At 42.2% G+C, this 288,358-nt stretch overlaps 4 protein-coding genes across 4 annotated transcripts; all 4 read left to right on the plus strand.

The window, feature by feature from the left end:
- The first annotated feature begins 17,176 nt into the window (after positions 1–17,176).
- Positions 17,177–91,501, plus strand: LOC129337503 (macrophage mannose receptor 1-like). Its single transcript, XM_054991247.1, has 30 exons — positions 17,177–17,357; positions 27,720–28,121; positions 29,646–29,819; positions 31,037–31,201; positions 32,790–32,903; positions 34,120–34,266; positions 40,127–40,309; positions 44,046–44,203; positions 45,327–45,440; positions 46,101–46,216; positions 47,902–48,050; positions 51,030–51,229; positions 54,001–54,122; positions 55,561–55,648; positions 57,051–57,195; positions 58,377–58,418; positions 60,928–61,091; positions 62,092–62,159; positions 66,478–66,578; positions 69,551–69,693; positions 72,009–72,123; positions 72,768–72,925; positions 73,764–73,866; positions 74,334–74,563; positions 76,873–77,038; positions 78,683–78,832; positions 80,476–80,592; positions 83,261–83,428; positions 84,145–84,189; positions 90,068–91,501. Exons 1-30 carry the CDS (start codon positions 17,234–17,236, stop codon positions 90,316–90,318), a joined length of 4,422 nt encoding a protein of 1,473 aa, XP_054847222.1. The 5' UTR covers positions 17,177–17,233; the 3' UTR covers positions 90,319–91,501.
- LOC129337504 (60S ribosomal protein L39-like) lies at positions 30,400–30,555 on the plus strand. The gene has a single exon (XM_054991248.1). The coding sequence runs from the start codon at positions 30,400–30,402 to the stop codon at positions 30,553–30,555; it is 156 nt and encodes a 51-aa protein (XP_054847223.1).
- Positions 91,502–104,222: 12,721 nt separating the features above from the next.
- On the plus strand, positions 104,223–179,994 carry LOC129337988 (macrophage mannose receptor 1-like). Its single transcript, XM_054992023.1, has 30 exons — positions 104,223–104,307; positions 104,908–105,297; positions 105,884–106,054; positions 119,676–119,837; positions 121,308–121,421; positions 122,093–122,236; positions 123,309–123,491; positions 124,706–124,863; positions 126,362–126,472; positions 127,829–127,944; positions 129,074–129,222; positions 129,905–130,104; positions 134,831–134,946; positions 136,883–136,958; positions 146,000–146,123; positions 147,996–148,031; positions 148,120–148,289; positions 150,176–150,243; positions 153,524–153,624; positions 157,824–157,966; positions 159,772–159,886; positions 161,044–161,186; positions 161,962–162,118; positions 163,133–163,359; positions 165,258–165,423; positions 166,655–166,810; positions 168,345–168,455; positions 171,996–172,199; positions 177,188–177,232; positions 178,347–179,994. The coding sequence occupies exons 1-30, from the start codon at positions 104,247–104,249 to the stop codon at positions 178,544–178,546; spliced, it is 4,317 nt and encodes a 1,438-aa protein (XP_054847998.1). The 5' UTR covers positions 104,223–104,246; the 3' UTR covers positions 178,547–179,994.
- Positions 179,995–197,505: 17,511 nt separating this feature from the next.
- Positions 197,506–235,746, plus strand: SLC39A12 (solute carrier family 39 member 12). Its single transcript, XM_054990954.1, is given in 8 exon segments — positions 197,506–197,800; positions 212,776–213,077; positions 215,654–215,660; positions 220,409–220,578; positions 223,230–223,254; positions 232,086–232,177; positions 232,179–232,274; positions 235,618–235,746. Coding segments are annotated over 8 exon segments (1,116 nt in total).
- Positions 235,747–288,358: the final 52,612 nt, after the last annotated feature.

Below are 288,358 nucleotides of genomic sequence, written 5' to 3' on the forward strand. Positions count from 1 at the left end.
ATATTATTGATAAGACCTCTGCCTCAGAGCTTGGAGAGCTTGTGCCTCTTGACTTAGGAAATAGTGGGGTAGATAGACCAATGGTCTGACTCAGTGGAAAGTAGCATCATCTGTTTTAACTTTCTGTCCCATTGCTAGCTAATAGTGTCAAAGGAAAAGTCAATAGGCCTCATACTCAAACTCATCAAATAAAGTAATTTGCAAACTGCATGTTTTGGAGAAGAAATTCTACTGAACTTCTGAGTTAACTCCATAGACCTCTACTTGCTAGTACTTTAGTGGGAGCAGCCATCTCCCTCTTTGTTATTTACTAGAGGAGAAGCAGTTGGCTTGTGTGTTCCATGAGGAAACCAAACTATTCAATACTGTTCTCCATAAGGCTAGTGGTAGTTCCTGAGTTATAGCATGGTCTATTGCTCTGTATCAACATACCTGTATCCAGTCTTCCTCTCTACTCCAAGAAAAGCAGATCTCAGTTTGGAGGTCCTTTGTCTGGTAAAAGATTGCTTTAGTAGCACAATGGATCTAAGGAATGCTTTTATGTCTTTCTGTAATATCTAAGCATTAATCTCTGTACTAGATTAGATAATAGTATCAATTACCTTGATTTCCTGCTGGTTACCAACTATTTTGAAGTTTTGATTATACATTGTGCTAAGTGATTCAAGCCAAAGTTACCCTCGGCTAGTCCAAAATCTTTCAGTCTCTCTAAATAGAGGCTTTAATTTTTCCTGCTATCTCTACCAACTTTGGAATGTATATGGAGTCAAACAACTCGGCTGTTACTCCTTGCTATGCCAGCAAATTCATTATACTGCTCACTTCAAGAATTGTACCTGTTATCCTTCCAACAGCATCCTACTAAAGAGCTACTGAGCCAGTTCTGGATTCCTAGAGCAACTTACTGTCTTACTTAACATAGTCCATGGAGGCCTGAGATGATCATTCTCAAATTTTTAGGCATCACCTTCAAAAAATTCAAGCAACTCTAGGTGGATCATCTATATGAGCATTCTCCTGAGTCTCAGCACTGACATTCATCCACTTCAGTAAATCTCTAGAATGCTACCATTTGTTTACAGCACAGAAAGTTCCTTTGCTATGCAACTGAGAAAAAAACAGCTTTCAGGCTAGTATTTTAAGTCTTCAGCCTTTCAGCAAGTACCAAAGCTTTTTACTAAGCAGCAGTTGTTAAAGTATTCCTTCAGCTTTGGTTTCTGTCTGCTTAGATTTCTGTCTTCTTGCAAAGATCTTCATGCTACTGTTGTCTTCATGATCTTTACAGAGAATTGTGTAGACGTTCTGTTTCAAACCCATTCAACGGTTCCAGTTTTGGAGGGTAGTTCTCAGTTTGATCTCTGGCTGAGCTTTCCTAGGACAGCACAGATACTGTCATGACCACGCTACATAATATTTTGACCGCTCCTTTGCAGACAGTTCATGGTACTGAAAATCTCTTTGTTAAATGAATTATTCCCTTTTGGGGGGTGGTGACAGACTGACATTCCTTGGAAAATGTATTCATGAGATTAAGTGGAACTAGCTCACAGGTTTGCTTCCCCCCACATTCCTTTGATCCAAAAGTGCCACACAAGATCCCCAGAAATGTATTTATTTAAAAAAAATTCTCTGCCACCGCTTTAGAAAACACTCAAGACAATATCCTGATAAGTTCATAGTGGCTTTATAAGCTACAATTTGTCGTCAACAAATACTGACACATACCATTGGTAGCCAGTCTCCTTTCCCACTGTAATGGCAAAATCCTCTGCAAGATTCACCCACTGCAGTGTGTGCATTGGAGGATATGGATTTTATATTGTCCTTCTGAGCAATCTGCATGGTATTCTAAAATTCATGAGAGTCTCTTCATACCTAATTATGATCTTTGTCGTGATGTACCCTTTCCCCTTTCTACTGTAAGCAGTCCCTGATTTCCTTTTTTTAGTCAGGATGTTACCTTTCTCACTGTGATAAGGAACATACCTTCTTAGATGTTTGCGGTATCGCTAGTATTTTTTTCATCTGTATAGGTGGAATCCTATCTTCCTCTTCAATTGTTAGATTTTTTCCAAGAAGGAATTATAGATCTCCTGCCAAACTCTCTCACTGGTTAGCTTCTGCACTCCTATGCTGCCACCTAGCTCGCCAACCCATTCTAATTAAAAGGGTAACGAGTTCAGTATATTTCCATTACTGATTTATCTAAATCTGCTACTGGACTGTAACACGCTCTGGGACTGGACAGAAGCCGCCCTGAGTCCATTTGTGGGGAGGGCGGGATATATAAGTCAAATAAATGAAACAATAAAGTGTGAACTCAGCATTTAGCAGAGCATTCGGATGCAGCCCTCTCCTGGTGGCCATGTTGTCCTTCCAGGCAGGCGGGCTGCTCCCGCTCAGGACTGCAGAGTTGCCACTCAGATTAAAACCACACATCCTGATTTCCTTCCCCCTTGCAAGTGTCTTCCTTGATTATATATTGAGAAAAGTTTGTAGCGGTTATTAAATGAATGAAAGTTGGAATCTGCTTCATTCCTTGGACAGTGCACAGTTACTTGGAAATCTCCCCCAGAGCAAAAAGGTGGAGCAAAAATGTGAATTCACTGACGAGAGCTCTAGAATATTCCCAAAGTTGCTCCGAACAAGCACAGAAGCACCTATGTACAACTTCATAGAGGATCACTGGAAGAACATTATTTACATATAATCAACCATTTTCTCTGTTTCATTTTTTTTTCTTCAGCACCATGTTTCTGCCTTAATTGTACATTTTGTCTTGCTGTTCTAATTTGTGGATCTTTGAGTCTGGTATGGTACTTGAGTAATTCAATCTTCCCCATTCAGTTTTTCTATATTTGGGGGCAATTTTGTGTTCAGTCACCTTGAATACTTTGTAGCATATCTAGGGATTGTATGTTATTTGTCAATATAAAGTGTGACATTTCCAAAACACTAATTAGGTGCTAATTAGCATGTGTTGATCTCGTCAAAGCTTGGAAGCTAAGCAGGGTCTGCCTCAGTTAGTACGTGGATGGGAGACAACCAAGGAAGACGGGGTTACTATGCAGAGGAAGGCAGTGGCAAACCACTTCTCCTAATCTCTTGCCTTGAAAACCCAATAGTCCTGGGATCACCATGAGTCGATAGTGACTTGATGGCACACTATTAATTAGCATGTGCAGGTTACAGAGAACTGTTTAAGCATTTGAATGGTTTCCAAGAACTGCTATTTCTGCTTCTGATAGACTATATTTGAAATAGAATTGTAGAACTGGAAAGGGCTGTTGCTTGTCCAGTGAAGCCCTTGGCACAAAAGGCAAAGCTCTCCATCCCTGTGCAATACACAACACAACCAGTGCAATATAGTCCATCATGGTACCACAAGTCCAGGTGCAATAAGGTGCACAACAGTTTGGTCTAGCTGTTTCCAGCAAGCCAGCCAACCAATATGATGGGGGGAAATTTCTTACCAACCCCAAGTACAATGATTAATTAATCAGTAAGGCTTATATACAAAAGTTTGCTAAAACTAATTTTAATAGTGTATATTTGTTTTGGCTTCTTAAGAGTTCCTGTGACCCAGTAGAATGGAAGGATTCCTGGAAGAACAAATCTTTCCAGACTCATGATGTCACAATAGAGATAGTGTCGAAATCACTAATTCATAATGAATTTTGATTTGTAGGGAGACTGTTCTTGATTCTAGTAGTTTCTTCTGATTTCCAGTGTAAATTTGAATACCCAGCCATTTAAATTGTACCTCACCTAAATAGATGATCACTTACTGTGTTATTTGGCTGAAAATGTACAGCACCTGAGGACAACAATTTGTATCGGGCCTGATCAATACTAAGTGTGCTGAATTGGCCCTAGTAAACATCTTACACTGTTTTTGTTTGAATTGATGAGTTGCCTGTGAATACTTTTACATGTATTATAGATAACTTTATACTTCTGTCACTCTAAAATTTGCATTGCATTTCTTCCTACTGCATATGGCATAAAATTTTGAACTAAGTATTTCTTCTGTCTTGCTTCTATATACTTTATGAAGCAACAGCTTTTGAATTTCTTGTCTTAAATTGCCACTTTTCTGTTTTTCTTGCTGTCATACACAGCTGTTGATAACTTTGAGAATTCTTAGGTAAGTCACTATTAGGTGGACTAATCCTGCTATTAAATTGTTCTTCTAGACGCTGGTGATAATTTTAGCTAATCTGACTATAATGTGATACTACACACAACTTATACTGCATGTTCTCCTAAGTGAATCACTACTAACTGATTGTTAGGAGAACATAAAGCAGAAGTTTTTAATTTAAAAAGTTTGAAATATCTTGTGGTTGCAAATACCTATCAATGTCTGTCCTGGGCAAGAAACCAGCAGAACCTGTAATCCATATGCAGACACTCTTAAGAATGCAAACACTGTTGTACTCAGAACAAAACTGCTTAATTAAAAGTACTAATTATATCAGCATATATTTGCATGAGGATATACAGCACTACTTAGGACTGCTGCTGAGTATGGATTTCAGACTTACGGTGAAGTAGACTGTAGGTGAAACACCCCCCTCGTCATTAGTAGCAATTTTTTCACACCCCGTTGTAGAAAGCTGTTTAAAAGCATATGGGGGAAGAGGGACTGTATCCCTGCTGTTGAAACAATGTGGCTCTTGTTCCCTTGCCCTCATCCAGTTGCATGAAACTTACTAGTTAAGACAGCATGTGCTCCCATCCACAGTCTGCCTTAATTAGCCACGCTGTCGACTCTTAGCCATGCTCTTGATCAAAACGTTTGTTATCTGATGCTGGCATCTAACGAGATTGCCGGAATGGGAAGACAAAAAAACTTGGTCCCATTGCTGAGCAATAAAAATCATTCTGCTTTTCTTCTGCTTTCCTGCTCAGAGTGCAGGAAATACAGAATAATGTGTGAGGGGCAGCCATTTAAGTATATTGCAGAAAAAATACACAAGAATCTTGTGGTATCTTTAAAGACCAACAGACTTTTATAGCAGCATAAACTTTTGAGGCATGGAGCCTTCCTCTTCAGATAGATAAGGGGATTATCACTATGCAGGCTTTTTTATGTAGGAAGTATAAAAATAAACAGCAAGGTTAAGGGGCCACAAATTGTAAGAACTGTATTATATGTTTAATGCAAATTTAATCAGGAAAAATACAGATTATTCACTAGTTAAGCATAGATAGCTAACACCTTTAATGAATGGATTTTGCCAAGACAGAAAGCACCTGTGTGTGGTTAAAAAATCCCAAATCCCTCTTCAGACATGAGAGGAGGGAGAATAGGCTATTTGCAGACCTTCTGCTGACCCGGAAGTGATGTTTTCATGAACCGAATGAACTGGTTCGTGAACTGGGGCAAGTTCATGAAAGTTCATGGTTTGTGAAACACAACAAACTGCCATGAACTGCCATTATCCGGGTTCATGCCCATCTCTAGTGTCCATTTATTCTTTAGCTTAGGGACTGGCTTGTTTGTGCGATATGGAGAATGGAAGGACATTGTTAACGCTCGAGGGCCTCTAGTGGAGGTTGAGCAAGCAGATAGGCCCAAGTTATAGCAGATTCTATTCAGTCCTATAATAGTATTGCCTGAAAGGAAATGTGGACAAAGTTAACATCTTGATTTATTCCAGTGTCTGGTGGGTCAGTTATGTCTCTATTAGGTGGCTCGTTGATAGCTGTTTTAGGTTGCTAAAGTGCTTGCCAACAATTTTCCTGGTGCCCGCCAAGTTTTTTTGGGAAGGTAGGTGGGTCCAGGTGAGGCTTTTGCCTAGCAGGGTTTCTGATTAGCCATTAGAGATCAGATTGGCTGTGCAGATTTTTAAGAAATTGCTTCAACAGTGGCTGGCACCACAGCACAAGGGTAGTCATCAAGTGATGGAAGATGTATGAAAGAATATTTTTTAATACTGTGTACACTTTAAAGGGCATCCTGTTAAACAGAACTTCTGCTGAAATATTGAAGAGTTGGTATTAGAGTTATGCATGACCTTCATATTTTGTGGTTGGCTCCACCACTTGTGGGAGCCATTTTCCAATTGTTCCCTTTACCACATGTCAGAATTCCAACTCTGTCTGCAGGATCAAAAAGGTTGACTCCTGAGTTATGATCTATAAATAAACACTGGCTCTTCCACCCAAGGATTGTGTAAGACTCATGGGGGGAAAATCCATCAAAAGTTTATGTTCAAATAAAATGTTAGTTTTTAAGATACCACAAAACTCCATTAACGGAGTTCTTTGCTCTTGTTGACATGGCTATGTGGTGCAGTGCTACTGTTTTCACTGTGATCCCTGACTGGCTGGGATCATGCAGTAAAGGAAACCATCTGAAACAAAAGATGTGGAAACAGTAGTAGTTGGGGCAGGGAAATAACTGTGGCTGCAGAAAGGCACTAAAAGATACAACTCACCAAGGAGAGGAAATGGGTACAGAATTGTTAGCAGTAAAGATTTGAAACGACAGCTTTTATCGAACTTGAATTGTTTGAAGCAGTACTAATTGAGTCATCTGTGATGTTCAAAAAGTTATCAGTTGCAAAAGTGGGGACTATGGAAGCCATTTTTAATGGCTTTGCTTTTCTCTCACTTTGTTGAGTAAAGGCAGGAAATATTTCCAACAAGTTTGCTTGCTGTGGCAAATAAGAATAGTTCTAAGGCACACAAATATCTTGAGTCCGCCTTCTTTCTGATTTATTTCAGTAGGGGGTAAAATTAATGGCTTGCCAGCTCTTACACAAGCTGGGGTGTGTATCTGGCTGAGCATCCATGATATTGTAAAACGGAAAAATGCAAATGCCTACCAATGTGAAAGGACAGGTCTCTTATACCCCTTGTTTTCATACTAACATTCCACAAGAGCCTTTACATGTTTTGAAGTGAAATCACAGGAATATCTATTCTATCATAGTGGCATGACAGAAATTATCTAGTTCCTTGTAGAGCATGTGACTGCAGACTTCCAACTTAAACCAACAGAGATTTCCTGAAGACGACCTATTTCCGCTTGAAATGTATTGCGAGATTTTATTGACTATCTTTAAAAGAACCACTTTCTGTACACATTTGAATGATCTGTTGTATATGGATTTGTGCTGCAACTCTTTTCACTTGTGAGCATGTCTGCAATTGTCAAAGTGCCATTAGGGTACCACCTCCGGTCACTTCAGTGGAGTTTGCACAGGAGACTCACTCAGTGGAGGTTATAATGTACCAATGTCGGGTTCATTGTTCCTGTCATCTTTTACTACATAACCTGGGCTCTAGTCCTTTTCTAAAAATAAAATTGGTGGATCCATTATTGGTCTCAATCTTATCTTGACATTTATAGCAGTTTTGATACTGTGTTTTGAAGTATATAGTTTAACAGAGTGGTCTGTGTCTTTTTATGGTTTCTTGTCTTTCCCTGCAAGTTTAATTCACAAAGCTTTATGAAGACCTGAATAACCTATTTAGCCGAATGGCCTGGCTGTAGAACAAAGCCATGCACCTTAGTGGCCCTTAGGAGGGCAGAAAGGTGAGATACAAATTTTAACAAATAAATATAAGAAGCATGCTTTCTTAAACAGATATCTAAAAGTACAGAAAAATGATGTTTCACATTATCTAAACATTCATTATTGCACTACATCAACAGTGACCATCTATCACATACCTGATTCCCGCTGGTGGCAGTAATGTGTGGATCAAAACATTCAGAAGGGGAGGACAACTAGGGTTTGGGTGGAGTTTTTTGCAGAGCCAGGGGGAAAAGGCTAAAGGTCTTTTACAATGAATTGGGTTCTTTTAGAGCCCCATGACACAGAGTGGTAAGCTGCAGTACTGCAGCCCAAGCTCTGCTCACAACAACCTGAGTTCGATCGTGGTGGAAGCTGGGTTCAGGTAGCCTGCTCAAGGTTGATTCAGCCTTCCATCCTTCCGAGGTCGGTAAAATGAGTACCCAGTTTCCTGGGGATAAAGTGTAGATGACTGGGGAAGACAATGGCAAACCACTCCATAAAAAGTCTGCCAAGAAAACGTAATGCGACGTCCCCCCATGGGTCAGTAATGACTCGTCGTTTGCATAGGAGACTTTTAGGAAACCCTTTTAGGGTCTTTTAGAGAGCATGGAATGTTGTTTCCATTTATCATATGCCAAAAGGATTGATTGATTGATTAAATATATATTCTACTCTCCCTGCGAACAGGCTCAGAGTGGATGACATCATATAAATAGTCACATTAAAATTATAGTAAAACATACAGTTCAGTAAAAACAGAAACAGCTCTACACAGCAGCCTATTAATAGCCGTTTCTGTTACAGTTTAAAATTGTGTTGTTCACTTGGTTTGGTTCATCCTGCATGGACAAATTCAGAAACCAACACTAATATTAAGACTGACAGAAATACTGTGTCCCTTTTAAAGGCATGAATGTGTTGCTTTCAGTTTTTTAAATATTTCACTAGCAGACAAACAACCTGACAGTTTTTTTCCAGGATAATTTGTTTGTTTACACTGGTATTAAAGAAAGAAGAGTAACAATGAGGAAAAGTGGTGAACCAATTAATTCAGTGAAGTAAAAGAGTAAAAATCATGGCAAAAATGAAGCAGTTGCGAAATTGTACACATTGTGCTGTGGTGGGGTTTGATTTTTAGTTAACATAGGGCTTCATGGAATTAACCAAATATTTTGAAATTCCTCTTGACTGTTTTGCAGAATAAGTTGTCACATCTAAAGCTACAAGATTCAGGATGTCCTGGATCTAATGTTTAATTGTGTTTGTGTTTTGAGTGTCTGCAGTTGATGCACGTTACCAGCAGCAGGGCTTTTTTTCTGTGGAAAGAGGTGGGGGAACTCTCACCCGGGGCAACTCTCGGGATGAGATGGCATACCTCTCACTACTCCCGGGACTGCATGATGATGTCATTCTGGGAAGTGATGTCATCATGCAGCCTTGGGAGCGCTCCTGTGCTCCATGAGGGGGCCTGATTCAGCTTGGATAAGACTAAATTCAGCCCAGATCTGGCCTCAACCAGCCCAGAATGGGTTGCTCTGCCATGAGGGAACTCTCCCCCGGCCTACAGTGGCGGTATCCAGGCCGTTTTGGGCCCAAATTGGGCAAAAATGGCCACCAAACAGCCCGGATCGGCCTGGAACAGGCTGCTGGTGCATGGAAGAGCACTCCCCCACCCAGCAGCAGCCCGATCCTGGCCATTTAGGTCCCAAATTGGGCTGAAATGGGCCTGATCCTGGCCATTTCAGACTGGATCCTGGCTGTTTTGGACTTGATCCTGACCATTTGGGCCTGAATTGGGCCCCAAAGGGCCAAAAGGGCCAGGATCAGGTTGCTGCTGGGCGTGGGAGTATTCCTCTGCCTGGCAGAGGCCCAATCTTGGCTGTTTCAGGCCCAATCTTGGCCATTTGGAGCCCAAAAGGGGCCCATAATGGCTGAATTGGGCCCAAAATGGCCAGGATCAAGCGCAAAACACCAGGATCCGGCCACTGCCAGCTGAGGAAGTGTTCTCCTGCCCCGCAGAGGCCCGATCCTGGCCAACTCAGGCCTGATCCAGGCCATTACATGCCCTAAGGGCCTCAAATGTCCAAAATGGGCCCAAAACGGCTGGGATCAGGGCCAAGTTGGCCTGGAACGGGCCACTGCCAGGTGGGGGAACCATACCCTGCCTGGAACCGGACCCTGGCCTGATCCAGGCCATTTTGGCTCCGATCCTGGCCATTTTGGGCCCTAAGTGGGCCCAAAATGGTCCCAAAGCCCCCCAAATGGCCTGGATTGGGCCCAAGTCAGCTTGGATCGGGCCGCCATCAGGCGGGGTAACCCTGCACCAGCAGCCCGATCCGGCTGTTTTGGGCCCAATGTGGGCCCAAACGGGCCCCAAATGGCCCAAATAGGCCATTTTAAAAATACCCACGTGACACTAGTCGTGGGTTTTTTAAAGAGGTGCCAGAATGCTGTTCCAGGGTGTTCCGGCCCAGATACAAGCCAGTACATATTTCTTGATGTCACATGCCATGCAGAATGATACGGATGACTGGAAGTTTGTAAAGTATTGAGAACTACGCTGATTCTGATTATACTTCCTTTTCTACTGGAGTTGCAGTTTGTTTTATCTGTTCCATTTAATGTGGATATGGTCAACTTTGGGATAGAAAGCTTCCTTTCCATAGACATATGTGCCAGTAATACTCAGTAGTTCATGAGCCACATGTGACTCTTTGACATGCCATCTTTGGCTTTTCTGTTTCCCAGTGTGGCACCACTTCAAGTTCCAGGAAGATGGGCAAGGCCATTGCCTGGTAGGGCTTGTGGTTGACATGTGCTTGACATCTTGAAAAAGCTGTTGCTGGAAGGACCAAAACATAAGTAAGTTGTGAGCTATGTGTGGGTCTTGTACAGGGATGGAAGTAAAGAGCCCTTTTTCTTTAGCAACTCTCCCTTCCCTTTCTTTTGCAGCCTCTGAACTCTTACCCCACAACCAGGGTGGCTGCTCACAGAATAGCAAGCTAGCCACAGAGATGGGAGTAAAACCACCACCATGGTGGCAGCCACCCAGGAGAAGAGCAAGCTGGCCACAGTGATTTTATTACCCTTTCTCTCCAGAGCAAGAAGTCAGACAGGGAAGGCCTTCCACACCAGTTGCAGGGCTGAGATTAAACAGTAGTGAAGAGAGAGAACTCTACATGCCCAGATGTTGCCTAGTAATTCAAAAGGTTATAGTTCCACATTTAATATTAATACTTATTTCTAATATTGTATGTGCCCGTTTGGTAAGGTGGCACACAAGTATAACAATGGAAAGTGGTCCCCAATATACACTAAACAAAGGAGGAAATTCCTACTAATACAATAATGAAGATTGTCTCAGTATAAATAAATACAATTTATAGGTCAAACCAAGTGTAGCAATATTTTGGTCAAAACACATGTAATAATGTATCCAACGATGGGTGAGTATGCTCCAGGATGAGATTTGGGAATTTTTCCTCCTGGAACACACTCGCCCATCGTTGGATATCAGCAGAAATCCTGCCTAAAAACAGAAAAACATATCAAAGAGACAATTACTGAAATCAACAGATGATTGATACTTACCTGAAAGGGACATTGTGATAATTGACTAGTAATGTGATTTCTCCACAGGCTCTGGTTGTGATATGAACAAACCATTGCTCAATTGTAGTAGAAGGATATTACATTATTACATATGTTTTGACCAAAATATTGCTACACTTGGTTTGACCTATAAATTGTATTTATTTATACTGAGACAATCTTCATTACTGTATTAGTGGCCTCTTAGGAATTTCCTCCTTTGTTTAGTGTGAAGTGGCACACAAGACAAGGTAGCTGTGGCTCCTTTGGTGGATTGTATTTGTGACTCTCTGTGAGCCACAGAGTCAGTACCACTGATGTGTTCTATATATAGAAGTGCACAAAGTATAAAAAGTGAAATATTTCTGAAGCAACAGTATTCCCTCTGCATCTGGGCCAAATTTTGCTACCATACTATTGAAGTTGTAAGTACTCTTAGGCAGCTGATGGTGGAATTGAGCTTGTAGCAAATCTAAGCATTTGAAAGAGATTCTGAAATTAATTGAGATAGATGCACTATGGTTCTGTTGGTCCACGTTTCCCAGAAAAATTGGATTGCTGTGTATGAGTTACCCCAAAGTATTCTGTATTGTTTGTTTCTCGAGGAGCAGCCCCTCACCCCAGTAGAGTCATGTGTGACACAATTATACTTGTTACCACAAGAGCTACAAGGAAATAATGAGGTCTTGTGTGGCATTATAAAGACTAGCTGATTTATTGGGAGCATAAATGTTCATAGGCTAGAGCGGATCTTCAAATGCATGAAGCGAGTTCTAGCCCACAAAAGTTTATGCTTGAATAAATCTTAGGTAGCACCTATGTGACAAGAGTTCTGTGTTCTGTGTTCATCACTGCTGTAAATGCAGCGTCATTCACAATGTCAACAGAGTTGTCACATGGAAGTTTTCTGCACAATTTCCTCCATGTGGTATAATGGCAACCGCAACCACAGGACAATGGCACTGATATGGGCAAGATCTTTGAAAATATTCATGTTCTTCTCCAGACAGCATGATAATGAAACGTGCTGTTTGCAAAAAGGTCATAGCAAACCTGATTTGGGAGAAAACATACTGAGAACAGGGAAAAGTTGACTGGAGGACAATTAGGGGATGAAATTGTGGTTTCTTCTAAAACAGAACTCCGATTTTGGGCACCAAAGCAGAGAAAATTCTCCATTTGAAAGCAACCTAATGGCTGGACTCAGACATTCGATTCCACTAATGGAGAAGCCTTCCTCTGTGCAAATTATCTTTGACTGGAAGATCACATCTTTTCCACCAAAAGAAGGTTCCTCTGTCAGTGGAATAGCACCTGGATCCGGCCCATAATCTTGAAGATGCCAAAAGATCCCTTTTGATGTTACAGAGCAACAGTCTAATGTAGCTGCCCTGCTAAAATAAGGTACTGGTGAGTTTTGTTGGACAGCTATGAGTTCTAGTCTACTGTGCATCATTTTACTATATCCTTTCTAATGGCACAGATCTTCATTTTTCCGCTTTCCTAAATTAAAAGCCCCCAATGACTTGAGCCTTCCTTCCATCCTGTAGTAAAATTGTCAAGTTGATGTGAAAAATCACTATTTGGGCGAAGGTCAATGAAAAATAAATGTAAGAAGCTTACTTTCATGTAGCAATTGGTATTGCCTTGAGATATGAAATGAAAATTACTGCTATCGAGGAACCTAAGGCAGCATGCACAGGCTTCCCCGGAGATCTCCCATCAAGATTCTAAGCAGATCAAGACCTGCTTAGCCTTTAAGTGATACTTTGCTTTGAATGTCAAAAGATGGCAGCAATAGTACATTGTACGATTGTACGTTGTCCACATTGCTTCCACAAACAAAATACATTTGTCCTGGCAATGGCAACTTTATTGCATGGTCTTCTAACCTTTTGTACCACTTGGCTGCATCAGAATGCTTTGGCTGACCATTTCATGAAAATAGAGTTGTTAAGTGGAATTCTCTTAATTCTTCTTTGCTGAACTTACCCTGAAATCCAGCAATCCGTTTCTGCTTCTCTTTTTTAGGAATTTGAATCACTTTCATATATGTTCCTCTTTCATTAAGAGGAAATTTCCATTTAGATCTCTAAGAAGTAATATATTAAGTTATGTACTATGAGCATAGTTGAAAAATTATGAACAAGGTGAGCTTTAAAGAAATAAACACAAGCCAAGACTTTTTTGAACATATCCTTGCTGCATCAGGCTGTTTTTTACCCTTTGTATTGTATTACAGTGACACAATTGGCAGAAATCCATAAGAGAGGAAATCTACATTATCACATGGTTTAAAAACCTCAAAAGATTAAATTAATGAGAGAATAAGAGGAACCAATTACTGTATCTAAAAAAGAAAAATTTGGAAAAAAAATTCTACTTCCTGTCACAACCCTAATTAGACGCTTGCAAAAATGTACCAAGTCTCAAAAGGTACCAGCAAATACCCAGAACTAATTAATTTCTAAATAATGTTTCATGCTGGATGTTTTCATACAAACTGCATAAAAGCAGCAAAAGCAAACTTCCAACGGCAGTGAAATCCAAACAATGGTGTTTGGTGTTTTGTCTTTCCCTCAGTTATGTGTGTGTGTTTTGAAATCTTATTCTGCTTTTTTATTGTTGCTCATCTGCCATTACTTCTCTTACTGGTACATTTGTCTCTACTTAGTTATAATTATTGTTACTATAATTTTTAACTGTTAACATTGGCGTATTCGGTGATCTGAGAACCTCTTGGTTGAGTGATCGGGTATAAAAGTTTAAAATAAATAATCAAATCTGTATCTTGACAGATGAGTCCTGATTTTAAATTGCAGGAGTCCAGTAGCACCTATAAGACTAACAAAAATTGGGGTAAGGTTTGAACTTTCGTGAGTCACAGTTAACTTCTTCAGATACAGCTAGGATGTGAGTCCATCTGTCCTTATTTCAGATGCTGAGTGACAATAGGAGGTGAATGACAATAGCAAGCATGATTGGAGAGGGTGGGGTATGCAGAAGGGTAATGGGTGTGGAGAACTTCGCATTGATAATGAGACAGGAAGCCTATATTTTGATTCAGTCCAGGTGGATGCATTGTCTTGAGCTTCGTTATCAGTTACAATTCAGCGGCCTCTCTAATCTCCCTTTGAAATTCCACTGCAGGATATCTACTACTTTTAGGTCAGCAACTGAATGTCCTGGAAGGTTAAATTCCCGCCCCCCCCAATAGTTTTTGAATGTTGTGGTTTCTGATGTCATACTTATGTCCATTAATTCTTTGTCAAAGGGGCTGGCCAGTTTGTCCAATATAGAGAATGGAAGGCATTTTTCACACATGATGGCATAAATCACATCAGAGGATGAGCAGGAGTACGGACTTCACGAAAGCTCATACCCCCACCACAATTTTTGTTAGTCTTATATGTGCTTCTGTACTCCTGCTCTTTTCTACTGCTACAGACTAACACAATTACTCCTCTTGATCTGGTTTTAAACTGTTAGCCTACTTCCAGTTGCCACGAATGGAATAACTTGTCAACTTGAAATGTGCAGTCTGTGTTACTATCAGATTGAAGGTTTAAAGTTTTGTATACAAATCTGGAAAGTCACAGATGGTGCCTACCACAGAGCTTCTACCTTAGTTCACATAGCTAGCATGGTGCAGTGGTTAGGGAGTCCAGCTAAGATCTGGGAGACCTGGATTCAAATCCCAGCTCTGCCATGGAAACTCACTGGGTACCTGGGTCAGTCGCTCTCACAACTTAACTAACCTCAGAGGGTTGTTTTGAGAATAAAGCTGAGTGGATAAAATAGAAGAATGAAATAATATACACTGCCCTGAGTTCTTTGGAAGAGGAATGGAATAAAAATATGCAAAATAAATAAAGAGGCAGGTGTAATGGAGGGAGACCTGTTCCAAACCACCTGACAGATTGTGTTATTGTCTCCTGGACACGGCTCTAAAAAATTTAACTAAATTGGTGAGCATGTAAGGTAAGGTACAGAGACTGAAAACATAAATATGTATGGTTGTTGTGGATTTCTGAGAGATCTCTGTCTTTCGGTGCTACACCTCTGAAGATGCCAGTCACAGCTGCTGGCGAAACATCAGGAACTACAATGCCAAGACCACGGCAATACAGCCCGGAAAACCCACAACAACCATCGTTCTCCGGCCGTGAAAGCCTTCGACAATATATAAATATGTATGTCACATTTCCTTCTACATCAATTCATCTAGCACTGTAAAGTTTACTTCATTTATAGTCTGCCTTTCTCACTGAGACACAAAGTGGGTTTGCTGTTATATCAAATCTTTTTTACATATCCATTCTTTTTAATGAGGCTAATTTTGCTATCAAAGTCTCATTAGAAGCATGACTATGTCAATTTGTTTTTCAAATGAAAATCTCATGGGAGTGGGAAAGTGAAATCTGTTTCCTTTATTGTTGTAAAGCTGCTCATTATGCACATACAAAAGCTGGCATGAATTTGTGTAACAGAGCAAAAAGAATATGACTGTGTTCTTCCTGTGCTGTAAGCAACCAGATATTTTCCCTATTTTTCTCATGCCATTTGGACATGAGAGTAAGCAAACTGCACAAGTTGTAAATGTGTCATATTCTTCTGAAATACCTAAATGTTGGCTATATCTTGAAAGTTATGTACTCAGGTGAGTGCTTCACCTGAGGTAAGATGGATGGCAACTTTTACTTTTGTGGTGCCCTGGTACATAGCCTTTCCAGACACACTTGCATTAGGCATACCTTGCCTTTTTTTTCAGCGCCTGGTTAAGATAATTTCCTTAATAGTTGGTTGATGACTGCTTTAGTATTCCTCGTTGTCTTTTAAGGTGCTTCTAAAGCTTTAGCTTTATGTGGTTATGTGTTTTCTGACAGCCTTTTACAGAAGCAAAGACTAGAAAAAGATGTAGCTGTCTTCCAAAAGGAATTTTTAAAAAACCTCAAGGGTTATCTCATCTATAGCCCAATAAGGTCTAGATTTATTTCCCAGGTAAATATGCACAGGATTTGGCGTTCATATTCAGCCCTCAAAGTCACCTTAATTTATAGAGTAGCATGCACCTCTGTGAACATGCAACATGTCCTAGTACTTAAGGTCATCTGCAGCTGCCCTTTTCTGTTTGCCCGTTCCATGTGTAGTCTGGTCAGTTTAGCAGGCATCTAGGAAAAGGCTTTTCAGTTGTGATCCCAGGCGACCCTTGTGTAGTAGAATGTTAGGTCCGGGGAGATTCAAATTCCCACTCCAGCATGAAACTCACTTCTCCCAGTTAGACTTCACATGGCTTTGGGGAGATGCAGAGTCATCATGAATACCCCTTGAAAGAGGGCTGGGACAAGTTTGTTTAGCTAGTTAGCTAGATGGAACCCCTGCTCCCAAATCATGTTCAGTATATTTATTGTTGACCTTCCAAAGGATGGCGAGGAAAGTTATTTTCCAGAAGGCCATTGAAGGTTGTTGAAATTCGTTTTCTTGGTTTTCGTGCTAGAATCAGATTGCTGTTTATTCACCCATTGCTTTCTGGGGTTTAATGCTATTGTTCTTTTAGGGTTTTGTTCTTAAAATGATAACTTTAGTTGTATTGCTGTTTCTGCTGAAACAGATGATTTGTACAGTTTTAGGCTGCAGCTGATTTTTTGATGCATTTTTTAAAAAACTCTGCACTTCAGTGTTCAGTGTTTTTTTTTTTGTAAGCTTCTATTGGTTGATGAGAAAGGTATAAATAAAATGAATAAAAGATCTTCAGTTTTACCCATGAAGGCAGAGAGAATATCCCTACTTTTCCAAACATGAAAAAAAAATCTTAGAGGCAGTGCAGTAACTGATTTGTTTCCCACAATCATAGTGAGATAGTCCAAGAAAAAAAATGCTGAACATTCATCATGTTATCACCTGCAGTTATGTGGAAGCTCTTCCTTCCTTTTTCCTTCTGTAGTGAAATTAGTGGAGGGAACCGGAACTTGAAATGTGAATTCCTGTTATTTCAAAATGTCCCATATGGCAGTGTATTTCCTTATCACTAACAGACCAGAATGTACTCCTGAACTATCAGTTCTCAGAAATGAGCACGGCTTTCCTCTTTTCTGGAATCCACAAGATACATGACAAGAACCCCTTACCCTTCGCATTCTAGTGGAAGGGGAGACAGTAGTAACACATTGACGATGATTCTTCCTTTGGTCCTGGGTTTTTTTTCGGTTCTGCAAGGCGTTGTTTCACTAGTGGGTAAGTCCCTGTTAGTTTGTTGGCAAGATATTAATAGGAAATTACAACTCCAGCTCTCAATGACATGCTTAGTGTTTGAATAGTGGTTGGAATTATACAATGCATGTGATCGGGACTGTCTTTTCCGTTTAAACAGTCCACTTGAGATATTCCATTGCTTGATGTTTTGACCATCCGAATAATGTTTAACTCTTATAAATGCATGTCTTTCATCTGAATTAATAAATATAAATTGGAAATCATCAGGTTTTACTGGAAACATAAAAAACTTAAAATGCCAGTCACGGTTCTGCAATATTTAGATGCACGTCAAAGACAAGAAATATAATGATGCTGTCTAATAGTTTGGTTGAATATGTAATTTGGGCATCAAATGATAAAGGAATGCTTTCATCTATTGATCTCTGCCTCTAGTCACTAGCTTCAATGGTTAATGTGAAATTTGGTCCCAATTGCATCACTAATGGACCAAGAAGGGTGTTGCTCTGTTTAAGATTGTACTCTTAATCTTTAGGATTTTCCAAAATCTTCATCTTGAGTAGAGACTCAGCACTGAGATAAGAAAATTTATTTTGTTTATATATACACGTTTTTTTCCCTCTGTTGCTTAACAATATAATATGTTATAAAAGTCATCAGGAGATACCAAGTGCACACTGTCTAAATTTTCTCTCTCTTTCTCAAATGATACAGCTACTCTTGAATGGAGATAGAAATATGCATTGTAGATGACACACTTCTCCAAAGGTTCTACTTGAGGTACAAATGGTCAGGTCCAGATTCCAGGACTCTCATCAATATGCCATCTAGTAGAGACTCCCCCTCCCCCAGCAGCATATATTAGGTATGCCACTGCTTCCCCCCTCCCTAAACACAGGTTAAGCAGCAATGTCAGTCGCCACCACCAATTACTCTGTGGAATTTGTGGCAATGACAACTGCTATCCTCTGAAAGTTTTTCTACTTCCTTCCCACCCCCAGTTCAGTTCAGTTCAGTTCACCTCTATCTTGAAGTTGTTAAACAATAAGAAAGTTTCTTGCTTTCTCCAGCGCAAAAACCCTTTCAGAAGTGAGATTGAATGGAACTTGGGTCAGAGTCTTTTGAGATGATCTGGAGAAAGGCAAGCGTATAAATATCTTAAATAAATAAATAGTGGCACTATAGAGCTAATTACTGTCTGACACCTGACATTGTAGTAATTGCCAACCTTCAGGTGGGGCTCAGAGAGCTCCTGGAATTAGAACTGGGCTGTTTCCGCATGTTTTACCGGCTCTGGTACGTCACGCAAAGCTCCCGCAAGGACAGCATCTTCCTGGTGCAATTTCGTGCGAGAACCGGGAAATCGCACCAAGAAGACACTGTCCTTGTGGGAGCTTTGTGCGACATACTGGAGCCGGTAAGACGTGAAAATGGCCCTGATATCCAGACTACAAAGATCGGTTCCCCTGGAGAAAATGGCTGCATTGGAAGGTGGATTCTTTTGCATTATACCCTGCCCTCCCCAGGCTTCGCCCCCAAATCTCCATGCATTTCCTAACCTAAAGTTGGCAACTCTACCATATAGGCCATATTCAGACAATCAAAACATTTTTCTTAAACGTTTAAAGTATAGCTGAAAAAATCTCATATTGTTTTGAAGACAAGAGAGCATTCTCAAGACATACATGGCTTGCCATACGCACTTTGTAAAAAGACCATCCCAGGAAGGAAAAGAGTTGGGATTCCGAGAAATACTGTACCAGGTGAAAAAACAAATGCGTCGTGTGGGCATTTCTAGTAAGAAATATGTATAATCTTTGCAAATACTCAGTGAAATATCATTGCAGACATTCCAGGATTTGGTAGCTTCAGGGCCCAATCTTGCATTGCTGTGTCTGAAATAATGACAACCAGGAATTGGCCGTTTGCTTTTCTATACAGTGCTAAAGGTACAGTAAGCGGTTTTGAGCAGGTTCTCTGGAGAGGCAACATAGAAATTTTTTGAACAATAAATTTTAAAATAATACTAGTTTTTCCTGGCCTGGGATGTTTTTCTTCTAACCTTTCAGTTCTTCCTTTCTAGTCTCTATTCCACTCTTTTTCTAGATTTTAAATGATTGGCTATGCAGCATCCAGCTAGTCCCTTATGCCTATGTAATTGGTTCTTATAAATCCCCGTTTTGCAGGACTTCATATATGCTTGCCGTCACGACATGTTATCAGAATAATGGTTATGTAGCTTCAGTTTCTACTACAATGTAATCAATACCTTTCCATACTTATTTAGTAAGTGGTCTTTCCCTATTTACTGAGAACTTGAAGAGAACATTGGGTAGTGTGGTCAGGTATTAGTTACAGTGATTACATGAACTAGACATGGTTTTAAATTTAAACAACCAGATATTGGATCCAGACCAAATTTTCCAGTGGCAGAATGGAACTTTCCTTCATCTCCTCCCTCCTCACATTTATTCTAATCTTTTCTATATATTCTCAACCTTTTATATATTTTCATCATGTTATCTGTCTCATTCAGATATTCTTCCCTCCTCCCTTTATCCCTCTGCCACTTGCCAACTACCATTTAGCCACTGAAAAATATCCTCTAACACACATTCCTAATCTCGGATAAGAAGCTCTGATTTGTCCAGCCAACATCGAGCTCCTTTTCAATTCATATATTGTATCCAATGGACAGCAAGCCTTTTCAGCCCCTTTTAAAACCCTTTTTTATGTTTCTTTTACTTTTAATCCTTCCTTATACAAACCTTTAAAAATATAAAACACCACTTTCAAACTGTACCATGTTACTCCTGTGTTGCCACAGGGTGATAGAGGGGGAAACTTCTTTTCTGAATAACTTGAGGAAGTATTGAACCTGCCTCAATAGCCAGTATTCTTTACATAATCAGATGAGCTTTTCTTTGTTCTCTGAAACTGAGGGCTGATTACTGTAGCCACCTCTGGTGCAAGACATGGCGCTGTGCTCAGAGGCAGTTATGTGGTAGATGATGGCATGCTCAGATGCCTATGAGCATTCAATGTTTAAAACTTCTTCTGAGCGTTCAAAAGAACAGCATGTCAGACATCAGTGCACACAGAGTTCTGTGGAGGGCACAGGCCTTACGCAGCCACCACCATCTTGGTACCAGTGGCTGGAATGCTGTGCTTACAGTAGCTACTACCTCAGAGATGTTTCAGCGACTTCGCCTCACTTTAGACCCGTACTTCCTAAAGCTGTCGCTGCCCACCAAGTCCTCATCAGCATTATCACTGAATGCCTTTCCAGCCACAAGTTAAAAAAATAGAACATAAAACAGCACCCTGAACTAGGCAACATTATTTACATATATAGGTATGTTTGCTTCATGCACACAGTATACTGCTAAATAGCTTTCCATATACATGGTTGTTTCCTGTTTCCACCACATCTCCAAGCCTTTTTGCTTCGCCGAAGAACAGAAAGGGTTGTACATTGTAGGGTAATTTGAAGCAGACATATGTCTGAAAGCAGCACACATAAAGGAAGATAAAAAGCTGGAAGGTGAAGAGGTGCCCTTCCTATTGCTAGCTGTGGTGGTGTCTTTATTATATACATTGAAATGGAACTGTCTGCCCCCCCTTCTGATACTTGATGTGTTTTGGTTTAGTCTCATTGGATGGAGTCCCTGCTTGTCAGTTCTGATTGAACTGACATGAGCTCCCTTGTTCTGAAATCAGTTACTCCCATCCCTGTATCTTCTTGCTAATAAATGGTTATTGTTTTGAAGACACCTGTCACTGCTGTGTGTATTTAAGAGCAGGGACCCAAGTGAGTACCCTATTCCTGAAGCAAAAGAGAGTATCACTCTACAACTGTCCTGATCATTATTATCAGTGGCTCACTGGGAAATCCTACCCCCTTGTACCTGTGTTCCTTTTCACCTGTTATGGATCTACATCTATTTGGGTTTTTCTTATTTTGATAGTTTATCTGATCCCTCCATCCCCAATTTTAATTTCACTTTACCATTGTTTCTCTTTCTCCAACACTGGTTATTCTAGACCTGTATTCTGCAAGTATAGAAATGTTTCTCTGTCACTGTATATCTCTCCTTTCCCATTCTGAAAATACTAATGTGTGCAAGGGAGAACTCTAGTATTCCTCCATCTTGTCTCAACATATGCCTCTTAGTGTCAGTGTAAGTTTTCCCCCTCAACACCCCCAAGGACTGCTGAAATATGTGAAGGAAAAAAATCTCACATCTTGGTGTAGTATTTGAGGTGGCATTATATTTACTATTATGAGAAGGATTTCCCAATAGTGCATTTCAAGCAAGAGGTTTTAAACTGTACCATTGTCAGTGTGGAGAACTGCATTCAATTTTGAGGTTCAGGCTTTGCAAAATCCCCACTTTTGGTTTTAAAAGTTTTTCTTGGTTAGCAGAAGACTAGCAGGAAGGGGGAAGTTACTTGTTTCCAAGCATCACCAATAGCTCTAGCACATATAACACCTATACTGCGTCAGCTGCATTGGTTGCCAGTGGAGTACCGGATCAGATTCAAGGTTTTGGTATTAACCTATTAAGGTCTAAGTGGACTGGGACCAGCATATCTGCAGGACTGCCTCTCCGTATATATGCGCTGAAGGACATCAATCAGCAGGAAAACAGCTATTGGTGGTCCCTGGCCCCATGGAGGCCCGCCTGGCCTTGACCAGAGCCAGGGCCTTTTTGGTCCTGGACCCGGCCTTGTGGAACTTTCTGTCCATTGAAATCAGAGCCCAGCAGGATTTGTTGTCCTTCCGTCAGGCCTGTAAGACAGAGATGTTCAACCAGGCATATGGCTGAGGCTGGGCTAGGCCTCCGCCAGTCATGTAGGGGGAGGGAGTGGATTAATGATTTAATTCCTCCCCATTAGATGTTTTACCACCACCCAGTTTTTAAAGGGTTAATTACACCTAGAAATTACATCAGTATTACCTACGAGTTTTAATCCAAGTGAAGCTAAGCAAATAGCTATCATGGTTGCTTCAATCTTGATATTTATTCCATGTATTTATTGTTGTGATTGTGCTTTAAACAATGTAATCCACCCTGAGCTCACTTGCAGGGAGAGCAGAATAGAAATCTAATGAAATAAACAAATAAATACCAACCATCAAAACTACAATTTTTTTTAGACAACGAAATGGCCAGCTCACACCTTGGCTTGAATTTGAATCCTAGAAGGGACACAGAGACTTTGGGGTGGTAAGGTTGGATGGCATCTTGCGGGAAACTTCAGGAGAAGATTCATTGACCCACACAAGAGTAGGAAAACAGATGAGATAAAATCCCTTGCTACTAATGGAGAGCGGTCATATTTTGAAGGGTTAAAACTCCTCTTTCTTCCCTGTGTGTGGCCCAGAAGCAAATTGAAGCAGTACAAACTTGCATTTTACAGATGTATGATCTTTGTCTTATCAGTCTTAGACCTATAGCAACCACTGGTCTAGATCTAGATTCTAACACTATAAGTTTTAGATTCAGGTTTGGATTCAATATGGACAGATAAGAAAGAATAGGCTGTTCTGACCAGTTTCCAAGTAAAAATGCACAGGATTGCATAATGTGTTAGCTTATAATAGGGAATTTTACAGCAGCACTGAACTAACCTTTTATAATTACTTGCTCCCAATGAGAAGAAGGAACCTGGCGAACCATCTTCCAGACTGTTTGTCAGCAAGATACTGGCTTTCTCAAAACAAGGCCCTTCAACTCTGTTACGTCCTGAATGGTCATTTTACATATTGACTCTCTTATAGATATTTAAGAAAATTGCAAGCATTGCACATACTAGTTTACAGAGATCTGGGCTAATTGTTAGTACAACAATGTAATAAAAGACTTTATCACCATTGTTGATAATTGTACATTTCCTTGTATTGTGCACAAGGAAAACTGACTGGCAAACAGCATGAATTTATGTCTCCAGTACTCATCAGAGTTCTGATACTTGCTAATGGGCTGGAAGCCAAGAGGGACATGAGGAGGAAACCAGAGAATGGATGAGATCAGGCTAGTCAGCTTTTTCATTGAAATGGAAGGATGTTCATTTCCAGGTTATCCTTCTGAAGGACAGTTACCCACTGGCATGTCAACAATACAAATAAAATGTAGTCTTGCTTGTTATGGAATGTAATATTTATAGTACAAACTCAGTGATCTTTGCTCTTAACCTGAGTGCCTGAAGCCCTATTCCCATACTAGTTCCCCAGACACCCCCCCCTCCATTCGTGCTACTCCAGGAAGTAATTAAGCCATTTGCTTTTTGGATTATGCTTAATTTTTTAGTTTGGAGTACTTGTCAAGCTTAGGGATGCTGGGCCTCCTGCTATAGCAAGAGGTCTCTTGGTTTTTTCTCTTATTGGGCACCGCTGGGAGGAAATGGGGGGCACAAATGTGCACGAGAGTAGTGCCAGTGTGCTTATGTCACTTCCAGTATAATTGGAAGCAACATACATGGTGGATGTTCTAGCATAAAGTTTTTGTGAAATGCTAGAGCATCTGCTATGTCACCTCTAGTTTTTACTGGATAGCCCCTTCTGCATTGGGGACATAACTTCTCACTTTCCCTAAAGTCAAGCCCAAAGGCTTGTATGTGGCCATTCACATCACTCTAAAACTTTTAATAGACAGGATTGAACATGACTTGTTCCATGTGTTTATCTCGATGCTACCATACATTCAAAATAGATGTTGCAAACATTTTCAGAAGTGGACTATACCTTATAGTTTTGAAGACTAAAAAGGATGTAATCTTGCAGTGGCTTAGAAGTACTGTTCTAAAAGGTGTGAACTGTGTGCTTATGTTCAGTCTTGCTGTAGGTTCCACAGTACACAGCTGCTACCTTGTATGACCTTGCATAGCAACAGGAGAGCACCCATTTTGGATCATACCAGTAGCCCACGTAACCCAACAGCTAGTTTCACACAGTGCTCAACCAGAAGAAACCAAAGCTTTCCCCTTCTTGCAGCCCTCACACGGTAGTCAGAAGATTGCTGGCTCTGAAAATCAGATTCTGCTCAGTTATCATGGCTGTCTCATCAATCTAATAAATACATGGGCTTGGTAGGCATTGCAGACTTCTCCCTCAGCAAAAAAAACCTCTCCTGTGTACACCTGAATATCAGAAACATTTCAAAGAACATTGTGCATAAGAGTTATTTCTTGCTGCAGCATGAATGAGCTGAAGAGCATGAAAATAGACACAGGCTGCAATTGAACTAAGGATCCTAGATCCCCCAGTAGCAGTAGGGATTCCCTGTTCCCATCCTCTGCCCCCCCCCCCAGTTCTCCCACACTTCACAGTGGGTTGATTTGGGCCCCAAATGGGCTGCATTGGACCCATTTGGGGCCCAAATTAACCCACTGTGAAGCACGGGAATGTTGCCGGGTCCTGCACAATGAGTGATGTTGTGTTGCCCTGGCAGTGCATACACAAAGACAAAGAATAAGGTGAGTGCCAGGTTCCCCCCTTGCACTGGGAGGATAAGGCAACCCTAAACAGAACATAGAGTTTGGCTTGCTTAAACCCAGTTGGAAAGTAATCTTAACTCTGCCAAGGACAAGGGAGTGCAATTCCACATTGTATATGGATATGGATCTGCATTCACCTCCTGAGCTATGAAAGTTTCCAGAGCAACAAGCTGAGGTTTAGTTTGATTTTGATAAAACAGTGGAGAATGGGTGGCATTTTGTATGAGATCTGTTGTGTTTCTAACTGCATATCTTGAGCATGAGGGAGCCCCAAGGCCCTGCAGACCTTTGTTCTCTATAAATCAGTTGCTCAAAGAGGGGATGTGCTGGGAGCCTCCTTCAAAGGCTGCTCCTTGCAGGCTGGATGCAAAGATCAGATATGTCTCTCCTACCAACATCAGCCCAGACAGTGGGATCAGATATGATGGTAGAATCCTGAAGTAGCAGAACAAAAAGATGCTAGTAATGGGAATTAACTAGTATGACTCTTACTAGGGTATTTACTCCTTCCATGCTTGGAAGAAAGAAGGGAAAGTAGGCTTTCCTAACAATGTGTCCATTCTGGTCACATGTTGTGCATGCATGCTAGGTAGAAAAGGATAGCAAGCCCAGAAGTGGGCATGTCCTTTCAGGGTGGTCCCCTTTGCCAGCAAAGTTCAACTGGCCACTGAACAACATCCAGCTATGCCTCATAGGTCCTCCCAGGTGGAGCCAGTGTGGTGAGGTGGAGTCTGACTCTGGCTAATAGTCTCACTTGTTTAGCAGCAGCAGCAGCACAGGTGAAGAGGAGAAGGTGGTAAGCTGGCAGGAGGAACAGGGCTGGCTGGCTGACATTGTTTATCTGACTACTTATCACTAGACATGGGCACGAACCAAAAAAATTTAATGACTCTGCGGTTCATGGTTTAGTGCCGATGACGATCCCGAGGTCGCGAACTGCAACGGACATTTCTTGTTGCCGAACCAGTTCAAGGTTCGTGGTTCGTGGGCATCAGAACAGCCCCCGTTGGAATTAGAGAGCCCATATTCCCAGTGAGTGTTTAACAAGCTCTCCTCCAGCCATTACCCAAGTTTGGTCAAGATTGCAATAGGGATCCAAGCTCCAATTAAACTCTCTCTCCCCCCCCAAAGTCTAGCAAGTAGCAAGCAACAGCTCTGTCACACTCCACTGCTCGCTGAAAGTGAAACCCAGCCTGGGAGCCCACAGCTATTTATAAGCACAGGTCCCATTGAACAACGCATCAGGTCTGTGTTTGGCTGTCAGAGCTGCCTATCAGGGTTTGCTGGGATGAGATTGGAGTGCTCATGGCTACAGAACACCCCCCCTCCCTCCCCTGGGTGTCTTCTCCCAACTTGTAACTGCTTTGCAGCTCCGTGGTTGGAAGGAAGACTTGCCAATCAAGGTAAGCTGGGCTTCCATTCGGGTTTCCAGGGCAACAGAAGGAGCGCAGACAGAGTTCAGGCATTCCCCCGGCTCCGTTTCTGGGGGAATTGATTGCCAGCGCCTGACTGTCTGGCTTCCTGAACCGCGGTTGAACACACCGAACTAGGCTTCTTCCAAATGCTTGTTCGTTTGACGAGGACAATCACGAACTGCCGGATCCTGGTTGCGCAATCGCCAATTTTGTGGGTTTTTGAAGTTTGTAATGCGGTTCGTGCCCATCTCTACTTATCACTGCTTCCAGCCCAAGGCGGCCCCTTCCCAAGAGTTTTCCAGCAGCCAGCCTACCTGGCATGTTTGACAAACTAACAGTGGAAGGGCAGTAGTCTACTGTATTGACTGACTACTAGCCAGTAATAGAGAATCAGGAGCATGTAGCAACATAGGTGAATGGAGACAGGAGGAGTAGCTTCCTCCTGTAAATATGTGAAGGGTAGAGGAGGCAAGTTAGACCAGTTCAGGATCCTGCTGAAAGTGTGAACAGATTTTACCTATGCTTGTATGTGAATGCACACACAATGGTCAGAGAGAAATGCTTTTTATGTCGGTTATCATTTTATGACATTTTTACATCATTTTTATGTCTCTTATGCAGTTGAAAGGAAACCTGGCTCCAATTTCAGTTACAAAAGAATGACTGTAGTTTGCCCTGGTTGTAGAGAAATTGTAAAGAAATTCGAACTTTCAAAAGGAATTAGCATGGTTAGAAAATCTGGCAACATTCCTGACTTCGTTCTCCCCTAAGTACTGTCACAAAGCTTTAATAGACCTGTCTAAGGTGCAGGCTGTGCTACGAAGGCAGCATTTTACATTACTTTGTATAAATATGCGAAGGTGGATGAAGTCAGTTTTTTGAAGACTCTTGCTTGATTTATAATCTATCCTGAGCAAAGTTACACTCTTGGAGTACTGCAGTTAGTGATGCACAGAGATGATGTTTTTCAATCACCTTTTCCAAAAGAAACTGGAAGGCTTCTCTATACAATACTGCCACAATTTGTCTTACATTGTAAGACTCTTTACATTGTACTTCAACTAAAGATAATCTCTTATTAACATTAGGACTGCTTGCATTTTCCCTTTGCTCTCGACATTTTAAGACACCTGGGTGTTCTGTCTGTCATCTGAGTGACATTTGCATTAAGCATGAGTTGGTTTTTTTTCAATAGGATGCCGCCATTTTGTGCAGCTTGTTCCCAGCATGCCAGTGATGCAACCTGATACTAGCCCCTTGCTGTGCCCACTGAAATCAACAAAGCTTTCTACACAGGATGTGGCTCGAAAAATTCCCCACTCAGACACCTCTTTTTAACATCCAGCTTGATGAAGAGTTTTGGAGAACTCGAAAGCTTGTCCACTCTGTGTAGATGATCTTAAAAAGTAGCACAGGGCTTTTGCTTTTGGATGTTATCAGTGTTTACATTTCTCTTTTATGTCTATAGATTCCAGTACATTTTTAATATTTAATGAAGACCACAAAGTTTGTGTAAATGCGCGCTCTTCAAACTTCGTCACGACCAGCTCGTGTGACCATACAAATGAGGCACAAAAATTCAGATGGATTTCCAGTAATCAGCTAATGAGTGTCTCTCTGAAGTTATGTTTTGGAGTGGCTTCAAAGGTGGACTGGACACCAATTACCCTGTATCCATGTGAGTCAAGAAGTGAATTCCAGAAATGGGAATGCAGAAATGACACACTTTTTGCCATCCAAGGAGCAGACCTGTATTTCAACTATGGAAACAGAAATGAAAAAAATATTATGCTGTACAAGGGATCAGGCCACTGGAGTCGGTGGAAGGTCTATGGAACTACTGATGATTTGTGCTCACGAGGTTATGAAGGTAAATGTTGTCATTTAAAAATGCAAATTAATGAATTTGTTTGCTCATTTTATTAGATTGATTATTGTATGATGCAGAAACTCAAAGCCCCATCCTGGAGTCGGCATTGTCTAGATGATAAGGGAGATTCTGCTACACATCAAATGCTTTTCCTTTCCTTCAAGCTCCTTTGATCCAATGATCTTGAGCAGCAGATAAGGAATTTTTATTTCTTTAAGGAAAATATGGTGGAAAGATACTTGACCAAAGCCAATGTGATCCTTGGGTCTTTATCTACCAGTAAATAAGGAAATATATAGTCTTTTGATATAGTAGGAGGTAATTTAGTTAAAATAGGAGCAATCCATGATTCATGATAAGAATTGTAATGAGGGCATTCCAATATCATATGGGACAAAGCGTTGACATTTTCCAAGTCACATAGGCAAACTCTATCTAAAGTATTGGAAGAAGTGAGCTGTGGCTCACGAAAACTCATACCCTACCACTAATTTTTAGTCTTATAGGTGCTACTGGACTCTTGCTCTTTTCTACTGCTACTGACAGACTAACACAGCTATCCATCTCGATCAAATTCTGAGTAAGATATATTACGGAATCGCTCATATAAAACTGCTAAAGGGGCAGCATTCAGCTGTCCGAGCATAAATGCTTTGCAATAGTGAGGAATTGTTAAGAGTTTAATGTAGGCTGGGATTGTTGAGATGGAAGGATGCCAAAGAACTGGGTGGAGCTTACTCTCTGAGTGTGTATAACTGAGCTAGAGTAATCTAGATCTTTTATACGTTCCTTGATAATTAATAAAGATTCACTTTTCCCAAGTCTCAGTATATCATCCTTTACTAAACCAAGACTAAATACCAGGGCCAATGGCTTCTGCTGGGCCCCGCTGCTGCTGGCACCCTACTCACACATCTCCTCTCACGTCTGCACTCACACTCTTCCACTGCCTACTTGTGCTTTGTCACCTTTGCGTCCAGCTGCATATACTGCCTCATGCTGTTGGAGAATGTTAGTGGTGCTAAAACCATCAGCATTTCTGGTAGCCATGGCACTGGCACTCGTAGCTGTACTGACCACCCAGCACCATCAGGGAAAGGACATATAGGCAGCTGTGACTGCAGGTGGTAGGAGAACTTGTGAATAGCAAAGGAAGGACTCAAAGGCAGGTAGGAGCATGGGGGTGGGAGGGCAAGAAGGGTAGCTTAGTAGTGAGCATAAGGGTTCCCCTGAGCACTGTCAGCCCGGGGTCCCCCAATACCTGGAACCAGCCCTGGCATGAGTGACACCACAAATAGCATGCAGCCAGGCATCACATGCAAATGAAGACTGGCTATGTCTCAGAGGTAGAGCAATTTTCAGACATTTGGTTTGTGCTTTAAGCTCCTACCCCACTTTTGAAGAGGGAAGATTTTAAAATAATAATAATAATAATAATAATAATAATAATAATAATACTTATGTGGAAGCTTCTGTGTTTATTTCAGCTTTGTTCTATTGTTTAATTGTTCCTTCTTTCTTCAGATATGTTTACCTTGAAAGGCAACAGCAAAGGGGCGCCATGTGTATTCCCTTTCCAGTTTCTTGGCAAACGGTATGCTGAGTGTACAAATGAGGGGAGGTCAGATGGCTGGCTCTGGTGTTCCACCACAAGAAACTTTGATATAGAAAACCGTTATGGATTTTGTCCACTAAACTGTAAGCTCCGCAGGATTTTTATTTTCAATGGCTTATGAAATGCACTGAATGTCATGAAATATATCATCTCATAGGACTAGAACCAAAGACTCCTTTCCACTGCTATTAATGAATTACATTTGATTTGACCTCTACAGATATCTGCATGATAGCTGGAGAGTAGACAGTGCATAATATGGTAGTTATTAACCATATGTCTAACTATCACATGACTTAAGGACAGTTGATTTTTAAAAATTGACAGTTGATTTTTAAAAATTTCAGGCAGGCAGGTTATGAATGCATAAACTCTTGCTATGCGAAGGCAACATTTTTTTCTTGAATTTCTCCTCCTTGGCAACCATCGGCCCAGGTCTTGTGTGTATATTTGATGGGGTTCTGTCAGTGAAGACCAAATTTCTTCTCATAATCCTTTCAAATACCTCTGTACAATGTTCAATCCTGGAAGTGAAAGATGTTAAGTGGATTTAAACTGGAGTAACTCTGTACAGGTCTGCACTATTTCAGTGTAATCCTAAACAGAGTTATGCCCTTCTGCTTCCGCTGCAACATTGTGATGACCAGTGAGCAAGTCTTTGCCATGTCCTCCCACAAGACGTTCATGATCAAGTGGTTTCTTGTTAAGAAGCAGAAACAGAACCGGCCCATCCCTCAATGGATCCGTATGAAAACTGGCAATAAGATCAGATACAACTCCAAAAGGAGGCACTGGAGAAGGACCAAGCTAGGTCTATAACGGGAAGCTGCTGCAGCTCTTGCGACACATCTTGTCTGAGTCGAGATCTCAGATGGCCCCTTGCTGCCAATCTGCCACAGCCCTGTTTTCAAAGCCAACTCATCTTGCGGATATCTTCTTTTGTAAACTTTATTTTCACAAAGGGTGTTTTGAAAGAATTAAAACTCAGTAATGGGGAAAAAAGAGTTAACCTCTTCTAAAACCATTGATTTAGGAGGGCATACTGCAGGTCAACTAGTTAACAAATATTGTTTAGACCCATTTTCCCCGACAGAATCTAGGAGGGAAACTGTCACATTGTTTAAACAACACAGTTCCTGTGCTAGAAGGCTTAATGATTACTTGCTGGTTGCAATTTTGGGGTCTCAGCCGAGAAATTGGCATGCATGTAATTTCAGGATTGTGGTTTTGGCCTTCACAATTCATTTTCTTTTGTCTTGTCATAATGAACAGTGGAAGTATTTCTTGGTTCTCCCTACAGTTAATGGCGTTGACCGCCTATGGAATACAGACCCTTTGACAGGGGCACAGTACCAGATAAATTCAGAATCTGCTCTAACATGGTACCAAGCGAGTAAAAGTTGTCAGCAGCAAAATGCAGACTTGCTGTGCATTACTGAGTTACATGAGCAAATGTATCTTGCAGGTAAGTTACCAATGTTTTGTTGCATTTCATATAAAAAAACAGATTTTTAACAACATATACAAGGGACATACCACAGAACAATCCATACTATGATAAACTTATTTGAGAGAATCATGTTTTATGCACAACTTGTTCACAACAATGATTACATTTGAATTTAAGTTTGCAATGAAAAGTGACCATCAATCTGATATCTAGTTTTATCAGCATTTTGCATATGCTCAGCAGGAGTTTTTATTCACTGAAAATAAATATCCCTACTACGATCATTTCAGTGCTGGTGCTGATCAAATTAATGTTGATATTTTCAGCGCTTAATTTCAAAGATTAGAAATGCTAGGGCTGAAGCCTCCCCAAGATGTTGTGTTCTTTGCTTTGGAAATTCCTTTTCCTGAGGCAGATCATAAAAGGATGATAAAACTTCCAGGTTCAGATGCATTATCCAAACACATTCTGTGTGGCAACTGACAATAGTAAGGGGGAAGCTGTTGTCTTCATTCCCTATTTCACATCTGGTGGGTCACTGAGAAATACAAGTTACTGGCTAGATACATCTTTGGCCTGATCCCATAGAGATGAAGGACTAGTTTCTCCTGTTTACTTAAATCATCACCTGCATAATATTTCTGGATAGGCTAGGAATCAATAATGGAGGTAGCCATCGTAAAACAGCTCTATTTGTTAGATTGGAACAAATCACCAACTGAAAAGGCCAAGACCAGGTTCCAGCTGCGTTAGTCCTTGTGGAAAAGGGCTACTGAGAGAGGACAAGGCAAAGCAGAGCTGTTCAGCAGGGCCCCATTTGCTGATCATTCTGGTTTACGTCTGTCTCTCTGATCTATGTTTATGGTTTTTAGATTTCTATTTGATACTGTGATTCGTTTTTTATTAGAAACTGCTTTGAATTGCTTGGGAAAGCGTTATGAACTAGAAATTTCCACGTACTAACCACTTTAGAGGACATACCTTCCACACTTAATCTGTCTCAATTGTTCTTTCCATTTCTCATCCTTGTTCCATTCTCAAGTGTTTCCTCATGTTGGATGTTTATTTTTTAAACTCCCCCCCCCCCTTTCTCCTCAGTTAGGACCCAAAATAGCTTACATCATTCTCCTCTCCTCCATTTTGTCCTCACAGCAACCCTGTGAGGTAGGTTAGGCTTAAGAATATGTCACTGGCCCAAGACCATCCAGATCCTAATCCATCACTCTAGCCACTTGGAAGTAAGAATGCAGACGTTACCAGGAAATCTCTCCACATAGTAAGGAACTCTAGAACCTGGCTGCTTTCATGCTCAGGTGTGCTTGAAACAAGAACACTAACAGGTGTGAAAGTTGCTTTACCAGATTCAATAGCAACACAGATCTTCTATGACATCGGTAGATGCCCAGAAAGGAAATTTTGTGTGGCTGTTGCTTGTGCCATCATACTCTTGTAGTAATGGGAGATTTTTCCAACAGCTGAAAAACTTCTCCCACTTTTATGTTTTTGTTCACTCAGCCTTGTCTAATATTCTGTAACTGTTGCTGTTCTCTGTGGAGTCTGTTTCTGAGAATGACAATTTGCTGTGCTTTGCATTCTTATGTAGGGTTAACATCAAAATTGACTTCTGAACTCTGGTTTGGACTTAACAGTTTGGACTTCAATAGTGGGTGGCAATGGAGTGGTGGCCATGCTTTCAGATACTTAAATTGGGCCCCAGGTAAGTATAAATATAGGTGTTTTCCCTGCAATATATTCATCTCATGTATTTGGGTACATGATATCTTTCTCTATTAGTTTTTTTTAAAAATGTATATCTGCAGCACAAAAGAAGTCTTTCAGCAGTTTTCTGCATTGATAGTGAAACTCATAACACTTCCTTTCAACATGCTCTTCTTGAAATTCTGGTTTCATTTTGATATTGGCTGATTCCGCACACGTTGGATAATGCACTTTCAATGCACTTTATCAATCGTTTGAGGTGGATTTTTTGTTCCTCACACAAAAATATCCATTCCAAATGATCTATAAAGAGGATTGAAAGTGCATTATCCAACATGTGTGGAATCACTCATTGACTCTCCAGCATACAAAATGGTCTGGAAATTTCATTTCCTCTAAATCAGGTCTATGTAGCATGATCCAAGTGCTTACCTTCTAGCAGCCATGGACTCGGCATGACTATCTGCCCAAGGCAGAGAACACAAACAGATCCAAGCTAGAAATGTCCCTGGAGTTCCAAAATGTAAAAAATAGTGGTAGCAAGCAACTTAGGGAACCCATAAGGTTTGCTTTAAGCCCTGCCAAGGCTGGGTATTTCTATTTTTTTCTTACATGGGCTTAAGTCCGTTGGGGTGGGGAGTTTCATTTTTGATATTATGGGAGAATTAAGCCCCCCTTCTCCAGCATCGTGTGTTCCCCATCCATATTCCACTATTCACCATGATTGCTTTTCATGGCCAAACCCACATCTGGACTTCCAGTCATAGAACTCTAGCACAATAGTTTGGCTCACAATAAATCTCTGGAAAGCCATTGTGGGTAGCTGGCAGGTTGTCTTTGATTTAGTAGATTACAAGTTGTGCAGGCCTGCTTTGGCAAGAGAAATATTTTATTTCTTTTATCAACCTTTCATCAAATTTAAATCAAGCCATACATACTAGTTTTTGTGCTTGTGATGACCCAACTGTTCTTGTACTCATCGCAAGATTGAAGACTGATGTCTCTCAGCTGGTGATTGTAGGCAATGCGCTTAGCTGATTATTTCACTGTAAATAAAATGACTTGAGTCATTTGGCTGCTGTGAGGAATGAACTGAAATTATATAGCAAATACTCCTAATGTGCTCATTGGCCATGAAGTAATACTCTAATGAAGGCTGTCTGTGACAATGAGGGTATGTGAATATTCTTCTTATTTATACCCCTTCCTTGAAGGTAGCCCTTCCCCAGAGCCTGGGAAAACCTGTGGAACATTTAATCCTTCTAAAGGGGCCAAATGGGAGAACCTAGAATGCAATAAGAAACTTGGTTATATTTGTAAAAAAGGAAATGCCACTCTGAATCCATTCATTATTCCTTCAGGTAAGTGAATGAATACCATTTAAATACTTAGCAGTGGGCCAATGGAAAAAGGGGGTGCTTTTTAAAGCTAGGTTTATTTCTGAGCTGTTTTAAAAGCTTGGTACAGATTAGTCTTTAAAACATCTGAAAAAAGGATAGAATTTTGTTATTGTTGTGGTTTTAAGACAGTCTGTTGGCAATTTGAAACCGTAGAATGTATAACTCAGACGGAACGATTTCAGAAGCGACAGCTGCCTGTGGTAGCTACCCATGGAACTGTGGAAAGACTGTTCCTGCCCTTTCAATGGTGCTGTTCCCTTATTAGGAATGAGAATCTTGGTGACTCATAAGATGTGCCTCCAATCCAGTCTGGCCCACAGAGTTCTCTGGTTTCTGCTATAACCTGAATGGGAGGAGGATTCCTCCCATCTCCTGATCGGGCACTTTCCTGCCTCCTGTTGTGGTGGTGATGGAGACAGAGGGCCAAGCTAGAAGTGACGAATTACACTTGAATGGCAAGTGAACAGACTCACATGTATTCCTCCCTGTTCACTTGCGTTCCACTTGCACTCCACTTGATCATGCATTGGCCCAGAGAAAGCTGTTATCTTGCAGTCTTACCTCCCTCCACTATGTCTGCTTTCACACATCACTGGAAAATGCACTCTCAATGTACTCGCTTTTACTCTCACACAAACACAGTTCCTGATTCTCTGGGGGACCAGAGAATGTTTAAAAATGCAACCTCAGGTCTTGAAAAGAAGAAAATCTCTGTTGCCTTGTATTATCCTCTGTGTCAATATAGTACCACTGCCACCTCTGAGGTGATACGAGTGTTGAGGTAGCAGAAATGTGATCCTTCACAGATTCCTTCACAGAATTTGTGGTAGGGTATGAGCTTTCATGAGCCACAGCTCACTTCTTCAGATACGTATCTGAAGGTATCTGAAGAAGTGAGCTGTGGCTCACAAAAGCTCACACCCTACCACAAATTTTGTTAGTCTTATAGGTGCTATGGGACTCTTGCTCTTTTCCACTGCTACAGACAGACTAACATGGCTACCCTTCCTTAACTATCCAGGTCAGGAAATGGTCCCTGTTAGGTGGTCTCAATTCTGAATTGAGTTTTCTTCTTCCTCTTTGGAGGTGCCTGCTTCTTTGGATTTGCAGGTAGAGACTTCTCTGCAAAAGGGGGCAGTGAAAAGCCCCCAGTGTGGACTGCCCCTTAATTACTCCTCATATTGCTCCAAATGAGCCAGAGATGCAAAGGAACGGGATGGCTTTTATTTGACTGATTTCTTCTGCTGACTGCCCACCATTTTGTCTGCCCCTAGCATTCCTTTCCAGAATGGTTTCTCAAATGCTGAAATTCCTTTCAGCCTAAGGGGAACCCTTCATACCTGATCAATTGTCAGCAGTGTGACTCTGTCTTTCTGCAGGCCGTTAATACTTTGTTTCAGTTTGAGAAGGAAGCACTCATATTGCAGAGGAATAGGGCAGCAAATTTTGCATTGGTAATGGATGGCACAGGAAAAGCCACTTTGTTTTAAACATAGATTCTGGTATATCTCTCTCTGTCATGGGCTGTCAGTTTCCTGCCATGACTTCCAACTACCATTGCAAACATGCCCAGGCATTTCCTAGATCCATTTATAGATTGTTTTCATGCATGTTTCTTTTAGAGGTATGACCAATGTATTTGTGCAGCAGGTCCATGCTGATGCACCAGATTGCTGATCATTGTATTAAACGCAACTGTACTGTGCCACAGCTGCCACCCTACACACAGTGAAGTTAGCTCACCTACATCCCACAGAAGAATCAGACTAACTGCACATAAAAGTGCAATGGTTTCTCAGCAGCCGATCTAACGTCTATGCCTATGTTGAACTAATATGGTAAAACCCTAAGCTTGCGTGTAGGTTGTTGTTTAACACTGTATTGCTTTGACAGATTTTCAGATAATTTGCAACATAGTTCCTCTTCGACCGGTATTCTTTGTCCCTAATTTTGCACAGGAAAGCAATCCGTTTATGCACCAGCATGGTGTAGAGATCAGAGTGCTATCCTAGAATGTGAAGAAGACCTTGCTTCAAATCCCCACTCTGCCACAGAAACCTATTGGGTGACTTTTGGCCAGTCACTCTTTCTCAATATAATCTAGTTCACAGGGTTGTTCTTTTGATGACATGAAGAAAGGAGAGCGAGGGATTCCTTTCTGAGCTCTGACAGGAAAAGGCAGGATACTAGATAGCTAAAGGTCCAGCTCCCTGCTTGTGTGCCGTTTGCTTTTTTTATATATATAATTTTTTATTGGATGGGTCATTATACAAATATAAAAACTTACACAGTTAACTTTCCATCATATTGTAATACCCCCCCCCCTTTCCCCCCCTTTTCCGTTGACTTCCGACAGTTTTCCATTCCCTTTATCACCTCTTAAATAAAATCTTAACCAAGCTAAACTATATATAAAATAATAATACCTATCTAATGATAAATACCATTATCTAACATTCCATATCTTTTAGTACTATCTATCAATAATATCCAATAACCTACAATATAATATGTCCCCTATATTAATAGCTATATACTACATTCTAAGAATGGGTTGTATTAATATATTCTATACCATTGCATATCTTTAGATAGCACTATTACATATATCTATCATATCTATAATGTTCAAAATTATTAATATCCTTTATATTGTTATCCAATTCATAATGTTATAACCTAGTAAATTATAACATATTATACCTACATATATCAATAAAATGGTATATTATCACAGACTAGATTTTTTACCTCTAATATAATATATTACTACCTCTATAATAATTCAAAGTAACAGAACTCTATCCTCCCCTCAGAAAGTATCCAAAGACCACACCTTCCCTTTAATGTCCCACTTTTTTTCTGTATAATTCTTAAATTTCTCCCAACTTGTTACATACTCTTCCATATCTTCCTCTCGAAGTTTCCTCGTTAGTTTATCCATTTCAGCCAAGCTCAATGTTTTTAAAATCCAATCTTCCACCGACGGTATCTCTTTTGTCTTCCACAGCTGTGCATAAATTATCCTAGCTGCCGTAGTCATATAAAATACCATTATCCTGTCCATTTTGTCAAAGTCTTCTAGGTTCATACATAACAGTAACAATTCTGGGTTTCTAACAACTTTTTTCTTCAATATATCTGACATAGCATCTACTATTTCCCCCCAGAAATGCTTAGCTTTTTCACACGTCCACCACATGTGATAAAAAGAACCCTCATGCTTTCCACATTTCCAACATTTATCTGACATCTGACTATTTCCATTGGCTAGCTTTTTTGATGTGAGATACCATCTATAAATCATTTTATACACATTTTCTCTTATCGTGGTACATGTTGATATCTTTATAGTATTTTTCCACAATTTCTCCCAAGGTTCCATCAATATATCTTTATTACAATTTATTGCCCACTTTACCATTTGAACTTTAACTATCTCATCTTCTGTAAACCATTTCAACAAAATCTTATACACTTTAGATATCAATTCCACCCCCCCCTGCAATAGACATTGTTCCAATTCTGAATTTTCCATTCTAAACCCTACTTTCCTCCGATCAGTATATTTGCATATATTGAAACCACCCATATCGAAATGGCAATTCATCATTATTTTTAATATTGTATAAATTCTGATCCACTCTAAGAATGTTCTGATATGTCATCCACTCCGCTCCTTCAAAGTCAGTTTTTGGATTCACAACCTCTGCAGGTACAATCCACATTGGTGTTCTTTCATTCAAATATCGCTTGTATTTAGTCCATACTGCAAATAGACTCCGCCTCACAAAGTGATGCAAAAACATCACATCAGCCTTATTCTTTCCATACCATAAATATGCATGCCATCCAAAGGTTTTATTGTACCCGTCCAATATCAATAATTTATGATTTTTTAACAACATCCAATCCCTCACCCAAACTAAACATATGGCTTCATGATATAGTTTCAAATTTGGTAGTTGGAGTCCTCCTCTTTCCTTTGCATCATATAACACCTTCATCTTCACTCTAGGCTTTTTTCCTGCCCACACAAAGGTTAAAATTTTTCTTTGCCATTTTTCAAATTGCTTATTATCTATCACAATTAGAATTGTCTGCATTAAAAACATTATTCTTGGTAACACATTCATCTTAATTGCAGCAATACGACCCAAACACGATAGATTTAACTTATTCCACACCGTCATGTCTCTGTCTATGCCGAGGTTTGCTGATGGCAGTTTTGCTGGGGTTAAAAAGCCAAATCTTGTCAGTTTGTCCCCAGTTTTTCACAGCTTCAGCATTGCTTCCAGGTGTAGCCTGAGTGACAGGAAACCTCTGGCAGAGTGCAGGTAGAGTTGCTACCAGGGCTTTTTTTCAGCAGGAATGTGGTGGAATGGAGTTCCAGCACCTCTTGAAAATGGTCACATGGCCGGTGCCCTGCCCCCTGATCTCCAGACAGAGGGGCGATTAGATTGCCCTCCGCACAGTAGCATGGAGGGAAATCTAAACTCCACCCTGTCTGGAGATCAGGGGGCGGGGCCATTGGCCATGTGACCATTTTCGCCAAGCACGATTTAAACTTTAAAAAACTCCCCCCTTGTTCCAGCTGACCCAAAGTGACACTGTTGTGCGGTCCTGAGTTCCATCACTGAGTTCCACCACCTCTTTTCCCAGAAAAAAAGCCCTGGTTGCTACTATACTTGTTAAAAAAATTCAATTGGACTTGAGTTTTTGCTAAGGGAAGTAAATGAATGGTTGCCAGAAAGGCAATTTTCTTTTTTTCTTTACCCCCCCCCCATTCTGTACACTTTAGGTAATATATTTTGCATAGGCCTCTTTAACTTTGCCAGAAAGTTTTATTTGGGCTCCAGTCCAGGTCTGTTTGAGCCTCAGAGCCACAACAATCACTTTTACATCAGCTGCATTTACATGGATGGCATGATATGATGGAACCATATGAACAAAGAATCATCCACCTCCACCTCCTGTCAAAGCACCAACTAGGGCAGGTGAATCCCAGCACAATAGAGGCACAATAGAAGCAACTCAGCTTGCCTGGACTAGGAGTATGTATGTGTGCTATTTTCCCCTTTTTACTAGAAAAGGGGATTCCCCACTCCTCCACTTGAAGCCAGCTGGGTGACCTTGGGCTAGTCACAATTCTCTGGAGCTCTCTCAGCCCCACTCACCTCACAGGTTGTTTTGTTGTGGGGATAATAGTAACATACTTTGTAAACCACTCTGAGTGGGCATTAAGTTGTCCTGAAGGGTGGTATATAAATCAAATGTTATTATTAAATCAAATGTTATTAAAATAATTCTGCAAAGCTCTTCTGTACAAGCAAGCCAGAGGCACGTCTTTGCTCTCTTACTCCCATTCATGTGCAGATGGATTAGCTGGTCATTTGTAATAGGGAACAGTGTTATTTAGATTAAGTTTCTATTTTTCTTCTACTACTACAAAATGCAAATTAATGTGAATAAGCTTCAATAAAAGTAATCTGTCTCAGTATACTGGCTCGAAAAGTGTTTTACCACAAGTGATTCCATGCATTTCCGACTGTGTAACTTTGCTGCATTAACTAACAAATATCCCCAACAGACAAAAGAACAAGGGGTGAGTGCAAACACAGCGACAATCTTTTTCTGCTCAAAATGAAGTTTAATTGCAGCTTGTGGTTACTTTTGACTATAATGATGATAAATAAGCAAAAACAGAATGCTGCTACCAGCCACTATCAGGAATGAGGCGTTTGTATCTATGTACAAGGGCATCAATACAGCATTTTGTGTTCTCATAACCACTTTTAAATTGTTGTTGCCCTCCTCTCAGAATCAAATGTGCCCATTAAGTGTCCAGATGGATGGACATCATATGCAGGCTTCTGTTATAAGATTCACAGAGAAATCAACTTTTGGAATGATGCCGTAGCACTCTGTAGAAAGGAAGGTGGAGATCTGGCAAGTGTCCACAATGTAGAAGAGTACAGTTTTATCATTTCTCAGCTTGGATACCGTAAGTATTTAAACAGGGTTTTTATTAATATTCAGTTTAGCATGTGTTTTTGTTATTCACAACAGTGGCTTTAATAAATAGCAAAAAGATGATAAATTGTCTCTAAAGGATAAAAAGATTTTATGATGCTGTCAGGTTTTGATAACAATGTCAGCATTTTTTAATTTGATATAGACATGGGCACGAATCGAAATACGAAACAAATTTCATCACGAAATGGGCCGTTTCGTGTGTCACGAAACAGCGTTTTGTAGGGCCATCTTTCTCTTGGCTAGTCGAAGCTTAGTTTTGGACACGGGCAAAAGCTCATTACACTTTCACGGCCGGAGAACGATGGTTGTTGTGGATTTTCCGGGCTGTATAGCCGTGGTCTTGCCGTTGTAGTTCCTGACGTTTCACCAGCAGCTGTGACTGGCATCTTCAGAGGTGTAGTACCAAGGTGTAGCAAAAGGTGTCTTTTGGTGCTACACCTCTGAAGATGCCAGTCGCAGCTGCTGGCGAAATGTCAGGAACTACAACGCCAAGACCACGGCTATACAGCCCGGAAAATCCACAACAACCAAAGAAGGTATAGTGTGTGGAGAGGGTAAAGGGGAAAGTGAAGTGCCCCTGCTAGTGGCAGTCCCGCCCTCATGGCCAGCACCACACAGTTATTTCAGGAAAACACTGCTGGAGGGGGAGGGAAGGAGGAAAGCTGAATATGGGAAAGAAGAAAAGTAAGTTGGCTGGTGAGTAGAATGGAGAGAAAGAAGCAGGGAAAGGGAAAATGTGATTCCCTTGCATGTCTTTTAAACACTAAGTTATGTTGTTGACTGAGAGTGACTGAGTTATGCATGGGTAGAAGATGTACATAACATAAGGGACTGAAAGAAATGTGGAAGCTGAATCCATTGAAAGGTAGTGAGACAGAATCTCAAAAGTCTGAAAGTAATCTTACAGAGCACCTGTGAAGATATTTAGCAAAGCTGTATATACAGTGAAATTCTGTACAAACATAGAAAAGGCTCAGAATGCCAGTAGTAGAAAAGTCAGCTTATTAGGAATTCATTTAATTGAAGTACAATTTTGTAGGATTTATCATAGGGTCTGGAGAAATACTAGACCCTGAAGAAAGAAAGGAGGGTGGCATTCAAAGGAGTGTGTGCACTTCTGCCCCTCCACATGATAATGTCACTTTCAGAGTGATGTCATCATGCCACTCCACTTCTGGGTGGGCGGCCTGGCTAGCCACACCTGGGCAGTGCTGTGGAGGAGGCCAGGTGGCCGGCTGGCCACTTCCAGGCCACGCAGGCACCTAGGCAGCCAGCCAGCCACTCTCAGGCAGCACTATACAGCTGCAGGAGACCAACCAGGTTCCTGGGCTGGCTGACAGGTCCTGCCGGTGCCTTACAGCCACAGAAAGCTGGCCGCTTCTCTGGGCTGGGGTGGTGCTGCATGGCCAGAGGAAGGGAGAGGGAAAGAGGAGGTGCAGAGTCCAGTTTGGGGGAACTTTTTTCCCGGACAGTCCCCCAGAATACCTGGCAACTCTACAAAAATATGATGGTAAAGTGTGTTAATAATAAAAAACTGGGTACATTAATGCAAATGTATTAATACATTAATATTAATTACTTATAAATTATATATTAATAAATTAATGTATTAATGCAGAAATCTCCTTAGGCCTTAAAAATGGTACATCTTATTGTACAATTTCTTCATAACCGTGAGATTCAGACGTTTGTTTTTATTTCAATGGAATTTGAGGCTCTGAGGATTTTGCGTAGGCCATAACATTCTGTCCTAGGTGGCTGCCTGGATTCTGTTCATTGCAATGTATGTTCTGCTGTGGATATTTATAATACTACAAAGAGGAGGGAAAAAACAATAAATTCCTTACAGAACAAACAGAAAAGCACTGTGTAAGTTACAGGAATGCCAGAGCAACGGAAAAATCATTAAGAAGCAACGTCACTGTCACGATGACAAATAGGTGCACTCTGCCAAGTGGTGGATGTTCTGCCTGGATTTTGATTTAGTCAGAGGAAGTGCTGAGTACAAGTCCTGGCAGGAGCTTTTCGTCCTTCGTAATCTAGGTCACTGGAAACACCTGCTACCTTTTGGCACATGCTTAGGAACTCAACATCAATAGCCACTTTTACAGGGTAGGCCAAGGCACAGGAGCCCATGAAGCGAACACACCGTTTCTTTCTTTTACTGTGTCAACAACCAAATGTTATTGTACAAAGCTCTTGTGGAAATTTGCAAACCACCAGCAGAAGGCACTCCCTAGTGCTATGCACTAGGAATATCCAGAACATGCAAAATTCATGGCCTACACTCTAAGGATTTTAATAATCTCAGTTTAGCCCCATTTTCCTGCCTGTTTTTACTATACATGTAAGATATTTGCTGTTAATCATGTAACTCAGTAAAATTCGCACAAATCTGTGTTTGTAATGAAGTTTATCTTATTCAGTAATGCTCATAATAAGTAAAGTCAGGGCCAGCCTGCCCATTGAGGCCGGTGAGGCAGCCTCCTCAGGGTGCTAAGGTGCCAGAGGGGCACTGGCTGGGGGGCAGGGGTGCGTGCCACAGAACTACTGCTGTCACCACCAGCCAGGAGCGCATGCTGGCAGCGGCAGTGTGGGGCAGCTGAGCGGGCAGCCTCCCGTTCGGTTGCTCTGTGGGCCAGGCACAGCTGGCAACCAGGGTGGCTGGCTGCGCCTGGCCCACAGAGCAACTGAACGGGAGAGCTGGAAGGCCCCCCCCGTGCGCGCACCCAGCTCCTGCATGATGATGTCACACACAGTGACATCATCACGCAGTCCAGCGTGCGTGCGCACACACACAAATAGAGGCAGCCCTTAAGCTGCCTCCGATGCCAGCGACAGTGGAGCCGGCCCTGAGTAAAGTTAGTAGAGTTGCCATCCTCCCACTGGAGGCAGGAGCACCCCTGCTCCCAGCTCCTCCCCTGCCATCTCTGTTTACCTGGCTGGCAGAGGGGAAGGCACATTTGTGGAGGGGGGGGCACACATGCAAAGCAAGTGCACACATCCTCATTGTGCCAAGAAATGACATCAAACTTAGTGTTTGACAAAATGATAGAAAATGATGTCAAACTTAGTGTTTCTTGTACAATGAGGAAACATGGGAGCACTTGCATGCTTGATGCATGTGTGGGGCGTAAATCCTTGTGCTCCCCACCCCCCAATTTGACCCCTGGTGCCCCTAGATCCAACAGAACTGCAGATTCAGCCAATTCAGCACAGCTAGTTACTCAGTGAAACGTAACTGCAGATCCCATTATCACTCTTTTGGAGAATAAGTATAGAAACAAGTATAGGAAAGTGGGACTTAAAACTAACATTGCTTTAGAGGCCAAATGCATAACTACATGGAGTTATTAGGGTTGCCAATTCCAGTTTGGTAATTTCCTGTAGATTTGAGGCTGGAGCCTGGGGGGTAGAGGAAGGACCTCAGCTGGAGCCTGGGGGGTAGAGGAAGGACCTCAGCATGGTATAATGCCACAGATCCCACCCTTTGAAGCAGACTTTTCTTCAGGAGAACTGACCTCTGTAGTCTGGAGACCAGTTGCAATTCCAGGCAGTCTCCAGGCCCCACATGGAGGTTGGCAACCCATAGAGCTACTGCTTAATAAGTCTGCACTTACACAACTTTTTCACCTATAGAATGTAATTGGGTTTTTCTTTTCTGTGTCCAGTGGATAATCATTTTTCATCTATGTGCACGCTAGAACCAACTGATGAGTTGTGGATTGGACTGAATGACCTCAAGATTCAGATGTATTTTGAATGGAGCGATGGGACCCCTGTGGTGTACACCAAATGGTTGCCTGGGGAGCCAACGCATGACAGCAACAGGCAAGAAGACTGTGTAGTTATGAAAGGAACGGTAAGATAATCTTGTTTCTGTCTAAGTCTGTTTACTGAAATAAGATACGTTGCTCAGTTACTGTGACTGCTGTTTGGAAGGAGATTTCTGGTGATGTATTTATTTATTTAACTTATATACGACCTTCTCTACACCATATTTAGTGCTTGAGGTGGTTTACAGCATACATATGAAAACTGCTATTAAAATAATATAAATACAAACAAAATTAGTAATACAATATTAAAATAGGGATACAAATGTTAAAACCAATTATACAGTAGAATATAAATGTTAAAACTCATACATCTCAAAGAAGAGCACCATCACTCATGCCCATTGTCTATGATAAATAAATTATATGGAGTCAAGCGAATAAAAATATCTGAATCAACCTCCACATGCCAGATGAAATATCTCTGCTTTGCAGACCCTCCAGAATTTCACCAAATCCCAGAGGGAGGGAGTCTTCTCTGTTAACACATTGTAGAGGGAGGGAGCCACAACCATAAAAGCCCTCCCTCTGGTTGAAGAAAGTCAAACAGCCCTGGGGCCAGGAACCATCAACAGGCCCTGTGTTGCAGACCACAGGGCACTTAAGGGGTTATACCGGGAGAAGCAGTCCTGTTGGTATGAGTCCCAGGCCATTAAGGGCCTGGTGTAGTTTGGTGTAGTGGTTAAGAAGAACAGCAGGACTCTAATCTGGAGATTCGGATTTGATTTCCCACTCCTCCACTTGAAGCCAGCTGGGTGACCTTGGGTTAGAGATGGGCACGAACAGAAAAAAACCTAACACGATGTATACATGGTATGCAGGAAAGGGCAGGGTCCACACAGAATTCCAGCTCTTTGAATAGTGTTTGGAAACAAACTGGAAGCCTATGCAGATCTTTGAGCACCACTGACAAAGTGTGCTCTTTCTGACAAATCCTTTTGGTTTAATAGCTTGGCCTTTGCATTTTAGACCACTGAAGCTTCAAATGACCTTTCAAAAGGAGCCTCTGGAACAAGAAATCTAACTTGAACATTACCGAGATACAGATGATGGAGTCAAGATTCCTGATGAAACCCACAAAAACCTGTGAAACAGTGAGTTCATAGTACAAATGTTATCTGACACACTTCCTTCTTATGTTCCATGCAGAGTGGGTACTGGGCAGACCAACCTTGTGATGTGAAACTTGGATCTATTTGCAAAAGGAAGCCATTGAAAGAATCTCCAGGGGAAAAAGAGATAGTTGAAGAAGGCTGCCAGAGAGTAAGTATAAGATTAGTAATATGAAGTTGCCAGTTCCAGATGCATACGCCAGAATCCAAAGAATCCACATATTTGCTATATTCTTTGATATGCCATCGTTTCTACAAAGCCTGCCTGCTCTTATTAATCGAGTAATGAAATCCTTTTGATCATCGTCAAAGCAAAATTAATCAGAGTAAAATTAATCCCAGAAAATATGGTCTAGATTAGCAGCGCCTACCACTCATAGTCAACAGGTCTTTGGAGCTCTGGTATGCAACACTGGAAACCTAGGCAAACTAAATTTGTCCTAACAATAGAATTCAAGTTGACAGTGAAGAAAAATGTGGTGGCAGTTTAAATTGAAATAAGAAAGCAGAGGACAGTCTTTAATACATCCTGCTTGTTTGGATCCTTATAAAAATATCCTCTTAGTGAAATGGATGTCTCTATAGGAAAGTGCTTCTTCATAGATTAGGCATGGCTCATATTTTATTTCATTTAAAGCATATAGCTGGATTTCTTCCTGCATCAGCCCAGGCTTTGTTCCCTTCTTTCCTACCTGTCTCTGGCTTAATGCTTTAATTACTGTAAAAAACACATGAGGTTGTGCTGTAATACACACTTAATCTGTGATGTTCATGATTCCTTCATGTGGATGGATTTCTGTTGTTTCTACAGGCCTGGAAAAGACATGGTTTTTACTGTTACATGCTTGGAAATGTATTTGCAGCATTTGCTGAAGCAAATCAAACATGCCAAAACGAAGGAGCTCAACTAGCTGCTGTTGAAGATAGGTAGGAACTCCATCCCTCAATGTTTTTCTTGTTCCCAAAGTAGGAAATCTTGTTACATTTTTGCCAAGACTTGATGGGAAGAATTCTGCTCTTGGTCAATTTCAGAGTGTGCTTTCTGCCTTGAGGATTTGGTTTCAGAAGCTTGGCTAGCAACAAGTAACTATTTGCCAGAGTCGGTGGCAACATACACCTTCACTGTTGTCAATGTCAATGGAGGAGGTAGAATATATGCCAAGAAGAGCAGGAGGCAGCATGTGACTTGGGAGTATTACATGGGTACCAGTAACTGTTTGAGTTTGTATCCGGAGCTTTCATATGTACAACTTGCACAGATGTGAACTCAGTGTGCCCAACCTGTTATCCTGCATTTTTCACTGCTATTGGAAGCAGAATTTCACCCTTCTAAGCTCATTGACTTCAGTGGATTTAGAAGGATGTAACTCAGCTTATGCTGGAAAAGCCCATGTAGGTACAATGTGGAGATGTGGATTCACCCATGCATTGATTCTAACAGCTCTGAAAAGTCTTTATGCCACTTTAAATTTCAGAGTCTTCTAGAGCAATGTAATATTTCCCAACAGAAAATGAATGCTTGCATTGTCACAGTGTTATGCCAATATAGATTAAAATCATATGCCAATAATCAATACTGAACAATACTAGGCCTAGCTTCTATACTCTCTAGATGAACTTTTAAACTTTACATGAACTTTCAGTGTATTTTTTCTATGTGTAAGGTAATTCAACAGGTGTGCTTTCATCCTTTGACAATTAATTAAAATAGTGGACTCTACTGAGATTGATGTTCTTCTATCAGAGATTCAACCAATGGTGATCGCCCAACTTAACTTTTCTTGACACTTGTTAGAGATTTATAGTTTTCTTTTGCAGTTCTGATTATGACATAATTTTTTAACTAATTGGAAGGCTGTACTATGAAATTATGAATATTCAGTGAAGTGTCAAACCAATCAATATTTGTTTGTGCTATCATGTGAATAGACCCTAAATATTTGCATATGATTAGGTATATAATTGCAAACACAGAAAGAATAAGCAGGGTACTGATGGAAGAGATCTCTTGGGAGAATCTAGGTGAGAAACTATTTCTACCTATGTATTTCATAGAAACTTTGAGCAATGTAAACTTAGGATTTATTGAGAAATGTTAGTGAACTTATTTCTTATTGCCTTTCTATGTTCTGTTGTTATAAGATTCATATTAATAGCCATTTATATTTTGATTGCTTGCTTCATTAAAAAACTAGGGTGTATTTTCAATAAAGTGAAATAAACTCTAGATTGGTGTCTGTGTGTTTGATGGGGAGTTGCAAAGCAATATTGAACCCTATATAAATAAATGTACTGATAAACAGCTGGTTCAAAGAACTTATCTGTTTGACAGGTCTAAAGACTAACTGCTTTCGGCTTCCCCGGAGAGAGATCCATCTTTCTCCTGGCAAGTTGAAACTTGGTTTTAGACACGGGCAACTGTCCCGTTACAACAGCAATGTCACCCTCCTTTTATATAGTAGATGTATTTATTTACTTTTTATCTGTATACAATTTATTAATTTATGCTGCTGCTTCAATATCTTTTTTGATAATTTTTCTTACAAAATATGCCTTGAAAATTACATACTGTGAAGCTTTATTCCCACCATTTTATTCTTCTTTTCCTGCAGATATGAACAAGCCTATCTGACCAGTTTGGTTGGGCTTAGGCCTGAAACCCATTTTTGGATCGGTCTTTCAGACACAGAAGAAAAAGGAACATTCAAGTGGACTAGTGGCAAACCTGTGAAATTCACTCACTGGAATTCTGAAATGCCTGGTATGTTCATGTACTAAACTCATTGGGGCAGCAAGATTACATAGGAGTAAAGTAGCACCTCCAAGATGACAAAATTTGTTTCTGCATAGAAGTGAGCTCTGGCTTGCAAAGCTGAAATAAATGTTATTGGTCATTAAGTTGCTACTAGAGGTGGGCATGAACCAAAATATGAACCAAAGTTTGTCATAAACTGGGCCAGTTCATGGTTTGCAAACCAGTGGTTTGAGGAAGCTCATTTCTCACAAGCTGTGAGGAATTTTAGCCTGGTTCGTTTGGTTTGTATTTTGGTTCATCACTGCAGACAGGCTGGCACTGATCAATCATTTCCTAGGCAATGGAGGTGGGGATGGGCTCTCTGCAGACCTTCTGCTGACCCAGAAGTGATATTTTCACAAACTGAATGAACTGGTTCACAAACTGGGGCAAGTTCGTGAAAATTCATGGTTCGTGAAATGCAACGAACCACGAAATGCATGTTTCGGAATTTTCCTGGTTCATGCCCATCTCTAGTTGCTACTTGATTTCTATGTAAATTCTTATGGCTAAATAAATGATTATAGTGTAAAATGCTTGGATTTGGCAATGAACGGAAAGAAACTCGTATTATTTAGTACATCGTGAATTCTATAAAGCTCACCACTTTTTTCCAAAAGAAGAAAAATGTTTTTTAGGCAGATTTTTTTCTTTTGGAAATTAATATGCAGGAATGGATTTTTAATGTAATTTTGCTTAATTGGCTAGCAATCAGCTTTCTTGGATTTGTGGAAATGCTAGTTCAGATGCTTTGAAAACCTCTTCTTTAAAAGGGAGAATTGCTGTTATTAATCAGTCAGACCACTCATCCCTGAGTCCACTAAAAGATACATTCCCCTGGAAGTCATTTCTTTTCTAGAAGCACACAAATGATCATAAAATCTGCCTTAGAGTTCTTAAGCAACTGAGAGATGTGACTAGTCCCAGATTGCCAGCAAGTTCCCATGGCAAACTAATGATCTGGCCATTGGTCTCCTAGACCCTCATCTGGGCCTCTAACAGCTACACTGTGCTGCCGTAGTTTTTTCTTGGTTACATTCATTTTACTTTTAAATTTAAATTAAATGCATGACACCATTTTATTCATTGCTGGGGAAAAAATCCAAATTATTTTTTAAAATACAAAGAGCTGCATTGGCTAAATAATCTCAATCTATACCTAACTCTTAATCTAAATAATCTCAATTTATATCACAGGAATTTGTCCAGATTCAAGGTCCTTTGAAACAAATATAACAAAGAACAAGGCCAGCAGCTGAAGCTGCCAAGGTTGGGCATTTGCTGAGACCACAGCCTGGTAGAAGACCAGCCTCTGACTTCTTGCTTCTGTTCTCAATGGAAGAAGGAAGCCAAGCACAAGCAGGCTATGCTGCCTCTATAGGGTTGCCAACTCTGAGTTGGGAAATTCCTGAATATTTAGGGATGGAGCTCCCCAAATATCCAGAATGCATTTGTTTAAAACATTTGTTAGCTGCCTTCTGATTTCTTGCTTCTGTTCTCAATGGAAGAAGGAAGCCAAGCACAAGCAGGCTATACTGCCTCTAGGGTTGCCAACTCTGGGTTGGGTCTGGGCTCCCCAAATATAACAAATTTAAAACATTTGTTAGCTGCCTTTCTACCATGCAGGAACTCAAGGCAGCTTATAGCAGATAAAAATGTACAATGTAGATGTAACTAAGGCATGGACCACTATGGTTAGATTTGACCGAGCCAGGAAGGGGCACAACTGACACACCAGCCAAAACTGGGCAAACAGACTCTGAGCCAGCGCAGCCACCTGGCTTTCTAAGGTGACCACTGTGAACCTGACTTTTCAGGGGAAGTGTAACCCCATCCAAGACAGGAGAGATCTCAAGTTCTTAGTCTGCCTTTCTACTAACCCAGAGAAACTCTGTCTTGTCAGGATTCAGTTTCAGCTTGTTCACCCTCATCCAGCCCATTACTGACTCCAAGCACCAGTTCAGAACATCAAAAGCATCTTTGGAATTGGATGGAAAAGAAGAGTTGGATAACATCAGCATACTGGTGACACCACATCTCAAACCTCCTGGTGACCTCTCCCAGTGGCTTCATATAGATATGATAGTTTTAGTCAGGGGTCATCTCATAGAAAAAGAGCTGGAAGAACTCATTAGCATAACCGATTTGCATATGCCACACCCCTTGCCATCACCAGAAGTATGTCATTAGCATAACTGATTTGCATATGCCACACACCCCTGACATCACTTATCCTGGCTGTTTTGGACCCAATCCTGGCCATTCAGGGCCAAGATTCAGGCCCAAAATGGCAAAAAGGGGCTGAAAATGCCTGAAAAGGAGCCCAAAATGGTCAAGATTGGGCCGCTGCTGAGCGGGAGAATGATCCACCACCCGTCAGAGGCCCAATCCAGGTCGAAACGGTCCCAAAATGGCTGAGAGTCAGGTGGGCGGGGCCACCTGTCATGTGACCTCTTTGGGGAACTGCTGGAACTGCGTTCCTGTGCATTCCCCCTCAAAATGAGCCCTGGTTTTACTTGACCACAAGTTGAACACAGAAAAAGAGTGGCTTCATTGACAAAATAATACATTGGCAAGAGTCAAGTGAAGTGGTCCTGGCTAAAAGTGGACAATTTACTGAAGTGCTAACCTGTAAATATGAAGAAGTTCAGGGATTCTCCAGTTGATTTTGGATGTGATGCTTGTGTGTTTCTGGCATTTTAAAATTGAATGGAAATGCTATGTTGATTTGATGGTACTGTCCATTTGGGGAAAGGAGCTGTCTTCCGCTGTTTTTCGTATTTAGAATGAATACATCCAGTACCAGAGCATTCATTAGCATCACTTGTGAAAAGTATCTGCACTTTATTTTAAAACAATTCTGGTAAACGTATGCAATAGTCTTAAAGTAGCGGGATATGTCACTTTAAATGACACCGATTTCTCTTTTTGTTATGTTTCCCAAAGGAAGGAAGCCAGGCTGTGTGGCCATGAAAACTGGAGTTGCAGGTGGGTTATGGGACCTTTTGAAATGTGAGACCAAGGCAAAGTTCCTGTGCAAAAAGTGGGCTGAAGGAGTGACCCCTCCACCTCCTCCAACAACAACTCCAGCCCCCACATGCCCTGACGACTGGCACTCAAGTGATCAGAGTAACACCTGCTACAAAGTACGTCTTTTGATTTTGGAATCTGCACAAGTTTTGTGAATATACATGGTTTTTTAAATACTGATATTTATCATCTGTGCTATTAGAGTTGGGTTGGATCACGTATACACAAACACATTAAAAAATGCTCCACTAACATGACAGAAACAAAACCTATCTGTTCCCAGAGTACTAAAACAAGAAAAAGTGTCCTTTCTCTCACCAATCCCTGACAAACTTCTGAAAGAAGTTCGGATTGCTGAACTTGTTGCCAGCAGTGGACATTGCCAACTATGCATTGCACAGACTTCTATTGTGCCCAAGTCAATTGCCAAACAAAGGCTATTTAGTGCTCCCTACTAAAGGGTTGTCTTTAATGCTATTTTTCAGTGTCAAATACCTGACTTGTTGCTTTTAAGTTTCAGGGGGTACCTTTTTGGCTCTGTCTTTCCCATTCTCTATTTATATGTCCCCTGCCTCCTTTCTCTCTACAAGGGAATTCTGTTTTGATGGAACACTTACCTTGCATAGGGTTTTAGGTCTTTTCCAGAAGGCACCCTGTTTGGAGGACGGGTCTTAAATACCATCTCTCCAATGCAAGCTCTTAAAATAAAGATAGGAGTTGAGAGTATCAGCAAGACCTTGTGGAGAGTACAGACTGTTACTATAATAGTATCTATAATCTATATTGTTTATGGAAGTTGCCTATCTTCAGGCAAGGAAGCCCCTCAGGGTGCTGAGAGTGGTCATTTCCTCATCTTGACATCCTGACAGTGTCCTTCCACTTTCAAGCCTGCATCTACCCTTTTTCAATGCCTTGTACAAATGGATTGTTCACAGTTGGCCCTACTCCACTATCGGTTGTATTTTGTTGCTTACATTTGACTGTCATCAGTCTTTGATTGGGACAGCTTTAAAGAACCATTCCCACTCTCTTAAGTTCTGAAGCAAGACATGTATCTTTGTAAATACACTAATCAGTAATGTCCTCTCTAGGACACCCAGAATCCTTCTAAATTTGATGCCCCCACCAAATTTAGAAGGTTTGCTAGCTCTCTCATTACCTAGACTCAGTCAATCTGGCCACGTTAAACCATGCTTCAGTAACTTCACGGTTGGATTACTGCAACACACTATACATGAGACTGCCTGGGAATTACAACTGGTCCCTGATTACTGTCAGGGGCTAGCCACTGTGAACATACGTTGCCCATTTTGAAACAGCTACCTGGTCTGCCAGACTGTGGGCTTTTCTTCACACTCTACTTATTCCTGATTTTCATAGCAATCAATACCCAAACTTTGGAATCAGTTTAGGTACGGTTCTTCTTCACGTCTGCCCTCCCTTTACATTTTTACAGTTGTGGAGTCAGTTTATTTTGTTCTGCACATGCCTTAAATAATCAGGATTACCAAGCAAATGTGCTGTTGTCATTGGTGGAATCATCAGGAATGTCACAGCATCCTCCTTTTTATTTTTTGCACATGTTCATATCAATATAGAGGTGTAAGGGCTGATTTTTAAAAAAAGGTTGAAAATGAATGCATAGGGAGGTCTTTGCATCAAGAAGCCTAAAACGGGGAACAACATCACCCATACCTAAGTCGCCCCACCGTGGTCCAAACTGGAGAGCCCCTCCACCTGGGCTAGCCCAGAGGCAAGAGGTGGAAGCCAGCACCAGCGGGCCAAATCAACTTCTGTTGGGTCAGAGCCCAGAACAGCAGTGGCTGTGTGCTTCCCAAAGCATGCTGCTTTTTCTTGTGCCAGAAGTGGCCTGGACCACCAAGACTTTTGCTGTTTTTCAAAAACAAAAAATCAATTTCATATCAATCAATCAACCTAACATTGTGTTAAAAAGTGCGATAGGTTCTCTGAATTTCCAGCGTTCATTTTTTTAAAAGTAAGTCTCTAGCCCCTTCCCTTGTGAAGATAAAAGGGAAAAGGTGCATCTTCATAATGGAAAGGGCTAGGTGCAAAACTTTTTGTGGCTCCCTGCAAAATCCACCAGGAAATTAGCTAATACCTTTGTAAATGATATTGTCTTTGTATGTTGGATATTATGGTTGATCTTTTGCATTTTGTAATTTTGTGATTTGTGCTGGTTGTTGACTGAATACATTTGACTGACTGACTGATGGACTCCCTGTGAGTCAACTGTGGTCTCCAGGCAGCCACCAGTTGATTAGCCCACCTCTTAGAGTGGGGCTTCTGGCTCTGAGCAGAGCCTGGGCCTTTTCCACTGCGGCCTCTGCTCTGTGGAATGGACTCCCTGTGGAGGTGAGGGGGGCCTTTCTTGGAAATCTTCAGGAGGTGCTGCAAGACTTGCTTGTCAGCCAGGGCTTTTGAGGGGGTGTAAATGTCAAGCATCTTTTAAGGGGAGAGGGAGGGACTTGCAGTTTGTTGTTTTATTTTGGTTTTAACTGGATTTAAAACATTTTTAATTGTAAGCCATCTTGAAAGATGGGGTATAAATGTTTTAATAAAACAAATCAATAAATGTGGAGGTTGGTGCTTTGGTGGGAAATCTGAAGACTTTTGAGTGAAGCTTTAATAAGACGTGAAAATTTCTCTGGGAGGTTTTGTCATATTCCTTCTCTCTAACTCGGATGAACCTGGTTTGCCTGCAATTCTTTCCCTATCGAAGTGATTTAGGGACAGAATAATCTCTGAACTGTCATGCATACCTTCTCACAGTGATCTTTATCACATAATGCTCTGGAGTAATGTTGCTGTGCCTTATCATGTGCATAGTTTATAATGCCTAACTGTAAAACTATGTATTGTCATTCAGGCTTATGCAAGACGAGACAAGAAATCATGGCCTGATGCTCAGAGTTTTTGCAGAGTTGTTGGGGGTGATTTGGCCACCATTAGTAGCTCAAAAGAACAAGTTGCACTGCGGACCTACTTGTCGTGAGTATATGGCTCTAGCATAAATCTTTCATCCTAAGCCTCCAAAGGAAGAGAAACTCACTCTTTAGCACCATACAAAAGAGTCTGGGCTTGTGGAAACAAGCTATGTCATGCAGCCAGACAGGGACAGAATGTCTGTCAGGTTCTGGCAGTTAGATCCCCATAGCACTCCACTGCACACACTCCAGTGTATGAGTTAAAGTTACTTTATGAGAGATCGGTATCATCGGTATCAGCAAACACAGACAAGGGTATTGGCAGAAGTGACGTGTGTAAGGCTGAAGGGGTTAGTTACAGGGAAAGTTCCCGCCTTTAGGATATGGACGGTTAGGATTCTGGCGCAAAGGAGCCAGAAGTGGGGGGAGGGGGTTTGAGACAGGAGGAGAGAAAAACTGTAGGAGAGATAAAGTTATTTTCAGTTTCCAAGAAGAAGGTGACACTCAAGGACATGTTCTCAAGCGGCTGTGAAAATGAAAGTTGACATCACAGCAGGCACCTGTAAGATAAGCAACTCCCAGCTAAACAGGCCCCCAATATGCAACTTCACATACTCTCAGAGGATCAGCACACAATACAGAGCACAGAGAATACTCATGGCAGATATGTAGACAGACATATATGACAATGTCCATCTAGCTTACAGGGAAATTTCCTGGTGGGCTAGAGGGCCATTGTAGGCCACCAGTGGCCAGGAAAAAGCAGAACCAAGCCCCAGCAACATTGCCAGCACCTCAGGGAACAATTGGATCCTTCATCGTCACATCACAGAGATGATGTGTCAGCTCACCAAGTACCTCCTCCTACACTGCTGCTAGTTTGTGGAAGGATGCCGTGGGTGAGACAACGGCTGTAATTGGTGATGTTGAGCCAAACAGCTGTGCACCTCTGGCTTGCAGCGTCACAAGGGCCAATCAGATTCGCTGGCTCCAGGGTCATTTTAACGTCTCATGACACCCCTGTGCCCAGGGTAATGTTGGAGAGCATATGACCTTGCTGAAGCTAAGCAGGTTTGTGACCAGTCAATGCTTGGATAGGAGATCTCCTGGGACTCCTAAGTAAGCTGCCCTGAGCTGCACAGCGAAAGAAGGGAAAGATGTAATAATTGAATTCAGTTGCTTCCTGCAAGTGAGGTAGGAAATAAATCCCAAAGGAAAAACCAAATACTGGTGAAAAGTCATACAGTACCTGGGCTTCGAGCAAATGGCTACAATGAGGGACATAAGCCTTATTTCTAAGATAAAAGCCACCAGTCCTATATGAAAGACAAAGGCTATATGAGCTCGTTTATATTTTATTCATATTGTGACAACGTTTATTAGTTAGATAAAAGTTGTTTAAAGCCTATTTTTTGTACATAGCTTTAACAATGAGAGGTGAAAACCAACTTCATACAATGACTTGAGTGTTTATCTGCTATTTGCTTTATATGATATTTTAGGAGCAGCGGATATAGCAGCACACATTTCTGGATAGGCTTAAATTATCTAAACCCAGATGATGGATTTCAATGGAGTGATGGATCTCCAGTGAGTGATAGACACTTTTTTCTGAAACCTTGCTCTGCTCACTTTACTGCTTGCATGCCTGGGTCTAGTCAGTGAGGGACCTACACTAAATAATGAGTCTCTGTGCAAAGTAGTCCTCCATTTTGAAAAGAACTGGATACATTGTTCATTACAGAATCGGCAGTATCAATGTAATTAAAAAATTTTAAAAGGTGAACATGTCAAACCTCTTGTTTCATGACTGGAATAACTATTATCAGTTCATGAGACCTCATCTAGCCTTTGATACCTGTAGATAACTCTCCACCAAGAAATTATCTTCTTGAAGCGCCATTAAAATACTTGAGAGCTGTTTAGGAGCGCAGTAGTAACTGATGCAGTTACAGAGTCCCCAGGTGCCCGGCAGCAGTGCGCAATCTCCAGGGGATTCCTGCCTCTGCTGCCCGATTGCCGGCTGATCAGAAGGAAAAGGCAGACCTGGGATAAGTGCCTGCACCAGAAGAGCTGGGCTGGGGAATTCAGTGCACGCACACCACGGCGCTGGCCAATGATGTTGCAATTTTTGCACTATGCAAAACCTAGTGAGTGCACTGCCCACCACCCCACACACCCTACCCCTTGCTAATTGATAGCTGCCCTGAGCAGTTACAATGATGGCTGCTTTTGCTCTGGGAGTGTGTCTAAATGGGCAGTCCCCAGGACTTGTGGAAGGGATCAACTTGTCACATTGTGCCAGTAACTTGGTTCCTGTGCCTTGCTTCTACAGTTCTCAGTTGCAGAGGCAGTCATCTTATACTAGGTGCTTCTGCTCAATGAAGTACCCGTGTCTTTCAATGAGCCAAAAATGCCTGGTGTTGAAGGACCACTTCCACAGGGGAAGAAGAGTTGTACAAGCAGAAGGGGAAAGCACAGGAGCTGTCAGTGTTAGGATCTTTATGATCAGCTGCTGGTTTTGTGCAATGGCTCACAGAACTAGATGGAAAAATTGCTAAGATTTAAGTCTTATGTTTTCTTTGGTATTTGATTGAAATATCCTTTGGCTAGATGCAACCAGGGCTTTTTTTCAGCAGGAACGCAGTGGAACGGAGTTCCAGAACCTCTTGAAAATGGTCACATGGCTGGTGGCCCCGCCCGCTGATCTCAGCGCTCAGTGGCGCGGAAGGCAATCTAAACTCCCCTCTGTTTGGAGATCAGGGGGCGGGGCCACCAGCCATGTGACCATTTTCTCTGAGGGCAACCCACTGAGTTCCACCACCTCTTTTCCCAGAAAAAAAGCCCTGGATGCAACACAAACTTTTTTGTACCTTTGATTGCATTTGTAGTGATTTTTTACAGACTAAATTATGTCTCATTTATGCTTGATTTAATTTATCAAGCCGTCTGGATTAGAGATAAATGATTATTAACTTTATTTCTACATTAGCTCGGGTATGTAAACTGGGCATATGGAGAGCCGAATAATTATAATGGAGTAGAACACTGTGGAGAGTTAAATGCCGGTTATCGAATGGAATGGAATGATATGCATTGTGAAGACCTATTCTACTGGATTTGCCAGGTTAAGAAAGGTAAAATTTCTTGTTACATTAAACAAAAGCATAATTGCTTTTAAGCAGGGAGTCAAGCCAAACCTGAATTCCCCTAACCCCAAAATCAGTTCTTGAGAAGATTTTTCTACCATGAATCAGGACTAAACATGAACCTTATTGCCTGAACAATATTTTTATCTGATAAAAATGAACATTGTTTTTATCTAATTAGTTTGAGAGAACTTTCCAACAGTGATGTTTGCTATTTTCATAGAAAGTTTTATATCAGGGAAATTCATCTGAAATTGCTGATAATTCAAGCCAGATTGCTCTTAAGAGGTTTTTAATGTATAATGACAACTTGCCAAGCATGTGCTCAAGCAGTATATCGTTATTAGCATGACTATTTTGAGATGTTTGAAATAACCATTTTGCTAAAGGTCTAAGTTCTGGACTGGTTTAATGGAAACCAATTTTCTTTCTACAAATATTTTAATTCTACTGTAGCTTTTGAATGAAATCTTTAGAACTGTTAGCAGGCTGCTTAGTGAACATTACAGTGGCTCTGAGCTAGTGGTGGTGAAACTACTCCAAAAGTTGATGTGCTGGTAGAAAGGGCTGTCAAGTTCCAACCAACCTATGGTGAACCCATATTGTTTTCAAGGCAAGAGGCAAACAGAGGTGGTTTGCCTCTGTGAAAGTTGGTGTGTCGTTATTGACAAAGGACCAATGGTGCTGCACAGGCTTTGCATACAGGAAGTCCTAAATTCAACCTCTGGCCTCTCCATTTGGTAATTAGGCTCCTTGTTGGACCACCAGACTCAATAATTTACTTGTTGATTGGTTGCAGCGCTCCAAGGTCTCAAGTAGTTTATCCTCACATCTGTTCCCTGAGATTCTCTAACTGGAGATGCCAAAGATTAAACCTGGAACCTTCTGCGTGCAAATTGTGTGCTTGGCTTTTGGACCATTCATAGAAGCCAGCCTTCAGAATCCATATACAAATACGTCAGTCTGGAAAACTGCCAGCGGTCATTTGTTGAAAAAGAAGATTTGAATAACAGAAGGCTCTATGCTTTTCATGATGTAGATTTAATTTCAGTCTTCTAAAATAGAGGAGTTTAAGTTACTTTGTGGTATGAGTACGATTAACTTCTTGCTTGGGTTCAATAAGATTGTGTACGTGCAAATTGCTTTCATGCTCTGTTTTGCTCCCACAGGAGTACAAATAAAACCTGAACCAACAGATCCACCTCCTCCAAGTAAGTCTGCCTAGCCTCCTTTAAGGATATCTTATTAGGATGAGGAGAAATTTGTGTTATTGTTTTCCAACAAGCTCCTATTTTGCTTAGAAAGCCACATTATTTATTTATTTATTTATTTATTTATTTATTTATTTATTTATTATTTCTATTTATAAACTGCCCATCCTCAGAAGCTCTGGGTGGTGAACAACAGTTAAAATCAATAAAAACAAGAAAACAATAATTCTAAAATCAATATACAATAAACAATAATAAAAATAAATTAACCAAATACATTAAGGTGCAATGGTGAGGAGAACCTCCACCCCAAACGTGGTAGGCCGACATGGCACCGCCCCCTTCAACCACCGAATGCCTGGTGGAACAGCTCTGTCTTACAGGCCCAGCGGAACGATAATATGTCCCACTGGGCCCGGGTCTCCATTGACAGAGCGTTCCACCAGGCTGGGGCCATGACTGAAAAGGCCCTGGCCCTGGTTGAAGCGAGGCGGGCTTCCTTAGGGCCGGGGGCCACATTGTAGACATAATATCCATTGAGGCAAAAGCAATCTAGTTGCACTTTAATGGGAGATAGCATTTGATGAAGTAGGTTGTAGTCACGAAATCTTATGTAATATTCAATGTAGTGGTGCTTAAGGTGTTACTAGACTGAGGTAGGCAGCCTTTGGGGGCCAAATGTACACTCACACAGGTAGGCAATCTTTACCTGTGAAAATGTTGGGGTACAGGTAAACAAGGGTGGGGTGGGGGAATAAGGGTTGCAATTGGTCAGACATGCTGTGGGCCAACTCAGTACTGGTGGTTTTGCATTGCATTTGACTCTGTTGTTTTTGTTGCAAGAATAAGGTTGTCAAGTAAAGATCTGGCCACTATAGTGCATGCTCTGGTTATGTCTAGATTAGATTATTGCAATGTACAGCTGCCCTTGAGAAATATTCATAAATTTCAATTGGTACACAATGCTGTAGCCCGAATGTTGACTATAGTGTGTCATTAGGACCATATCACTTTAGTCTTGGCCCATCTACTCTGACTCCCAGTCTGTTTCTGGGCACAATTCAAAATGCTCGTGCTGACCTTGAAAGCCCTACGTGGCTTAGGACCAGCATATGTGACTGCCTGGTCTCTTACGACTTAACCAACCACCGCAGTCATCTTCCAAGGCCCTGCTTTGGGTGCTTCTGCCTTCTGAGGGTGCTCCTGCTTTCTGAGCTCAGGCAGATGACAACCTGGGAGAGGGCCTTCTTGGTCAAGGCACCAAAACTCTGGAACTCTTTCCCCAATGAGACTCGCCTATCCCCTTCTGTTGCCGTCTTGTGCCAATGGTTGAAGGCTTTTTTGTCTCGACTGATGTTCTCCCAGTGATCCCTCCTTCGTGCCCTGAGAATTTACCATCCCGGTCACCAATAACAAAAGAGGAAGTGGTAGAAATCATTAGGGGAATGAAGTCTTGAAGAGCCCCGGGGCCAGATTTGGTACCACTGGAATTGTTCTCATCTAACCTTGATTGGTGGTGCGATACTCTGGCACCCATTTTTACTATCATAACCTTTGTGCCCAGTATTTCTGTTTTTGTTTTTATGTTTTTTGTATTTTAACTTGGTTTTAATTGTTTTAATGATGTACTTTAGTTAGGTTGTAATGGTTTTTAAGATGTGATTTTCCCCCTACATATGTTTTTAATCGATTGGCTTCCTTGGGGGACTTGATTGGGTCAGAAAGGCAAGATATACATTTTGTAAATACGTCTTCTCTTGTCTTGGGTGCTCATGTACCACCACTTTGCATTCTTCACTATCCTTAAGCAGGGCAGAGCCAAACTCTACATACACTGGTAGCACACCCATCTTCAGTGAGCTTCCTTTTGCTTACTGAATTATGGTTTTCAGCTCTTATGGAGCTATATGGCAAAGAAAACTAAAGTTGTTGAATTTCTTGCAATGCAGGAGCATTTATTATTTTTTTGGCATCTAAGAAGGAAATCTCAAACAACTAGAGACTAGGCAACCAATGCTAAACTGTTTTATTTACCTGCCATGGTGTTGTCAAAGTGTGTGGATTGCAGTATTCAATGATTAAGCCAGCTGCTTGAGATTCTCATTTTTAAAAAGCAAGCTTCTGGTCCTTATGGTTTCATATGGCTGTGAGCAGTGCCTAATGTGTGAATCTCAGGCACTAGAATTGAGACACTAGTGGCAAGAAGGCAAGGCTTCAGTATTTTGTATCAGAGTATTTTGTCTCTTCCAAAGCACAGGAAGGAAACACACACACACACACACAAATTTGCACCATTTACAATGCAATCCTAAACAGAGTTATGCCAGTCTAGGCCAATTGATTTCAATGGGCTTAGACTGGAGTAACTTTGCTTAGGATTGCACTGTTAGCTGGATAATTTAAACTGGCTTTTCAGGGTTTAGAATTTGGTTTAATATACTGCTGGTTTTGCTACAGTTCAGTCAAACCTGTCTTTAAGAAGTTAACTATTGATTTGTGCTTTCTCCAGAGTTTGACATGACCAGTGATGGGTGGATCATCTTTAAAGACAAACAGTATTATGTCAGCACTGATAAAGCTCCTATGGAAAATGCACGCGAGTTCTGCAAGAAGAACTTCGGAGATCTGGCTGTCATTAACGGCAACACTGAAAGAAAGTTCCTATTAAAATATGTAAGGCACTCATTTGATATCTTTCACATATATAATTCAGGAGACTTTTTATGCTTTTTAATAAGAAATTATACGGCCTGGAAATTCCTCATAGCAACTGATTTTACTCAGTGGAATCAGTCAGCTGTTGGAATCTGATTACAACATGGTTTGGACCAATAGGAGTCACCATAATGAAAGGATGGATTTGGATCAGGGAGACTTACAGTGCAATCCTAGGATGAGTTACCCCAGTGTACACCTATTGAAATCAATGAGCTTAGACTGGAGTAACTCTGCTTAGGACAGTACTGTAAGTTTCAAGTCCTTGTTCCACCAGAAAGTTCACCAAGAGACCTTGATCCAGTCCCTATTTCTCATGGGGAAGGACTATAGCTCAGTGGTACAGAACAACCTTTGCAGTCAGAGGCTTCTTGGCACCTCAAGCAGCAGGTTAGCTCTCCTGGCCTGCTCTCTTTTTTTGTAAAAAAACAAAACCAGCTCCTCTCCAAATGAAATAAACACTTCCTACAAACCTTGAGGATCCCAGAAAAGGAAGAAAGACAAGCCAACAATACAGTGTTTTCTTGAATGTATGAATGTATGAATGTATGAATGACAGTTTTAGTTGCTTATACAACTTTCTCCTGTCTGGCCCCAGTCTGGCCAGGGGCATCCTTTGGAGGATGGGTACAATCCCTGAGATTTCATCCAAGTAATTGGGGGAAGGAGTTAGACCCAGAAATGTGTTTCCTATAAAAATCCATGGAAACATATACCAAATCGATTGGCCAATAGCTTTTCTTTTAAAGAAAATAACTCCATCCAAAATGTTTTTGTGTCATTCCCTATTTAAATTTGCTGAACTGTTTTTCCTATTCATTTAATGTTTATTAAAAGAAGGACATTAGCAAGGGACATTTTGATTTCTTAAGCACCTTTATGAAAGTAATTTATTTCTTAAGCATAATTCCCAGACTGTGCCAAAGCCTTTGACTATATTTTAATCTCCATGTTTTAGATCAATCAAGATGAAAAGGAAAATTCTTACTTCATTGGTTTACTACTGAGTCTTGATAAGCAGGTTAGGTAAGTAAACAGAGATGCTCATTATGTGGTTATAATGCCATTCTATATAACATTGTGCACATTATAACAGGTTGAATACAAAGATTCACTTGGATCTTCACCAATCTCCCCTCCCCAACCAACAGTCCCTTCCAACCCCAGGAAAGGTGATTCCTGGTGTGACAGGGCCATAAGGGTCTCTGTAGACAATAGGTTTCTGCATGGAGATGCACTGGTTTTACCATGCTCCCTGCAGTCACATGTCAGCTGAACAGAAATGCTTCTTTTAAAAAAGAGAGAGCTCGAACAAGCGCCCCAAGGGGAAGGAGCACTTCTGCCTTCTCCAAGACATTTTCCTGCGAGAAAACAACGTGTGTGTGTGTGTGTGTATGTGTGTGTGTGTTGGGGGGGTATTTTGCCGACTGCTGCTCCATGTGGAGAATCTGTGTACAAAAAATCAGTGAAACAACTCCCCTTGCATTCAGTTTTCATGCAAGACAACAGCATTGCGGGAGGGCAGGAGCCTCCTCCCCTCTGCAGTGTGTTCGAGCTCTCCTTTCTAAAAAAAGAAGCAGTTTCCCTCTGCTCATGTGTGACTTCAAGGAGCACATTGAAACCAGTATATGTCTGTGCAGAAAAGCATCATCCAGAGAGACCCTAAGAATCAGTGGGCTGCAGTGAGGAGGAGGGAAGCTGCTCTCCTCTCCCTCTTCTGTCAGGATGGCTGTGCTGATGGAAGAGGCGGAAAGGGTGATTGTGCTCCTTCTCCTCCCCTCAATGCAGTAAACTGATCCACATGGCTGTTTCTTCACGCAGCTCCCGTGGCCCTAGGAAGCCACTTTACTGGAGTGCAAAGCGGGGAAGATCCATGACCATCCACAAATTTTGTTAATGCAGCATTAGATCCAATTCAATGGGTTGGCTCCTCCTACTAAATTCAGTCCTCTGATTCCCCTTTGTGAGGTCTTCCTCCAGTGGTGAAAGACTTCCTGTAATGGAAGAACTTTTTGTTGATTGGAGAAGATATTTTCCCATCCAATCAAGTCTTTCTCAACTGAAAGAAGATTTGGCAGAATAGTGGTGCACAATCCAACATGGCGGAAGGAAGTGGTAGGATCCAACCCAATGTATCCCTAATCTTTCCTCTTCCCATTTAAAACAGTACAAGTAGAGAGAGTCAAGCTGGTGTTTGAACTTCAGAGAGAGAATTACATCATAACCACATGTGCCAGGGTTCACACTGGTATCTGAGTGCACAAGGATAATACAACATTACATGCTACAGCTTTTGCAATCTCCTTATAAAAGGATGCAGAGGAATTCAGTGTCAAAACATGCAGTTGTATCCTGATCATGCATGCCAACTATCTGATTTCTCTGGCCAAGGCAAATATTACATCACACTATATTTTATTTTGAATTCTGATCCCCACTGAGAAAGCAGATAGGAGATTTGAGCTGAGTAGAGTAGAATTCAGATTTGAGCTGGAAGAGTAAAATTCAGGCCTGAATGTGTCCATCAAATTGAATTCCGATGTCTCAGTGTTCAAAGGTGACCCTATGGCATAAACCAGCATTCCCACAAAGAGCAGATGCCAATATGCAGCACAAACCACCACTGCTGGCGCCAGGGTTTCTGGCACCCGTGGCGAAGCCCCGACGCGTGCATGTGCAGTGTGCATGTGCACGCCATGGGCTGCGTGATGACGTCATCACACAATGATGTCATCACACAGCACACGCCGCCTGCAGATGGCTGGGGCGGCAGGAGGAGGCTGCTCTGGGCTCTGCACGCCGCCCCGGCTGCTGCGCCCGGCTGGGGGCGTGTGGTGGCGGCGGCTGCAGCCCAGCCATGCCAGCTCCGCAGCGTGCACCTCCACCCCCAAAACCCCCTCTGGCGCTCCTCCAGAGCCCTTGCGCCCTGAGGCCACCACCTACTTGGCCTCAATGGGTGCGCTGGCTCTGCCAACCACACTTAGCCAGTTAGGGGTCTCCTAGTATGTGGTATGTAAAATATGTGGTGCTCTTTTTATATAGTAAAGGTTGCATTACATGGCCAAGTTATATTTTGCGAAATGTGGCAATAACTGTTTAAATATGGTGTCATGATTGCTGTGTCAGATCTATAGATTGGGCTGACAGGTATAAAGAAGGAAGAGGAGGAACTGTTTAAAGTAGGCAGCTGTCCAGGAAAGGGATGCTGTGTTGAGCCCGGCTGCATTTTTCATTAATGTGCTTTATGGCAGCTTTAACACTGGGAGACAGCAAGATTGACTGTGTTTTCTGGAGCAGCTACTGGCTGCTTTCATCTAAAGGACACAGGAAGAGACAAACTGGAATTAAATACATGCTTTGATATTTGGTTGTCTCTTGCCTGGCTCTTTCAGATAGTTTTTTGTGGATAGCGAGTTCTTAGTTAAGCTCATAGATGTCTTAGATTATAACTGATAGTCTTTCAGCACAGCAGCCAAACCCTTCACTTGCCCATACTTTTTCATCCTGAAACTGCCTCCGCCCCGGTCATTTTTTTTTCATGGTAAGGCTTTTCTGTCTAGTTTTGAAGCATAGTTGGGGGAAAAGTGGGACAGAAATTAAAAAAATGAATAAATCAAAAAACATATCTGGAGAGTGTTAGAGGAAGTGAAACGAGTGACGTGTCCAGCACACTTCCTTTCTTCCCCACTGCCCCTTCTCTGCAAAAGTCACACTTCTTGCTTCATATCTGTTTGGCAATAAGTCATACTCTAAAATAGTCAAATTCTAAAATATTCTCTGCAAAAGTCACTCTTCTTGCTTCGTATCTGTTTGGCAACAAGTCATATTCTAAAATATGCAACTATCTAGGATTGTGAGGCTAGGCAATGAACAAGAGACCCAGGATAGGGAGGTGTCCATGAAGTGCTGTCAGTTCTCTCTAGGAATTGGCAAAAATACTATGGTTTTACAATAGAGTTTCTTGCAATTCTTAGAGAAGCACAGTACTACTTTTAGATTTTCCCGATCCGCCTCACAACCGCTTTAATTGGTGGCAGGAAAAAGGAGCCAGTTGCACGGAATTCCCCATCCTCACAAACGGGCTGGCAAACTTTACCATCATGTTTAGTTAGACCTCAAGGTCCTATCATAAATTAAAATTATTATTAAACTGGAGAGATAGTTAATTTTGTAATGGGGGCACCACCTAGACAAATGCTGAGAGATTAGGAGAGCCGTGCCTAGAGATGGTGGAGCTTGAGGAGGATGTAATGTCATTTCTAGGTGACACTTCAGGAATTTTCTCTAGTTTCTATGGAAAAGACAATAGAGACTCAGGAAAAATTCCTGGAACATCACTGTGGGAGCAACTTTTTTGTCTACTCCTCAATTTCATTGAGAGCAGGATATTGGAGCTTGTAATGGGGAATTCCCCTCTGGGCCCAAGCAATTAGGAAGCCTAGGATATCAATTTCCCTCAATTCAGAAATTTGTAGTCGGGTAGGAGCCAGACCCATAATTTAGGCCAGACTCATACTGGTTTCTCCTCCCACTACTTCCAGACAGCCACTTTGTTACTCCCCAAGTCCCCATTTCTTTTCTAGGTAAATTTACCCTAGTGGAGGATTAGATGTACTGGTGTTGGAAAGAACTTGCTGGACAAAGAAAACTTTTAAAATGCTCTTCAGCTTATTGAAGCAAGATGTAGGGCTGGCAACTCTAGATAGTGAAATTCCTGGACATTTGGAGATGGAACCTGGCAGACAAGTTTGGAAAGGGGAGAGCAGGATTATAATGCCATAGAGTCCTTCTTCCAAAGCAGCAATTGTCTCCGGGGGACCTGATCATTGTAGTCTAGAGATCAGCTGTAAATAATTCTAGGAGATCTCCAGGCCCCACCTGGAGGTTGACAACCCTAAGCAAGAAGCAAACCCATGCACCAACCTATGCACCAACCCATGCACCCTGGCAGAAAAGTATGCTCCTGATCATGCTAATGAGTGTCCACATCTTCATGATGAGAGGTCTAGAAAGTCTATTACCTGCAGAAAACCTTCTGTGCAACTATAATCACCTGTCCCAATCAGCAAAACTAAGTCTGTTATGGGAGGAGCATGAACCAGCAAAGATGGTTGGGATGAAGATGAGTTTTCAAGTATGAAAGACCTGAACTTTTTCTGGGAATTCTCCAAGAAATCTTTTTAAAAAAACCTTTATAATTTGAATGAAGGTGGGGGGAAATCACTAATGTAAAAATAAAGTATTTTATCAGATTTTTTTTCTGAAAAGTGCCCCCCTCCAACCTTGAATATTATTTACCCTGCTGAAAAAAACAATATAAGTGAATACTTTATTTGTCCTTTAGCTGGATGGATGGAAGCCCTGTGGACTATTTAGCTTGGGCACCCCATGAACCCAACTTTGCAAACAATGATGAAAACTGTGTAGTCATGTACAAAACAACAGGTAGGCTGCTTGATAAGTGACAATATTTTCTGCTTTGTTGTCTGGTTAAATTAGGATTGGCCAGTGGATAATTGGAAAAGGAAAAAGAAGAGTACTTCAACATCTTCAAGATGTCTATTTAGTTTTCTTCTGAGCTGCTGACCGTTTCCCCTTCCTGGTGTTGCCTGGCTACTCCATGATTAGGGTTGCCAGCGTATGGCTGGCAACTGGTGGGAGACTTACCCCAGTGGAGAGGCCCTTGCCAGAGATGTAATGATGTTGACAACAATGCACTGGAATCACTTGCCTTGTGCCATGCGTGATTTAACCAGAGTGTTTTGTCCAAATGCTAGAGTGTCCCTGGTGGCACACTGATGTTACTTCCAGTCACATGGGGAACGATGTCAGGATGATGCCCTTCACCACCTCCATTTTCCCACAACTTTTCTTCCACCACTCAGTGTCCACTGCCTGCAGGGGATTCCCCGTTACCCATAGGAACCTGACATGCCTGTCCATGATATATCCACAATGAATATTAAAAAACGTTAAAAGGGTTGGGAGGACTGCCAGGTCCTCTTGCTCTCTCAGCAGGAGTGGTGGAGAATCCAGCACTCACCTTTAGAAGGTCTTTATGTGATTTCTTTGTGTGCAGGCTCCTGGCGCAGTGCTCGGATGTCACCTCCAAGAGTAAAATAGTAAAGAGTCCAGTAGCACCTTTAAGACTAACCAACTTTATTGTAGCATAAGTTTTCGAGAGCCACTGCTCTCTTTGTCAGAAAGACAAAGAATCCAATAAAGAATCCAGGTGCTACTGGACTCTTTACTATTTTACTACTACAGACTAGAGATGGACATGAACCGAAATATGAACCAAAATTTATGATGAACCATGCCGGTTTGTGGTTCGTAAACCAGTGGTTCGTCAGATCCCGTTTCTGATGAACCGCCATGAACTTTAGGCTGGTTCGTTTGGTTCATTTTTCACTGGTTAGGCTGGTTCGTTTGGTTCATCACTGCAGACAGTCTGGTGCCAATCAATCAGTTTCCTAGGCAACAGGGGATGGACTTCCTGAAGACCTTCTGCTGACCCGGAAGTGACATTTCATGAACCAAAACGAACCGATTCATGAACTGGGGCAGGTTCGTGAAAGTTCATGGTTCGTGTTTTGTGAAATGTGATGAACCACGAACCACATGGTTCGTTTTTTTCCTGGTTCATGCCCATCTCTACTACAGACTAACACGGCTAACTCCTCTGGCTCTATCTACCTCCAGGAGTGACATCATCGCACAGGGAGTGCTCCTGTTCTTTGCACCAGGCTGCTTCTCAAAGAATCAGCCTGTCTGGGGCCCAAATTGGCCAAGCACAAAGTGTGGGAGTACTCATGTGGACTGCATAATAATGTCACTCCTGGAAGTGATGTTGTTGTGCTGCACTGGAAGCGTGCCTGGGGAGGCCCATTTTCCTGCTTTCCCCCTCCACCTGCCAAGTGAGTGCTGGTGGGGGGTGGAGGGTGGGAGTGGGGTATCCCGCTGCCCCCACTGGACCAGCAACCCTAGTCAGGTTGTTTCATGGTCTGCAACAAGTTTTTTTCTCACTTCCCTATTTTGTTTTTTTTTAATATCCAGCTTGATGAAAACTGGAAAACTAAAAAGTCTGAACACAATTTGGTGTTATTTTGGTTGGTCTTAATAAAAGGTATTACATGGATTATTTTCTTAAGAGGTGGGAGAAAGCCTTTTTTCAGAAGGCACATCTCTTCTGTTCTTGTATCAGCATGGTACAGAAAAACTGGGAAGCAGTTACAAATTTCATAAAGCTGAAACCTGCGGTCAGATGGTTTCATTCTTACATTCTCATAAACAAAACTCTGGGTAACTTTGTAATACAAATTTCAACAAATTCCATGTTAGTAAAAATGTTAAAGTAGGGCTTTTTTCCAGGGGGGACATGCTGGTACAGAGTACCAGAACTTCTTGGGCATCTGGGACTTGGCCTGAGAGGGGAGAACATTACAAATACCAGCCTCTCTTTTTTTCAGAAAAGAAGCACATGTGTTAAGTAAATTTTTGATAAAGTGGGCAGACTTGCAGGTGAAATGCATGAACCAATGGCCGTCAAAGACCTACAGTCCAAAGTTCACGTGACAATAAACTGATGAAGTCACCATATCAAGTAAATTTAAATTTGTGGGTCATCACCATACCCAAAAAGTTGGGAATCACCACTCTAAGCTACCTCTTTTTGGTCTGTTCCATTTCTCTTTTATTGGCTTAGCTGATCTGTTGTAATGTGAAAATGGACCCAAGGGAAGTTAATGCCCTGATCCCTCTGCAATGACTCCCATTGGCTTATCTAAACTGAGGTTCTTGTGGTTCAGCTTATCACTTCTTTGCTCAATACACATGATTTTTCTTTTATATCTGGTACCATATCTGCAAGAACTGGGCTGCATAATTCTTTTGACAAGGTTAAGTGATATTCAGGAAACATCACTGACTGTTGTTAAAGGAAAGCAAAATAGCTTGTGTACCTTTGACTTTTCAATGTTGTCATGCAGGGAATGCACACTGGCAGAGCTATTTCTGAGCCTTTCTGTGTTATGTGCTGTTATTTTTATACTTTTTCTGAAATCTGTGCCTTTTTATAAGTGTAGTAAACATCTTATTTTGTTCAGATTATTTTACGCCAATATTTCAACCCCCCCTTCCTTCGACAAGCCTTCGACAATACACCCCCCTTCCTTGTTTATCAAACCAGGCCCATCTTCACTATTGTTTTGAATGCCTTCTTCTGGAAGCTCTGAAGAATCCAGCACATGAAATATCTAAAATGAATAACTTGGGATCTGTTTTCATAGGATGAATATTATTCCTGAATACAATGCATGGATTTTAATATATATGATGCATTTTACTATATGTGAAATGCAGCAGCATTCTTTTATAACTAATGATTCCTGTTATATGACTTCTTGACTCATGTACAGGACTTTGGAATGATATAAACTGTGGTTACCCGAAGCATTACATATGTGAGAGACACAACAGTTCGGTCAATGCAACAGCATTTCCTACGACACCTTCCGTTCCAGGAGGATGTCCAGAATCCTGGCTTTTGTTTGAAAATGAGGTATAATCAGGGCTTTTTTTCCTGGGAAAAGAGGTGGTAGAACTCAGTGGGTTGCCCTCGGAGAAAATGGTCACATGGCTGGTGGCCCTGCCCCCTGATCTCCAGACAGAGGGGAGTTTAGATTGCCCTCCCCACCGCATGGAGGGCAATCTAAACTCCCCTCTGTCTGGAGATCAGGGGGCAGGGCCACCAGCCATGTGACCATTTTCAAGAGGTTCTGGAACTCCGTTGCACCGCGTTCCAGCTGAAAAAATCCCTGAGTATAATGGTAATTTTCCTTGTTCTAAGCAGCTTTGGGAAACTAAAGCTGCAATCCTAAACTCACTTGCTAAGAAGTTATTCTCATTGAAGTCAGTGGAGCTTGGTGGTTGTGGTCATAGTTAACTTATTGCAACCCCTGTTGGAGCTTTCAAGGCAAGAGACTCACAGGTGGTTTTCCATTGCCTGCCTCTGCAACCCTGGTCTTCATTGGAGGTGTCCCATCCAATTACTAACCAAGGCTGACTTTGCTTAATTTCCTTGATTTGATGAGATTCCGCTTACCTGGGCTATCCAAGCTCAGGGCTTGTGGAGCTCTTTTCTGAGTAAATATGCTTAGAATTGCATTATACTTTTTTGTGTATTCAAAACTTTTTGCCATACACAAACATAATACAACTCTACACTCAAATGGTCACTGTGGAAACTAGCATGGATCGTTTACATTAGTTAAAGAAACATTTGTAAGTTTCATGTACCTCCGCTTATGCAGGACCAGCCTAACAATTAAACTGCAGGCCTTTAAGCTATGTACGAATGTCCTTTCTTTCTTCTCCCAGTGTGGAATGCTTGGGGAAGCAGGAAGTAAAAATTCAAGTGGAGCATTAACAGCTGTGCTTTAGAGGAAGAATCAGAGAGAAAAAAAAGATGATTTACAAAGCCCCGGGTCAAAATCCATGGAGAACCATTTGGCGTCCCAGTTTGGCATAGTATTTGTATGCTGTTGGGTAGAAATTTACATGTGTCTAATTACATAGTCTCATTTCCTTTTAAAGTCTTCTAAGCCAGTGGGTATCGCCACATTTTGTGACAATGAATTCCATATGTTAATCATGTCTCTGTCCTATCTCACTACAACAACCACACAAATAGTAATCATGGAAAAAAAGACATGCTACTGCTTATCATATATCTAATTCCTAAGTACACCCTCCCCATATAACCAAAACATACACATGGGGAGCATAGAGGATTAGGGTAGATTAGGTTGTCCTGCAAACCTAGGACAACCCCAGGTTCCAAAAAATAAAATAAAACAAAAATCCCAAAACATAAAAAATTATGTGGGGGAATACCACCCCCCTCTATTAAACAAGTAGTGTTTGAAACATCCTAAATTTAAAAAGATTGCACAATGATAACCGAGATCTCATGAAAGCACCTTGCAAAGATCTCAGCAGTCATTACAAGCTTGGTGGCCAGATGATCAGTGATAGCTTGGAGGTGAAAACTCGAGACCCAGGCTACTGCTACAGGCACCAATTACCACCAATTACATGACTGGGATAAAAGCGTTCAAGATGTGCTTTCAGCACCAAGCCACTGCTGATTACCTGGCCAGTGGCCTGTCATGGAACAGCAAGTAAGGTTGCCATCTCTGGGTTGGAAATTCCAGGAGATTTGGCTATGGAGTCTGGGGAAGGGAGGGAGCCCAGCTGGGCTGTGGTGCCATACAGTCTCCCAGATCAGCCATTTTCTCCATGGGAACTGATATGGAGATCTCTATTCTGGAGATCAGCTGCAATTATGGGAGATCTTCAGGCCCCAACTAGAGGTTGGCTACCATACCAGCAAGGGGTTTGGCTGCTAAGTGGATCCTGTGGTCCAATATATAGTATATAATTACATTCAGGCCTGTGTGTATGTGTATGTCCATGTGACAATCCATTGAAGAACTGTAACATTTGTCCATGTGACAACCCTGCAATAAGCAACGCTATCAATTTCCAATCTGGAAGCCAGATATGGATTTTAAATTTCCCCTTGAAGCAGGGATTCTCATAGGTTCCTCACACCCATTTCCTTTGTGGGTTCTGAAGTTTGCCCACATCTCATCTGATATGTGATGTACCCAGAGTCCTGCTTGGCAGAGATGGTGAGGAAGTATATTGGAAAAAAGACAGAGGAAGGTGGAACGGCAATTAGCCAGTTTTCAGTTTTCAAAATGTACCCTGAGCCTTAGACTCACTAGCATCTTTACAGAAAAGTTTCTGTTGTAGTTGAGGTCTGCTCTTTGGGAATTTCTAAACTGCTATTGTTCTTTTGTCTTTTTTTAGTGCTACAAATTATTTGGATCTGTGGAGAAAGAGCAAACGGATTGGTATAGTGCGCGAAAAGTTTGTATCAACTTTGGAGGAAACTTGGTTACCATCCTTAATGAACGTGTACAAGGTGCGATATCTTTATGTTGGCAGATGAAATGCAGGCTTACACTTATGAAATATCACATTGCCTATTTTGTGGTATTGTTTGGGGGGATGTTAATAGACACTTACCTGTACTGTTTGGTATATGTCTACACTATAAAATACAAATAAACTGTAGGGAATGAGAACAATATAAGCTGCTTTAGGTCTTCATTGGGGAGAAATGTATGGTATAAATGAAGTAAATAACTGGAAATTCTTTAAATAAAAGGTTGTAGTGTGGCTTACTGTTACATACTTCTATTCATTACATGTATTTTGTTTCCAATAAATGTGAATTATGCAAATATGGAAGATAAAGCCTCCAACATGTTACCAAACATAGGTGCACTAGGCAATGCCAGAATAGGAAATGATGCTCAATGTTTGTAATGAAATACCAGCCAGTCTCTCTGTACCTTCTAAACATCTTTTTCAGTTTAATAACATTTTCATCTCTCACATTGCCTAGTCTTAGTTTTATTTGTGAGTCAATGTTCAAGTGTTTCTTTTAGTTCATGCCCAAATCCTATGCTACAAGAGAGCTTGTTTGGATAAATGGTATCCTAAAATGTTGATCAACCATGCCTGTGTTCCCCCGCCTTCTTCTTCTTCTTCTTTTTTTTTTAGCCTTCCTCACTTTCCATTTAAATAATTTCCCAAATGATGCTTGGATTGGATTAAATGATGTCAATGAAGAGAAAATGTACCTCTGGACCACTGGAAGAGCAGTCCAGTACACCAACTGGGGCACAGACATGACGTCATCTCTGTATGAATCAACGTCGGTGGGCATTTGATTACACATTGTTGCTAATGCTGCTATATATTGGAATTCTGTTCTGCTGCTGCTTCAATATTCTATACCTCTTTTCATGAGACTCTTCAATATGTAGGTGTGAAATTAGAAGAATAAGCAATGTGAATGGGTAAAATCATTTGAAAAGAACAGCTTGTTACTGGCAGCACCGTGTGTATAGTTTTTAAAAGGTCTTGCAGATAGAGTTGCCAGCCTCCAGGTGGGGCCTGGAGATCCCCCAAAATTACAACTGATCTCTATAGAGAACACTTCTCCTGGAGAAAATGGCAGCTTTGAAGGGTGGACTCTGTGGTACTGTACTTCATGGAGTTCCTTCCCTTTCCCATACTCTGCCCCCCCCCAGGCTGTATCCTCAAATATCTAGGAATTTCCCAACCAGGAGCTGTTAACCCTACTGCAGGTATGTGTTGTGATGATTATGGGCATGAAGCATACAGGGGTGATGGCAGCGTAGAGAACAAGAGACATGATGAGTCCTTGGGACCTAGCATGAAGGGAAACCAGCAGGTTGGACCAGAGATTGCAGGCAAGAACTATGCTGATTGTAGCCCTTGCAAAAGCCAAACGTGACTTGGAAGCTTGCCTTTTATTGTTCTACTGTGTTATGGGATTGACTGCCTGAGTGAATGGCAGTCACCTTTGAGCTTACAGAGACAGAATTCTTTAGCCTTGAGTGGCACAATACAAGAGGGGCAATAGATCTAAAGTTCTTGCTTCGATTCCTGATAGCTCCAGAGTTACTCCTGTATAGGTAAGAGGGAAATGAGTAGTCCTCCATTACTGTTTTTGGTTTTATTTATTTCTAGGGAGATTGTATGGCGATAAAAACCAGACCTCTTAGAGAAGGAGGGATGTGGAAAGATTTTTATTGTTCATCTAAGAAAGGCTACATATGTCAGACAAGCACAGGTGAGAACACGCCTGCCAGTTGGTTGACCACTCTCCAGCCATTAAAAGAAAATCAGTTTATCTAACACTTGATTAAATTTCCATTATCTCCTACGTATATGCTTCAGTTAAAACAATGGCTTATGGGCATATAGAATATATTTAGAACAGAGGTTCTCCAGCTTTCCACAGCAGAATTTACATTGTTTATTTCCCCAAAAGTATGACTTAAGCCATGTGATGTTATGTCCATTCACTTCTGTGGTATGTTGCAGAATCTAAAAATGAAGACGGCGCTTTTTTCTCTAGAATCTTGAATAATGGGATTCTATCCAGTGTCAAAATTTCTTCCAACGATTGTTTATCTTATAGAGCCTTTATATGCCTATAACTTGAATCTTTTCCCTCTCTCTTGCCAATTATGAAATTGACTTAACTTTTTTGGTAAAAGCATCGCATTGAATTTAATTCCCACCATCCTTTTGCAGACCCCAAATCCTCTGTTGTTCCATCAGCCACACCAGAACGTTTAATCCATTTTAGTAATAGTAGCTACTTCTTCAGTGAAACCAAAATGACATGGAATGATGCCCAGAAAAACTGTGGAAAACAAGACTATGATCTTGCCAGTATTTTAGATCCTTTTATCAGCTCAGCTCTTTGGCTACGGATGTTAAAGTATGGTGGGCCTGTTTGGATTGGTCTCAACAGCAATGTGGTAAGTTGAATGCGTATCTGCCTATAAAGTAGCACATACAGTATTTTTTATATTCTTTATTAATGCTTTATTACTCTCAGGTCTTTCAATGTTCTATAACTGAATTGACGTAATAAAATTAATATCAAGTTGCATTTAAATGCCCATATAAAAAGACTGATATTATATCTTCTAACTGACTGAATCTATCAGATCACAGTTTCATGCTACAATGAGAATGTCCCCAAGGTATTTTTAGTGTGATCTGCTACCTCCTAGTGGACATTGGGAAAATTAGAACGAATCTACTTGAACATATACAGTTAAGGAGAAGTTCCAGGGACTTTCATACAGCAAACATCTATTCGTGATAGCACTTTTTCACAACCAAGTTGCCACAAGATCTTGCCATTGGTGATGGGGAACCTCTGCATGTTCTGGTCTATAAATCTGGTCCTCATGGCTTACAAACAGTCCAGTAGTCTAAGTCTTGCTAGGCTGAGCATAAAGCTGTCTTAAATTCAGACTACCAGCCTATCTAGCTAGCTATTTTGACAAGCAACCGCTGGCAGGCATAGAATAGAAAGGGCTTTTCCCAATACTTGCTGCATAAGATATTTTAACTGAAGATGTCTGAGATTGAACCAGGGACCATCTTTATAAAAAGTATGTGTTTGGCTACTGAGCCACACAGACCCTCCTAAGTCTGTCAAATAGTTTGTTATGGAATCAGTTTTTTGAGCACACTGTTATTTTTATTGAGGGCTAGATTTTGCAACTAAAATCTTGTGAGAATATCTGGGCTGAGGAGCACATCTTTAAATGGCAGTATGAATCCTTCACTGCATACTCACTTTGGCCAACAATATGTTTACTTTGTGATGCAAGCATGCTTCGAGAAGACGGGTAGCGCGGCACAGAAATGGGTTGAATTCTGACATGGTGCTCAGTGAGGAAGTCACATTTATTTAGAAAATTTCTATTCTGCCTCTGCAAAAAAATCTGCTTGAGGTAGCTTACAAAATAAAGCACAATGAAAACATAAAATGCAATAGAATGTATTAACTGTTAAAAACACAGCATTAAAAATCCAGAGCAGAAAAACAGCATACAACATTAAACAGTTTCCATCTAAAAGCCAATTTTTAAAATGTTGTTGATAACCTCTTAATTAAGAACTTGAGGGAAAAGAAATATTTTGCCCTGAAGTCTAAAAAAAGAGTAGGCTAGTTGCCGGACTAGCCTCAAGAGGCAGACATTCCACAGGTGAGGTACCACCCGTGAAAAAGCCCCATCTCTGGTTAACAAGGTGCCTTATCTCTGAAGGTGGGGCATGGAGAATAGGGCTGGACATTATAAGAGAGGGAAGTCCTCCAGGTACCCCATCCCCAAGGGTTTTTACAGCTTTACCGATAAGAATCATCACTTTGAATTGACCTGATATGCACTCTGAACCAGCTCAAAGTGCCCCTTTCCAGCTGAAGCTGATCTACCAGTTACAACCATGCCTGAAAACAGCAGACGTGTGGTCACCCGTGCCATGGTAATGCTAGACTAATGTAACCTACTCTACAAGATGGTGCTTGACAAAATTATCCAGAAAGTACAGCTAGTGAAAAAGGTAGCAGTCAAGATATTGACTGAGACTCACTGCAAGAATAATTTCCCCCTAATATTTTATCTATGGTTGTCAGCTCTGGGTTGGAAAATTCTTATTTTAGGCCTTGGACCAGGGTGTCTGGAGGCCTCGTGCCTTCATCTGTATGAACCTGTCTGTATCAAGATCTTTTGGGGGCTGGCCATCTCTGCATGCCAGTTCTGTGGAAAGCAAGACTGATGGACATGTGTCAGAGGGCTTTCTGTGCCATGGTCCCTAGGCTCTGGAATACCCTCCTCCAGGAAATGCAGATTTCCCCCTTGTTGATGGCTGCCCAGAAGTCTATTAAAACAATTATGTTTTGGAGGGCTTTGGGGGTGGAGTGTCAATAAATTTGACTTTTTTTTTTTGGCTAGGTTTTCTTTGTATGGGCTTTCGATGTTTTACTTGTGAGCAGGCAGAGGACATATTGTACATTGCTGTATTTTAGGGCTTTTAGTTCAGCTTGTGGGAGCCCTGGTGTGTCTTTTTAATGTTAAATGCTGTCTATTGTTCAGCTCGTACTGTTCATTTTATTTTTATGTAAATGTTATATTTTAAAACTTATTGTAAGCCACTTTGAGGGCACTTTTTAAGCACAAGGGAGAAGTATAAACCCAATAAATAAGTAAAAGACTCATCTGCCCAATTTTCTCATGATAGTGCCTCTCACCAATCACATGTTAATTTTTAGACTAATGGAGAATATACTTGGATTGATAAGTTCAAAATGAAGTACGCTAAATGGGCCCCAGGAGAGCCAAAACAGAAATTTGGATGTGTGTATTTGGCTCCTGATGGAATGTGGAAGACAGCATCATGTAATGAAAATTATTTCTCACTGTGTAAACGGTCTGATGGTAAGTAACGTAACGTATTTTTCCTTTTACATTGAACACTGTCTTTTGGGTGGAAGTAACATCTAACAAAATTACTGCTCATATCCTTTTGTAATGAAAAGTGATTGCGTTCATATTTCACAAACGTCTTCACCAGGCAGAATATCAGACAAAAACCAATAATATATTTTAAAAAGAAAGAAAGAAAATAATGTTTTGAGAGCTTTACAAGGAGCTAGAGTTGCCACATGGCCAATTCACCACGGGCACGACCACTTTCCCCCCTTTCTAGCCAGTTTCCAAATGAAGGCTTTTCATATAATGGAGGGAATGGGAGAGAGGCCAGTTTTCAATGGACTTAGGGCCAAACTACAGGTGATTAGTCTACCAATGCTAAGAGAAGGGGGGAAATGGGGAAATGCCTCTTTCTGCCAGAAGAATAGCAGTTGGATAATACTTCACTGCCGTCTACAAAATTATAATATTCATAGAAATACTGGTTTCTAAAAATACTCTCTATAAATGCATTTAGTATTCAGAGTTCTTCACATATATTATCACAATAATTTATACTATGTCATACGAACATATGAAGACTCCCTGCTGGATCAGACCAGTGGTCCATCTAATCCAGCATCTTATTTCACACAGTAGCCAACCAGTTGCTCTGGAGGACAGCAGATAGAAAGAGTCCAAGGACTTCCTCTGACATCGTTTCCTGACACTGGTATTCAGAAGTTTTCTAGTAGTGAACATAGAGGTTCCCTTCAGTTACCACAGCTAGTAGCCACTGATATACCTCTCCTCCATGAAGTCCCCCCAAAGTATAACATTATCATCCCTCTATAACATATGGGACGAGGCAGAGAGAGTAGTTTGTCTACAGTCACTCATTAATGAGTTTATGTCTGAAACTTGAACCAGCAAGCTTCATTTTCTTAGCCATAATGCAGGGGAGCTCTTCATTAAGAAAAATCTTGAGTTTCAGTGAGAAAAGAGGACTATAAATAAAGTAAAGTAAGACCAGTGAATTCTGTGCTCCATATCCATGGACAAAAAATTTATATGGAAAATCTCGTCTAGTTTGACCCTATCTAGGGACATAATCAAGGGTGAAGTACATATTGCTTTGGTTATTCTTGGTATGACTCGAGGCATTTCTCTGGAAGAATGATGAATGCAGTCAGGCCTTTAGCATTTCTTTCTTTCTTGTTATTTCAATATGTGAAATCATTTATCTTTTTAGAATATAATTTAAACTACCCATAAATTAAGAATGGAGTGAGTGTACACTCTGTAGAGTGTAAATTGAGATACAGTTTTAGCTGCTTCTGATACTGGTGACTCATGGGGTCACAGCATCATGAGTTGCTGAATCATTGTTCATTTTCTTATACACATATGGTAAGAGAACATTTGATTGACAAGTATGTGCCTATATCTTTCCATTCCACTTGGACAACTTCAGCATCTTTCTCTTCCTCCAGCTTGTGGCTCTTTTTTCAACAGAAGAACCACTTAAATTGGAGGAAGCCTTCTTAGGCTGGAAGAAGGCTTCAAATGATAGGATACAAGCCAATAGTATGACCTCAGCTGTGGTTGGATGAGTGTCTAGACAGCAACATCAGGTTTGTTAATGCATTCTATGGAACTTCTTTGTTACAGTGAAGGCACCAACAGAACCTCCTCAGCTTCCAGGAAAGTGTCCAGAATCACTGGAGAAATCTTGGATTCCTTTCCGTGGCCACTGTTACCTCTTTGAATCCTCCTCTAGACAGATTTGGGCCAGAGCATCATTTGAATGTTTAAAATTAGGCAAGTAGCACCATTCATTGGATGGAAAATGCATATAAGTTAATATATCATTATATATTGCATTTGTTTATATTATAGCTTTTAGCCCAAAGGGTCTCCATAGTAGGATACAATTAAACCCCATCACAATATACAATACAAGTAATGGTAGCTATTAGCAGACTCAGCTAATGGGAACCTGGTGTGTGGGGTACCCCATGGGTATATTTTATCCCCAGTGCTCTTTAATCTCTATGTGCAACAGCTGGCGGAGATCATCAGGAGCTTTGGAGAGGGCTGCCACCAATATGCTGATGACACTCAGCTTTACACCTGCTTATCCAAGCCTACAGAGGCTGCTGTGAGGGCCTTGAGCCAGTTCCTTGAGTCTGTGGTCAAGTGAAGCTTAATTAAGATAAAATAGAGGTGATGCTGGTTGGGAAGGCAGAATATTTGACTGGTGTTGAGCTACCTGATTTAGATAGCATTAAGCTTTCCACGGGTTTCTTCTGGACCTGGGTAGTCATTACCTTGAGTGGCATAAATGTATTACTCAGAAGGTGGTTTTGAATTTTTGGATTCCCGTGGGGCCACTGTGGAGATAAGAAAGAACAGCATGGTGGGTTGGATCCAGGCTAATGCTCATATAAGTGAGTTCTGACAGCGGAAGTGAACGTTCCTGCCTCTACCCTCCCACTGCAGCCTGCTGATCTCCCCCAAATGCTGCTCTTGGGGAACAGGGGACCCTTAGGAACAGCATGAAAGGTAAATCGGGGATCTGCAGCAAGAAGAGGGAGTTGGTGGAAATTACACCACCCCTTCCTCTAGCGGAAAACTGAGTTTGAATCCAACTCATGACCTGCAGATAATAAAAACGACCTTGTACTCAGTTCCTTTACTCTGTGTGGGCACATGGTCTTTCCATCCTTGTGCACTCACCCGAGCATCCAGGTACTTGAGGTTATATATCTGAGCTTACAGAATTATGCCATTCCTGAACCAGAAAGAAAGAAAAGAAAGAAAGAAAATACTTTGCTTCTATGACTCCTCACTGGTGATAGTTTGTTGAGCAGGCCCTAGAGAATTGAGAATGTTACCAGGCTAAAATTCAGCATCCATATACTCACTGGGACTGGGGTCACAATGAGCACATTTCACTAGATTTCACCCAGTACTTCAGCAGTTTCTTTTTAAATTTAACTATTGCTGAGTGGATAGATGGAATCTTAAGAGAAAGAGAGAGATACGCCTATACAGGTGCTGTTCCTGAGCCCATGAGTTTCATTGAACAATGGAATGGGGATGGTAAAGAATAGAACTGTGATGCAGATAACTGCCTGTGGTCACGGACAAGGAAGAAGAACTGGGCAAGGGAACTATACCTGTTTAATAGTAACTATTTTCGTACAGGGAGTAGCAATTAAAATGTGAAACAAAAACATTCTCAAATGTGTATAACTCTAAGGATAATGCCATAAAATAGAAAACTAAAAATGTAATATAGTGGATGTGAAATCCCATACACATCCCATCCAGACATAATGCTTTAATCAATACATCTCAGTGAAAAGATACTGGAATTTATCCATTCTAAATAAGATAAATGCCTTTGGTTTAACAGGTCGCTTAAGTAATCTTCATTTTTTTTCTCACATATTTTGCAGATTCGTCTCTAGTTTCAATACTTGATGCAGCTGAAGCGTATTTTATATCAGACTATATAGAACAACTTGAAAGTAAAACAGGAACATTTTGGACAGGAATGTTCAGGAATGTGCATGGTATAATTTTTTAAAAAAATATTTCAGTATTTTCTTACACAAGCAACAAATATTTATCTTAAACAGTTTTCTAAATACCAAAGATTTAAACGTAATTGTATGCTCTTGAAGTCTTCACTATGTTAGCACTGTTTCACCCATAATGAAAACAAATATTGTAAGAAGAGGAGGACTGTTACGCCACCCCCTTTCTCAGGTTTCAGAGAGGGACAATCAAAAGTTAGAGAGAGAGTTCAGGGGTCTGTTTATCCTTGGTCTCTACCAGGGCTTTTTTTCTGGGAAAAGAGGTGGTGGAACTCAGTGGGTTGCCCTTGGAGAAAATGGTCACATGGCTGGTGGCCCCGCCCCCTGATCTCCAGACAGAGGGGAGTTGAGATTGCTGAGTGGCATGGAGAGCAATCTAAACTCACCTCTGTCTGGAGATCGGGGGGCGGGGCCACCAGCCATGTAACCATTTTCAAGAGGTTCCAGAACTCCGTTCCACTGCGTTCCTGCTGAAAAAAAGCCCTGGTCTCTATACCAACTCATTTCCTTTGAAGTGCAGATTGTATTCTTAGGGACTTCCTCTGCTTTGCACCACATGTCCCTCTTTTTGTTCTTAACCTTCTCTCCACCCTGGGTGCAGGACACGCCATCCTGCTATCCACTGGCATCTTTAGACTAGATAGCTTGAAAGAGAACTCTCTTCCTTCCTTGCCTAAATGGAGTTCCAACAATAAATGGACTCAGATTTCTTTTCTAAAGCTTAACTAAGGCTGCGAGTGTACGTTTGTTTCAAACTGTGCCATGTGGGTTCACGTACACTTGCATCCCTGCATACTGTACAACTCTGTCAACAAATACGAGGCTAAATACTTGGCTCCAACTGATCAAATAGGAGTTCTGAAATTAAAGGCTGGGGAAAAAAATTGCTCGGGGTGGGGGGAGAGTTTATTGCCCTCCCTTTGTACCATGGTCTGTGCCCCATATGGCTGCTATTTAGGGAGAAACAATGCTGAGGAACTTCAGTTTTGGAACTGCTGGCAACTAAGATTGGCTGTTGGAGAGGAAGGGGACTGGGAACGCTGTCCTTTTGGTAGAGGTTTAGTGAGTGGATATTGTCAACTGAAGCTTTTCATGGCATGGATGCTTGCCACAGATCCAACTGTTATTTAAGATACAGCTAGGGGAACCAGATTAAAAGTTGGCAACCTTACCAGCATCTTATCTAATTTGACTCTCAGCTAGGAATTCATAACATTGGCCAGAAAGGTTTTTTCTATGTATTTCAAAAATATGTATTTCCCCCTCTCAATAAATGATTTGTGAGGTGATTAGAATAAAATATCAAACAGGCTTGTATGTTCTGCCTGCCTTGTCTAGAAATGAGAAATAGTCTGTCAAATGAGTCTGAAAAGACGAAACAACTGAAATTGCTCCAGACATTACAATGCACAAAAGTGGGCTGCAAGTTGTGTCACACCTGATATTGACATGGTTAAAGGGGACCCCCACCTTTATCTTTCACCAGCTTTTCAGCTGGTGAAAGATAAAGGTGGGGGTCCCCTTTAACCACCATAAAAGGTTATGATGGAGTCATGGGGCCTACGTGAACTAAAGCCATGTGGGACTGCAACTGTAGTGGCATTGAATGAGATTGTGTTGTCAAGTTGACTGGATCCAACTCATTCTTTAAGCACAAGTGTGCACCGACCAGAAAAGCCCATGTCTTAGTGGTATGTATCTGAGGAGTGGACATGTTTATTTCAATGTGTTGAGAAGCTGGAGTTTAAATCTGGTTCTCAGTCCACACATAACTCTTGTCTACAGATAAGTACTGCAGATTAGTGCTATAGATTAGAGCTGTATCCATGTTCAGAAACAATCATATATGAAGTGGCCTGGAAATGCTGTTTGTTCCACTGGGACAAACATATAGCCAACCAGTGGGTTGTATCCTGTCACTCTGTTCAGTAATGGAGCCTTCTGCTGTCTCCAGAAGAAGATTTCTTCCAGTAGAGGAGGCTCCTCTTTCAAGAGTAGGGTTGCTGACACTGGATTGGGAAATTCCTGGAGATATGGAGCAGTGCCCGGGGAGGGAATAATTTAAGGGGGAGGAGAGAGCTTGGGGTTGTGATGCCATAGAGTCTGCCCTCCGAAGCTGCAATTTCCTCCAGAAGATCTGAATTTGTTGCCTGGAGTTCATTTGTAATTCTAGGAGAACTCCAGGCCCTGTCTTGAGGTTGATAACTCTACTTGAGAAGGAGACGTTCTTGCACTTGAGAACATTCCATGATCTGCTGAGTGATGTAGTAGGATAAAGCATAGTATGTTTTTCTTGCTAGGATGACTGGTTGTCCTAAGAGGGGGAAACGATGACTTATAGTTTGTCTGCTCTGAATATTGCATTGGTGAAAAACATCTTAAAATATATAATAACAGCGATAATTAAAGGGTCTAAATCCATACACTCAGGGCCAAGCTACAAGTGACGAATGACACTTGAACGGCAAGTGGATTGAGTGGAGGGCAAGTGAACAGGGAGAAATACACTTGCCGTTCAAGTGTCATTCGTCACTTGTAGCTTTGCCCTCAGACAATTAACCATTGAAATGTCTTGCTTACTACAAGCCAGAAATCAGCCCTGCTACAACTCACTCTCTTGGTATGAATTCTGACTTAATATTAGGCAATTGGTTGTGGCTGGACAACAGTGTGGTGGATTTTGTCAACTGGAACATAGGAGAGCCTTCCAGTCAGGCACAGGAGAACTGTGTGGAAATGTATTCCTCATCAGGGACCTGGAATAATGCTTATTGTACATCTTACGCAGGATATATTTGTAAAAAACCAAAAGGTAAGTGATGTGACTAATATTTAACTCTGTGTACTGATTCCTATCTGGAATATCCGTGTTTTATAAGTGAGGTGCCCAAGTGGGCATTCAAAAACCCTCCTCAGCAGAGTCTTTCGAAGTGGGAACAACAGAGTTGCACAAAATAACCAAGTGTAGGAGAGAAATGCATCTTTTCACAGTCTCTTGCTATAGGAGTTGCTGACTTAACAACTGGCTAGAGAGGAATATGTCCAAAACCTGGACTTGGTCCACCACACACTATTTAAAGGATTTTTTTTTTACAATGGGCTACAATGCAAGACTGAAATGAAGACAGAAATCTAACAGAATAAGCAGAAAACATTTATTGAGAAAAAACAGGATACATGCACACGTTCAGGATAATATTCAGGTACTGGTCAACACACAACAATACTGAAGATCAGGGGATATTTGCCTCCAATTCCAGCATTTGCATAGTGTTGATCCATGCTATGCAATGTGGATCTCAAGGAGGAAAGGATTAAAGAGGGGGCAGAAATGAGAAGATGCAGCAAGAAAAATGGAGGGGAGATGCTAGCTATTCTTTTCTGTGCTGGGATGTCTGGGTAGCTTATAGCATTCTGGGATCTGAAGATCCAGGCAGGAACGATCTAATAAGGTATAATATAGAAATATTATCATATACTAAGTTTTTGAACACATTTTAAATAAATATTTGTCTTCCATTTTTGCAGTTATAGAAATTGTGCCTACTACTGTGAAGCTACCAGTAAATAAAGGTAAGATTTTTCTAAGAAACAAATGCCCTCTGTGGCTGTTGCTAGGCAACTACAACAGTATTACTTGTTGACAGGGATTTTTTTCTGGAAAAAGAGGTGGTGGAACTCAGTGGGTTGCCCTCGGAGAAAATGGTCACATGGTCGGTGGCCCCGCCCCCTGATCTCCAGACAGAGGGGAGTTTAGATTGCTCTCCACGCCACTGGAGCGGCATGGAGGGCAATCTAAACTCCCCTCTGTCTGGAGATCAGGGGGCGGGGCCACCAGCCATGTGACCATTTTCAAGAGGTTCCAGAACTCCATTCCACTGCATTCCTGCTGAAAAAAAGCCCTGCCTGTTGAAGCCTTGGCTGTTTTCACACTCTTTAACATTGCACAAAACTCATGGAATGAGGGCGTCTTCATGGCCCAATTTCATAGAATCATAGAGTTGGAAGGGTCCATACAGACCATCTAGTCCAACCCCCTGCCCAGTGCAGGATCAGCCTAAAGCATCTCTGACAAGTATTCATCCAGCCTCTTCTTGAAAACTGCCAGTGATGGGGAGCTCACCACCACCCTAGGCAGCTGATTCTACTTTTGAACTACTCTGACCGTGAAAAAGTTTTTCCTAATATCCAGCCGGTACCTTTGTGCATGTAATTTAAGCCCATTGCTTCGCGTCCTACCCTATGCTGCCTACTGGAACATCTCCTTGCCCTCCTTCAAATGACAGCCTTTCAAATATTTAAAGAGAGCAATCATGTCCCCCCTCAACCTCCTCCAAACTAAACATTCCCAAGGCCCTTAGCCTTTCATTGTAGGGCTCAGTCCGAGTCCAGACCCCTGATCATCCTCGTTACTCTCCTCTGCGCCCTCTCGATTTTGTCCACATCCTTTTTGAAGTGAGGCCTCTAGAACTGCACACAATACTCCAGGTGTGGCCTGACCAAGGCAGTATAGAGAGGGGCTATGACCTCCAGCGATTTCGACGCAATGGCCCCTTTGATACAACCCAAGATTGAATTAGCCTTTTTTGCCACCGCATCACACTGAGTGCTCATATTTAGTTTACAGTCCACTCTTACCCCAAGATCCCTTTCACATATACTACTGCCCAGAAGTGTATCCCCCATCCAGTATTTGTGCTTCCCATTTTTGTGGCCCAGATGTAATACTGTGCACTTGTCTTTGTTGAATTGCATCCTATTCACAGCTGCCCACTTCTCCAGAGTATTCAGGTCTTGTTGAATTTTAATTCTATCTTCTTGGGTGTTTGCTACTGCTCCCAATTTGGTATCATCAGCAAATTTAATGAGCAGCCCTTCCACTCCTTCATCCAGATCATTGATAAAAATATTGAAAAGTACTGGGCCCAAAGCCGAGCCCTGCGGCACCCCACTGGACACCTCCCTCCAATCTGATGAAATACCGTTGACCACCACTCTTTGAGTGTGGTCCTCTAACCAGTTCCCTATCCACCGAACTGCCCTATAGTCCACTCCACAGTCTTCCAGTTTGCCCATCAAAATGTCATGGGGGACCTTATCAAAAGCTTTACTGAAATCCAGATAAATCACGTCAACAGAGTTCCCCCGATCCAGTAAGCTGGTCACTCTATCAAAGAAGGAAAGCAGGTTGGTCTGGCAAGATCTGTTAGGAACAAAACCATGCTGACTTCCCTGGATCACTGAGCGGTCCATCAGATGCTTACAGATTGATCCCTTTAAAATCTGTTCTAATATCCTCCCAGCAACAGAAGTCAGACTGACCGGCCTGTAGTTTCCCGGGTCATCCTTCTTCCCTTTCTTAAAGATTGTGATAACATTTGCTCTTCTCCAATCTTGTGGCACATCCCCAGTCCTCCAGGAGGCCTTGAAGATGATGGACAGGGCTTCTGCAATTTCTCTAGAAAGTTCTTTCAGCACTCTTGGGTGCACCCCATCTGGCCCAGAGGATTTGTATTCATCCAATGCAGCCAGATGCCTCTCCACAACCTCTCTGTCAATGTCAATTAGCCACTCAGGTGTCCTGCCACATTTTCTACTATCTCTAGATGTGCCTGAGTTCTTCAGGGAGAAAACAGAGACAAAAAAGTCATTAAGCCTGTCTGCTTTTTCTCTGTCTTGCATCAGAGTTTCTCCATCTACTCCCAACAGCGGTCCAATTGCCTCTTTTACCTTGCGTTTGCTTCTCACATATCTGTAGAAGTTTTTCTTATTGTAGCGAGCCCTCTTGGACAGACCCAGCTCGTACTGAGCTTTGGCCTCTCTGATGGCTGATCTGCAGTGCCTAATAACCCTCAAATACTCCTCTTTAGAGGCCTGTCCTTCTCTCCATTTCCTGAACATTTCCTTTTTCTCTCTTAGCTTATTCTGGAGCTCTCTGTACATCCACATCGGTTTCTTGGAGCCCTTACCATGTTTCCATCTTGCTGGGATAGTGAGGGCTTGAGCTTGCAAAAGCTCGTGTTTGAGAAGGGCCCACCCTTCACTCGCTCCTTTCCCTTCAAGCACACTCCCCCACAGAATGACTCTCATCAAGCCTCTGAGTTCATCGAAGTTGGCCCTACGAAAATCTAACTTACGAGTCTGGCTACAAACTTCCTTGGCTCCCCACAGCAACTGGAATTCAAGGAGGACATGGTCACTTCCCCCTAAGGTCCCCACCACCATCATCTCAACTACCAATTCTTCCCTGTTGGTTAATATCAAGTCTAGTATGGCCGAGCCCCTTGTAGCTTCCTCCACCTTTTGAAAAAGGAAGTTATCGGCCAGGCAGGCCAGGCGTGATTAATGACGCTTTGCTGAGCCTGTCTCCCAGCACATGTCAGGGAAGTTGAAGTCACCCATAATTGCAAGGTTCTGATGTCTGGATACTCTACCAATCTGTTCAAAGAGGGCAGCATCCGTTTCTTCTCGCTGGTCAGGTGGTCTGTAGCAGACTCCAGCAATAATACCCTTTGTCCTTCCTCCCCTTATTTCTACCCATATGCTTTCCACCGGGCTGTCTGCCCCATTCTCCATAACTTCTTGACAATCAAGCCCTCTCCTCACATACAACGCCACTCCACCTCCTCTTCTACCCTTCCGGTTTTTCTTTAACAACTCATACCCATCCACTAGCACATTCCAGTCATGGGAATCATCCCACCAAGTCTCAGTAATTCCTACTATATCATAGCCCTCTGTTTGCAATAGAAGCTCAAGCTCTTCTTTCTTATTGCCCATACTTTGGGCATTGATATATAGACACTTGTAGCCTTGTACCTTTGTTTGACCTTTCCTACCCAGGTGGGTCCCCACTGTTTTCACTTTGTCATTGAGATCACCATGTCGATCGTCCCCTTCCCCTTGCTGCATCAGTTTAAAGCTCTCCTGATGAAGTTCTCCAGGTGTTTTCCAAACGTTTTCTTCCCTGCCCTTGAAAGGTGAAGCCCATCATGTGCTAGAAGGCCTTCTCTAAGAAAACCTATCCCATGGTTCCAGAACCCAAAGCGCTCCTGCCGGCACCACCAACTCAGCCAACAATTCACCTCAAGTATGGTCCGCTCCCTGCATGTTCCTCTTCCTGTGACTGGAAGGACAGAAGAGAATACCACCTGAGCTCCCAATGTCTTCAACTGCCTTCCAAGAGCTTCATAATCCTCTTTCATTCTTGCAACAGTATTCGCAGCCGTGTTGTTCGTTCCCACATGAATCAGCACAAACGGGTACTTATCAGCAGGCTTGATGAGTTTCGGCAGCCGGTCGGTAATATCCTGAATTCTGGCCCCCGGCAAGCAACACATCTCTCGGAATAGGGGATCTGGCCCAGAGACATGGCGTTCCATACCCCTGAGCAAAGAGTCCCCGACAACTACCACCTTCCGTTTTTTTCCACTTCCACGTGGCCTCATGTCTTCTGCACACCCTCTTCCAGCACTTTGCGGTTCTCCTTCCACTCTCATCTCCGTCACCATCTCTAGCACTTCAAAACGATTCTTGAGCTCAAGTGGACCAGAGCATCTTCTTCGTTTCTGACATCACCCCATCATGATTCTGTTTTTGTGGCGCAATGACATCAGAAATTGTGCCATGAAGACACCCTCGTTCTGTGAGTTTTGCGCGATGTTAAAGAGTGTGAAAATGACCCATGTCTTCTGTCACTAGAAAGCAGGGGGAGGGGCAGGGCCAGAAGCAACCACTGGATAACTTGCTACCAGCTGACTTGCATGACTCGTTCAGGCCTGATTGTTTGTTGTTGCTCACCTCACCTCACAAAAGCCAGTGTGGTGTAGCAGTCAGAGTTTTCGGCTCGAATCTGGGAGATCCATGTTCAAATCTCCACTCTGTCCATGGAAACTTGCTGGTTCACCTTGGTCCAGTCATACACATTCAGCCTAAATTTCATTGAGTAGGGTTGCCAAATCTCCAGATCTAAAAGCCGCAGAGATCAATTCCCCTGGAGACAATGGCTGCTTTGGAGGGTGGAGATTATGGTAAGAAGGAAAGAAGGACACATAGGGGGGTTGCCAGGAGGAGGGAAAGATGAAATAGCAAAGGGAGGAATTTCTGGAGAAAATAAGGGCCCTTGCAGGTCTCTAGTATTTGGGCAAAAGTCTATGGTTGAACCACAGAGTTTTGCCCAAATACCTGAGCATCCCTGGCAACACATTGACACCAGTGCATTACCAGGGATGTGATGACATTGCCTGTGAGTCCCCCTTGCAACCAGTAAGTCCCCAACCCCTGCCAGTTCCAGGGTGGACCTGGCAACTCTAGACCAGCAGCACCTTAGTTGTGTTTGGACTAAACTTCAGTTTATTGGCCCTCCCCCATCCTATTACTGTCTGCTGGCACCTGTTCAGGACTTTCACAGACCCATCTGACCCAGCTGTTAAGGTGAAGTAGAGCTGAGCATCATCTGCATATTGGTGGCACCTTATTCCAAATCCTTTGATAATCTCTTGCAGCAGTTTCGTGTAGATGTTAAACAGCATGGGAGACCAGATGGAAGTGTATTGGTCCCTAAGAATGAAATGTACCTCAAGAGGGTTCTATGATATGTTATTCATTGGTTTATTTAAAACATTTATATATCCCAACCTCTTATCGTACTAGGGATACCAGCTGGCAACCCCTGGGAGCTTTTAGGGGCAGGACAGGTTGATGTTGCAGCACACAATGGGGCAATATCAGTTCTGGTTATGTGTTGCAACAACACTCTAAGAATACAGTAAAAACCATAAAGATTTGGGAAATTCCTAGAGCATTAATACTGTATTGTGAGTGACATCACATCCCAGTACCTAACTGTGACATCATGGCTTTGCCACAAAGCCAACCTTTTCTCTTGATTTTGCTCCCACTGCTCCACCAAGCAGCACTGGGAGCCTGGAGCCTGGAGCTTGGGGGTAGGAAGTCTTCCTATATAGTAGGTGAGCAGACCCAGGCTACCGGATGCTGCTACTGAGCATCTGAGTACGTATAGACCCACAGTGACCTGGGTGTGAGTAATTACCACCATTGTTGCAAGAATGCAGAGCCCAGAGGCAGTGGAGGTGATGACTGCCTGTCCTCGCTCCCTCAGCCCTTGGGGTCAGGAGTGAGGCATGCTGGGGTGAGGGGGCAGCAGTCCACATGAGTAGGCTTGGGTGGCAAGTGCCACCTCTAATATTATGGGCAGTGGTGCTTGATTTGTTTGGAGCCCCTCCCCTGTTCTGGCACCCTAGGCTATTTCCTAGGTCTGCCTGGTTAGTAGGCTGCCCCTCATAAATAACAACAACAATAACATTCAATTTATATAGAGCGGTAGTTCTTGAAAGCTTATGCTACAATAAAGTTGGTTAGTCTTAAAGGTGCTACTGGACTCTTTACTATTAAGTTTGTACTGTTATAACTACTGTACATTGATTTACAGAACCAAGAAAGACGGAAGAGATTCCTAAACCATCTAACAGCAAAGCCACTGTGGTGGTTATAGTGGTGATCCTCATCCTATCAGGAGCTGCTCTTGCAGTTTACTACTTCTATAAGAAGAGAAGCCACAGAGTGCCACCAGATGACAACTTTGAGAACTCTCTCTATTTCAATAGTGATGCAGCTCCTGGAACCAGTGATACCAAAGACCTTGTGTTGAACATGGAGGACAATGAACATGCTGCCATTTAGTTAGATGAAATATAAACTGTGCCCCGTTTTAATAAACAGATTGAATTCTGGATGTGCTGTGCCAAAAATTAGTTTTTCTGATACAAAATAGTTATATCGACCCCTTTTCTTTCAATGTCTCCTGGTACACTAACAGCAGTAACCGCATTTGAATTGGGGCTTAAAGAGGTTGGTGTAAGAAGCAGGGCTTGAGAAGGGAGGCTTAGAGGAAAAGGTGGAACAGATTAATGGAGTAGAGCAGAAATGCTATACATTGCCTGATTTTGCAGAGCAAACATTCAAAACAACAAGGGAAATTTCTGGGAGGGAGATGTTTCTGTCCTTGGAGTATCAACACTGGAAGAGTAATCTTGGGAATAGGACTGAACCAACTTTGCCCATTTTGGAGAACCAGTCTCATAGCTTTTTACCTGTGCATTTACTATTGAAGCCAAATGTTATTACTAGTCACAAGAAGTTTGGATCAGCTCTGCTATTGGGCCAGCTTCTAGGATACAGTCTCTCATCGAGGAATTTGAAGTTGCTTTGCCATTGGAGAACTATTAGGATCTGTGCTCTCATTGGGAAAAATACATGGCTCCCGGGTGTTATTGAAAGATATTCAATTTTCTTTGTGGGAGAGGTATCTAGGGATGTGTCTAGATGATGTAATGGGAGAGGGTCATAGGTCTGACAGAGATGATTGAATTATTTATGGGGCATATATGACCAATACCTAGCAACTCTTGGTCAGGAGACAGGTTGATGTTCCTGACCATGCATTTGATCAGGCATTGTAAGGGAGATTCTTAAGACATCTGAGATGGCAGGTTATTGTCCTGTAAACTGTAGTCATTAATCACAGCCATAAAGCTGACGAGTCTCAGTGGCACAGAGTAGATTAGGGTAAGTCAGAGGTTCCATGGAACTAGACAGTCTTTTCTTGCCACAACCTTAATCATGCATGACTTGATCTTAATTCCTTGGCCTTAATATCAAAATATGATCCTTTCCTGCAGCACAGACGTGGAGTCTGAGTCAAGGGGTCTGAAAAACAGGTCTTGATTGTAGGGTGATGTGGAGTGACACGGTAAGAGTGCCATAAGAGTGCAAGAGTGCAGGCTTCAAATATTGGTAATGTATTTGCAATGACAAACACTGGGGTCCAGTGTAATTTGTAGCTCAAATAAATATCTTTACATTGCTGAGGTTATTTTGTTTGTTTTACATCAGAATTCATAACTAGTCTTTCATCTTTTGCTTTTATATATAATCTCCATTTCCTCTTTCTTGGTTACACAACCATCAAATTACTTCATGTTACAAAGCTGATGGAATACAGTCTACAGACAAGAATACAAGGACGTTGTTGTCCCACTAGGAGAAGTTGTTTTAAAAACTAGATTGGTGCTTTAATTTTATTATGAGTAAACTAGACATATTTCAATTATTTTTAATGTTGTTATTCTGAAATTATTTACAAATGTGGAAAGTTTATCAACCCTTAAAAAGCCCTCTAGTTATAGCAGATTGAAGTTGATGAACATTGCAAAGACGGAATGAAATTGATTTTCTTTTGTCTTTTCACTTCTACCCTGTTGGCATTTTTGACTTACCAAATTATATGTATGTTTTGATCCTGGTGTGGTTATTTTGTTATCTGGGGACTTATTTTGCCCCAGTAAGCTGTGCTGAACTAGAGAAGAATCATAGACTTGGCAGCACAATTGAAATTCATTAAACAGTTAATTAACCAATTAAAGTTTATTGAGTCACAGTGACAAAATAGACCACAAAATAAACTAAAATGTATTAATTTATTTAGATGTCTATGTCATACTTTTCTTCCCACGGAGACCCAAAGCCAGTCTTCTATTATATCCTCAGAAAAAAACAACTCTGTGAGGCGGGTTAGACTGAGAGATTGACTAGTCTCCACAGTCACCCAGGAAACTTTCATGATAGACTATGGATTCTAGTCCAGCACTGTATCCTAGTCCCATACTGTGACCACTGCACCACAAACCCCCCCAGAAAAACACCCAGAAGAATAAAAGAAATAATTCCCAAGACTTGCATCTTTATTTTGTTACTCCTTGTGACCATATTGTTTCCTGATTGAAAAACTCAACCACCCTTCAGTAGCCATTGTAGGATAAATACTATATAAATTGCAATCAGCCTTCATGAGAAAACAGATCCTTGTAATGTCTTACATCTGTTCATTGTTGGAAGCCAAATTAATAAAAAACTAAAGCGCTCAGATTCCCTATTTATTTACAATTCGCTGTTTACAACTGTTCTGTGGAGTAGGACAGTATTTTTGTTACGAATGGAAGTGATAACTAGTGATATATCTAAGGCTACCCAATAAGTTTATAGCTGAACTCTCTGGCCATGAGGACAAATATTCCATAGATTTCTTTCTGAAAGATTAAACAATGTATCTACCAGCAACTTCGTGTATTCAAAGCCCCATTATATGATTGATGAAAGAGAAAAAACAACCATTTTTTAGGAAGTGGATGTACATCCTGTGGATGTCATCTCTGTCTCTCAGTCTCTCTCTCTTTTGAACTGTTGGAGAGATTCTGCTTCCGCAGGGAGTCCTCCTGATTGACTTCCGTGTGCAGCAGGGCTTTCTCAGGGCCAAGCTACACATGACGAATGACACTTGAACAGCAAGTGTATTTCTCCCTGTTCACTTGCCCTCCACTCAATCCACTTGCCGTTCAAGTGTCATTCATCATGTGTAGCTTGGCCCTCAGTAGCTGCTCCAGATCTCTGGGATGCCCTCTGATATGATGGAAATACCTTTGGCCCATTCGCTACAAGCATTCCAAAGGGGATTGATATGTCCATTGGTCTTTTATTTTGGTTTTGTACCCTGCCATTCTTACTATTATCTTTATTCTTTTATTTTTAATCTTATGGCGGTGTATTGGTTTTATTGTTTAATGACGTTTTCATTGTTTAGTCTGTTTTCTGCTTTGAAAAGTTGCTTAAAACAATACATTTTATAGACTTTATTGGCTACTTTCAAGACGCTCCCTATAGCATTTGTATCTCCTTCTGAATTGTCTACATGGATAACAACACATTTTGCAAGAAAGAAGCCACTTGAATGATCTTGAGTATTTCAAAACCTTGAGGAGACTTTTCATAACGTCACTAATACTTTCAGTTCTTGTATTTTTGTAACTCTTTTTCCTGTGAGATTCACAGAGTCCAGATGTCACTTTCTAAGAAGATTTTTTAAAAAAGCTAAACTGCTGCCCAGAACCTCATCTTTGAGGAAAGTTCCCCTATTGCTCCTCATGGCCTTTTGTAAAGTGGTCATAAAAGTCTTTTAAGTTTCACAAATATCTGGTTATTAATCTCTTATTGGGGAGCAAGATTCAAGCCCAGTAGCACCTGGAATACTTGGAAAGCACGTATTTTTCCTGTTTCCTGGGATTCTTTCCTAGGAGATTGGAGAGGATTTTCTCCAATCCTCTCCAAATCTGCTTCTATGCAAAATTTTAGGGAAAGATCATCACAAAGCCCAGGTGACTGCTGTACAGGTGGGAAAGTTTGGATTTTTGTAGTCCCATTCTCATAGCTCCCCGATACTTTCTAATTTTGTTTTAATTAGCAACTGGATATCATTACAACATTATAATGTTATAACTATCTTTTTTTTTAATTTTTTTTTTATAATTTTTTTTTATTTTTCATAACTACAAAACACTACACAGCACTACACAAGACTATCACAAGGAAAGGGGAGAGGGAAGGGACAAAGGGGGATGGAAAAGGAAAAAAGGGGGGGGAAATGAACTACAAACACTAAACACTACACTTCAATGTTTTCCCTTCATACTGTCATAATACAAAAATAGCTCCATAGGATAATGATGGAGTGGTTAATCATACAGAGAATAGGCATTTCAAATTCTGATTAAACTTTCCTCCCCCTTCTAGGTCCCGGACGCAATTCTCTCTGTGCAACCGCTGTTGCGGTGCTCTCCTCCTCCTCCCCCCCCTCCGGCTTCTCCTTTTCTTCGTTCTCGGTGCAGCAGAGTTCCGGGTTTTTATTCTCAAAATCCTTTAGTTGATCTTCTGATAGTATCTTATAGGCCTGATCTTTATATCTAAACCATATTCCTTCCGGGAATAACCATTTGTACTTTATTCCATGGTCCCTCAGAAGAGCTGCAAACTTTTTATACTTAAAACGCCTTTTCCGGACTAGAAATGGAACGTCCTTCAAAATCTTGACTTTCAAACCCAAAAAGTCCAAATCCGCATTATATGAGTTATATAGGATGGTGTCCCGAATCTTTTTAAATGAAAAGTCAATAATGATCTCACGAGGCAACTGTCGCTTTGTTGCATATTTTGAAGAAGCCCGATGGACCTCCAAAATGGCGCTTTTAACCTCTTCTTTAGTCGTCCTCGCGGGTATCGCCAATAGTTCCGAGACCACCTCCCACAGATCCTCATTTTCCTCCTCTTTCACGTTTTGGAGACGCAAAATTGTCTGCGTTCGTTCCATCTGTAGCCCGATCAGCTGGTTCTCAACCAACTTCAGCTCCTTTTTTGTAGCCTTCACAAGTGACGCACTTTCCAGAGCAGACTTCTCTGCCCCCCCCCGCTGCTTCCTTGATGGTTTTTACTTCGCTTTCAATTAAGCCCACCCTTTGATCAGTTTCGTTCAGCTTGTCAACAAAGGGTTTTATGGCTTCCACCACCGCCCTGCGCACCAACTCTTCGAGCGACTCTCCCTTCAAAGTAGCCGAGATTGACTTACCGAGAGCGGGACTTTGCTTCTTTGCTGCCATTTTGGGGGGGGGCACCAACAAAATTCTGGAACTCAGCGAAGGGGAAGAACGAGTCTTCTTCAGATCAACCTCTCCTTCACGAACGCTTGTAGAACAGAAGGGATTCGCTTGTTTACGGGCTTCCGCCTGTTTCTTTTATTTGCCGTTTCTCATTGCCCGGCGGCACTCGAGGCGCCGCGCACGTCTGCCGGCCTCCATAGGGACAAACGGGCAATTCCCCCCCCCCCCGCATTGATTTCGGGGAGTTCTTCCCGCAGCGTCCCGGACCCTGGCTCCCTCCCTGGGAGTCCTGGGGGCTAATCCTTGCGGATCAGCCGCCCGGTCAGGGTGCCCGGTCGTTTCCTCCCGGACCAGCCGAGAGGAGCGTCCGGCATGGCTGAGAAAACGAAACCGGTTTTCAATGTTATAACTATCTGAATATCAGGTTCTTTCCCCAATTTTCATTTTTAAAAGTAAGTCTCTACCCCTTTTGTTGTGGGAAGGCATGTCTTTGCGATGAAAGGGGCTAGAGACTTGCACGGAGTTCAGAGAACCTGATACATGGATTGTTATAAGATTATAATGAAATAACAATATTCAATTGCCAAGTTTACAAATAGAAAAGCCCTGGTTGTGTGTGTTTGGGTGAATGACCACTGCTTGAATGACTGTGCAGAGAAGCTACAGGGAAATGTGCCATCTGGAATTTCTGTGGCTGCTGCACTGTATTGGCAGTTGCTGCAACAGTGGGGATACTACACAAACTTGATTCATTATGGAGAACATCTGTGAAAATGACCTTAGGTTCTTCTCAGGTATACACACCCTTATATACTAATAGTCAAGTGGCTTTGATTTGAAGATAATTAAATTTGGAGACTGGAACCATGAACTGACAAGACAAATCTTCCTACATCTTCCTGAAAAATGCCCCAGGTGTGCAGAAGAATTCTAAAAAACAAAATCACATTAGAGGGTTAAAAAAATGCAAAATGATAAAAGGAGCATCTGTAGCTATAACCAGATGCCCTCAGTAGCTGTTGCTAGGCAACCAAAAGAGTTTAGCCAGTATTCCAGGCTGGGTTACTGTCAGTGAAAGGCTTTGGGGGGCATTTCAAGGGGTTTTTTTTAACTTTGAGGGAGGACTCGTGGCCAGAAGCAACCACTGAGTGACTTGAATCCAGTTACACACTCTCAGCCTACCTACCTCTCAGGGTTGTTGTGAGGATAAAATGGAGGCAAAGAGAATGATGTTAGCTACTTTTGGTCCCCATTGTGGAGAAAGGCACTAGATAAATGAAGTCAATTAAGAAATATAAGTGAAGATGGGGGCAGATAAAGGTAAATTGTTCAGTGGGTTTGAAGGACAGAAGGATGTAGGGAAGAGTGAACATTAGGAGGATGCCAGGAGGAAAAGAGGAAATAGTGTGGGGAAGGGGATTTAGGGGAAAGACTTGTTTCCATTTGCTCTCAGGAGACAACAATAGTTTACTCCCAAAGTAGTGCCACAGAATTAGACTACTGATATATGGAAGAGATGAGTTCTCTTCTTTCTTCATTTGCCCACTGCATCTGCAAGGTGTCGCACTGCTTTCTCCAAGCAGCCACGATCGAGTGCTGCAGGGACATGCATTATGTCCTCCCCTCCCTTATTCTCTCAGTTGCACTCAGTGGTTTGAAGCCTATACAATTTGTGCTGCTCTTCATTTATTGTTGAGGTGATTGTCTGCTGCAGGACACATTCCTCTGGCACTAGCCACTTCCTGATCATTGAAAGACACCTGTATTGCATGAGTGGAAAGATCTTGTGCTAAAGGAACACATTGTGCTGTGCGTTGAGGCACCATGGCACATAATGACACCAAAGTTTTCCTTTTCTGGAACTGATGCTGCTGCATGGTTTTATTGATCTGTCCTCTGATTTGAAGTTCAGAATTACCTACGTGAGGAATACTTGACATATGAACTTAAATTCTGTGATGTTTATGTTACAATATTTACTCACATGCAGGTTGTCTTGTATTGCCACCTATGCTGATGGCGGGGAGGGGGAGAGCGGAATAACAAGACCAGAAACCAGTGCTGGAGTAAAAACAGGCCACAACTTTATTAGCATAACAATAGGAGCATTGGCGCAGCATGAGGGGCAGATCCCAGGAACCCTCGGCTGGCCCGCCTGCCAGCCGGAACCCACCCCCCTCAGCCATGCTGAAGGGGGGACTCAAGGAGTGGCATACAGGGGAGTCACCTGGGTGTGCACCCCTGAGTGGCCTCCCCTGCCACCTGGGAGTGAGCTTTCCTGACCGCCCCTGAGCCGGGCAGGCCCTTCCATAGCTCACCCCCAAGATCCCTTATGGGGATCCCCTTAGAGGGCCTGGGCGCGCAGGCCCTGGCCCCCCGAACGAGATCTGCCCCGATGCTCACCGCCACAGGAGCCCCCCTCGGGGCTCCCCGCCAACGCTCCTATGCGGAGCCAAGATAACAGGCCATCCCTGATGTCTTGCAGCCAAATATCCTGACCCCAACTGGAGAGGTGGACCCCGTCGGGGCGAAAAAGAGGGTCCAAGCGATGTGAAATGTCCGGGTGACTGACAAAGAAGGCCCCTTGTTCCGTGACGAACCTCTCAACGGCTCGGGCCAGCCTCTGCCTGATGCCGTCCACCCTCCTGGGGCAGCGTGCCCCCCGCCACACCTGCCTCTGCAGGAGGTCTGACCAGAGAAAGGCTGTCCGCGGGAAGAGCCTGAACAACTGGCCCAAGTCAGCGCACAGTGATCGCTTCAATTCCGGGCACTCGCGCTCGCCGATGTCATTCTCGCCGAGCTGGATCACGATGGCGTCTGGTGGGCCCTGGAGCTGGGCCTGGCGTGTCAGCATGGGAATAAGGGCATCCCAGCGCATGCCCCGAACCCCCATCCAGCGGATCCGGAGCCGGTCGTCCAAACCCAGGTGTTGACCCCAGCCGGAGGCCGCCGCGTATTTTCCCGCCCAGTGGACGATGCTGTGGCCGCACAACCATGCGATCTTCCCCCTGCCTGGGCAGAGCAACACACAATCATTAGCGAGGGGTCGCCCCGTGGGGGCGGATATAGGAACGAAACGTGCTGGAGCGCCAGCGGCCGATGGCCTGTATGGCCGGCGCTGGGAGCCCCAACCCTGCGGCCACAGTGGCGGCCCCGATGCGAAAGGAGTGAGTGCCAAACTGCATGGGGGGGAAACCCGCATGCCGCAGGCACGCCCTCAGGACCGAGGCAAACTGGTAACGGGTGAGGAGCGAACCGTCCGCGTGCAGGAAGAGGGGGCCGGGGCCGGGCGGGCGTTCGGACAGATATGCCCTGATGGCCCGAACCGGGCACAGGCGCCTGCCCTTGGCTGCCCAAAGCCTGACAGAAGCCCCACGACCCCGCTGGTCAGTCTTGGAACGCCGCAGGAGAATAGTCACCCTGCGGGGGGAGCAAGAGACATCCGAGACGGCCAAGGCCCGCCCCGACGTGTCGGACCTGGACCCAGCGGCCACCTCACTGACCCGGAAGGCACCAAAAAATGTGAGCAGGAAGGCGGCGCGGAAAAGGCGCACCTCAGGCGCGGACCAGCAGAGGCGGGGGAGTGCATGAAGCACCCGTTCCAAAATGGCTAAGGTAATGGGGCGCCGGGGATCAGGGGGCGGCGGGGCCAGCCTGGCCCAGCCCTCGAGGGCCCGACGGGCAAGGAAACCACTGCAAGGGTCGGGGAGGCCCTGTGCCTTGCTGAAAAAGGAAATGGCCGCTAGGTCCCGCCTCATGGACCGGGGGGAGAGACCCAGGCCCTTAAGGTGTGCCAGGTACTGTAGGACCATGTCCTGAGACGCGGGCCAGGGACCATGGCCCCTCGCGCCTGGGAAAAAGGCCTGGAAGCGGGTGGCGGCTGCCGCGTAAGCTCGGAGGGTGGACGGGGCCACTGAGCAAAGTACTCCCTGCATCACGGTGTCCCTCCAATCGCCCACAGGTCCTCCGGGAAGGGGTCGGGGGTGCGACGAGCCTCTGGGGCCAGCGTGAAGAATCTCTCCATCTGGAAGCGAGACAATGCGTCGGCCAAGCCGTTCTCCACCCCTGCAACATGGCGTGCTGAGAAGGTAATGTTAGCAGCTAGACAGGTTAACACGAAGCGGCGAACAAGCCGCATGACCCGCTCAGAGCGAGAGGACTGCCGGTTGATGACCCTCACGGCGGCCATGTTGTCACACCAGAAAGTGACACGCTTGTCGCGCAGCGCGGACCCCCATATGACCACTGCTACAACGATGGGAAAGAGTTCTAGGAATGTGAGGTCCCTGAGGATACCAGACCCCGCCCAGGTGGGGGGCCAGCGCCGCACACACCAGCGCCCCCTGAAGTAAACCCCGAACCCCAGGCTACCTGCTGCATCGGAGTGGACCTGCAAGTCCGAGCCCAGGTCGAGGGGGTCCTGCCAAAGGGAGACTCCATTGAATCCCGACAGGAACTCCACCCACACCCGGAGGTCAGCCTTGATGCCTTTATTCAGCCGGATGCGATGATGAGGGGCAGAGACCCCCCGACAAGCCCTGGACAGGCGGGAGCAAAAGGCCCGGCCCGGGGAGACCACCCTGCACGCGAAATTCAGGTGGCCGATGATGGACTGCAGCTCCCTGAGTGTGCATTTTTCCCGGGGCAGGGCGGCCGCGATGAGGGCCTGCAGTCGGGCTAGCTTGTCCGCCGGGAGCCTGGATCTGCCGGCTACAGAGTCCAATTCTATGCCCAGGTAGGTGAGGCAGGAGGAGGGGCCCTCCGTTTTTTCCTGCGCGAGGGGCACCCCCAGCTCACTGGCCAAGGACTGGAAGGAGCTGAGGCGGTCGGCACAGGCCGAACCGCCTGGGGGGGTCATCAACAGGAAGTCATCTAAATAATGACAGATGAATGGGGACCCCATGCGTACCTTGGCCGCCCACTCGAGAAAGGTGCTAAACGTCTCGAAGGCCGCGCAGGCCACTGAACAGCCCATTGGCATAGCCTTGTCGACGTACCACTTGTCCTGGAACTTAAAGCCCAGCAGACAGTGGTCTGCTGGGTGAACCGGAAGCAAGCGGAAGGCTGACTGCACATCGCACTTGGCCATGAGGGCGCCCTGCCCGCATGCCCTGACCAGGCGGACAGCATGGTCAAATGATGCGTACCGGACTGAACAGAGCTCGGGTGGGATCAAATCGTTCACTGATGAGCCCTTGGGATAAGACAGATGGTGGATGAGGCGAAATTCCCCGGGGGTCTTCTTAGGGACGACCCCCAGGGGGGAAACCCTGAGGTTGGGGAGAGGGGGACGATCGAAAGGACCCGCCACACGCCCAGCCAACACCTCCTTGGCCACCTTGGCCGCAACCACCTCCGGGAAGTCTCTGGCGGACTTTAGATTACTGGCTGTTGTGGCAACTCGGGGGCCGGTGAAGGGGATCCTGAAGCCCCCCGCGAAACCCTCACGCAGGTATGTGGCAGCCTGCCTATTAGGGTAGCATGCCAGGAGGGGAAGGAGGGCTGCCAAGCGGATGGGGGTTTTGGCGAGGCCCAACGCTGCCTGACCCGGATTAGCTGCCGCCACCCGGGACCTGGGGGGCAGAGGAGGCTGATCCTCCTTCCTTCCGTGCAGCTGCGGCGGAGGACCGGCCCCCCCGAAAGGGCTGGGAGGGGGCAGCTCCCCGGGGGCATGACGGGCGGGCATGGGGCCCCCCACAGGAGTCGCAATTGTGGTCAAACCGGCACTTTGGACGGAAGCACTTGCCCTGGTTGTACTCCCAGCAGGGGCCCCTGGACCTGTCCCGGCGAAAGGACCAGCGCGAGCCACGGGACGCCTCCCCCTTGCCCCTCATGTGAGGCCCCACCAACCAAAGCCAAAGTTTCTGATTAATCAGGTCCCACCGGGCCCGCGGGTTGTGGGAGGCCCTCTTACGGAAGGCCTCATCGTATTCTATGGCCGCCTGTTCCCCAGCGAGGGCCCGAGCCCGGAGGACATTGCTGAGATGGTTGGACAGGTGCCAGCCCCTATCGGGGTACGCCACCTGCACCACCCCCATGTATACAGAGAAGTCCTCCAGCCAGTTGGAAAATGTCCGTTCGGCTGCAGGCTTACTCGCCTTCTTGTCCCGCTTGGAGACGGGGGCAGACCTGCCATCCTCCGCCTCTGGCTTCAAAAGTGAAAATATGTCCATATAATAGCCATTGAGGATACGTTCCCGCGCTCTACGGGACAGGTGGAGGCCCAGAGGGTCCTCGTCATCCGTGAAGGATGCGCCCCGGGGAGAGGGCTCCCCTTTGCCCCAAACCTCCTGGGGGTCCCGCTCGCCCCCAAGGCCCCTGGCCCGCCGCCGCTGGGCCCATGCTGGCAGGCCTGGGACCCCAGACGCTTCTTCCCAGTACTCCTCCCCTGGGGACCCATCCTCCGACGAGGAGGACTCACCTGTGGTTTCCCCGCTGTCTGAGTCCTCCCGGCGACACCGGCTTCTTCTCCTTCGCGCCTTCCTCCCCTTCTTCGCTGGCCTCTGGCGCTCCCTGCTGCTCGATTCCGCCGAGCTGGCAGAGAAGGAGCGCGGTTCCTCCTGGGCTGGGGCGGCGCGCTTCCTCCCCCGCCTGCTGCCCGTACCGTGCCGTGGGGCCTCCACAGGCCCAAGAGAAGGGGCCCCTGCCCCAGACCCAGAGTTCCCCAACTGGTCCACCCGGGCGGTCAGTAGCTCTAAGGCCCGGCTGATGCTACTCAAGGAGTCCGGGGCAGGAGAGGCCTGGCCCTTGGCTGCTCTGGCTGGGCTCCGCCCCGCGCGCTTCCCCCCCTTTGCCTGGGAGGCTGGCTTAGACCTACGGTGGTTGCCCGGCCCAGAAGCCGGGCCCCTCCCCCTGGAGCTGCCACTGGGTCCCCCTGCCTCTGAGGGGGGCGGGGACTGCCTCGTACCATCAGCCCTCAGTGGAGGGCGACGAGTCCTCCTCGCGGGTGCATGGCCTGCGGAGGAGCTCTTTTCGGCGCCGCCCGTGGAGGCAGTGCTCCTGCTCCCCCGCGTGCTCTGGGAAGGGGGCGTGCCGTTGCCCGGCGGGTGGAGGGCTCTGCTCCCCCGCCCGCCGCTAGCCCGGGCTGTAAGCATGCCCCTCCCCGAAGCCCTGGTCTGCTTTGCAGGGGCCATGCCGCCCTTCCCCCTGCCTGCTATCCCCCCCGGGCCGAAAGTGCCGCTTGACTCGACGTCCTCCGGCGTCCCGCGCACCGCTGCCGCTTCTGCTCCGCGAAGCCCGAGGCACAGCTCCGACCACGTGCCCTCGCGATCTGCGTGCGCTTCTCGCTGCGGGGTCTTCTGCCGAGGTTGGGCCGCCGCTGCTCTTCTAGCTCGGTCAAGGCGAAAGGCTCAGCTCCAGCCTTGCGCCTCCGACCCGCGCCCGCTCGGTCTTCGGCTGCCCGTTCCCGCTGTGATCCGCCGCCTCGCTCAGTTCCGTTCGAACTCCACCGTCGACTGAAGCGGGGTGGAGCCAGCCACGGGGCTATATAGGGAGGGGCCGGACCGGAGGGAAGACCGCAGTCCGGCTCTGGGCCCCGCCCCCCCAGCCAACCCCGGCCGCCCCGATTGGATGGCCGGGGTTTGAATCCATTGGCTGGGGGTCGCCCCGGGCCGCTGGGAAGCCCCGCAACATGGCGACCGCCACGCTTCGCCCTCCCCTGCGCCGGCGGTAACCTGGGCCCAGGTAAGTCTGAGCCCGACGATTCTCTTACAAATTACAGTTATATCCAATAATTAAAAAATATGTATTACTTCTTTAGGTCATCTTACACTCAGGGTCATCTTCATTGGGAGTAAATGTGTATTTGCCATTTTTAATTTACTCTTGCGGCCCTGTCCTGTATATGTTCAGACTAGAATTGTACAGACTTCAGTGAGACTTCCCTTGTGATAAAAGCATAGATGGAATTGTAAAAAATGTGTGCCTTTGTTTTCTTCTTTGCTCAAGTGCTGTTACTAACTTGGAATGTTTACTGAATGGCTTAAATGTAAATGTTTCCATGCTTGACAGGAAACACCTCAAATCTATAGATATGGCTGCAGATAACATATATTTAGCTTTTCAGTTACAGCTTACTCCATCCCATGGTGTTGAAAGAACTCATTTCTTACATCCTGTTGCTCAATATGTCTCCTCTGACCCTCTGATTTCAATTTAACATGATTAAAGCTGCTGTCCTAAGCAAACTTCTCAGAACATAAGGCGTTGAGTACAAGTGACACACCATGGCACATAACTGACACCTTTTTCAAAACTGAGTCCCACAAGTTTCCCCGCCCTCCACACACATGCGAGTTGAGCCAAGTCATATATCAAACTTAAATAAATATTTCTTTCCTCCTGAACTCTGGGAACTCGAGGTGGCAATACAACTGATCATATCATTGTTTCATCTGGTTCTGTATCCTCTCCTGTAGGTAGCACCAATCTCCACTGTCTCAGACGGAAAGATTTTTTTCCTTTGACTTACCACTTTAACTCCTTTAGCTGCAGATGCTGAACCTACTGAGTGGAAGACAGATGCTCTCACACACTAATATGTACACAGGGAAAACCACTAGTAACAATTTGGAGAGGAGAAATGGTGGAAGGACGGTGATTTAGGTGATGTGAAAAAACTTGACCTGAGATTTGGGAGAGTTGTTGCTAGTCTGAGTATCATACTGGTCTAATTCTGTATCAGGCAATGCCATGTGTTCATGTGTTTGCTGAGTGAGCAGACAGAAGGGCCATAATTTTGCAGTACTGCAAAAGGCAAAGAGCCATGACATGCTGAGGATGATGAGCAAAAGAAAGAGTAAAGTTAAAGGTACAGCTAAGACGTTGTGTTTCTTTTACAGAATTGATGATATTGGTGTTTTCAATGGATATATGAGGAAAGGAAGTTCAGTTGCGGAGTGATGAAAAGCTCGTTCTTGAATTTACGCAATTCTTTCAGTGGAAATTAGTATTTTTCTTGGGCGTGATCAATTGCGTGGCAAAAATTTCTTATATATAGCACCCTATGTTACAATATTGCCTAATGTAGAAGTGAAAATGCCTCTGTGCCCAGTTCATTTCTGAAGGAGCTGCTGAAGACCTGCTAACTTAAGTTGGTCTTATTTACAAGGGGATTTGTCGAGGCCAATGTCTCCTTTTTTGCTCCTAAATTTCTTGCTTCTCATTCGGCCGTCTTTCCAGATACCAGGTATGTTCCTGTTCATTTCCATCACCACTGAAAACTCAGCACTAAAGGGAATGGCATCCTTCATAACAACTTTAAAACTAACTGCTGAAAGTTTAAGAAATAATGTTAAATTTCATTCTCTGAGAATGCAGAGGAAATGATGGACTGAATGTTAGAATTGTACATATCAACAACTATGTCAATTAATGCTGAAGACCATTTGCTGTACTGATTTTGGGCGGGGGACAAAAAAGAGTTTGCTTCTTTTTATTGGAGAAGCCAAGCAATCCACTCGATCATTATTATACCTGCATAAAAAGGAAGCTATTTCTAGAAGTATATGGGGTTTTATAATTATGTAAATACTGGTATTATTAGCTTGCAAGGCAGTATCATCCTTATCTATAATATAAGAACTTAGGATAAGCACAGTGCATTTGAAAAATGCTGTCAATGGCAAATATAAAATAATCTTCCAGTTCTCACTCTTTCCCTTTCTTTCTCCCGCTCTATTGTATTGTCTCTAATGCTGAAGTCTGGTATCTTCATCGTGTCAGACATTCTCATGTAGGAGGCAATGAGGCACTTTCTCAAAATGCTACTGTTATTTTGATTTTACAGAAGGTGATACTTTTCTGATAAACCATGAGAAATATAATCTTTGTATGCAACCCAGAGGAACTTCTGTCATCTCACTTAGTAAGTGCAATAAGGATACAAAGATCCAAAACTTTAAGTGGACTTCCAGTCAGCAGATATTGAACATGGGATTAAAGTTATGCTTGGGAGCATCTGCAAACTTCAGCCAACTTGAATTTTCCTCCTGCAATCAGACCAATGAACTTCAGAAATGGGCATGCATCAATGATACCTTCCCTGCAATCATTGGACAAAACTGGTTTTTGTCTTATGGTCCTGGACAACATGTCCGGTTGAATAATGCACCTGATGTCAAAGCAACCTGGAAGATTGATGGAACCAAAGACAGTTTGTGTGCTAAAGGCTTTGAAGGTAAGTTTCAGAAGGTGTTGTTTTCAGTGTTAAGCTGAGCACCCTGCATCTAGCCATGCTGGCTCGTCTCCTGTCAGGAGATCATGAACAAGCTGTTCTGAAAAGAATTGATTTTGTCCTACAAATATTGCTTATTTGAATATTTCTCACCTTCAAATAAATGAGCTGTATAGGGAATTGTTTTAGAAACAAATACTGATCAATGACAGTGACACATATTTCTTTTCAAAGCACACACCATTATGCTTTTCTAAAATATATGTATTTTGAGCAATTCATGCAACTTCAAGTCCTATTACATTTAATGATTTTTTAAAAAATCAGTAAAAGAGAATCAGGGAAACTGATATACATCTAAGTGATGGCAAGATGCCATGTTTTTATTCAGAGCCAGAAGTTCCAAAGGTAACATTGAAAAGGACTTTTTCATTTACTCAATGGAAGATAACATGGGTCCTTCCATTGAAGTGAACATTGATGTGATTGGTGCTTTGGACTGAGGACTTGGTAGCATTCCTATATAACGAATTCTGTTCTTGATACTTTTAAGCATCCTAATATACTATTTATTTCACTTTGTCTGTAGCTCAATTTACCATAGATGGCAATTCCTATGGAGCCCCCTGTGTATTCCCGTTCAAGTATGAGAATGAGTGGTATGTTGAATGCATAACAGACAGTGAACATCCACAACCTTGGTGCGGAACAACTGCTGATGTTGATAAAGACTCTTTAACCGGATATTGTCCAGTAAAAGGTAAAACTATCATAACATTTTGTTCCAGCCTTTAGTCTGCCATCACATACTAGCTGCTTGGAAGGGTAGGATTCCAAAGAACTTTTACCCCCCCCCCCCACATACACATTTCCTTGTTTAATTCACTCCCTCTCCTTTCTCCATGATATATGCTTAATTTGTGGCTAGACTTCATTGCCACAAGCACCATGTAACATAAGATTAAATGCAGAGTTGTCGTAACTCTGCTAAAGTTTTAATGTTAGAAACAGTAACTACAGCCTTCATAATTATTGCTGCTACTCCTATAGTGGACTCTAATATTAGAAAAGATATAACATTTTAATCAAAAAATTAATGTTCTAATAATTAAAAAGACTTCCAATAGTTACTACTGTACATTCTCTTTTTTTCAAACCTATTAATACGCTATGCTTCACTATTGTGCCCAAGAATGGGATATTTGTTAGAGGTTTGCACCGAGAAATTTTTTGTTATACTTTCTGATTCAAACTTTGAGGGGTGGATTTTTACTTATTTCTGGATAGGATATTACCAGTTCAACAGTCAAAGCTGTTTTTTTTTTTTTGAGACTATTATTTTAGATGGGAAATCTGTTCAAGGATCTGGGGCAGCTGACACCAAATTTGCACAGAACATATTCCTCCCTCTATTCTAAAGACCCCCTAAGTTTCAAGCAGGTTGAAGAAATGGAGTTGATTTTACAGACCCTCAGAATAGGTGTCTCTCTTTATAGCTGTACGTCTCTTTCTACAGATTCCTAAAATGGCCTAGAAGGAGAGCACCAGACAGGCAATGTCATAAAAAAACACCTCTGCCTGCATTCATTTCATTTTTCTACTCTTACAGAGACTAACTGACAATAAAAAAGTTTTACCTTTCAACTGGAAACTCTCCATTTGGCATGCTTCCTTGTTGTGGCCTGTTTGTTTAATAAAGTAAGGAATGAGATCAGCAACGTTTCCACTTTTCCCTATGGGGACATCAGGGGCTGGGGCTGGGGAGGCTGTTTTTCAACCAAAGGACACCAAAATTGCAGAGGAGCAGCTACTGCCTGTCTACTACAGACCACCCAAGATTCAATCAAATTGGACCAAGCATTATTATTCTACAGCCACTGGTTCCTGCAGGCTTTCTACTTTCAGAGAGAAGTAGGAAGGACAAGGCAGCTCTCTGCAGCTTGGAATTGGCTGGGATTGCTCTGTGCTTCTTCTTTACAAGGATCTGATTAGAAAGAAGAAATGCCATTGTCCAGGAAATCAATAGAATAAAAGATAAACACATGTTTATGCTGTATGGCTGATAACCACCAGAAATCAGGAAAAAATCTGGATTTTTTTGAGGACAGTGTTTTGCAATTCCCAAGCATTTTGGATTTGTGTTACCATTCTGGGAAATCAAGGCAATTATTTGAAACTACAATTTCTGTATATATCTTCAGCTTGGGTATTTCATTATGCAGGCCCCTAATATTTGTTACTGGCTGATAACAATTCACATCATTAGGGTTCAAGGAGAGCTTCTTTAGAATGAATTTCCTGCCCACATCATTCAAAATAAGACTTTAAAACCCTCCTTTTCTGGTTGTGTATTTGTTATGTGCCATCAAGTTGCTTTTGACTTATGGCAAACCTATCAACGAAAGACATCCAGAACATCCTACCATTATCAGATCTTGCAAACTGAATGCCAGAGCATCCTTTATTGAGTCAGGCCATCTCATTTTGGGTTTCCCTCTTTTCCTGCTTGCCTTTATCTTTTCCTAGCATTATTGTCTTTCCCAGTGAGTCTTGTATTCTCAAGATGTAACCAAAGTATGATAGCCTCAGTTTTGTCATTTTATCTTCTAGAGAGAATTCTGGCTTGATTTGATCTAAGCCCACTTATTTGCCTTTTTGGCAATCTGTGGCATCCACTAAATGCTCTTCCAGCACCACATGGCTGCTCTTTCACGTCTAAACTTTCTTCTGATTTCTTAGTTGCCATCTCCCTTTTGGTTGATAATTGAGCCAAGGAATAGAAAATCTTTAACAATTTCAGTTTCTTCATTGTCAGCTTTAAAATGGTGCAATTCTTGAGCAGTCATTATTTTTGTCTTCTTGATGTTCAGCTGTAATCCTGCTTTGGCACTTTCTACTTTAACCTTCTTCAGTATTTTCTGCCAGTAACATAGTGTATCTGCAGAGCTCAAATAATTTTTCCTGTATTCTTGCCACCAAATCAGACCCCATCAGCAGATACGTGAAGCTGAGATTTTTTGACACAATACTGACTCTCTTGTTGCCCTGTTTGAAAGGATCCTTGTGAAACACTTCATAGTCCATTTGGCTTTTCACTGTACTGAATATTTTGGCAACATCCACAATTTGGTCATTCCCCTTTGGTCAAATTAAATAGCACTGGTCCACATATCACTGGGAGACCCCACTGCTTATTCCTGGTATAGGGAAAACTGTTTACTCCAATTCTGCTCCCAGTTCTTTAACCAGTTTACAACTGAACAGGCTCCTGCCCCCCATGCCATTTTCCTGACCCCACACTATGCTAGGGGTATTAGTCACCCCATCAGGAGGCTGCACATGCACAGTCAGTGGCCAAAGAAACTTGCTATCTCCAAGACTTCTTCCCAGTATTTATTAAATTGATGATGTGCCAATAGTAGTTTTGAATAATGAAAATATGTTAAAACATAGTGAGCAATTTTAAAGTGATCTGGCATTATCTTGTATGTATTCTTTTTCTAATTTGAGCTGACATAAAATAGAAGTTAATCCAGCACATAGTGGAATTTTGAATTTCACAATGTGCACTATTTTAAAACTTACCAATAATGTATCTAAATCAGCATTAATTAAGATTCATGAGATTTACTCTTTCCTCTAGCCTCATTTCACTATGTGAATGAAATATTCATTTGCAGCCTGGTTGTAAACACATAAAGCTGCCTTATACTCAGATAAAACATTTATCACAGTCAGTCTTGTCAATACTGACCCTCTGCTTACGGTTGCCAGGTCCCTCTCACCCCCCCACCAGGAGGTAGGGAGAGCTGGCACTTACCTTTTGCCACTCACAAGGATCCTCTTCATGTGCCCCGGGGCTGATGCAATGATGTCACCTCCAGTAGTGATGTCATTGCACTGGCTGCACAAGTGCTCCTGTGCTCCACACAAGGCCCCAAACAAAGTGCAGGAATGCTCCCGCAGCCGACAAGACAACATCACTTCTGCAAGTGACATCACTCTGTCAGTTGGGAGCACACACGCAGCATGCATTCCTGAGGTGCATGCCAGTGGCAGGCAACCTCTGGGAGCTTGCCCACCACTTCTGGGAGCTTGATGAGGAGGCAAATCCCCGGGAGTGCCTAGGTGCCCAGGAATGCCTGGCAGGCACCTGGGAACCCTACCTCTGCCAGAGTCTCTGCTATGCCTTTGGTAAAACACACCACTCACTATCTGATGTTTTAAAACTGGAGACAACAGAGATCAAACCTGGGACCTTCTGCATGCAAAGCAGGTGCTCTCCCACTGAATCATAGTCCCTCCCAAGCTTTGTGAAAGGTTTTAGATTGCTTCATTGTTGGGAAAGCCTTTATATTAAACCATACAATTAGTATAAAGATGCTGTATGATCCATTGCACTGTAGTGACACTGATCAATGTCCATGTTGAACTGCATCAATATCTAGATATACACACTGGCAACAATATAGCTATTTCTACATTGATGACTGGCTATGCCTTTGGTAAAACACCCATTCTTTTACATAACATACTACTCCACATGCATAGGAAATCCGTTTGCCCAAGGATTTCCCCATGGCCCTTTCCTACCACGTGCAAGGGGCAGGGCCCTTTAAACACCCCACAACCCCCAGCCTCCACCCCCCTGCCCCACCCCAGCACAGCTGGGCTGTTGCTGCTGGGTGCAAGAGGGACTGAGAAATTCTCTCCGTCCCTCGGACAGTGGGCAGAGCTGGTGCCACAGACTGCTTCTGCTCGCTGTCAGAGGGACAAGGAGGCTCACCTCGTCCCTCTGACAGCGGGCAGAGCTGGGGCCGCCATGGGGCCACTTCTGTCTGCTGTCAGAGGGACAAGGAGAGACTCCCCTGGTCCCTCTGACAGTGGGCAGAGCCGGTGCTGCCATGGGGCAGCTTCTACCTGCTGTCAGAGAGACGAGGAGAATCTCCTCGTCCCTCTGACAGCGGGCAGAGCTGGTGCCTTGGAGCTGCTCCTTCTCAGTGCCAGCAGGACAGAGAGATTCTCTCCATCCCTCTTGCACTGGGAAAGCTAGCACCACCCCCTTTGCTGTCATTTTCTCTTCACAGGTGCAAAAACTGTACTGCCTGTTGGAAGCTACTTTGAGGGGGAAACAGCCCCCCTGCCACCTGCCAGCTGATAGTTTAAAGGGATCTTTAAAGGGCCATGAACACGAACACCAAACATGTTCGTTAAGGGGACATGTTTAAAGGGCCCTTCCCAGTGTCCAATACCCACCAAATTGGCAGGGCACAGAGTCTTCACTGTCCTCTGAAGACCCCCCAAGTTTCAGAGAGATTGCAGCCCAGGAAAAGTATGATCCATGCCCCCCCTTTGCTGTCTATTTCTCTTCTGAGTGGCAAAAACTGGACTGTCTGCTGGAAGCTGAAGGGTTTGTTGTTGCCATCAACTAACATTGTTTGTTGCCAACAAACAATGAACATAACTGGTTAAATCCAGAAGGAAAGCCAGAAGGAGTTCAGACAGAGTTCAGTCCTTGTCGTTGCCAGGGGAATTGATTGAAGGCGCCTGAGTGTCTGGCTTCTGTTAGTGAATGGACTGTTCATGGGTTTTTTTCATTCGTATTGCTGTTCGTGCCCATGTCTAGTCATGAGACTGTGGACATGTGGAGCCCAAGTATGCCTGTGTACCTGAGGTTCTCCAACACAAGAAGGAAGCCTGCAGCCCCTGCTCCCTCCTCATAGCACTTGAAGCCTCACTGAGTGCTGGGGCACTTTGTAAAGGTGAGCTTCCTATGCATGTTCGTTAAGGGGACATGTTCTGTTATGTTCATTGTTTGTTGTTGGCAACAAACAATGTTAGTTGATGACAACAAACAATGAACAGGTTGTTCGGAATTTTTTTCCCATTCATGCCCATGTCTACTCATGACTGTGGAACCCACAGAGCCTAAGAAAGGGGCAGACAGGGCCCCACTCCTTGGCTTTTTCTGCTTGCAAAAACAGCACAGAAGGGATCCCTCACAACATGCAGAGCTGCACAAAGTGATGGAACTCTTTGTAAAGGTGAGTTCCTCTAGATACATGTCATTGTTACTTGTGCCTGTTGTAATGCATAGATAAGATCTTATTGTATTGTATAGATAAGCATGTAGGCTCCACATGAGACCACTGTGGTAGGTAGGAGACTGCATGTACCCCTTATTCTCATTCACCTGCCCTGTTTAGAACTTTACTGAATGGATGAGAAAGGATGGGCACTATATGGGGGCTTGCCTACAGTTACCAGGGTGGCAACTGGCAGCAGACTCACCAAGGCAGTAGGGGCACTTGCTGGTGATATAAGAACATCACTCTTTGGATTTCTTGAGTACTATGCAGACAGTCCGTAGGGTATGCTCTCCTTTGTATTTGGGATTGTCCTATCCAAAGGTACCCTTACTATATTTAGATTTTTTAACCATTCCACAATTTGTGCTCGCAAGATTAAACTCTATTTCTTCCCAAGTAATGCAAGGTGGAATGCAAAAGATTTCATATCCTGATAGACTTTCTGACTGTGGTACTGGACAGATGGAAACTTTGGAGCATTGTTTATTATGGTATTAGGGACTTGTGGATTACTCCCATTTTTTACAGGTTGTCAGTACCAGTATCAGATAAGATTTAAAAAAGGTTTAAAAAACCGGTTGGAAGTTGTAGATTTAAGAGTTACACTGGCCAATGCTAATTTTTTTCATATGTAATTAAATGTAAAGGATTTTAAGTATGGCAAATGTTGGGTTATTTTTAACTTTTCTGTTTGTTGTAGTAATAATCAGTAATTGGAGTAGATGTCCTAGAGTCAAGATTATTTTTCTGGGGATATGTGCTGGTACAGAGTCCTGGCACCTTGTACACCTCTTGGGTATTTGGGATATGGGCTGAGAGAGGAGAACTTCACACATACCAGCACTATAGATGGGCACGAACTGGGAAAATTCCCAACTGTGCGGTTCATGGTTCGTTGCATTTCACGAACCACGAACTTGCCCCAGATCACTAACAGGTTAGTTTTGTTTGTGAAAACGTCACTTCCAGGTCAGCAGAAGTCCGCAGAGAGCCCATCCCCCATTGTCTAGGAAACTGATTGATTGGTGCCAGACTGTCTGCAGTGATGAACCAAAATACGAACCAAACAAACCAGGCTAAAATTCTTCACAGTTCATGAGAAATGAGATCCCACAAACTGCCGGTTCGTGAACCATGAACCAGCCCAGTTTTTTTAAATAGAAAAAGCACTGCCTAGATGTATACAATAACATAAATAGTAAGATTAGTGTTGTTAAATATATTAAAATAAAACAAAAGTATAGTGGCACTTTAAAGACTAAAAGAGTGTTTCCCAACCCTTTTTCCTATGGAGAAACCCCTAAATTAATTTTTCAAATTTATCTGTCTGTCTGAGTTTACATTCTAAGAAAAAGAAATATTTTCCTGTCTTTTTTGTATTATCTAATCTTTTTTTCCAAGTGTCAAAACATCAAATCAAAAATTAAACTTAAACATCAAAATAAAGTTTACATTCTAAGTCAATAAAGGCTTGCTTTCAGTGTGATATTTGGTTTTGTTTCATTTTGAACAAATGCTGAATTATTGGCTGAATTTGGATATATGGAATCTTTTGCATTATTTCAAAATTATTTATTTATTCCATGATTTCTTGTGGAACCCCTGATAATGTCCTGTGGAATCCCAGGATTCCACAGAACCCTGGTTGGGAAACACTGGACTAACAACATTTATTTCAAAATGAGCTTTCCTTTTTCAGACATGACAGCCTATGTTAGTTCACAGATAAGGAAAAAACATATGCAATGAAAACACTATGCTACCCCCATTAATAGGATCTAGATGCTAGCTAGTTAAACAAAGTGTCTTTCTTGGATAGTCTTTAGTGGTTGCATATGGAAGACAAATTGCTAGTTCCGGACAAAGTGTTTCAATATAAAAATAACAATAAACTTCCTTTGTACATAAGCAGTTGTGTTGTGCAAGCATTCCATAAGCACACAGGCCTTCTTCCTCTTTTTCAATAACGGATCAGATGAAGTTTCCATCTGATTCCATGCATGGAGAGGGCAGTTCCACTAAATGTTGGTGATAAGAATGGTATGAATAGAAATCAAATTTATTTGCTCTTTTCTAAGATTGCCATTCTATGCAGAGTTGCTCCAGTCTTCCCATTGGTTTCATTAGGCCTTAGACTGGATTATCTCTGCATAGTAATGGATTGAGAAATGAGAAAGAAAGCAAGGTTGTATATATTCTCCAGGCTATGAAATAACTCTAGTAACAGTAACTCTACAGTTTATAGCTGATATGTCCCTGTTTTGTTTTATTCAGTATTTTCATTTGCATCATTTATTTCATTTATTTGCGTCATTTATATAATGAGCATTTTACATGAATCAGGTATGGCTTGCAACATATGGAAATACCTCACACAACAAAAACAGCCCTTGCTTGATTTCACAGCTCTGTGTTCGTACTCCTAAAATTATTTCAGTTCTAACTTAATACTTGACAATTATTGTTGGATGAGTGAGGTTTAACAGTTTAAAACCAAATCAGAGGTGATGGATTGGACTCCAAGTTCTACAAAAAATGTTCAGCAACCTTTATGTTAATACATTTTCCCGTACTGGCTTATCAAAAACACAGACTCAGTAGGTCCTGGATCCAGTCATTCAATTGATTATCTCATACAGTAGGATATCTAATATGATCATCTCCTCCTATACTATCCATCATGCCCATTAATATCTGCCTATCAAGCCCTGTTCTCTTTGCTCCCATCTTCATTGGTGAGGCTGGTGGTCACTAGAACATATGGTGGCACCTCACCTTTGGAATGCTCTCCCATATAAGGCTTATCTGGCATATCTAATCTAATAAAAACATAAATGTATACTTTACTTTCTTTTAGGTACTGGGCCAAAACAGATCTTTGTATCCAGGTTTTTAACAGGCATATCCTATCTAGCTCCTTATTCTCCCCATGGTTTAGATTAGAGGTGGGCACAAACCAGGAAAAAAAACTAACCTTGTGGTTCATGGTTTGTCCCGTTTCACAAACCACAAACCACGAACTTTCACAAACTTGCCCCAGTTCGTGAACCAGTTTGTGGTTCATGGTTCACAGGGTTTAAATACCCTTTTCCATGCTGCTGCAAAGGGAAGCATTTCACCCCCACAGGCTTGGATCAGCTGCTTGTCGGGGAGATCCTCGCCAAGCAGCTGATCTGGGAATGTAAATGCCTCTTTCCCTGCCACTTTGCAGTGGCATGGAAGGGGGTATTGGAGTTTAACATGAACCAAACAAACTGGCAGATCAGTTCATGGATGTTCATGGAAAAAGGGCTTCCATGAACCACTGGTTCGTGAACCATGAACTGACCCAGTTCGTGATGAACTTTAGTTCGTCTTGTGGTTCGTGCCCATCTCTAGTTTAGATCAATTAAGAAGGATCACATCAGAACTTCCTATCTGTCTAGTGTCACCTTTTAAAAACTCTGAATTGCTTTTAGAGGCATCTGTTTTTAAACATTGCCAACTGTCGTGTTATCAGGTTGATACACGCAAACCCCTGTTGCTCAGCATTTATGTATTATGCCTCAGCATTGGAGGACCTTCCTCATTACATCTTATTCTGTCCCCTTTATCAGGAACCTAGAGCCAAATTCCTCACAGATGTCTTGGCTTGCCTAAATCCATGTGAAGTGGAGAACAGAATAATTTATCTTTTATCTGATGCTGACCAGTCTGTCACATACATGATACCACCACATACACTGGCTGCTAGGACAATCCATGCCAAATCTTTTCTCAGTGTTTATTTGGTGAGCTTATAGGGCTTAGAAATTTTAACCTCAGTTTTTAAAATGAGTGTTTATTGTTATTTTTTCTATTGCTTTTGTAAATATTTAATATTTTATATATTACTTTTTAGTAAAGTTAAGTAGAATTCTCTTAATTCCTCTTTGCCAAATTTCTCCTTGAAATCCAGCAAACTGTTTCTATTCCTCTTTTTAGAAATTAGAAACAGTTTCAAAGCAATTCCTCTTTCACGAAGAGGAAGTTTTGATTTATTTATATATTATGAACATAGATGAAAAATTAAGAACAAGGAGAGCCATTAAAGAAACTATTAAACTCAAGCGGGGGCTTCTGAACATATCCTTGTTGGATCAGACTGCTTTATGCCCTTGGAATCATGTTACAGTGGCACAACAGCGGGCAGAAATCCACAAGTGAGGAAATCTACACTATTACATGGTTTAAAAAACTCAGGCCCTTTTTGCACTGGTGATTTTTGCTGCGTTTGGCCTAGGGTTGCCAGCCTCCAGGTAGTAGCTGGAGATCTCCCGAAATTACAACTGGTCTCCAGGCCACAGAGATCAGTTCACCTGGAGAAAATGGCTACTTGGGGGGGGTGGACTCTATGGAATTATGCCATGCCAAGGTCCTTTCCCTCCCCAAACCCCACTTTCTCCAGGTTTCTCCAGGTTTCACCCCCCAGATCTCCAGGAATTTCCCAACTTGGAGCTGGCAACCCTAGTTTGGCCCCATGCCTCTTTTGATTTTCTTCCGAATTCTGGACAATTAGCTCCCCCTTCAGATTTCAATACAGCATTTCAAAGGTTCTTTTCTGAGTTTTCTTCCCTGGAAGAAAAAATGCAGGCAGAAAACTCAGAAGAAACCCCTTGAGAAACAGCAAATTTCAGGAAAAGGAAATCCACCCCCCCCCCAACAGCCCTAATTTTTAGTATAAGAAAATGGGGGACCAAGGACTTGAGAGGGCATCTCACTCCTCCTTCCCCACTATTTCCTCTTTCTCTTCCCTGAAAGCCCCCATACTCCCTCCCATTCCCCTGCTTCTCTCTCTCATTTCCACCCACCAGCCAACTTCCCTCTATCTACTATCCATCCCTGTCTTCAGCTTTCCCTCATTCTCTCCCCCTGGCAGCCTCTCCCCAGGAAACTTCTATCCAAATTGCACAAATGGATCCATTTGTGAGATGCTGGCTGAGCTGGGACCAGTTGAGTGGTGCCAGCCAGGCTGGGACCAGTTGCACAATGTGGAACCTGCAAGGCCTGTGAGGGTACTTCACTTTCCCCTGTATCCCCTTCCCAACACTATTTTCCCCTCCTCTTAGCAGCCCTCATGCCCTCAATTTTCCTCACTTCCAAACACCAACCAATTTAACTTTTATCTGCCCCCCCCATCTTCAACTAGATTTGATTACTTCGTTTTATACCCTACTTTTCTCCACAATGGGGATCCAAAGCTCAAAGTCATGCAGTAAGCATTCATTACAGAGTAGGAATTTCAATAGGGTTACCAGGTCCCTTTAACCTCCTGGTGGGGAGGGAAACCTGTTGCTTACCTGGGCTATATACTTGCACATGCACAAAGCACACACTCTCCCAGCAGGCACAATGATGTCACTTCCAGAAGTGATGTCATCACACCCAGTGATGGTCATGCTCCCCTGTGCCCCCCCCCATGAAGGGTAAGAGCATGCCCGCCGCTAGATATGATGATGATACCACTTCCAGTGACCAGCTCAGTATTGCGCCTGTGGGGAGCAAGGTTTCTTGCCTCCTATGCCCATTCTGTGGGGCTTTCCCCTCCTGCTGGCCTGGTGAGTGATGGTGGAGGGCAGAAGCTAGGAGCTGGGAATCCCACACTACACAAGGGTACTAGCAGCCCTAGATTTGAACCTTGGTCCACCAGATTCTAGTCTGAAACTGACTGCTACACCACACTGGCTTTCGAGAGGTGGCTGCAGTTGAACAGTAGCAAGCAGCTCAGGGCCAAGCTACAAGTGACAACACTTGAACAGCAAGTGGATCGAGTGGAGAGCAAGAGGAGGGCAAGTGAACAGGGAGGAATACACTTGCCGTTCAAGTATCATTTGTCACTTGTAGTTTGGCCCACAGCCTTGGTGAGTCATGCAAGTTGGGTGGTAGTAAGCATCCCGGTGGTTGCTGCTGAGCCTGGCCTTGATGAGGACAAAACAGCCCTGGAAAGAGTCCTGCACCCTCCCCCTGCCTTTTACTGACAGAAACCAAGGCTTGAACTCTGGCAGTAGAGTTGTGGTTGTCTAGTTACGTCTACTAAGAACATTCTTTTCTTACAGCTACAGGTGCTGCTTCTATCATTTTGAGGGGTTTAAATACCCTTCTATTTTTTTTTAAGATTTCAGGGTTCAAATCTGGGGCTTTTCTCAGATTTGTAGAAAAATCTATCTGGTCTGTTCATGCTGCAGTTTCTGGATTTAAGTATCCACAGATGGGGGAATGTGGAGCATTAGTTATATTGATTGTAATGACCCTCATCCACACAAACTTTACTACTTCTACTACCCAGGCTTTTAATCAGGAGTTTTATCTTACTAGCTTTTAAATGGTCTCATTGTGTTCTTATTTTAATTGTAAGCCACCCTGAAAAGAACTCTGAAGCGGCAGTAAAAATACCCTAACTAGATAAATAAATAACTTACATAAGACAACAAAATACTATTACATTAGGGGCGACTCCATCCACTCTGATGCACAGTATTCCCCTGGGGGAGATCCCACTCAAACCCACATTCATTCTGTGTATTCCTTTCATACCATGGCTCTCTTGGAACTGGGGGCAGTTGTGCTGGTCCATTGGCAGGCTGTGCTTTCCTTACGCTGTTTCCCTCAGGACTCCAGATTTTCTCACTACGGAAAGACAGAGAGGGAAGATGCAAGAGCCTCGTACGAGGTACAGTGTAATGATGACCCTCTGTTGCAAAGGTGAAGGGAAACCCAGGCAACTGTAGTTGCATCTAGAAACAAGGGATGCACAATTTTTTTCCAGTTAAAAGTATTTGTTATTTTGTTGTCAAAACAGGACTTTATTTTTACTTTCTTTGTTTTCCCCGCATAGGTTTCAGTAAGCAACTTTAATTAAAAACTCCCATTGGCTAAAACTTTCCCACTGAGTTTGGATAATATTTCAGGGATTGTCCTGCTCTTATATGGAATTCTACCTATCAAATTTTGGACATATAGGAAAATGACCCCAGTTTTACTGTTGATTAAAATTCTTCTTTGCCCAATGGACACATGCTTGGAATATTACTTATAAAAGTTGTATATAAATTATCAATTTGATCACTATAGATAAATCCTTATGCAACTGGAGTCATCATGGGGCACTGCTGTTACAGAGACCAGGGTCAAATCCACATTACTCATTCTAAGTCGCATGTTTCCCGCATTCCCCATGCAATCCCAAGTGCCGGTCACATTACCTCATTAAACAGATGCATTTCATTCGCATTTCTCCCGAATATGTGGTCACAGGTTTTCAACGGGAGTTTCACGGTGGCCGTGAATGGGCCAATGCGCAATTTACGCGGTTTTTTTAAAAAACCACCCCCCTTCCTGTCTCTCCGGCCGTTCCGAGAGTTCCTATTGGCTGATTCAACTTGCAAGTGCTCCGTAGTCTGCAAAAGACTGTTTTTGACTTCATAGCATTGGATTTATTGATTATGCTGTTTCTGAATCAAATCTGGTAGTTTGAAAAATCATTTTGGGGTGAATCCATCCTCAGAACGGACTCGCAAAACTTTCTTTTTAACTGTTTTTTTTTTAAATTTTATATTACTGTAATATCGAAATTACGAAATATCGAAATAATGACACTCCAAGGAAGTGAAACTTCAGTAAAATTCAGGCACTGAACTGTCCTGCATAGGAAATGCCCACGAAAGCTTCCCACATGCTTCCAAATTTCCAAAAAAGAAATGGGAGAGAGCCATCAGTGCTGTCAGTGGGGGAAAGAGAGGCATCATTATCTTCAATGACGTTTCTTTATAAGGCAAGATCGAAATAACGGAAAAGTGCGCTCAAAAAATTTTTAAAAAATGGGCGGGAAAAAAAGATCCCACCCAAAAAAGCGGTTTTCGAGCGGCCGTGTGACCGGAGGGACGCGCGAGAAAGACAGATTGGAAGCAGGAATGTGAACGAAGAGGAAAAATCGTGAATTGGAGGCAAACGGAAGATATCTGATAAACATGCGGGTAATGGGTTAATGTGGATTCGACCTAGGTGAATTTCTTCCCAGAGTTACTGCCTGCTTGAACTGGTAGCCATTCCTCGGGGTCCCTTTTTTAACAGGTCTGTTTTACTTCAGTGTTCCAGTCCCCACAGCTCAACTTTTCCCTCATGAACACGTTCAGTTCATGTGCCAATTCCCCAACTTCAGCGTCCTCTCAGACAGAAAGCTCTGCTTCAGGATCACTGACTTTCAGACCAAGTTGAAAGATTTACTTCAGGATTCTGAGATAACTTGACAATAATATTGTTAAACAACACTTACAGATTCCAATGATGATCTTTGGATCAGAAATCATTTGACGGGAATTCAATACCAGATAAATTCCGAGTCAGCTCTAACATGGCTCCAAGCAAGAAAAAGCTGCCAGCAACAGAATGCAGAATTATTAAGCATCACAGAACTACATGAACAAACATACCTAGCAGGTATAACTTCTTTTTCAAAAAATGAAGCACACATAAGTGATTAGTCTCTTAAAAAAATCTGTTTTTCTGTAGAATATATTTCAAAATTACAGTATGATCATTTTTCTTCGGGGATGGGAATGAGTGGAAAAGATATTTAACTATATTGCTAAAAGATAAGTAAAAAGGGGAAAACTTTATGTTAATATTAGACAGCCAATATGTCATGTTAACAGGGCTTTTTTTTCAGCTGGAATGCGGTGGAACGGAGTTCCGGAACCTCTTGAAAACAGTCACATGGCTGGTGGCCCCGCCCCCTGATTTCCAGACAGAAGGGAGTTTAGATTGCCCTCCATGCCACTGAGCGGCACGGAGGGCAATCTAAACCCTGCTCTGTCTGGAGATCAGGGGGCGGGGCCACCAGCCATGTGACCATTTTCTCCGAGGGCAACCCACTGAGTTCCACCACCTCTTCCCCCCCCCAAAAACCCTGCATGTTAACCATAAAAAGCAGCCTTTGGGTGCCTAAGTTGGATCTTAGTAGACAAGTCGAATATGACTTTCTCCCCAGCCTGTTTTTCTGAACAAAAAATGCTTCCTCCTGGCTGCAATGAGCTCTGGAAAAGAGAGGCAAAGAAGTGATATCTACTTTCTTGGCTTACTGGAGCTTGCTGCCACCCAAAGGATCAGTGATATTTGATCAGGAAAATGGTTAGGAGGAGAAAATACCATGGCTTCAGTATGAATTGGGTCTATCTTTATAGATTCAAATAATACAAGAGATCCAGTGCACGGTGTAGTTTTCGATAAGTAGAGGAAAAGTCTACCTTATGACACGTAAGGAATAATGTTTTATTTTAATGTAGAGGCTCTGGTAATCTTGCAATCCAAATTCATGACAGGAACTACTAACAAACAATGCTTTGAATGCAGTTACTAGAATAATTGCAGACGATTGACTCTCTTCTGCTAAGGATTCCTTCTACTTCCAATGAAGGAAAACTTGGTAGAAGGAAGTCATAGTATCCAACCTATTTTTATTTACCCCCAGATTTGCTCTATCCTGATGTGTGGCATGTTTTTAGAAGAACAGTTCCTTTTAATGCTGTCTTGAGTGTTCTCTATGACATAAGGGTCCTCTTCTTTTAAAAAGAGATGTCAGTCTGGGATCAAACACTTTGAGAAAATTTATTCTCTACACATGAATGGCCCGTGTCATTTAGGGTTGTTGAATCTTCCAGAAGATCCACTGTGGGAAGGCAGAAACTGATTAGCTTGCCTTGTGCAGTTGCAATGCAAAGGAAGAGCTTCATGATTGGAATAATTTCTACTTGATAGTCAGATGGGAAAGGCACAGAAGCCATGCCACAAGAAAAGTTGGCAACCTTAATTGTACCAGGTCAGGCTTCCCCCTCCCCCTTTTAGTTTCATAACTATAAAACTCCTATAATATTGCCATACAGTATTACTCCTTCTCTTCCCTTTCAACAGCAACAACAGGTCCTGTGAACACTGAATACTGGATTGGGCTTAACAGTTTGGATATGGACAGTGGATGGCAGTGGGTTGGCAACCATCCTTTTAGATATTTAAATTGGGCTCCAGGTGAGTGATCATTCATAGACAAGCAGTACTGAAAGCTAGGACTGTTTAATACTGAGTCAGAAATCCAAGATATTGTAATGAATGTATTATGGGGCTGAAATATATGAAAACTTCCCATTGAAAGCGTAGATGATGTTTTCAAAATAACTCTTCGTAGTCTTCTTGGAAGGATCAAGCAATAAATAATGTATTCCCTAGAAGCTGCTTGTACCAAATATATTACTACGCAATCCTTTTAATATTGAGAAAAACGTTTCTACCTGTTCAGCACCTTCTTTTAAGAGCTACGAGAGAGACAAAGATTCCACAGTGCATCTCTTCTCTTGAGTGCAGTGATGGGAGAAAATTTCCTGAAAGTCAGTCAGTCTGTACCATATCCCAGTGGTACGCTCCATACAATGCTCCATAGAATATGGCTAACAGGTTGATCATGATCAGTAGGCACAACCCAGTGAAAGACTATCATTATCAAAACTGGGTTTAACTATTGTGAGTTTTTGCACGTGCATGTGTACACATACACACACACATCATTCTGTAGTTCATACAATGTGCATACTTGAAGTAACACTGAAGGATGAGATAAATCATTGTTTGTTATGATTACAAAAATGGATGCAATGTTAACAAAGGGCAAGGACAATGAATATTTGTTTTGTTGTTTCTATAAGGGAGTCCATCTCCAGAATCAGAGAAAATCTGTGCAACAATGCAGTCTCGGAGCGGCAAATGGGTGAATAAGGAGTGTGATCATAAACTTGGATACATTTGCAGAAAAGAAAACTCTTCATTAAATACCCCAGTTGTCTCTTCCGGTAGGACTGATCAACTGAATATGAGCTTTAGTTCGATCAGAATGATGGGTTGGGTCCCACAGATGTCTAATAGTAGTGCGCTTTCCTCAGATTCAGGGAGACATCCACTAATGCAAGGACTCTTATGCCTGAGGAAAAGAGAACAGATCTGCAGGATCTAACCATGTATAAGGTTTTTTTTTAATCAATTAGAAACAATGCAAAAAAGGATTGGATGTGATATGTCAAACAATGCAGAAAATGGAATTAAAGAAATGAGAACGCAATGCAGTAAAAACAGTATAATACATACAATAAACAGATAATAACATAAAGAGTAGCATAAACCACAGTCCTTTTTCCTTTTAGAAGCATCTTGCTGAGCCATTCTGCTATACTATAGCCCTATTCCTTTTGAAAAAATCCCCCCCTCCAAACAATGATATCATTTGCAGAAGATCAGAAGTGTGAGAACTTTCCTGGCCTCCTCAAGGTTGCCATTCCACAAGGTGGGGGCCATAACAGAGAACTTGTGTAGGGACAGTTATCATTCTTACCTATTTGTAGGGCGGCAGCAGCTAGATAGCCAAGGCTCATGCCAAGCATCATATGAAGCATTAATAATTTGATGTCATATAATGGACTTTTTTTAAAAAAACCAAGTTATTAGAAAAGAGATATTTGCTTTATAATGATAGTTAGTAGCTTTATTAGCAATGATCTCCTCATGGAATGGAATATTGCCCTGAAAAAATACATTTAAAATCTCCTTACATACCATGTACTGATTAAATTACTGAATCAATCATATAATATCAGATCAAAGGTTTGGGATTGGATTCTGCCTGGAATTTCCATTGATGAAAGGAGAGGTAGGATTTTTGTTGATTCTCTCCCATTGCAGGAGAATTCGTTCTCCTCCACGCAAGCTATTCACAGGGTCTTCCCCTTCTCCCAGGAAAAGCATTTGAAGGCGCATTTTGGCCTCTGAGAGGGGAGAATCAGTGACAAGTGTCCCATCCTACCTGTGAAATCTCTAGAGGGGATCCAAGCCTTTCTCTGTTGCCAGTGAACATGCATGTTCTCTTTTTAGATGATTTGAAGCCTGTGAAATGTCCAGATGGCTGGGTTCCATACTCAGGTCACTGTTACCTCCTTCACAAAGAGCTCAAGTTGTGGAATCGTGCACTGTCAGCTTGTCGAAAGGAAGATGGAGATTTAGCAAGTATCCACAATATTGAAGAACATAGTTTTGTCATTTCTCAGCTTGGCTACAGTAAGTACTTCTGTCTGTTATTGTCACCTTTTTATCCAGTCTTTCCTCCAAGGAGCTCAGAATGGTGTACATGTTTTCCCTTTCTTCATTTTATTCTCACCACAATAGTGAGGTAATTAGGTTGAGAGACAGTCAGGAATGGACTTAGGTATGGGGCAGATGGAGTAGCTGCCCCACACCTTGCACTGTGCCCCTTCCCCATTGGGTCCTCCCAACTGCTGCACAACAAGATAGTCTTGTCACTGCCACCATGACTCCAGAGGCAACAATAGCATGAGAAGAGGCTGGGAAGGACTCAATTCTGACCACTGTACAGTGCTAACATGCTCCCCATTCCTTGCATGTTCTCCCAAATCCCACAGGGCTGCACCACTGCCCCACAGCCAACTAGCATCAAATGATATGCCGTTTCTTGCCTAGGACACTCAGCAGCAGCGGCTGTCCTCACACTGCCACACCAGTCTTCCCCCCAACTGCAGAAGCCAAACAATAATTAGCTGATGAGAACTATGACATTGAGTGCCCATTTTCTGGTCTGTACAATATGTATTGTACTGTCATGACCTTCTGTATCTATAGATCAAATAGGAAGCCATGTTAGTCTGTCAGAAGTAGTGGAAAAGAACAAGAGTCCAGTAGCACCTATTGTTAGCAGGAGTGCTCAATAACACAGCCGTAGTTACGCAGTGCTGATTAAAAGTTAAAAGAGTTTACTTAGGAACTACATATCTGATAGTAAAGAGGAGAGATAGAGATAGATACTGTCTATCGAACTACATTGTAGAGAAAGTGGGCGAAGGAGAGCGAAGGAGGAGGAGGATATTGCCCTGTTTAGCCCAATAGGAGATAAGACAAGGATATGATCTTTAGGAAATAAGAGAGTTGTTGCCCTCACTATCCTAACTAACTGATCCTTGCTGCCCCCTGTATGGAAAGGGTCTTCTTCCTTATTGTACACCAGACATAGCTATTTCCAACACCTATAAGACTAACAAAATTTGTGGTAGGGTATGAGATTTTGTGAGTCACAGCTTGCGAAGAAGTGAGCTGTGACTAACGGAAGCTCATACCCTACCACAAATTTTGTTAGTCTTATAGGTGCTCCTAGACTCTTGTTCTTTTCTTCTGTATCTATAGATACTTTGAGGTATCTTGTTTAACATATGGACCTTTTGGACTTGCACTGGGGAGCAAACATGCATCTATCTTCTTAGAACCAACAGATGTGCTGTGGATAGGACTGAATGCCCAGAAGATTGAGCATTATTTTGAATGGAGTGATGGGACTCGTGTGACATTCACCAAGTGGCAGCCTGGAGAACCTACCTACATTCAAGAATCCCTAAGCAACTGTGTCGTCATGAGAGGAGAAGTAAAAAAAAAGGCTATCTGCCTCTCTATTTGATTACAAAAGATGCATTTCCATAGTGGCAATTTTGCTGGCTCCTGCCCCACTACTGGAAAGGCTGCTGAGTAGAGATGGGCACAAACCGAAATGCGAACCAAAATTAAGCACAAACCAGGCTGATTCGTGGTTCGCACAGCAGCGGTTTGTCAGATCCCATTTCTGACGAACCGCCACAAACTTTAGGCTGGTTCATTTGGTTTGTTTATTGGTTCGTCAGTGCAGACAGCCTGGTGCCAATCAATCAGTTTCCTAGGCAACAGGGGATGGACTTCCTGCAGACCTTCTGCTGCCCCATAAGTGAACTTCTGCTGGCCAGGAAGTGATGATATTCTGACCTGGCTGTGACGTTTTCATGAACCAAACGAACCGGTTCGCAAACCAGGGGCAGGTTCATGAAATTTGACGAACCACGAACTGCATGGTTCATTTTTTTCCCAGTTTGTGCCCATCTCTACTGCTGAGCCTTTGCTCTCCTGTTGCAGAGGAGGTTAGGAGGGAACCAGCTTCAAGCTCTCTCAGTTACTCCTCCTCACACTGGATATCTCCCTTAACTCCTTTGTCTTTCTAGGTAATGGCATCAGGGAGAGGAGATGCTGGGGCTGGGGACCTTTGGGTTGGGGCTGAGAGAGCTTAAATACCTCTCTGTCATGCCCCTTCCAGTTACTGGTCCTGCAAGGCTAGCCCATTTCATGAAACCTCCCCTATGGAGGTATCTTTGCTGGGTCACCCAACATCGGCTGGGGAGGGGTGCTTCTCCTCTGCCTCTTGCTTTGAAAAAAAGTTTCTAAGCCTTTTTGCTGCAAATATAAGCTTTAAAGTATGTATTGAATGTATGTTGAAATCTCAGAAGTCAAGGAAGGTAACTGATTGAGATTGCCAGTGTTTTGGGGACAGGTTTCTGTGGCTTGTATAGCCCTTTTCTTGTTCTTGTTTTTCCTTGAAAAACCTGAATAAGTGATAATAAACACTGCAATTTAACAAAATGAAAGCATGTACATTCCAAGGTCCAGCTCAACTTTGCACACAATTTAGATTGCCTGGGCAAATAATTTAATTTTTACTGTTATCGTCATATATATATATATATATATATATATATATATATATATATATATATATTCCCACATACTAAAATGTAAAGTTTTGGCCATGACAGCCTTAAATTCTCATACTGGGATATATTTGGAAATGCTAGTTTTTTCTACAAGCTGGAAAAAAACTTTCATTATTACAGATTTTGGATGAACATTTCAGTTTTTCCCCTGACGTTCTTTGGTTTACTTTGTAGATTTCATGTAAATATATTGGGCACTTTGTACAGTTCTTGAGCTAACATACAGACAGAAAGATTTGTATGGGCAGAAGAAAAATAAAGCACTGGAAAACTGAAACAAATTTCAAGGTGTAACTTATAGCTGGATCCTTCTTCACTGAGAATCATGTTTCACCTTTCCATTTTCAGAATGGATATTGGATGGATGCTTTCTGTCAAGAGGAATTTGGTTACATCTGTAAAAGGAAACCTTTGGAAATTCTCTCTAAAGCAGAAGATGTTGAGCCAGGCTGCCAGAAAGTAAGCCAAAAGTCAACTGTTTACTAAAACTGTTTAGCATCCCAAAATTAATTCTGTGTCTTCAAATTATGTTCTGTTTTTATAAAGGTACCACTCAGGCTGTTTTTTTTAAACCAGGTAGGAGTTTTTAAATTTCTGCTCAAGGTAAACAGCAAAATCTTGCCACTGGCAAACCCACAGGTTTTATGTAGTGTGGTAAAAAAAAAAGTGACCGCAAAAGATGGAAAAAAAGATTAAAAGAATAATTTTTTTCATGCTAATTTACAGTCATATTTGCAATTTACACACAATAACTATTATTTATATAGAAAAGCGGCTCACCACAGTGCCAGCTCTAACAGCTGCCTAGATGCTAACTGTGCAGGGACTTTTCAAGGCCTTTACTCTCCCTTCTTAGGAGGACTCATCCTCTTTGCTTTACCCCAAACAGCCTGCCTAGCTGCATCTGGCCTCCTAGTTTCACATAGTCTGATGGCTTTGGTAGACTTTGATCAATCTGTTTTCCTATGTCCATATATATATTTTAATCAGTGGTAGAATTTTCTTCCCAATATGATACCTAAGCATAACATATAGATGGACTGTGGTACCAAAGAAGTCTAACTAGATTGTGTTAATTTAAAGTGAAATGGTATTATTTAAATCAAAGGTACAAAAGCCCTTTTCAGATTCCATCCTGACTGAACACACACTTTGATTCGAATGTATGTAGACAGTCTATTTTTAAGGATTTAAGCATACAAGTATATGTGCACAAGCTGTGTCAGACTTTCAAATACAAAAGCAGGGCTGCCACATTTATCTTTTTAGTCTACCTCCTCTCCATCATATTCTTTTGATTCTGTCATCTCCAGGGCTTTTTTTCAGCAGGAATGCAGTGGAATGGATTTCCAGAACCTCTTGAAAATGGTCACATGGCTGGTGGCCCCGCCCCCTGATCTCCAGACAGAGGGGAGTTGAGATTGCCCTCCGCGCTGCTCTGCGGCGCGGAGGGCAATCTAAACTCCCCTCTGTCTGGAGATCAGGGGGTGGGGCCACCAGCCATGTAACCATTTTCTCCGAGGGCAACCCACTGAGTTCCACCACCTCTTTTCCCAGAAAAAAAGCCCTGGTCATCTCAAAGACAAGGCTCAAATTGTCTTAAAAGAAACCAGGAATTCTGGTTCCATGAGTTTGTTGATTGCAGCTCAAGAAAATCTTTTGATTCCTGCCAGGTTGTAGACTGGTAAAAGAACTTGTATGGGGATTCCTTCACCATACAATTGTATACTTAGGGCATGAGCATGTGTGTGGCTGTCAGTATTTCCAGCTGATTATTGTAAAAACCTGAGGTCACAGATTCTTTTTTATTGACAGGGTTGGAAAAGGCACGGCTTCTATTGTTACTTAATTGGACAAACACTGCAGACGTTTTCAGAAGCAAAGAAATCCTGTGAAGGAAACAAGGGTTCTCTGGTGTTTATAAATGACAGGTACCAAAAAGAGTTTTCTCAAGACTAAAATATGGGTGAATTCCACCTCCTTTACCTCCGCAGAAGAGATAGGCAAAACTGTATTTGCAGAGTTGCTAGAGGCTGTTGTTCTTGCCTGGCATCTGTTTTTGGAAGTTGCAAGCAAGAGGGATGCTCACCTGGAGTTGCTGGTACAGCTGCTGCATGCTTGTGAGCAGTGGGAGGAGATGGCAAAGAGATGGCTGAAGAGCACACAGGAGTGCTTGCCATCCAAAGTTTGGGTTGTACCCTAAAGAGTGATGCAAGCCTGTTCTGGAGTCAGAAGGAGCTACTAACATAGTTTTTATTCATAACAAAATAATAAGAGCTTTGATAGCTCAGACCAAAGGCCCATCTAGTCCAGCACTCCATTCATACACTTGACCAACCAGATACCTCTAAGAAGCCCAAGAGCAGGATGACTGCATCCTCCTGCCCGTGACCACCAGCAACAGATATAAAGAGAAATACTGCCCTGGCACTGAGGGGAAGAGAGATTAGCAGCTGCTCCTGTCTCATATGGCTACAATATTATGCAGGAACACCTGGGCTGTCGGTGAGAAGTCCTGTGAGGCACTGGAGTTGCAGGACCAGAGACTGGTTGGAGTTTGTGATGTAAGGCTGTGGAAAGAACAATTCTGGAGCGCCTTCCTAATGACCCCAGGGCTGGAGATTGGGCTGAGAGGCACATGCATCCATTAGTGCAAGTTGCCAAACTACAGGAAATGGTCATCCTATATTTAGGGATGCCTGGCCACAGCTGTGATACCTTCATATTCAGAATCTCTCCTTTTTTTTCAAGAGTGTGGTGGGAAGGACTGGTACACAAAGACTGCATGCGTAATCTGAGGCACTGACCCTTCTGTTTGCACATCCCACCACCACCACGCACTGAACATTTAAAGTAAACTGGATAAATCAGGCAAATAGGATCCATTGTGTACATATTTATCTGAGGAATTTTGTGTTCATATAAAGTTTGTAGCACAGATTGTTCCCTGCCATACATAACTAGGTCATATGTGAACTGATTATCATTTGAGTCTAAAAGTTCAATAGAATCAGCAAAAGTATCACCTTATCCACAATAATAACCTGTTCTTCTCTACAGATATGAACAAGCCTACCTAACTAGTCTAGTTGGGCTACGTTCTGAAAAATATTTCTGGATTGGCATATCAGAGATAAAGGAAGGATGGACACTCAACTGGACTAATGGAGACTCAGTTCTGTTTAACCACTGGAACTCAGGAATGCCTGGTAGGTACTTTTGTAGCAAACCTGATGTGGGCTTACATGGAGTGACATATAAGCCTCGAGGTGGAGAGTTCTTTGGGAGAGGTGAAACCAAGTGAATGTCAGGTTGCTGAGATGGGCCGTTTCCACATGGCTTACCTGAAGCCGCTCCATGCCGCAATGTTGTGGATCGTGTTGGGGAAAACGCGAAATATCACATTTTCTCGTGCGAGTTTTGTGCAATGTCGCGCAAAACTCACGCGAAAAAACTCGATATTTCTCATTTTCCCCGGCACGATCCACAACATTGCAGCATGGAGCGGCTTCAGGTAAGCCATGTGGAAACGGCCATGGTTAGGATGGAGATGAGAGAATGTGGGAGAGAAAATTGACAGTTGCTGAAGATTTTTTTTAATTACAATTTTTTGAGAGGAAATGAAACTAGATAGAGGAAAGAAAGCTGAAGAAGAGAAAGCTTCACTTGAATGGAAAGACAGATTGTGAAGAAATTCAGGTGTGAAGAAAGGTTCCTGAGTTTAATACAGCAGAGATGATAATCTAAAGCCAGTAGGAATTAAATCCCATTATATCAATAAACTTCAGAGGACTACCAGGAAAGAGCTACTTTCTCAGAAAAAGCTTTTCTGTTGAGGGGGGGGGGCGGTATATGTATAAAGAAAAAATAATTTAACTGGATCTTCCCAAGGACAAAAACATGGCTGTGTTGCTATGAGAACTGGAACTGCAGCTGGATTGTGGGATGTTGTGAGCTGTGATGAGAAGGTGACATTTCTCTGTAAACAATGGGCAGAAGGTGTGACGACAACTCATGCCCCAACAACAGCATCACTGCCTCCCTGCCCAGTTGGATGGTCTGGAACTGAAACGTCAAGTTCATGCTTCAAAGTAGGTATACAACTTCTTGAGTCAACCTACATACAAAGAAAACAGGGAAAGGGCTGTCAGTAAACTTGTAGGAACTTTGAGGCTGCTGATGTTGTGGGTGTTAATCTTACTTTAAAAATTAAATACTGGTTTTACCATCATTCTTATTGAAGAATGGAATTTTATTAAAGTACAATCAATGTTTTCTTTATACAGGGTCTATAACTTTTCTAGATATGTCAATGTTTTATATTTTAAAGCACTGTAAGTTAATATAAAAAAATGAATACATTATGATAAAGTCTCACTCAGCAAAATAGCATAAGCAAGAAACATAATGTCATACAAATTAATCCTAGAAGCAAACTCAAGGATCACTTAATCTAAACTTAACAGAGCACCTCAGTGCCTAAATCATGTCTACTGGATGCCTCTCTTAAGGGCCCTTCCACACTGCCTTAGTGTGCCTGTTGCTGGTTTTGGCTGCTGGTTGCTAATGGATTTTTTAAAAGAACCTTTTCATACAAAGCCGTTTGTGTCCATTTGCAATACAGGGTTGAGGCAGGTTTTTAAAATCCCCTTTCGCCCATTCTTCAAATGCTCAGTGCATTTCTGATTTGCTTCCAAATACTGTTGGAAAAATCTGTGGCACTTCTGAAAGTATCATGCTTTTATTTTCCTGCTCATTTCTAGCATGTTCTTTTCCAAGTTTTTTAAAAAAGTGATATAGATATCGCTTAAGTTGGAACCATTTTTTAAAAATGTGTGATGCCAGAAAAAGTGGTGCAGTTTGAGAGGAAAATCCCCACCTCGCTTGACATGTTGTCAGGGCCACATTGGATAAAATCATGTTAAAACAAAAATAGGAAAGGGCCATAAGTAATCTTTTTGAATGGAATTCTACATGTCCTGTACAGTATAACATTGATTTAATGCCACGTTTATTTAATACCATGTTTTGTAGATAGTGCAGGTGGAGATCCATGTTGGACTACAGTAAAAACAGCAGGCTTTGATTCTACTGGCACCTTAGAAACCAACAAGATTTTCAGAATGTAAGCGTTCTCTTCTTCAGAAGGGAGCTCTGATCCTTGAAAGCTTATGCTCTGAAAATTGTGTTGCTTTCTAAAGTGCCACTAGACTCAGATCCTGATGTTCTGTTGAGTTTTGTTCCTATGGTACAGATTTTTTTCTAGACTAAAAATTGGAGACTTTTCCATGAACATTCCAACATACATTTTTTAAAAAATCACACACACACACACACACCCCAGCTAATGTTGCATCACACTGTGCAACCCTCTTTTCTTGACCAGTGACTGCTCAGGGATGGTACCATGATTTATTTGGGCACTGGAGGTTTTTCCTTGATTCCTCTGTGCCTGCAAGCGACTGCTGGAAAGGCAGAAAGGCCTTCACGTGAATCTTCATCCCTCCTTTGAGATATTGCTCCACAAAGATCAGCAGAAGAAGACAGAATCACATGATTAGTGTTTTGATGGGCATAGAGAAATATACACATCCAACAAGTTTTCAAGAAGAAAAAGAATAAAGCATATTAATATTTCAATACAGTATTTCGACACACAGTCTCCACCTAGCAAAATTTGAAGCTTTCCTCTAGCCTAAGGATCTTTCCGCCATTGAAAGAAGCTCTTCAGGAATCTCTTCTGTCAGAGGAAGGTTCCTTACACTGGAGAAGGGCTTCAAACTTTGCGGGACAGCGTAGTAAATACAAGTCATTTAAGCTTCTCTGCATGTCCCACTGCTCATTAGAGTCACGCTATTGCCCTAATATTTGGGGAATGTTTCTTGACAGCTAAACTTCTTTTCTTGCAAGCCATCACTCTTGCCTCATATCCTACTGCCCTGGGCCCTTTCATCAGTGGATGATTTCTCTCTGCTGTTTTGTAATTCATTTATAAAGATTCACCCTATTTTATTCTCTTCATCTTTTGTTAACTGCACTAACAATGACCAGATGTAGGTGTACTAAATAGTTCCAGTAAGAACTCTGCTCTTGATTCTGTTGTTCCTCTTCTCCGATACTGCATTCAGTTCTTAGATATTACTTGCTTTTTATATTCATGTCTCACAGATGTCTCTTTAAGTGATCATTCACTTTTACAGCAGTGCTACTATTTAGTGAGGGTTTGGCAATTTCTTTTTTTAACATTATAGTACTTTTTTGGCCATTGTCTCTGTTACATTTTGCTGTACCACTCATCTCCCCCTTCTGTAGTTTGTCTACATCATACTGAACCACATCTTAAAGATGTTCCAAGTTGTGACATTGCAACCAAGGTTGCCGATCTGCCCATGAAGGGGATCCTTCATTTTTGGAATGGCACTTTTGGATCCAATCTTATAATTTGGAATCAGGACCATATCTAAAACCAGTCCCCAAAAGAGGTCTCTGCATTGATACCCTCTATAATGTCATCAATCATTGTTCCATAATTAGTCTTGCAGTTCACTTTTACAACCAGGAATGTGGGCTTCGGGTTTCTGATTCAGGTTTTTAACCTGAATTGGGCCCGATTTGTTGTTAAGATTCAGGATTTCCGAATTGGCCTCAGCATTGCTAAGCCAAGTCGGGAATCCCAAAGCAAAACTTTCCAAAGCGATTTGTATTGCTTTGGGAAGCTTTGGAAAAAGTGGCAGCAGCATCTCTGCAGCACTTTTATAGCTGTATGCAGTGGGGTGGGAAGTTTGAAAGTGCCCCTTTCCCCACGGCTTGCTTCAGCTGACTGGCAGGGGAGTCCCCATGGGTCAGCTACAGCAAGCCATTGGGGTTTAAAAGTTAAAGCACATCTTTCCGCGCAGCTTGCAAGCCGCATGGAAAGGGGCACTTTGCAACCTTGGGGCTTGCTTCAGCTGATCTGCAGGGACTCCTTGTCCCCCTCCCGTTGGGCGAAATAAGTGGCGGGGTGAGAAGTTTGCTGGTGTACTCCAAATCTTCACGGAGCATACCGAAGCGGGTCAATAAGCAATTTTCGAAGTGGCTTTCCTCTTTCAAAATCGCTTATTTCTGCCTCTTTTTCCTGCTTTGGAAATTCTGAAGCAGGCAACCCAATTTCTTTTGTTGTTGCACATCCCTATTTACAACCAACTCTGAACCTGCATGGGCAAGTTTGTTCTAGCTGTTTTTCTATCTTTCTTGTGTGGAGTTCTATGCTAGATCACTCCCCCACTGTGAGGCAGATTTTCCCTCCAGCATTCAGTTTGCCATCATTGTCTGAGCAGCCCCCAAGTAGCATGTTAATCTTAATGGTCTGAAAGTCTGTTTGTCTCCTTACTCACTTGGCAGGTGGAGTTACAATAGATAGCGAAACCAGAGGAATTTACTGGTTTCTACAGTCAAGTCACTGGAGATGTGACAATATCATTTCCTTTGCTCCCAGAAAAGATATCATTATGGAGGTGAAGGCATGGTTTGGGGGCAAAAATCATTGAATTTTTTTATCCCAAACCAAAGAAATTCTGGCATGGTGCCAACATGATGCCATTGTTTCTGGAATTGGTATAATTACATCACTGGTGAGCATGTGTACACAGGCACATGCACTAGTCATTTCCCCCCACTGCTTACCATCTCACCTGACCCCCTGCTGGTTGCCAGGCATGAACAGGCAACCCTGGAAAAATGACAGACATTGGGAGGATTGTCAGCAGTATCTAAACACACTGATATTACTCTCTGTGTGCTAGAAGTGATGTTACTTCTGGGCAAATGGGGAATGATGTTATAGGATTGGGACAATGATGTTCTTCCCTCCCCCTTTCCTGACATTTTTTTCTCCCTGCTGGCCAGTTGAGCCCCTCAACCTGGTAAGTCTCCCTCACCCCCCACTGGTTGCCAGGGGTAGGATTTCAATTCCCTGGTAGGGGTTCCACCATTCACAGCCTTCGCCCCCTGAGAATGAGCCCAGGGTACCCCACAGCGTGCTCCTGTGTGCCCCAGAGCACTTCTTTGTCATGCCAGGAACGATGTCATTCCCATCACAATGCGGAAGAGAGGAGTGGCACAGGGGCTGATTTTTACTAAATCAGCTCTGCATGCAACCTCTCAATTTTGTGAGGTAAGGGGCTGGATTGGACCCCCACTCCACTGCGCTTTCATACCCTCAGAACCTGGCAACTGTAGCTGGGGGGGAGGTACCTAGAACATTATGCCAATGTCATGGAAGTAATACATACATTGTGCTGATGTCATGGAAGTGATACATGGAAGTGATACACACATTGATGTGGTGTTGAGTTGTCCTTGCCTATTTTTCCACCACTGCTCTGTTGAGTGGTGGTAGGATCAGAGACCAGGCTAGGAGTTCTCTTACTATCCTTATGCTTACCAGTTCTTCCTTAGGCTTACAGCTCTACTTTCTTCCTTTCCTGAACATTAGGCCTGCTCTAAAGTTCTATTCCAGCACCAACTTTCAGAATGTAGCTTGTATCTCAAGAGTTCTGCCATTAGGAAACAAAAGTATGTGATAAACTAGTAGGACTTTTCAAATATCAAAAATGCTGAAAAATTGTTTGATTATAATAAGCTAGACTTTGAGAGGGAAGGGGGCACTGGTTCAAGGTAAAGTGATAGAATCTACTGTGGATGATGATGGACACCCAAGCAAAAAACTCAAGATATGAGCCAAGATCTGACAGAGGCGTAGACAGAAATGATCAAAATGTGAGAAGTAGAGAGCCGATGTTGACGATAGACCTTGCTGTTGTATTAATGTCTACTTAGGAATTTACAACGAAAAAAAGCATCCCAAGAACCTGGTTTGAAGCTCGAGATTTCTGCAGAGAAATTGGAGGAGACCTGGCTTCCATCCATAGTGAGGAAGATCAAAACAAAATATCGTAAGTTTCTTGCCCTTTTACATCTCAGCATCTAAAACCATTTCATCAGAAGTTTTAGGAAGGCATCAGATTTTTTATCTTTAGTGAGTTCATAATTTGAAACATGTGCCTCTTACATTACAATAGAATCTCCAGTTGGGTGTTGAGAGTTTGACTAGACGTAACACCAGGACATTATGAATGGCTCTCCCACATGTCCTTTAAGAGTAAACAGCGACAATGGATAGGTCTAATGCACATTAGGGCCATGGGGCAAGAGAAAGGGGCATTTAACCCAGCCGTTTTTGCATGGCTTACCGGCCCTAGAACATCGCGCTGAGCTTACGGAATGGCAGCGTCTTCCTGGTGCGATTTCGCCCTCGTGCGAAATAGTGCCAGGAAGATGCTGTCGTTTGGGAGCTCGACGCAATGTTCCATGGCCGGTAAGCAGTGTGAAAACGGCCCCTTTCCTCCTGCACAATTTTTCTGACCTAGTTTTGTGGAGGTACTCTTTGGCCTGTGGGAGGAAAACACGAGTCACTATGGGCAACATCCCACTTTTTCATTTCTATGCCTGAAGCAATAAAAATATGAGTGGACAAGAATTAGTAGTCAATACTAGATTATTGCAGTTCTATCCATGTAATGTTAAATTGTTCTCCACTCTTAGGCATGCAAAATTTCATGAATTTCAACAGAGTGGGCCCAAAGAATTGAGAGGGAATGATCTACTCCCTGCCTCTCTTTCCCATCATATATCTAATTCTCAAGTGACACCAACATGCAGATACTTAAATCTGCAGATTGGGACCATTTGGAGATAAAACAAATAGTTCTACAAACCCCTCAGATTTGCATAAAAATCTAAAAACTGAGAAAAAATGCATTAAGGGTTTAAACCTCCCCGAAACAAAAGCATGTGGTCTATGCATGCACAATTTAGCTCCTCAGTTTCCAAGAGATATAGTATAGATACTTAGAAACTGCGAGGACATGGACCAATGATAGCAATGTAAAGGGAAGGCCATCCAACTATCGATAGCTAGCAGGTTGTTGAGCAAAGGTGTAGCATGTCTGCCTCCTTGGAGAAGAAGCTACCAGAGGGCATACTGAGTTTACCCTCCACCTCTGCAGAGTCCTCAGACTGGGAGGGGAAGGGTTGAATCTTCACTTGGATCCAACTTCTACCGTTAGGGCTCTCCCTTCATTCTCCTGCCCTTTTCTCTGAGCTAGCTCCATGGAGAGAAGAGTAGCCCTGACTTTGTCCTCCTTGGATCTGGGCTGAAGGAGAATCAATGCTTCCCCACAGTCCCTCTTAAGTCCCTCCCCCCTCCTCTAGTTTGTGAGGAACCTGCCAACCCCACATCTGGCCTCCCATCCCTGGGAAAGGCTAGAGTATGATCTGTGCTATCTTGTGCCCAACTTTGCTCTTGCCTCTTCCAGGGCCTGACCTCTTCAGGCCACAATTGGGCTGCAGAGGCATGGCTTTGTTTTCTGGCCTGCCAGGGCATGAAGCCATGGTGTTGTCAGATTGCCATTTTCTTCTGCTGCCCTAAGGTACCTGACCTTGCAGCTGCACCAACCACCAATGATGCCTCTGGAGTAAGCCCTGTGTTGCCTTCTGATCCCCACCAAGAGGCTGCAGTCCCACCCTCCTACCCTACATTTGTGATAATTGTGGGACTTTGTTGGAGCCCCCATCCAGCTCTTGGTGATGTACTCATGATACACACCTAACTTTAGGCCCCCATAGGGAAGGAAGACAGAGTATGAGTGAAGTAAATCAAATAAAAATGAATGCAAGAACATTTAAGAGACTCTGCTGATAATATGTGGATGTATAATATTTTTTAGAGAAACTCAAGCTAATCCCCATGTTGTAAATTTCCAAAATTCTGAGCGTCATAAAATGTTTCCACATTTATTAGCTTTTGCATAACATTTTGTTACATTTTAGGAGAAATGATGAGATCTGGATCGGTTTAACCATCTTAGACTCTGATGTAGGGCGTACTTGGAGTGATGGATCTCCTGTAAGTAAATTATTATCATTCATGGTCCTAATGATGTTATTATACAGTTTATTCCACACTTTCCATTTAGTTAGCAATTGCTATGATTTACCTTTGTGTTAAACCTGACTGTTTCCCCATGGAGGTTTTTTTCTACCTTGGCTTCTAGACGGGAGCACTTGTTTGGAAGTTTCACATGAGGTCATTCTGTAATCATCCTATTTCCAGCTTTACCCTGTTTTTAATATACTTGTTCCAAAACCTGCTTTACTTTATTTTTTTTTAAAGGACACAGTCCAAGCACATCAGAGTAGCATCTGGGAGAAATGGTATGCATTTTCCTGCCCTACAAAAATCTGTTCCACGTTGGGGCCATTTTCTTGTCATTATTTCCATATTCCTTTACAGGCACCATTTCCCCAGCATTTTTTCTGCCATACCATCGCACGGTGTTTTGAGGGTGGGGAGAAGTTTTTTGATAGTAGTTGCTATAGTACTATAGTGCACTCTATCACCACTTATCTATTTCTAGTTCAAATGTAAATATAACTAGTATAGTGCTATAGGGCATGAGTGAAGAAAAGAACAAAAAGAGAAAACTAATTGCAGCTGTAATGACCACACACCCCAAAGTCAAGCAACTGCCAAATGTATGAAATTCAGGACAGGTGAACTGTAAAAGTTGTGATCGACAGGCAGAAGTCCTTGAACCTGTGGAAATGTCTTCCTCTGGGTTTCAAAATATATTTTCATTTGCTCCAACTTCAGCTCAGCAGTTACAACAATTTCTTGTGGAGGTGCCCAAAGTCAGGGCCAGCCTTAGAGGTGGGTGTAAATTTAAAATTACAAAATTAGACACATAGCTATATAGAGAAAAAGGGCTGTGCAAACTGAGTAGTGGATATATGGAATCCTCAGGGGCTGATATCAAAGATAGCAAGAGAGATTTGAGAATCTTTACTAAATAGAAGAGGAAGGCATTGTTGAAAAGAAAAGCTTGGCTAGAAAGAAGTGAGGAAAGCTGCCTATATTCCTTACATAGATAGATAAGCTATGTAAATATAGAGGCTTATAAACCACTGAATGATGTGAAGAAAATGAAGAGCAAGCATTTTTTTCTGCCCCACTGCCGAATTAACCCATAGTTAACTTGAGGCTAAGGATAGCTGCATAATCAGTTCATTGAATAACTACTTTAAGAGGTGACACCCATTGGTTTAGAAGACTTTAAAGGTGATTAGATGGATTCATGGAGGTGAACACGTCCATGAGTGGCCATTAGCTATGATTACCAAATAGAACCTTCATGTTTAGAAGCAGTATACTCTTCAATGCCAATTTTTATTCTCTGCTGGTAGGATACACAGAAACACCTGGCTGGCCAGCATGGAAAATACAACATTGTACTAGAAAGACCTCTAGTATGATCCAGCAAGCATCTTATTTTATTTTTATTTATGTTATTTATAGTCTACCTTTCTCACTGAGACTCAAGGAGTATTTTACAGTGTAAGTCAATATGCACAATGGCTGGGATATTCAATAAACAACATAATAGGGTAAGGATTGGAGAAATTTGCCACCCCAGTCGGAATGAAGAGACAGACGCCAGTATTTGGTACTAAGGGCCACTTTTATTAAGTTAACGATTTTAATAACCATAACTATCAACTGCGGCAAGGGGAAACTAGCGGTACAGGTCGAGCCACGTGGTCGCACCTTGGACCTCCGCCTCGACCTGTCTGGGCGAGCCCCGAAGCCCCAGGCTTAAGCCATCCACTGGATGGCAGCTACCTGGACAGCCAGGCAAAGTTAGTTCCCCCAATCAAGCTCCCACACCTCAGCCGTACAGCAGTGAGGTAGGACTTGCACACAGGGTTCCCCAAGGCAGTCTGCCCATGCAGCATGGCAGCCGTCAAGCAGTACCATCCGCTTCTGGCAGACCCCTCTTCCCCAGAATGGAGAATCGCCAAGGGTGCTCACCGGCCCGCTCCCTATTTCCCAATTCTATCCTGCCAACGCCAGGCCAAGCCTCTGCTTAGCCTCTGGCACCCCACAGGTGGCTTAGGGCCAGCCGAAGCCCTTGCCGCAAGTCATCTAAAAATATCTCATTGCCGGACACAGACAGGTGTACCCTGTCACCTCGGTAGAGGTTGGCGAAAGTGGCCCTAATCCTAGGGTGAGGTAAGTAAATACCCAACCCCTCACCCAAAGCTTTTTGAATAGCCCTATTGGCCTTCATTCGAGCTCTTTCAATGGCCTGATGGTTCAAGGCCTCCCGCCAAACCCACCGAGGCAACATGGCAGACCAGATAATGAGAACACCAGGCCACCGCTGAAGAATGAACTGCAGGTCTTGTTTAACTTGCAAAGACAAGGCCTTACCTTGCATCAGCCCCAAATCATTCCCACCGAGGTGAATGACTAACATGTGGGGCGGGAGGCCACTCCTCTGGCTAAATAACAGAGGCAGCAGGCCGGGCCACCGTAGGCCCCGACGACCCTGCCACTCAACCCGGGCCCATTCACTCAGACCCAACTGTGACCCAATCCGTGTCCTCCGTGCTTGATGGGCCGCCCAGAAAACCATACTGTGCCCGCAGATCAGAATTCTTTGCTTCTCTCGGCAGGACACATCACCTAAAGAAAATTCAATTAGTAATAGCTTAAAATTTAGCTAAGGGCCTAACATAAGCCCGGTAAGCTGAAGAACGCCACCTGCCCACTCTCTGGATGGCCACAGCCGAGTAACCCATTGCGGCTGCCGTAGAAGCAGCCCCAATCCTGAAAGAATGTGTGGCGAATTTAACGCCGCTCAAACCCAGCCGATCCAGAGCTCTTTGGGTAACTGCCCAAAACTGATAGCGCATTAAAGGCCGACCATCGTCATGCCTAAACAAAAGCCCAAGTTCCGAGCCCCACACCCGAAGGAAGCGCCGGAGAGCCCTCACAGGGCACAACTCTCCATCTGCACAAGGCCCCAGCCGAATAACAGCCCCTTTACGCCACTGATCCGTCTTGGATTGACGTAAGTTGATAACGACTACATCCCCATCCCACTGCAAATCACTTACTAAAAGAGCGCGTTCAGACCGGTCCGAACTGGACCGGGCCACTAGTTCACTAATACGAAAAGCCCCAAAGAACGCAGTCAATGCCGCTGCGTGAAACAGCTGAGCCTCATACCTAGAATCGCAAACCTCGGCCCACACCGCAAAAAGCCCCTTGAGCACCGAGGGAGAAATAGGCTCCCTGGTGTCAACTCGAGCCCCTGCTTCCCTGGACCAACCTTCCAACATCTTCCTCACACGGAAGTCCCCCGTGGCCTCAGGGAACCCCCGTGCTTTGCTTACATACGCTAATGCCGCAAGCTGACCCTGAATCGACTTAACTGCAAGACCCCGTAACTTCTGATGCACACAAAAGCGCATCAAGTGCGAAACCGGTATGGGCCAGCGCTGCTGCAAGCTAAGCTTGTCTCTAAACCCCGTAAACTGTCCTACCGCTCTGTTGTAGGCTCTCCTAGTACTTGGGGCAACTGCAAGCCAAATGGCCCTGGACGCCTCGGACTCCCAAGCTGCCAAAGAGTCTGTGGCATCTGCACTGGGTGGGGATCCGCCTCCGGGGCAAGCTGCCTGAAACGCTCCATCTGTAGGCGAGAGAAAGCGTCCGCCACCTCATTATCAACCCCTGGAACATGTCTGGCCTTAAATAATATGTTCCATCGGAGGCAAAGGAGGGTGAAGACTCGAACCAGCTTCATGACCCTGAGGGACCGAGAAGTCAACGAGTTAACCACTTGTACCACAGCCTGGTTATCGCACCAGAAATGTACAGTTTGGTTCGAAAACTCACGTCCCCACAAAAACACAGCTACCAAAATTGGAAAAAATTCCAAGAATGTAAGGTCCCTAACGAGACCCCACCTGTGCCAGTCCCTAGGCCACTGACCCGCACACCAATGTTTCCTAAAATAAATCCCAAAGCCTAAGGAACCGGAGGCGTCAGACATAACCTGAAGCTCGGCTTCAAGTAATAAATCGTCCCGCCAGAAAGTAACCCCGTTAAAGCCAGCCAGGAAGTCCGACCAAACCTGCAAGTCCTCCTGCATGCCTTTACTAAGCCGCAAGCGATGGTGTGGGGCCTTCAAGGATGACATTGCATCGCAAAGTCGCCTTAAAAAGGGCCTGCCCGGGGCAACAGCCTTACAGGCAAAATTCAAATGTCCCACTATCTGCTGAAGTTCAAGAAGCGTAACTTTATGCTTCCCTCTAAACTCGTGAAGCCTGGCCTGAAGGTCCTGAACCTTTACCAGGGGAAGCCTAAAACACTGCCTAACCGTATCAATTTCTATTCCCAGGAACGTGAGAACCTGTGACGGCCCTTCCGTCTTCTCATGTGCCAATGGCACCCCCAGCTCCTCCGCCATTTTAATAAAAGTGTCCAGGAGATGGGCGCACTGTCCAGACCCCGCTGGCCCACAAAACAAAAAATCATCTAAATAGTGCGCCGTGTCACGACAATGCGCCCGGCGCCGCACCTCCCATTCAAGAAAGAGCTGAAAGTCTCAAAGGCAGCACACGAGATGGAGCAGCCCATCGGTAGAGCACGATCCATGAAATATTTTCCTTCAAAAGCAAACCCGAGGAGCTCAAAGTCCTCCGGGTGCACTGGGAGAAATCTAAAGGCAGACTTAATGTCGCATTTAGCCAGCTCCGCTCCTACACCACACTTGCGCACCATATTAACCGCCTGGTCAAACGAAGTATATTTTACAGAACACAGATGCTCTGGGATCGCATCATTCACTGAGTTCCCCCTAGGGAACGACAGGTGATGAATCAAACGAAATTCCCCTGCCGCTTTTTTGGGAACCACCCCCAATGGGGAAACCCTCAAACTAGAAACTGGCGGAGAATCGAAAGGGCCCAAAACTCTCCCCTCCTCACACTCCTTCCTAATCTTAGCTCTAACAATGTCTTCCTTACCTACTACTGAACGCAAATTATCTGAATGAAACGAGGAACGAGGTCCCACAACTGGGATCCGAAAACCATAAGTAAACCCATTTAACAGATACTGGGCCTCACGAGCCTTAGGATAAGACCGTAACAATCCCTCAAGGACCCTCAGTCTTATTGGACTGGGGCCCTTTACTAGCAGACTGCTGGCTACCACCTCCTGATCCCCCGAACTTCCTACCCCCAGCGCCCTGCCGGGACTTGGGACAGGCCGTGTAGGAGTGGGGGCCCGAACATGACGGGCACTCATGCCTAAACCTACAAGGCTTACGGCTGCAGCCTCCTTTAAAGGCGAACTCCCAGCACAACAGCCGGGGTTGAACCTGCTGCCCCGCGTTAGCGCGGGTGCTGGGAGTTGAGAAAGAGTGCTGAACTATATGACCGCTATCTGACCGGTCACCCACACTGGGCCTGGCAGGGGACATCACCGAAAGCCACAGTTGCTGATGAATGCGATCCCAGGGGAGGGCCGGATTCATAGCAGCACGCATACGGAACTCCTCATCGTACTGCATCCATGCCCCTCCGAGGAATCCCGTATATCCCTTGTAAATAATATCCAAATACTGAAACAAAGGCGCCGCCTTATGTGGCTGTGCCCTTGCTAACAGCCCCACATAAATCAAGAACCCGGGGAGCCAATTGCCCCAGGTTCTATCAACCTTCCTACGCTTCAGCCGTTCTTTATCATGGTCATCCAGATCGTCTTTGTCCTTCTTCTCCAGCTCTCTGAAGAGAAGGGAAAAGACGTCCACATATTCACCTTTCAATATCTTATCACGTGTAGCTTGTGTCAGGTGATCACCTAAGGGAAGGGCTACATCACCAAACGGCAAGGCACTAAAAGGAACGTTGCCATACGCCAAAGCTGGAAACGGGTAATACCCCCGTCATCCCAGGCCAGCCATCATCCCGTCATCCCAGGCCAGCCAATACCCCCGTCATCCCAGGCCAGCCATCATCCCAGGCCAGCCAAAAGGCTGCCCAGCACCTGCCAGATTTGCAGAAGGTACCGAGGAGGGCAACGAAGCCGCTCCAAAACCCTGACCTGCCCATGATGGCTGCGCTAGAGGAGGCCAAGCAGGAGAAAACTGGGGGGGAACCCCCGAGCTAGCGCCCTGAGCTCCACTAAGAGGCCCTTGCCCACAGGACCCCCAAGGCCAGGGGTACCCTGATTGTGTAGGTGCAGCCTTACCAGGTTCCTCGTCTGGCTCCACAGCCAAGGCCACAGGTGCAGCAGCCACTTCAGCTCCCTGACCCGCTTCATCAGCCGCTGAACCAACTTCCTGTGTTGAAGACATCTGAGCAGAGCCGGCCTCACCTTTCGCTGAACCTTCCAAAGCAGATAATCGCATCAGAATTTCTCTGTTCACAGCATCCCTGGAGGCCATACGCCTAGCCCGTTTCCTACCCCCAGATTCCCCCGAAGGAGCAGAAACTCCCTTGGCTGACTCAAGGGCCTGCAACCGACGCAGAATGTCCTCCTGACCCGGAACTTCAGCCTCATCCTCAGATGAGGAAATTACTGGAGGGGGCCTTTTGGGGGGTGGGTGTTTAGCCCGCTGTTTCCCCTTAGAAGGGCCACTACCTTTCTTAGGAGGCATGGCCAGCCTGATGTACCAAGCAAATTCCTATACAATTATCCTAGGTCACCCAACACACCCAAAGGAACTCTGAATCAGATAGCCAAGGGGTACCAAGGAAGCCTAGATAGAGTGAGCCACCCTGGATCACCACTTCAAAATGGCCGTCCAATTCAGTTGAATGGGGAAGGCCTCACAAAATGGCCGCCCCTCAACCAAACCACCAGGGAGCCCAAGGGAAGAAAGCCCTCCCCAGCCTGGGCCTCCCTTGCTCAGCCTAGGCACCAGTAAGAAAAGAAAAGGGGGGTAATGCTGAACACCCCAAACCCCCCTACAGACCACGTCGTGAAGTGGAAAAAAAGGGGGGGTGGCGATGGAGCAAGAAAGACCAGGTAGGCCCGAGACTGGCCACCACTCCACCCCCCACTTGCAAACAGTCAACCCCGCTATGGGCCCTGCCCCCGAAAGGGCCACCGGCCAACGCAGCCCCACACGGCCTCCACAGCGGGCAGTCCTGCACCGCTGCAATCCGCCTTCAGAAAGGCCCCAGCCGCCGTGGAAACAGCCGCCGGAACCACCGCCCAGGCCGCTGCTGCGTCAACCGCTGCGCCGCGGGGACCTCCGACGAGGCCGCCGCCGAAACGCCTCCTCAGCCGCCGCCGCCCGCTGCCGAAGCTGCCGCCCCACAGCCGCACCGCCGCCGAGGCCGCCGCGCCACCGCCGAGGCTCCTGCCGCCGCCGCCACCACTGAGAAGACGCAGCCGCCAAGGCAGAGCTCGATGCAGCAACCTGCTTGCCGAGCTCTTTCCCGGGCGACTGACGCCTACAGGGGAGCGGAGCAGCCTAACGGCCAACAAGCTCCGCCCCCTCGCAATCCCCGGATGTCCAGGGAAAGCGCGCCTTCTCCTCCTCCGTCCGAGGAGGCAAATGGCGACCCCCCTGCCCAACAGCCAGGCTGGCGGCAGAAGGGGTCGTTTTGAAACCCAGCAGAAATCTGATACAAAGTCAAAAACAATGCTGACACAAAAGAGCCCTCCCCCCTCCCCCTGCCATTTGCTGACAGAAACCAGGCATGGAATACTGGTAGAAGTGTTATGGTTGCCTAGCAACAGCCACTGAGGGTATCTTGTTAAAGCTATAGGCGCTCCTTTTATCATTCTGGCTTTTTTAAAAAAATGGTTTATTTATTTAGATTTCAGATTTTTTTGCAAACTTGGGAAATTTTTCAGGTGTGTAGGAAGATCTGTCTTGTTCATTCATGGCTGTGATCTCCAGATTTAAGTATCCACACATTAGGGCCACTTGGCTATAAGTTATTATGTTTCAGGGACCCATTTCCATCAATGTTTTTCTTCTCTTTGAGGAAGGCAGAAGAAGAAGGAACCATGTAAAGGATTAGAGTTATTATTAAATGTTTTGGACAGTAAGGCTGCCAGGCAACTCTCAGGAGACTTCCATGAGTAAAAGTTCTTTATTGATAAGATGCCAGTATCATACACGTATGTCATCTTTGCTAGACCTGGCGACTACAGACAAGTATCACGCAGCTATAGGTCCCCCAAGGCTACTCCTAATCCCCCCCTTTCTCCTAACTGTTCTCTAACTTTGCATTCAGAAACACAGGCTGTGTGATTCACGGACTGCTCAAGGTCATGTAGGCTCCCAAGCTCCCAGGCTCGGGAGAATACAGGCTCGGGAGAGATTATAACAGGACAAACACCTTTCATTCTCAGTTTCTCACCCTGGGTTCAAATAACAGAATCACCCCAACAGCATCAGCTTCAGCTGCAGGGGGTGGTGGTATTGAATATGACAGGTGATCCTGACTCCTCCTGAGCATCTGACATGGTCAGCAGAGAAATCTCAAAAAGGATTTTCAGTGATGATCTGTGGTCATTGACAGTGTTTCAGGTGAACCTTAAGGTGCAACAAAGGAGCTGTTTCAGGGCAGAGTGGGAAGAGGCGGGAGAGTTTTGTTCTATTTTAAATTAAATGCAAAGCACAATGACTGCACAAGCTAAAGGAAGAAAAGGTTAAAATAAGCTGTATATATTCGAATGGAGAATTACAAGATCTTAAAAACATGAATTGGGATATGTTCATATAATCTCTCCCAAACTACACAGTCATCATCCACTTTTTAAATAATGTTGAAGATCATGTTTTATTCCATAAATTCAAGACCACCTAATATAGGTAATTTTCCAGTTTGCTCCTCATATGTATCTTTGAGAAGGAGCATGTGGTGGACATAGCAAATAATCATTCAGGTAGCTTGCAATGGCAAGAACTATTACTTTATAGCCCTCGATTTTAGTCAGGAAATGCCAGTCCCAGTTCCTCTACATATGCTTCGGTCCATATAATGAATTTCAAATTCTGCAGTCTATCCTCTTTCCTGAATATTGTATTATATTGATACTGTTTAAGAACCAATGAAGCATTCTTTCCACTGCAGATTGACTATGAGTACAGGAGATACTGGTATTCACACTCCAATGATGTTCAACAATGCGCAACAAGTGATTGGAGAATGTCATCATGTTTAAATTTAAATTTCTGGGCTTGCCAAGTGAAGAGAGGTACAATTTCTTCTCATTTTCAGTTTATTAAGTAGGGGGGGACCCTCATTTGCTTCACTTCATGTGCTGCTTTGTTCCCAAACATGCTTATCCACATTTCCATGCTGGTTACTCCTCAATCTTCAGTAAGAGGATAACATGAAATTCTGATCTTAGTTTTTTACTTTCTTGCAAAAACGAATGTCAAAAAAGTCTGCTCTAGGCACTGTTAAGTCTGCTTTCCCTCCAACCCTGAGAGACTTGCAGAACTAAAATGTCTATTCAGCCCTGAAGAACAAAGGCAGAACAGAAGTGTTGCAAACTTCAAAAGGGGTAATGGGGAAAAGAACTAGCACACAACCAGAACAGAGTCTAAAAAAGATGCAAATCCCTCCAGCAGACACACACATACAAGGAAGCATAGATTGACAGCAAGGGCAGAATGGCGATTTAACTTACTGGGAAAGCTCCCTGTGGGCCAGTGCTGCCCTGGAGGGCTGCCCTAGAGGACAAGCAGGAGGAAACCAAACCAAACCCAAGCTCTGCCAGTGTTACAGGTTCACTCAGAGTCTCTCTACACAAGACTTCTGACACGTGTTCTTCACAAGTCAGGAGATGCAATGTTAGCCAAGAAGTGTTGCTTTAAATGACAGAGCTGGAGATCACTCCGGAGGAGACGGATTATCTCACAGCCCTCTACCACCTCTGGCGTGCTGGACTGTCTCCCCTTATGGAGCCTTTGCCTTGCCGAGGTTCGGTTAATTCAAAGTTTTAAGCAGTGAGGGCAGCAGGGAAAGGGCTCCAGAACGGGAGACAGTCCAACACACCGGAGGTGGTGGAGGGCTGTGAGAGAATCTGTCACCTCCAGAGCAATCTCCACTGTCTTTTAAAACTACTCTTCCCAGCTAACATTGCATCTTCCAGCATTTGAAAAACACATGCCCAGGCATAGAGAGACTCTCAGTTGGGCTTGCGTCTGGGCCCTTTTAAATGCCCAATCCATCCCTCATTGATAGAATTCCCTGTGTAGGCTCCTGGCTGTGAGCCTAGAAGTCTGGAGGATGGGAGGATCACCTTCACATTTTTATTCTTTCTCTCCTCTTCCCCTTTCTTTATCTCTTTCTGTTTTCCCACACTATGTTCCATTATTTGGCTGCAGAATCTTTATGGGAGACCCAATGGCACAGCCATTCCTTCCCCAAAGCTGGTTTTGGCCAGATTACAGGGTCCCAGAGAAGGACATTTTTTAAAAAATGAAAGCTGCCCTTCTGTTTTCAAGGATAGTAGAAATTGATGGTTGTTGTGGGTTTTCCGGGCTGTATTGCCGTGGTCTTTGCATTGTAGTTCCTGACGTTTCGCCAGCAGCTGTGGCTGGTATCTTCAGAGGTGTAGCACCAAAAGACAGAGATCTCTCAGTGTCACAGTCTGTGTCACACAGACTGTGTGTGACACACGGCAATACAGCCCGGAAAACCCACAACAACCATCGTTCTCCGGCCGTGAAAGCCTTCGACAATACATAGTAGAAATTCATAAGCAAATAAAATAATAGAATTTTTCTGTGGAAAGGTACTGAAATGTCAAAAACAATCATTCCATTTAACCTTCATTAGGAACATGACAAAAATTAATTAATTGATTACATTCTGACTCATACACACAATTGTGTACATTTACATGAAAGCAAGAACTCTAGTATTCTCAAGGCCTTGTGAATTACAGATCACTTCTAATCATTCTTTTGCATTCTAGTATTATTTGCTTAGAAGGAATTCAGAAGTGTAATAAGCTTGAAAGAATTTTTTTTCATGAATTACTGATTGCAGTATGAACTGCAAACAAATCACACTGACACGTGTTATAAACAATGTTTGTTTGCTTGTTTGTTTTCAGGTGTGGCCTTAAAAGCAGAGCCAAATGATACTTTTGGTAGGTTGAACCATTTAACATCAAAACATACTGTGATGCAATATGCAACTTGTGTTAGAAACATTGTCTGTGTTTATTTTTTGTATAGCTGAGTCGTACAAATTGATTGAAGATGGCTGGGTTAAATATGAGGACAATGAGTACTACTTTCATAATGCAACTCTGCCTATGGAAGGAGCCCGAAGATTTTGCAAACGGCAGGGTGGAGATCTTGCTGTCATTACTAGTGAAAAGGAACGAATATTTTTGTGGAAATATGTAAGTAATATATGGGATGTATGAGTTACTAATCAAATAATTGTTAATGAAGAACATCCATGCTCAACCTGAAACAGTTCACATTTTTGCAAGTATTTTGATAAAACACTCAAAAATACTCAATGGGCTTTTGTGGGATTTGTGTGTTCAGTGGGATACTCACAAAATCCATACATGAGTGCATGTGCATGCTGTTCTGCCCCCTTGCTTGCTCTTCTCAAAGCACAAACCCTACCTTTCCGAAGTGGGAGAGTAACTCGCAAGCAGTGTTGCCTCAGTGATCCACATTAAACCCCACTCAGTCAAGGAGTGTAGGAGAAGAGGAGGCAGTTGATCCCTTCATCCCTAGAGTGCACAAGTGGGTGGGTGCATGCATGCATTGATGGAACATAGGACAAACCTTGACCAGTCTCTATCTTTCTTGTCAGATTATTCTTCCTAGTCTTCCCCTGGTGAGGTTGATGAGAATGACAATTTCTCTATATTTGCATCAGAAGACAAAGAAAACTAAAATTCCCATCAATCTCAGCACCTAATAAATTCTGAGCATGCATTAGGCAGCTGGGTGGGGAAACAAGAAAGTAGTAAGGGAAACTGCATGTGCAAAGTATGTGTGATCAGACCTGAATGCTCCTATGAAGTAACACACTGAGGCTGCAATCCCAAGGACACTTTCATGAGAGTAAGTCCCATTGAATAAATTGTGACTTACGTCTGAGTAGACCTGCTTAGACTTGCTCCTGGAGTCAGCCAGGCAAAATGTGCAACACTAATATAGAGAGAGTTGCAATCTGAATAATTGGGTAATCAAGGAGTCTTGGACAGAAGTTTGGAACTTAGGTTTTCAGAAGAATGTACCAGTTGTTGTACCAGGAGTTCCACTGGTGTTCCCAAGATCCAGTGGTACCAAGGACAAAGGACATCATGGCTGGTTAAAGGCCTGCTGAAATAGTTCCACCTTGCATGCCTTGTGAAAACTTGATAGCTCCCTTAGGGAACATGTATTGTAGGAAAGAGCATTCCTCCACTATGGGGACACCACAGAGAAAGCTCTCAACCTGGTGGAAGAGTGATGATGAGCCCTTGGGGGCTGGGCACCACCAGTAAGCTGCTAGATGAAGAACACAGGCTTCATGGGGGATCATACTGGGAGATGCAGTCCTTCAGGTATGATGGTCCCAGACCATGTAGAGCTTTAAAGGTTAAAACCAGTGCCTTGAATTGGAACCTTCACTCGCACTAGGTACTGTGAGGGACTAGTGCATGCATTTGCGCTCTCTAGGGATGAAGAGATCAACTGCTTCCCCTCTACCAGCTACTCCTTGAAAAGTGTGACTGGGTAGGGTTTAATATGGAGCACACCTACAGCATTCAAAGAGTGTAAAAGATTTTAATAAAGAAATAAAAGTGCACACCATATTTGTGGTCACAAGAGACTGAGAAAGGACACAAAGGCAATAAAACTGCAATTCTCTGACCCTAACTCTTACATACCCTAAATGATGGAAAATTAGATATGCTGCTGATTCTTGGAGTTGCCAGCATTTAGAAAGTAGCCATTGCCTTGCTTCCAGTGGTTTGAGGTTTTTGTCTCAGCAACATGTTTTCAAGATAGAGTTCAGGTATAGAAAGGAAAGCGGCTTAGCCCTTCATGGCAAATGGCATGAAGGCTCATGAGCTTAAGAGAACATCTTTGTTGTCTCCAGGGGTTTTATAATTGTGTCTTCAGCCCTTCTCCTGCAGACCTCCATTCTCTTTCCATCTCCAAAAGGGAAATCTTCTTTTGTTGGTCCCTTGAAGCTCCAAATTGTAATTGAGAACATGTTTACTTTGCATTAAAGATGTCTACTCTTTTGAGCCTGAAGTTCTTTCTTTACATATTTCAGAACTTCCTCCATGCATTTAAGTCTGATGTTTACATTGGCTTAATTGTGGGTCTTGATGAAAAGTTTCGGTAAGTGAATAAAAAGTACAGCACAAATTTCTTGTTACACTAGTTCTGTAAGTATAATATAATTTAGTAATAAACAAAAGCTTATTATAAAATTGAATAAGTCTTAAAAGTCATGTTGCTCTCCTGGATAAAAAGCCACTTCTGAATGCTTTGAAAGTAACTAGATTTCCACCAACATCTCTGGCTCTAGAAATGCAGTATGATTTCATCTCCATGGTATATTTTTGTATCTGTAGTTCACTGGTCCATGCATAGTGAGGCTTAGAATGCCTATCCTTATTTACATCATGGTAACAGCAGCCTGAGAAATACTACAAAATCTTTCGCAGGCTGTGGCTTTGCTGAAGGAAGGCTGGAAAGGAACATTGAAAGCCTGATGTAACATTGGGGTTCTAAAGCTGGAACCCTTAACATGTAATTTATCTGCAAGATACAGCCACAGGTACATTGATACGGACCAGGCCACAGTATTAGGGAACACTTCCCCCTACCTCCCACACTGTTTCCCTTACAGAAAATGCTTTGTGCTGCTTTAAGCTCCTGTAGGATTTTTAAAAATCTTGCTTTCCTGTTAGTATCATTCTTCAAGAAATCTTCTGTGCCTTCCTACTGATGGGAAATTGCACCTGTGCAGAGCACAGGTCTGTACATTTCTAGAGCTGGCATTTAGGCATGGAGTCTTCTCCATTCAGAAATGCAGCTTTGCACTGCACATACCTATAGGGAACGAATTGTGCTTGCCTGCTCAGCTCCTTCCAAAATGATTGAGTACATCACAGCAAGTTAAAGGTACCTGTTGCAGTTTGTCTGAATCCACATATGAGTCCTCAAAGAACGATAGTTGCAGGTAAGCAACTTGTTTTTACTTGTTTGTGGTTTCTGTGCATTGCACTGCTGCATGTAAACCAGCAAATTGAGCTACCAGGAGGTGCATATGTGTGCATCAGTTAAAAGCTTAATGGAGCCCTGCTTGTCTGAGAGTTATCTGCACATCTAAGACACAATGTTTGAAATTGGCTGAGCCCAAGTAACTGCTGTACCGTTTTGGCAGAGGTAACCCTTGTGGAGTCCTCTGTGAAACTTAGTTTGTGAGCTAGTTTGTAACAAGATTGTTTTGCCTGAAAGATTGAGTTCCTGGGGCTCTTGGATGGTACTTGCTGCTCCTTTTGGGGTACACCATAACAGACTAAAAGTATTTTATTTATTCATTTATTTAAAACCTTTACTTACAGTGTCTTATCTCATTGGGCTTAAAGAAGCAAACAATGCATCAACCAAGTTTTGAGGACATAAATAATACTTCAATTAACAAAACTAAAACAAATAAAAATGCACAGTATTATTGTGATTAACTGCTCATAAAAACAACTTTATTGAAGACTGGAAGCAGACAGACTGAAACCAGGCTCAAGAGGAGCCAATTTATACTTAAGAAAATCACACCCCTTTTTAGCAACAACCAATACAATGCAAGTAATTAGAAACCTTCGTTTGCATGAACTATATACAAAGTAACTATTTACAGCACGGTGATTGAATTATAAGGCAACAGTTATGATTGGCTGTTATCAGTGCAAAAACATCCAATAGCCATGTAGGCCTCAGGAGCTTTCCTTCAGACTCAAGCTCGAGCAATACACAACACGCAGAGTACTAATTTAAAAGCATTCAGATTTAACACTACTCAGAAAAATTTTATTAAAATTGCCCTTGATTCACTGATTGTTCTTCAGATATTTCTGCAAGAGAGGTATGTCCTTGTACATCTCAAAATTTTGAAGAGGGCAAAATTCAGTGGCGATTCTCAGAGGTTATAAATGAGTTTACGGTTATTTTTTTTACAGTTTACAGTTACATACAATGAAAGCAGTGTTACACTTTTCTAAGTGAACTGGTCTATGGACCTAGAAAACTCTAAAAGTCTGTTTCGAACTACATTGTTTGACTCCTTTGGTGCATTTGATTATTGGGAAACCATTTAGTCCAAGACTGCAGTATTTTAGTCTGCTATATTTTCATAAATGGACCTTGATTATCCTGAAATAAAGACAAACTATGAGGAAGAAATCTTTTAAGGTCCAGGATCCCTGATCTGCCCAAGCCAACGTTAAGACATTTTAGGAAACATGTGACTAAGCTATGCAGCCTCTTTAGTAAAACACTGGTACAAAACTTCCAGGGTAGAAACGGAAACAGTTCCAAATGTTAGGGAGAGGAGGGAGGCAGAGAGTTTTCAGTAACCTAAGCAGAGAGTATGTGGGCCTCCTTCACTACCTACCACCATGCCACCTGTTTGTGTCCCCCTTCCTGCCTATCTTCTCACATGACCCTCCCACACTGCATTCTTCTCTTCTAGCTTATTTGCTTACAAGTCGTCCTACCACCTGGCCTCCCAGCAGCTTATACATGTACTTTCCCCAATAGCATGGTGTGGTATATGTGACAATGAATGCAGGTAGTGGGAAGGCTTGTGAGCAAGTGTGTGGGAAGGGGAAGAGGTGGGGGCATGATGCAAGGGCAGCAGCAGTGGCCCCTCCCAGAAGCCTTGGGTCTGGCAGCTGACCATCCTCAGATTATGCTTGTACCAGATCTGGCTGCGAATCAATCAGGGCACGCAAAGTACATAGGAGGTTCAACCTATTAGGACTCAACATTATTTTTATATTATATTTATATTAAGAGAAGGCATGATAGCTCTTACTTTTGTGGATATCTTCACAAGAATCCCCTGAGATAAATTCAGCTCAGAAATTTGACAAATGTTCCATATAAAACAAGGATTTTAATGTTGTTCTAATCCTCAGACTAGGTTTGCCAGCCCACTGTTGGCAAAATGGTAAGGTTCAGAAGCAGGGTTGTGCAAAAAGGCATCATTTCGACGCTGCAGTGCTCCTTTTGGTGTGACCCTGGAAGTGATGTCAAAGCATCGGCGCGAGGCTCTAGGATTCCCCCAAATTGTATAATTTTACCATAGAGTTTGAGGAGAGTCCTAGAGTGTCACCCAGTGCAATGATGTCACTTCTGAGGTACAAGAAGTGATGCTGTGGCATCCTACTAACACCTTCCCCCCCATTTCCCCTTACTGTGCTGCCAGCAAGAGGTCTCCCACCACAGAGGAAGACTTGGCAACCCTACTTCAAATCCAACTCTCTATCGTCTGAAACATGTTATTAAAAATGTAACAGAGCCACAAAGCAAAAACCTATATAATGCCATCAATTGTGAAAAAGGCCCAACTATGTGATTCCATCTCTAAGTACTGTCATATAATTTTCTTTAGGTGGTTGGACGGAACTCTAGTGACCTATGCAGCGTGGGCCCCCAATGAACCAAACAATGCAAATGAAGAAGAACTCTGTGTGGAGATGTATAGGAGCACAGGCAAGTAGAATAACATATCTCATTGTTTTCAGCTCTTTGAAATGTGTTAGGAGGGCTAAAATGAGAGAAAGGGTGCAAGCTGTTCAACTACAGATAACTGCCACCTACTGAATTGGTAGCTGCAATTGCTAACAAATTAGGACCCCTATTGCACCCATAACTCAATATGAAAATGTGGATAAACCTATTCTTCTCTAAATTAGTGCCACTTCAAAAATTGGGTGGATCATGTTTTCCTGTTCAGCATGATGGGCAGATTTGTATTTTTTTTTTTAAAAAAAATGGTTCTTTAGGTCATTCTATCTCTCTCCCCACCCTTACCTTTCAGAACTTTCAAAGCAACAAAAATAAACTGGAGTGTCTTGTGCCACTTTAAAGACCTGCAACATTTTATTATAGTATATGCCCACTTCTTCCAGTGCAAGATTTGGGTCCAATAGCACCTTAAAGACCAATTAGGGAGCTTTGACTCTTGAAAGCCTAAACTCTGGAAACTGAGTTAGTTTTTAAGATGCTATTAGATGCAAATCTTGCCATTCTTCCACAGACCCACAAGGCTACTCATCTGAAACTATTTGAAGAAGGTGAGTTCCCATATGTGGAAGTTTATGCTGGAATAAAATGTAGTTAGATGTATTGTCGAAGGCTTTCACGGCCGGAGACCGATGGTTGTTGTGGGTTTTCCGGGCTGTATTGCCGTGGTCTTGGCATTGTAGTTCCTGACGTTTCGCCAGCAGCTGTGGCTGGCATCTTCAGAGGTGTAGCACCAAAAGACAGAGATGTCTCAGTGTCACCTGAGAGTTGTTAAGGTACCATAAGATTCATACTTATTTTTTCTATAACAGACTAATATGGCTATCCCTCTAAAATTATTTCCATTCAAGGCAGTGGACACTGAAAACAAAACTTTTAATAGCAGAAATGCAATTATCCGTGTAATCTGATAAATAAAACTACAGATTCAGGGAAAAGGGGAAGAGAAAAAACATTTATGTATACCCAGTGAGCCAGGTATCTAAAACTCAATGAAACACTATCTTCTTTCCCCCCTCAGGTTTTCTTCTGTTCTTTTTCTCTTCTCTCTCTCTTTCTCTCTTGTGTGTATGCACTGGCATTCTTTGATTCAGATGGGTGGGTTTGGAATGGCATCCTAGGAAATCCAATGAGGAATCACTCTGCTAAAACCATGTTGTTTAAGTCATCTTCAGTACTACTCCATAGAACTGGAACATACAAAAGTACAACTCACAAAGTAAGTGGGAAAACATCGGTGTGAGATGGCAGGCAGGAATCCTCCAAAGGAACTAAAGAACGAAATAGCTTGCAGCACTCTAAACCGCAAAGCGACTTATGCTGAAGAAATATCCTCTGTACAGGCCTCCTTCTAGAACACCAGGGGATATGAAGGCCAGGATATTATAGCTTTTCATGTAGAATGACTACCTGAGCCAAGAAAAAAAAATCCCGATAGAGCAATACTACCCTCAAATGCAATTGCATTGTTGGGATCGCGAATGGGTATTATATACATCCTCACTAGCAGAAAATTATTTACAAAAAACAGACGCAACTCCAAAGAGCTGAGAGCTCACCACCATGACATCATTCTGTTCATATCCACAAAGAACAAAGGAATACATAGCACTCACTACAGTTGGAAGGACTGAGCATGACTAGTGAGAGCCTTGGAATAATCCCTGGAGTTCAATTCTCCTCCATATAGGTGGAGTTCAATTCTCCTCTCATATTCTCCTCATATAGGTCCACCTTTTCACAGGTGGACACACAGAGAAGGAATCGTGACCCAGATTAATCCACAGACCTCTAGGCAGAGACAACTCTGAAAGACAGTCCAGGATCTCTCCCACACAAGTTCATGTCTGAGGGCAGGCAGGGATAAAGAGAAGCAGAAAATGGGTTGCAGACACTGGGACAACAACAAGAGAACAAATAACTGCTCCTTCTCAGAATATATTCCCATCATCTACCCAGTAGCTCCCAGTGAAAAGCAGCCTTGTGGGGAACAGGGTGCCAAGTCACTCAGTCCATGGAGGAAGCTAGCAAGGAAGAAAAGCTCCCCTTTGGGCCAGTTACAAAAAGATCAGAAGGAAATTAGAAAGAGAAGCCAGGACTAGAACCCAGATTTTCCACACAGAGGAGGAATGTGCTAGCTACACACCCAAGTAGACACCGAGGGGAAAGATACATTGTAAGACGTACTCTGGGTGTTGAGCAGCCAAATAAACAGGGCAAGGGAGATGAGTATGGTGCTGAGGAAATGTACAGGCCTAGTATCCCTCAATTCAGACTCCACAAGACAGCCATGGAAGAAATCCAGGGCCCTTTTTACACATGATAGAATACACAGGTTTGGTTGGGGGGGTTCCCACTAGAGATGGGCATGAACAGAAAAAAACCCGAGCATGATCTTCATTGTTCATTGCCATCCACGAACAGGGACTCACGAACAACCACGAACATGGCCCTGTTCACAAACATGTTTGTAGTTGGCTGTTTGTGGGGGCCAGCAGGCTCTCCTCCAGCCATCATCCAAGTCAAGATCCCTACTGCACCACTCCCAGAAACCTGACCTGAGCAGGCACCAGGAAAGGTACTAATAATAAATAATAGCTTGGCCCCGGAGCTTGGCAGCAGCCCTGGAACTTGGGGGTAGATCCCTACCGCACCACTCTCAGAAACCTTACCTGAGCAGGCAGCAGGAAAGGTACCAATAATAAATAACAGCTTGACCCCAGAGCCTGGCAGCAGCCCTGGAACTTGAAGGGGTAGATCCCTATCCCACTACATACAAAGAAAACTCAAGCTCCAATGCACTCTATCAAAATGCCAACAGCAACTGTCTCTCCACTGTCTGCAAAGTCAGAGCTGGGAGCCCCCCTCCCCCCTGGTCTTTGCTCCCTTGTAACAAATTTGGAGCTCCACACTTGAAAGGAAGACCTGCCTATCAAGTTAAATTGGGCTTAGATTGGGGTTTCCAGGGCAACAGCAGGAGTTCAGACAGAGTTCAGACAATCCCTGCCTAAGTTGCCAAGGGAATTGATTGCAGGAGCCAGACTGTCTGGCTTGACGAACAGCAACGAACAGCAATGAACAATGCCTGCAATGACCTCCTGTTCATTTAGAATGGGGCCTCACAAATAGCTTGTTTGCGAACAGCAGATTGGGCTGTTCGTGGCTTCTTTTCGTTCGTATTGCTGTTCATGCCCATCTCTAGTTCCCACCCTCTTACACAAGACACAGATCCAATCTATGTCATCTGTAATGTGTAAGGAGGAGGCCTGCCAGACCCAGTTGGGATTTTGCAAAGTCAGATTCAGTCACTTGGAATGGGCCACCTATCCTGACAGCCTGCTTCACATGCTCACCTTTTTGCTCTCCATGTTTCCACGCAGCCATCCCTTTGCTGCAATCAGGAGACTCAATAATACCACCACTTGCAGCTATCCATTCCTCCCAGCAACCCTCCACCCCTCTCCATTCTTGCCGGCTACATGGGTTACAAAACACCAGCAGTGGACTGATCCCAAGGATCCCTTACTAGAGCAGAACTGGACCCACAGTGGACAACAATACGCTCAGGCTACTGCCAGAGTGACTCCCACACTGAACACAGCTGAAGTGAGTCAGGCACAAGCAAGTGGCAATGTATCACATCCCATTCAAATAGAGTTGTAATAATCAAACACAGACATTTATTGAATGGCATCAAGAATGGAAATCTGAATGCCAATTGGATGAATGGGGTTGCTAATTCTCTTGACCTTGGGTGGATTTTGTGCATTTAAACACTGCAGTGACAGACTGCAGAATCACAGGTATAGATGCCCTGTGTCTGTATGCTTGTAAGAAGGACAACTGGGCTGGTCAAACAATTGTCTCTTAAACTGTACTGGTACAGGAACAAAACATGTAGCTGCATGGTGGCGTGTCAGATGTTGATTCAGTAGCAGCCTCAGCAGGTGGGTGGCTTTGTAACTGGGATCCATCCTGGTCATCATTATTCTTTTGGGAAGGAAGGCCTCATGCAAAGAGCCAGAAGAGACACAAGGACAGTAATGAGTAATGTTGCACAGTAGCGGTAAGTTTTTTTTTTTTTTTGTAAACTGTACATTGAAGGTTTGCATGTATTTTGAAAGCAATATCACTTTCCCAGTTAATCTCACATCTTCTCTGTTCAGGGTTGTGGAATGATATATACTGTAATGCAGAGAAGAGCTTCATCTGCGAAAGGCACAACAGTTCTATCCGTACAACCTCTGCTCCCACATCGCACCCACCTGAAGGCGGCTGCTCTGAAGGCTGGCTTTTGTTTAATAACAAGGTAACTAACAGGGTCTGCCTAAAGATCTGACCAGATTGTGTTGAAAAACAAAACAATTATAAAGTGGGAAGTGATCAATATTCTCATTGTCCAAAAAACCATAATATCTGCAGTTTTTAAAATAAAAATGGGTATTTTCAGTTTAATTTATACGTTTCTAGCACAAAAGTGTTTTTAAATGATCCTTAATAGAAATTTGTAGCATTTTTCCTTTTAAAATATTTATTATTTTATAATTTTCAAAATAAACAGGCTATGAAATGATCATAATATATAAACACATTAAACAGGCAATTATGAAACACAAATTATACCTTGCTTGCTAGTATAAAAATTTTTTAAATGCTTTTGTCCTACCAAGCAAGATCCAAGGCAGCTTATAATAAAAGTTATGCTAAACAGATGAGGATGTACACTCTCTCACATAATGTGTTTCAGGCAGGAGGGGTTATGGTCCTTTTCACTAGGTGGGGTCCTTTCAGTGCTACAGGTACAGGGGGAGATCTCACTGGGCTGAACAACTAGCCCTCCTCATCCCCAGCTAGAACGTTTTCTGCCCCGAACAGCAGCAAGCAAGTGTTCTTCAATCACACTTTGGCTAACATATTTATTCCAAAAAGGAACAGAGATCATTGCAAAGTCAGTAAAATTAACTGTGGTTATTGTTATCCTCTGAACATGGGCTACTCCACTAACTATGGATAGCTATGGGACATCAAGCCCAGGATCTGAAACCATGAGTTGAAGCTGGGTATTAATTAAGGGTATTAATTAAGGTTTCACAAAGTGTATGAATTCTGGCATCCTGGCACCTGCTCCAAGGTTGCGGTGCAGGCCAGGGTTGTAGAGTGTGTGTGTGTGTGGGGGGGGAGAGTGAAGGTAAGTGAAGGAGAGTGTCTGTTGAGGCAAAACCAGTTTTGTGTGATCATTATTGAGCCAAATCCTGGTTCAACAACCAGAGGCATAGCGTGGAGAAGGCCAGGGGGGCGGCCGCCCTGGGCACAAAATTTTGAGAGGGTGCCACATCCACGGCATCCCCCAGGAGCACCCCTGCTCGCCTCCCTGCCCCTTAGCTGCCATCGCCAACACAGTGGCCAGTAAACTGGGCACCCCGGGGGCACGGCAGGTAGCCTTGCCTCCCTGCTTGTCTCCTGACCCTCCCCACTCCTGCGGTTTGAGCTGCTCACATCCCCCGCCCCTTACCTTTTTGCTGTAGCCACCCACACCGCTGCCATCAGCTCAGCGCCCAGCAGCGGTGCAGGTAGCTGTGGTGAAGTGGTAAGGGGTGGTGAGTTGAGCAGCCTGACCTGTGGGAGTGCTCTGGGGCGGGTGGGGGTGCACCCCTGCAGCCCACCTCCCCGATCCTTCACTGCAGCCGCCCACGCTGCCACCACCAGCTCGGCCCCCAGTGAGCCGGGCACCCTGGTGGTGTGGCAGGCAGCATGGCAGGCGGGTGGCAACTGCAGCCACCCGCAGTTGCAGTGAAGAGATAAGGGGCAGTGAGGCAAGCCATCTGAACCACGGAGCACTCTTGGGTGGGTGGGGGCGCGCCGTTTCATGATGACGTCACAGAAGTGATGTCATTGCGCAAGGCCTGGAACATGCATGCACTTTGCATGCACGCACAGGGGCAAAGGCATCACCTCCTGCCCTGGGCAGCACTAAGGCACGCTATGCTGCTGTCAACAACTAAATGTTTTTGCATTATGTCTGAATTGAGCCAAAATCTTACTACCTGACCCTTTGTATCTTGCTCAGCCATTTCATGATTGATGAAACTTTTGAGGTTTTTTCCCTCCCCCCAGTGCTTCCAAATATTTGGATTTAATGAAGAAGAAAGAAAAAACTGGACTGCTTCACGAACTGATTGCAAAAGTCAAGGTGGAAACCTAGCAACTATACCAAGCAAAGCTGTTCAAGGTGTGATCACTTTGCCAATGTGTGTGTTAACACAAGGGGAAGGGAGAGATTTCAGGGCCCGGATCACTCAGGGGGGGCAGTCTATCCATTTGGTCTGTAATGTATTTGGGTTGGATCTGAGTTGTGTGTGGTGTGACCCAAAAGGAAGCTTTCTCTGGAGGCCTTGGCGGCTGTCAACAGTCTTGAACGTTTATTTATTTATTTATTAGTTAGTTAGTTTGTTTATTATTTAGCATATTTTATACCAATTTTCTGCCCAATGGTGACCCAAGGTAATTTACAAAAAAATCCCTACTATGATTTAAATAAATTTAAATATACAGAAAACAGTGTAAAGAAATGTAAGAAACAAAAGGTACACAAAGCATCCTGGGCTGAGCTGTTATCTACCATCAGGCCACAGGCTGCAAGCCATGAACTAAGGGCTGAAAGTCCTTTGGCTCTTACCCTTCAACTCGTGCCTGTGGCCCCATCCAGACTTCAAATACCTGCAACAGGAGATACTTTGAGTGGTCAGGACAGCATTGTGAATGCTCATTTGAGTTAACTTTTATTTGCATGGAATATTGGAAAGTTCTTCTAAAGCTAGGATTCGATAGCTTTCAGTTTGGTGTAGTTTCAGTTTGGTGTAGTGGTTAAGAGTGGCAGGACTCTAATCTGGAGAGCCGAGTTTGATTCCCCACTCCTCCACTTGAAGCCAGCTGGGTGATCTTGGGTCAGTCACAGCTCTCTCAGAGTTCTCTCAGCCCCACCCACATCACAGGGTGATTGTTGTGAGGATAATAATAATAACATACTTTGTAAACCGCTCTGAGTGGGCATTAAATTGTCCTGAAGGACGGTATATAAATCGAATGATGTTGTTGTAGTTGTTGTTCTCTCGCTTTCTTTTTCATAAGTCCTGCCACTTGCTATCACTATGATTTGATTGGGTTTGACTAGTCCACAAAAAAGGTATTTTTATGCATTAGACTTCCTCTGGTCTGTAAGGCAGCTCTACGTGTGTGTACATGTGTATATGTACATTTGGAACATTAAAGGACTTATTTTAAAATACTACCAAATGAACATAACATAATTAGAACAATGGAGAGGATGCTGCATTAAACCAGGAACTCTATTTCCTTTATAGTGAAATATTATCTCTTTTCACTCAGCTTTCCTTACTATGCATTTACAAAATATGCCGGTTGATGCTTGGATTGGACTGCATGATAGAATTGAAGAGGGGAAGTTCCTATGGACAGATGGAAGCAGTATGAGCTATACAAACTGGGTCAATGGTGCTCCTGGCTATTCTGTAAGTCCTGCTTGCAAAGGCTTTCGTCTTCTGAAGAGATCCATTGGCATTATAATTTTTTCCATTTTTTGTCACAAAACTACATATATGGAAAAACAACCAGGACAGGAAACCCGGTTGTGAATAGATTATAGAGAGCCAAAAGAATTACTTCCTCTCAAAATAGAGTACAAATAAGCCAATAAGCAGCAGGGAGGGGCGGGGATGGGATACAGCCCTTTGGTGAGCATGGGAGCACATGCCAGGCCATCCTTTGACCCACCCTTTGATCATGCACGCTGGGAGCGTGCACACGCGCACTATGCATGCATGCAAGAAGACACACTGAAGAGCACAGAGGGAGAGTGCCATGTTCCCAGACACCCACCAGGGGACTCAAGGGACCTGGCAATCCTTTCTCAGGGAGAAGTCTTTCACATCAGCTAATACCAAATCCTTATAACGAGAAGTGAAGGCATTGAACCTGGGCCTTCTGCATGCCACACATATGCTCTACCATTCAGTCTGAGCTAGGGCTGCCAACAGTCCTGGAGAAAAATGTCCAGTCTCTTTAAGTGAGGCCAACTGGGATGATATTTACCAGGTGATGTTATTCACCTCCATATCATAAAAAGCTTCAGCTTGTCATTTCCACACATTAAGCTTCTGTTAAAAGATTTTTCTCCAGTTAATAAGCACCGATATATATGTACACAGATGGGCTTAATAACAGAGTACACTGAAGTTTTTTGTTAGTTATGGGAAGATCAGCGACTTTCTTTTAATTTATCTGAAGGGCTACCGTTTGAGGCGCTACAACCATTATCATTTTCATATTGGCCATCCCACTGGCGACTGCGTTGCTATGATAAAGAAGCCTGAGAAGTGGGCAGGAAATTGGAAGGACAGACTGTGTTCAATAAAATATGGATACATCTGTCAAAAAAACACTGGTAAGTTTTAATTTTAAGGTGTTTTGTAGACTCCAAAGCCACTTTCTGCAATATAACATGTTCATCAAAGGTAATGAGATTATTAGTTTTAAATATCTTAATTATTTAATACCTAGTTGTCATCATCATATTTTTTAAAAATGAATCCAGCAGCTGCAACAAGGTGATTTTACACATACTTGATTCTGGGAGGCATAGTGGTGGTATCTATGTTTCCACAAATCCCCCCAAAATAGTCCAGAAGGAAGTTCTGGGATATGCTTAGTTCCATTACAACTTCACAGCGTCCTTGTTATGGAAGAATGGCAATGGATATGAAGTTAACGGAAGAATAGTTTTGCTATCTCTAAAGAGTGAAAATTGTCAGTGTAGGTGGTTGGTCTGCCATTTTGGGGACAATCAAGGAAGCAATATTCAGTGGCATGATCTGGGTTCATTTTTACTTGGAAATCTGTTGATGTTGTACCTCATACTGATATTTTAAAAATAGTCCTCCAGTTTAAAGATTTTTGTATATTTTATTTCATATTTTTAATATTTTGAGATAAGGACAATTTTGAGAATAATAGCATTCAGAATTTCAGGATCAAATGAAATCTTTACATATATTGTTGTTTTTCTTTCCCCAAGACTGGGTTATACCGTAACTAATTTTTTTTTTTTAAATAGATCAAGTACAGTTTTTAACAGATCTTACCTGTTACATGGTGCACTTGTGGGTGGTGCCCAGCCTGTGGCCTGTCCTCATATGAGTATGGTTGACCCAGTCTAGTTGAAAATCTGAGCGAGAGAAGTAAAGGTGGAGGGCAGGGTAAGGGAGTCAGAGTGAATTTTTTTGTACACTAACATGTAATTCCCATTGGAAGCACTCGTACAAATACATTTTATTCTGAGTTGTGTTGTGTCCCAAGCTTCTTTCTGATATCTGGGGAGAAGTCACTTGATCCAGTCAACTGGTCCATATGTACAACCTAAAATGAGTGTCACCCTTTTCTCTTTATGACTTTGGCATAGACCCTGCATCTTCTAGCTCTGAAACAACATCAACATCTGACCATATTTCTTATGGAAACAGCAGCTATGTTTTCACTGAAGAAGCAACATGGGAAGAAGCAAGAAAAGAATGTCATTTAAAACACTTAGAACTTACCAGCATTCTGAATCCCTACAGCCAATCATTCCTGTGGCTTCAGGTGTTAAAATATGGGGAACCTATGTGGATTGGTCTAAACAGCAATGTGGTAAGAACAAGGTGTACATGAATATAATGCTCATAATTTACTCAGTTTGATCATTTGTATTTACATGCTGCATCTTTTATAGTTACAGTTCAGCAGTACAGTATTTCTATTAGTTGACATTGTTGAAAATGCCTTATATAAGTATATTATACAATCAGCTTTACATAACATTAGTGAACAATTTATAGCAGGCATATGACATCTACTTCTTAGTATACTAGTCCAGAGAACACTTGATAGAAACAACAAAATTTCCAAAGACTTCCTAATTTGATGGTCCTGTGGCACTTTGGGAGTTTTAAGAAAGGCTGCCATGGAGAGATTACAAAAGATTGGGAGGTTCCAGGCTAAGTATCCTCATATATTTCAATGTTCCTTCAATCGCCATATCTTCCTTTAGGAATTCTTTGTCATCCCGTGAGTAGAGATGGGCATAAACATAAATACAAACCAAAAAACCTCACAAACCAGCTCGGTTCGGGGTTTGCGAACCACGGTTCGTGGAAGCTAGTTTCCACGAACTTCCACAAACTGGACTGCTGGTTCATTTGGTTCATATTAAAGGGCCAGTTTAAATGACCATTTCCCTGGGGGAAATGGCCATTCAAACTTTTACTGCCACTTGCAAGGGGCAGGTCCCTTTAAATTATCAGGCGGCAGGGGGGATCCCCCCCTCGCCGACTGCAAGCTGATAGTTTAAAGGGTCCTGCCCCTTGCAAGCAGCAGGAAAGGGCCCTTTAAACGATAAAATGCCCCTTTCCTTGCCACAAACTCATTCATAACTGGGCCAGTTCCGTGCCAGTTCATGGTTCATGGAAACCCCACCAACCACGAATCCCATGGTTCGGGTTTTTTCTGGTTCATGCCCATGTCTACTAACGAGCTCAACCATCTCTCTAGCAGGTTTCCTAGTTCTTAATTCTTTGTTGTAATATGTTACCTCACAATCTCTTCAGGATGAGTCATCTTAAAATGGATGCTCCCTAGTTCCTATTTGCTGGCCAAGTGGATTTTCCCATTTCACACTGTAAAATCCAGTTGCAAAGTGCATTGAAAGCAGATTGAAAGTGTATTATTCAGCATGTGTGAAAGCAGCTGGAGTATGAGGTCCACAGTCTTTAAAGTAGGCAGGCAATTCACCATGTAAACAAAACACCCATCTCACCCATCTTTCAGCAGTGAAGCTTTTCAAACATTTCCAATGACAGGGATGGAATGCAAGTAAACATTGTTCATGAACTATCAATTTCTTGGCAGTGAGGCCAGCATGCTCATGCTCACACCACCTCTGTGCACACTGAGGGGTTGTGTGGGGGGCTTAGGTCTCTCTCTGATTTTTCAGATCGCAGCTTCGGGTTCTATGGAACAAATTGGTAACGTAGATTAGACTTGCTTCAGTGTCTATGCGGGGCTGCCATTGAAGAGTGTCCAGAAGCTATAACTTGTGCAAAATACTTCAACGAGAATTCTCACAGAATTGTAGGCACTGTATCACTCCAGTCTTGTTCCACCTGCACTGACTCCCAATTTGTTTTCAGGCTTAGTTCAAAATGCTGGTATTGACCTTTAAAGCTCTATATTGCTTAGGACCGACATGCCCTAAGGACTGCCTACTCCCATATTAACCTTTTCAGTTGTGACATCAAAATTATGGAATTCCCTCCCCGGGGAAATTTGTTTGCCTCCTTCTATCAATGTCTACAAATTGAAGACACATCTAATGAAATGAAAAGCTATGACTTAATTAATATGTTATTCTTTAAGGTGCATCATGTAAAGAGAAACTCTCTAAAAGAGCACAAAGCTTTTGTTCTGAGCACATGTCCACTGCTTTTCACATTTCTCCAATAAACTGGAAGCAGTTCTAAGCCACTGTCTTTCTATGATTTTTATTTTAGACCAATGAGAGTTATAAGTGGGTATCTGGCTGGAAACTGGTATATGCTAACTGGGCTCCTGGCGAACCAAAAGAGAACCTAGCTTGTGTCTATTTAGACCTTGATGGACACTGGAAAACAGGAGCATGCAATAAAAAGTTCTTATCCGTCTGTGAGCAATATAATGGTAAGTAAAGGAAAGTATCACTTTAATTTGAGATATTACCATTTAATTGCTATCAGATCCAAATTATAGTTTTACCAGACAGAGTAATAAAAAGATGCAGTTTGAAAACTTGCTATTGGCATTTCTTCCTTTTTCACAGTGTTTTGGAAAGACTTCATTTAAGTCAGCTTGCTGGAGCAAATACAATGGAAGTTACATCATAAACAATAGTTTGTATCCCACCAAAAATTACCATTGATGGAGCCCAAAATGACTTCCTAAATGCTGCTTATAGAGAATAGAATCCAGCCCAATGCAAGCACTTTGATTGAAGTGGCAAAAATTAAACATAATCTTGATGCCCATTTAAAATCAATGGGATTTAGGAGTATTTTTACCTTTGGTTGGGAAGAAATTTTTGCAAATGGATTTAGGAAACTATTTTTTTTTACTTAGTGAGCAATGATTTTTTCAGTATCTAGTGTATGAAGCAAATAGAATTAATTTGTTTGCATGTATCCAGCCTGTGAATACATTCAACAACAGAGACTTTTCCCCCTGCATGGAATGGTGGAAGCTCCCAGATTAAAGGAGAGCATTCACATGATGTCATAATCATTTTGAGCATGACTTATGGAGGTCCTAGGGCTTTCCACTTTAATTTGAAGAAAAACAAAATCTATTTTCTCTTGTTTAAAAAGGAAACTGTGGGGTGGCTGTAAGTACAGCATCTGTCCGAATATTACATTTTTCATCACTATGAGGGGGAGCTATGCTCCTTTAAAAATGGCTCGAGGCAGCTCACGTCCATGCACTGTTTCTCCCTTTTTTAGCTCTTTGGCTATTTCAATTTCTCAACCATGCCATACTATAGTGTTACAGTGCAGCTCAGTAGGGAAAGGATGGTTCTGGGTCACGGTGGTTCTAATAAGACAGACAGTATTTCAGTTGTGGTTCCAACAAACTAGGTTTCTAAAGCTTCTCAAAAACATCTAATCACATGGTTATGAAATAAACTTCAGGGAAGCGGGGGGAACCCAAACTTAAGATAATTCAAACGCATAAATCTAATGAAGATTATATGTAGGTTTATACATTTTTTGTATTATAAATTATCAGTTTGAGATTCTGAGTGCAAACAAAAACATTTCCATCCAGATTGTGGTTTATTATGGTGGCTTATTATCTAGATATGTGTTCATAAAAGATTTTTAAACTACCAGTTCTTTAAAATGTGTTTGTTCTGAAACAGGTGTACTTCCAACTGATCTTCCTCAAGTCCCTGGAAGATGCCCTGAGCCACAACAAAAAAGCCACGCAGCTTGGATTCCTTTCCGTGCTCATTGCTATATAATCATATCTGATCAGATTAATTGGCCTTTGGCATCCATGAAATGTTCTCAGTTAGGTGAGTGTCATTTTGAATTAGAACATAACAATGTGAGCTCCAATTAGTGTGTTGAGTGACAGCTTGCACTCTTTTGTTATCAGGTGAGGAAACTTTTTCCAAGTGAAAAATGAATTTGGTTTAATCCACCAGACTCTTTCACTGAAGAGTTCTGGTTCAGTAAATGACAACAAATAGAAGAAAAAATTTAGTACCTTCACCTCATACATGATTTTCCTACTCCCAAAATGTAAGAGTAAAGGCTCAATTCAAGATATTGACTATCACTTACAAAGCTGTTCACAGTCTAAGGGCCAAACTACAAGTGACGAATGACACAGGTTGGACACTTGTCAGCTTCCCTTAAGTTTTGATGGGAAATGTAGGCAGCTTGGTGGAATGTTGGACAAGTGACAGTTGAAAAGTCTGTTGGACAGCAGTCGGAGAGCCAAGCTGCAAGACCAGGACACCTACATTTCCCATCAAAACTTGAGGGAAGCTGACAAGTGTCCAACCTGTGTCATTCGTCACTTGTACCTTGGCCTTTAGTCTGGCATATCTACAGGACTGCCTCTCCCCCTTTGTTCCACCATGGCAACTTCGATCATCTGAACAGAGCCTTCTGCAGGCGCCACCTTGCACACAGGCAAAATCACAGCTGCCTATACATTTGCCCCCCACTTTATGGAATGACCTACCTGAAGAGGTTAGGAAAGCTCCCAGTCTCCTGGCTTTTTTCCAAACTAGGGAAAAATGAACTATTCAAGAGGGCTGTTTTGCTCAGACAGGAGGTCTGTAATATAAGGAAGCAGTCTCAAAGAGATGCATCAGTAAAGGGATAGGGGATGATTATAGACTTTATTACTATTGTTATAAGTATGACAGACGCTAGATTTTACTGCTATTGCTGTATGATCCTACTGGATACATCCTATGTTATTTGATATGTCAGTCTTAGAATTACATGTTTTGTTTCAGGATTTCTTCAACTCTGAATTGGATTTCAGCCAGTTTTAAATATTTGCGTATTTGCATGTATATACACTATTGCATGTGTATTGAAATGTCTTTGAAATTGACTGTACTGATCCACAATGTGTATCAGTACAGTTAGTGAATCAGCTCAAAAGTGCAATAAAAATGGCTAAGCACGTTGTTGCTGTAATATGAAGCAATAAGTAGTTATTACTTAGTTATTTTATTCCACACATTTATTTGAAATATTTACATTTTGCCTTTCTGCCTAACAATAGGCTAATTTACAGTTTTAAAAATACTTGAGATACAATAAATCCAATAGGCCTTTTAAAAAAGCAATGGAGGAACTAAGGATATCTTATCTCCTCTCCACAGCCCTCTTGTTCCAACATATATTCAACGTAGGTTCTGGATTGCAAGGCAGTGGCTGCTTTGAATAATGTTACCATGGCCAGGGAGCACCAGATGTTGGAGTCATTTTCTCTAAAGAATCCAGAACAGGCTCATGTGATGCTACCATAGTTTTTTCCAATAATAAAAAAAACTTTTAAATGATTTTTTTACTTGATTTTTCCAGGTGGCTTTTTGACTTCAATAGAAGATTTGGCTGAACAAAAGTTTCTGACGGAGCACATTGAACACCTTGATCAAGTGAACTTTTGGATAGGGTTTTTAAAAAATGTGGATGGTAAGGTAATAGCTTAATCTTCAGTATTTATCGATAAACATGCAGGGCTGTATAGCAACCAATGCTTCCACAGGAGCAAAGACTTCTGTTTGCAGGGTGCAACTTTCCTGCTTCCCTCCTGTGGAAGCCTGAAATGCCCCCTCTGGAAGAGGATTTGGCAGGGAGGTCAATTCAGGCTCCCATGGGAGGGGCGGAGGGGGAAAATCACACTCCACAAGCAGAAGTCCCTGCTCCAGCAGAAGTGCTAGTCAGGATCCAAGCTGCTGCATACTAATGACTTTTCCACATTGGATTTTTCATTGTTTTCGGCCCCATACTGCATCGATTTCTCTCCAGACTTTTGCTCGCATGGTCAAAATACCCCAATTTAGTCTCCAAACTGCTTCCAGTTTGGAGAGCCAGTTTGGTGTCATGGTTAAGAGCATGGGACTCTAATCTAGAGAACCGGGTTTGATTCCCTACTTGGGTTGGACACGGGGAGGAAACAGGCTCAGGGGGCGGGGACACCAGACACCATGTGATCACTTTCAAGAAGTCCCAGAATGGCATTCCACTGCATCCCAGCAGAAAAAAAGGCCTGCATACAGTGACCTTTTTGAAAGTCACAGTTGAGTTGCCACTGATGCGTCCTGTGTGTGTGGAATTCTGAGTCCCTCACTGCATCTCTTCCTCCGCTTTTCCTTCCCCTGGGTGCTGATTAGTTAGTGGAAAGCACTCCCTCCCCAGCTCCACACACACTTCCTTTTCCCCCCCCTTTAAGCTAAGGAAGGTTCGTAATGCCACACTCTAAAATGGTTGTTGTAAACTGCTCCATCCCTGGCTGTGCGCACACATCTCCAGCCCCCACACATCTCAACTGGTCTCAAAATAAGAAATCAGACACCAAATCACCTGGAGATGTGCGGGGGGGGGGGGAGCCTGGAGAATGCACTTCACAAAAGCCCTATTTTGTGAAGTGCTGGGAAAAAACATTGGGGTATGTGTGCAGAGAGAAAAACTGCAGAAAACCCAGGGAAAGAGTGATTCTCTGGCAGTTGCAGCTTTCTCCATGCAGAATGTAAAAAGTCTGGGAATAATAATAATAATATATTAATAATAACATTCGATTTATATACTGCCCTTCAGGATGACTTAACACCCATTCAGAGCGGTTTACAAAGTACATTATTATTATCCCCACAACAAGGTATCATGCCATAGAGTTAAGGTTTCCAGCTCCAGCTTAGAAAATCCTGGAGATGTGGCCAGGGGAGCCTGGAGAGGACAGGATTTGGGAAAGGGAGGGACCACAGCAGGGTATAATGCCATGGAGTCCACTCTCCAAAGCAGCCATTTTCTCCAGGGGAACTTATCTTTATGGCCTGGAGAGCAACTGTAATTCCCGGAGATCTCCAGCCACCACCTGGAGGCTGGCAATCCTACAAAGCGGGCCTGTGCAGCATCCATGGGAGGCCGGCCACACCACCTGCTGCGCTGATGGGGTGGCTGGCTCACTGGATGCTGAGCTGGCCCTCTTGCAGCAGCTGCTGGCCAAGGAGCATGCTAAGCTGGTGGCGGCAGCATGGACAGTTGTGCCAGAGGGCTGTCAAGTAAGGGGCAGGGAACCGAGCGGGCCCAAATTGCAGAAGTGCTGCTGGGGGCAGCCACACCCTGTGCAATGATGTCACTTCCCAGAAGTAACATCATTGCATGGTCCTGGGAGCATGTGCATGCAAAGCACATGTGTGTGTGGTGCCAGGGGCACCACCTCCTGCTAGGAGTTGCCCCAAGTGTTGGCATGTCATGCTACGCCACTGAGTTCCACCACCTCTTCCCAGAAAAAAAAAGCCCTGACCATATGTATGCATGGAAAAAAAGCCAGGGAAAGGTCAGTTCTACATCTCACACCTTTCCTCATATGGAAATCTGGAGATTGAGAGAAGCAAAACAGAATCAGAGTCTGCCTCTCATGTGGAAATCTGGAGATTGAGAGAAGCAGAATGGAATTGGAATCGCAAGAAATTGACTGTGTGGAAAAGACCAAAGATGTCCAGGAACAACGCAGGGTTTAACATGGGGCGAGGGGGACAGCCCCATAAACCATTTGCAAGAAACAAGAGAAGAGTTTTGAGAGACTGAATCAAATGCAGAGAGTACTCAATGAACCAAAAGACTGCTTTGGTCAAGTTGTCTGGATGTAATTAAGAATGAGTGGTTAGCATGAAAGAATTTTTGCACTTGCACCTACTTAGTAGATCACATAGTTTAACAAAAATGAATGAGAGTCAACATTAAAGAGCTTATTGACATGTGCCTACAAAGCTGATTTGGGTCTGCTGAACATGGATGAATCATGGTCTCTCTTTTAACATTCTGAGCTGGAGAAGAGCTTCTCAAGGAGTTGGTACCCAGTTCGAAATACTGCTGAATATTTAAAACTGGATGAATTTTTGTACTGAATCAAATAATTACACATTTTGGCAACATTTTCTAGTCAACACAGCTTTAAAATGCCTCTAATTTTTTACCATCAACTAGAAATTTAATTAAAAGCTCTAGAATAGTTTATAGAGTCCCACAAACAATTCAGATCCTATATATCAGATTATAACCAGAAAACAGCCTTTTTGGTAATGCATTTAGTTATGAGTAAGTCTCATTGAACATAAATGGACATACCTCTGAGTAAAAACAGCATTGCCAAAATTGGAGCCCAACAAGCAAGGGAATTTTTACGTGTGGCGTGCAGTGGACAAGCTCCCTCCTACCTACTCTGCACTCCTAGTCAAACCATCCTGCAAAAGGATGTAATTTACATTTTAAAGCTCTGTCATTAGAAATAAAGGAATTAGAAATAAATGAATAATATATTCAACAATATATTAAAGGGTCTGAGACTACCTCTGAGTAAATATACATAACAATGGACTCCTTGAATTTTTTTTTGTTGAGTTTATTTTTAATCTTAAAAAATTCAAATCAAATTGTTTCCTCCTCTCATGACACTAATTAGATGAGTGAGGTATAAAACTTCTGCACAAGTGCAGAAAACAACAAGTTCCATTTTTAGTGAACTTTACACACAAGGAAGCAAATTTTTGGCCTTAGACTGGGGAGGGGATGTGGCTACCTAACACCGTGGAGAGTTGCTGCCAGTCTGAATAAATAAAACTGACCTTGATGGAACAATGGTCTGATCCAATATAAGTCTGTTTCATGTGTGATTGAAATGATAAGACTCCATCTGTTAAATAAACTTCACTCTAATAACGAAAAGTCACAGTCATTTTTCAAAATTATTTATCACTGAAGTCTTGTGAAAGAGTTTTCAGGTATGGGAAATATATGTTAGAAAATATGTACATTTAACAAGTGAAATGACAATTTTCCAGACAATATTGTTAATATCTTATATGTTTAGATTCAATAACTGTTCATTTTATCCAAAGGGAGAAAGTTCAATATGCAAAGAAGCCAATGCAGCTTTAAAATATTTTTCTGTACAGAAATGTGCTGTTTCCCTTTTCAGTCATTATGAAGTACGTTTCTTTTTATCATTAGGAGAATGGATATGGCAAGACAACACCGCAGTAGATTTTGTCAACTGGAATACTGGAGAGCCCCGAAATTATAGTGAAGCAAACTATTTCTATTATTTCAATTCAGCGGATACGTTGTGTGTTGCAGTGGGCCCTGAAAATTGGAAGTGGTTTGCTAGAAACTGCCATATTCCTTCCGATGGATATATTTGTAAAGCACCCAAAAGTAAGTCTTAAATATTTAACATCAATGTGTCTTATTCTCAACATGGCCCTCAGTGGCAATTGGCAGGCTACCACAACAGTATTGCCTGGGTAGCCTCATCTACCTCACAGTGTTGTGAAGATAAAACAGAGAAAATAATGATATAAGCTGCTCTGGGTCCCCATTGTGGAGAAGGGCCCGGTATAAATGAAATAAATACAGCTGAAGATGGTCGATAGGTAGGTTTGTTAGTTGGTAAGAAGGAGAAAAGGAGGCAGGTAAAGGTGATGACTTGAGGGCTGCAGGAGAAGGGAAACAGGAAACTGTTTGTGTGTAGGAAGGGGGATACAGGAGAAAATGAGGTGCCCCCTGGAAGTCCTCCACTGCACAACTGGTCACAATGGCAGCCTTCATACAACTGGGCAATAGTTTTCCCAGGTAGAGTCTGCCAGGGGAAGGAAAGCTGAGGGGGTTGATAAAGGTAGACTTGCTGGTAAGAAGGAAAGAAGGAAGCAGGAAAAGTAAAGAGGTTCTGGGAGGTTCTGGGAAAGGAAAGAGGAAATGGGGGAGGGGAGAGGAAAATGAGATGCCCACCACACGTTGTTGCAGGCCCCCCACTTGTTATAGTGAATTTACAGTCCCATCCTAAGACCCCTCTGGCCAGGGCTCACCAACACCACTGAGGTGCTACTGAAGCACGGACATGATGCACTGGCCTCTTAATGTGGCTTTTTCCCTCTCTTAAATTATTAAAGAATAGTAGTTTGTAATGTGATTAAAATGCGAGTGGTCAGTTATATATATTGATGGTTATGTCTTGTGCTGATGAAAAAATGTAGATCAGGAAGAGAAACTTCTGGTTCATGAGATAAATTATCTCCTCCCCCACCCCCGCCCCACTGGGACTCATGCAGATGCCTCTAATTTAACAAAAACGGACAAGTTTATTGTCATTTCTGAAGAGGGGTTAAAGTTTACTTTAGCTGTCAGATACTATACTGTTGAATGCGCCCCTAATATTTACAGCTGAGCTGGGTGATAGTTTCTTTTACTTTGTTTTGTTAAGAAAGGAGTTTGTTTTAAAAGGATTAATAAGATTTATTCCTTTTACTTCTGCCTTTAACCCAAGAGAGGGATGCCAGAATGTCTTTAGTCCCAACACTTCCCCAGTCCCATTTACCTTAGGACTCAACCCTGAAGACCAGGTTAGCTTACTTCTGGATCCTACCCAGATCGAATACCTAAATCCCAACCTCCTATCTCCCTAAAATAATCTACTTTGCATAACCCAGGATATCTTAACATGCCATTTCTCTGTTAGGCCCTCTTTCTCCATCTTTTCATCTTTTCATGTGCCAAGCCCTATTTGAGGGCCTGGTCTCACATGCATGAAACTCGTATGTGACTGGGGGAAACTCTGCTTGAGTTTAACGTGCCACCGCAGGTTCCTTCAAAATGGTTTGGGAGAAAAGAAAAGGGCTCCCATGTGTGCGCACGAAGGCAATAGCGGCTTCATCTGTCTATGCTTTCCACCCAGCGTGGTTTCAGACTGAAAAGAGCAGGGGGAGGGGGTGAGCCCTTTCTCTCTTTTCCTCCTGTTTGTCCAGAAATGCATGAAACATGCAGTAAGAGAAAGAGCCCACCCCCCAATTAATCTTTTCTATCCACGAAAACATGCTGTGTGGAAAGCAGGGACAAAGGAAGCTGCTCCTGCCTCCACATGCACACATGGGAGCCCTTGTCCTTTCCCTCAAAACATTCTGATGATCAGCACAGTCACACATTAAACTCAAGAAGAGTTGGAGCTTCCCCCAATCACACACAAGTTTAGTGCACATGTGATCAGGCCCAGAGGCACTGCTAGCCTTTCCCTGCCTCCAAAACTCTTCTCCTCCACCCTCTCTCAGATATCCCACAGACTCCCACGGATTGATGGCACTGGAAATTAACACACTCCCCCTGTAGGCAGGATTTTGCTGTGATGCCTGGAGGGCAGAACTAAAGGCCATCTGTCACAGCAGGCACCACTAATCAACATCTGACAACCACAGAAATAATAAACATCCCTGTGCAAGTGCCAAACTGCATAGTGAGCACACCAGAGCCCCCAGTAACTCTGGCAGCACCCACCAACCAAAATCAGTACACTGCTGATGTCTCATGAGTGGCACACATGGGCACAGCCCCGTGATGTCATGCTGCCTCCACCCATGCTGCCTCCATCTGCCAGTAGCACAGGACAAAAGAACGGCCCACCCCACAACTCCCAAGGAAGCAGGTGGTCTGTGTGACATTTGTTCTGATGTTAACTCATTGTAGGGAGCTGTGCAGACATGGGTTCCCCATCTCCACACTGGAGCAGCAATAGGGCAACACTCAACTGCACCCTCAACAAAGGCCATTTGTCCCCCACCCCATAGCACACTGGGGAAGGGCACCCATGTGGCAAATGGGAGGCATGGGTTCTGTTCTCAGGAAGGGAAATGTTGGCCGAATGCCAAGTCTACCTGCTGCCCAGCAATGGGATGAGCAGCAGAATAGTGCAAGGCACAGGCCAAGCTCAAACCCACTCCTCCCACTCTCATGAACAACATCCTTACTACTCTGCCAGCTGGCTGCAGACAAATGAGATACCACACAGGACTACAGGCATTCCTAGCAGTAATGATGATACCACTGGCCATATGGCTCTTAGCAGGAAAGACTGCAAAGACAGGCATGCACTGGGACAGCATGGCTCAGGCCTCTGGTTAGATGCCCACTTAGAGGCAGTCCATGCTACACAGCTGAAGTCTTGCCCTCTCAACCGTATCATGGGGGATGGGCTGGCCATGCTGTTTGGCTGCCCTCCATGCCCATCATTTTTGCCTTCATGCCCACATGCTGCACTCAAGAGGCCTATCACTGCTATCAGCTACCATTTGCCACAGTAACCCTTACATTCCAGTCATCCTCACTCCCCAGGCAAGCTACATGCATCACAGCAGTGATGTGGGAAAGTGGGCAACCTGGAGTCCTTCCCCCCTAAAAGAGTGCACTAGTGCCCCTCACTCGATTGCCCCACAGCCCCCTCTTTGTGGGACCTTAATGCTGAAGACACTTTATGTTAGGAATGGGCAGGGGGTGGGGCCAAGCCTCATCTGTCAAACCTCAATAATGCAGAGAGAGAGCTGCAGAGCAATTCAGATTTTTACTGGACAGCATTAGGGATACTATGACACACCTGCGAATGGGGTTGCCAGCCCCCTCGTTCCAGTAAGGTTCCTGTGAATTTGCAAGTTGCACGGACTTTAGAGATACAGGTACCTCTGACCCAATCACCAACTACCTGTGACACAGATGGCTTTACTGAATGAATGCCATCTCAGCAGCTCAAGACTGCATAGGGGCTAGACTGCAGTGAGTGATTTGGCAACCCATTCCAGGGAGGTGAGATCCATGGGGGTCCTGCCATAGGTTTGGCATATTGTTTACATAGGACAGGGACTGACATCATCTCCACCCTGTTAGATGGCTGGCTGCACAGAGACCAGTAATGAGTAATGCCCCAGTCTGACACTGAAGTGCAAGTGACTGCTAGAGTTCAGTCTGAGGCGTCGGAGGGAGTGCCAGGGGTGAGCGCGCATGCTGCAGAGTTGGCAGCCGTGGCAGCAGCACAGGAGGGATGGGAAGCCACCCACGCACCGCCCCAGCCACCTGCCATGCCTAGCCCACAGCTACTGCAGCCTCCCAGCCCTCCCGCGCTGCCACCGCCACCAGCACACGCCCCCAGCCAGGAGCAGCAGCCGTGGGCCAGGCACGGCAGGTGTCTGGGGGTGGCACATGGAGCAACGGAGCAGGAGGGCTGGGAGGACTCACATGTGCCTCCCTAGCCACCCGCCCTGCCTGGCTGGGAGCATACGCCAGCGGCAGCAGGGCAGGGCAGTCTGAGCGGGCAGCCCTCCCGCCCAGCTGCCCCGCAGTCTGGGTGCATGTGCACGTGCAAGGGGGCAGGAGCAGACCTGAAGCTGCCCCCGGCCTCAGGCACCAGAAACCCTGGCGCCGGCCCTGCATGCATCTATAATCAAACTTGTGATACTCTAATGGAAACCTTGAATCTTCCCAGAGCTACAGAACAGTTGGTTCGGCCATTTTAGCAAGTGCAGGGAAACCCATTTATTAGTAGGTTTCTGGTATGTCAACCAACATTCACCAGATCCTAACTTTTGAACTCAGCAGGCAGGAATGAATACAGCATGAATTCCAGAGAGGTGGTCTTGAAGCCAACCCCCTGGAATCTAAGCGTGCCTCCCCCTGAGAGAAGTGTTAGAAAAATGCTTGCTTTCCCCCTCAGTTGTTTGTGCTAAATGCTCTCTCAGTGCATTTCTACCACCGTGCAAGGCTACATGCTCTAAGTGAGCATGACAGGGGCCTGAATTCTGTAAATCGAAGCACGTTTACCGAAAAACACACTTCATTCAAATGAGTAGAACTTGCTGCTATGTAAATAACTTTAGGTTGGAGCGCTACTTTTTTAAAAAAAAAATAGATTCTAGGGGAACCTTGAACCATGGTGCAATTTTTTCTGCTAAAACTCAAGTCTGAGCTGGGTAGCATATTATGAGCTGCTGTGTACTATTTGGAGAAACCACAGGACAAAGCATACCAAACAAACAAAATTGTAGTCCAAGAGCTGCATATATTTTCTTGGGAGTGGTCAACGACATTCTTCCCCTTGAGATTCCAAACAATTTTGGCCATTTTGTTACTACAAGCTGATCCCATATAGTTTATATCAAGGGCAGGAAATAGAAGCTGGCCCTACTGAATTGTCACACTGGAGCAAAGGCAGCCACTCAGTCACCTGCAAAATCAATGTGGTTCACTTGCAACACTTGTCGATAACCAGCATCCTGCCCCCTCAGCTATCCCTTCCTTGTATTCAATGCTAAATGTAACTGATTTAAAATCCATTCATGTTCACTATGATATGGAGAATTAACTGTTTTCACTTTTAAAATTTTTGATAGTTATTGAAGCTAAACCAACTGAAGGATCTTCAAACCATGAAAAAGGTAAGACAGACGTATGAAAAAGCATCTCATATGGTAGGCACACATGTTATCTATCACTATGATTGTATTTCAGATGAAAAGCCATGCTGATATCCTTGTCGTTGAACTCTAAGCAACAATTACAACATCCCAGAATAAATAAGTAAAGGGCATAACTCTATAGAAGCAAAAGAAAAGGCATGAACTAGCAACTATGGGTCCCCAGCCACTGGCCCCAGTCATGCCTTGAAATTGTCACAGTTATACTCCCTCCCACTGTATATTATCCATCCTTCACTGACCCTCATGACAAGAGTGTGTTAGCAGCTTCACATCCCAATTACTACTTGTCAGCCCACTCGGGCTCTGTTGTAGATCTACAGTGCTTCTGTTTTGCCTCTTCACACCGGTATTCCTAAATGACTTGCACCAGATTTGCTCATGTAGAGCTTCTGCCACTCCATCCCCCCAGTCTCCCATATCCTTAGCATTGCTTGATAATTTGACAAAAAATGACAGCAGGGTGATTTTACACTCTGTGTGTGTGTGTGTGTGTGTGTGTGTGTGTGTGTGTGTGTGTGTGTGTGTGTGTGTGTGTCACACACAGAGAGAGAATAAGGTTACCTTGTTTTCATTCTAGTGAAGTAAAAACAATTAAGGAATGTCTACATACTTATTTGACATTTGGGGAATATTGCACTGCAAAGTCCAGTATTAAAGTGACTCTCCTACACACACACTCACACAATATACACAGGCAGAATAAGAATACCTTGTCTTATTTATAGTGAAGCAGAACCAACTAAAGGGTGCCCAGTTCCTTTTTTTAACCTTTTTGGTGCTTGGGGATTGTTTTGCTGCAATAGTGAGGAGAGGATACCTTCACAGCCAAATGTTCTTCTCAGCCACTTTCCACTTCATGTGTTAGCTCCTATAAAAACCCAGTTCTGGCTCCACAGGTGCTCTGTTTCTGCATCCTTCATCCTTTCTCTCAACCAGGTGACCATTTCCCTGATTTGTAAGTTCCTTGCATACTGTTTTCAGGTGCATTAAACATTACTTGGCCTATTGTAAAGAGTAGACACGGGTTTTGTATGCTTACCTGTGTGACGATGTATATATTTTTTTCCTTCAGCAAAGAAAGAAGGGGCTCCTCCACTGGCACATGGCATCCTTGCGACGGTGGTTATGCTTGTTCTCCTCATCCTTGCTGGTGCTGGTATCGCAGGCTATATTTTTTACAAAAGAAGATACAGACGGCAACTGACTATAGCTGGCTTTGACAACTCTCTGTATCATGACAATACAGTCATGCTTCAAAATAATGACTCCTAATGTCTTGTGGAACATTTTGACAATGAGGATGGACAGTAGCTAGCTACCCTTAATAAACAGATTAATAGAAGTAACTGAATACCAATTGTTATAATCAGAAATATCTGGAGGTTCTTTCTACATTCTGACTCATGATATGGAATGTTTTTGGTAAATGCTGGTGATTCAGTGAAAATGTATTCTATAAAGCATAGTTTCAAATCGAAGATCCAAGCTAAGATTCCATCATGTCTGTTTAATGAGGGAAGGAGTGAAGAGAGACTGAATATGTAACCACATTCTCCCACCTCAACAGTCAAATAAACCTGCTGGGTGGGGGTGGGATTGGAAAAATGGCAAGGCACCACTGATAGAGATTTGGTATAACAGCACTCAGTGTGGGTGATGACACGAGGATGTCAGAGCACCATAGAGCCCCTTGGTCAGACCAAGGGAACTTGAATGGGCCTTAAAGAAATAGATGGATTTTTCTCTTCCCTAGCATGACTCTCAGTCTTGACAAGCTAGCTGCAAACCTCCTACAGCCTAGGGGCTGATGACTGTCTGAGATTCCCCAGAATTAAGAATGGTCAGAATGACTGCCACTGGTGGGTAATGAAGATCAGCTTGGAAACTCTTGGATTAATTAGCAAAGATAAGATTGTCATTTCGGGAACCTCCACATTCAGAGGCAGTAAACCTCTGAAGCCCAGTGCCATCAGGGGAAGGCTTCAGCCTCTGTGCCCCATTCATTGGCCCTCTGGAATAACTGTTGGCTACGGTGAGACAATCAGCTTCTCTCTCCAAGAACTGACTTCCCTGACTATACTGAAAAATGTGTGCAACAGGACCATGCACTAGCACCGAACATCAGGAAAAGTAGGACAACCTCGCCCAGCTTCTCTTATTCCTACAACATTTGTTCTGCCTCTTACCAGGCCCTCTGCTCCCAGGTAATCCAAAGGTTTCTTCTTGTTCCCAGGTTGATTTCCAACAGTGTCTCAAGTTTTCTATACCAAGTCTCACCCTTCCTGGAGCTGAGGCCCAACTCTGGCTACTCCTGCCCATCTCAAACTTGAACCTTTTGGCTTTTTGGATTTCCTCCCAGTTCAGTGTCTTCCCCCTTGTAGACTTTCTTCTCCCCTTTGCTCTAACACACCCTCCCCCCAAGTCTTAGCCATGCCACTGTCTCTGCCAACCACACTTCTACAGTCTCTCCCATTAAGGATGCCATTTAATGCCTCTGCTTCTCTCCATCTTCCTTTAATCTATTTGCTTCTTTATTTTTCATGCAACCACACTTACTGAGAGGGTATTATCAAAATCCTCACAACACCCTGTGTCTATTTGGGGCTGAATTCAGTTTGAGTATTTTTGCTGTATATATATTGCAATTGATTTATTGCCTATATTACATTTTCCTACCTTTTATCTATCCCTTTGTAGCCAATAAAACTGCATCCTTCTGAGTTTAGTATCTCATTCCTTTCCATGATATGACTTTCAAGCACACCTTGTATAAATAGAGAGCTGTCTACAGAGACTGTTTTTGCATACGTATGGTCCTAGTTGGACCAGAGCTTTTTTATTTAAGGCTTAAAGGGGCTAGTCTCTCCACAAACATTGAACACACACACACACACACATACCAGGACATTTCACTTCCCAACATTTTAAAGGCAGTAAGTATTAAGCAAGATTATAATGGGAAGGGTAGAGATCAGATTAGTATTGATTTTTGAGTTTCCATGCAAAGGGTCTCTGAGATAAAAAGACGCAATAGAGGATAGCTTCCTCATTGCTACTCACCTTTTGTGCCGTGCAAAGGTGGTGCAATGAACTGGGGCTGGAAGCCATCTTCTGCTGCCCGGTGTCTCTTTGTCAGAACCCCACATGGTCTTCGTGGGCCCTTGCATCCTTGCTTGCCAGCTAGCCAATCAGATGACTTGCCTGGCTGGCTTGGGGGCAGGCCTGGAGCCAGACTGTGGTGGGGTAGTTTCCTCTGGTCTGGCTGCCGAGTATAAAACAGTTCCCCCAGCACAATGGGACCATTCAACTTTCAGCCACTACTCTATGCCAAGCCAAACCTCTACAGCTGTAATCAATAAAGTTGTGGCCTTTTATACTCCAGCAAATGTTTTATGTGTGTCTTTCTATCACACCCCACCCTCAGCCACCATTCACTGCTACAGCCACAAGTAAGTAAATACTGTCTTATGCTAGATATAATTTACATGCTAATGATCAAATACTGCAAACCATTAACTATCAGATATCATATATTGAAATCAAATTTCCTTGGATGCCACAGTAAAATACAGATGCCAAAATAGCCCAGAAATAGCCAGAGAAAAATTGAGTATCCACACGCTGGGCTCAACTAATGGGCAATCTTTTCCTTGTAATATTGAAGTGACCCTGCCTTTCGTGCCACCACTTCAGTCTCTGTAAACTGCAGATTCTCAAAGTTTCCTCACCAATAGTCATCAGCAGCTGAAGTGGTAAGAAAAATCAAACCTCTTCAATATAGATGAAAACTCCACGAGCCACTGGATTTGGCACAGAATTATCAGGAGTAGGCTGAACCACTGCCCCTATCTTGGCTCTACTTTCACCTTTAGAATATGTTTTCTGAAAATTTGATTCATACGGTTGCCAGTCCCCCAAAGGAGCCACCACTCACCTGGCTAGTAGGGAGGAAAGGCATGGGAACAGGCCTCCCAGGGCACACTCCTGGTGCTATACAATGACATCACTTCCAGGGAGTGATGTCATCATGTAGACCACAGGAGTGCTCCTGCACTTCAGGCCAGGCCAATTTGGGCCCCAAATGGGAACTCTCCTGTGCCTGTTGCAATGACATCACTCCCAGAAGTGATGTCATCTCATCACTGCCAGGAGCATCCCCCCCCCTTCCTGGCAACCCTATTCATGCAACTTCTTCCAGGGCTTTCCTCCTTAGGGACTGCAGAAGGACTAAACTAGACATGCCTTTGTAGGTGCCACAAAGACACCACTGCCATTTTAAAGTGATTTTAAAAAGCTCTGAGGTCCCAACCTGATTGGGCCTTCTGCATGGGTCTCCTGTCCCCCCCACTTTGTTCATTGTGATTGATTGTAATGGTTTTTGACTATATGCAATAACTACTAATTGTAAACTATACGTTGTACTTTTTTTAAAAAATCAAGAATCTTATCATGAAATGGGGAAAATGCAGATCTTGAAAAACTATTGCAATGTAGACTTGGCTACAGTACAGGTAACAAGTAGTATGATGTGTGTGGTTGTGTGTGAGATAATTGTAATCGGACTGGGTGTCTTTTTTCTTTTTTTGCAATGCAGGAAAAGCAAATTGTGTTGGGAATGTTTACTGCTTTTTATATACTCTAACACATTTATAAAGAACTGCTAGAATTTCAATTGATTAATGAAAGGGCCAGAATAATTTTCTTATTTTGCACTAACCTCATATCAGAAGGATATTTCCATTCTACCCTTAAATTTAAAAGTAATTGGTAGGTAGATATTAGAAGGTGGTAAACTCTTGTCCTGGAAACCGAATGCTTAATGCAGTCATTTAAACAAATCCTACTGTTTGTACATGTTTGATTAACCAGTGTTTCCACATCCTGGATCTCGTTCACAGCTACATAAAAAAAATACATAGCCACTCTTTCAGTTCTTTGGGGCAAGACTGAATTGGCATAATTTATCATGATACCTGCCTAATTTTATCTGCTAGAAAAAACTTAAGAATTGCCTATTTTAGCAACAAAGAATCTCGTTGTAACCTGAAGACATACCAGTCACTATAGCATCCCAGAGGCATTTTATTGAAAGGTGTGTCATGGCATGGGGAAAATAGTAAAGAATCAGCACTTTCAAAATTCCAAAAATGTAATACCAGGAGGCAACACAGAAACATAATTTGCAGATCAGGAAGCGTAAAGTAAGTTGAGTCCAGCAGCCACAACCTCTATTATATTTAAGCAACTACCATCAAACAGCAAAACTACCCATTCATTCATCTATAATTTACTTCTTTCATACACATGATCATTTAGAATTTGTAACTGATCCACTTAGTTTAGTACTTGTGGTGGAGATGGCTGTTTCCAGTCTTGGTCAATGAGTGTACAAGAGAGTTACTCCAGCGCTTGGATCCGAGATGGCGGCTGATTGAGAGACTCATTTCTGTGAGCTCTCATGCTGCCGCCACACAATACAAAATGTTTAAAATTGTTTTTAAATGTTAGCCGCCCTGAGCCTGCTTGCGGGGAAGGTGGGATATAAATATGAAATAATAAATACATAAATAAATACATACATAAATAAATAAATAATAAAGCCATATGGGCTTTTTTAAAAAACTATTTTTGTAAGAGATAAATACATGTATCTGCCACCAGTCCATGTGATAATTTTATTTTGCATATTCACCTTTGAATAACTTCCACAATGAAAATGTAATTCTGCTTTTTTGTGGAAAATGAAAGTCTGCTTCCTCCTCTTGTCCAAATGGGTCGAATCCACATTACTCATTCTAAGTCGCATGTTCCCCACATTCCCCACGCAATCCCGAGTGCCGGTCACATTACCTCATTAAACAGACGCATTTCATTCGCATTTCTCCTGAATATGTGGTCACAGGTTTTCAATGGGAGCTTCACGGTGGCCGTGAACGGGCCAATGCGCAATTTACGCGGTTTTTTTAAAAACCACCCCCTTCCTGTCTCTCCGGCCGTTCCGAGAGTTCCTATTGGCTGATTCAACGCAAGTGCTCCGTAGTCTGCAAAAGACTGTTTTTGACTTCATAGCATTGGATTTATTGATTATGCTGTTTCTGAATCAAATCTGGTAGTTTGAAAAATCATTTTGGGGTGAATCCATCCTCAGAACGGACTCGCGAAACTTCCTTTTTAACTGTTTTTTATTTTTTTTATTTTATATTACTGTAATATCGAAATTACGGTGAATCAATCATTTGAAATAAAGAAAACACAGAGCAGGACCTCCATCACTCCTCCATGTTTCCCCCAAGTTATAATCGGTCCTCAATGACATTTTACATTTCCTCGAAAACTGTCAGGGATGATGTTCTATAACCTCACACAAGGAAAATGGGGCGCGAGACATGCAGGCACACAAACATCTTCAAAGATGTTTCTTTATAAGGCAAGATCGAAATAACGAAAAAGTAATTTTAAAACAATAAAAAAAAAATTAAAAGGTCAGGAAGATTTGTTCCCGCCCGCAAAAGCGGAAAATGTGTGTGTGGGGTGAATGCGGATTCGGCCAGTTACTATTGGGAACATAATGACACTCCAAGGAAGAGAAACTTCAGTAAAATTCAAGCACTGAACTGTCCTGCATAGGAAATGCCCACAAAAGCTTCCCACATGCTTCCAAATTTCCAAAAAAGAAACGGGAGAGAGCCATCAGTGCTGTCAGTGGGGGAAAGGGAGGCATCATTATCTTCAATGATGTTTCTTTATAAGGCAAGATCGAAATAACGGAAAAGCGCGCTCAAAAATTTTTTAAAAACTGGGCGGGAAAAAAAGGTCCCGCCCCAAAAAGCGGTTTTCGAGCGGCCGTGTGACCAGAGGGACGCGCAAGAAAGACGGATTGGAAGCAGGAATGTGAACGAAGAGGAAAAAATCACGGATTGGAGGCAAACGGAAGATATCCGATAAACATGCGGGTAATGGGTGAATGTGGATTCGACCCATGGTCTTCATAGGAACGACCTGCTGCTAGTGGGCATGCGTGCCCTGCCTTCCCTTTGCACACATACAGAGAGTAGCAGGAAGATAGTGAAACCAGCTGATTCAGAGATGGAGAGGATTCCCTTTTAGCTCTTGTCGCTTGGTACTTGGCTTTTATTTCCTATTCCCTACTCTTGTGGTTTGCTGCCCATAGTCCTTGCCTCTATACTGGCTCCTCCTCTCTCTGTCATGTAACTATGTCTTGATGAGGCCTCCTGTCACATGCCTGGAGCTCTGTGGATCCCAACAGCTTTCTGGAGGTTAAAGGTGTGTCCCTGGTCTGAAAATCTTGAAGACAACTGGCTTAGATTGTTGGGTTCAGACATGGGAAGCAGACCTTATGGTCTCTGCTCAGCCATGACATGGAGGGAATTACAGTGATTCAACCAGTCCTATCTCCTAGATTTGTTGTGAGGATAAATTGTAATTCAAGAAAGTGAGTTAAATAACAGACTTCAGGTCACCCTAGTCTGTGCAAAATATTAATGGGTGTAGTTGTCAGCTGGCTGTGGTAACTGCATCTTAAAGTAAAAGGTGCTAAAAGAAGATGCTGTTTCTGCTTCCTGTCCCTCTCATTGCCTCTTCTTTTATGGTGGGATGATGTAAGGCAACAGAGAGTCTCTCTATATGTTACTAAGTACCTAGGGGACACTCAAGTTTCGCGAGTCCGTTCTGAGGATGGATTCACCCCAAAATGATTTTTCAAACTACCAGATTTGATTCAGAAACAGCATAATCAATAAATCCAATGCTATGAAGTCAAAAACAGTCTTTTGCAGACTACGGAGCACTTGCAAGTGCAGGATTGTATGTCTAGTCCTCAACTCGTGCAGGCTGTTCTTGCTCAATGCACGTAATGCCCATTTCACGGGAGTTCCCTTTGTGTAATTATATATGCAAGTGATTCCGGAGGGCAAAGTGCTAATTCCGTTCTGGTTTTGCTGCGAGAACAAGTACTGTAGAGTAGACTCCTTTGAATTGCCAATTTGCATTTCTTTAAGGTGTTAGAAAGTGTCAAGATCTGCATTTCAATGAATGGATGTGGGGAAAACTGGGATACTTTTAGCAATTGAGGAGGAACTGATATCAAACATGTGACGTAGAGCAAATTGAAGTCTGACTGTGCGATCGAGTGCATGGAAAGTTGGAGGGGGGACACGTGAAATGAGTTTCATTTGAGCATCCCTAGGTACTTAGTAATGTGTAGAGAGACACAGAGCTTATGGGTGTGTTATCACAAGGTATAAAAGATGCATCTGATATTTAGTACAGCCAGGAGCCATGTTCCAAGTTGGAGTAGAATTGCATATTTAGTGAATTTACCACACTTATAAGAGCCCTGTGAGTGGTAAGCTGCAGTATTGCAGTCCAAGCTCTGCTCATGACCTGAGTTTGATCCTGGCAGAAGCCAGGTTCAGGTAGCTGGCTCAAGGTTGACTCAGACTTCCATCCTTCTGAGGTTGGTAAAGTGTAGATGACTGGGGAAATGGCAAACCACCCCGTAACAAAAAGTCTGCCAAGAAAATGTTGTGATGCGACGTCCCCCCATGGGTCAGCAATGACTCGGTGCTTGCACAGGGGGCTACCTTTACCTTTTTACCACACTTAATACAGGCATTAGGCGAAATTTTATTTCTTGCAATTTCATTAAGCCTACAAGTACTTAATTTATTGTATGCAATATTGTTTAAATCATACAATTTCATAGTTTTTGCGAATATTTCTTCCAGCGTGACAAGGCTATTCATAAATTAGGTAACATTCTGTCTGCCATATAAGTTACAGGCTGTAATAAAAATAATATATTACCCTCTTTCCCCTTCTTTGTCTTCTATTTTATAATTTATGCTATTTTACAAATAGTGGGTTTCTGTCTTGTTCATTAAGAAATCATAAATTGGAACATGACAGAGGCAGTCCAGTCCAGAAGATGGCAGCATCATCACATGCACTGACGTAATTAATTTTTAACATCCCAAAGAGAAATACATTATAGAAGCATCCCAGATAACACTTTTGCTCTCACACTTCCATGTTCAGACTACATGGGGCTACAGTTTCTGATACAGACATAGTATGTAAGTAAGCTTTGCATGTCCATAGTACTAATTGGAATGTACATTTTCACTATATCATGAATGCAACATGGTTTGCATGTGTGACTATTACAGATTTAACCCTACAAATCACTCAATGTCATCTCAAGTACAATAATATTCAATGAGGTCATTTCACACACTCAGATGCCATCCTTAAGGGGAAAAGATCAAGTATGGGAGTCAATGTTATGCCATGCCTAGACAGGTGCACATCGTCCAACTGGATCAATGTGTATTATAGAGTTAGAGCCATGCCCTGTACTCATCCTACAATTGTAGACATTGCTGACAGTTGTGACTGATGTCAGAAAGAGGGTGTGTACTTTACCCTGTAAGCCATATCAGGCAGGTTTCCTGGAGAGGCAGCATAAAGATTTTCTTTAAAAATTAACAAAAATGGGCAAAGTTGGTGCTGGGTTTTGGAAAGAAACTGAAAATGATCTGGCTTTAATAATGCTGCACTTGAATACATAACATTTCACTATATGTGTATATAAAAGAAGGTATACCTTTGTTATTATATATAATGTTGTTGTACTGGTGAGTATACACAAATAATGGCTGCACAGGAAATTTAAGCATCAGCCAAGTAGGGTTCAATTTGCAAATAATGGGGGACATTTCCCATTGTGTGTTGTGCTATGGCTGGTGATGCCATTAAACATTACTCCATCACAGTGATGGAGTGTTGTCTCAGAGATGTTGGGGATTGTGGTGACAGAAATCAACATACTTTTCATAGGCTTCCAAATGCTTCATGGAAACTGGTTTATCATAGTGTAAATAGAGAAGTTTCCAGTTCAAATCTAGCACAGCTACAAACTCACTGTAACCCTAGGCACATTGCTATCACCAAAGCATTCAGTGCTCATTATAGCCTAAACAAAGGAAGGAGCTGCATCTTCTCCACTTGGGCAGGTGATTTAAATTGGGATAATTGCAGGGAGAAAGGCACTAACCTCACTTTACCATAACCTGACCAAGTTTCCTCTCCCCAACCATAGTCATTTTTATCTTAACAGAGAGAGAGAGAGAGAGAGAGAGAGAGATCCTGATCCTGATCCTGATCGTAGATCTGCTGTATCGTTAGCAAGAACAGCATTTTTGCAAATCCTGGTTTACTCGAAAGGCACTGCTCTAGCATTCTCAGTAAGTCCCCTTTTTTGTTTTCTTTGTAATTCTTTTTTTTTATGTGAAGGACTCACTTTCTTGTACTGCTTGTTGCTGCTAATGCTCTAATCTTCTCAACTAACTGGAATTTCACTTTCCATCTCACGTTTCCTCAAATAGGCTAAACATTCAAAGTGCAACATTGGAGGTCTGTTTTCTTAATAACTGTTCTGATAATTTACTGGTCTGAGATTCAGTCATCTGTGATTATTTTCCTATCTGTTCAAGGTGCCTCTATATGAAGATGGGCAACATTTGAAAACAAAAGACACAGAATATCTTGTACTAAGACCAGGTTGGGGGGGTCTTAAAAAAGGGGTGCCAGATGTTCACTGCCTTGGGGATGCTGGCTGGCTGGCAGGAAGAAATACCACTACCACACAAAGTGCCAGCACAGACTAGTACCAGCGCATACTACCAAGGGGGGAAAAGCAGCTTTCAAGTTCTTCAGAACTTTTTCCATGCTGGATGTAAAAAACAAAAGGGGTGGAACATCTTTCTGCCCATGACATGAAGATTTCTTTGTCTATGCATCCCATAGGATGTCTGTGGGATGCTTACTGACTTCAAAGGCCAGAGGGTGTAACTAGCTGGTATCAAATTGTGCTCTGGAATGATGAGAAGAATGAATGTTAGGAAACAAAAATTGGAGTTAGTTTCAGGTAGGAAACCGTGTTTGTCGTAGAAGAGCAAGATTCCCTTGGAAGGGAGCTTTGACTCTCAAGAGCTCACACCTTGGAAATCTAGTTGGTCTCTAAAGTGATACTGGACCCAAAAACTGGAATCGTTTAACTGAAAATACAATTGCCAGCCACTTGTCTGAGACAAGAGAGTCATGCTTCACTTTTCCTTTGTCCCAGGGTTGACAACAGCCAGGCTGTTGCAATCACTGCAATCACTGATGTTTAAAGTTCTGAAGAGAAACACAGAGAGCTGTGATGATGCAAGGTCTGTAATAACCTTGTTTGGGTAGCCAAGGGTTATCTTGGGACAATAATCCTGGAATAATTTCTCCTGGATCCTGAGTGTATGAACAGGACCCATGTGGACATGCAGATTGCTAACAGTTTTGAGGTATTCAGTCCTAGCATCATACACCTCTGCAAGCATTATTACCTTAGTAACATGCAGTGAAGGAATTCTGTATGGATGAACATCTCCAATGTCTAATCTTGTCTAAGTGTTATCCTCCGCAAAATGCTGGAGAAGCAGTAATTGGCAACCAATCCTACCTTGGTTAGCTGGGGGTCAATTAAATCATAGTAAAGATTGTACAATAGGGCCCTTTTCACACTGCTTACCTTCACTTGCAACGACGCAGAAGATTGTGCTAAAAACATGGAAGATTGCGTTTTCTCGCGCAAGATTTGCGCGATTTTCTGCATATTTAGCGTGATGTTCCACATCATTGCGAGTGAAGGTAAGCAGTGTGAAAAGGGCCTAGGATACTGTTCTCTGGAAAAAATGGCCTATGGAGGGCTCTTTTTTAACAGTTTGTGCCCTGGTTAGCTCAATCAGTTCTGTGGTAAATGCTACAAACACCAGTTTGAGACTTATGCCTCAAACCTTCAGTTAACCTTCTGTCTAGGGTTGCCAGCTTTTAAAGTGGTCATTCTAGCTGTCCCTTTAACATCAGTTTGATATTCAAACAATATTAGGTGATGTTATTTAATTACATGCATTGAGAAGCTTCAACTGTTCATTTCAACTTATTCAATCTTGATTAAAGGGACAGGACATTTTTTCCTGACCCACTGGCAACCTTAGTCCTGTTGTTGCTAATAGTTGCCCAGTATGAGCATCAAGGAGTCAGTAAGTGCTGATGCAATATTTAAAACATGGGTTTATTTGCAAACTGACACATGGTGCTTCTTGTGTTGCTCCAAAGTCTGAATACTACAGCATCACTTCTGGGCTGACAGAGTTGCCACATGTACTCCACCACCACTTTGCTTTGTGCATTAAATAAAGTCCTTTCATAAAAAAATACACCCCCATGAATCTAATTACAGGAGATGTGCGCACGGCACACTGATAGCATAGAGGAAATGTGAAGGATGCAGAGTCCTTCCTTTGTTCCTCATAATTGCTGCACTTAGTAAGAATGCTCAAAGCTCGTTTGCTAAGTTTGTCAAAATAACTTATTCACCAGTTAGGTAATAGAAGCTTCATAGCAAGTGCAGGCCTTGATCAGAAAGCTGCACATTACCAAGGAGGCGTCATTAAAATATCATCTCCCACGCTGCCATGTAAATAAAATTAAGCTCTTAGCTTAGCTGGCATCACACAGAGAATGTTTTCTGCTGTTATCCAAGGGCAAAGATTCATAATGCTTGTTAATATTTCCATGCTGCTAAAATTATTAAAGTTATGGAAGCAGTAAAATGCACACGGAAGAAGTTCAAGGTCCTTAATAGTTAGCTACATGATATTGTTCTACCAATTGGTGTGTGGGACGGTGGAAGAAGCCTGGAGATAAAATGCCAGTGAAATCCTTCATATATTCAACTAGCTTTTCCACTTATAGTATATTAGTAGTTCTCTATTACTTACTCTAAAGAACATCTACCAAAAACAAGTAGTTATCATACAAAGAGCACAAGCATTGCCTTGCTGAATTAGGTTAAAAATCCACAGTCCTTTCAATCATTATAATTTTGGCCTTCCTACCCTATGAACTGGGAGAGAATGCTACATGTGATCCTACTGATATACATAGAGAGGGGTCATAGCTAGAGATAGGCACGAACCATAAAAAACCTGAACCATGTGGTTCATGGTTCGTTTAATTTCACGAACCACAAACCACAAACTTCCATGAACCTGCCCCTGGTTCGCGAACCGGTTTGTTTGGTTCATGAAAATGCCACATCTGGGTCAGAAAATCATCACTTCCGTGTCAGCAGAAGGCCACTTCTGGACCAGCAGAAGGTCACTACTGGGCCAGAAGAAGGTCTGCAGGAAGCCCATCCCCTGTTGCCTAGGAAACTGATTGATTGGCTCTGGGCTGTCTGCAGTCATGAACCAAAAAACGAACCAAATGAACCAGCCTACGGTTCGTGGCGGTTCATCAGAAATGGGATCTGATGAACCATGGTTCGCGAACCATGAACCGGCCTGGTTCATGCTTGATTTTGGTTCGTATTTCGGTTCATGCCCATCTCTAGTCATAGCCCCTCTCTATACTGCCTTGGTCAGGCTGCACCTGGAGTTTTGTGTGCAGTTCTGGAGGCCTCACTTCAAAAAGGATGTGGACATAATCGAGAGGGTGCAGAAGAGAGTGACAAGGATGATCAGGGGTCTGGAGACTGAGCCCTACGAGGAAAGTCTGAGGGCCTTGGGAATGTTTAGTTTGGAGAAGAGGAAATTGAGGGGAGACATGATTGCTCTCTTTAAGTATTTGAAAGGCTGTCATTTGGAGGAGGGCAGGGAGCTGTTCCAGTTGACAGCAGAGGGTAGGCTCCAAAACAATGGGCTTAAATTACATGCACAAAGGTACCGGCTGGATATTTTTTCACACAGTTGCCATTTCTTGTGAAGTGAGCAATATACATATTTTGTTTTCTAGAACTGGTACATATGAACCCAGATTTTTATGCAAACATATTCACATGTAACAAAGCTGGAAAATATGCATGTTGTGTGGAAGGCTGTCGTGGCAGCAATGAGGGGAGGAGAAGAAAGAAAGGCTAGAAGACTTTTGAGATAACTGCTTTATGAACTTGTGGCTGTCCAAATCTCACACTCTGGCATCTCCTTTTATTTGCTCAAGCCCCACTCAGCTGCCCACAATCTGTAAAAAGGGAGGCACAAGCTTTATCTAACTGGTTAGAAGCATGTAAGGTTTGTGTTTCCTAAAGGGTTCTTGTTTGTGACCTTACAAATAATAATATAGAATTTAATTGTGAGGTAAGTATAACCTCTTTCACACATCTGTTTTGACTTGACACACAAGATGCAGATGGAACTGAACAACGAACATTTATTTACTATAACACAGTAAAGGTTTAGTGTGGGATAATAAGCATGGAGTGTACATTGGCTCTCATTTGTACTCCCCAGAAGTTACGCCTTTTCGCCACTGTGAGTGATTGTATTGAACTGAGTCTTAAGTTAACCAAACACAAACACTGAGGGAAGATTTTATTCTTCTTCTCCAGCTTACAGGCTTACTACTCAGGTTCTATGCTGCTCCTTTAACTCCCAGGCATTCTGTTCAAAGGACCTGTACATTAGGGTTGCCAGCTCCAAGTTGGGAAATTCCTGGAGATCTTTGAGGGTGAAACCTGGAGAAACCCGGAGAAAGTGGGGTTTGGGGAGGGAAAGGACCTTGGCATGGCATAATTCCATAGAGTCCACCCCCCAAAGTAGCCATTTTCTCCAGGTGAACTGATCTCTGCGGCCTGGAGACCAGTTGTAATTCCAGGAGATCTCCAGCCACTACCTGGAGGCTGGCAACCCTACTGTACATAGAAAGCTAGATTTGATTTGCCCTTCGCAGAGTGCTTCTTTACTTCATTAACATGACCCCCAAATATTAATTAAAATACCAAACGAAAAGCAGGACTAAACTGATACCCTTATCCAGGGCTGCAATTTCCCTGTCTGAAGGAAAAGGTATTTCTTTTCCCTTCTGAAGCTGAGGCTGACTCACCCCTTCCCAGTCAGTTAAGTTTCTAGAGACCTAATCACCAGGATTGGTTCAGAGTTCCGGAGGACAGGTGGGACTTAGGGCTGAATGGCACAGCTGTAAATATTTGAGAGGATTCCCAAATTGTGGGCAGGTACAATTTCCCTGACAAGAATATATTTTATTTAGGAAACTGTTTTATATGACGCAGCCCTAGCTGTCTTTGCAAAGCCATGCATTCAAGCATGACAGTACAAAATAGGGTGCATTTAGCAACATATGTTTGCATGGATACATGGTTCTCCTTTTATTGTTCCACAGCCTGGAGATTCTTTCTGTCCCTTTAAGAAAAAAAAAACCTCAAACATTCTGCAAATGAAATAAAGACATTTTTAATCCCCTTCCCCTTTTTGTACTTTGGAGTAGAATGTTATTTAAAATAAAAGAGTTTGTGGCTAAAATCCTTCACAGTAAAGAAACAAAGGCGGATGGATAACTTTATCAGATCTTAGGGATTCAAAAGTTTGCTGGATCTTGCTATCCATTGATATTAATCTAAAGATGTTTTCATGACAAATACGCTTACAATTATTATATACACTTATTTTACAATGTGATTCCTGAACCATGCTAAGAAGAACTTATACAAAACGTCTATCCACTTTCATTGTTACTTTAACAGCAGTTGTCTCCATAGCAACTAAAAACTTTTCAAGGCAGAAATAAACTAATCTTCTACAGCTTCCAGAGCACCATCAAGGAATGTTAAAAACTTTGGACTTCCCAGCAGTTAAATGTTTTTCAGGATTCTAAAGGCCACAAATCCAAAGAAATACAACCCTCCCTTTCCCCTCTTGACCAAAGGTAAGAGGAGAAAAAGTCAAACAGAGATTTCCATCTGATGTTCTTTTTCTGAGCTAACTTTTTTCATCCTAAAGCTATTATTATTTTTAACCATTGCAAGCTTTCTCAACATCCACACAGCGTTAACTTTCTGTCTGGCTATCTGCCAGGCACTGTGTTGCCAGGCATTATTAGCAGTTTCTGCTTCTATTTTCCAAACAAACCTACTTTATTTTACCAAATTTGGTGCTGTGTACCTTGATCAGAAATGCTAAATTAACTTAAACCTTTCCATTAAAAGCAAAGGGTTATTTTTGATCATGCAATGATGCTGCCTTAGGATGAAGTGCATTGACAAATATAGTACCTGAAAATATTTTTAGGATAAGTTGTTCTTTTACATTTAGGATAAGTTGGCTCAGTTAAAAAATAATATCATTCCTTATCTGCTAGTGAATAGAGACCCAAGGACTACACTGGCTGCAGCCAAGTATTTTCCTTAAAGAAATAAAGACTCTTTATCTGCTGCTTAAGATCATTGGATCTAAGGAACAGGAAAGGAAAGGATAAGTTGGTGTAGTATTTCTTTGGATCAAAATGATGGAGTCTTAGTACATTTATAATATTTCTCTAACAGACTGACAGAAGTACATCTTTCATCATGGTTTTTTCAGCATATTAAGAAAATAATTTAAGATTTGATCCAAAGTTACCATTAATTGATAAGCAATGTTCAAGTCCAGTAGCACCTAAAAGACCAACAAAGAGTTTCCAGGGTATAAGCTTTCAAGAGTCAAGCTCCCTTTGTCAGATACAAGTAGAAATGGTGATCTGAGTCCTTTTATCCCAGTCAGAAGGTGAGAGGGGTGTTGCAAAGAAGTGAGATAGGATGTGGAGGCACAAAGTGAAATGCAATTGGCTTAATTAGAGCAGGGAAGGAAATGCAGGAAATTAGTATCTGTATGACTGGTGTTTATATTTTAACTAATTCGAGGTTTTATTTTGATAGGCACCTGGACATATCAAGTGCACAAAGAGAGCTAAGTACTTTTTCATGTAAAATAAAACACGAAAAACAACCTGGACTGCTGATCCTGAAGGTCCACAATGAGAGTGACAATAACCTATGCAACAAGGCCCAGGATGTAATGTGAAGGCACATGACATAGCAACCTTGCTTCACTTAAGCATGTCTAAATTGGGTCAGTGCCTGAATGGCACTTTATAAATTTCCATTGAGTTCCATTGAGTTCCAGGGGAAAAGATAGGATATACATATAATAAATAATAACAATATGAACAGAAATTTGGTTGGGATTTGACTAAAGGTGGTGGCTAGAAGTGGGCACGAACCGAAATATGTACCAAAGTTCATCATGAACAGGTTGTGAACCAGCGGTTCGTAGGAGCTCATTTCTCACAAACGGTGATGAATTTTAGCCGAGTTCATTTGGTTCACATTTCGGTTCATCACTGCAGACACCCTGGCACTGATCAATAAGTTTCCTAGGCAATGGGGTGGGGGGGAGAATGGGCTCTCTGCAGACCTTCTGCTGACCCAGAAGTGACGTTTTCACAAACCAAAAAAACAGTTCGCTAACCAAGGCAAGTTTGGTTAGTGGTTCGTGAAACGTGATGAACCACGAACCACATGGGTTAGAATTTTCCTGGTTGTGCCCATCTCTAGTGGTGGTTAATAATTTTGTTTGGTTCTTTAATATTTTTATGGCACATGTTTGAAGATAGTATTGAGTGTAGCACAACATTTCCTTAGTTTCAACAGGAAACACATTCCACTTGTTTGTCTCTCAAAGAATTAAAAAGAAATTCTCAGAGCTGTACCCTTACCCAAAGGATTCTCCTTCACAACTTGGGAAGGACATCTCCCCATTCTAGAGGCAATAAAATTTCTCACTTGCAGGTTGATCTGGGGGATCACAAGGCACCACAGAGTCCATGACCTGGCAAGACCATGAGGAGCCAACTTTGCTCAGCACAGTCATAGCTATGATTATGTTCTACATGAATATTGCATGTGAACCAAAGTAACCAAAATGCTGTAGCTGGTGGTTGTTGGATTCTTTGCATGAGCTTTTATTGGTATTCATTTTGTTCTTATTGTTGTGCTTAGTTGTTTTAACTTTCTTTTGTAAACAACCTTGATTTCTATTGTTATGAAAAAGATGGGCAATATATATTTTTAAATAAACAAATAATACACGCAGAGTAATTTCAATATTAATTTTCATTTAGACAATTTTAAACACACACATACTGAAATTCTAAGCAGAGTTATACCCTTTTGAGTCCTTTAACTTGAGTGAAGGTGTAACTTTGCTTAGGATTCCATTGTGAATTAAGTGGCAACCAACGATTATCATGAAACTTAGCCTGAAAATGTGTAGAAGATGTTGTAAAGACAGTAGAAAATGTAAGTGTGTGACTTTAAAAACTGTTCCAGTATCAACTCGAGAAACTTGGGAGTGGTTTTTTTTTACATATAAAAACACTATATACAAATTGGCTGTATCATGGAAGGGCTGTTTCCCTATACTGTCTCTCTATGGCCATATGGCCACTAGGGTAGTGCTAGTTAACAAACTGTGGTTTACAAACCTAGTTTGAAATCCTTATTTGATAACAATTAACAAGTCACAGTTTACTGAACTATATTCAGTCATCAAGTAACTGAAATTTGGTCATGGTTTCTGAATAGTTCTTCCTGGTTTGGGCTGCTGCAGTTTTACTTTGTGTGTTCATAATGGGTTTTCTTGACTATATAATAAATCTGTTTGAAAAGTTATTTATTGTGGGGAAAAAACTCGGTTGACCTTTTAAAATACTAAATGGCTGAGGTCCAAAATACTTGAAGGACTGGCATCACCTGTATTTATCTACTTCAATTTTAAATTTAGAACATGAGGTCTTTCTGTGGCAGTCTAAATAATTTGAATTTTTTTTGGCAGAAACTCATGGGATGGTCTTTTCAGCTGTTGCTCCAAATTGCTGAACTCTTTCCCCAAGTGGTGGGATTAGTGTCGTTACCTTCTGGGATAGGTGAAAGTCATTTTTATTTTGGAAGCCTTTGAATGAAATGGGTTGATGGAAACTAATGATATTGCTTTTTCTTAAGATTTTAGTAGATGTTGTTCTTATGATCTTCTAGTATTTTCTTGATTTGTGTTTTATGGTTTTAGCAATTGTTGACCTTCTTGAATATTTTTATGAAGTAGAAAAGCAAATAATCTGTATATCTAATTCCATCATGGCCCTACCTGTGGATATTTCTATCAGGAGACTGGAGCCATGAACAGTCAAAACAGACTTTTTACAAACTTGAGAAAAGTCCCAGATTTGCAACAACAACAAAAAATGAAACCTCTCTCTCTCTCTCTGGGGTTAAAACACCCCCAAATAATAAAGGCAGATGATTTACTACTGCATGACTTGCCTGACTTGCCCAGGTTCAGTGGTGCAAGCCTTTGCACCCCCACTTTTAAATTAAGCAATTATGTTCTTGGTGGATCCTGAAGCTCCTAGAAATTCTCCCCATACCCTCCATGTTGGGAGAAGGTTTCAGATGTTATGGCCCCTGCAGGGGGTTGACACAATGAAAATAAGTTTATTGCAGTCTCTTAAACAGGAAATACGAAGGGCAAGTCTCACATAAATTTAACGTTTTTATACGGTGGCCAGAATGCCTTGAACACAGTGTACTGTTGATTTCTCTTTCTTGCTCATGCCACAACAGTTCTCAGTGCACAGGTATACGTTTGTGATATAGATATGGTTCAGTATGTGTTCTTTGTAAGCAGTGCATTCATTCTCCCCAGAACTGAAATGAGCATCTTTCCTTTTTTTTGTAAAATAGGAGCAAATATGTGCAGTAGATAGACCAATAGACCAATAATCTTTAAAGAGACTTCTGTAATTATCATATTAGACCTAAACTGGTTAGATCTTCCTTTCCTTGATTATAGATTTTGCCATTAGGAGTACAGAGGAATGAAGCCTGGTATGTATTTTTGAGAAGTGCTATTATTAAAATGCTGTCTATGTTGAATTTCCAGCGTACTTGCAGTGAAAAAGAAACCAGTAACTTTTCTTTAGATTTACTGCAGAAGGCTATCATTACCAAATTTGTTAATAATAAAGGAGTAATTTACTTATTTTTCATTGGGGGCAGGGAAAGGAATGATCAATCTACAGTAAGCTTTTATGTATAATTCTGTGCAACTGTTACAGCCACAATCAACTTAGTTTCCTGCTGCGACTTTACTCCCTACACTCCTGTTGTTCAGAAACAGCTTGTCATCACAAATCAGCTTAGCCAACCAATTAATAAATCCTTGTAAGCATATTGCAGCCACTCTAATTAAGGGGTTTACCCCACTCTTTATTATATAAATTTCTCAGGTTTCAAGTTTTAAGCTACAAGCTGCAAACCACAATTCAACATCCAGCACAGACACATGCTGCAGGAAGAAGAGGAAATGTGTTTTCTGACTAAACATCTAGTTCTTTGGATAGCATCCTTGACTTTTATATTTGGCCCAAACAGTGCAGGAACACAACCTGAGGAAGAACAGAAGGAGAAAAACAATGATGTCTCCAACCAAAACTATTTGGTAGATGTTTTACGTATCTTTTCAGCTGATCACTTCACTGAACAACACCAGAACAAATCGAGAGAAATTATCAGGAGGCTGCTTGAAAGAACCTTGTGTCTATATAGTTCTGGGTTGCAAGAACACAGTAATCTGGTCAGTACTCCAAGCAGTAAAAGAAAAACAAGACATATAATTTAATAACTTTTCTCAAACAGTTCAATACAAATGAATCTGGTTTTTTAAGGTCTCATTTATTCATATGTTAAGTTTAGGGTTGCCAGCCTCCAAGTTGTGGCTGGAGATCTCCTGGAATTACAACTGATCTCCAGCTGACAGAGATCAGTTCCCCTGAAGAAAATGGCCACTTTGGAGGGTGAATTCTGTGGCATTGTACCCTGCTGAGGGCCCTCCCCTCCCAAACCCCACCCACACCAAGCTCCACCCCCCAAATCTCCAGGGATTTCTCAACCTGGAGCTGGCAACCCTAATTAAGTTAGTTGATTTCAGAAGACATCATGCCCTTCAAAAGACATTTTACATGTTATTAGTTAGCTTGTATAATTTTAGAAGTTTTTTTAAGGAAGTGAACAAACAGTAGATTGTAAATGTTACATGAAGACTATATAGTCTGTGGGCCAGACCAGAGGTCAGTATCAGGTAAATTGACAAAAAAAAGGTGTATGTCTATGTATCCCGCTTTGATGTGATAACCCATTGTGATTTGTAGCTTAAGCTTTTTATGATGTCATCAAGATGGCCGGAGCCAATTTTTCTTATCTTCTCTAATTTGAGCTGTAACACATGAATCAAGGGACCAATTTCAAATTTTAAAGCACTGTTGGAAAGCTAATAAATACTCATACAAATAACTAATACTAATGATGCCTCTATCCATTACTATTTTTGTGATAAAAACCATAAATCAAAGAAAAAGTCCATTTCCCCCACGTTTTTATAAGGTTTATTGACATACATCGTTTTCCTAATGCGGATAGTCACCTATCTACTTTGTATAGCAGACAATTGTAGCAAGACAATATTGGCTATTTTCCCACAAAAAATGCTTTTGCAACTGAAATGTCAACTGTTTTATAAAGTCCTAAGCCAGTCTATCAGCATGATGTAGTCTCTGCAATTGTCTGTGATTGTGTGTGTGTTTGATCAGGCAGTTTATGCAAAAGCCATAGAAATATATGGAAACATTCAGAAAAAAATTAAGCGTACTATCGTAATTAGAATCGGTGTATTGCAGACTACATGCACTTTTTTGACCATCATCAGTATGCAGTTTCACAATCTTGGACTGAAAGGTTTGTGCAATGAGACAAGCACAATTGCAGAAGGTTCAGTGGCTGGCATAATAGATGTTCACAAGTATAACCATGCAGTTAGACTTCACAGTTTATGAAGTACTCATGTGGCTAGCATGTCAAGGCTTCCAGTCATAGTTGAAGGACATTATTGGAGATGTATATTTGGATGCAATGGTGAACAGCGTAAGCAACCTTTACCAAGATGAATGCAGAGCTTCACTGAAGGAAATCTTTAATCCATCATGTTCAAGGATTGTGGAGCTTTTTGAAGATTACCATAATTACCTCAGATATTAAAATGAATGTCTATCAGCATTCTGGGTATCCTATCTAGACATGGTAGAAATTCTTCTGGGCTTAATTAGAACATCACAAGAAGATGATCTGATGCTTCACTTGACACGCATCTTGGAAATGATCCCATGGTTCTTCAGACTGAATGACCGCTATTCCCCTTGAACATCCAGACATACATAAGTATTCCAGTGCAGTTAGGACCTAGCAACCCATTTGTACTAATTCCTGTAGACCAGACAATAGAAGAAACAGTGAACAAAGATACTCAAACACCAGGAGGAACAAAGAGAATTCGCCTCTATCCAGGAGCTGTCCGTAAGTATGATTTGGCATCAGAATACAGAAGCATGTTCCTGAAGAAGTTGAGAGACATGATTGGATAATGCATAGGAAGATGAAAGTTCCCTGCAACTTTTCAAGCTACTTTTATGTTGCATAGTTGAAAGAGTAGTAATCTCAAGTTAATTTGCTATTTCCCACAAATATGAAGACTGAATCCAAACTGGCTAATGATTTGGAAGACTGAGAACCAGTTCATACTGTAGTATTAACAAGGTGGGAGCTATTTCCCCATGGCTTCTACCACTGCCATTCCAGTTAGGTATGGATCTTGGAAGCACATAGGTGAGGGAAGTATTTGTCATACCTAGAGAGTTGGTAAGGAACCATATTGGCCATGTAGTTTTAGATCCACAGACAGGTGTGTTGCTGTGCCAAACATGACAAAAGCTTCCCTCCCCTGCCTCCAATGTGGAGTGAGCAAGACGGCACCCATTGTAAATGCCAGCTGGGTTGGATTTATGCACAAGCTAAATAAGTTACTGCTTTGGGCCTCAGATTATGAGAGGCCTCTAAATACCATTAAAAAACCCCTAAAACTGGCTAAATTTCCATTTTTGGTAGTACTATGGGACTATTTAAATTTGGCACAGCTGAGGGCCTCAGCATGTTTTAATCAGGCTCTGAATGTCAGAAATGTTCAAACCTAGAACTAGCTTTTTCTATCATTCAGCCTTGGAACATGTAAAAATAATAATGAAAAAGGAAGTCCATTGCGAACACGTACAGAACAGACTTTTTCTCATTTCAGAGAATTAGCGTTACTTTCTGAGAGTGCAGCTTTGCAGGAGGTACCTGAATCAGTTCACCAGACCTAGAGGCTTCTTTTCTAAGTCTCATATCTGCCAAGGGCAGGGGATCCCACTGGCCCATAGCCCTTGCTGCCACTCGGTTGACCAGCGAGAGAGGAAGGGGGGGAATTACCAGCTTTCAGCAGGCTCTTTTATACACCACACTCCCAGCTTCATTTACAAGCTCACTTCCAGCATCAAATACAATATTGTAAAATACAGCAGCAACAATAAAGAATAACAGGATTGGAAATTTAGAGTGAGCCAAGAACCGATTTAAAACATTCTGGGCAATGACTGAGGTCATCAGTTTGGTTTGGAGTGCTATTTTTAATGTATTTCTTTATATTTTTTTGGAAGGAGGCAAAATCCATTAAGGGAGGAGTTATAGGATGACACCCAGGGGGGCACCAACCCTCTATTCATAAGGTTTAAGAAGTAACTGGCTACAAAATGTTTTGGGCTTTACAGGTAATAACCAAATCTTCAGAGCAGTAGCAAGTGTTGGTCTATTAATACTGTTCAGGTATATAGCTAATCATGCCTGATATTGATGTAGACATGGACTCTGAATTGTGCCAAAGAATTTTTAAAAAACCAACCTGAAGTGATCCCACTAAGGTAAGCTCTAAACTGGATAGAGGAAGTATGCCCAGACAGCATGGGCTTATTAAAGCTTCGAAATACAAACCTAGTTTTATGGATTTACTTATCCTTCTGTCACACAAATTAATTTGATTATTTCATATTGCATATTGTAAGCCTCATGTTTCTCAAGATGCTTACTATATATTCCTGGACTTTTAAAAGCCCCATATAGTATAGCATCTAAAATGCTTAATTTAGAGACGATTCGAATCTCTACTCAGCTGTGAAGTTCACCAGCTGGCTTTGAGCAAGTTGCTTTTTCTACTTAGTTTCTTTTAGATACTTAAAGGATAATTACTCCACAAATGCAAATATTAACACAAAATTTCCCAACACACTTCTCACTATAAAGGCAGCTTCCAAGCCTCTGTAACATAACAAGATGTTACTGTGACTCCCAAAATAGTAATAGCCAAGAAATGGAAATTGTAGCAGCAAAAAATGGCATGATGACTATAGCAAGTTCCAAGATCTGGGTTTGATGTCTGAGCAGAATTAGTGGTTAGATATAAGACATAAACCAGTCCAATTTTGACCCCCTTGCTGTTCATGTGGTTCCTCAGTGGAACAGGCTTCCTCAGGAGGTGGTGGGCTGTCCTTCTTCGGAGATTTTTAAGAGGCTAGATGACCATCTGACAGCAATGCTGATTCTATGACTCAGTTTGAATTTAGGCAGATCATGACAGGAAGGACAAGAAGAGATGGGATGGTGCTAGCCTCTCATGGTCCTACATGCCCAGGATAATGCCAATTGCCACTTCAGGGTCAGGAATGAATTTTCCTCCAGGCCAGTTTGGCCAAAGATCCTGGAGATTTTGTTTTGCTTTCCTGTGGGCATGGGGGTGGTTCAATGGGAGTGGGGGAGGGTAGCTGTGAGTATCCTGCATTGTTCAGGGTTGGACTAGATGACCATTGGAACCCCTTCCAGTTCTATGTTTTGTAGAAGTTTTTTTTTTAAAAAAAAGATTTTTATTGGGTGAGTAAAATTTAATATTACAATTTTTTTAATTAATACCCTCATTTCCATATCCCCCACCCTTTCCCCTCCCCCTTTATCTCAGACTTCCAACAGTTTTCCAACCCGCTGTCTAAATCTACTGCTTATATCTCTTTTTCTTTTCTTATTCATTCTAATATACTACTAAAATAGATATTATATGTTAAACTATAAAAAACCTAATATCAAAATAACAATTACAACATGTTTCTAACTTATCCCTTCTCCTCTTGTAAAGATCACCTTCTCTTCCCTTCTGCCAAATTAATAGTTATCTAGCACCCACATTCTCCCTTTACGTCCCACTTCTTTTCCAAATACTGTTTTAGTTTCCCCCAATCATTAAAGAATTCCTCTGGCTCTGTTCTCTCAGCTTTCTTGTCATTTTGTCCATTTCTGCCATGTACAGCAATTTTTGTATCCAATTTTCAGTAGATGGTACTTCTTTTGTCTTCCACTTCTGGGCGTATAAAATTCTTGCCGCTGTTGTCATGTAAAATAGTAATGTTCTATATTGTCTGGGAATCCCCTCCATATTCAAATTCAACAACAGCAGTTCTGGGTTCTTATTTATTTGAATTTGTAAAATTGCAGTCATAGCTTCTATAATATCTCCCCAGAACTGCTTTGCTACCTCACAGGTCCACCACATATGATATAATGAACCTTCATGGTTTTTACATTTCCAGCACTTATCTGAAATTTTGTTATTCCCATATGCTATTTTCTTCGGCGTTAAGTACCATCTGTATATCATCTTGTAAACATTTTCTTTAATATTAGTACAAGTCGATATCTTCAATGTATTTTTCCATAAGTATTCCCATGCCTCCATTGTTATGTCTGTATTGCAGTTTATAGCCCACTTCACCATCTGGACTTTAACAGTTTCGTCTTCTGTATACCATTTTAACAAGATCTTATAAACTTTAGAAATCTTTTTCTTGCCTTCTTGTAGTATACAGTCTTCCAATTCCGAATTTTTCCATTTAAATCCCGATTTTATAGGATCCGAATCATATAAGTCTTTAATCTGCCTATATTGGAACCATCTGTAATAAGATACTTCATCTTCTGTTTTAAGCTTAGTCATATTCTGCTCCATTTTCAACGCCTCTTTATATGACACACATTGTTCCCTATTATAAATTATCCTCGGGTCAATGGCTTCCATTGGCACCACCCACGTCGGGATACCTTCATCCAAATATTTTTTATATTTTTGCCAGACCGTGAAGAGACTTCGCCTAATATAATGATGCAGAAACATAGAGTCCACTTTAATTTTATCGTACCGTAAGTACGCATGCCAACCAAAAATTTTTTTATATCCTTCGAGAATTAAGAGTTTAAGATTCTCTAACAACATCCATTCTTTAAGCCACACCAAACATATTGCTTCATGGTATAGTCTTATATTTGGTAATTGTAATCCCCCTCTTTCTTTGGCATCACATAAGACTTTCATCTTCACTCGAGGCTTCTTCCCTGCCCATACAAAGTCCGATATTTTCCTTTGTCACTTGTCAAATTGCTTGTTGTCTCTTATTATTGGTATTGTTTGCAGTTAAAATATAATTCGTGGAAGTATATTCATTTTAATTACTGCTATTCTTCCTAGCCACGACAAATTCAACTTATTCCATTTGATTAAGTCTCTATCAGTTTGTTGCCACAGCTTTTCATAATTGTTCTTGAATAAGTCAATATTTTTAGCAGTAAGCTCTATTCCTAAATATTTTACTTTATGTGTTACCTCACAGTTGGTAATTTCCATTAATTCTTGTTGTCTTTGTTTCACCATATTCTTACATAATATCTTGGATTTTCTTTTGTTAACATAAAATCCATAAAATCTTTTATCTTATCCAACAATCTTCTCGTATCTGCATCAGTAAAATTTCCAATATCAAGACAAACAACAGTGGAGACAATGGGCAACCTTGCCTTGTACCCTTCCGTATTTCCAGTCTCTTAGTTAATTCGTCATCTACTACGATTGCTGCACACTGGTCTTTATATATAGTTCTTACCGCTTGGATGAACTCTTTTCCCATCTGTAACTTCTCCATTGTGGCGAACATAAAATTCCAATTTAAATTGTCAAAAGCCTTCTCTGCATCCACAAAAAAGAAACCAACTTCCTTTTCACAGTGTCTGCCACTTTTTTCAGGAAAGGCACCACCTCTTTTGCCATTACTTTATAAAATTTAGCCGTTATTCCATCAGGTCCTGGTGCCTTCCCCAATTTAGTCGACTGTATTGCATCCATAATTTCTGTTTCTGTTATTTCAGCATTTAGTTTTCGCTTCCACTTCTCAGATAGCTTTGGTAAGTCAATTTTGCTCAAATATTGATCAATACTATCCTCCTTTATCACTTTACTCTGATATAATTTGGCATAAAATTTATAAAATGCTCTACTTATGGCTGATTGATCCATTAACGTCTTATCTTCTTCTATAATCTTAGTTATCACTCTTTTTTCCCTCCTCTTCTTTAATTGCCAAGCTAAATATTTCCCCGGTTTGTTGGCACCCTCAAATGTTTTTTGTTTTAGTTTCTTCAATTCTCATTCCAATTCTTTGTTGTCCATTGCTTTTAATTGTTCTTGCCGAATCTTTATCTCCAGGTGTATCTCCCTGGTCTTTTCTTTAATTGAGTCTCTTTGATTTTTATCTTTTCCTGAATTTCTTTCCTTTTTTCTTCTTTTCTTTTTTTGTCTCTTGCATTAAGGTGTCCATTAAGACACCTCTCATTACAGCTTTGTACGTATCCCATACTTTATACGTTGGTACAGATTTATCTAAATTATATTGTATAAAAAATCTGGTTTCTTTCTGTAACAAATCTAGATTGCCCTCCTGTTGCAGTAAATCTTCGTTAATTCTCCATCTAAATTTTTTAATACATTTCCCAAATCTCCACATAACTGGATTGTGATCTGAGCTTACTTTGGGCATAATTTCAACCTCTTTAGTCCATATTGCCAATTCCTTAGAGGCCCAGATCATATCAATTCTCAATAGCGACGAGTGCCTTGCCGAATAATAGGTAAATTGCTTGGCTTTGGAGTTATTTCTTCTCCATACATCCTCCAAATTTTCTTGTTTTTGTATTTCAAAAAAAGATTTTGGCAATAATCCCCGTTTCTTTTGAGTCCCCTTTGTTTTCTTGTCTTCCTGTAAGTTTACCACTCCATTAAAATCCCCTGCCAGGATTATTTGTGAATAAGTCACTCCGTCTAGTTGCTTCTGTAATTCTTTAAAAAAATTGTCTTTAGCTCCATTTGGTGCATAAATCCCTACTATTAGTGTCTTTTGGGAGTTCCAAATAATTTCCACCGCAAGATATCTGGCTTCAGAGTCACTAAATATCATTTTAGGTTGCAGCTCCTCCTTGATATATAACACAACTCCCCTTTTTTTCTGTTTTGCTGCGGCGACAAATTCTTTTCCTAATTTGTAATTTTTTAAGTACTTTTGATCTTGTTTTTTAACATGGGTCTCTTGTAAACAAATTATATTACTACGTTGCTTGGATAGCCAAGGAAAAATAATTTTACGCTTGGAAGGTGAGTTAAGTCCGATGGCTGTTGTGGGTTTTCCGGACTGTATTGCCGTGGTCTTGGCATTGTAGTTCCTGACGTTTCGCCAGCAGCTGTGGCTGGCATCTTCAGAGGTGTAGCACCAAAAGACAGAGATCTCTCAGTGTCACAGTGTGGAAAAGATGTGAAAGATCTTTTCCACACTGTGACACTGAGAGATCTCTGTCTTTTGGTGCTACACCTCTGAAGATGCCAGCCACAGCTGCTGGCGAAACGTCAAGAACTACAATGCCAAGACCACGGCAATACAGCCCGGAAAACCCACAACAGCCATCGTTCTCCAGCCGTGAAAGCCTCCGACAATACATTGAGTTAAGTCCGTTTACATTCCATGATATTACTTTACACTCCATAATCAAATTCTGGGTCTTTTAGGTAAGTCTTTATCATTGTCCAACAAGAACATCTCCATCTCATGCCGCGATCTGATAGTTCTAATTGCTTGAAATTCAAAACTCAGACCCTCTGGAATCTCCCATCTATATCTTATATTCAACTCTTTCAAAATCTGAATCAGATCTCTATATTTTTTCCTTTCTATTAGGATTTTTTTAGGTAACTCCTTCATTATTCGCACCTTTTTTCCTTCCATTACCAGTGGGTTTTGAAATTGCTTGCTCACAATGTCTTCTTTCATTTTTTTGGTAGTAAACTGCCAATCATATCTCTAGGCAGATTTTTTTGAGCTGCATATCTTGAATTAATTCTGTACGCCACGTCCACATGTCTTACGATCTCTTCCATGGTTTTATTCAAGAATTCTGCTAATATTTCCGATATCTGTTCTTGGGCTACCTTCCCCTCCTTCTCCAGAATGCCACGAAATCTAAGTTATCTCTCCATATATTTACATTACATCACCGCCACTCTTTCATTCAAGCCTGTGGTTTCTGCTTTAAATGTAGTGGTTAGCTTCTCCATCTTTTCTTCCACCTCATTAACTTTTTGCTGCGTCATCTGTAGTTCCTTCTTGACCTCATCGATACTCTTTGTTAACTCAGCCACTTCAGATTTAATTGTCTCCTTGAGATCCTTCATCATCTCTTGTATTACATCTTTTAGTTCTTTGTTGCCTTCAGCCACTTCCTTATCCAAATTATCAAATGCCGACTGCCAGTCCTTTTTCGACATTGTGGGGCTCGATTTGCTCCGCTCCCATGAGTCTGCTCTCTTTCACAATTCCATGGCTTAAATATTTAAGTTCCCAAATTAAATTTCTTTTTTTTTTTTTTGAAAATTTTTTATTGGGTTAGAATCCATTATTTCCACATTTACATTCAATTTTCCCCAATTTTTTCATCTCTAACCCCCTCCCTTCCCCCCCCTTTTTGTTGACTTCCAACAGCTTTCCAACCCTTTGTCCCCTTTCCCTTACTTTTATTAGCTTCCTCTATCTAAAACAAATATATATTCTCCATTATTCTAAGCAGTACATCCTTAACTATTTTTAACATTATATGCCCAAACTGTAAGCCTTTGTTTCTATCTTAGATAAACAATTTATCCCAATTTTTCAATTTCAGGTATTTCTATATATCATAAACCATATAGATCATACATTCGTTTATATCAAACAATTTGACTTATTCTCTATATATATTACTCATTCTATCTTTTTATAATAGTTCTATATATCTCTCCTCACGTAGTCAATCAATTTGACCCATCTATATCTTCAGACATTCAGTTTGGTACAAAACTTGTCAGAAAAAAAAGAAAATATTGTTAGTTAATCGCTCCTTATATTTAGTCCTTATAATTAATTATTTTCTCTATGTTCTGTTTGTTAACCTACATATATCTATATATATGTCAATCTATTAATCTGACTGCTTATTAATTCACATTTATCTCTTCTCCCCCCGGTAAAGTCTTCCCCCTCTACTTCAATACTTCAGTAGTTCTCAAACTGCCACAGTTTTCCTCCCACCTCCCATTTCTTCTCCAGGTATTGTTTCAGCTTCTCCCAGTCTGTGTTGAACTGCCCTGAGTCCAGATCTCTCAATTTTCTTGTCATCTTGTCCATTTCAGCCATATACAGCAATTTGTAAGTCCAATCTTCCATAGTTGGCACTTCTTGTACTTTCCATTTTTGCGCATACAAAAGTCTAGCTGCTGCTGTCATATAAAATATCAACGTCCTGTGTTGGGCTGGAATTCCCTCCATTCCCAAGTTCAGTAGCAGGAGTTCTGGGTTCTTATTAATTTGAAATTGTAAAATTTCACTCATTTCTCTTATTATTTCCCCCCAGTACTGCCTGGCTACCTCACACGACCACCACATATGATAGAGGGAGCCCTCATGCTTCTTACATTTCCAGCATTTATTAGAAGTATTCAAATTCCCTAGCGCAATCTTCTTTGGTGTCATGTACCAACGATAGATCATTTTATGAATGTTCTCTTTGATATTAATACATGTCGTTGTCTTCATTGTAGTTTTCCACAAGTATTCCCATGCCTCCATTGTTATTTCTTTATTAAAGTTTATAGCCCATTTCACCATTTGTGTTTTAACTATCTCATCCTCGGTATACCACTTCAACAGTACTTGGTATACCTTGGATATTCTTTTCTTATCTTCTTTAAGAAGGGTCTGCTCTAGTTCCGAATTCTCTATTCGTATACCTCCCTTTACAGAGTCCGAATTATATAAGTCTCTGATCTGTCTATACTGGAACCAATCGTAGTTAGGTGATAGTTCCTCTTGTGTCTTTATTCTAAGTTTGGATGCTTCAGTTTTAGTTATTTCTTTATACGTTAAACATTGTTGTTCATTATCAACAGCTCTCGGGTCTATCACCTCATATGGAACCACCCACAAAGGGGTTCCTTCTTGTAGATAAATTCTGTACTTCTTCCAGATTATGTATAGACTTCTCCGAACAAAGTGATGCAGGAACATCGAGTTGACCTTTACTTTGTCATGCCATAAATATGCGTGCCATCCAAATATTTTTTTATATCCCTCTAGGGCTAATAGTTTCTTATTCTTTAATGTCATCCATTCTTTCAACCAAACTAGGCAGATTGCATCATGATAAAGTCTCAGATTGGGCAGTTGCATTCCGCCTCTTTCCTTTGCATCTTGTAAAACTTTCACTTTCACTCGAGGCTTCTTGCCTGCCCAAACAAAATCTGATATTTTCCTCTGCCATTTTTCAAATTGTTTGGAGTCTCTGATGATTGGTATTGTCTGTAGCAAAAACATTACTCTTGGTAACACATTCATCTTAACTGCTGCAATCCTACCCAACCACGACAAATTCAATCTATTCCATTTAATCAAGTCTCTCTCTATCTGAGTCCATAGTTTTTCATAATTGTTTTTGAATAGATCTATGTTCTTTGCAGTTAATTCGACTCCCAAATATTTCACTTTACTTGTTACTTCACAATCCGTTGTTTCCATTAACAATTGTTGTTTCTGCTTAGTCATATTTTTGCATAATATCTTTGACTTCTTTTTATTAATGAAGAAACCTGCCAAGTCTCCAAACTCCTTGATCTTATCTATCACTCTTGGCATGTTCTCCAATGGGTCCTCTACAATTAACATTATGTCATCCACAAATGCTCTGACCTTGTATGAATAGTCCTTTATTTTTATTCCACGAATTTCATCATCTTGACGTATTTGTATCATCAGAATCTCCAATACTAAAATGAACAACAATGGAGATAACGGGCAACCTTGTCTTGTTCCTTTACTTATCGTCAATTTCTTGGTCAATTCATCATTCACCACAATTGCTGCAGTCTGGTCTCTATAAATTTCCTTAATTGCTCTGATGAATCTTTCTCCCAATTGTAGCTTTTCCATAGTGGCAAACATAAAGTCCCAGTTTAAATTGTCAAACGCTTTTTCAGCGTCAACAAAGAAGAAACCAACCTCTTTGTCACAACGCTTGTCATAATATTCAATAGCATTGATCACTGTCCTTAAGTTGTCTCTTATTTGTCTGTCTGGCAAAAAGCCTGCTTGTTCCTCCTCTATGACTTCCGAGAGCCACCCCTTCAATCTCTCCGCCAATATCTTCGCAAAAATTTTGTAGTCATTGTTGAGTAGCGATATAGGTCTATAATTTTTCACATTAGTCAGGTCTTGGCCCTCTTTTGGGATCAATGATATATTCGCTTCACTCCAAGTTTCTGGAATCCTTTGATCCCTTAAAACCCCATTCATCACCTCTTTTAGGAATGGTGCCAGTTCATTAGCCATTGTCTTATAGAATTTAGCCGTAAGTCCATCTGGCCCTGGCGCCTTTCCTAGATTTGCAGATTGTATTGCCTTACTTATTTCCTCGTCAGTTACTTCACTATTCAACTTATTTCTCCAAGCTTCCGAGATTTCTGGAAGTTTGGTTTTCTCCAAATATGACGCTATTGATTCTTTGTTTACTTCTTTTTTATTATACAGCTTAGCGTAAAATTTATAAAAGGCTCTACTAATGGTAGCCTGCTCCAAATACGTTTTGTTATCTTCGCAAATTTTATTTATTATCTTCTTTTCCCTTTTCTTCTTCAATTGCCATGCCAGGTACTTCCCAGGTTTATTAGCACCCTCAAACGCTTTTTGATTCAGTCTTTTGAGATTCCACTCCAATTCTTTATTGCTCATTGCTGTTAGCTGTTCTTGAAGTATTTTAATTTCCTGGTATACCTTCTTTTTCCCTGGTCTCTTTTTTAGCTGTGTTTCTTTGGCTTTTATTTTCTCCTCAATCTCTTGTCTTTTCTCCTCTTTCTTCTTTCTTGCTCTACCATTTAAGTCCATTAGTATGCCCCTTACAACCGCCTTGTAAGCATCCCAAACTTTATTGGTTGGTACTTCTTTATTCACGTTGTATTGTATAAAAAACTTTGTCTCTCTTCTCAGTATTTCCATATTCTCTCTTTCCTGTAACAAGTCCTCATTTATTCTCCATGCTTTCCTTTTTCTCTTTTTTCCAAATTTCCACATAATTGGGTTGTGATCTGAGCCTACCATAGGCATTATTTCTACCTCCTTAGTCCATAATGCTAAGTCTTTTGAGGCCCAGATCATATCAATTCTTGATAATGTAGAATGCCTTGCAGAATAAAAAGTAAACTGTCTGCTTTTAGGATATTCTCTCCTCCATACATCTTCAAGAGTCTCTTGTTGAATCAACTCAAAAAAAAGCTTTGGTAATAGTCCTCTTTTCTTTTGTGCCGTTGTAGTCTTTTTGTCTAGTTCCAAGTCTGTCACTCCATTGAAGTCTCCAGCAAGAATTATCTGGTCGTATGCAAGATCGTCTAAATGCTTCCTTAAATCCTCAAAGAAGCTTTCTTTTGCACCGTTAGGTGCATAAAGTCCGACTACCAACACTCTCTTTAAATTCCAAATACATTCCACTGCTACAAATCTAGCTTCCACATCTCTCATAACAAATTTTGGCTGTAGCTCCTCTTTTATGTACAACACCACTCCTCTTTTTTTCTTGTTGGAGGCCGCTACATATTCTTTGCCCAATTTTCCAGATTTTAAATATTTTACATCCTGCTTTCTGATATGGGTCTCTTGCAAACAAACAATGTCACATTTTTGTTTTAGTAGCCAGTGAAAAGTATTTTTCCTCTTATTCGGTGAGTTTAGTCCATTTACATTCCAAGATAATACTTTACACTCCATACTCATGATCTTGTTGGTAAGTCTTTTTCATTGTCCTTAATAAATCGCTCCATCTCTCGCTCAGATCTGATGCGTTTTTTGGCCCCTCCAAACTCAAAGGACACTCCTTCCGGTAACTCCCATCTGTACCTGATTTTCATGTCCTTCAAAATCTGAATTAGCACTTTATATTTTTTCCGGTCCAGTAACACTGATCTGGGCAGTTCCTTCATTATAATAATCGTCTTGCCATCAATCTCCAATGGATCTTGAAACTGTTTTGTCACAATCCTCTCTTTCATATTTCGTGTTGTAAACTGCACAATCACATCTCTTGGTAGTTTCCTCTGGGTTGCTATTCTCGAATTCACACGGTATGCCACATCTAGGATAGCCACAACTTCCTCCTCCTCCTTCCCCAGGTACTCAGCCAACACCTCAGTCATCTGTTCTTGCGCTGACTTTCCTTCCACTTCTGGCAAGCCACGAAAACGTAGCTGCTTCTCCATATGTTTAGTTTCTGCAACTGACATTCTCCCCTTCACCAATCTCATCTCTGTTTGTTGCGTGTCTGCTAAATTCTCCATCGCGTCTTCTACCCAAATTAAATTTCTTGTTTTACTAGTATTTTGTCCAAAAGTTAGCGCTTTAACTGTCCAAAATGGCGGGCGTCTTTTCTCTATGGTTTTAAATCTAAGCTTTGCCCTTACCCTTCTCCAAGATGGCCCACTTCCGGTTGCAATGAGGGCTTGCCCTTGCCCTCTTTCAAAATGGCGCACTTCCGCTTCCGCCTCTTTCCTTCACAGCCGCTCTAGCCTCGCATCTTGATGTTTATGATGCACTTCCTGTTCCTTCCCCGTTGTCGCACCGCTACTTTCTCTCACGATGTTTCTCCGTTCCCACAGTTCACTATCTCTTTAAACCACAGGTATGTAAATAATAATCCTTTCTTCGCCTCTAATTCTTTTCTAAAAGCTTCCTTTCATACAATTCTTTTACTGGGGTGAACTTAATTAGTCCTTTTAAACTTTCTACTTCAGCTTTCTGCTTGAATTTAAATCCTCTAGTCCAATTTCAAACTCATGGAAGAGATAGCGATCTTTACCTTGCCAGGTCTTTTCTGGGTTGTAATCACTGTTTCAGATGTTCAGATTAGTCCAAATTAGTTACTGAAGCTTGGGTACGGCGATCCTATGCCAACTCAATGACTCCAAAGCTGCTGCAGAGATTTCTGCCACCCTTCTTAGAGCGGGACCTCAAGGCTGGGAGGGAATCCTTTGTGCAGAACCCCCCCCTCAGCCGAGATCTACACGTCCTCGGGGTCTCAAGCGTTCTTGCCTGCTCTCCACCTGAGAGCAGAGGGTCGTGGGCAATCTAGCACTCCACCAGCCCTGACAAACAGCAACTTGGACAGCTCAGCTCCCCGAACTGCGTCAGACCACCATGATTCCCAAGCCGGAAGTATGTTTTGTAGAAGTTTGATGTAGGACCCTGTTTGAAATTAATTTCAGTTTTCCCTCCTTATTTATAATGCCTTGAATATGATGCTTTCCTATTAATTGCTGGTGGTGGTTTAGAATACAATCTTAGTGAAGAAGTGTTCCAGAAAATTTCTCTTATTCTTTTTTATTATATTACTTATCACCAAGACACCTGCTCATCAAACCTCAGTCTCAGCAATTGGGATTATAAGTTTTATCTTAACAGTATGCTCAGTTTAAGAAGCAATGAGGACGCCTACTATTTTTCAAGAAATGAAACAGAAGATGTTCTACATGCCACAAGAAACCATTTTAAAATCTCTTCAAATCAGGTAAAAGTAAATGAACAAAAATATTAATCAAGGTATCTGTTTAGATAAGGATGATCTGATTCTATTAGCAGTCTATATTCACTGTTGTATAAGTAGAGTCATGTTTACATGTACACACATGAACATGGACTAATTCTTCACATTGTCTTTCCTACATGATTCAGCACTTCCTGATGCAGTTCTAACTTGATGGTTTCAAAGGATGTGGTGATAATTCAATACACAGTGATGAAAATAACATAGGAAGTGACATTACATATACTAAAAGTAATATGGTTCGTATGTAGAGATGGGCTTAAACCGGAAAAAAACTGAACCATGTGGTTCATGGTTCGTCAAATTTCATGAACCACGAACTTTCACAAACCTGCCACTGGTTTGCGAACTGGTTCATTTGGTTCGTGAAAATGTCACTTCCGGGTCAGAAAATCGTCACTTCCTGGTCAGCAGAAGGTCTGCAGGAAATCTATCCCCCGTTGCCTAGGAAACTGATTGATTGGCACCAGGTTGTCTGCAGTGACGAACCAAAACCTGAACCAAACGAACCATCCTAAAAGTTCATGGCAGTTCATCAGAAATGGGATCTGATGAACCGTGGTTCGTGAAGCATGAACCAGCCTGGTTCGTGCTTAATTTTGGTTCATATTTCAGTTCGTGCCCATCTCTATTCATAAGTAGTATTAAAAGTGGTTAGGAATGGAAGGCACATATTGGGCAAAAAATTATGGAGAGTTGCAGAACACCTTGACTTACATTCTTCACTGATACAATACTTTTTCACCCCTATTGATAAGAGACAATGCATTTATGCTGTTCCAAGGGCATAGATGTCTTAATTTCCAAGGAGGGGAGGGGAAAACCTGGAAAGAGGGTGTGGTCAAAGACCAAGATCCAAAAATAAATCATGCAAAATAGATGTTAATTATATAAATTAACAAACAACAGCAGCTCACTAAAGTATTAATTACAACAAATGCAGTCAATACATATATCTTTAGGATTATTCAGTACAGAATAATTCTAATTCGTGTTCTCTTGATCAACTCATAGTATTAGGATCCATCTCTTGAGAGATCTGTTTATGTCCATGTAGAATAGCCATATGATTGAGCCTAGTTTGCCACTTGCTTGACTGCAGAAAAGTCTTTGTCTTAGGAAGCCATGAGAAATTACCTTTCTGGCATACAGGATGAAACAGATATAGTAAAACCTATTCAATACAGTAAAACCTATTTGATAATTAATTCTCAGGACCTTTTTCGGGGGAGGGGCTGCCTTTTAACATCTTTTATTGATTTTTGCACAAGATAATTTTTTCAAAATTTTCACCTTATGATTTAAAAAAACAAATAATGCTAAAAACTGGAGTTGCGTGACCAGTTGATGAACTCCATAAACTTGGAAGCATTCCCAGCCACTTCACATCAAGGACTTCTGTGGAATTGCAGAAAGTGGGAAAGCTAGAATGACAGATAGTTCTGTATGTGGACTGGAGTATATACAGAACTTTGGAATGAAAGTGTTGTGCTTTTACAAAGGCTCTGTTTTTTTTAAAATAAATTTTTTCACACTTCCTGACCACCCACGCACAAGCAACATACAGATCACATGAAATTGCATCAACGTGGCAGTTGCTCATGATGAAAACCACACCATAAATAAGTGCAAATACAGATAATTCAAACGAAAAAGTTTTGTGGTAGCTTGGAGGAAAGCCAAACTGGGGGGAACTCAGCTTCAAATGTTAAGTCTTTGAGCAAGGATGACTGATCTGTGACATATAGATGACTGTATGCAAGAACTCTCCATGCTTCCCGTAGTTTATATGAAGTTAGTAGCAGCTAAAGCTGGGAGGTAGTATGTTGATAGGAAGCTTATACTTCAGAACCATTGCTCTAGGATCTACAATTATCTCACTTTTGTGAAATATTTATTGAGGTGGCCTCCTTTCAAAGAGAACTAGATGACAAATTGTGCTTCTCTCCTTTAAACTTTTCAGAGCCACTATAATAAATCATGTTGCATATGGAATGTAGGTGGCTTAATTTGCTTGTAAAAATCTTTTTTTGTTTCAGAAACTAAAATAGAATTAATGAGGGCAGATCAATAGTATTTCTTGGTGAGTACAGTGCCTAGAGATGCCAGGTGCCTGCCAGTGATGGCCAATCTCCTGGTGGTTTGCCCCTCTGTGCAGCGATCAGGAGGAGGAGACAAGCTCCCTGTTGATCGCCTGCCACCAGCAGGCAGCCCTAATAAATAGGCTCTCATGCTTCCGCACCCCACCGCAATGATGTCACTTCCACAAGTGATATCATCATGTGGGAGGAAGGAGCATTTGCATGCTTCATTCCAGAGCTAATTCTTCTTCTATTCCCCCCCAGGTACATGTGCACAAGAATTACCAACTTTAGTACACACACCCTCCTGCCCTCCCAATATCCTGCCGATTGCCAAGGAGATCTGGCAACCCTAACAGTGCCTCTTCTTTAGGACTGAGATTATAAGCAGCACATGGTTTGCAACTGACATTGTATAGCCTAACAATTCACTATCATACTGTTTCTGGTTTCATCAAGATTCAGAGTATGTGGAAGTGCATTTGAAGATAGGAGAGAATTGGCTTCTTCTTCTAGTTTCAAATCATTCTCCAAGTGTGTATGAGAGCCTCTACATTTGAAGCAGATGTATCACAAACATGCTGTTCTCACAGATGAGTCAGTGAGGTATGGTGGTTAGAGTGTTGGACTAGAACAGACCAAGAGGTCAAATTACTGATCAGAAATGAAATTCACTTGGTGACCTTAGGTTACTCACTCAGTCTGTCAGCCAAGCCTGTTTATGTTCCCTTTGTCCTCTAATGATAGATCCACAAAAATAGATAAATACAGTTCTGTTTCTTATGTTTAGTGCTTTGGATCTAGGGTATTTGAAACACCTACCAATTACTCCCAAACAAGCCTGCCCTGAATTTTTTTATTTTTAAAAAAGTTTTTATTTTATTAGTGCAAAAACATTTTTAAAATCAAAAAATAAACAGGAGACAAAAAAGGAAAGAGTGCTAGCTACAAAACACTATTAGCAAATCTATACAGAGGTATATATACTATACGTTCAAATGTTGATAAGGTTATAAGGTTTTCAGTCCAGTGATTTACAAAAGGGCTTTTGTCTTTCTGGTATTGAAGTATAAGTATTTTAGCAACTATAAGGGAATGCAGGGTCCATTTCTGTTGATCATCAGTTAGATTCCAAGAGACAGGCAAATAGTTTAGCAGTGCATTAACTTCTTCAAAAATAAATGAGTTTTCTAACACACAATTAATATGATTAATAACTTCCTCCCAAAAGGGCCAAATGACTAAACATGAGCCCATTCCTCCACTTGAAGCCAGCTGAGTGACCTTGGGTCAGTCACAGCTTTTCCAGAGCTCTCTCAGCCCCACCCACCTCACAGGGTGATTGTTATGGGGATAATAATCAGCAAACACAAAAGAGCACCAAGCTCAAGGAAGTACATAAAGGGTGTACCAATAACACACCTTACATATGTGTCCAAATTCAAATTTTTCTTTTTATATAAATCCTTATTAGGAATGATTCAATACATAAGTCCCCAACCACAATGCATATGAGGTTGCTTATATACAAAACGAATATTGTTATTACATAGAGAATGCCAACAGCTAGAGCTAATACATTCATAGCTCACTATCAGGTTGTAAACGCCGCTAGTCTCTCAAGGTGTGGGGGAAGACTCCAGTGTTAATTTCAAACAGCTTGCAAGACTCCGGTGTTAATTTCAAACAGCTGGCAACGAGCTCCGTCGGCCTCGTATGATTCTGCTCGTTTCGAGAATTCTTCTTCCGGCCAATATTTCTACAATAAATTACAATAGATCACAGTTTTTACACCTGGGCATTTCTCATCCAAACGAACTCAATAATAACCAATAAATTACTCACAGTCTTCTGTAGTCAGCAATATACATAAGTATTCACACGCATTTAAACCTCCATCTACAAATTAGTCAATATCAATGGGGTGGAGATCCTTCCGTTCAAACCGCTTATATACTTCTCCTCTCATTCGGTCCCAAGCTAATTAAAGGGAACCATACCATTGTTCCATTTTGTCATAAATCAACCACAATTACATAATTTCATATATTAAGTAAATAAATAACATCCTGGATTTAAAATACAGTTCATAAATATATTGCATAGTTCATAAATATATTGCACATAAGGAGAAAAGTATTTCACGTCAGGAGGAATATCAAACCTTCACAAGAGGGTCCCCACACCTTGGGGACTAGCGGCTTTTACCTTGGTCATCCGCAAAGCAAACTTTCAGTTAGGTCACAAGGTCTACAGGAAACCAACTCACACTGATCAGTACTTACACAAAAACTCCAATCACCACCCTCGACAGAAAAGAGGCATAATGAAAACATTAGTGGATCGCGCAAGACGGATATGTGAGCCGCACTTTCTCAATGAGGAAATTAATCATCTAAACCACGCACTTCAGGCAAATGGCTACTCCAGAAATGAAATCCGAAGAGCAATCAAACCCAGGATGAATCAAACTGCCAAGGAAAAACAGTCTCCTACAGGAAAAGTGTTTTTGCCATATATCAAAGGAATGACTGATCAGATGGGAAAGCTTATGAAAAAGCATAACCTTCAAGTAGTATTCAGACCCACCCGAAAAATACAACAGATGCTACGATCAGCAAAAGACAGTAGAGACCCCCTCACCTCTGCAGGAGTATACTGTATACCCTGCAGCTGTGGACAAGTTTACATCGGGACCACAAAGCGTAGCATCCAGACAAGAATAAAAGAACATGAAAGACACTGCAGACTTGGACAACCTGAAAAATCAGCAGTGGCTGAACATAGCCTAACTCAAACAGGGCACAGTATCTTATTCCAGGACACCAAAATACCGAACAACACTTCCATCTACTTTGTCAGACTGCACAGGGAAGCCATTGAAATTCACAAGCATAAGCAAAACTTCAACAGGAAAGAAGAAACCTTAAGAATGAACAGAGCATGGTTTCCAGTTCTGAAAAACACCAGGCTAACAAAACACTCTATACTCGACAATAGCCCTGCAAAGAAGATTAGCACATCAAGCACCAATTCATATGCAAAAGAACCTCCTCAGGATACAGTGAAGCCTCCCGCCATTAGCATTCCACACCCTGGGAAACTCTTACAGGATGACTCAGCTCAACCCCACCCCTCCTGAGTAGATACAAATGACCTGCCAACATCTTTTCCACACTGTGACACTGAGAGATCTCTGTCTTTTGGTGCTACACCTCTGAAGATGCCAGCCACAGCTGCTGGCGAAACGTCAGGAACTACAATGCCAAGACCATGGCAATACAGCCCAGAAAACCCACAACAACCATCGAGAATCCTTTTCTTCTTTTTCACCAGTAGGAAAACTGGTTGGATTTTTGTTATTATTTTATTAGCTACTGATTACGTGAGATGGATGAGAGTGATAACTGAGCACTTGTAAACGTAGAGTACATACTACTGAGCTAATGAAGCTTTTGTATTAAAATATTTTATAAAAATTCAAACGTATATAGCTGTTAACAGGGGTCATTTCGCAGAAAAAGAACTGCAGGAACTCATTAGCATAACTCATTAGCATATGCCAGACCCCTTGATTGGGCCAAAATGGCCAGGATTCGGCTGCTGCCAGACGAGGGAGTGTTCCCCCACCTGGCAGTGGCCAGATCAAGGCTGTTTTGCCCCCAATCAATGCCAAAACAGGCCCAAAATGGCCATTTTGGGCATGTTTTAGCTTGGATCAGGCCCCAAATGGCCCAGATTGGGTCAGTGCTGGGCAGGGGAGGGGTCCCCTATGAGGCACTGACCCAATCCTGGTGGTTTTGGTCATGATCCCAGCTGAAAAGGGCCCAAATGGCCAAAAATGGCCATTTGGGCCCCGTTTTGGCCCGTATCATGGCTGAAACAGCCTGAACCAGATCGATGTTGGGCAGGGGAGGGTTCCCCCACCTAGCACCAACCAGATCCCAGCAGTTCTGGCCCCGATACCGGCATAAAATGGCCCAAATGGCCAAAAGTGGCCATTTTGGGCCTTTTGGGCCAGGATCTGGTCAAAGTCAAGTGGAGAAACCCTCCCCTACCCAGCAGTGACCCAGTCCAGGCTGTTTTAGCCCAGATCTGGGCCCCAAAGGGCCCCAAAGTGCCAAGAATGGCCATTTTGGGCCCATTTGAGCCCAAATTGGGGCCTAAAAGGCCGCAACCGGGTTGGTGCTCAGTGGGGGAGGCCTCCCCCGCCCAGCACCAACCCAATCTGGGCCCCTTTGGCCCCAGTTCTGGGCCAAAACAAGCCCAAAAAGGTCCAAAATGGCCATTTTGGGCCTGTTTCGGCCAGGATCAAGGCCAAAACGGCCAGGACCTTGTCTGTGCCAGGTAGTGGAGGCTTTCCCTGCCTGGCACCGACCCAATCTGGGCCATTTCAGCCACAACCTAGGCTAAAATGGCCCAAAATGGGCAACAACGGGATCACCTGACTTGGGGGAACTACCAGAACAGCATTCCAGTGCATTCCCCCTTTAAATGAGCCCTGGCTACATATTATCTGTATGGAAAGATCATGGAATTATAGATTGTAACACATGACTAATATGTATAAAATACATATTAGAATGTGCATCATGTGCACGTCAAAAAACAAAGATGACAAAAATACACATTATATGGGGAAAAAATTAAGAATGGAATTCTTGATGCAGCAAAATTTCAAAACAAATATAGAATGGATTGAGTGACATTCATCCAACCTTATTTTAATGCAAATCCCTGTATTCTCTCATGCCTCAGTATCCACTTAATAGCAATGATGTCACATCAGAGTATTTGAAGAGCATCACTCATTATTTTCAATCCATTAGTTTGCCCTTGATAAGTGTCAAACATTTTATTTGTGCAATGCATTGTTTTATGCCAGGCAACTGTGCAATGCATTGTCTTATGCCAGGTAATACTATAATACCCTTCTGATTCATTGGAGTCTCTTTTCTCAGCTTTGCCTTTATTTTGCCTGACTACGTTCACCTACTCAGCTTTGCTCGTTTTTTTTCTTTGCTTCATCTGTCACAGGATCACAACCTTGCCTGAAACATATTTACATGTGCTTTGATAATCTGTGGGACTTGCTTTCATCGAATGAGTTCTTTCACTCATACTTTGGTTTTCAAAAAATGACCTTTTGAGTTCATTTCATGAGAACAACCATGTTTTTAAGTGCTCTTGGTTTTTTGTCTATTTTCTGTGCAGAATATGGATACAGCACTGCAGCAGTCTCACTTAATACAGCTGGATCAATGTTTGTCACAGCTCTAATTCCATTCCATTCCTGTCAGGAAAGTGATACTCTTGTTTTACAACTTTTTGTGGGTTTAGCAGAAGGAACCCTCGGAGATGCTCTGCTACATCTTCTTCCACAGGTACGGTTTATGTCACCATGTTCAAAAATAAAATACCCTATCTATTCAAACTTCTATTTGCTGTCCTCCACACGTTTCACAGAAATCTTTTCGTGCAGTAGTATGTTTTTATTACACAAAATAAACAAAAATTTCAATAGCTGTAATTCAAGAAAACATTTTTTAGTACAACAATGTAGCAAGTCAGGTTGCATTTCCAACTCACTCAAGTCAATGGAACTTCCAGGGTAGTCTGGAGAGTTTAAATAGCCTGGGAGCAAGACAAGCCGAATGGCCCCTGCGGCACGATAAGCCAGTGCTTCAAGGATGTCTCAACTCAGACCAGCCCAGCAGCACCAATAATGGGCATCGGTTCATCCACTGCCTTCTTTTGCAAACTGGCATCAGTGCAGGAGGATGAAATTCGTGAGATAGCACTAATCATTGTTGCTGTTAAAAGGTCTAAGCCAAGTGGCCTCTGAGGTGCTGGCAGAATTGCTACGTCTTGGCTCGGCTTACTTCTGGCAGCCCACGATCCTTTAGATCAGTGATCTACTGGGAGATTTCTCTGTAATTTAAATGGTTGGTATGCCTCTGATGTGACTGTTAAGGGACTCCTATAGAATATGCAGTTATAAGATGGTCCTCTGACAGCCAGATGCTAAACATTTAAAATGGCATATCTAACTGCATTGAAATTGTTAGTGTAAAATACCAGTACCAGTATAAGATTATAATAAATTAAGACAAAGTGTTTGGATCCCAGTATAAAGTATTTATTAACTCACGCAGGATTTTTTAAGTATTGTTCTGCAACTCTGTTAAGTGGGTTTTAAACATTTCTCTTGAATCAGAATATGTTAATACATTTTATGCAATTATGAATGTCTGTAAAAGAGTTCTGCAATGTAAGTGTGTACTTTACAGTCAAACTATAAGTTACCTTTTACACAAGTTTTCCATGGGCAGTTGCAGCCATAACTGTAGTGACAATTCCATTTAGAAGTGCTGCAGGGGCCACAGTTTGGTTTTGCCTGGACTAGCCATGGGTGAACACATCCAGTGCATTATAACTTCTCCTACTAGGAAATTCATCTCTAGGGAATGCTCTAGGGAATTCTCTCCTCTGCATTCCCTAAATTTTTGTGTAACATTGATTTCTTTGCATTGATTTCTTTACATGGTTCATCCTGTAAAAAAGCACTTCAGGTGTAATAGTAATGCAAATAGCTGATTCTGCTCCAGCTAAATGAATCAACTCTGTAAGAGTAAAGAATCTCTTTGTGCTAACATTGGCAGCTCAGTGCCCAATCCTATGATCTGCAGCGTTCATGAACAGTTGAAAAATAGTTACCCTCATATAAACATGTCCATCAGTGATCTGCATCAGAAGGTCTGCTCTGTATGACCCCACACTCAGAAATAAGCAGGGAGGTGACCAGAGAAAGAGCATTTTCAGTAGTGGTACCTTTAATCTAGAATGCCCTCCCCTAGAAGTTTGCCTGCCAATATGTTTGTTAAGCTGTACGTGCCAGGGGAAAACTCTCATTGAGTTTAGTCTGTGTGTGTGTGTGCGCGCGCGTGTGCATATACACCTATGCAAGAGTTACATAGGATTGAGTTATAAACATTGGTTGGTCTATACCCCAAAATATTCTTTGGGGTTGAAATGTATTGGGCTACAATAAAGGTCCCCCCCCACCACCATTAGGAGCATCTCTGATTTTTGTTCGGCTTTTTTTGTTTTTTTCTACTGTAGCAGAAAGTGTTATCTTCTGTATCTTAAGAGTACAACAGAAGAGAAATATTTCATTAACTCTCACCAAAAGAGGACGCCAACTGGCTATGCTTTTGCTGCTAATATTTTACATAGAAGGCTAATCCTGGCTTGCTGGAGAGCACAATCCAAACTTTTACTTTTATATAACCAGGCTATCAGGAAAATTTGAACTTGGACTCAAAAGGAAATTTTTCCTAAAGAAAAGATAATTTTTTGTTCAAACAAGATTGCTTTACCTGATATATCTCCATAACATTCTGGAAATGTCATTTTTATTCATCTAGACTTTTAAACATCTTGACTGTTTTGGTTTTCTCCTAATGACCTTAGATGAATCAGATTTTACTGTATTTAATGATTAATTAAACTGTTATATTTTTAAATGATGCAAATTTCACAATGTTAAATAAAAGACATTAGCCATTACGTGGTTTACTAAGAAGAATTTGTAAACCTTTCTATCTAAATGTTGTCTAATTTTTAAAACCAAAAGCATGGAGGATTATGATGTACATTTTCAAAGCATCTGCAATTGTTTATCAGAACTAACATTCATGTAACATTTTTAAAGACCATCATGTACTGTACATCAGTCATGTTAATTGTAAAATCTCTGCATGAAACTAACTGGCAACCTGGCACCTGTTTCCATTCATCTGGCTTCAGAACTAATTGCAAAGCATTTTCATCCAGCAGAGTCCTTCATTAGATAATGGGCTCTTGGGACATTCCCCTGACCTTCCAATGACATTTGAATCCAACAACCATTTAGGCAGAGGCAAATCTACTTCAACCCTACAGTTGGTAGGTTGCTATTATGACCTCATAGTAATCTTTACCTTTACCGAAAAATTCAAAATTCATTTTTCTTTCTTGCTCTTGTTTTAAAAAGATGCCATATCTCAAACTTGCTGGAAGTAATTGTAAAGGCTATGCAAATTAGAAATACTAACACATTGAATTTCTCTCTCTATTCCTTTTGCCACTAAGATATATACTTTATTCATCTGTTCTGAAATGTGGTCATACCTGAATATGTTTAGGTAAAATCTTGAGACTGTTAATCTCTCTGGGAATTTTTTTTCCTAGACTGATCTAAAGAGATGTGGCCACTGTAGCGCTATGTTTCTATATTGGATTTACTACGGAATTACAGCAAAACATATTAGTTTTCATAACCTACTGAAATCATTATTAAAGATTTGTGACATATTATTAGCTCAGAAACTAAAATTCTGATCTTTGGGAGTCAATTGATATGAAACATATAAAACACAGAACTTAACTGGATTAGATAAAAATGTATCAGCTAATACATAGGCAGAAATTTAAATATTTCCCCCATGCTTAAAATATTATAGAAGAGTGAAAGAAAATCTCAGACAATGAAGTTATGTAGTTATTTATGGAGAGTGTTTTATGATGTATGCAAAACAGTATGGTATGTGACTAGTACCCATTTGAGAAAATCACATGCGAAATCACAGATAGCAAATATAGCTGTTTTGTGCAGGAATCAGGCCATATTTCAGAAAATTCATTAGCATTATTAATAAAAACTAAGCTCCTACTCAGCTTTCTGCAGCTAGATATAGTGGCCTCTTATGCCTATGTCTCTACTGCTCATCTATCACCAATATTTAGACATTTCAGTTTTAAAGACCCAGCACTAGTTCTCTTCTATGATATTTTTCAATTTTGGATGCTTTTGACTGTGCAACCTCACAGCAGTGTGCAGGCAATTCTTATTTTTTGCAGTTTTCTTTTTTTCACTCACACATCCCAGCAACATACCTTATTTTATGCCTTCTGTAAGACACAGAGGAGAGTAGGGAGGAAATGTAGTTGGTGGTCATATGTGCTTGTGTTGTCTTGACTTCATGGTGGGATGGGGCTGCCACCACAAAGGCTCATGGTTGCATGCAAATGAGGGCGAGGCTGGTGGAGACAATGAAAATAGAATGTTTTTTATCAAAGAAAGAAAACATTTAGGGCTCACAGGGGAGCCAGGAGTTTGTGTGAGCCATTCAATACAACATGTCCTTCAGGTACAATTAATCAGTGCCACTGTAGAGATATCACCCTGAGATGATGGCTGCTGCAAAGCAGCTCCTTAGTCACTGTTTATTCTCCATTGAAGACAAAAATGCCACTGACGCAAATCAGTGTTCCTTGTGGGGAACCGATCTGGTTGACCTTGGCCTTGTACAATAGCATAAACAGCAAACTCTTCAGTGGTTCAACACAGGGTTAACATAGTCAATCAGGGAGGCTAGCTTTCACTTCCCCTCCCCCCTCCAACAACAACTCTTGGGGGAAAAAAAGAGCTTTAAAACTGACTTCTTTCTCCTCCTCAGGGCTCATTTTGAGGGGGAACGTGCAGGAATGCAGTTCTGGTAGTTCCCCAAAGAGGTCACATGACAGGTGGCCCCTCCCACCTCTCAGCCATTTTGGGCCTGTTTCAGCCTAGATTGGGTCTGAAATGGCCCGGATCGGGCCTCTGATGGGTGGTGGATCACTCTCCTGCTCAGCAGCGGCCTGATCCTGACCATTGTGGGCCCTTTTTTTGCCATTTTGGGCCCAATTTCGGCCCTGAATTGCCAAGATTGGGTCCAAAACAGCCAGGATAGGTGATGTCAGGGGGTGTGGCATATGCAAATCAGTTATGCTAATGATACACTTCCAGTGATGTCAAGGGGCGTGGCATATGCTAATTAGTTGTGCTAATGAGTTATGCTAATGAGTTCCTCCAGTTCTTTTTCTACAAAATGACGCCTGCTCCTCCTCATTCTACTCATGGTCTCCCTCCATATTTTGTTCAAACAAACAACTTTCCCAACAAGGATATATAGCTCTTATGCTGTTTGGTTGATCAGCCAACTATCTCCTTCAACTGTAGGTGCAAACTGACTGTACTGCATTATAGGAGGAAAGAGTTAATGCAGGGTGTGGATGCACTGACTCTATCCCCAAATCTTTGCATCTCTCAGACTGTTACACAGGAGTCAGAGGAAGACTGCATGGTGGATTAGGTGGACACATTATTGGACAACATAATGATTGTATCTGCACATGGCTTTGCAGCACAATTAACAAAGAGGAGAGGGAGCATTTTTTCTGCCCCCTTGCATTGTGCAGAGCAAAACTAGGCAAAGATCTGTATGCATTTAACCCAAGGGGGTGCAAAGAAAGTAAACTCATGGGGAGATTCCATCCATCTCTCTTTGAAAGACAACAGGCAGGTAGCCTATGTCAATGATAACAGTAGAAGAAATATTTCTCTGAAGGGGCTGGTGCACAGGGAATAAAAAATCACCCATGACAATTTCAACCCACTCCTAAGAGGTTGAATGGATATGAATGGTGAGCTTCATACAGAGGTTTCAAGTCGTGCCACTTGTTCACTTAACCCATGAGACCAGATCACTTTGGCATAGGTAGGACCAAGTCTCCAGCTTTCACACAAGGTTAACATCTTGGGAGAAGGTGCTGTCCAGAACCTCCTCCCACTTACAGTGTTGTAAAAGTAGAATTAAATAAAGAGACACCTTGTCTCTCGCATTCAGCACCAGTGGCAGTGCCACACACGCTCCCCTGGGCTTTAGAGGAAGAGTACAAAGCAAGCCTGAAGACCGAACTATGGTTTCTGATAGATCCCAGGCAGAAGCAGTGGATTTTAGAGATCTGGGTCAGAGCTCTGCACTTTGCAGTGGCTATAGAAATGTATCTATTCTCCTAGGGAATAGAGCTAAAATAAAAAAAAATGGCTGGGGACAAAAGTAGCGTTGTTCTTTGCTTCCTAGGGACTGAATAGAAAACAAAAAAACCCAGCCAGATCAGGTCTCCCCCCTCCACACACCTGTTGGCATCCTTACAAACGAGTGCAAACAATGTCTCAAAGTAACCCATGAGAATTATTCAGACAGGACATGTTTCTTAAATGGGCTGTACTCCATAATGCTCATTACATAGATTTGATACAAATAATAATGTCTTTTAATAGATGGCCAAAACAGATGAGAGGCTCTGTGAGCTTCCTTGGCTTTTTTGTTGTTGTTGTTGGTAAGGACAATGACAGCTGTATAAAGCCCTGATGCACTCAGGTCTGTGTGGTGGAGTGAAGAAATGGGCTTCGACCTTTCAACATCTTTGTGTTTTTGCTGACTGAAACCAACTCTCCCCCTCCTATGCAATTTATGCCTCTGAAACGCTGTTTCCCTTCCAGCATTAACAACACTGAGGGAGTTTCAACTGGGAAAACTACATTAAGGAGAGAAAAATTAAACTTTCCCCCAACCCTTGGTCCTGATCTGAATAAGGGCCCTTTGCAGCCACTAAAAATGTGGTACAGTTCCTACAGTATCATATCTGATTTTGGCCCTCCAGGCACATTTTTAAGTTTGTCAAGACTCGAGAGACCTATAGAAAAATGTCCTGCCTGGTTAATAACTAGGTGATATTATTTGCTCCCATGCCAATGAAAGTTTCAACTGCACATTTCCGCTAATTAAGCCTCTATCAACAGGATAGGACATTTCCCCCCAAACCAGTTGACAAACCTTACACATTTTCTGTGCTCTTAAGAGTTGCTTATATTCTCTCTTTGGAGCAAAGATGCCATTTTGATTTATATTAATTTAAATCTTTGAAACACTATTTCCACTATTTCTGTTTTTGTGAGTGAGAGAAATCACACCTCCATGGAAATAATGGAGGCTAGAAAAATATTTTTTTTCACCTATTACTTTTCTGTAATGCTGAAAGAAAGTTACAAGCAGTCGGGCAGACACAGAATTCTCATTAAAGATCCTTTCTATTTCTTTGTACTTATCCAGGGTCATCACTTTTGCATGCAATGTAGCCACCATATCTTAAAAATAATAACAGGTTTTAATCAACTTATTTCCTTTTTTCTTATAATAATGTGGTTTGATCAAATTTGTTTCCAATATAACCATTATTTTCTTACTCTGAGAATGCATTTTTAGTTGAGCCCAAAGAGCTAACACTGCATCTCATAATTTAATTACCCTTCATCTAAAAGAACTTATGAACATGACCCCTAAATCCTTTCGTAGTATCAGTATCTTCTGAAGACTCTTTAGTTTCAACCCCTTATATAAAGACCTTGTTTCTATTCGGGGTGGGGGCATAATACTGCTTTTTTTTCCAGTGCCAGTTTCCATGCCATTATCTTAATCCATCTCTGGATGTCTTCATCTTCAGTCATCACACTCTAATAATATAAAATGTATTTCAAATAATGGTACAGCCATTTGCTACAATATAATTGTGCCAGTATTTGAGATAATTCTCAGTATCTTTTCTTGTTCCTTTTCTCACCATCATGTTGGCTGCTTCTCCTTCTGCATTAAAAAGATAGCTACATAACTTTGTGGGGGATTGTGCTGACAAGAATTATCTGAAAAACAATGCTATATTTATGGGCTGATCATCTGATCTGTTAAACGAGGCAAAATATAGATAGATTCAGGTACAACTTATAAGAGTCATTATGCTCATAGGATGGCAGTAGTCTAGCCATTACATTTTTATTCCTTCCTATAAGAAGCTCAGGGCAATATACATGATTCTGCCCTCTTCTGTTTTATTCTCACAACATCCCTATGGGGTAAGTTAGGCTGACAGAACATATCTGACCCAAGGTCACCCAGTGAGCTTTGTCTGCATGTAGATTAAAGACTGGGCCAACCAGCCTTTGTCCAACAATGTAATTATTTTCCCACACAGTCTATCTGAATCATATAATTTCAGGATAACTACTTTTCATGCTTTGCATGAGTAATCTGTGCATAGAAATGAAGTCTGGCTGTTACTGTGTGTGATCAGGAAGAAATATATGCACTAAACAGGTGTTCATATCAGGGAGTCATCCTGCCCAATGTGGTCCAAATTTACTCTGAGGTAACCTTAGCATGAGAATGAGAAGTTCCTTCTGCTGGATTTTACTCTTGCTAAAAATAGCTTCTGGTTACTTTCTGTCATACCCACCTAGACAGGGTTTTTTTTCTGGGAAAAGAGGTGGCAGAACTCAGTGGGTTGCCCTTGGAGAAAATGGTCACATGGCCATTGGCCCAGGCCCCTGATCTCCAGACAGAGGGGAGTTTAGATTGCCCTCCGTGCCGCTGGAGCGGTGCAGAGGGCAATCTAAACTCCCCTCTGTCTGGAGATCCGGGGGCTGGGCCACCGGCCATGTGACCATTTTCAAGAGGTTCTGGAACTCCGTTCCACTGCGTTCCAGCTGAAAAAAAGCCCTGCACCTAGATCTGATGGCACATACAATCAATAATCAAAGGATCATTTGATGAAGGAACAAAGCCCCCAGGCAAATTCAGAAAGAGCACTGAGATTCACATACAATGAAATCAGAGATAGCTTTTTGGGGGGAATAATAATGTTCAAGCTATCACAATTATACCTGGCACACAGATATATGGCCAAATGCATGCCTGTGTTAAGATGCAAGTATTCAAAATGTCCACACAGATTGTACTGCATGTATCCCTCAAGAAAGGGAGGCTAGAGCCAAACAGGTACAGTAAGAAAGGGAAATAAAAAAGGAATATAAAAATGACAATATTATGCTTCACATCCGCTCTATAGCAGTGTGCCATATACAAGAACTGCCACAGAGCCCACTCCGTTGACATCCACAGTGACATGTCCATGCAGAAGAAAGAACCAAGGTCTAAATAGCAAATGCCAAACCATTAACTAACCAGGAAACACACCCCTCCCTCAGAATTTTCCTTTTCTTCCTTCTGTCTTTAAATAATGCCATCTTATCAATAATGTCAACTGTACGTTTGTACAAAAAAATAGAAAATAAGATGTGTAAAGACAATGAATGATTTGTACATATGCATGCTAAAAATGTAGTTTATGTTTGATGGGGTAGTTATTTTGTAATGGGACAGGTAAAAAGGTGTTTTGAAGTGTTTTTATTCTTAATTAGTTTGCATTCTGATATATATTTTTTAAAATTAAAACTCAGTAAAATATTAATAGGAAAAAATTACAGGCTGCTATACATAGGATGCTGATCTATGTGTGGCAGCAGCCATTCTTTGGGCATGCAGGGATTTTCCAATAAAAGGAAAATACTTGCATTATACACATATGCAGGGCTTTTTTTCAGCTGGAACACGGTGGAACGGAGTTCCGGAACCTCTTGAAAATAGTCACATGGCTGGTGGCCCTGCCCTCTGATCTCCAGACAGAGGAGAGTTTAGATTGCCCTCCGCACTGCAGCGGCGCGGAGGGCAATCTAAACTCCCCTCTGTCTGGAGATCAGGGGCAGGGCCACCAGCCATGTGACCATTTTCTCCAAGGGCAACCCACTGAGTTCTAACACCTCTTTTCCCAGAAAAAAAGCCCTGCACATATGTATATATTTTCCATTCTCATCAAAGAGGATGTACAGAAGTGTAGAGAAGTCAGCATATTTGCATTTAATGTATGTAGTTACCAGACTGGTATTCGACTCTATTAGAGCATTTTATCTTCACAGAAGCCTGGAGGTAACATAGAGTGATTAATACTAAATTGGCCAAGGTACCAGTAAGTTGGACAGGGAATTTGTACAACAAACTACTCAGTCCATCACACAGCACAGGTTCCCTCTACATTCCATCTTTCACACTTCTCTTTCAATGGGTGCTTAACAGTGCAAGCCTTTGCACAGTTGCTCCAGTCTGAACCCATTGACTTCAATGAGCATAGACTGGAGTAACTTGGCAAAGGATTACATTTCAGCTAAGTTTTCATTTTCTCCCCAACATAAGAAACAGATTACAAGCAGTAGCTACTAGTATGTACCTATATTTTCCCATTGTATACTGCTGTCCATAGTAAGCATTTACGGAATAGAGGGTATAAGCTGAATCACTTCTAATTAATATTGCAGTAATGGCCAATGATTGCAGTTATTTCTCTTTGCTTCCACATGGTCTATTTTTGGCCAGTACATTAGAATAATCACAGGAGACAATGTCTCTGCTTTCCCTTGCTCGGTTTTTCAGTGCTCATTGTTGTTTACTTTCATAATCTCTACTGTTACTTCTGCTTGAGGTCTATCATTTGAGGCCTATCTTTTCATAAATATATAAATATAAAAAAAATAGAATTATGTGGCATGCTAGGATTTTGCCTATCGAGCATGTATTACTATTCACAAATTTCATGTGGTGGAGCAACACTATTATTTATTCATGTGCTACTCTTGTTGTGTTTTGTAATATGCCTTTCATGTTTTTGAAACAACTGTTCACGATGGGGACAGCTAGATTTAATTTTGCATGTTGGCAAGAAAATCTAGCTAGCTTGCCAATGTTATTGTTCATAAAGCTCCCAGGCAACAAAGGAGAATTTTCTGAATACAGTTGTTAAGAATTTCTTTTTTAATTGCAGTATGTTACTTCTGTAGCCATTTAGAAGGTTTCAGTTCTGGACAATTTTATAGAACAAAAAATATCTCCATCTCCTTAAATAGCTGCCTGTAAAAAACAGTTTGAGAGCCAGTTTGGTGTAGTGGTTAAGAGCGTGGGACTCTAATCTGGAAAACCGGGTTTGATTTCCCACTCCTCCACTTGAAGCCACCTGAGTGACCTTGGGTTAGTCAAAGTTCTCTGGAGCTCTCTTAGCCCCACCCACCTCACAGAGTGTTTTGTTGTGGGGATAATAATAACATACTTTGTAAACCGCTCTGAGTGGGTGTTAAGTCATCCTGAAGGGCGGTATATAAATCGAATGTTGTTGTTGTTAGTATAACCAGGGGCAGTGCAAGGGTTTGCAGCGCTCACGGCCGGCCTGCCGGGTGCCCCCCCCGCACGTGCTTGTGTGCACGTGCCCCAGCTTGCATGATGACATCACACGTGATGTCATCACAGGAGCGCGCGCGCCACCGCTGTCCTGATCGCTGTGGCGGGCGGCCTCCGAGCTCTCCCGCTCGGTTGCCTGTGCCGCTGCATATGCCTGCCCACGGCGGCTGCGCCCGGCTGGGGTCTTGTGTGGCGGTGGCACGGGGTGGGAGAGATAGGAGGCTGCTGCTTTGTGGCGTGCACTTCCACCCCCCGCACCTCCTTCGACACTCCCTCCGGCACCCCGTGCCTGAGGCCACCGCCTACCTGGCCTCAATGGGCGCGCCAGCCCTGAGTATAACAGTGGAAACTAAGCCCCCCTCCCTGGTGAAGAGAGTTAATAGGAGTCCAAGCTTCTGACTTTAATATGAATAATCTATTAACAAAAAATAGTAGATCAGGTGAGGTCTAGTCACATGATTTCCCATCTCAGAGTATTATTAATTCTGGAAAAGCATGTGACTTTATATTTACATGTGAGCCAAGCCAGAACACTGGTAAATAAAATTACCCTATATTATATTCTAAATTAGTTTTAGGAACAAATGAAACTAAAGCCTTCTAAAAGCTTTCTTTTGTCTGTGTTTTTGTATGTCAGGGTTAAAAACAATTGGTAGTGTGAATGTAAAACCTAAATTAGTCAGAACATACATTTGCCTAACAAATGCATCTTTTGTACTTTCTCTTTTGCATTAACAATTCACATGAATTGTGCAGAAGAGGCTGAAAGGCTATTTCAGTCAAGTATGAAAGCACTGTAACATTTTGCACTGAGGCCTCTATCTTAATTATTGCTACTAGTCTGAAACTACTGGGGTTTTTATCAGCCAATTAATATTTTATGTCTCTCTTTCCTCCTTTCTCCCCAGGAGATTTTGCAGTACTGTTAAGTACAAGGCTTTCTTCAAAAATTGCTATTTTAATGAATTTTCTAAGTGCCCTAACTGCTTTCATAGGACTTTAACATTGGCCTTTCAATATCAACAAATGCATGGATTCAGAGCTGGATATTTACTGTCACTGCTGGGATGTTTTTGTATTTATCATTAGCAGAAATGGTAAGTGCTGTAACATCATCCACTTTTTAATCTTTTAAAGATGAAAGTTGATTATAAATTGGTTGTTGTGGGTTTTCCGGGCTGTATTGCCGTGGTCTTGGCATTGTAGTTCCTGACGTTTCGCCAGCAGCTGTGGCTGGCATCTTCAGAGGTGCTACACCTCAGGAACTAAACGTCAGGAACTACAATGCCAAGACCACAGCAATACAGCCCGGAAAACCCACAACAACCATCGTTCTCCGGCCGTGAAAGCCTTCGACAATACATTGATTATAAATTGTCCCAATTAAAATACTATTCTACTGAGGGGCAGGAGTTAACTGTCAACTGAAAAGATGGCACTGTTAGACCCCATTTTCCTTTATTTTTTATGTACACTGTTTATAACATTGAAAGTTGTTTAACTTAAACTAATTTCAGTAGTCTGCTTGTGTTCACATGCAGTTCCCAAAGCCCCCTTGATTTAGGGAAGATTCACAAATTAGGCAGCAGCACTGACAAAGGAAGTGCTAGGTCGTCAAGCTTCATTTTCTGAGCAGGTTCCTGGAGAGGCTGAATATGAATAAACGAAAACAAACAAACAAATAAATGTGCAGGATTAAATGAGACGGAACACTGGGACTTTCATAAACGGATCCTTCCAGCATTTTCTAAAGCTAAACTACTGTCCCATTTGACTTCGATTTGGATTGGCAGAGTAGGTTTAATTCTTCTACCTCTGCACAATTTTGCTATTGAAACTGCACTCCACAGGCTCCCACTAGCCGTGAAAGAAAAAAAAAAGATTGGTAAAAGATAAGTTACATGCATAGAATTCTCAAATCTCTCTTGTGGGTAGCATTGTGTGAGCACATGCATATTTAAATTCTTACTTCAAATTGAGGCTCTCTTTTCACAGACTCTAAGTAGCATTTCCTGGAGCTTTAAGGAGGGAGGAATCTTGTTTAAATTACACTTCCCCTTCTTTCTTTTGCCTTTTCTACTACAATTTCCTTAATTTTTTCTTTACCTGTACAAATTGGTGTATGTCAAATAAATTATATTATTAATTCTTTAGTATTTTAGTATTAACAACTTGATCATATGTTTATGTTTTATCTTATCTGCTCTTACTTTTTGTTTGTTTAACCTCTTCTGTGCCTCTTCAAATACTTGCTTCACATTTTCTGGGGGTGGTTTAAAGTTTTTTTTTAATTGTTGCTTGTTGTTAACTTTACTTAGAATTTCCTAGTAAATATAGTACTATAGTATTTAGAATTTCATAGTAAATATCTTTCACAGAGAAATCTCAGAGTTATATCCTCAGAGTTATATCTCAGAGTTACAATTTCAGTGGAGTTCAAAGGGTAGTGTTGTACCGTACATAAGATCAGGGTCCTATTTAATTTTTTAACTTACCTTTCTTTCAAACCGTCAGTCAATTTCAGAATTTTTTTTTTGGATTTTTTTCTTCCATTAGATTTTTTCCCTGTACACCGATTCATTTCATTATCTTTAGGATGGTTAGTAATTGCTACCTAACCTGAACTGAATATTTTAAAATTCCTTCCCAGTCTCCCACCATCATTTTTTTTCTGTATAGGTCCATATATTTCCCTTAAAGTTCCCAATAGCATTAACTTCATTTATGACTCTGCACATATTTCAAAGTATGGACACACATACTTGACATTTTCTCATTACATTTTTTGGTTCTTTCTTTTCTTTTAGATAATTAATTGATTTAAGCAATTAGCCATTAAGACCCTGACTGAGTGTAAAAGATGCTGTACTCACTCTTCGTTCAACCTCCATCCTCACATTTGCATGTTTTCTCTCCTTGAGTCTACACACTGCTCTGAACAGCTATTTCTTGCTCTTTATAATCCTCACAGTATGCATGTAAAATAAAGCAACAATTGCCATCACATTGACAGCATGGTATCATTTCCAGGGTGAACCCCAAAGTTATATCACACTATTTTAGAATGTATTTATTCATATTATTTATAGTCCTCATGTACAATGTAAATTTGTGTAATCAATAGGAAGGTATTTCTAAAAAGCACAGTAATAGGACTGGAAATTAGAGATTTGAAATGGAGCTGTTGTGTGAAAAAATCATAAGTATTAAACATAAGTTAAACAATGCAGAGCATGGATTCAGATCAATAGAAATACAGTTCATTTTCCAGGGTCAATTTGTTATGTAGCCCTATTTCTATTATAAAAATGCCTTTCTGAACAATTTTATTTTACAAAGTTTGTGAAATGCCAGGATTGTAAGAGCCTTCTTGACCTCCTCAGACAGGCCATTCCCAGGGTGGGGGCTACTATAGAGAAGGCACAAGTATGGGCAGTTGTTAATTCTTCCTGTCTGCAGGGTGGCACTTGAACAAAGCCCTGCTCAGATAAGATGTTGTGCCAGGAAATGGATGCAGAGGTGGTCTTGTAGATATGAGGGTTCAAGGCCATGAAGGGCTTTGTATGTAATAGCCAATACCTTGAATTGAGCTTGGTAAATGATGGGAAGCCAATGGAATGACTGCAGAATTGGTGTAATGTGCATAGAGTTTTTTCTAAATCCCAGAGTGGCCTGATGTCACTTCCAGGTTCATCCCAGAAATGCCATCACACTGTTGATGCAACAATATCCCCCCCCATGTCCCTGCCCCCAGTCTCCTGCCAGGTGCCAACTGGCAACCGTAGACCACATTCAGAGTCCCACTCCTATCTTTAAATTTCAAAAAGTTTAGCAGCCAAAGAATGTGTATGGCATATCCCTTTTACTAGAGTAGAGAATTACGGTGAACGCTAAGAGAAAGGAAAGAATGGAAGAATTAAATGGCAGCACTGTCATCCTCCTTCCCTTTCCATCATTCAGTCAAATACTGTATTTATTTGTGTCAATCTGTTGATGCTAATTTGTAGCCCCCTATTGGCTATTTTGGGCAACAATAAAGAAAGTAAGGACACAGCATTTTTAAAAATAGCTTTATAAGCTCATTTGAACAACCTCCTGGCTACCACTACCCTCAAACAGCTATAATAACAACCACAAAACTTCTAAGGAGGAAGAATGACTATTCACAGGACATTCTTTTCAATGCATGATTACTTTAAAAATACTACGGATGTAAAATGTTATTTACAGTGATGATAAAAGAGCTGAAATCCTGTAATTTATCATGTGATGACATAAAATAGTATAAGGTCTCAAGCATGCTACAGATTTATATCTCCTATTAAGAAACTAGAGATTTAGACTTTTTTTCTAATTAAGTTTGTCATGTTTCCCATCAGACTTCCCCCTCCAGAGATTAATATATTTGGTTCTCATTCTGGTGTCTTATTCTTTTTTTAGGTTCCTGAAATGACTCACGTTCAGTCCCAGCGACCCTGGCTGATGTTTCTCCTACAGAACCTTGGATTACTATTAGATTGGCTGTGTCTCTTGCTTCCAGCTATATATGAACATAAGATTAAAATATAAATCTTCTACAAATAGCCTGTAAATGACTAGACTGTTGGACAACTCCCATTCATGCCAATGGGATTCACAGCTGCAGAACTTCACTGTGAACTGTGAACCTGTTACAAAACGGCTGATACTTTTGTATTGGAAGCAAAGCAGGTTATTATTTAATTATATATTAACTTGTGGTGCAAAAATCTGTTCCTTTTTAGAACTAGGGAATGTTTAAATGTATAAGATTGGATCTAAAGCACTGGAATCTACCAAAGGATGACTTCCCCACCTCTACCCCTGCTACAACCCTCCACTGCAACCCTTTGCTTTTCCTGGATGATCAAGGGACCTTCAGGAAAAGTGTAGGGGCAAAGTGGAGATCTTCGGGGGAGTGGGAAATTGGCAATAATCACCATTCCATCTGCTGCCAATTGAAATGCCATTCCAATGACTGAAATTGTTATACCAGTGAAATGACACCTTTCCCCAACCTATTGAGTTTCATTTATTTGCAAAGTTATTTTAACAAAAATCTTGTTCATTTGTTGCAAACCATCTTATTAATTACTATGAATTTTTTAATAAATAAAAATATTTATAAAAATTTTGATAACAAGATTGAAATGGAAAATTTAAACTGTAGAGCAACAGAGTTTACTAATCTGCCACCACTTTATGTGGTAGGAAATATATACATCTTACAAAGTGATTTCCAAATTGATATTGACCTAAATGGATCTGCTAAAATAACATATGAAATATGTGAAATAATGTATGAAATGCATAAAATAAATGAATCTACTAAGAAATATTTTCTTGTCATATATATATAGTGCTAGGCATGATCAAGTTCTGCTGAGCTAGCTATTGCTAATTTTGTTCATACATGCTATGTCTTTCCAAGATAGTTTGATTTTGAGAAAGGAAATCTGAAGGTTATCCCCCTGAGGTATAAAAAAGGAATAGTGAACTAAGTAATGAGGAGAGCCTGTGGAGTATAGTGGCTTTGACAATGAGCTGTGATCTGAGAGTTCGCGCTCTAATCTCACATTAGCCACAAAGCAATTATGCGGCAAAAAACTCTGTGTCAGCCTCATTTTTTTATCCACAATTTGGAGGTAATAATATTGATCTACTTTACAAATCTTTTATTAGTATAATGATATATGATAAGTGATTTGATTACTGAAAGTGCTATATAAATATTAAGCATTATAAATGACAATTTGCTGCTCTATACTGGTAAAGCCTGCCATCTGAGACAGGCTTTCTTCACCTGATGGAACCAGGTTTATGTCCACAAAACAAAGAGCTGCTGTCTTTCACAACGTGGCTGCTGTTTTTATTAGTACTTTCTACAAATATGATACTGCCATCCCTATTCCCATTCAAGTCAATGAAAGAATCCCTTTTGATTTTAATCAGTTTGAATTACATATTAAAGTGGATTTCCCCCCATAATATTTTTCTTGAAAGCAAGAGGAAGCATTAGGATAATACATGCTGAAACTGGCCAAAACTATTAGAAAATGGTGCAGCAGGACAAATACTCAAGAAGTATTCACTTCTATACTGCAATATAATTCTACCACCCCCAAATACAATGTTCACAATAAATCATATAATTAGAAAGCACTGTACAGACTGAAAGGAGATGAAGCTTTCAAGAACATGTTCTTATAGATTCCTTGATCTGTGTACATTAGCATGACTGAAATGCCCATTATACTGTCTTTAAGACATTTTAAATAAATGACTGGTGCCTTTCTGCTCCACATGAAATTGTTAGAATGTTAACTAGTGGAAGAATAAAATAAGGATATTCCAATGTTTCTTCATTTCATGACCTTCAATATGCAGCGTGGTCTACTAAACAAAGATCAACACTGGAAATAAGCCAAATCTGTTCTTATATCAGAGAGGCCAGATTAACATTCAAGACATTTGTAATCAAAAATGTATGTCTGCTCTAGAATAACTATATGCACAGATGAACTAAGACCGACAAAATCATTTTTCCACGGAATGGTGAAAGCATTTAACTGTTTTTTTTCTGACACGAGTTCACCAGACAGTGTGGGAAATAAAAACAGCAAAATCTCATTCTTACATAGTAGTAGCATAGTTTAAGTAGTGTTTCAGTCTAGCATTTTTAGAACCATTAAGTGCAAACATGATCATAGGGAACATATTTTCATATTTACCTACCTTTCACACTGTGCCATGTGGACATAGTTTTTAATAATTTTGGAGAGATCTTGAATTGCATCAGACAATTTGATATAAAAAACATTATCCAATGGAACAATGTATATAATTAGAAGATTCAAAGAAGATAACCTCTGTAGCCTTAGGGTCAGTCAAAGACAAAAGAAAAAAGAAAGTTGAGAGAGCTGAAAACCTTTGGCTTGGACACTGCCCAAAATTTGAACGTATGGACTTCTGTATGTGGAAATGCAAAACCCCTGCCTCCCCCTCACACTGTAGTCCACCCAATACTGCTTCTGGGAGATGGAGGGCCTCCAGGAATACTTTGGTAAAATCTCCAGATTGACTATGGAGGGGAAAATTGGCCAAAATTGCCCCATTGTGTGCACAGAAAGTTTAGGCAAGATCCAACCCCTTGTTTTCACAAACGAAGGGTCAGTAGGTATTTGAAGGGTCACTTTTACCATATAAGAGTATTTCCAGAGAATTCCTATTCCATTACTCCACTTAATAGAAACTGCATTAAAGCAAATAGAGAACAATTGAAACTGAGAAAGTACCAATCTAATTAAAAATCCCTGTAAAACTAGTAGATTCTGTGTTGGGAAATTCCTGGAGATTTAGGGATAGATCCTGGGGAAGATGGGGTTTGAGGACAAGACCTCATTGGGCTATAATTTCCAGACTCCACTCTCAACAGCCCCTTTCTCCAAATGAATTGATCTCTGTTGTTCGGAGATCAGTTGAAAATCCAGGAGATCCTGAGGCCCAACCTGGAGGCTGGCAATCCTAAACACTAGATGTAACAGTTACCAGCATGAAGTGACCATAGCTAGCTGCTATCCTATGCTTTCTCAACAGAGAAAAGAATCCTGGCATTGGCTGAAGGCCGTTACAGCCTCTTCACCCTCACACCAGATTGGCTCCCTGGTGTACAGAGGAGCTACAATGGATGAAGCAGGAGCTGAGATGGCTTGCATGAGGGTGGCAGCAATCTCGCGATGAAGCAAGATCATCTTATAGGACATTTATGAAAGCCTATGAGATGGCGGTGAAGGCTGCAAAGAAAGATTTCTATGCAGCTTCCATTGCATCAGCTAGCTCACGCCCAGCAAAATTGTTTAATGTAGTGCGGTCACTGGTCTCCCTTTCAGGGGGAGACCGTCAAATTTTGAATTTGGATATTAGCTGTGAGGCTCTTGAGAGCTTTTTTGCTGATAAAATCTTGTCTCTCTGCTGTGACTTGCCGGTCACAATTGACACAGTACATGAACTAGAGGCCCCTTGGCCATCTACTGGGATAATATTAGATCATTTCAACCAGCTCTCTGGGGATGACATTGAAAGGACCCTGCAAGCAGTGAGACCTACCACATGCTTCTTGGACCGATGCCCATCATGGCTGGTGAAGGCCAGCGTAGATGGGCTATGGACTGCCCTGGAGGCCGCTGTCAACATATCCTTCAGCTCTGGGATTTTTCCCGAAGCCCTGAAGGAAGCCATGGTTAGGCCTCTCTTGAAGAAGCCATCTTTGGACTGCACCTACCCAGTCAGTTACCACCCAGTTTCAAACCTCCCGTTTCTGGGTAAGGTGATTGAGCGGGCGGTGGTGGAACAGCTACAGGGTTTCCTGAACGAGTGCTCATCTCTAGATCCCTTCCAGTCCAGCTTTCACCTGGGTCACAGGGTGGAGACATTGCTGGTCGCCCTCACGGACGATCTCCACAGGCAGCTGGATCACGGCGGATCAGCGCTACTGATACTACTGGATTTGTCAGCAGCATTCAATACGGTTGATTATGATCTATTGACCTACCGCCTCGCCGATGTGGGAATATGAGGGACTGCCTTACAGTGGCTTGTCTCTTTTCTCCATGGTCGGGGACAGAGGGTGGCACTTGGGGAGAAATTGTCATCCCACCACCCGTTGGTGTGTGGTGTCCCTCAGAGGGCAATATTGTCCCCATTACTGTTTAATGTTTATATGTGCCCCCTTGCCCAGCTAGTGCAGAGTTTCAGACTTGGGTGTCATCAATATGCTGATGACACCCAACTATATCTGATGATGGCCTGACTCTGTCCCAGATGTCTTGGAGTGTGCCTTCAAAGCTGTGACTGGGTGGTTGAAGCAGAGTCGGTTGAAATTAAATCCCACAAAGACAGAGGTCCTGCATGTGGGTCTGGGGGCCATGGGCAGAGGACTCCAGCTCCCCACTCTTGATGGAGCACTACTTGCAGCGGTTGCCTGGTCTTCATTTTTCTATCTAAGACAGGCCTGGCAGCTTGTCTCCTACCTATCAACCCATGACTTTACAGTAATCCAAGCAACGGTTACCTCTAGACTAGACTACTGCAAATCACTCTACGCAGGGCTTCCCCTGGGCCTGATCTGGAGGCTACAGCTGGTCCAAAATGCAGCTGTGCAAGTAATTGCAAGGGTCCTGATTAGGGAACATATAACACCTATACTACGCCAGCTGCACTGGTTACCAGTTGAGTACCAAGTCCGGTTCAAGATTTTGGTGTTGACCTATAAAGCCTATTTTGGTGTTGACCTATATGTGGACTCAGCCTAGCATATCTGCAGGACCGCCTCTCCCCATATGTACCCCAGAGGATGCTTTGTTCAACAAATAAACAACTGTTGGTGGTCCCTGGCCCAAGGGAGGCCTGCCTGGCCTCAACCAGAGCCAGGGCCTTTTTGGTCCTGGCACTGACCTGGTGGAACTCTCTGTCTGAGGAAACCAGGGCCCGGTGGGATTTTTTATCTTTCCGCTGAGCCTGTAAGACAGAGATGTTCCACCAGGCATATGCTGGAGGCTAGGTTGGGCCCCCCACTGACCACACTAAAGATCTGTCTACCACCCTACATATGAGCCAGGGCTTGAAAAGCAGTATTTTATCATCACCATCTGCAGAGAAGCTGTACTGTATTTATTGCATAAAGTTGTTTTAATGGTATTTGTATAATGTTTTATCTGTTTTTAACTGTTATTTATGTAAATTGAAATGTTGTACTCTGCCCTGAGCCCACCTGGCGGGGAGGGCAGACTAAAAATCTAATATAATAAATAATAAATAAAATGTGCGCCAGCCTCCATGTATTAACAGCTTGCCCCATGTCCAAGCAAAAGGGGGGAGGCAAGCGCCCAAGGGGGAAAATCAACATCAGGCTGGAAAAGAGACCCAGCCCAATAAGACTGACAATCCTCAGTTGTTGAGAGATTACCCCATGCGGGGGAGGAGGAAGATGCCAAATATCTGTCAGATGGGAACCAAGTTTGGGATCCAGATACCTTTTCAGGGCCCTAGGGCCCCTTTCATGTCAGTGAACCTTAAGTCAATTGTTGGCATGGAAGGGGTGGTTAGGGACAAAATAGCTAAGGAATGTGCAGCTGGAAGGTTACTTGGCCTGTTTTCTGCTCCCCTGGTGCCTTGTTTGCTGGTTTCTCCTCTGGTTGTTGTGCCTAATAAAGCAGCAGGTGAATACTGCCTTATACACCACCTTTCTTATCCCAGGGGGCATCAGTTAATGATGACATTCCTGATCACCTGTGCACAGTGCGCTACATGTCCTTTGACCAGGCGATGCACGTGGTCCGGAGATGTGGCGTGGGGGCTGAGATAACTAAATGTGACATCAGGTCTGCATTTCACCTTCTCCCTGTGCACCCAGACGATTTTGACCTGCTAGGTTTCACCTTCGAGAGTCAGTTTTACATGCACCGGGCCCTGCCCATGGGATGTTTGGCGTCTTGCTCTGCCTTCGAATGCTTTAGCTCATTTCTCGAATAGGCCCTGCAGCGTCATCTGGGCTGCTGTGATACCACACATTACCTTGATGACTTTCTTTTTGTGGGCCAAATGGGCTCTGGGCAATGCACCCATCTGTTAAAGGGCTTCATCGAGTTGGCACAGCAGTTGGGGGTTCCTTTAGCTCATGAAAATACCAAGGGCCCTGCATTGGTCTTAATCTTCTTGGGGATTGAACTGGACACGGTCCATCAATCTTTCCAGTTGCCTGAGGTGAAGGTCCACGACCTTTGGGCTCGGTTAGCCTCCTTTAAGGAGAAACGTAAGGTTTCTCTTCTCGATCTGCAGCAGTTAATGGGGCACTTGAACTTTGCTTGTAAAACTGTTGTCCCTGGGCGGGCCTTTTGTTGGCGTCCAGGTGATGCCATGGCATCCTTGAGGTTGCTGCGTCATAGGCTTGTATTAGTCATAGTATCAGGGAGGATTTGGTAGTCTGGGAGGCTTTCCTCACATCATTTAATGGGATCACCTTTTGAAGGGAGGACCTATTGATTGTGGCTGAGCTCCAAATTACTTCTGATGCATCTGGGACTACTGGCTTTGGGGTCTATCTTTGGGGGCATTGGTGTGCTGAATAATGGCCAGCTGATTGGCATTATGGGGTGCTGGATAGGTATCTCACCTTTTTGGATTTTTTTCCTATCCTGGTAGCGGTTTTACTGTAGGGAGATGAGTTAGCCAACCACACGGTGCACTTTTGGTGTGACAATTTGGCGGTTGTACATGTGCTTAACTCCCTCACATCCAAATCAGCCAGAGTTATGAGAGTGGTCAGAGCTTTCACGCTCCGGTGCCTCTGACTGAACATTTTGTTCCTGGCAAAACACATTCCAGGGGTTAACAATGGGGGTGGCAGATGCTTTGTCTTGCCAACAGATGGAATGGTTTCACTAGCTTGCCCCTGAGGCTGATCAGCAACCTGCCCTGATGCCCAAAGAGCTGTGGCACCTTGGAAAGTTGAGGCACAACGGGCGATTATGCTAGCCATCATCTCCAGCACCCGGAGGTCCTATGACTGGGCGGTTTGGCAGTTTGCTGATTTCATGCAGGAAGGTGGCCGGTAGCAGGTATGGCCAATTCCTGCTGAGCATATCATGCAATTTTGCATCGACCGTAGAGGTATGAGCTGTGCTCCCCAAACCATTTGGGGTCAGTTGGTGGCCTTAGCCTATGTTAGCAGAACCGGCAGCTTGCCCAACACCACAGGCAACTTTAAAGTCTGCAAAATGTTGGAGGGTTGGGCTCGAGAACTGGGCACACAGGGTGATGTCAAGGAGCCCATTTCCCCAACAGTTCTTAAGAGGTTGGGTGCAACCTAGGCAAGTGTGTGTCATTCCGATTTCGAGGCCAAGCTCTTCCATATGGCTGCCGTCACAGCTTTCTTCGGTGTTCTTTGGGTCAGCGAGCTGGTGGTTTGCTCTGCTGGGGATAATTTGAACTGGGGTCCCTTAGTCAGCAATATTAAGTTTGTGGGTGACAGCATAGCTATTACAATATGGCGATCCAAGACGGATCAGTTACAGAAGGGTACTGTGGTGCACCTTGGCCCCTGTTCAGACAGGGAGCTGTGCCCAGTGCTGGCTTTGAAAGGGTACCTAGCATACCTTCGGGACTGCCTCTCCCCATATGGTCCCTGGAGGTCGCTTCGATCAGCCAATAAGCACTTGCTGATTCTCTGGCCCCAGGGAGGTCCGCCTGGCCTCTACCAGAGCCAGGGCCTTTTTGGTCCTGGCTCCGATCTGGTGGAACTCTCTGTCTGAGGAAACTAGGGCCCAGCAGGATTTGTTATCTTTCCGCTGGGCCTGCAAGATGGAGATGTTCCACCAGGCATTTGGTGGGGGCTAGACTTTCCTCTCGCTGGCCGTACCACTGAAGACCATCCACCACCCATGCAGGAGCTCATAAATGTGATGCAGGGCATGATGCAAGAGCCAAGCCCTGTGTCTAAAATGCTGTATTTTAATATTTATATCCGCCAATTTTAATTGTATATGGAATAATGTTTTAATGTTTTTATAATGTTTTTATTGTTTTTAATCTTTATGTAAAAATCGTGTGTTGTTACACCACCCTGAGCCTGTCTGACGGGGAGGGTGGTCTAGAAGTGTAATAAAATAAATAAATAAATAATACCTAGAGCTTTGCGACAGTGAGTCAAGGGTGCTATTCTGACATTGAGATGCGGCACCCCTTACCCGCTATCAGTTCTCAGCAGTGACAGAGAGGCCCTTGCCAAACTTGATTTGGTTGGGGTTAAGTACGGCACCCATTCATTTAGAATCGGGGCAGCCTCCACAGCTGCAGCTTTGGGATACCCTGGCCAGGCCATCCAACAGGTAAGCTGATTGAGGTCCTCAGCTTACAAATCCTATATGCGTCCTCTGCTGGGGCCTTTCTAGCTCACTAACTGTTATTTCTTTTCGGTGCTGTGGCCCGTCAAGGGAGGTGTCATATCCGCATCTGCACACACAGCTTTATCTTTTGGGCGGCCCATCAGGCCAAGAGGATGCCAATTGGGTCACAGCTTGGCCTGAGTCGGGGGCTACGGTGGAGTGGCAGGGCCACTGTAGCCTGCACTGGCTAGGCCTGCTTCCACTGCTGCTTGAGAGGAGGAGTGGCCCTCCACCTCATATCTTCATCATTCACCTGGAAGGTAATGACTTGAGCTTGGTGAAGGGCAAGCCCCTGTCACTACAGGCACAGGCAGACTTGCAATTGATAGGCAAGTGCTGGCCTGGTGTCCTAATTATGTGGTCGGACATACTTCCCAGGTAGGTTTGGCGGGAGGCCTTAGATCCTAAAGGGATAGAGGGTGCATGCTATAAGGCCAATAAGGCTCTGCATAAGGCTTTGGGAGCTGGATTGGGTCTTTATTTGCCCTATCCAGGCATAAGGGCCAAATTTGTAGACCTTTACTGGGGCGATGGAGTCCATCTCTCTTATAAGGGCAACAACATTTTTCTAACCAATTTGTGGCTTAGACTCTTGGAGTCTTTACACCAACTGTGGGGCACCGAGGCCTAAGCAGAGACTTGGCCTGGGCGGTGGCAGGTTAGAGTTGGGGAAATGACAGCGGCCCAGTGAGCACCCTAGGCATAGCCCCATTGGTGGGGTATTGGGGTCTGTCAGGAGCGGCTGTGGTTTTATGGCCCAGCTGCAAGGGCAGACTGCCTGATGGGACCTCCCAGACAAGTCCTTCCCTCAGACTCCATGGCTTGGGATGTTTAGAGCTTTATGGGGGGAACCATTTGCCTAGTTGGCTGGGCCCAAACCATGTCTCATGGATGAATCACACCCAGGGCAGCGGGTCTCGCCCAGACAGGTTCAAGGAAGAGGTCCTATGTCGACCACTGGCTTGACCTGTACCGCTAGTTAGCTCCCCTTGTTGCCACAGTTATCTGTTATGTTGTTGCTCTAATAAAATGGCCCTTTAGTACCCAAGCCTGTGTCTGCCTCTTACTTCCAACTAGGGTAGCAAATGCCAAAACAGGTCCAACCCAAAGAGCTGAGAATATAGCAAACTATATAGAATATAGTTTATAGCAACGTTGCCAACACCCACCAATTGCACGGCAGCATTCCAATAATACCCCCATGTCAATCATATAAAGAAGCAGCCAGTATCTGACCATGCCAGCCTTTCTGACATCAATCTGCCCACTTACTGATAGAAGAGAACAAGGAAGGAACAAGGTAACTCAGCACTCCCAGCCTGTGGCATGCTCAGTAGAAGTCTTTTGTGAATATACGCTCCTGGGATCTCTGCAGGTGGTAGTTCAAATCCCCTACTGCAAACACCATTTTGACAGGTAAACGCAAAGGGAAGGAAGACGACCATCTGAGTATATAACTCAGACTTGGCAATCCATTTTTCAATCCATGTACAAATTGTTCTCCATTTTTCATTTCATATGTGTACAGCATAACAGCATAAAAATAAAGTGTGATCTTTTTCAAGTATTATCAACAGCCATTGAACTATACATACTTCTAATCTTCTCAGAAGATAGCATGTTGTGTTCCAGGAACTCCCAAATCCCAAAGACTCCTCTCAGAGTATTGTTTAATATGGACTCTCCACATTTAACATTTCCTCCTTAAGAACCATAAAATATATATTTCCTTTTGTGACAATGTTTAGAGTCCTTTAGTGCATTTTAATACAGTATTTCCCCCCAGGATTTGTTGTCTGCTAATGAATGCATATATTTATAGAGTAAGCATTAAAATATTAAGTTCCGGAACGCAAACAACCTTTGGTGAATAAGTAAAGTTTTACTTTAATTACTGCATTCATATTTAATTTAGATTTCTTTCATTTAGACTTCTTCTTCAGAACCCTGTCAGATAAGCCACCCTAGAAGCTCAATTGTTGGGCAGATATTCAAATGTTTTGAGGGCAGGCTCAGTTCTTTTTTTAAAAAAAATTCTGCTACAGGAAAATAAACGTCCCAAACCAGTATCTTGCACCTGTAGTTTCCCTGCTTTCCAAGATCAGGAAACTGGAGCAAGTAGTTGAGTGAAGAAGAAGACTAACTGGGGCTCAAGGTCTTGGCACAATATTTTTGGTCCCTGTACAAACTTGTCACATGGACCTCTACCCATATACTGAGATCTCTTCACATACATACATACAATCTCATAAATCATGACAGAACAAATTCTATATTAATTCTGAAATTACATTTTTTACATTTCTGAAATTATAAAATGACCCAGCTTGGAGATTTTTATCATCATACACTAAACATGCATAAACACACTTGTTTTGTTCTTGTTTTTGTTATTTTTGTTAAACACAACATCCAGCCTGATGAAAAGTGCTACAAAACTTGCTAACTATTTTGCAGTGCTGTGATTGGTCTCAAGATATGTGGTTGATATTTTGATTTTTTTTTCTTATTCCAAGATGGCTGCAAAGATTTCGACTTAGATTCTAAGATTCCATTCTGCTTGCAGAGGTACTTTTGCTCACAGAAGGTGGGGGGGGGAGCAATTTTTGCTGAAGCCATGTCTCACTGCTGCCCTCACTTGAATCCTCATGATAGTTCTGGGGAATCCACTGACCCATGGGGGAACAATTTCAGGGTGTACAGAAGACTTCAATGGGAGACAGGAAAGTTATCATTTATATAGTGCAGCTTTGGTTATATTCCAAAGGCAGGATACCAGATAGACTTTGTTATGTTTTTCAGGCCACAAGACTGAATCTTTGAAAAAACATGACTTAGATAATGCACTCCTACTTTGAAAATGTTTTTGTAAACTTTCTTCTGAATGTGATTGTGTTAACGGTAATTCTACAGTGAATGCTGTGTTACTTTGTTCTCTGAACAACTCTGATAAACAGCATTGGTCATAGATGACAATACAAATCCCCTTCTGTGGATCAGAAAAATTCTATTAGCCATCCAGCATCCGTATCTGGTGCTTGTGGAAATCAAGTTTGTAAACTTGCAGCTACCAGTGTCTGGAGGTTGAAGGATTGTCCCTGAACTTACAAGTAACTGGGGAGGGGGAATGAGACTGGATGCCTCAGAACATGGTGGGACTAGCCAGGTAGCAGCTGAGTCGACCTGAAATAAGCCACAAGCATGTCTCACTGTGCAAGATAGCCCAGCACTCCCCTGCATCTCACTAGGGCTGCTTTCCTTGTGTGATGTTGGGGAGACAAGTAAGATAAAACTTGTCTGTCACAGTATCTACTTTGCTTTTATAAATGGCAGACATACCGCTTTAATAATGTTTTAATTGTCTACTTTATTTCTGCATACAGAGAAAAATTTAGTAATCATCAGAGTAAAGTTCTATTAACAGGCCCATTTTATTAACTGGTTACCTTCACTCCCCATGAGTATCGGATAACAAGAATTTTACTATTCATTTGAAACATTAGATGGGATTTGCATAATGCATATGACTGCTTTTCTTTGAGTCTCTCTACATGAAACATCTGACACATGAAGAACACATGTTGGGAGATGCAATGTTAGCTGCTTAGGGTAGTTTTAAAAGACAGAGCTGGCAGCAGGGCAAAGAAGAGGTGAAATTGACAGAGCCTTCAGGGATGCAAAGATGAAATTAATAAACCCTCTGAGGAGCAATCTCAGCCAGCCCTGTCTTTTTAAACTACACTTCCTGGCTAACATTGCGTCTCCATATACTTGATGAATACATGTTGAGGCATCTTGTGTAGAGAGACTATCATCAATTGCTGCAGACACGATCTCTATATTGAAATTATTTCCAACTTTTAACTGCTTCCTTAACATATTGCCTGAACTGATTACACAATGGCCTTGCCTGTTTTGAAAATTTGAAGGACTAGTTGGTGTCATTTATCTTATTTTAGTTCTATTTGTTTAAACTCGTGTTTTTGACAGCTTTGTTTGTATATGTGGCAGAAAAGGCATTAAGTTTGGTGGAATGCGTGTGAAGCACTACCAACATATTTTTGGGCTGGTAAATCTTAGCAGCAGCCAGCACTCATTCCTACTGTCCTTTGGATCAATGTCCTGATTATTATGGTGCTCTGTACTTCCTACTAGAGATGGGCACAAACCGGAAAAAACCAGAACCACGTGGTTTGTGGTTTGTCAAATTTCACGAACCACGAACTTTCATGAACCTGCCCCTGGTTAGCAAACCAGTTCATTTGGTTCGTGAAAATGGCACATCCAGGTCAGAAAATCATCACTTTCGGACCAGCAGAAGTTCACTTCCGGGCCAGCAGAAGGTCTGCATGAAGTCCATCCCCTGTCGCCTAGGAAACTGATTGATTGGCACCAGGCTGTCTGCAGTGACAAACCAATTGAACCAGCCTAAAGTTTGTGGTGATTCATCAGAAATGGGATCTGATGAACCACTGGTTCATGAACCACGAACCAGCCTGGTTTGTGCTTAATTTTAGTTCGTATTTTGGTTCGTGCCCATCTCTACTTCCTACCAGGTATCCTTCCTGCCTGCCTATGTATCTGTAACTCTGGAACTAGTAGTTCTTGAGATAGGATATCATACAGTGAAGCACAAATCTCTTCCCTCCCCTCAGGTCAACTGTACAACTATACTTTTATCTGTTCAAAATATTGGACTGGGCTGGGCAAACAGCTCAATGAGCAGAATATTGCTTGTTCTGCTCTAATACTGCTTGCCATTGGTACCAGCCAAACTCACAAATTTGGACTCTCTGTTTAGGTTCTGCTTGGTGGTATATGGGAAGGGGAATTGGGGTAACAAAAGGCATTTCATAGAACACATATGTCAACTCTCATTTCACCTCATGTTTCAGAACAGAAGTCTTTAAGAATTCTTCACAGTTGATTCTTTGGGATGGCACAGTCGATCGAGATTGAAGGAAATACTATTATTAATCTACCCCTCCCCCTCAGATTCTTTTAGCTTTGATTATGAACGAGTGAGTGATCATTATTTTTTGCCAGGTTAACAAATATCATCATCAAATACTCTGTTAATATAGCCAAGATTTTGAAGGTTAAAGTTAAGGGGGATTAGTCAGACATCTACAGGTTAAACTGACATTTATGGCTCTATGCAAAACTCTGCATCAAGAGCAAATGAGCTGCATCAGTGCAAAACTTAGAAAATATTTAAACAAAGCATTATCACTGGACTTCCAGTTAAACTATTTTTCTTGTCTACTCGTACTCATAAATGTCATTTGAATGCCAAAGAAGCATCATTTGTACCACTAGATCTTTAAATAACAACCACTGTTACATTGTTTAGATGTATGAATCAAGATCTACTTACCCATTGTGACAAGAAAGGAGGAAGGATACACTTTATGTATGCCTTTTTGCTACATTAATTCTGTAATGCATAGGGAAGCTGCTAACAAAAGCTTTGTTCCATTTTACTCAGAATATAAACTGACTTCAAGGCACTGACGTCTCTGTTTATGTAGACCATACATCTATTTTTTATCTCTTCTCCATAATCTAAGAGCATATCTGCATTACATAAAACAGATTTAGCAACTTTTCCCTCTCCTTAGCAAACTATAATTCTGTGATGGGAGCTAGACTTCTAAGTTACTTGAGGGTTCTCAGAAAATGACAATTCTCAGGATTCTTTGATAGAAGTTGTTGTGCCCTGCTAGGATGTAGCAGCTTTGAAGAAATTTGCAACATTATGAGCCTGAAGAATCAGACTGCTTTACCTTCTTGAAATAATTCTTTAGCATGTTAGACTAATCAATCTAGACATAGCTAAGTGTTCGTTTTTTTTACATGTTTAAAGTTTTTCCTGGATCTTGTAGTTTGTTTGTTTATTAAATAAGCTACAGTTACGCATTTAAGTGTCTGTGTTGTGCTGTTCTCTCCACCCTATAGAACCATGACACGATTTCATATGATTAAAAAAAGAGTGTTGGGGTGCAAAAAAAAGGCTATTCATTTGTTGCACATAGTACACACACCTTCCTCTCAAGGGCTTTTATTATAAGGAAATGACAGTTTCCTTATACTCAGATTACATAGAGTGATGTGATTGACTTCACTTATTCCCAACAATAAAGCAACTGCTGCACATTTCATGCATTTCTTGTGTCTGCTTGTAAGTCATCTAGAACCAGCCCCATGTATTATAAAGTTTTAAAGAAGCTGTCTCTGTTTCTCTCACACATATCCATTTATTAACATTTTTTCTTTTAAAAGATATTTCAGTTAAAAACAATTATTCTCCTATAGTACTGTGCATATTTAAAAAGAGGCAACAGAGAGCAGCATGGCTAACCCCTTCCAGCAAGGCTTTTCCATAACCCATCATGTGGAGAGTAGATATTCTATTGTGCCAAATGCATCTGGTACATTCCTTATATGGAAAGACAAAGACAATTAGTGAATTAACCCTGTATTTTCAACAAAACTACTATGCAACCCACTTTACTAAAATACCAGGAGAATTCAACTTTTTGTCAAAAGGGGGAAATAATTCCCCCAAATATCTTTCAGTTGCACAGTACAAATTCTGAGATGATGAATTAAACGTCTGCTACCTATGTATTGAAAGGGATGGAATTTATTCTGCTGACACTCTTTCTACATAGGAATTTGTCAACAGAATAGAGTGTTGAGTGACAAAGTCAAATAGCTTATCAGGGCAAAAAGTGATACATGTGACTATTGACCTAGGTCTGAGAAAGGGAGAGAGAAGAATGCACTTTTAAGATAACTCTCTAGACACAAAAGCCTCATCAAATATCTTACAATTCTTCTCACATTACATTTTTTCTAAGCATATTTATCAGTTGTGCTCTATAGGGAAGCCATGCAAGTATTTGCTTTCTCTACCAAAGAAGTAGATTAACTCTGATGAAAGTCAGGAACTCATATTTTCCTACTTGCAGGAATATTTACTTTACAGAAATTGTATAATGAGTATAGTGGTAAGAAATATTATTATTACTGCCTTCTTTGGCCTAGGTTAACATAAATACAAGGTTCCCAACAGAATGACTAACAAGACAATATGGATCTATCAGTGCAGTTAAATTATCAATCTATTTTACGTATGTGGCATTTGAAGTACACAATAACCAATAAAGTAGTGGCAACTTTGCTTTTCTCTCCAGAAAGTCTGAAGAAATGGCAGGAAAAGAGCACAGCCAGAGGATAGTATTGTTTATTTTATTTATTCAAATATTTCTTTCCTGCCATTCCTCCTAGAACATTAAAATACCAGTTCCCACTTCTCTCTCTTTCATTCCAGTAGAGATACAATGATTAATTGATTGACTGATTGATTGATTAGATTTGTAGTCCGCTTTCCCCACAGACGGGCTCAGAGTGGATAACATTAGGATTACATTAACATTAAAATTTTTACATTAAAACCATAATAAATAAACAGTTCAGTCATCTGAAACTACAAACACAAATAATAAGTTCCAATCACATCTCCTTCTGACAGCAAAGCGCAATGATAATATAAATGGCAGGACACATCAGATTTCCTGTAGCATAAGAAGACAAGAGCAACAGAGGAGGCTAAAAACTGTCATGAAGGAGAGGAGAGGTTATAGCTTCAGTGTGGAGAGCTGTACTGAAGTCTAAATGAGACAGGGAAGCCCACTTTCTATCTGCATTCACAGCTCTTAGGTTGCGGTTAACTCCTCCCATAGCAGCCATCACTTTTTCCTTCATATACACTCCAGCTCTGACTTGGAATCCAGGACTTTTTGATTTCCCATTCTTGTCTTCTCCTCGCAACCCCATCCTGAGTTGCTCTATTGCTGAGCCTCTGATGCATTCCTGGTGAGTAGAGGTGGGCAAGGACCCCAAAACAGACCAAAATTTTACAGAGACTAGGCCGGTTCGGTATTCGCAAACTGGCGGGTTGTGGGACATGCCTTTTTTCATGGATGCGATGAACTTTGTCCAGTCCATCTGTCTGTTGGTCTGTGAAACCAGACATCCTGGTGCCGAGCAATCAATTCCCTAGGCAATGTAGGAGCTACCTGCAGACCTTCTGCTGCCCTTGAAACACACCGGTTTTACCCTGAAAACCTTGATAGGTAGCTCTGGCTGCCAACCAGAGAGCTCCCATTATTCTCTATATAAGTGTTTAGTACGTAAGACATAGCGCGGAGCCACGGTTTCACTTTCCAACTGATTACCGGCTCGGAGGAGCTGCTTGTTGCAGGAGTTTTTTTTTCAGATTGCGCCAGAGGAAGGCTTGGGGCTTGTGTTGCAGCAATGTTCTGGGTGGGAGCAAGCTTACTGGGTTTCCTCGGCTGAGGGCTCATTCTCGTTTCTCATTTTTCCCCCTTTCAATTCTTATTTGCTTGTGGGGTGGTGGGCTAGCCTAGGGCAGTGCCACAACCCAGTCTCAGAGCTGCAGTCAGGCTCTGGGTGCAATATTATTGGGTTTCCTTGGCTGAGGGCTCATTCTTATTTCTCCTTTTTTTCTTTTCAATTCTTATTTGCTTGTGGGGCAGTGAGATAGCCTAGGGTTGTCTCAGAGCTGCAGTCAGGCTCTGGGTGCAAGCTTATCGTTCTCCTTGAGGGCTCACTCTTCTGTCTCATTCCCCCCCTTTCAGTTCTTATTTGATTGTGAGGTGTTCGGCTAGCCAATTGCTGCAAGCCAAAGCAAGTCAATTGGCATTTGCGGCTCCTATTCTATGTATTGGAAGTTTCCTGGGGGTGGCCACTTTGGGGGTCGGTAACTTGGACATTCAAAATGCAAACCTGGCCAAACTTGGAGGGTGGCTGGAGGAGAGCCTGCTGAAGACACACTGAGAATGAGTGTGAAGGGAGTATGAGTGTGAAGGGAGCGGTGCTAGGGCCCCCAGAAGTGACAGACCACAGACAGATGAACTGGATCCCGAACCAGGGTGGGTCTGTGAATGGTCCATGGTCTATGAACTGTGATGGACCATAGACTAACAGTCTGTGGCTTTTTCCTGCTCTGTGCCCATGTCTACTGCTGAGTGATGGCCTCTCAAATGATTGTTCAGTTCTGGGAGCTAGAGAAGACAAGTCAGCAAGACCAGCTAAAATAGCAGGAGTGTTGCACAGGGGATGCCTTAGCAGCAGTTGAGATGAATGGATGCTGCCTGGCCTCTGATCATTTGTGTGTGGTTCTGCCTGGTACTGCTGCAGCCTCTCCATCTTAGTAGTTGTCTTTCCTGTCATCTGTTCTGCATTTACTGCCCATCCACCCGTTTCCCAACATCCTCCCATGGTCTCCTCACCCACTTAATGGCCTTGATCTTCATCCTGCCCCTCATCAGGTACACACAAGCATGGGATTTAACCACCTTCCTGCTGAAATTTGCTTCTTGTTCTTTCACTTTTTTCTGCACAACTGGACAAAGCATAAAAGAGGAGGGGGAATCTAGCTGTGGCACTTGCCCGGAATTGAAGAGTTGAGGGGTACCCTTCACTGGTAGGCAGCCCAAGGGGACTAGATGGAAACTTGTGGAATGAGAAACTGGCTCAGTCCATCTTAGAGTTTCTGCTGATGCTAGTTGTCCCTTTAGCTATCCGCTCAGCACAGGAGCTAATGGATTTGTTCTGTGTTCTCCAACAGTGTCTGTGTCTGAAATCCAGCTTCGTGAGTGGACCATGCGGATGTGCCAAAGAAACAGCAGTTTGCCGGCAAAGGCTTTGTGAGATGATCGCTTTCCAGGCTTCATCAGCAAGGAACTTCCTCCTGCCCATCTTATTTGGAGAGCCCGTGGCATTAAGCTTTTGTGGCTACTTTCAGGAAAATGAGCCAGTATCTTCTGAAGAACATTTCCATATCTGTTAAGTTGTCATGTGTCATTGTGGAGAACTCAGAATTTCATGGACAGATGGGGGAGTGAAAAGAAGTCCCAGAGACAAAGTTTTGTTGACAGATTTGTGGAGCAACATAAAACCACACTTCATAACTACGCGAGGTCAACAAAATTTTATGAAAGAAATGAGAAAAAAGGTTACAAAAAGATATTTCAGACTGGAAAAGAGAAACAGAAGAGCTCATCAGCGGTTTGGAGGACAACCTGTCAGGAGTTGTTTAGGGCTTCTGAGCCTGATATCTTTCCTCTTCTCTGGTTTCATTCTTCACACCATGACTGAGCCAAGAAGGAATAATTGAGTGAATGTGAAGAAACTATGATACCATGCGGCCAAGCAGATTAAGACATGATGATAAGACAAACGACAAATGTCTCCTGAAGAGTTTTCTAGCCACTGAAGATCACAGTGACATCACCTTTCAAGACAATGTTTCAGTAGGTAGAACCATTTTGAAACAGAACCAATAAGATGGAACAGGACTCATCAACTTTGGATTCTGTATTCAAACTGAACCTGATGTGAGCAAGTTTGTCAATAATCATTATCTTCTAATATTGTAAAGAAATGAAAAGAAATCCAACTTCATGAAGATTGTGTTAAGCTCTATTAAGCCAAAGGAGACATCTAAGTATAAAGTACTTAGTATTTAAGTACATGTACCTAAGTTCAAAAGAGAACTTAGATTGTACAAAGAGTGAGTGAATTGTGGAACTTTAGCAGGCTTTAAAAGTGGATGAGAAAAAATTAATGGAAAATAGGAGTTGACCCTCTTGTATGTGACTTTTAATGTACCTTCCAAGAAGAATGGAGTACTTCATCCCCATCTAGTATAAGGTCTGATTAATTATTTTTACAGGCAATAAAGTGGTGGGACAGGACTTTGCAGCTGATTGCTAGAATATTATACTTTACTATCAAGCCCAGCTGCAATTTGTGGACTACTGCATATGCATATCTCATGCCAAAATACTTCTGATTATTATGTTGAAAGGACACATTTCACAATGTTGGGTATATATTAAAGTGTATACTGAACCATATGAAGAACAGCAATTCAAAGAAAGGCTGATGGCTGTAATAAACCAGGACCATTTTCATTACAGTTTTTAAAAAAGGCTCTTTGGGCTGATTGCTCAAAAACTGCCTAGAGACTTCGATGAAACTGGAATAATCTGATCTATCCCTCTTGAACAATTGATCTGGTGGTGCTCATGGTGCCTTAACTGATTCCCAGCACTTTTCGTGATATGCTTAACATCCTTCTACTCATTTGTGATGATATCTCAAAAGGCAACGTGTCTTAAAGTGATATTCAGCTACCCCAGGCCAGTACCATAAACTTGAAAAGTAGTAACCATATAGTGCCAAATTATTACTAGGAAAAGCTGAAAAAGCAGCATTTGTAATCCCCCAGTCTAAACAGGAATCTTAAAACATATTCCCAAATGGTCAAAGTAATTCCATGACACTCCAGATGAATTGATATGTGTAAGTTTGTATGCATGTGTGCTCTAAAACATCTTTGCAACCAGAAAATCCTAAATGAATGAAATCCGTATGTTTCTCCCTCAAATTTGGGGGAATGGCTTGAAGGGTACTCTAAAACTTCATTTTCCATTATTCCAGCTGAGTAGTTCTAGGGTTCAGGGAGAGCTGCCAAGTAAAAAATACTTCTTGTCAGTGCTTATACAATAGTTTTGGGGAAAGACATTTTAAAACATACTTAGCTCACGCATGATATTAACCTTTCAAACCCAATCAGAGAATGAGGCATGGAGTCTTCCAGACTGGACAAATGAGAAGGAGGATGGTAAATATTGGCTCTGTAAAAAAAGAAAAATGATAATTGCTTGATAACCTGGAATAATTTACAACACTGGAAGTCTCTGCCTTGGTTCTAGATTCTTGGTTATCACTTTTTAAGTTGGATTCAGAAATGGCAAGTGCATGATATAGTAGACTTAACTCTGGATTGCTAATGGCTTCAATGTTTTGCTGAACGCTCCTGATTCGTTGGTAATGTATCCATATTACTGGCTGTTGGTGTTAGTCTACTGTCTTGGCCTGATATTTCCATTTAACCAGTTTGAGAATTTTATTATTGGTAGGACTTTGTGCCCAAATACTTGGATACATGTGCTGCCAAACATGGATCAGATAATTTTGTGATCTTATGAAACAGCTGAAAATAAGGAAAAATACATTGTACAGTTAATTCTTACATTCAATATTACCCCAAATGTTATTGTTTTTCAAGATTTGCAGTACTTTTTGCAGTATTCCTTTTGCTAAATTTAGTTAAGCTATCCTTCCTTCTTTCCCTCCTTCCTACTATAAGAAACAAGTGGCAATTATCTTGCCAAATGCACTGTTGACATTTTTCCTGCCATGAAAAGGAATAGCAGTTACATTAGCCAACACTCTAAAATCTTCCAAACTAAGATTAATTACCAGATGTTCCAGGAAGCTTATCATCAGCACCCCTTTCAGGCCCATTGTCCTTGCTTTAGTTGGCTCTTTGAGACTTCACACAATATCCTAGATAGTTTCAGAGAGCAGCATGCGGTTCCTTAATTTTTTTATTTTAATACAAGCTCCCTCCCCCTGCTGGTAATTCATTTTCCAGCTGTAGAGTAACAAGAATATGTGGTTTTTCTTGATTACACTGCAGATTCCCTCACAATCTGGATTTCAGTTGGAAAACACTACCATGGGGGTCTAATCTCTCTTTGCTCTCAGTGCATAGAGATTAGTGGTAATGGAAGTTGTATGTGTAACTCCCTCTCTGCTTCAAGAGAACAGCCCCTCTAGTTAGCATCACTGCTAGAATAGGGTCTCCTGCTGTGTTAATATCTTGGAGAAAGTGGAACACACAGTTTGTATGGATGTGGTCAAAGCAACGCAATTTTTAAGCATGTAAACATCTATTGAAATCATGAAGCGAATTGGACAGCTGGAGCAACAGGGGTGTTCTCAACATAAACGAGAGATGTGATTTATGCATGGGCTACCATCATGATTTTTGACTCTCCTAACACAATTTTTATCTGTATTTGCATAGTTAGTATGGTGTATATGTGGTGTTTATTCACAAAAAGTCTTATGACACCCTAAAGACTGTTATTGAATGTGGGCAGAGCACATGTGCCATAGACACATATCCATATGAATGGGCCCACATTCCAGTTTGATTTCAACATAACATCTAGGTGGTTTGAGTGTAAGGAAGAAACCCTTTTTTTCATAATTTCTCTCTTCTAGAAGTTGCTGGCTGTACGCCTGATCTAGCAGAAGCAGAAGCCAATGGATCATTTGACAAAGTCACAAAGTTCCTAGTGCACATTTGAAAGGAATAATGAGACCGGGACTATAGTGAAATCAAAGCTTTACTAAGGACTTAAGTGAAAAATAAAAGGTTAATTTTAAAAGACATGGTAAAAGAAGAGAACAATCCAGGTGAGCCAGCAGTTAAACTTCCTGAGTGGCAAAGGAAGAAAAGAAGAAAAGGAAGAAGGCAAAGCTTCTCAGTAGCTGGAAACATTTCCAAAGAAGGAAAGGACATGAAGAAGTATCTATTTTCTTCATTGAGTCTATTTTCTTCATTGAATTGGTCACTTCAGAAGTGATTCCAACAGACTGTTGTTAGTAAATGAAATGAAAAACCTCCCCCCCCCTACTTGTATGACCCTTGCCTCTCCTGATTGCTTAAATCAGGAGGGGGGGGGGCTGGTGGATTGGGGCCAGAAGACATTAAATGCCTCTCTGAGAGAGGGAGTAGTTGCCTCTGCCTTGAAGTGAGCATTGGTGCATCACTGAGTTATCACCAATATGTAGATGACATTCAACTGTATCTCATGCTTCCAACAGATACCAGGGAGGCTCTGGAAACAGTGAAAACGTGCCTGGAGACAGTTTCGGGGTGGATGAGGATTAACAAGATTAAACTTAATCCTGACAAAATGGATTTGCTACTGATAGGGAGAAGGTTTGGCACAGTAATGAGGGTAATCTCCTGTTCTGGATGGGGTTGTATTCTCCCTAAAGGAGCAGGTTTGTAGCTTGGGGTTGCTAAACGTGGGCCTACTGTTGAATAAACTGGTGGCAGCAGTGGCCAGGGGTGCCTTTCACCAGCTCCGTCTGATGAGCCAGTTGTAGCCCTTCCTAGATGGAAAAGATCTTGCCACTGTGGTGCATGCCCTGGTAACATTTAGGTTAGATTACTGCAATGCACTCACATGAGGCTGCCCTTGAAGACCACCTGGAAGTTCCAACTGGTACAGAATATAGTAGCCAGAGTGTTGACTGAAGTGGGTCATAGGAACCATAGCACTCCAGTCTTGTTCTATCTACATTGGCTCCCAATCTGCACCCAATTCAAGGTGCTAGTAGTATTGCAGCCCTATAGAGCTTGGGATCAGTATACCTTAAGGGCTGCCTTCTCCTATATGAACCTACCTGTCTACTCTGGTTATCGTTGAAGGCCTTGCTTCAGTTGCCCCTGCCACCTGAAGCTAGGGGTGTGACAACCTGAGAAAGGGCCTTCTTGGTTGTGGTGCCAAAACTTCAGAACTCCCTCTACAGTGGGATTTGCCTATCTCCCTCTGTCATTGTCTTTCAGCAGCGGGTAAATTTTGTTTTGTTTTGTTTGGCATACCCTCAGTAAACTCACTAAGAGTTTACCTCCCTCCTGGTTATGTGTATTTGTCTATTTATATGTCTGCATGTTTTTATTGAATTTATATATAGATTGTAAATGTTATTTTAATGTCATAAATGTTTTAGTTTCTGTTGTTCATTGCCTTGGGGTCCCTATTTAGATGGAAAGGTGGCATATAAGTTTTTAAAAAATAAATAAAACAAAAATGCTAATGTGAATCTAGGTCTTTGGACAAGAATGTTAATATAACAGGATCCTTGTTTCGAAATGTATCTTGATTAATCACCGAGAGGTCCTGATTAATGGTCTGGGGGAGAGCATGGTTTCTTTCTGGGGTTGCCTTTGTTTCCCAGTAGTGGTTGGCTCAAATTATGAACAATCACTTTCAAGGTTATTAATAAAGTGAACAAACACAAAGGTAAATTATGAATTATTACTATACTGTTTAGTGGGTCCTCTGTTTGTTAACTTTGTCTCCCAGTAAGCATAAAGAGAACAGTGTATGCTCAGTCCTACCCCTTCCTCACAAACTTTGCTTTGGAGGTTGGAGACAGGAGTAAACAACTGGAAGACTTTCTATCTAGACTGGAATAGAACAAGAAACCTGAGGATAAATGAATAACTTCCTGTTCAGCCAGGAAGATACATATAGTATCTTGCTCCTGTTATGTATATGTGTCCAAGATATAGTATGGATACATATAGCATCTTGGATCCCACGCTCTACATCCACCTTCAAAATAATGTGTCCTGGTCTGTATTGAGGTACCCAAAACAAAAAATAGGTCATTGTGATATGCTAATAATCCAGATATGATATGTTTGATTTGAAGATAATTTTGGAAATATTTTGAAGAGATGACTGTGAATAGCTATTTGGACTTAATTATGTTAAAAACTATATATGGGCTCCATAAAGTAATTTGCATAGCTACTTATAGAAAACATTGTGAAATTAAGACCTATGGGTAACTAATTGAATTTCATTGATTCAGCATGGGCTGTCATATCTGAGATATTTGCAGACTAATGCAGGTAAGCAGTGCTGCTGTTGGGCCACCATATACAGCTGGTATGCTGTATTTAGCTATGAATCAAGAATTATGTATGCTTGGTTAGTATGAATTTGTCTTACATGTAAGGTCAGTTACACCTATTAAAAATCTACATAGAAAGCATACCAGTATACATGTGTATGTAGAGCTGCATACATATATAGGATGAGCATAAGAGCATAATTACATAAACGGAGCCGGCTGGATTAGACCAGCGGCTCATGTAGTCCAGCATATGGTTTCACATGGCAGCCAACATTGCCCCGGAGGTCCAGACAACAGGGCGTAGAAGCCAAGGTCACTCCCTGATGCTGCCTCCTAGTGTGGGCTGTCAAAAAGTTGCTGCCTCTGTATACGGAGGTTTCTTTTAATCACATGGCTAGCATTTATTTATTTCACTAAACATTTCGGCTCAAGGCATCTTCAGTAAGACTGATGAACCCTCTCCTCCATGAATCTGTCCCATCTCCTTTTAAAGTCATAAGGCAGCAAACTCACTAGATTTCCAGGGTGTGAGCTTTCAAAGAGAGCTTTGACTCTGGAAAACTCATACCCTGGAAATCTAGTTGGCCTTTAAGGTGCTACCGGACCTGAATCTTGCAATTTTATCACATGTGAAGCAGACCTAAGAGAAGGTCTATTCTGATGTTACAAAATGTTCTAGATGACACGATTTGCTTCCCAATTTGTCACTGACTGCCTATGTGTCAGAATGTGTTCATAGTGGGATGACCTTCTAAGCTAAAGTAAAAACCTAACCAGATTAATTTATTCTGTGGAAAGCACTCCTCTATTTAGCATGCTTTAAACAAGATCTGATGTGAGTGTTCCACATAGTGAATTTTGGGCATATTTTACCTGACACAAACAACAAGGCTTTCAAAATCTGAATCTGTAAGTGCTTCAGTACTTGGAAACTTTAATAACCTTGAACTCACTATTGAAAGCTGAGTTTTACAGACACATGAAACTCTCTAAAGTAAAAAACACAAAGGTATTTCAAGCTGCACAAAACTGACATTTTCTATACTGAGGGTTCCTGCTGTGAGTGATTCTTATATCTGGATGCTCATGCAAATAAATTGTATAATTGATTCAAAAGCTTGTAGGTGTCACAGTGGGCTGTTTGCACCGTTTGCACTTTTTTAGACTTTAATGCTGGAAACAGAACTCATTTGTAGGAGTCAGTCATACCTTATTAGGAACTATGCTGTATAAATCAGCACTCAGTGCTGTTACCCCAGAATCAGTCTTCTTCCATGGTTCAGATTAAATCAGAAAGAGCCATATTACTAAACGAATCAATTTCCTTATGATAGTACAGCTTTTAGTAGCTGCCTTCATTATTTCACTTTTCATAATCTCCCATGCCTCCCGAGGTCTTTTCTTCCTCAGGATTGCAAACCATTTGATCCTATCCATTTTTATTTTGAGTTCTTTGAAATCAGTTTTACTAAATTTGCAGCTATGCATATGACTGCTCATTTTTCACATTCCTTGCTATCACAAACTACCAGATGACATGGTAACTTTCCTGAAATGCTTCTGTCACTTTCACTTCACCATTCAGTTCTTTCCTGTTGGTAAAGATTAATACCCTTTTAGAGAGATGAAGGGGTCCAAAAGGCAGGTCAGTTAATTAAACCCCTTGATCCTAGATGAGTTAGATTTCCAGCAGAGGTCAGGATAGTTGAAGTCCCCTGTCACAAATGGGCAATATCTTACCACCAGACACGCAACATAAGAGTTTTTCTGCATTCCTCTCTGTTTGGATAGCTCCTTCCAAAGATCATTCTCAGGCTTGTGGGAGGAATAACCACTTGACTTGGGGCAAGAAGGTGAAATTGCTCCTCCTTCGTCTTCCACAAATACAGCTCAACTGAGGAAATTGATTAATTTTATCTTCTTGTCCCTACTCAATCTAGCTCACCAATGAACAGGGCTTTACCCTTGCTCCCAGGAATAATCTTTCTGGAAATCAGAGGGATTGAAGGATGAGAGAACAGTGTGGGAAAACTTCCACACAAAGATGCCTTGCCTCTGTGAGAATTTTTTTTGCTGTAAGGAAGTATTCAGATTTTCTAGTGAGTTGTGCAATCTGTAGTTTACTGTCCTAGTGATCTTGCTTTTCCTTCCTCCTTCTTCTAGTCTTACCTAGATGCTTTTAAACAGGGCTTCCATTCTCAGATTTGTGGGTTTCTGTTCAGGTGTATACATTCTTTACATATAAGTTGGGCTTCTGGACTTACCCAGGGTCCAATTTGCAGCCTCAGGTGGAGGTTGGAAGGAGTGGGGATGAGCACCTTCTTCCCCTCCCTTTCCCTCCCAGTGTCCCTGTGCTGTAGTAGCACGTGGGAAGCCTCAGGGACAGATTCCTCTGTCTGTGTCTTTAGTTTCCAGGGACATGACAAGTACTTCTGGGGTGGTTCCAGTGGCTGCAGCTGTGCACCCAATCATGGGCTGGTTGGGGTGGGGGGATACCCAGGCAGACCAGAGGGAGGAAGTTTTCCCTCTGGTCTGCTTGGCACCTTCATAGCTGGGGCCCACTGCAGAGCACAAGGCAGTCCATCTGGCTTTCCTTCTCTTTCTCTTCTCTATCTATGGTAGTAATGGTTATGGAGCAATCTCCTGGTTCTCTTGTTACTTGTTTATCATTGCTTTTAGTGAGTGGTATGGGACACTGGGCTGGGTTCATTTGGGGGGAAACAGCGCCTGTGTGCTGTCTCACCTCCATTTTGAGTATCCCCTTAAGGGAACTTGGGGTGGAGTCATTTGGGGATGGCCCAGCTTGGGGGCCATCGTCTGGCTTTATTGTGGCAGGGAATCCACAAAGTGGCTTGAGCCTAAGAGGGAATCACATCACTTCCTATCCCACAGTGGTCTCCCAGCAGGCAGGTTGGGAGGGGTGTCGTTAAACAGCAGGCAGGTCATCCAATCCCTGGGACCATGCCCTCCAGTGCTCCAATAGTTGTAATCAACAAAGTTGTGGGCATTTATCTTTCCAGCTTTGCGTGGTGGCAATCTTGTTCTCCTTCACCTCCTGCCTCTCTCCTTGCTCCGGAACTACAATAGTACTGACCACCCCCTTTCTTTTGTATCTATTTCTTTTGAAGAAAATATGCTCTTCATTTCTTGTACTTTAGTCACAAATTCATCCCACCAAGTCTCAGTGACACCTATCAGATTATACCCTCAGTGTAAATGCTTTGAGTTAATTCTGTTTGTTTCTCAGAACCCATGCACTAGTATATAAACTGAAGATACTGCATGCTACTGGTTGCCTCACTGTATTTTCCATAAAATTACCTGGCACTTTTCTTACCAACTTGCTGCATCTTTTGTCATATGTGTTCTTATCAGGAAGACAGAATTTAGGTTTGCTTCCTTCCTTCACTGAAAGTATATATAAAATAGACTCATGCAGTGGTACTTTTCTTAGCATAAGTACTTACTTGATTCTATATTTTGATCACTTTTTAATTCTTGCTCACTCTTCCAACATTTCAATATTTTTAAAATAGGACAGTGATTTTAGAACACAGTACACATTGCTAAAGTAGAAAAAAAACAAAGAACTTTTCCTGTCTTACATGCTGTGATTAGGAAAGCAATGTCTTACATCCTGTGGGGAATAAAAGCTCTTACTGAATGTTGCTCTGGTCCCTGTTGCCATGGAGCTGTTGCTCTCTGTTAGCTTTAGATGAAGCTTAGAGCTTTAACTTTACATTTCACAATGAAGTTTATCATTTTCTGAATCTCTCTCTTTTCTGATCATACATATAGGTCTCCAGGTAATAAATTATGGAGTGTAATTAAAAAGCAAACTATTTTTGATGATAGAGTTTCAAAATTTAAAAGACAACTTCAGTCTATGGTGATAAGATTTTGAGACTGAATATGGTAGTAGAGTTCATCCTTTGTACCTGACTATTTAGGTTAGTAGTAAAAATGGATGCTTGAAAAAAAAATGCATTCTTTAATTTTCTGGTTGTGTACATGCTACTCCAAATTGAATATGTTACTATGATGTGAATATTTTTATATATCAACAAGATAGGTGAAATCAGCAAAAGATAATAGTTTGCTGGGGTGGGGAAATCTGGCATTTTTTATTTTTATTGGTTATGTTGATGCATAAGGGTGCATCTAAATGATAAAGGTGACACAAGCCATGTCAGGGGTCTCCCAATCCATCAAACAGACTCTCTGGGACACACATTTAAAAACTGCTGATTTGGTTGACACAGCTCTGAGCACTAAGGGGGGGGAGGGGCTTCAACCTTCCCTCCTCTGCCATTTTCCCTAGAGGAAATGACCATGGGTATGTGTGTGTGTATGGCCATGCTCCTCAAGCTCCATGTGTCCAAGGATTATGTGATTGATAGCACATGGAATCCAAGGAAGGGGACAAACAGCTACTGGGCAGCTGTAACCACTAATGAAAACAGTGCAGGAAGAAAGACAGAAGCCTCACCTCCTTTCCTGCAGTACTCAATGGTTTTTAAAGGTCAGTCCCAGGGAGTATATATGACTGTGAGATGGGTTTGGGGAGCTCCAACACGGCTCATGCCACCTGCAACATCTAGATGTGAGGTTCATGGCTTTAAGGGCCATAGGACTAGTTTGTGACATTAGGCATCATTGGTGGGGTAGCTAATAGAGTCAGCCAATCAGAGGGGAGGCAGCAGCCCTAAGAGAATAACTCTGTAATGAATACTGTAAAACAGTACAGAAAAGTATTTTATTTAAAAAACGGTATACATTTGCTATAAACCAATCAATGTGGACTGTGTCCACATTGCTCTAAGATTAATTTTTAGAATGCATATCGTTCAGCTTTACACAAATCGATGTAAATTGTCATAGTCAGGGATACTTAATAATTACCTCAGTCTAATCTCCTCAATCTAATACTGACCTATCTCGTCAAGTTGTTGAAAATGTTACTAAGATAATTATATGAAATGCTTTGAACACTTCAAAGTTTTATATAAATTTTAAGTATTAGGATGGAACCATAAAGAGTAATTGCTTTACCAACAGTGCCTCTGGGGAAGGGCAGCCAACTTACCAGTTCTTCTTGCTATACACGTTTATTCCACAATAGTGTCCCTAATCCCTGACCCCCTGAAATTTCTTTGCCCCTCTCTGAAACCTGAAATGGAAATCCTGTGCAACCCCATCGAATCACAGTTTCCACCTCTGTATACCAAAGAAGGCCCAACAGAGGCTGGGGTGAGGTATCCTGAGTACAGGCACAAGAAGCAGAACTGAAAGAAACATTTTCATTTCAATGGAGAAAACGCCAGCACTAATCTTGAAATAACCAGAAACATGGAGGAAAGCAGCAGCTAAGATTTACAATTTTTTTTAAAAATCATCCTGACAGAGAATAACAGAATCACATATAACCTCTAATCATTCCCTTTACCAGATAAAACTGCAGTCTTTGCACAGTCCCATGCCAGTGGGCCGAGCTTCTTACCTATTTAAAGTTTGAGAATAGGTTGAGATTGTTTGGTCCCTAAGACCTCATATAAACACATTTTGCCCTTGTGCATCATGAGTAAAGATTGTAATTCCACATCACTACTTAGGGCCTAATAAAATAAGATGCTGGGAAATCCATTGTTAGATTTTTGCAGCTTTTAAAGAAGCTGAATAACATCTGTGTACTGCCCTGATTTGGACTAGAATTATGGTGCAAGGAGAGAGGAGGTTTAACTCATCCAATTCTGCATGATCTCACCAAAACTCCCCTACCTTGGGTGTTACTGGCCCTGGAAGGGACCGTAATGGACATCTTCTGCTTCCACATTGAACTTTTGCTCTAGCTTGCCTCCCCAGCTGCAGTGGTTCTTCTGGGGGCTTCTACATGACATTGTTCTCTGGTCATCATGTCCCTTCAAGATCTTCCCAGGCTCCACTGTAATTTTTCCTAAACCTTTGGTATAGTCTTTGGTATAGTCTTTCCAAAAAAATTGTAGTCGAAGAAGACTTGGAGAAAATGTGGAAGGGAAGGCATAGATTTCTGTACCTCCCTGCCCATATTTGGCACCATTTTCCCTCATGCCAGTCAGCCCCCACTTCTTGCCATTCCTGGCAAGCTTTTATACATTGGTATACAAACTACTAATTGAAAGAAAAGCAAAAAGCTTAATGGAAATGTGTGGGGGGAACAGCAAATGGGAGGGGAAAGAACAGGGAATTGCCCCATGAGGAGGCTCTAAGTCACTGCAAATGTCTTTGCATTTGTGGCAGCAATAAGACCAAAATGGAGAATTGCCCCTGTAAAGAACCCTCCTGCCTCATTTCCTTTCCTGGACTAGTAAAGGGGTGGGTAGGTGGGTAGAAGAAGGTAATTAAATGGGCTAACTGTAGAGGAAAATTAAATCTGTCCTTCATCAGAACCATGATCACAATCCAAACTGGGATACTATTTTGACTTTTAAAATAGCAAAGAGTTCAGTAGCACCTTTAAGACTAACCAATTTTATTGTAGCAGAAGCTTTTGAGAGCCACAGCTCTCTTTGTCAGATGCATCTTTTAACTTTTTTAACTTTTAAAATGCTGGGAAAATTCAGTCGCAGCTCTCTCCACCATCTCATCGACTGAGGGTCTTAGTGTACAGAATCATTCTAATGTGTTTTTATCTTGTTGATTAGCTATTACATTGTTTTTATGTGTTGGCAACTTGTGCATGCTTTGCTAGTGACTTGAATCTAAGGAAATAGGCAGGAGATAGGTATTTGAAATAAATACATAAATGATTTTCTAACGGCATATAAACATTCCCCTTTTTAGAAGCATGGCTACACTCATTATCTATGAAAGTAAGAGGTTTTAAGTGCATACCCAAATATGTAAAGTGTTAATGTTTGCAAATATATATATCATACAAGTGACAGGGTGGGAAAGAAGGTTAGCTGCAGCTCCTTGCTCATTAACGGGTGGCAAGGGCAAAGCCATTTTTGCATTTACTTACCCACTGTGAAATTGCTTGGCAAGATTACTACGAGACAATAGACTTGATCATCAGAAGCAGAGAACCACCAAGAGCAGGATGGTCATGTATGCACTTTGCTCATTCTCCTCTTTACAGAGTCATTCAAGGATATCAGGCAAGAATGGAATGTTCTCTCTCTCTCTCCCTCTCTCTCTCTCTCTCTAGTGTTCTGCAGATTTAAAGTAGACAAGGAACATAATAAAGAAGTAGTGAAGACAGCACTGACTGTCCTAATCTTTCTCTCTACAATGTATTCCATTAATAGATGCCATAAATAGGTATCCTAGAAAGACTGAAAGCAGATTTCTTGGCTAAACAGTGAACAAATTATTAATAAAAGAAGCAGGTATACCTGGGATAATCAACAATAAAAAGGGACATGTAGGGAGTACAGAAAATATGTATTTCTGACAAAACAATGCCATAGTAATTCTTAACTTACAGCAACGTATTTATCTACTTCATCTACATACGTAATGCTGACAGATTATGCTAAGATTAAATAGAAATTTAAAGAGAACCAGTGCATAACTGCATACTTTTTAAGAATTCACCATGATTCCTTTAACTTACTAACAGTGTAATTGGCTGGTGCAACTTCTGCCTAGCAGGTTTACCATCCAAATGGGTGGTATCTGTAGATCCTTGCTTGTAAGCAAGCAATTCATTGTGCCTAACTTGCGGAAACGGCCCTTGTTTGGAGATGGCTAGAGAGAGGCTGCATTTTGTAAGATGTCTTGGTTGACTTTGGAGACAAACCATCGTAGGGGGTTTGTGAATGATGAGTGATGACATAACCCATCTTTGTAGGGCTGCTTTGCATTCCTCCAGTCTGACTCTTCCCTTATACAGTTGCTTCATACAGTGGTATGTTTAAATAATCAAGACTGTTAACACTATTTTTCCTCTAAGTTCTAAGAAGCACACAGACATTTTTACATAAATAGTGGAGATGTACTGTGAGGTAATGCTTAAGAAAAATGCCTTAGAATAAAATAATGTGAACTATACTAATGGGCTATGTCTGTGGATGTAGATATGTTCCTGTTGGGCAGTCTCTATGTTGTTTAATATGTCTGGTCAATTGCATACGTTTTGCTGCAGCATTCGCTCAGGACTAGATTTTTGCTTGCTTTGAAATTTCTGCAATTCCATACTCTATTGTCTTGTTTTATTGAATATCACAACTGATTATCCTGTTGTCTTGCACCATGTAATCCACTTTGAGTCTCAGTGAGAAAGATGAGATCTAAACAAATAAAATACTTGAGCAGATATTTTAGGTAAAGTTCACACCTTCTTGTTTTACATTTATGCAATTCTAGTTCATGTCAGCAAAAGAATAGTTTTTTGTTATTGCTGTCACAACTGTACACTAACAAAAAGACATAAAAGCAATCAACATATTGCCATGCTAAGAAAAGTCAGCAATACTGTCAGTGAAATTGCAAAGTGGAAAACACTAAGAGAAACTATATAAAGATTTGAGTCCAGAGATACTTAGAGACCAACAAGATGTTCAGGGTGTAATCTTTTGTGAGTCAGAGCGCCCTTCTTCAGACAGCAGTGGCAGAGTTGTATAGGTATGGCGTATTCAGGTATCTGAAGGAGGAAGCTCTGTCTCCAAAGCTTACACCCTGAAAAAACCTGTTGGTCTCTAAGCTGCCACTAGAGTCAAATCTTGCTGTCCTACTGCAGACCAACACCGTTACCCACCTAAAACTTTCCACAATCATAAAATTCCCCTCAGATGATACTCCACCGCATCGGCTTGCCACTTCCCCCCAAAGAAACTCCTGCCCACATTCAGATGGCCGCGCGCTTTCCCTCTTCCATAGGTTTTGAGGGTGGGGACAAAAAGGAAAAGGGAGGGTCGTCGCTGTCGCTCGCAGCTTCCCTCAGGCGCCTCCCCGTCTCCTCCCCTTTCCTCAGCTGTAGTAGCGGTTGCCGTGCTCTTCTCCAAAGCAGAAAGCGCCGAGGTGGAGGCAGGGCGAGGCGGGCGCTCGGACTCGCAGCCGCTCTTCGCTCTCCCCCCCCCCGCTCCTTCCAGCGAGCGCTCCATCGTCTCGGAATGGCTCGCGCCTGAGGGCGCAGGAGACCCACCTTCGCGCAGCAACAATCACGGCCGCTGCCCCCGCCGCAAGTGCGCGCGCGCGTGTGGGGTGGCACTATTATTTCTAATTTGGCCGCCGAGGTGCTTCGCTGCTGAAAACGCCCGCGACTTTTTTCTCCAATGGTGCAAAGTGACATGTCCAAATCGCCTCCCACTTCGGCAGCGGTCACGGCGGCGCAGGAGCTGCAGATGGAGCTGCTGGAAAACCCCCCAGCGCTGGTCACGGCGGTGCAGGTAGGGCACGGCGGGAGGGACCGGCCGGGCTGGGAAGAAGGGGAACGGAGGCGGCTGTCGCCTTCTGCTCGGAGAAGTTTTATTCTCTTTCGGCGTTTAATGGCTTCCATCTTCTTGGCTTCGCGAGAGGGAGAGCAGGAAATGCTGGAGCGGCTCCACTCTTGCTCGGCCCCAGAGGGGGAGAGATGAAATTCTGCCGTGCCGACTCTCCTGTTTATTAATTGGGAACAGGAGCCGAAGGGGGGGGCGCCTCTGGAAAAGGGCCCCACCCCCATTCCGCCCCGGCCGCACCCCCAAAGGAGGGAGGGAGCGAGCGCCTGCTTGGCCGGCCCGCAGCTGGACCAGGCAGCCGGGCAAGGTGAAGTCCGGCGGGGCATCTACTCTGGCGCCTGCCGAGCCTTTTCGGAAATGGGCAGGGTCAGGTGGGCTAGGGTTGCCAACCTCCAGGTGGGGACTGGATATCTCCTGGTATTGCAGCTGATCTCCAGAGCAAGATTCGGGTCCAGTGGCACCTTAAAGACAAACTAGATTGCCAGGATATGAACTTTCCAGAGGCAGAGCTCCCTGGACCAGAATCTTGCTCTTCTGCTACAGGCCAAACAGGGCTACCCAACTGAAACTGATCTCCAGGTGACAGAGATCCGTTTCCCTGGAGCAAATGGCTTCGGAGTGGGACTATATGGCATTAAACCCTGCTGAAGTATCTCCCCTCCCCAAACTCTGCCCTCTCTAGGCTCCATCCCCCAAATCTCCAGGAATTTCCCAGTCAGGAGTTGATAACCCTAGGTGAGGCTTGAGCCTAACAGGGTTTATTGCCTCAGCGTCTGCAGCAGCCGGAACACTAGGGGCCCCAGTACTGAATGTAAGATCCCTTATCCTTCTTCCCACCCTTTCATTGGAGATGTAGGGAAGAAACAGAAAAAAGCCGGGGGGGGGGGCAGAAGTAAACTGACTTGCCTGAAGGAAAAAAGGAGAGGACTCCCCCCCCTGCCCCGCCCCATGTGCTGTCCCCAGGAGCTGCTGCAGCCTGAGGGAAGAAGACCAGCATGTGTGTCTTAATCCTGTTCTGCTGTCACTGCCTGGGGACCAACACAAGATGGTTAGAATGCAAGTGAGAAGGCTCCCCCACCGCACCCCCACACCAAGCCAGCTTGCCTGCTTCCTCCTGAGTACCAGTACCTGGGACAAAAGCAGGCTGTTGGCTTGCATGCAGGGATCAAACCCTCGTCAGCCCATCCCCCCAAGCCAGCCAGCCTGCTTTCCTCTTAAGTACCAGTGCCCAGGATGAAATCAGGCTGGCTCTCTCCCCTCCCCTCTCAAGCCAGCCAGCCTGTTTTCCAACTGGGATGAAAGCAGGCTGACTGGAAGGGTTGCCAACTCTGGGTTGGGAAATCCCTGGAGATTTGGAGGTGGAGCTGTACAGTCTGCATCGTTACATCCTTTCTTCACATCTTGGGATCACCGTTCTCTTCACCTCCCTGCTCAGGCTTCCTATTTTGTGTTGGCTTTATTCTTTCTGTTCCCCTTTTCCTGTGTATTTTTTAAATTCTACCTCTTATCCCTGCACTTTGTGTGTGTGAGAGATTCCTCCGTCCTTTTTAAAAATCCCCCTTCTTTCCCCATCATTTTGGTTTCCTCTGTATGTGTGTTTTACTTTTCTCCTTCCACTTGGATTTCTTCTTTTCTTTAAAAAAATCCCCTATCACACACCCCATTATACACTATTCTGTACCATATGATACTTTCAGTGGCTTTTTTGGGTATTAATATACCCTCTCATGTTATGATCCAGATTTGGCTTGAATTTCTGGTGTTCATAGTATAATGCTAACAGTGGTTTTATGTAAAGTAGCTCACCTGTACAAAAGGTGGAGTAATGTAAAGAATACACACTTGGGCTTGCTTGTGCCTAAGCACGATTGGACAGCATGGCTACAATGCTGTATGCACCTGAACTGGACTTCTTTTGAAGTCATCATATCCTCGCAGTTTTAATGTATTTTTATAATTTGATCAGAAGTTGATGAGAGACTCTTGACGTTGGAAGGATATGGCTTGAGATTTGGATGGCATGTCTGTTTGTGGTATGACAAAGTAAAGGTCAATGCAGACTTCAAAAATCATTATATTAGGAGAGCTGTTTTGAGAATTTGGAAAAAATATACATTGAGACTAACACAGAAGACACCATGTTGGATTTCAACACAGGAAGTGTTCTACAGAAAGGAGATGACTTTCAAACAGGGATGGTTGACTTACGGAGATTTAATAGGATTTTCACAAGAAGATTGCAAATTGAAGTCAAGGGAGGAGTTAGTAGCTAAGGGTTATAAATGTCAATAGTTTGCACATGCTCAGCTGTTAGAAAGATTTAAATGAGATAAAAAACTATGGGGCTTTGAGCAGGAAAAGACAGAGTTTGAAAAAGAGCTTTGTTCAAATGATGAACATGTCATTTCCAAAATATATAAGTTGTTACTGAAATTTGAAATGGAAGAAGAATCTGTGAAAGACTGTAAGGTAAAATGGGCAATTTTGGGGGGGTATAATATAAAGATGGACCAATGGGAAAATATGTGAGTAAAGGGGCTTAAATTTACATTGAGTTTTAGATTTAAAGAAAATGTTTATAAAATGATGTATCGGTGGTATATGTCTCCTGATAGATTAGCCAAAAATGAGTAAAGGCATGTCAAATAAGTGTTGGAAATGTGAGAAACAAGAAGGAACGTTTTATCATCTCTGGTGGACTTGCTGTAAACCTAAAAAATTTTGGACCCAGATTCATATAGTCATACAAAAAATATTAAAGACTACCGTACAGTTTAAACCAGAAGCCTTTTTGTTGTGATTAATGGACAAACAGTTGGAAAATCAGCATGGGATTTTATTTCTATATATGATTACTGCAGCTAGGCTGTTGTATGCACAGAAATGGAAAAATACGGAATTACCTTCAATAGAGGACTATGAAAATGACAGAGTTAGCGGAGATGGCGAAACTTACAGCTTTGATCAGAGACAAAACATTGTCTATCTTTTTGGCTAACTGGAAACCCTTCATTGACTTCCTGCACGAATTGAGGAATAGTGACTTGATGATTTGTGGTTTTGATCATTAAGAAGATAATGGGGGAATATAAAACAAGTAGAAGGGAGGCAGTAGTGGAAAAGAACATTTTTGAGAGACTGTAATTTTGCTAAAAAAAAAGATAAGTTGTTGCAGAGAAGAATGGAAATGAAATATGTATTATTGTTCTTTTTCCTTTCTAAGTTCCAAGTTCTGGAACTGTCTACTTTTTCTTTATTCTTGCTTTTCTGCCCTTTCTATGGGCTTTTATTTCTATTAATTTTTTTTAAAAAAGAAGTTGACAATAACATGATCAAATTTTGTTCACTTTACAAAACCCACCTATGTTCATATCAAAATCTGGCCAGGATCTCTTTCTTATTTCAAGAATCTCTCACCATTAATAATAATAATAATAACATTCGATTTATATACCGCCCTTCAGGACAACTTAATGCCCACTCAGAGTGATTTACAAAGTCATTATTATCCCCACAACAATTACCGTATGAGGTGGGTGTTACTGAGAGAGCTTTGAAAGAGCTGTGACTGACCCAAGGTCACCCAGCTGGCTTCAAGTGAAGGAGTGGGGAATCAAACCCGGTTCTCCAGATTAGAGTCCCGCACTCTTAACCACTACACCAAACTGGCTCTCATTCCCTCAGCACTAATTGTCATTGCTACAAGTAGTAGTGCAGGACAAAATGGCCAGGCTCTTGAGAGAAGAGCTCGTGTAAAGGAGATGAAGCATATTTTCCTTTTCTATGTGTGTTAGACACCTGTTAAATAAAGACCGATACTGCCAGATGAGGGTTTCTTAGTAAGAAATTTAGGGTTTTTTTAAATATATCCATGATTTGTATGGAAGAAAATAATTGTGTATGGGTGTATGGAAGAAAATATTATTAAACAATATTCATTTTAAAATGATCCAAGAAGGGTAATGTTGGCGCACATAAAGCACAATCCCAGCAAAATAATTAGTGCCACCCCCCTGCAGCAGCCATTTAGGTGTTGGCTCCTCCCCCCGCCCCTGTGTGGCCATTTTTGCTGATGCGCCCACCTCAGAATTCCAGAGGTGCCAAAAAGGTTGGAGACTCCTGATTTAGATCATACCCCTCATTAACTTCATAGGGCTTAAAAATTACTTTGAGGATGATAGTGTTCTTAATATGAGGATTTATGTGTTCTTCATTATGGACATTTAGTCCTACCAGAGGCCTTATCTTTGACAACCCTGTCTCATCAAAAGAAAATATAGATGGGAAGGTGGAAGGAGAAGGGCAACCAGCTAACATATGTTTTCCAGATGGGTAAGTGCATTAACCATGAATACATGGTATATTGGGTGTTTTTCCTGTTTTTTAACAATATTGTACTTTAATCATTTTCATTCTACATTTAGATGTTACGAAAGATGAAACTAAAGAAAGTTTCACAGTGTAATTATAAAGATGCTAGGATGTTCCGTCGTCCTTAAACAGCAGAAATGGCACCAGAGGTGTTTTTATTTCATTTTTTTAATTCCAAAAAAAACCTAACTAGTTTATTTATTAACTAAGGGAAAAGGTCAGGTGAAATCCAGGGTTGAAAACTTCACTCACTCAGTCACTCACTCACTCACATACACGTACACGTATATGTACACGTACACATGTATATGTATATGTTTGGTTTAGGGCCAGTTTGGTGTTGTGGTTAAGAGCATGGGACTGTAATCTGGAGAACCAGGTTTGATTCCCCTCTCCTCCATTTGAAGCCAGCTGGGTGACCTTGGGTCAGTCACAGCTCTCAGAAGCTCTCTCAGCCCCACCCACCTCACAGGATGTTTTGTTGTGGGGATAATAATTGCGTACTTTGTAAACCGCTCTGAGTGGGCGTTAAGTTATCCTGAAGGGCAGTATATAAATTGAATGTTATTATTGTTGTTGTGATTATTATTTTGTATACAAACACACACATATATGAGGTAAAATCAGAACATTCACAGACTTCAGTTTTTATGCTCACACATACTTAAAGGCCTATCTTTTAAGGCTTTGGTTCCCTTGTTTCCCCCCCAAGCACTCTAGTATTCTTTCTTTCTTTTAGTATTCTTTTAGTATTCTCTTTCTCTTCTGGAATTAGGAATGTTGGTACCCACTTTCTAGTACCCCAAACCCCTTCTCTCCAAACACCAGTGCTTTCCTTCAGTCATTAACTGAATCTGAACGTCTCTGCAGGCAGTTTCCAACTACACCTGACCAGGGATCTCTTCCGTCTCTTTTGCCCTCCCTACCTCAAACATTTAACGATCTTCCATAGAGCCTGGCGTGGCTAAGCAGGTACTTAAGTTCATTTGATGATCTGACATCATACCCCCAACCACCTACGCACTTACAACTGAAAATGGTCACGAACAGCATTATGAACAGAAAAAACTCACGAACAGCCTGTTTGTCTGTTTGCGAACAAGCTGTTCGTGATGCTCCATTCTAAACGAACAAGTGGTCTTTGCGAGCCTCGTTCATTGCCTTTGTCAGCCATTCATCAAGCCAGACAGTCTGGGGCATTTCAGTCAATTCCCCTGGCAACGGCAGGGACTGAACTCTGTCTGAACTCCTTCTGGCTTTCCTTCTGGCTTTAACCCTTCAAAGTACTTCCAGCAGAGTGTCCCATTTTTGCCACTGTGAAGAGAAAATGACAGCAAAGGGGGAGACCCATGCATCATGCCTTTCCTGGGGTGCATCATGCCTTTCCTGGGGTGCAAGCTCTCTGAAACTTGGGGTGTCTTCGGAGGACAGTGAGGACTATGTCCCCTGCAAATTTGGTGGGTGCTGGACATTGGGAAGGTCAGTTTGTAACCTCTCAAAGTAGCGTCCACCAGAGAGTCCCGTTTTTGCCACTGTGAAAAGCAAATAACAACAAAGGGGGAGACCTATGCATCATGCCTTTCCTGGGGTGCATCATGCCTTTCCCGGGGTGCAATCTCTCTGAAATTTGGGAGTCTTCGTAGGACATTGAGGACTATGTCCCCTGCAAATTTGGTGGATATTGGACATTGGGAAGGTCAGTTTGTGGGGTGTTTAAAGGGCCCTGCCCCTTGCACGTGGCAGGAAAGGGTCCTTTAAACTATCAGCTGGCAGGCAGCAGGGGGGAATCCCCCCTGTCACCTGCCAGCTGATAGTTTAAAGGGATCTTTAAAGGGCCACGAACAACAAACATGTTTGTGGACAGGATCATGTTCATTGCTGTTCGTTGTTTGTTGTTCGTGGATGGCAATGAACAACAAACAGCTTGTTTGGGTTTTCTTTTCTGTTCGTGCCCATGTCTACTTACAACTTGCAGCCCAATTTTTGGGACTATGGGCTGTAACTATGCAACTTCCCAGCACAGTAGCAGAAGTAACCTACATACAATGGCCCATGGGCTACTTGACACACTAGTGCAAAGGAGGCCTTGCCTTGTTATGCTTACCCAGTCCCAGTTGTAGTAATAGCAAGAAACTCCATGTCTCATTTGCACTGAAGAGGAGGATTGCCATAAATTACTCTTACTGGATTTTTAGTATGTTTGGGCAGATGTTGTGGAACAGTCACATGGTTTGTGTAGGATCCAGGGTTGCCAGTCGCCTGCTTTAGTCTAGAATTCTTCATGCCCCTGGATTTTGTCATGTGTGATTCTACATCTATATGAAGCAACTGAGAGAGGTAGTGTGGAGATCTGAAGCATTTGTCACTAGCATATTAATGACAATCAATTACATTTTTCATTATCAGATACAGCACTTCTAGGCTTTTAAAAACGTGCACCCTCCCTCTCCACCTATCAAGTCTAGTCTGAAGCCTGGACGTGGGGGAGAAGCTCGGAGCAAACAATTCCTTCCTCTTCACCCACCCAGGTGTCTGTTAGTTATACTAGGTCAACCTTCTAACTCGTATTAAGTCCTGGATGAAGGGTGCTTTAACACAATAATATTGTGTTACAATCTATTTATTATTTAATTTTATTTGATGTGATATTTGTAATACCAGCAAGACTGTAACTAAGAGTTATATATGTCTGGCAGAGGCCTCATATCTAGTGTAGCTGAGCAGCAGGTAGAGGTATCTTTGTGTGGCTTTGGATGCCACACAAGTGCAAAGATTCATGTGAGATTTGGGCCTGTTAGGTTAAGACTGTCAGGCAAGATTCCCTGTGCTGCAAAAGATTGTGTCAGTTCAGGCCATGAATATTTCTGTTTCTGGCCCATAATATTGTGAAGGATTAACCGCCCTCACATCAAACAGAATGGGAGATTCTTATCATGGGTGAACGTTCAAACATACATTGTCAGCCTGAAGTATCTAGTCTAAGAAAATCTTCGGTCGCTATTCTTCTGCTTTTATAAACTAATACCAAATGTCTTTTTATTTGTAAATGGATGAATTTACTTGGCTGAAGTAATGCCTTTTTTAATTGGCTTGTTATATAATGGATCTTATATAGTTACCATGGCTTTGTACTGTAGCCTGTCTATGCTGTTGCTCTTTTGACAGCCTCCTCCCACTACTATTAGCTTCTATGCCTGGAAACACGCTGGTTTTTATGTAGATAGTTTCTGGTGGGTAGCCATGTTGGTCTGCAGTAGAAGAGCTTTGACTCTCGAAATCTCAATGCCTGGAAATCTAGTTGGTCTTTAAGATTCTACAGGCCCAAATCTCTGTTAATCAGTATTTAATTCATCATAGTAAAGCACATTTTTTCAGGGTGGACATTCATTCTTTCTATAACTGCTGTCCCATCAGCGATTTCCTAGTCTTCCTTAATTTCTTTCCACACTCTGATGCCTTAGTCTTTCTAATTTTTTTATCATCTTCCTGCTAGCCCTCTATGTTTCTAATTTGGAATTATTTTCTTTTCCTTTCTTAAGTAATCTTAGGTTTTCTAATTTCCCCCTTATATGTACATCTTGGGCTTGCTAAAAATAGATTTCTAAATATGACAGTCTCTGGTTTGAATAACCTCTTGGAAGTTTACATATTGTCATGGCTTTTTAATCTCTACTTGTTGGGAAATATGCATACCTTCTGAATGTTCTTTTTTTTTCTTTCCTGAAGTCTTGTCAATGCCTTAACTAAAGCCGTTAAGTTCTTTGCATTTTTATTTCCAAACTCCTTTGCGTAGCTTATGATTTTATTGTTTTATCGAGATTTGTTTATATCACTAGATTTTCTTTGATGTCTTGCATTGGTCATGGATTCTAATTTTGTTCAATTCCACAACTGGTATTATCCCTGTATTATCCCATGGCTCTACTGCAGATTCTTGTGTGATTTGTTTCTTTTCCTCCTACAATTTATTGTAATGAACATCATCACATAGGTAATCAGTGTACATGTTTTTGTATAGAGTGTAAGGTATATTATAAAACATCCATATGAGTCACATAAAACCTGCTGTAGGCTGATCCTTGAATCTCTCCACAAGGAAAGCAGTTGTTCCTATTACAGGCCTTGACAAATTTTCTCAGGATCTAGGAGCCGGTACAAAAATTTAGGAGCCAAACTCATACAAGAGACATGAAACAGCAGTAGAACAGCAGGATTTGAGTCCAGTGGCAACTTAGATACCAACAATATTTTCAGAGATAGAGCTTTTGAGAGTCAGAACTCATGTCTTCAGATACCTGTTTAGGATGCAGAGGAGTTAGCCGTGTTAGTCTGTAGTTCCAAGATAGTAAAGAGTCCTGTAGCACTTTTAAGATTAACAACTTTATTGTAGCATAAACTTTCGAGAACCACAGCTCTCTTTGTCAGATGCAGCTGTGGTTCTTGAAAGCTTATGCTACAATAAAGTTGGTTAGTCTTGAAGGTGCTACTGGAATCTTTACTGTTTAGGATGGTGACTGGAGGCTAGAGATGGGCACGAACCACAAAAAACCTGAACCATGAGTTTCATGGTTTGTGGGTTTTCACAAACCAGGAACCACGATCTGGGGCCAGTTTACGAACCAGTTTATGGTTCGTGGTTCGTGGGGTTTAAATGCCCCTTTCCAGCTGCTTAGCCATTTCCTGCCTTGGCAGCGGCAGGTCCCTTTAAACTATCAGCTCGCAGGCGGCAGGGGGGATACCCCCCTCACCGCATGCCAGCTGATAGTTTAAAGGGACCTGCTGCTTGCAAGCGGGAGGGCTCTTTAAACTGCCCCACCCCCAGCCCCACACTTGCCTTGCCCTGCAGGCCCGCAGCATCCTCCCCCTCCTCCCACGAGGGGCAGGGAGGCTGTTTTTGGCCTCTTCCGCCACTGCGTGGGCCTGCACAGTGGTGGAGGAGGCCAAAAACGGCCTTCCCGCTCCTCAAATGGCTGCCATGGAGGGGGAGGACGGGCAGGGATCCCCCCTGCCATCTGCCAGCTGATAGTTTAAAGGGACCTGCCGCTTGCAAGCTGCAGGAAAAGTTTATATGGCCAGTTCCCTGAGTAAATGGTCATTTAAACTTCCCCTTTATGACCCAAACAAACCAGTAGACCAGTTCATGGAAGTTCACGGAAACGAGCTTCCATGAACCACTAGATTGCTAACCACGAACCAGTTGGTAGTTTTCTGGTATAAGGTGATTCTTAAGCATCTGTCATATATTTGTACATTGGTGTACTTCATGAGTGGATTGATTCATGGTCAGGTTGATGGTGGGGTGGAAGTTGCTGAAGGCCTGGTGAAATTCCTCCAGTGCTTTTTCCCCATGTGTCCTGATGATGCAAATGTCATCAGTAAATCTCAAGTACAGAAAGAGTGTTAGCAAGTGGAAGCTAAGAAATTGCTGTTCAAAGTCAGCCATGAAAATGTTGGTATGTTGTAGTGCCATGCTAGTGCCCCTGGCTGTGCCACTGATTTGAAAGAATAAATCTTCACCAAACCTGAAGTAGTTGTGAGTGAGGACAAACTGGCAGAGCTTGGTAGCGAGGTTGAATGTAGTGTTAGCAGTGATGGTGTTCCTAATGGCTTGTAGTCCATCTTTGTGGAGGATGTTGTTGTATAGAGACTCAACATCCATGGTTGCCAAAGAAGCGTTACTTGTACGCTGTAAAGTGGTTGCACTTTTCTCAGGACATCTCTGGAGTCTTGTACATAATTTGAGGCATTGATGGCATATGGTGTGAGAATGGAGTCCATGTACCCAGACAGCCCAACAGTGATGGCCCGTATGCCCGAAACGATAGGATGTCATGGATTGCCAGGCTTGTGTGTTTTGGGCAGAAGACAGAAAGTACCTGGTTATGGTTCCTGTGATGTGTCCGTATAGATTTGTTCCTGTATGTGTGTGGGTAATTCCTTTACAATCTTGTTTAGTTCTCTTTGGTGAAAATTTTGTATTTCTTCTAGGTTAGTTATGAATGAGTGGAATCTCATTCAAACAAAATATTACATGTATGCAGTTGAAACGTGTTTAGAAAATTAAAAACAGATATTTAATATATTTATATGCCACTTTTAAAAAAATAAGGGGCTTTTTTTTAGTTTTGGTAATCTGATGCTACTTTTTCCGCTAAGTCACTATTGCTCTTGCTATGGCTGCTAGTGAGTTGTTGTGTTCATTTATTGGATTATATAAGGGGAGAACTTGCCATTGAGGCTGAGTGTTTCCACCTGCCAGCTCCACTCCTGTCTGCTCAAGCCTTGAAACAGAACTGCAACTGGCTGCCGTCTTTCTCCTGGGGAGCAAAACATTTCTACCTCTAGATGCCATGCGTAAAAGAAACTTTAATGTGGTTTCTTTTTTAATTCATTGTTTGTTAGTTAAGGTTTGTATTATAATAATATGTTTATATTTGTTAACCACTCTTTGAACAGAAAGGTAGGGTATGCATACATACATACATACATGCAGACATGGTATTGAGCCACCTATTGATACCTCTTGCATTGCTTGATCTTATGGCTTACCATTGGTGACCACTTAAGTCTGCTTTTTTTCTGCAACAAATGACTATGACTTCTCAACTGTCATTTGTTGTTGAATATGAAGAACAAACTTACCGCTTGTATCTTCTACCTATTTTACAGAACAATAATATATATCTCAATCTCTCTGTATAAAGACAAGTGTTCTGAATGACTCATCAAGACCCTGCCCAAACCCCTGGACCTAGAAACATGAAATTTGGGGAGAACATTCCTTTCATGATGTAAACACCCACAAAGAAGGGAATTTAAGAAATGTGTCCCCTAAGGGGGTAAAAAGGGGTAAAATGTGTTTTCCCAAAGGGATATGGCTTCCCTGTGTGGCTGGCAGGCCCCCACCCACTGCCAGCTCGGCCCCTCTGATTGGGCCAGCCTTTCAAGGTCATTTGCATTTGCAGGCTAATAAGGGCTCACAACATTCCACACCTCATCCCCCCCAGAGACAGTGGGAACACAGAGGTCATTTGGCCAGATTGGTCCTTACCTACCACATTATAAAGAGTATGCAGTTGCTACTGGGAGTCATTGAATGTGTCCTGAGGTAAAATGCACCTCCCAGTCTTCCCCTAGAAGCCCACTAGGGTCGCCAGTCTCCCTGTGGGGCCAGGCTTTCCTGTGTGGCTGGCAGGCTCCTGCCTGCTTGCATCTCCCCTCTCTGGTTGGTCAGCAGCTGTGGAACTTTGTGTTCTAAGGTAAAAATCAGATAAAGGAAACTGCAGACAGTTGAAGAAAGATGGTACAAGACTCCTGAATAGGGTTTTTATATAAAAGTCAAAATGGCAACTGAGTTTTTAAATGTTTATGGGGAGAAGGTGCATGACCTTTCTAGGGGCCATTTCGATGCAAACCTCTCACATGAACTTGCCAAAGTACCCACCACACCACCCCCACCTCAGTCCAACTCCACCTCACACTTCTCGCAGCCATGACCTCTTACTGCTCCCAAGAAGCCTCCTGGCAGACGTCGAGCAAGATACATCGACGCTAAAAGAAGGAAGTAACTTAGAGATGCAGCAAAGAAATATGCACATCATACACATGTGGTGCGCTGAGCAGCGGTGGCCAAGTACTAGCAAGATCACCCTGAGGTGCTCAGAGCAGCACAGTCTCTCTATGAGCAAAGCAATCCTGGAAGACAAGTAGAGAGGCACTCACTTCGATGGAAATTCAAGGCTCACTTTAAAGTAGTTAAATACCGTAGCAAAGCATGGGTATCAAACTAGTGGGAGTATAAAATGAAAACTATGTGTAGAATCAGTTTGTTTCAGGAATAATGAATTATCAAAGCAAGTGTATAAAGGTATCAACATTTTAAAAACGAAAAAAGAGGCATACTTAAGTCAGAGAACAGACAAAAATTGCCCAAAGCCATCTATGGACTTTATGAATAATAATAACATAATAATAACATTCAATTTATATACCACTCTTCAGGATAACTTAATGCCCACTAAGAGCAGCTTACAAAGTGTGCTATGATTATCCCAACAACAATCACCCTGTGAGGTGGATGGGTCTGAGTGGTCACCCAGCTGGCTTCAGGTGGAAGAGTGGGGAATCAAACTTGTTTCTCTAGATTAGAGTCCCGCTGCCCTTAACTACTACACCAAACTGGCACCAAAATGAACAAAGAACAAAATGCTGCTGTCAAATGAACAAATGCTGCTATCAAATGAACAAAATGAACAGATGCTGCTATCTATCTCAAAAATTCCTATCTATTTCAAAAATTCAGGGGAATGCGCCATCTTGTTTCAGAATTAAATACTAGCAGTTAATTCTGCCATGGGTACAAGATTTTTTTCATCTCTTGCTGAAGTTGGCAAAAGCCTGGATATTGACTATAGTGAATTTAAAGTCTACGGCTGTAATCCTAAATACACTTTGTATTGAGTAAGCTCCTTTAAGACTTCAGAGTATACATGGTTAGATTGTACTATAAGTAATGCAAAAGATGAGTGATCAAGAAATTATTTTTTAACCAAACTTGCTATACATGTGTTGCAAATAGCGTTTCATATTTTATTAATGCAATCTCTATTCTGAGGAATTAACACTTAGTTCTAGTGCACATCAGATGTTTGATGAAGTCTTATAAATAAGCACATGTTCCTAAACACAATGGTCTGCTGAACTCCAGAAATGAACCACTTAATAATGTGTTGAATTGCAATAATGCTTTAAGGACAAAACGTGACAAAATTTGAATATTTGCTGAACATATGTTGCTGGCGGGGGGAGAAATCTTTTGGATATGATTTTGCTCTCCTCTGTATGCATGTTGACCATATGTATCATGCATGCACAGTTTTAAACAGCGTTTTACAAGAAAGATAATAAAACAGCAGTTAAAATAGTCAGTGTGTCCCATTAATAATGTACAACAATTAAAGCAAGTCAGTAAATGAGCAGTCAGAATTTTAGCAGTCGTAGGTTAGAGAGCTGGGCTACATCAGGGAAAACTAAGATTCATATCCTCACTCTGCAATGAAGGCCTTAGTTTAGCCTATCTCACAAGGTTGTTGTGATGATAAAATGGATGAGAAGATGGCCATGTCAATTGTTGTGAACTATTAGAGGAAGGGCAGTATAAAAATGCAAAATATAGATCTTTCTAAAAATTCCAGTTGTGTGGGCATGATGAATCTTGTTGGGGGGGGGAGCTCTATAATATTGCTATCACGAGTGAAAAACTCCTGTTTTAATGTAAATCTTTCCACAGACAGTGTTAACACACCTGAAGTAGGGTATGTCCTGATAATCTAGTAACACCAGGTGGAGGTGTGTATCTATGGAGACCTCTTGCTATATATATGATAGACGGTCTTTTCAAGGTACAAAGTAGATTCTGTTGGAAATATATATGAACCAATGTGGAGTGATTGTGTGAGAATACCTGTGTTGTGTGAAAAGCTTGCGTTGTCAAGCTTTTGAAAGCCCAAGTTTAGGTGCTGAACAACAATTGGAATGCAAAAGCACATCTAGATGGCAGCAAAGGACAATAAAAGACCTTGAAACAAGAATTTCTATTCACGCGAGTGATAACCAAGCTAAAACTTATAGTGACTGGGTTAGAAGAAGTTCAGTGAGATAGATGGGGAGCAATCTGCCTGTATTGTAAGATGCTGTGAGTTCCTGCAAGGTGGCTAATAAATGTTAGACAGACAGACACTTTTGGGCTCTTCTCCATCCTGACAACCAGAAGTGTCCTTGTTTCTTCTTGCTGTGGCTCACAGTCCCATGCAGGACACCCCTGCAGTCAACTCTGAGAGCAGAGAATGTGGTATGCCCAAGCTAATGCCCAGACAAGAAGGTGGAGCACAAGACCTTCTTTTTCCCTACTTGGAAGGAAGGGCATAGGCCTTTACTTATTAACACCTGAATTGGTTTCTCTAATACAAAGGAAAAAGTGGAGCTGGGAGGACAACTATAAAACACTTCAGTAGCTCTCTGGACTATGCTGCTGCAATATTTCCCTGTAGCTTCTCTGTCTTGTTTAGCCCTGTAGTTAGGGTTGCCAGGTCCCCTTATCCTCCGAGTGGGAGGTGGGAGACCTGGCACCTCTCTGGAGCTGCGGAGACCTGGCACTTACTTCTCTGGTGCAGCGGTTGAATTGGGCTGCTGCGCCACCTAGGAGCATGCCGAGGGAGGTGCGTTCCCCCTGCTGGCTAGGTAAGTGGAGGTGGAGAGTGGGAGCGGGGGATCCCATGCTGCCAGTGGGGGACTGGCATCCCTACCTGTAGCTCCTATTATCTGATCAGACAGATCCTTACTTGCTTCTTCCCCTGAGTCAGCTCTTTGCTGTAAACGTCCCCAGTTCACTTATCAGCTCCCAATTCAATGGCTTGCTTAATCTGTCTTGGAGGTTTGACTGGGTCTTAAAACTGGAGCCAAAATGGCTCAATGAAAAATGGAGGAGAAAAATTGATGGGGAGAAGGTGAATGCAAGCTTAGATAAGAACTTAAGATGTGCCCTGCTGGATCAGACCATTGGTCCATCTAGTCTAGCATTTTGTTTCACACAGTGGTCAACCAGTTGCCTTTGAGGGTTGGCAAACAGGACATAGAGGCCAAGGCCCTCCCACGATGTTTCCTCCTAGCAGTGGTATTCAGAGGTTTATTGCCCCTGAACATAGAGGTCGGTTTTTTTCACCATTTCTAGTGGCCATTGAGGGATCAATACTCCATGAATTAGTATAAGTATTTATAAGAACTTTGCATATGAATACATGTTATATTTATTGCTATAGATGTTGATTTTTCCTTTCCCCTCCAATTGTGGATTTCCCACTGAGTTGTTAGGTTCTGACACTAGAGGTGCCTTCTGGTTGAGCCTCCAGGTGGTGGCTGGAGATATCCTGGAATTACAACTCCAGGTGACAGAGATCAGTTCCCCTGGAGAAAATGGCAGCCGTGGAAGGTGGACTGTATGGCATTATACCATTCTGAGGCCCCTCTGCTCCCCAAATGCCACTCTCTCCAGGCTCCACCCGCAAAATCTCCAGGAATTTCCCAACCTGGACCAGGCAACCCTACCTTCTGTTTATCATGTGCCTATTGTCTGCCAACTTCACTGGGTGCCTCATAGTTTCTAATATTGTGGGAGATGGAGAAAAGGCTATCTATACCCACTTTTTACACCCTATGCATAATTTGTAAACCTCTATGTCTCAGCCACTTACTTCTAAAGTAAAAAATCTTGGACATTTCAGCCTTTCTTCAGAGGAAATATGCTCCAACCGTTGATCATCTTGGTTGCCCTCTCCTGTACCTTTTCTGGCTCTTCAGTATCCTTTTTGAGATATGATAACATTAAGTGCCAGCAGCATGGTCCCCTTTTGATTCAAGGTAAGCCTGTCTCTTTTGTACAGGTTTGCTTTGTCCCAGAAAATTCCTAGGTGCCACACCACTTTCTCATACACACATTGAGACCTCTAATCTGTACCTGTCTAGCTGGCCCTACATGTGAAAATGGTAAAAATTCTGAAAACACTATTTTGGAGGCCCTAGCCTTTAGTTTTCTGCCTAGTAATTTGCATTTTCCCGTCCAGAATCACACATCCATTTCCCAATGTAATTGGTGCCAACATGCACCAATGGCTACACCAAGAGTTTCAATGGGTTTAGACTGAGGTAACTCTTTTTAGGATTGCATTGATAATCTGCTGATCCTGTTTTTAAGCTGCTAGATCACCATGAGGTGCTGATCTCTCCAGTTTTTATTCCACTCACTCAATCCTCACAAATAGGGCTTACTCTCTGCTGCTGCAAGCTGGCCATTAATAGAACTGCAGTCTCATAGCTGGCGGTCAGACTCTGTGAATGGGAGAAAAAAAATCGGTATCCTCAGCTAGGCAGGCTCTCCCTGCTCTTTCTGTATATGCTGATAAGCATGATTTCAGAGGAAGAGGCTTTGTTGTTTCATGATTGCAGAGACCAAAAATAAAATTTAAAAAGGGGGGGGGGAATTCTCTATAAGTACATAATTTATGGATACAATACATATGAGCAGTTAAACAGCAAAAGACTCAACATCTGAGCAAAGGCAAATAATCAAATAAATATAGACATAAATCCTCTTTCTCTAAATCTACATCTCTGTGATTTGAAAGAGAGAGACAAGTAATTGTTCCAGATTTGGTGCTCCGGTTTGGTGCATCTCAGATTTAACCTTTTCACCCTATGGAACGTACCCTCTCTAGTGCATATCTTCTCGAGACTCCTTGAAGTATGTGGCTCCCTCTGTACCTGACACTTAAAGATATTAGCTGAGTGTAAACAGAGCAGAAGTTATGCTGTGCTGATTAAAGAGGCAAAAAGTTTATTTGAGGAAATACATACTGGATAGTGAAGAGGGAGAGATAGGGATAGAGTCCTTGCTATCTGACTACATCTTGCAGAGAGAATGAATAAAGCAGGAGAGAGAAGAAGCAGGATATTGCCCTTAGCCCAATAGGAGGCAAGACAAGGAAATGACCCCCAGGAAACAAGAGAGATGCTGCTCTCACTGTCCTAACTAAGTGATCCTTGCTGCCCCCTTGCATAGAAGGCCCATCTTCCTTTGCTGCTGCAGTACACCAGACATTGCAATTTCCGACAAAAGAATGGCGTCTTATCTCTTAAAGGCTTTCTCTTTTCTACATACCAAACCCCTTGTCAAAGGAAAAGGAAAGTTTAAAACCATTTGGCCAGCATCGCCTATGTGCGTAGGCCAGCATCTTCTCTTTGTCTTCTTGGGTTGCCTCCATTACCATACTGATTTATTGCCCACTTGTTCACTTAGAAACTAGTCTTTCTTTTCACCAGACTACCTGTTTGAGCTTAACAGTAAAGTGGGTGAAGAGCCATCCTCACAGAAAGTGTGAAAGTCATCATATTAATATAATATTAATATATTAATGCAGATTTGGTGCATTTCCCTCCATGGATGTGTGTTTTAAACTTTTTCTTTGTAGCAGGAAAAAACCCCAAGCTAGAGTAGCTTTTCTTTGACCTTCTCCTTTTAAAAAAATTGGATGTTTTGCCATACAAATCTGAGCACAAGTTTTTACCTTTATGGGGGCAATATTTTTGTTATATAGTACTACTTATGTAAATGAACAAAACATTTATAAAAGTATTAACAAATCATGATAATGTTCTCAGTTTTTGTACTTTATATAACCCTATATGAGAAATAAAATAACATTATTTTATCTTTTTTAACAGTCTTATGGCAAAGGTGCAAGAAGAAAAAACAGATTCAAAGGATCAGACGGAAGTACATCTTCTGACACTACCTCTAACAGTTTTGTACGACAGGTATGCTACTTTTTTTGTGTTTTGTTGATCCATAACAGACAAATATGGTATGGATGTAGTCACACAGATTTCTCTTGGCAAATGTATGTACACTGTGAAAAGTCTGAGAGAGCTCTTGATACTGTTATGAGAAGAGTGGCTATTGACTGATCCTGTTAAATTTGAAAGTTGTGTAACAAAAATTGAATTTCTGTGCTATCCATTCTATTTCTGAAAAATGTTGAAAGCTGTTTTTTATTGTTGGTTTGGTGATGAGAAATATATTCTAATGTTCTGTGGTTTTGGACTAAGAGGACAAAGCACTAAAATTGGACACAAGGCTACTGGTCTTCAAAACATTATGTGTTTAGTATAATAATGGTACATTTTTACAATTTTAATTTCTGCAAGTCAGTTAAAGAGACTGGTTTTGCGGGAAGGAAAGTTGGAGCACAGATTCAGCTTCAATCAACACAACAGAGATTTTCTGTTTTAAAAAAAACATGGACAATACGGTAGCAGTGCAATCCTAACTAGAGTTACTCCAGTCTAGGTTTAGACTGGATTAACTCTGTTTAGGATTGCACTGTAGATCGAGTAGTACTTGATTATGACCAGCATGTTCTTATTTGCTGAACATAGTGAGAGTGGCTTTGGAGAATTACTTTCAGTTGAGCTTATTTCAAAGGATTGTTGTAGGATTAAATGGAGCATGACAATTTATGGCACCTTGAGCTTGTTGGAAGATGTGAGATACAAATGTGATGAATTGAAAATATAGCAGTAGTGAATATGTTTCTTGCTGATTCTTACATAGTATGATGCCTTCACAAATAATGAATTAGAATGTAGCTGAAAAAGATACAAGCAAAATGGTGCAGTCATTAAGACTTTTTGAATTCTTGAGCATCCTAGAATATTTTAAATTAAATCTATTTGCATGAAATAAATGCATGAAATTGTACTAAGAAATTTGTAATGATTTCGCAGGATGTTTTAATTTGTAGGTGTGCCTGTAAAGTGTATCCAGGTTTCTTTTCTTTTAAATAAGGATTGCGATGCAATCACACTCATTTTACAATGCTCATGAAAGAATACAAAATCTACCACACTTCTACCACTCTAGGGAGCAAAACAAGCTCCACTTAGATTTATCTATTATATTGTTGATGTCTGAACTGCAGAATCCTGAGACTCTTTGTATCTGAATTTGCCATATCATGCATTTAGAAGACTGGTTTTTCTCAGCCCATGTAAGCCTGACTGAAGTAGATAGTGTTATTGAGCTTGGACACAATGCCCTCCTGCCTCTTACTGAGCTAAATCAGGCCGCAGGCATCTAGGTTTAGAATCAGTGCTTCTACTTCCAAGCAAGCTTAAGCCCTACATGCTTTCTTTTTGATAAATTAAATGGTGGACCTGGTTTGAGAAGAACGGGTAAAACTGTCAGGAAATGAGAAGTTGTGGACATGTTTCAAA

This window comes from Eublepharis macularius, chromosome 11 (assembly GCF_028583425.1).
Source record: "Eublepharis macularius isolate TG4126 chromosome 11, MPM_Emac_v1.0, whole genome shotgun sequence".
Classification (NCBI taxonomy): Eukaryota; Metazoa; Chordata; class Lepidosauria; order Squamata; family Eublepharidae; genus Eublepharis; species Eublepharis macularius.

Bases quoted from the DNA above. Each gene is read 5' to 3' on its own strand.
- LOC129337504 (XM_054991248.1), top strand. From the start codon at position 30,400: ATGTCCTCCCACAAGACGTTCATGATCAAGTGGTTTCTTGTTAAGAAG.
- LOC129337503 (XM_054991247.1), top strand. From the start codon at position 17,234: ATGACAAGAACCCCTTACCCTTCGCATTCTAGTGGAAGGGGAGACAGT. The intron at 31,202-32,789 runs GTAAGTTACCAA...ATTCTTATGTAG, and splicing joins TGAGCAAATGTATCTTGCAG to GGTTAACATCAAAATTGACT. The intron at 48,051-51,029 runs GTATGTTCATGT...TGTTTCCCAAAG, and splicing joins CTGGAATTCTGAAATGCCTG to GAAGGAAGCCAGGCTGTGTG.
- LOC129337988 (XM_054992023.1), top strand. From the start codon at position 104,247: ATGTCTCCTTTTTTGCTCCTAAATTTCTTGCTTCTCATTCGGCCGTCT. The intron at 123,492-124,705 runs GTAAGTACTTCT...CTATCTTCTTAG, and splicing joins CATTTCTCAGCTTGGCTACA to AACCAACAGATGTGCTGTGG. The intron at 136,959-145,999 runs GTAAGTAAATTA...TTTCCACTGCAG, and splicing joins CTTGGAGTGATGGATCTCCT to ATTGACTATGAGTACAGGAG.